Genomic DNA, 263567 nt, shown 5'->3' on the forward strand with positions numbered 1-263567 from the left:
ACACACACACACACACACACGCGCTCTTTGTGTGTGTGTGTGTGTGTGTGTGTGTGTGTGTGTGTGTGTGTGTGTGTGTGTGTGTGTGTGTGTGTGTGTGTGTGTGTGTGTGTGTGTGTGTGTGTGTGTGTGTGTGTGTGTGTGTGTGTGTGTGTGTGTGTGTGTGTGTGTGTGTGTGTGTGTGTGTGTGTGTGTGTGTGTGTGTTTCTTCCTAGTGGCTCCGCCTTGTTTTGCACAGTTTTCATCGTTACGTAGATTCACCAACTGAACCAACTCTACACTACTAAGACCCAACAGCACCCACCTACACACGCTCCCTGCACTCTTAGGCTCACCATGCCTCCCTTTCAAAATGAACGGTCGTTTATCTCTTCCATCCAGGAAATCGTACTCTGGAGGATAAGTAGAAAGGTTCCCGCAAAAGTTTTGTGGCAAGCTCCTCTAACTAATGTCATCCGCATCGTTATGGAACGCGAGCTGTCTCCCACTGCGCAATCGGTGTCTCTGTCAGGAAATGCGTACATGTAGCCTGTTGAACCAGGAATAAACGAGTCACTCGGCCACACTTTGCTCTCTTACAGCGTCGATGTATCTCATGAACGTAAAATCAGTAACGGCGGAACATTAATGCTGTCAGACGGGACAGGAGGGAACTCGACACTGACAGCAGACTGATGTTCTGTACTTTGTGTCATTACAAACCAACCTGACCATCAGAGCCCTTTTCTTGAGTAGCAGAGCTCACGAACAGAAAATTGCGACTCACAATTTCGCAATTTCGAAAATTGCGGCCCTTGATCTTATGGAAGGATCATTTAGTTAAGGCCCACCCTTACATCACATAACGGACAGTGAGTCCCTATTCAATCTGCCCCGCTGTGAACTGGAGTCCCATGAGGGATTCTAAATTAACGTACACTTGTTAATTAGTTCCTTTGTAGTCGATGTTTTACAGCGTAGCATTTAAGCGACCATGTCCTGAAGGTCGTGGTGTTGTCGCCGTTGGTTGACGATGAAGAAATGTCGGAGGAGGAGGGCAAGGAGAGAGTAAGCGCTTTCCGAAGATGAGGAGAGCTCTGTGGCGCGCGGCGGGAGGGTCCTGTATGGGGATGACGAGGGCTTGGACATCTTATGTAAGAAAAAGAGGAAGAACAGGAGGGCAAACAGGCTAAAAGAGTTTCGTGGGCGCGCTCGATCCCTCTAATTGGTTTAACTACGTGTGCTCAAATTTGCAGAATTAAAGAACTAAGAAGAAAAGGTAGATCAAAGAGGGTTCGTCCCAGTCCAAAAAAATTTACAGGCCCACTCTAAAATATGACAAAATATTGTGTAGTTCTGACGCTTACGAAAAAATTTCTGTTGTAAAGGTTGTAACTTTCTGTAGTCAGTAATGCTCACTAGTACTGCATGGGGACCTTTTTCTGCAAAGCTTTTCCGTGGTGTGTAGTTCTGTAGTACTTTTTTGTTGCAACTAAAAAAAATTATGATATTAGTACATAAATTCATTTTGTCACAGTAGGTTAGCTGTCAAAAACAGCACAAATTCTTTCTTGACAAAGGAAAATTTTATGTAGTTTTTTCCGACTGGGTGGGATAAAAAGGACGCCAGGATGACGCATATGCAGTTCATATAACAGCTGACAGGCCAAACGCATCGATGATGAACTCTAATCGTACAGAGCCGGTGCGAAATGAAGGCACGCTTAATCCATACTGTTATGCTACTGCTAATGTTATGGAATGATAATTTTTCAAAACTAAAGCGGTACAACGTCAAAAGCATTCACGAAATCGAGAAACACGCAGTCAACACAAATTCCGTTATCTAAATAACAAGCTATATCATGTACGAGTTAATTATTTTTAAGGCAGATGAAAATCCACTAAGAAACCCACGTTGTTTTTCATTTATAAGGGAGCGCTTATTAAAGTGATGCACAATATTGGTAAAACGTACATGATCGAAAATCTTCCAAGCTGTACTTCTGAGGGAGACACTGGACGATTGTTCAAAAACCGCATTGCACCGACAAACCTTGCGTCGTGCATGGTACGAAACAGTTCGAATGCCACCGCTCGCTTTTGTCCAGTCTCCTCCGGCTATTCCAGACGTCCAGGATGAGCATCCATCTATCGGGTGCACAGGAAGTGTCGCCCAGATGGGCACGACCCCGGAACGTGGCCCTACGGCACCGCAAGGCGGTGTCCCTAGCTCGAGCACATCGAGGTATGTGTAACGAGCCGTTGTGAACTTGTGAGTACACTCGATGAGATTTCACATGAACCCCAACTAGTAACTGGAACTTCTGCAGCTTTTTCGTGTTTATTTAGTCAAAACTTCTTCTAAAATACCGATAAGTAAGATATGTAATGCGCATGTCCTGGGGGTTATAAATGAAAAGCGGTTTTCTATATACAGTCTCAAATATGGCATATGCTGAGCATCGTTACGCATATATCCCGGGAAGCTATGGCATATGTGGAGCACTTCCGCATATATTCCAGAAAGCTACAGCATTTGTGGAACACCACTTCGCATATATTGCATTAAACAGATCGATGTGCGGTACTTGTTTAGACCACGCGAAAGACACAGCGCGCAGTCTTTTGAAGTATTTGGCGACTTACTAGTGGTCGAAAGAGAATCCTACCATTTGCTTAATGTCATAGTTTACTTTTCACGCTTCAGAAAGCTTAACCGAGTAGATGAGGCAGAGGCAGTATACTCTCACCAATGCATAAGCATGCATAAGTATGCACCAATGTGCATAAGTATGATTTGTTTTTATGGCTTAACGTTCCAACGCGACTCAGACTATGAGAGACGCCGTTGTGGATGGCTCAAGAAATCTCGACCACCTGGGGTTCTTTAACGTGCACTGGCATCGCACGGCTCGCGGACGCCACTCCGTTCCGCCTTCATCGAAACGCAGCCGCCGGCGGTTGGGATCAATCCCGGATACTCCGGCACAGTAGTCAGGCATCTAACCACTGCACCTCCGAGGTGGGCCGCATAAGTATGAGTGCCAGGGTGCATTATACTAGGATTCATTGCACTGTGTACTTTTTTTTAGAAAGTGTAACACCGCGTGCTGTTATGCTAGCGCGACAGTAGCACACACCTGGCACTGCGCTGACATCTCCCAAGTGTATCGGTTTTCAGCCAGTAGCGGACGAATTTTCACCACTCACCAGAGTGCGCCAGATCTTCTAAAAAAAAAAGCGGATTAGCCGTTGGTGGCCTGGCTATCACTTATGAATAAACGCAGCAGACATCCATAACCTGCACCCAGACTTCCAAACATTGTCACTAGCAACAGGCACTACCGCACACGTTTATCGTTGAGAGTTGATTACAGAAGTGTTAATTGGGTTAACGTTTCTATGCGAGGGCTGGCCGCACATTAGCCTATCGTTGCTCCGTGCAGTGCATCCAGGAACGGCATGGCGAGAGGAGGCAAGCCTCCGTTTAATGCGTCCCCAGAGGCCGCCGTTAGCAGCAATGCTGACGACGTACACCTCGCGGTGCAAGATTCGGGTAAACCTCGCCTCGAGTCAAGCGTGAGACGTGCCAGCAAGAGACGCCACAAGGGTCGCCCCTCTCACCGCATCAGCAAAGCATCGCGCGCGAGTGCGGAGTCTGGTGGTTTGGGAAAGCAGGTACAGTCGTTTTCACGAATTCATTTTCATTTCTATGTCTCCGCGTTTGAGATTCGGTCTCTATACACTCCAGTAGCAGCAACTAACGTTTGCCGGAGTGAATAGTAGACGTGCAGAGACACTTTTCAATTTTTATTTATTTTCTTTAGGCGCGCTTATATCGAGTACAGTTATTCATGCCCCAGCGTGTTATGTGTGACTGAAAAACATTGGCAGGCTTCCGGATGCACAGTACGCTTGTGGACGCCTTTCCAGGACGCCAGGGACGGCGACGACGGCAGGTCTTTCCAGAGGCGCGGGCACACCTCCAGGTCCTGTCCGGCGGGGGCCCCCTCGACGAGCGGCTCCTGGCCCCGGGAGCAGGGACGCAGAGAGGAGCACTGCGATAATGGCTCAGTGGATAGGGCTACCGAGGCCGCCGCTGGTTTTGCGAACCAGAGTCCGGATATGCGCCTGAAAGTGAATACTACCACGTAGAGTGACGAAACTCATCCATATGATTCGAGTTTACGCTTTAGTCTAATGACGTTGGCCTCGTTACCATTCATCTGGACTCCTCGAAGTTAGAACAAATTCGCAAAGCGAGAGTTGGCACGCTGTGTTTGCAAGCCCGCATCGTGTAGAAGGGATGATGGATCGTAAACGTGTCAGGAAAATATCTTGGAACCATTCCAGTGCACTTGACTTTTCCTTCTTGTGCATAACGCCACATTTAATTCAAACTTTCGAATTAGTTCTAGACGAAATGAAAAGATTGACAACATCTCATTTGGTTAGGTAGTAAATTCACTTGAGAAAGGAAAAAAGGATTACTGACATTACTGACCGTATACAGGCGAAAGTAAGGAAGAGTGCACAGAATCCGGTTTAGCGTAAAAACTATCTGGCTGGCTGCGCATTCACGGACCCGTCGTGACGGCAGAATATATATATATGACAACAAACTCCACAGCAGCGGAGATGATAGAGGTTGCGCACTGCGCCACAATGATGGAAGAGCTGAAGCACGCGTGCTTATAGCTGATCGTCATATCCTCTATCATTACCGCTGCTGTGGAGTTTGTTGTCATCGTGTGCACGCCACTCAGCAACTCTCTTCCGTACTACCCCCGACTACTGGATTCGGGCAACTAGCATGTCTCCCTTCAAGAGGGCTGGCGCGAAGACTTTACCTGCATCTCCTCAAAACCTATACTTTCCTGCAGTGTGGGCTCCAGGCCACGGAGAAATTGCCGATAACGAGCTGGTTCATCAGCTAATCTGTGAGGCCTTTTTCATCCATTGCCTTCCCACCAATTCCCGCCAGGATGAAGCACGCTTTTTCACGAAGACCTTGCATGCAGCAACATTATACACACTCAACACTCGCAGCAGAAATTGCCTTCATCACACGCGCATCCTACCACCTTGCAGTCTGAGAATCAACACCGTTATCGCTCCGACCTCCTCCTGCCCACAAGCCTATGTAAAACATCTCTTAGCTTGCGCCACAGCCACTCATTGCCCATTTTACCCCAACTCTCCTCTACCTTCGTGGAGGCATGGATGACCTCGGCGGCTCACGTCAACAATAGCTGGCTCTTGTGCGCTTCGAGAAAGTCTATAGCTATAGGCCTTAACTTTGTCTTTCTCTCTGTTTAGCAACGCGGGATACACTATAGTGGCATGGGAGATAATTTCACGTTGGTCTCCGTCTACTGTCTCATGTTTAAACTACGGTTTTAACAGACGTCTCCAGCATTGCCTTCCGGTGGTTGCGGGCCGCCTTCGTCCGGCGGTGCTACAATGTCCCAAGGGAATTCGCAGCGTTCTCAATGCCATGATGGCCCTTCTGATGCGGACGCCGCTATCCAGCCGGACTCCGGGCACCCCGATCCGGAAAGGATGCCCTTGACAGGTGTCGACGAAACTGCATCGCAATTGGTACGCCGGTACTGAATGCTGTGCGCTTGTCGGAGTGACGCAGGTGTCAAAGCTATTACGTCAGCGCTTGAGGGGCTTGGGGCAAGGCAAGGAACAGACGTGACAACTTTCCTAAAGAAATAAATATGGCCAGAAACTCATCGTCGTTCATTTTACGTCTTCTAACAGAACCTTGTATTCCGTACTACTCCTGTGTAAACAGCATTGTCATAAGTATGTCGGTGCCGCTCGTCAGGCCAACGCAACGCATTCAAACGGGCCCATTATAGAGTCTACTATACGTTTCCTACAGTGGATTTCGCGCTTGCGGCACCTGTCTGTATAAGCTATAATTATATATTTGCAAAGTATTCCAACTATGAATGCATAATTAACTCTCGCTGCTTTGAGCGTGTCTGATGCCATGAGGTTCGTGTTCCTGACGGTCATGGTTACCAGACATATGTTACAGATGGACAACGAAGCAATGCCTCTTTAATCAGTAGTATTGTGCGCCGTGGAGACTACGCGCTCATGTGCATCAGGTACATTAGATGCGCATACGAGTGTATGAAATGTGTTCGCTTACAGGTAATTTAGGGGGACGGGGAAGCTTACAGCTATCTCTCACCTTCCTTCATTTGAGGGTATACGATTTAAGTCGCCTGATGTCAGAATCGGCGGCTAGTTGTATCAGAACATCAAAGAAAGTTTGGTTTGGCAAATCATCTCGTTCAAGGCAGTTTCAATCGATGTGTAATCTGCTACACTGTGTGACTTTTTTTTTTTTTTTGTGCGTTGTGTACGCCAACGTCTCTCAAATGCAGGAAGAACCGTGTCCTGAGAAGCCGGAGCTACCTCTGTCATCGCAATCGAAGGCGAAGCTCCCAGACGAAAAGAGCCCGAGCTTTTGGAGATTTCTCCCTCAGAAGAACACGGTATAAGCTCCAGCGTCATGCAGCCACCATCATTATCATATCATCATAGAAGTTTTATTTTCACAGAGGAGTTTGGGGCTCGCAGACCCATGGGCTCCCGCACGGCCCCATTGCATTCAAACATTCATGTTTCTGCATGTAGCGCCTTTCAGTTCCCTACAGACAGTGTAGATAACCGGAGGAAGCTGTGGAGTCCCCCTATATATAACTCTTGATGTGGCGCAGTCACGGTACTTCAGCTGCACATAGCGAAAGACGCTTTCGCAGCATAAACCAGTGACATATCAAGTTCGAGCTTCGTCGTAAGCATGAATTTGTGCTCTAAACTTACGTGTCCTCACTGATGGCGTAGATTTCAATGAACGCTTGGCGTCTGCGAGCATCCTCAACTTATTTGTAGATGTACTACATGACTTCTCTTCCCCAATCCCTGCGTCGCATTCACACGATCAACCGGAAGCAGAGTGGGCACCTGTCTTACCGGATGGAATGCCTCCTAAAATAGAGGTTAGTGCTAAGGGCGTCCTGCAGGGCCCGAGTTGCGAAGTTTCCAGAAAACATCTCGAGGATGTTTCCTCTCCCTGCCGCAGCAGCGTACTTCACGGCTTTGGCGCCTCTCCAAGTCGTGATGCTCCAGCCACGTAGTGTTCACTCGTCCTAGTCCCGCGGACGGTTACGTGACCCGTGTGAATCTTATTGATCTTTGATATTTCCGCTGGCCTTCTCTCTCTTGGTTTGCTCCTTTTTGCTGTGTTCCTCATTTGGGACTTCCTCTATGTACCCTCGTGAGGTATCGCATGAATAGCTGCAAATATTTATTTGCGCTGGAAAAGGGAAAAAACTTGAGCGCATGCCTGAGACGGATGTTACTTCTTGCCCGATCCATAGCCTCTTCATATACCTATATACATGCATAGGAGGCTATGCCCAATCGCCGAAGTCACTGAGCGGTATCAAGTTATACACCAGACAATATCGTAATCACGACACAGCAAACTTGAAAGGACGCCACCCTAGTGCTGACATTCTTGTTTAATGATTTCTGACTTTGGTGGAGATCGCCCAAATGAGCTCACGTACCTTGGTGAATGTAGTCGCATTAGTAGAAGTGACCTTATCAATCGACATATTGACTGCGAAGAATGTGAAGGCTTTCTGAACGTTGCCTTGGCACCTAATGTGTATGGATTTCACATTCACATCGTAGCACCCCCTTTACATCACAAAACGCATGTATCGCAGCTGTTGCTGTTGCTGGTGTACCACGCGTACGCGGCGGCTTCTGTTGCGCGCACATGGTATCGCTCGGGAGACTGGTGCAGTGGCGGCCGCTTCCTGGCCGTACTCACGCTGGTCGCTGACGTTTTCCTGATCGTCAGCACCGCCGCTGATGCCCTGGTGACACCGCGTGACTGCCCTTCTTCAAGGATGCTCTGGTTGAAGGCCGTCACTCCCTCTTCGTATGGATGGATGTGAGTTGTTCTGTAACTGAAAGGTTACATCTCTCGCCTCTTGCAAGTAAAGGGTCAAATTAGTATAGACAACAAATTTTGGCTGGATGACCTTTCGTCGAAACGAAGCTCAGTCCAGTAGGCATAAATTTCCAAATGAAAAATTTCACCCATGCCCGTTAATGCTTTGTTAAATCCGATTTTTTCTTTTCGTTTCAGAATGAAAACAGTGGCCATGTTCGGGAAAGTTTAGTTATAGATGACGTGAGGAGTATGTAAGAAAACATTTTTATTTTAGCTGCTTCTTCATCTGCTGTCATTCTGGCTTGTTGGTCAGGCCATTCTAAAGACAGGTTTGGTCCGCTTTGTAAGATTTACGTCCCAAACCGAGTCAGAATATGAGGGTCGCCGTAGGGGAGGGCTGTAGTAATTCGAAACACCCAGGATTCTTTAACGTGCACTGGCATTGCATGGTACACGAATTTCTTTATTTTTCGACCCCATGAAAATGTGGTTGGCGTGGCCGAGCTTGAATTTGCGTCCTTGGGATCAACACACCCAGGATTCTTTAACGTGCACTGGCATCGCATAGTACACAATTTCCTTTATTTTTTGACCCCTTGGAAATGTGGTTGGCGTGGCCGAGATTGAATTTGCGTCCTTGGGATCAACAGCCGCGCGCTCTGCCCTCTAAGCCACCGCGGCGGAGTTAGCCCAAAGACCGAAGATTTTGTTTGTTTGTTTGTTTGTTTGTTTCTTTATGGGGCTTAACGTTTCAAAGCGACTCAGGCTATGAGAGACGCCGTAGTGGAGGGTTTCGAAAATTTCGATCACCTGAGGGTCTTTAACGAGCACTGACACCGCACAGCACACGGAACAAAGACTGCAGATATGTAACTATGACTCGAAGAAGGTTGTGAACCAAATCGAAAAGTGCGCTACTGAACTGACATTCAGCCATTTAGCCGTTGCGTGATATCCGAAGCTTAACCTTGAATTTTCTTCGCAACGTTGGCAGAACTTTTGCGATAGCATTCGAATCGACCGTTACCCTTGGTTGCATAGTCAGACACGTTGCTAATGTGCTAAGCAGTCATGCACGTCCGTACGGCTTGGTTGAAGTAGGGCTTCATAGACAAGCCAAGTATCTTTCACGTAATGTGGTATGTTACGACTATATGTCAATGAGTATCTGCGACCCGACACTGATGTGAAAAATGAAGGGCTAGCACACCTGAATCACATTTGGCTTAACCACGTTGAATTGGCCGTCATTATTTAAATACTCTCATGACCTATGCTAAACCTTCGCGTGATAGGTTGATCTGGTTTTGTTTTAGGATTGAAAAATGAAACGAAAATGAACACGCGGTCTAGTATCGCAACAGCAGCAGCAACGGTCAGGCTTTCGCATTTCTCCGGTGCATGCTCTGCGCAGTGCTTGCAACGTTTTTGGCGTGATAGCCACCTTTCGACAGCGGACAGAAATATTGAACAAGACGAGAAAAAATAAATAGTAAATATTGTAGCGTGTGCAACAGCAGCCGCTAGGCGGCAGCTCATTGAGAGTCTCGTGCGCGGACTGGAAGAAGTGGTCTCGTGGCGTTTTGAGAAGAAGCTGAAGTCGGCTGCTGTCTCTCAGTGCTCTCTGGACCTACTCTTCTGTGCCTTCTAGGTCAACCCCCCTATTAAAACCAACCTTCTGGTTACGGGCCTAAACGGCTACGTGACACTGGTGGAGGTGAGGCCTTGAATTACATGTCTCGGGCCTCTCGCAGCCGCTCATCGAGTCCCAACCGGCTTCCGCTCGTGTCGACACCCGTTCATCGCTGCAGCCGTCGCCTCCGAGGTCTGGCGCCGGAGTTCGCTCCTCTACCTGAACCGACGCCAGCTGATCAGCAGTTCGAGACTTCTGTAATGGCACAGGCAAGTCAGCACCAGTTGCTGCTTCAGCAGCCTCGTACGCCCCCCAGTTTCCATGGCGCTACTGGGGAAGATGTCGACGACTGGATCGACCAGTTCGAGCGAGTGGCGCAATTCAATCAGTGGAGCCCTGCTCAGAAGCTGCACAATGTGTATTTCGCCCTTGAGGACTGCGCAAAAACATGGTATGAGAATAGGGAAGCCAGTCTTCAAAGCTGGGATTCCTTTCGCCAGCAGCTGCGGGACACTTTTTCCAGCCATGACCGCCGTGATCGCGCACGCCGCCTCCTAGAAGCTCGTGTGCAACTACCAAACGAGAGCGTGGCCATGTTCGCTGAGGACGTGACGCGTCTTTGCCGACGGGCTGATCCCGACATGACGGAATCAGCGAAGTTGCGCCACCTGATGCAGGGCGTAAAAGAACCCCTCTTCGCTGGTCTGGTTCGGAGTCCACCTCAAACCGTCGCGGACTTCATCAATGAAGCTACCCTCATTGAGCGAGCCCTGCAGCAAAGATACCGGCGCACGGAGTCTGCCTGTGGTCAGCCCTTCAGCAGTGTGGCCACATTGAACGGATCCACTGACGATCACTCTCTGCGTGAGCTGATCCGCGAGGTAGTTCGCGAGGAGCTCCTCAAGTTCAACCTTGGATCACCTAACCCGACTGCCGTGGCTGTCACCGAAGCCGTGCGGGAAGAAATACGTCAGACATTGTCCCCGCCTGAGTCACCGTCGGAGCCACGTTCTATGAACTACGCAGCGGCTCTTCGTCGGCCTGCAGTGCCTCCTGCGCAACAGCTTCGATTCGAAGCACAACCGCCACCCACTTTGCAGCCACCGTTCTACCAACCGTCCTTCCAGCCGCCATACCAGCAGAGCCTCGTCATACAGCCGTCCGCTCCTCAGCCACTATACTACCAGCCTTCCTACCAGCCACCGCCCCAGCAGAGCCCCGTCATGCAGCCACCGGTTCGGAAGGCAGACGTCTGGCGCACTCCTCGCCAAAGGCCGCTGTTCTACCACTCTGGAGAACCCGGCCACTTGTACCGTCGTTGTCCATACCGTGAGCTCGGTCTTCGGGGTTTTTCTCGGGATTCCCCGCGTCCCCGGGTTGGCGAACGCCCTCCAGAAATCGAGGAATACCTCGCAACCCGTGCAACCTCTTCAAGCAGCCGTACACAGTCTTCTCCCGCGCGCTACTCGTCACCTAGCCGCCGTGATTTTAATGATGCGCCGAGGCGCCGGTCGCCAAGCCCACACCGGGGAAACTGAAGGCGGCGACCTCAGGGGGACAGGTTGCTGACGAACGGAACCGATATCCCGAAGACCCCCCCGTGACGACTCAGTCCGATGCTGGGACCAGGATGCCGCCGCCGCCACATGAATCCGAAACTCCCAATCAACCTCAAGCCGATCAAGTTGTTAGCGCCGACCTTTCCGTTCTCGTCGACGGACACCCAGTAACAGCTTTGGTAGACACCGGAGCAGACTTCTCAATAATAAGCAAAAATTTCGCAGATCGGCTCTCTAAGGTGAAAACTGAATGGCTGGGGCCGCAAATTCGTACTGCTGGCGGTCACCTTATGACGCCGATCGGACGATGCACTGCCCGAGTAACCATCGCCGATTCAGCCTTTGTAGCCGTTTTTGTTATCCTGCCACACTGCTGCAAGGATCTCATACTCGGCATGGACTTTTTACGTGAGCATGGGGCGATTATTAATGTTCCTCGCCGTACTGTAACGTTTTCGACGCCTGAAACGATGACCGCTGACTCAGAAAGACGCCACGCACCTTTACGCATCGTTGACGCGGATGTATTCATGCCGCCGCGTTCGTCTGCTCTCGTCGCAGTCAGGTGCGACGATCAGTCCTGTGCTGCCGGTGTTGCCGAACAGAACATAGAGCTTCTGTTACATCATGGAGTCTGTGTTGCACGCGGTATAGTTCATCTGACTAATGGTCTAGCTCACGTACTGATTACGAACTTCGGGAACGAACGGCAACGCATCGCTAAAGGCACCACGGTAGCTTACTTTGAAGGTGTCGCAGAAGCAGCCCACGGCTGCTTTGTTCTTGAGACCAACACGTCTGCCAGCCAAACGCCCAACTTCAACCCTGATGTGAATCCCGCTCTATCACCGGCAGAGAAGGACAGACTCGTTGGGCTACTCTTTCAGTTTCAAGACTGCTTCTCATCCGCCTCCGCGGTTAAACAGACGCCCTTGACCAAGCACCGCATAATAACCGACGACCGCACCCGACCAGTCAGACAGAACCCCTACCGAGTGTCACCGCGGGAACGCGAAGTCATTGCTCAACAGGTCGACGAGATGTTAAATGACGGTGTCATCCAGCCATCGAGGAGTCCCTGGGCTTCGCCTGTTGTCCTCGTTAAGAAGACAGACGGAAGTTTAAGGTTCTGTGTGGACTACCGTAAGCTCAATCAGGTCACAAAAAAAGACGTCTACCCGCTGCCACGCATTGATGACTCATTAGACCGGTTGCGCCACGCGCGCTACTTTTCATCGCTTGATCTCAAGAGCGGTTACTGGCAGATCGAAGTCGATGAACGTGATCGCGAGAAGACAGCGTTTGTCACGCCCGATGGACTTTATGAATTCAAAGTCCTACCTTTCGGATTGTGCTCCGCTCCAGCGACATTTCAGCGAATGATGGACGCAGTTCTATCTGGTCTTAAATGGCAGATGTGTCTAGTCTACCTGGACGACGTTGTTGTGTTTTCACCAACGTTCGAGGAACACCTCCAACGTCTCTCCGCTGTGCTACGGGCTATCAGATCTGCCGGCCTCACGTTAAAACCACAAAAGTGTCACTTTGGCTATGAAGAGCTCATGTTCTTGGGCCACGTCGTCAGCCATCGAGGAGTTCGTCCCGATCCCGCTAAAACAGCTGCCGTCACCAAATTCCCTACTCCATGTAACAAGAAGACAGTTCGCCGTTTCTTGGGCCTCTGCGCCTATTACCGCAGATTTATTGAAAACTTTTCACGCATTGCCGCTCCGTTGACACGTCTCACCCGGGATGATGTCACCTTCACCTGGACGGACGAACAGCAAAAGGCATTCGACGAGTTACGGCACCGCTTGCAGACAACACCTGTACTTGCCCATTTCGATGCGAATGCCGAGACTCTGGTCCACACAGATTCCAGCAACGTGGGTCTAGGCGCTGTACTCGTCCAGTGGCAAGACGGTGCCGAGCGAGTTATCGCATACGCAAGCCGGACTTTGTCCCGTGCCGAATCAAACTATTCAACCACCGAAAAAGAATGTCTGGCCGTTGTATGGGCGGTGATGAAATCTCGACCCTATCTTTATGGCCGGCACTTTCGGGTTGTGAGTGACCACCACTCTCTGTGCTGGTTAACAAACTTGCGAGACCCCTCCGGACGCCTTGCACGATGGAGCTTACGGCTACAGGAGTTCGACATGACCATCGTGTATAAGTCTGGGCGTCAGCACAACGACGCTGACTGCTTGTCCCGTTCACCTGTCGAGGCTGCGCGGTATCGTGAATCACGGGTAGCGTGGTGTCGAAGTCGGGAACCGCAGTCAAATTGACGATAGAATACGGAATTATGAGGAACAAAGTAAAAGAGCTTTATACATCTATTTACAACATGAACAAAGGGCACTCGGAGAGCAGGACGGCAGCCTGCCTCCGTCGACAGCTTCTCGAGCAAGTCTCTCGTCGCTTCTCAACCTTTTCGTCCGGAAACATCCCCGCATTCCTTCTCCTCTGGCCCCGCCCACACAGTCACATTCCACTGTCAGGCCGCAGGTGGTCAGGGTGCAGCTGCAGGTCTCAAGGTCGCAGCCGCAGATCCCGGGACCCATCTTGACGTCGATGGTAACTAGCTGCGCACACTGAAGCAGTCAGGCTGGTTTCCTCTCCCCCGCTTGCCGAGGTCGCGTTCCTCCCGAAACCGCAAACGCAGGGGGAGAAGAACAAAGGCCATCCCGCGACACGGCGGCGCCACACAGCCCGGTGACGCGGTGAAGCTTGGTCGGGCCAAATGCCCGAGGGCTTCAGCCTGCCTGGCACAACAGCACCCCCGCCGCCAGACAATGCGCCGGAAGATGACCTGCTCACACGCAGCTCAGCTGGCCAGGCGCGCCAAGAAAATCCTCTCCCTTGCAGGATTCCGCTCCCGTAACGCCGATGAAGTGCAGCCACTGGTCACCAACGGGAGATGTTCGTTCGGCCTCCGAATTTTCTTTGAGGCTAGCTTGACGGGACAACAGGCCTCAAGCCACACTCAACGAGAACAAGTGCCATTCGAAAACCACTCATCCCGCCAGACCAAGATATTTAAAACTGCAAGTGTAACAAAAATCCGCGTACATCTGATATCAAAATAAAATTTTGCGAACAAACACAAGGTGTACACCAGGTAAGAAGTTTTGGTCAAGACCCTTCTAGGGCGTTTGACCACGCTCGTAATTCACTAAGAGCCAAGAATGCACTGTTCTCTGCATCTCGGAAGGTATCGGGTAAGGAAGGGACGACCGATATTGCCGAAGCAGGGTTTGAATTTGGCCCCAATAATACACCGAATAAACCAATATACCGTCAAGACGCGCCGTTCTGTCTCCTTGGCCAAGATGAAATAAACTGGAGTTAAGCAGCTCACACATAAAAGTCACTCAACTGAATAAAAGATCACCTCAACTTGAGGAAAGAACTAACATTCAAGCTCTAAAGTAATGCGAAAGAAAACAAAGCAGACTTTCGATGAAGCGCTTTTCACAAAACATACTTTCAACTCGTTGCCAATCATCCAGTTTCTTAAAAAGTGCTAAGGCAATGTCAACAAAATGCAAGTCCATTTTTTTTTTAGCTGAAAATACAATTGCGATGTAATATATCTACAACTAATTTTACACTGACTCTCGCAGAGAAAATCTAACAACTTTCATGGACTTGGCATTGCGCTTCGCTTAGGTTTCCCTCAGTCGCGCCCGTCTGGGTCGCGTTACGAGTGCCTCTACTAGATTCCCGAGGAGGTAACGAACAGTGGAGGTAGTCCTGCTTTTGCCTTTCGGATACTCTCGGCTCTTCGCTGAAACGTCGCGACAGCCTAGACTGGACAGGTGCCGACAGCATCTGCCACATGAAAACGAGTCCTGAATTAAGCGACAAGCTGTTCTTTGCTCTCGTCGCAAAATTGCCTTTACAGCCCTCCGAAACGATCGTGTCCCGAGAAATAACCCCTTTAGTCTAGGGCGTACCTTTCTTTTCCACAGTCGGAGAGCACTTCGCCTAGATGACCGACTCTTACCAACGGATCCCCGCGCACTCATACGCAAAACGTAGCGTGATCTTGCGCTTCCTGATCCCTGAGGCAGCCCTGTCATTTTTCTTTTGGACATGATGTCCAGACGGCGCCCTCTGGTTTTTGTCGCAAGATGATCCTTGTTCAGGAATTTTCCATTACGGTCAATAGCCGATGCATCCGCGTAGGTCATTTCAGCGGAAACAGCACCCGTTTGTTTTCTAAGCTCTCCGCGGTAAGGCTTTTCCTTTGGCGCGCAATTCACCCCTTTGTTATTTCCGAAAAACAACCATTCTTGATCACCGATCGTAGTCGATTCCGTTACCGTAACAGTTGGGCACCTGCCCTCAAGCGTCCCACTTCGGTCGCCTTCCTCCTCAACGCGCTGCTCTAGCCTGTGCGGATTAACAATATTTGGCTTCTCGCCCTCCGCACCTGCGCGGCTCAGCAGCGACTTGCTGTTCCTCTCTACATATCCGGCAGTATCAGACTGACAATGTTCAACGTCTGCAGACTCATTGCCTTGCATGTCATTTGCATTGTTCTCGAAGCTGAGCGTCAACTTTACCGAATCCAGAGATGGAACTTCTGACGACTCAGTTTGCACAATAAGCTGCTTCTTATTCTCGTCGGTTTGCGTTGGGTCGTCTACCTCCACAACAAATTGCTCTAGCACCGGAAGCCGCTCGTGTGAGCGTCCCTTTGCATCACAGTGCTTCAAGCAAGATGAAATAGGAGTTAGCGCTGAGCTGTACGCATTAATCTGCTGCTCTCTCTTCTCCGCGTTAACGGATGCTGGTTGGATTTCAGGAGTCGCAGCTGGTTCACTGTTTTCGGGGCTCGGCGGTTCGGGTCCGCAAGATGCCCCTGATTGATCGAGGGAACGGCTCGATGTCTGCTCATTCACTTGAGCACATTCACGGTTTTGCGACAGCTCTAGTGCTCTGGAGTTCGTAAGTGCAGTGCTAACCGAACCTGTAGCGAAGGAGAGACCTTTTTCGCTCAACAGCTGCTCTGATTTATTCGAGAAAAGGTATGGCAAGTTTCTCGGTAAGTTAGCGCTGACAGCTGCTTCTGTACGTAGTTGGCCAAATGGTCCTTCTACAGTTACCTTCGCGATAGGTAAGCGCACGCTTTTGTCCTCTGCAACTTGCCTAATCCAGGCGCATTCGCCTGTGTAGTCAGTGGGGGAAACACAGGAAGGGTGCGCAATGTCCATGGTTGCGGCGGTATCCCGCAGAGCTTTATATTTCTTCCCGTTTAACAACACTTCCTGCATGTACGGCTCTAGAAGTTTCATGTTTCTATCTGACTCTTGTATGCTAGCATACACAACCTTTCGCTGCTTACAGTTGGAAGAGATGTGACCCTGTCTATTGCAGTTATAACATACTATGGGCCGCCGCCTTTCGAACACGCGAGCCGCATCGTCCTTTGGCTCCCGTGGTTCGTTAGATTTTGGTGACTCCGGTTCGTCTTCCATATCTGTGCGCTTCTGACCCGCATCCTCCTTCCGGTAATTTCTGCCTGGTAGCGGCAATCTTTGCTTGGGTACATTCTTTGAAAGGAAATCTTTTCCTGACAGCTCACCACAAGCTACCTTGCTCTGCAGATTCCTACGAACGTAGTACTCCTCAGCGAGCTGCGCTGCTTTGTCCAGGCTGGTTTCCGTGAGCCTGTCCAGCAACCATAGCCTCAAGTCTTCTGGGATCACGCTGTAATATTGTTCCAACGCAATGCACTCTACAACCTTGTCGTGATTGTTGTACACCTCAGCACTTTTGAGCCACTCCGTTAGGTTGGCTTTGAGCCTGTACGCGAAGTCGGTGTGGGACTCTTCACTTTTCTTACCCTGGCGGAACCGCTGTCGAAATGCTTCAGCAGAGAGCCGGTATTTCCGAAGCAGCGCACTCTTTACTTTGTCATAGTCGTCGCAATCACTGTCCGAGAGACGCGCTATGACTTCAGCTGCCTCGCCGGGAAGGAAAGGAAGCAACCTCTCTGCCCAACCACACTTATCGATATGCGACTTTCCGCATGCACGCTCGAAATTTACAAGGAAAAGTGCGATATCGTCCCCTATTCTGTACATTGGGACAGAATCCTTCAGTGTGTGTCTCTCCTGTTCTCCGGCCAAGGATACAGGACTGGAACGCGCCGTGTCCGTACGGCTTGAAGCGTTTTCAAGCTCCTTCATTTTGAGAGCATGTTCACGGGCCTCTCGTTTTTCCTGTGCCTCGCGCTGCTCTTGTCTTCTCTGCTCATCGCGGAGCTCTTGCTTTTCCCGCTCCTTTTCCTCTCGGCGTTCTACAATTGTTCCCCAAGCCTCTCCGGCCTCCTCAATCGTCACTGCCTCCCGACTCATAACCTCCAAAATGTCTTTCTTCCGTTTTGCAGAACACAGCGAAATTCCCAACTCGTCGCAAATTTCGAGCAACTCCTGCACCTTGAACTTCTCCATCGTGGTCTTACACCCTGTGTTGTCAAACCGCCTATGCACTTTGGCGAAAACACAACAAACTCAAAATCCCCTGAAACTCATTTTCCCGAAAATCACAATCCCTCCTAACGATTTACTTTGCTAGAGAGGTCTGGCGAAATGCGAGGTGAATCTCAGGCACTCACCCTGTCGAAGTAGCTAGTGGCCGTCAGTCCCGTTGCTGCCGAGGTCCTTTGGAGCCGTTCACTGAGTTGTTCATCCCTAGCTGCCATCCAGTTATCGTGAATCACGGGTAGCGTGGTGTCGAAGTCGGGAACCGCAGTCAAATTGACGATAGAATACGGAATTATGAGGAACAAAGTAAAAGAGCTTTATACATCTATTTACAACATGAACAAAGGGCACTCGGAGAGCAGGACGGCAGCCTGCCTCCGTCGACAGCTTCTCGAGCAAGTCTCTCGTCGCTTCTCAACCTTTTCGTCCGGAAACATCCCCGCATTCCTTCTCCTCTGGCCCCGCCCACACAGTCACATTCCACTGTCAGGCCGCAGGTGGTCAGGGTGCAGCTGCAGGTCTCAAGGTCGCAGCCGCAGATCCCGGGACCCATCTTGACGTCGATGGTAACTAGCTGCGCACACTGAAGCAGTCAGGCTGGTTTCCTCTCCCCCGCTTGCCGAGGTCGCGTTCCTCCCGAAACCGCAAACGCAGGGGGAGAAGAACAAAGGCCATCCCGCGACACGGCGGCGCCACACAGCCCGGTGACGCGGTGAAGCTTGGTCGGGCCAAATGCCCGAGGGCTTCAGCCTGCCTGGCACAACAGCGGGAAGACGAAGAACCAGACTTTCCCCTTATCGCAGCCGTCGACGCGCTCACTGTTTCGCAGCAGCAACGTAATGATCCGGCTCTCGCACCACTTATTGATTTTCTAGAAGAGCGCACTACAGAAGTTCCCCGTCTCTTCGCCAGAACGCATTCGTCGTTTTGCATGCGAAACAATGTTTTATACAAGATCAACTTCGCTCCGACGGGAAGAGATTATCTCCTCGTCGTACCAGAGTCTCTTCGGGAAGAAATCTTACAGGCATGTCATGACGAGCCCACCGCGGGTCACCTGGGGTATGCTCGAACTCTGGCCCGAATTAAGAAGAGTTATTATTGGCCAAACCTTGCGGCCGCAGTACGCCATTACGTGAGAACATGCCATGATTGCCAGCGACGAAAAACACCGCCTGTGAAACCGGCCGGTTTACTACATCCTGTTCAAGTGCCAAGATACCCATTCGAACAAGTTGGCATGGATTTGTTGGGTCCTTTTCCAATTTCTGATTCCGGCAACAGGTGGATAATTGTCGCTACAGATTACCTTACGCGTTACGCTGAAACGAAGGCCCTCCAGCGTGGTACGGCAATCGAGGCAGCGAAATTTTTCATCGAACGCATAATCCTCAGGCACGGCGCCCCGAGAGTTATAATAACGGACCGAGGCACTGCTTTCACTGCCAAGCTACTGGAATCTGTCATGCAGCTAAGCGGCACTACCCATCGCAGGTCAACAGCCTACCATCCACAAACTAATGGCTTGACAGAACGTCTGAACAAAACTCTCGCCGACATGATGTCCATGTACGTGGATGTTGAACATCGGTCTTGGGATGACGTCCTCCCGTACGTCACGTTCGCGTACAACACGGCGCAGCAGGAAACAACGCAAATGACGCCTTTCTCCTTATTGTATGGCCGTGAAGTTTCGACAATGCTCGAAGCCATGTTGCCCCACGACGGCCGTGACCTCGAAGTTGGCGCCGAGGAGTTCACTCAACGCGCAGAACAAGCGCGACAGCTGGCGAGGGCACGCATCCGGAACCAGCAAGGTCGAGACGCCCAGCGGTACGATCACCGCCACCGTGTAGTGACTTTCGAACCGGGCGACAGGGTGTGGCTCTGGACTCCGATTCGACGTCGGGGACTATCCGAAAAACTTCTGAAACAGTACTTTGGCCCATACAAAGTGCTCCGTCAGCTGAGCGACGTGACTTACGAAGTGCTTCCGGAAGGCTTTTCTTCTACTCGTCGTCAGCAGAAATCCGAGGTTGCTCATGTCGTGCGCATGAAACCGTACTTTTCGCGAGAAAATTAGCGCACCGCCTACCGCATGTTTCTTGCTTTATTTTTTTTTCTGCTTTTGAATTCATCAAACTCGCATTTATTTTTTTAGAGAGGGGGGTAATGTAGCGTGTGCAACAGCAGCCGCTAGGCGGCAGCTCATTGAGAGTCTCGTGCGCGGACTGGAAGAAGTGGTCTCGTGGCGTTTTGAGAAGAAGCTGAAGTCGGCTGCTGTCTCTCAGTGCTCTCTGGACCTACTCTTCTGTGCCTTCTAGGTCAACCCCCCTATTAAAACCAACCTTCTGGTTACGGGCCTAAACGGCTACGTGACAATATTTACTGCATGGAGCCGAATAACGCATGCTAATTAATGCGCAACTGTTTTTCGCACTATTCGAAAGAGAAAAAGCAGGGGCACACTTGAGCTCCGCCTTTACATTGTGGCGTTCCCATTGGCCGACGGCTCACCACCATGGCTCAGTGGTATAGGGCCGCTCGACTGCTGTGTACAGGGATGCGGGATCGAATATCGGCCGCGGCTGCTGCTTTTCGATGGAAGTGAAAATTAAGGTATCCCTGTGTGCTGTGCGATGTCAGTGCACGTTAAAGAAACCCGGGTGGTCAAAATTTTCGGAGCTCTCCACTACGGTGCATCGTAGCCTGAGTCGCTTTCGGACGTTAAACCCCACAAACCAAACCAAGCATTTGGCCCAAACTAAACCCATCGTATATAGAAAGCTGAAGAGCACAGCAAGCATTCACTGCGCGTGAGCTCTCCCTCCAGGCAACTGAGAGCGGGCAACTGTAAGCAACTAAGGGCGCAAGTGTTTACTACATAGCTGAAATAAAAGACACTGTATTTATTCTAGACCTCAGTACAACCCATAGCCCTGACGCAGCACCCGAAAGCAGAACCGCGGCGCCGTGAGCGCAAGGCAAACGCTATACTGACGCGTTCACGGCGGAGCTAAGGCGGCTCGTGAACCGCACGGCCAACCAAAGAATTAAATCGCATGATAGAGCACGAATGAGGATGAAAGATGCATGGAACATATCTTGAAAACATAGGTCGCTCATCGACGGCTCAACGCGCGTCGCCATTGGCACTGGCCGGCAGTTATGGAGAACCGTGCCAAATCAGGCCCTCGCGACTTAGGAACGTCGGCTCCGCGCAAGCGGGCGCAGTACTCTTTTCGTGTATGGACTCAAACAAGCATACATGGTATGCTCGTTTAAAAACCCGCATTCACGTTTCCTTAGCAGCCAAAGGCCAGGGAACTGGAGGAGAAAGCTCTACGCACTCTTGTCAGTCGCGGTCTTCCATCGCTTCTCGAACGCGGTCTCACGTCGAAACAACTGCCCGATACGTCACCGGGAGGTGGCCCAATGGAGACATGAGACTGAAGAGGGAAGAACGGAGGGAATAATGAGCAACATCGGTTCTCGGAGAAACGAGCCTTCGGAGAGGGCCAACTGCGCGACTGCCGTTCCCTCCATCTCGCAGTGACCCCACAGCAGCTCGAGTGAAGCAGCAGCAGCGGCTTCGTGTCCGCTCAGGGAGCACTATCACTACAACACTGCCGGGAGAGCCTTAATGGCTCCTTTTCACCGTTCCCATTACGGATCCCTGCGCGTGCACTCGCTTTGCGGCTCTGCTAATTAGAAAAGAAAATTCCTTACTTGGTTCCTGTCCCACATGCAGTCGTAAGCCACCTGTCATAAACATAAAACGCAGCTTTAACAAAGCCGTACGGACATGCCTGCATGGCCTATCGGAGTAGCGGGTCTAGCTGACTTACAAGTCAGCTAGACACGCTACTCCGATAGGCCATGCAGGCAAGTGTCCCGTCACCCTCGCATCTCAATATAGCTACCGAAATTAACCGCATATATATATATATATATATATATATATATATATATATATATATATATATATATGAAAGAAAGAAGCCAACAGTCGGCGAGGCCAAGGAAAGCGTTGGGGATGGTACTTTACATTTTTTTCTTTTTTTTTCTTTTTTTTAATTTGTACTTGGATATCACAGAGATTAGTAATGTAATCTGTTTAGGGGAAAGATAATTAAACACAAAGTAGAAGAAAAAACAACGTGCCGATGGTGGGAACCGAACCCACGACCTCCGAATAACGCGTCCGGTGCTCTTCCAACTGAGCTACATCGACCGCTGTCCCCCCTGCTACTTTCTTGGGTATTTATGTTGTCTGTATACGAACCTTGAGAGTGCTCACCAGCGCCACCCTCAGCCAAGGCGGCGGACGTGGAACGTCCTTTGTTACCGCCAGCGTCACGTAGAACGTGATCAAGAGCGAGGGCGAAAGCTGTGCTAGAACCCTCTTACGCTACCTATGGCTTCAAGACTGCCAGAACCGATACCCCCGTAAGCTACAAGCAGATCAATTAAGGGGAAATGAGGGTGCTCGTTATAATACATGAAAGAAAGAAGCCAACAGTCGGCGAGGCCAAGGAAAGCGTTGGGGATGGTACTTTACTTTTTTTTTTCTTTTTTTTTTTAATGTGTACTTGGATATCACAGAGATTAGTAATGTAATCTGTTTAGGGGAAAGATAATTAAACACAAAGTAGAAGAAAAAACAACGTGCCGATGGTGGGAACCGAACCCACGACCTCCGAATAACGCGTCCGGTGCTCTTCCAACTGAGCTACATCGGCCGCTGTCCCCCCTGCTACTTTCTTGGGTATTTATGTTGTCTGTATACGAACCTTGAGAGTGTTCACCAGCGCCACCCTCAGCCAAGGCGCCGGACGTGGAACGTCCTTTGTTACCGCCAGCGTCACGTAGAACGTGATCAAGAGCGAGGGCGAAAGCTGTGCTAGAACCCTCTTACGCTACCTATGGCTTCAAGACTGCCAGAACCGAGACCCCCGTAAGCTACAAGCAGATCAATTAAGGGGAAATGAGGGTGCTCGTTATAATACATGAAATAAAGAAGCCAACAGTCGGCGAGGCCAAGGAAAGCGTTGGGGATGGTACTTTACGTTTTTTTTTTCTTTTTTTAATGTGTACTTGGATATCACAGAGATTAGTAATGTAATCTGTTTAGGGGAAAGATAATTAAACACAAAGTAGAAGAAAAAACAACGTGCCGATGGTGGGAACCGAACCCACGACCTCCGAATAACGCGTCCGGTGCTCTTCCAACTGAGCTACATCGGCCGCTGTCCCCCCTGCTACTTTCTTGGGTATTTATGTTGTCTGTATACGAACCTTGAGAGTGTTCACCAGCGCCACCCTCAGCCAAGGCGGCGGACGTGGAACGTCCTTTGTTACCGCCAGCGTCACGTAGAACGTGATCAAGAGCGAGGGCGAAAGCTGTGCTAGAACCCTCTTACGCTACCTATGGCTTCAAGACTGCCAGAACCGAGACCCCCGTAAGCTACAAGCAGATCAATTAAGGGGAAATGAGGGTGCTCGTTATAATACATGAAAGAAAGAAGCCAACAGTCGGCGAGGCCAAGGAAAGCGTTGGGGATGGTACTTTACGTTTTTTTTCTTTTTTTTTAATGTGTACTTGGATATCACAGAGATTAGTAATGTAATCTGTTTAGGGGAAAGATAATTAAACACAAAGTAGAAGAAAAAAACAACGTGCCGATGGTGGGAACCGAACCCACGACCTCCGAATAACGCGTCCGGTGCTCTTCTAACTGAGCTACATCGGCCGCTGTCCCCCCTGCTACTTTCTTGGGTATTTATGTTGTCTGTATACGAACCTTGAGAGTGTTCACCAGCGCCACCCTCAGCCAAGGCGGCGGACGTGGAACGTCCTTTGTTACCGCCAGCGTCACGTAGAACGTGATCAAGAGCGAGGGCGAAAGCTGTGCTAGAACCCTCTTACGCTACCTATGGCTTCAAGACTGCCAGAACCGATACCCCCGTAAGCTACAAGCAGATCAATTAAGGGGAAATGAGGGTGCTCGTTATAATACACGAAAGAAAGAAGCCAACAGTCGGCGAGGCCAAGGAAAGCGTTGGGGATGGTACTTTACGTTTTTTTTTAATGTGTACTTGGATATCACAGAGATTAGTAATGTAATCTGTTTAGGGGAAAGATAATTAAACACAAAGTAGAAGAAAAAACAACGTGCCGATGGTGGGAACCGAACCCACGACCTCCGACGCGTTATTCCCCCTAAACAGATTACATTACTAATCTCTGTGATATCCAAGTACACATTAAAAAAAACGTAAAGTACCATCCCCAACACTTTCCTTGGCCTCGCCGACTGTTGGCTTCTTTCTTTCATGTATTATAACGAGCACCCTCATTTCCCCTTAATTGATCTGCTTGTAGCTTACGGGGGTCTCGGTTCTGGCAGTCTTGAAGCCATAGGTAGCGTAAGAGGGTTCTAGCACAGCTTTCGCCCTCGCTCTTGATCACGTTCTACGTGACGCTGGCGGTAACAAAGGACGTTCCACGTCCGCCGCCTTGGCTGAGGGTGGCGCTGGTGAACACTCTCAAGGTTCGTATACAGACAACATAAATACCCAAGAAAGTAGCAGGGGGGACAGCGGCCGATGTAGCTCAGTTGGAAGAGCACCGGACGTGTTATTCGGAGGTCGTGGGTTCGGTTCCCACCATCGGCACGTTGTTTTTTCTTCTACTTTGTGTTTAATTATCTTTCCCCTAAACAGATTACATTACTAATCTCTGTGATATCCAAGTACACATTAAAAAAAAAAGAAAAAAAAACGTAAAGTACCATCCCCAACGCTTTCCTTGGCCTCGCCGACTGTTGGCTTCTTCCTTTCATGTATTATAACGAGCACCCTCATTTCCCCTTAATTGATCTGCTTGTAGCTTACGGGGGTCTCGGTTCTGGCAGTCTTGAAGCCATAGGTAGCGTAAGAGGGTTCTAGCACAGCTTTCGCCCTCGCTCTTGATCGCGTTCTACGTGACGCTGGCAGTAACAAAGGACGTTCCACGTCCGCCGCCTTGGCTGAGGGTGGCGCTGGTGAACACTCTCAAGGTTCGTATACAGACAACATAAATACCCAAGAAAGTAGCAGGGGGGACAGCGGCCGATGTAGCTCAGTTGGAAGAGCACCGGACGCGTTATTCGGAGGTCGTGGGTTCGGTTCCCACCATCGGCACGTTGTTTTTTCTTCTACTTTGTGTTTAATTATCTTTCCCCTAAACAGATTACATTACTAATCTCTGTGATATCCAAGTACACATTAAAAAAAAAAGAAAAAAAAACGTAAAGTACCATCCCCAACGCTTTCCTTGGCCTCGCCGACTGTTGGCTTCTTTATTTCATGTATTATAACGAGCACCCTCATTTCCCCTTAATTGATCTGCTTGTAGCTTACGGGGGTCTCGGTTCTGGCAGTCTTGAAGCCATAGGTAGCGTAAGAGGGTTCTAGCACAGCTTTCGCCCTCGCTCTTGATCACGTTCTACGTGACGCTGGCGGTAACAAAGGACGTTCCACGTCCGCCGCCTTGGCTGAGGGTGGCGCTGGTGAACACTCTCAAGGTTCGTATACAGACAACATAAATACCCAAGAAAGTAGCAGGGGGGACAGCGGCCGATGTAGCTCAGTTGGAAGAGCACCGGACGCGTTATTCGGAGGTCGTGTGTTCGGTTCCCGCCATCGGCACGTTGTTTTTTCTTCTACTTTGTGTTTGATTATCTTTCCCCTAAACAGATTACATTACTAATCTCTGTGATATCCAAGTACACATTAAAAAAAAGAAAAAAAAAACGTAAAGTACCATCCCCAACGCTTTTCTTGGCCTCGCCGACTGTTGGCTTCTTTCTTTCATGTATTATAACGAGCACCCTCATTTCCCCTTAATTGATCTGCTTATATATATATATATATATATATATATATATATATATGGAGGCTAGTTTGCGATAGGGATTCGAACTGACGACATATATATGTACTTATATGCCGCTTAATGTATTTGTATGCCTCCACCGATAAGTGAGACATAAAAGTGGTAATAATATACTTGCACAACACCTCACATTTCCCAGAGAAAAAGATTGCAAAATGCAGTGACGTTGGAGTATTGCTGTCGGCGCTCGACAAGCTGGGAACACTAGTCAAAAGGATCACCCCTTTCGGAAAGCCTAAACAGCCGTGAACAACCAATCATCGATATCATTTTACCTCATGCTTACTTGAGTAGTGTACGAAATTGTCCTATCATGCGGATCCACATACATCGATGAAACTGGCCGACATCTGAATGATGGTCTGTTGAAGTACAGGAGAAAGGTAGTCGATTACAGGGACAGAAAGCTTTTTGTGCAAAGCAGGGATATTTGTCTTGGAGCAAGCTTTTTCGGAATACATAATATTTAAACGAGTTTCTTGTGAGCTGCATGACAACCAGAGTTGCAATGCTTTGACAGGTTCATTGCTGCACTGTGCTTGTTGGCGCTGGTCCTGGACAGCTGGCACAGCATGCAGCGGCTGCTATCAGTGGGGGGTCTGCTCACGCTCGTCTGTTGCTGCTGTCTGGGCTCGCAAGACAAGACCAAGGTATGAGCCTTCCGCAGAAGCAGTTCACATCCGCATTTCACCTAAGCCAACGATGTTGGCGTCAGACACTTGCACCTGCCAGAGTTGGCACACGCAAGAGCCAGTTGCGACCTGTCATTTATGGCAGGAGACACGCTTGGCATGGATTGCAAGTGGTGAAATAAAGGGAAGCATGACCAGAGCGGTGCACGCCACTAGAAAATGAAAGATTCTGAGCAATTTAAAAGTGTGTGCGGTAATGCACAGTATGCATGGCAGGTATAGCATGTGAGCTCATGCGTGGCACCTCACAACGAAGTTCTTACACTATCGAATAGTCAGAGCTAATGATAAATAGGTGTCTTCTAAGATATTATTTAGCTCGTTCAGGGAAAAGTCGTCACCGTAGCCCAGAATCGGCAAAAATGTGCCGAGTACAAGGTGCACGTGATTTCGTCGGTCGGTCGGTCGGTCCAACCTTCCCTTACGGCGCGGTTGCGGTGTCCACAGAAAACAAGTGAGACAGTTACTGCGCCTTTCCCTTCCTGTAAATAAATCAAATCAGGTTGCCAGTAAGGCTGCAATGACGTCACGTGAATAAGCTCTTCCTTTCTCCAAAACCTAACTTAGCCGTGGTGGTGCAGTGGTAAGACGCCCGACTACTGTGCCGGAGTACCCGGGTTCGAACCCGACCTCGGCGGCTGCGTTCTGCTGCAATGACGTCACGTGAATAAGCTCTTCCTTTCTCCAAAACCTAACTTAGCCGTGGTGGTGCAGTGGTAAGACGCCCGACTACTGCGCCGGAGTACCCGGGTTCGAACCCGACCTCGGCGGCTGCGTTTCGATGGAGGCGAAACGAAGAGGCGTCCGTGTGCTGTGCGATGTCAGCGCACGTTAAAGATCCCCAGGTGGTCGAAATTACTCCGTAGCCCGCCACTACGGCTCCTCTTTCTCTCTTTCCACTTTCACTCCCACCTACCTCCCTTCTCTTACGGCGCGGTTGCGGTGTCCACAGAAAACAAGTGAGACAGTTACCACGCCTTTCCCTTCCTATAAATAAATCAGTGGTAAGACGCCCGACTACTGTGCCGGAGTACCCGGGTTCGATCCCGACCGCGGCGGCTGCGTTTCGATGGAGGTAGGGTGCCTCGAAACCAGAGCACCTGGATGGAAACGAAACGAAGAGTCCGTGTGCTTTGCGATGTTGTTGCTGTTGTGGCTGTAGGAAGAAGGAAAAGAAAATGCACGGGCCTGTTACTGGCTCTGTAGCTGAGCCACTGATTGATTGACTGATTGACTTATAGGAAGGGAAAGGGGCGGTAACTGTCTCGCTTGTTTTTGTGGACACTTTAACCACGCCGTAGGGGAAGGAAGGAAGGTGGGATTGAAAGTGGAAAGAAAGAAAGAGGAGCCGTAGTGGAGGGCTACGGAGTAATTTCGACCGCCTGGGGATCTTTAACGTGCGCTGACATCGCACAGCACATGACGCCTCTTCGTTTCGCCTCCATCGAAACGTAACCGCCAGGTCGGGTTCGAACCCGGGTACTCCGGTACAGTAGTCGGGCGTCTTACCACTGCACCACCCCGACGGGGTTAGCTGAGCCACCTCCGCTACCTCGTGCGGACAGAAGAGCGAAAGTAAAACAATTCTCCGCGGACACATGTACCACACCTTAAAAGAAGGGAGGAAGGTGGGAGTGAAAGAAGAGAGGCAGATAGAGGTGCCGTATAGAGGGCTATGATCCACCGCGCTATAATGGCTTTCGCCTCATCGCACTTTAGTGGTCCTAAGTGCCCTCTAGATTTTTTAAGGCGAAAGCCTTTAATGGCTCACCTGATAGACTGGTTCATTGATTGATTATAGGACAGGAAAAGGCGCGGTAACTGTCTAGCTTGTTTTCTGTGGACACCTCAACCTCGCCTTAAGGGAAGGGAGGAAGGTGGGAGTGAAAGTGGAAAGAGGGAGAGGAGCCGGAGTGGAGGGCTACAGAGTAGTTTCGACCATCTGGGGATCTTTAACGTGCGCTGACATCGCACAGCACACGGACGCCTCTTTAATGGGTCATGCTGTCGTGGACAAAGTGTGTCCCGCTTCTGCGGCGTTCTGATTGGCTGAGGCGGGATGCGTCCCTGCCATCTGCAATGCCACACTTGAATGCGCGCCAAGGAATGCCATCATTGTACCGTCCAAACTCACTGCAAGGAATGCCGTTGGGAGGCAAATTATGGAATAGGAAGGGTAGGTTTTCGCCATTCTCCTATTAAAAAACCTCTAAGAGACCCACTAATTTTTTTTTCTACAGCGTTCAAGTTGGTGTACCATTTCGCTTCCTATTGATTTATCATCCCTCTTCTAGTCACGTTAGAGGCTAGTTTGCGATAAGGATTCGATCAACGATGTATATATCTCCACTTGTATACTGTTAATTGCGCTTTTCTGTGCAATGCTGTGCAACGCATTTTCAGTGGACACCTGAAAAAGTGTAACAGATACTGCGTCTTTCATTTCCTGTAAACAAGTTATGATTTATTATTAACAAAAATCGGAAGTTTATTCCGGTTAGGCAGTGTTATCCGAGCGTAAGCTCAGTACCTCTGCGCAGTGGCGCCTCTTGGTTCCTGGGAAAAGAAAAGCACACTATCTCATTTCTCAGTGGACGCCTACACTTGTTCGGATCCCAATCACAACTAGCCTCCAACCTGACTAGAAGATGGATGCTAGACGGTGATCGAAATGGTGCGGTTGCATCAGACTTGTCATAAATCATCTGAGCAATTTAACAGGTTCCGTTATTTTTAATTTTTTTTTTCAGTTTGGGTTACGGCGGCGGCTTTCCGGCTGAACGAGCTGTATACGTGTCGCGTGAAATGGTGTTCTATAATAACGATAAAAAAAATCCCACACACAATCTGTTTACCTTTCCAGTAACTGTAGAATAGAACTCTGTGTCAAGAGGAACTAGTACTTTTCGTCTCATTTGTTTCTAAAATGCCAAAATTGTGCCTGGGCACGCTTTTGGTGTCTGTAGCTGCCAGGTAGCGTCGGCCACCTGCTTGTCCTAGAGAGACTCTTTAGCTTGTCCGCGAAGGAGACGTGAACAGCGATGCTGCACGGGTGACTTCCAAGCCCAGCGAGTATACTGATATTGGTCAGCCATGTATTGCCCTGGGGACCTGAAATATGCCGGAATAATTGCCCCCCAACAACTTCCTTGTACTCCCTGCGGCACTTCGCAGATTCGGTGGGCGCGAGTGGTTCGGTCGGTGCTGGTTCAGCTGGCGTTGGGAGCGCTCCTGTTGCGCTGGGGGCCAGGACAGACAGCGGTGGCCTGCGCGGTTCGCAAGGCCACCTCTTTCCTTGGTGTGTCGCGCGATGCGTCGCACTACATGTTCGGACACCTGACGAGCGGCACCAACTTGTCCGACTACCTCGACGAGGCTGGCGAGAATGCCACCGCTATTCAGTCGCCGTCCGTATTCGGAGTGCGTAGACCTGTTCCCACTTTCCACATTGTCTAATATTTAGAGTTTTTGTAGACGCAATTGGAATACTATGAACATCAGAATTTTAATTTCACGAAATGAGACTATAAAGCGCGTAGGTGCACATAAGCGCATGAATGGAAAGCGAGCGTTCTGGAAATGAAATCATGAGATGTTACGGTCAATAATTCAACATGTGGGGTGATGATTCGTATTCCGTAACCGAACAGATATCGAAAAACGATCATCGCATGTTCTTTGATCTCGATGCACTTGCGAACTAAGATAGTTCAAACCTTTTTGACTGGACATTTTGTTGGAGCGAGTAGATTCGTTCGCAAGAATCAGCGATTATACTGGAATTTGCAACTGACGGGCAACCTTTAATCGTCGCTGAAGGGCACTCCCGCAAGAACTGCGGTTGAAGATCGAGGGCTCTCTTCACTAACATCTTTCGCGTAGCACTTCAAGGTACATTACACTGAGCCCCACAAACCACGCAGGGGTTGACGGCTATGTTCTACGTGCGCTTCTTCGTGAGCGCCTTCTACTACTCCGAGCTGGCGCTGGCTACCAGGAGGCGGATCGCTGCAGTGCTGCGCCTCGCCACCTGCGCCAAGACCACCGAGTGCATCAGCAGCATTGACAGCATCCTCCTGGGACCAGTGCGATACGATTCTTCCTTGGTTCACCGCACTTGCCACTGCTCGTACCCACAGCGAGCACCCAAGCTTTAAAAATACTCCGCAAAATCCCGAGTACCTTTTTGGGCATGCTTACAACTCTGCCGCGAGCCATAAAATCGGTATATCTGTGCCGCCAAGCATCGCAGGCGCAGACGGTCCTAGCTATCGCTGAGCTAGAGAGAATCAGGAAAGGGAAGCACGAAGTAACTGCCCCATTTGTGAACAAGCTCAACCAAGACGTCAGGAATACGGTGGAGGTATACAGGCGCCGTAGTGGAGCTCCCTTCCGGAATATACTTTCGATCATCTGAGGAGTTTGAACATGTGCCGACATCGCACAGCACACGGTTGTTTTTTGAATTTTCAGCCGAGCATCGTGAGTGCCGAGACACCAATGTGTCGGGTGGAAATAGAAAAATAGGGCCTAGACGAAAGGCATGCGCCCCATGGCCATTCATAATGCGGGAATACATGGGACTGATGACTGCGCACTAAGAACGAGCTGCTGTGCTATACCGTCAAACGCCAGCTATCGCTGGAGAAAAAAAGCGACAGGATATAGCTGAATATCCGTAGACATGGTTCCACGAAGGCAGAAATAGACAAATAGGCGACTGGCATCGATCATTATAGATTGGTCAGGTCCACGAGATGACGGCCGGCAGTCCGGAATGCGAAAGCTGCGAATGGCTATTTTACTCTCTCAAGATGCTTGCTTTCGCGCGCTTGCGGTTCAAGTTGCACGCTGGAATTGTATCGTCGTATAAGGTGTTATCCCGAGAATCAAAATTAGGGTTGATCTCTTATTAGGAGAAGGGAGTTCCGTTTGGTATTTTTTTTTATTTCTTTCATTTCTTTATTTGCCCAGAAAACATCCTGGACGGGTCCCACGACTAAAAGCTTCGAAAAAACACTAAGACCCCCCCCCCCCCTCCTTCTTTTGTTTCTATAGATGAATCATCCTTACGCGTTTGCAACTTAATTACTTCTGAAATGTGCTGAGTGCAAGGCTGCCGATGAAATTCTGCCTTTTTTTGTAGGTGGAGGCGCCGCTTGCTATAGCCCCGCAACTGGCTGTTCTCACTCCGGCCCGTCTGCACTGCGTCATGGCGGTCGGCTTCGCCAATGTCTCGGTCGCCAGCTTGGCCGCGTTCATAGTGCTTGGCGTGAGTCTCACGTGCGCAATTCTCCTGGGTACGCATGAAGGCACTCACTAGATCGCGAATGCCCACTTCTGCCGCACGAGGCGGACTTATGGCTGTCCAATGGCGGAACGAATCGCTGGCCTATCGAAGCAACATTTTCGGTCCATGGCCGAATAAAAAGCTATAGCTTTTATAGTTTTTCTTCATGACGACATCCGAGACGGTCGCTAACTTTCATTTAATTATCTAGCCTAAGTATATATGGTTATCCAAAGTTCGCACCAGCGCCCAGCATATCCACTATATATACAATACAGTGATCCATCTCCACAGGCACCCAGTCTACTTTGTGGCAGGCGTGCGGCCCTGGCAGTCATGTGCGCATGCGCATTGAACCTCAAGGAACCGGTTTATTGATCGCGTAATCTAAATTAGCTTAATAAGAAAACGTCGGTGGAGCGAACGATACAGCTGGTCAACTAGATTCTGAATGCGGCGGTTGAAGCTTTTTATCATTGCGGTTCCGCCATGTAATGCAGCTGGACGCTAGCCACTTGATGATGGCGTCGCTTATGAGCATCCCGGCAGCGCTGGCCTCCTCCGAGCTTCTGCACTCGGAGACGATGGAGCGGTCTACTGAGCAAGAAAAGGAAGAACCCGCTTCCACCGAGGAAGGGTAGGCGTCTTTCTCTGCCTCACCCGCAGGCATGCACTCACACACTTGCTAGTTTGATTGGTCGGTCACTAGCCGTAAACGATAAGCCGGCGGCTAGCTCCCGTAACGTATAAGAAGTATAAGAAATCTCTCTTACGTCTTGCGTTGTCGTTTTTTTTTTTTTTTTTATAGGTTTTAACCATTCCAAGAAACCACTTTAAGTCATGCACGATACATGTTTGAGCTTCATGCTCAGCGCACACCTATAGCGCTATTATGAAGATGTTTTGCGGCGCCCTCGCGATAGACCCACTTGACTCCGCCACAAGTTTCGTCAGTTGCGGTTCAAATTTTGAGGTGGTAAACTGCCGAAGGTTCCACCGTGCACTCAAAGCGAGTACGAAGACCAAGAATGAGGCGTGAACAGCAAGAGAGGTAAACGTGATATCTTAAAACGATAACGCTAAAGACACTGTTTCAGAAAATACGGCATCAGCACTGCGGTCGTTGCCGCCATTGTCAACGAACAATCAAGAGCATATATATGCTTCTGGTAGGTGGTAGATGTCAGGTGACATGATCGGGAACTGGTGATATGTGTCATATGAGGAGACCGTATGAGGTGGCCGATTTGGCGTGCGCTGCCAACTGGGGTAGATCCTTTGAGGGGAGGGGTTCAAATTGGAATCGAACCCGGACTCACGGTTCCAAAGTTAGACAGGTTAACCCTATAGGCCACTAAGGCACGCTTGTACGACTTGGTTCAAGCAGGGATGTATGTGCGTCGTGTGGTATTTCACATATTGTGGCAGTTTACAAGTATGCTAACGAGTATTTGTGAGATAGCAGGGGCGTGAATGAACTAATTTGTGGTCAGCGAGTAGCAAATTGCATATAAGCACACAAGGATACACAATTAAGCATGTAGACGGGAGCCGTTGAAGCTATCGCGTCATGCTCTTAAAGGCGTAGCTGAAGTGTCTCGCAAGTCTTCGCACTTCTGGAATTTGTAGCTAGATAAATGGATGCTACTATACCAGCTCGCACGTGTATACCATGCTGTGAAGTTTTCGGGTATTCAAGTAAACGAGTAAGTTAATTCAAATACCGCACTCTAGCGTTCACTGTGTAACACACACACACACACACACACACACACACACACACACACACACACACACACACACACACACACACACACACACACACACACACACACACACACACACACACACACACACACACACACACACACACACACACACACACACACACACACACACACACACACACGCACGCACGCACGCACGCACGCACGCACGCACGCACGCACGCACGCACGCACGCACGCACGCACGCACGCACGCACGCACACACACACACACACACACACACACACACACACACACACACACACACACACACACACACACACACACACACACACACACACACACACACACACACACACACACACACACACACACACACACACACACACACACACACACACACACACACACACGACGAAGGAGTTAGCATGGTTAGGGCGAATGAGATTCGCCCCGCCGCAGTGTCAGCGATTGCGGAGCTCGTTGTACTAAACCCAAGGACGCGTGTTCAATCCGACAGCGGCAGCCGCATAGATGGGGAGCATCAGCTCCCTTCAAGGAATTGCTGCAACAGTGGCGAGCTGAATGCGGCGTTTTGTTATTCCTGCTGTAGCGCGTGCGCGATCTTTGAAAATCTGCGTATATTCAGCACATAGAAAGGAGACACGAAGAGCCATGTAAGATTATTTGTCCCACAAAAAAAAAAAAATAATAAAGTAAAGTTAGTGGGAGCAGGTTGGAATGATAGCCACTTTTTCATTTGTGGTAGTTTCAGCTTAAGTATAGGCCCCTTGAATAGACGCAACGGGGACTCGACCTTTAGTAGGCGAGCATACGAACTCTGGTAGATGTGCCATATCTTACGTACCGCACACACAGCAAGTGTGATGCGCGTCACACTAAAACAGGTGCGATCGGTGCATTCTGGAAGCGGTGTCACGAGGCATCATGATGACGCTACTGATGTTCGGAAGCATCGTGGCCAATATCGTCGCCTTCCTGGCCTTCGTGACCTTGGCGAACCACCTCTTCTTGACAATACTGACTGACGTCGGCATTCCGCCGTTCTCTTTCAAGGTACATACCTTCACACGAGATGTTTGGCGGGCCAGTGCGCTGTCAATGAGAAGGCAATCCTAACAGACACTGGTACATGTTCGTATAAGGCTCTCAGTGTATGCACTTAATAGTATTGCCTGCGTGCAAAGGATAGGCGAAAACTCTGCGCTGAACTGTTATGCAGTAGTAGTCTTAGCTGAATGGAGAAGGGACCAAGCACGAAGAAAGTATCGTAAGAGAGTCACAGGTCTGCTTCCTATAGTGGACCCTGTGGCATTTTGACCAGCCATGTGCGTGTCTTAATCTGCTTCTTATATATATGCGCCAAAGCAACAAACAAATCGAGATGGACATGATAAAACACACTTTAAAATTTCCTTCGACGCGAACTATATACGCACAAGCTGGCTCTCTCCATAAGAGGCGATTCCCTTAGTTCCCGGACATTCATACTTTTGATTACTTCACGCAGGATAATGTCCCTCTTGGTCATGTGCTTCTGTTGAGAACTCTCTCTCGATATGTACTCGACCCCTAGCGCCGCCTAAGTACAGGCAAACACCGCTGCAGCGCTCCCGGTCGTATCGGGCTCCAAGTTCTTTAAAAATTCCTTGTTCACCTTCAATAGAGAGAAGTGAACATACAAAGTTACAGGGATAACAGTAAGAAACAGTGATCAGAACAGTATACAGGGCTTATTAGATTGCTGATGTTATTCCGAAATTTCATGAGCGCATTTCTTTTTTTTTTTTTGCCATAACCCGAGGCTTCCATGGGCACTGCACTTGCGCTGAGCTAGAATTTCGTTAGACCAACGTGCGGTCAGCATGCAGTGCAGCGTCCCCAGCCATTGCGAAGTAGCAAAACTGTTGAGTATCGCCGCTCACTACCAAAAAAGATGCACTCGCAGGATATCTTCGGCGTGGTGTTCGCACCATTGGCTCTAATGATGGGCGTGTCGTGGGAGGACAGCGCCAGCGTGGGACAGCTCATCGGCACGGGCCTCCTGACTAACCATTTCGTCGCCTACCTGCACCTGGCGAAGATGGCCCGCTCGCTACAAGTACGTCCTTACCTGCCTCAGCGGGTCTTGTAGCAGAGTAGACCAGCGCTTGGGACTCTTGGCCATTGGCGAAATTCGATAGTGTTGATTTTGAGTCGGAGAGAATTTTGGTAGCAGAGGGGGGAGATGAGAGCGAGCGCGAATGGCTGCCTCCTCTGCCATTGCGGAGGAGTCTGTGGTGATAGAGACCGATACGAGTAATCGGGCCTGATTGTTAGCGACGGTCAGTACCATGCGTGAGCCCGACGAGCACTCTGTTACGTCCACGTAGGCTACAGCGGAACTGTTGCCGTACTCCTTGTGCAGGGCTTTAACGCAGGCTATCCTGAGTTCCCCGTCGTGCTCGGGGTGCATGCGCTTGGGGATAAGGAGGATGATGAGACGGGAACGTAGCTCTAGAGGTAGCGGGACCCCCTGGGTAGGATGGATGATTGGGGTTATGCCTAGCAGAGAGCATAGTGCGGCCTGCCGAGATACCAGACATTCGAGTCAGCTGTGCAGCCTGTGTTGTTAGGGTGGCTTCTGCCAACTCCTCAAATGTGTTGTGTGTAAAGAGGTTGAGAACCGAGTAGTAGAGGTGCTGGGGGGTAGACGGAGGACCGGCTCCTTAGGAGCGCGTTGATGCGGGCTCCAGATTCTTTTGCTCTAAAGGGTGGTAAGGGAATGCGTACGCCGTGCGGCTCGTGATGATAGGCTTGTGTGAGGCGAAGTGAGTTCCGTTCTCGCAGACCCGCGCGCCGATTCGCCACGCGCCAGATGAGACAAGTGGCTTGCTGGGTTTGGGCCTGGAGAGCTTGGATGGTGTCCCCGTGTCCGCCGTGGAAGTGAAGGATGAGGCCCAAGATGCGAATCTTGGAGACTTGGGGAATAGGGTGATTACCTAGCGTGAGTGAGATTGGTGGTTTGACGGGGTCGTGCGCCTGGGGCGGTAGAGGAAGAATTCTGATTTGGAAGGGGGCAGGCTAAGCCGCGTGCGCGAACGTACGAGTCGATTATGTTAACGGCCGATTGTAAGTTGTGTTCCATGTCGTCATCACTGCCTCGGTTAGCCCAGAAAGTGATGTCGTCTGCGTATAGGCTGAAATGTATGTCGGGGACATGGGCGAACTGGTGGGGGAGTTGTAGAAGGGCTATATTGAAGAGGATTGTAGACAAAACAGCACCCTGAGGCGTCCCCAGCGCTCCAAGTGAGACAACGGAAAGCTGGTGGTCGCCCAGGGTGAGTGTGGTTGTACGTTCGGAAAGGAAGTCGCGGATGTAATTGTGCATTCGCGGGCATACGTCAAGGGCACGGAGGCCTTCTAGGATGGCTTAGTAGGTAATGTCAAATGCTTTGGTTAGGTCGACACCGAGAATAGCCTCGGTGTCGCCTGTAGAGGAGTCAAGAATGTGATGGCCGAATTGTAGAAAGACGTCCTGAGTGGACAAGCCCGGGCGGAAACCAAACTTGCAGAAAGGCATGAGGTTGCTGTTCTCCAGAGACCGGCTGAGCCGGGTCTGGACAACATATAATGTCCAACCAACTCGCCCAACAAGCCACTGTGCTCCATGAGCTTGCCCACACAGGATGTAAGGGAAATAGGACGCAGGTTAGTGAGGTGAAGAGATTTTCCGGATTTGGAGATGAAGACTACCTTGGAGTCCTTCCATTGAGGTGAGAGAGCGCCGCTCAGCCAGCATTCACTTAAATAGTTGGTTAGAGTTGTGATGGAAGGGTAATAAAGGTTGCGGAGTGTCTTGTTATGCACTCCATCGAGGCCGGTAGCTGAGGACGTGTTGATGCGCTGAAATTCTACCTTGACTTCCGCCTCTGTAATGGGTTGGTCGAGGAGATCATTAGGTGAACCTTTATAGTCGGGGTGCTCTGCGGAGGGATATGCGGGAAAGTAGAGATCACGAACCTCCTAAAGGAGTTCCTGCGGGGAGGCCGCAGATGTGTGCATAAGTTTGACGAGGTTGTGTCTCAGGTTTGTCTTAGATTGAATCGAATCAATGAGACGGCGGAACAGGTTTCAAGTCTGGGGCAGGCTCATGTTGTCCAGCCTGTTACCGAACGATTCCCAATATTGGCGAGAGAGAGTCGCAGCATGCGTTTCAAGAAAGCGCAGACGACGCCGACGATATGATTTTGCGGGACACACATTGCATAGCTGCCGCATCTAAATTGTGCTTTTTATCTTTACAGCCGCGGTCAGTCCTCATCGCTACTTACGCGCTGTGCGGCTCCGCGGGCCTCGGATCGCTCGGAACCATAGTGGCAGGCTGGGCCGTGCTTTGTCCCGCGCGCATAGACGATGTGAGCGAACTCATGCTGCGAGCCATGTGTGCTGGCTCAGTGGCCTCCTTCATGACTGCATGCGTTGCCGGTAAGCAGAAGCATACGTCACACCTCAAACGGAGCGCGTTTAGTGCATGCTCATTGGACCAGACACTGAAGCTCTGGAACCCGGGAACGTTTTTCTGGGGCTACCCACATGGTCCTGTGCAGGACGTGCACTGTAAACTGTGAAATGTTCCATGGTCGCGCTGACTTCGCAGAACAAAGATATGCATTTGCTTCTTACAGGCTGTGTAACCATCGGTCAAATGTCAGCTAAACATTATGGTGCTAAACATCCTCTGCAATTTCTACCCTTTTTTTTTCTCACTGATTACCACCTATCAATACGTCAGTTATGTTAAATTTTAAGGTTTTATTTTTTACCGTCGATAACTTACTTATTTTCATTCATTCATTCATTCATTCATTCATTCATTCATTCATTCATTCATTCATTCATTCATTCATTCATTCATTCATTCTTTTTTTCTCACTATACAATGAAAAAAGGAGCCAAGAGAAAAGCGACGTAATATTTATAAATATTTAAATAAATATTTCAGACAAAAAGCGAAATAAACGTGATGTAGGCCCAGGCACCTTGACAATAGCACATCTGCTCCTTAATTGCTGGACTAAAGCAATTTTTGAGTCAAAGTTTAAAATGCTCGCATTTTGTTAACTGACATATGCTGGTCAGGTCCTGCTGTAGCTGGAAAACTTTGTAACACGGAAGACTTGACCCGCTAGCATTTGAAAATCAATTCTAATGCTTTTCTAACAAATAATATCTTTTCTGTCAAAAGAGGACTTTTTCATCTCATATTAATGCGGCGGCAACCTTAATTGTGACTTCTTTTACTTTGCTTTGCAGGCAGTCTGGTTTCCTGACACTATCTTGGGGACGACGTCTTGTCCAACAACTATTCTTCAGCTGAGTTTTCTCTCCAGCCTGCCACAAATAGCTTGCAATTATTCCGATTACATAAAGATGTCAGCTGTTTTCTGAAAATTATGATTATTCTTTCTTTCTATCTTTCGTTCACCATCTCATGACAACTGAGTACAATACACCGCGGATGACAACAGTGCGAAAAGTCTAAAACTCTGCTGCAGCGATTCAATCACTGTATACTACGCCATCAATGATGCACTGTTTTGCGGGCTATAAACATATTCTTTATTAGCTTTATTGCAAACTCATTACTATCCCCATTAGAAAATATTCCGTTGGTAACCGTTGCTGTAGCTGAGGTCTAGATTGTCCAGAAAGGCGGAGGCAGCCGAATTGGCACACGCCTTGTGTCGATGCCAAGCACACTACAGGAGGATCAGTCGCCTCTGGGGAGAACGACCTTTCAAGGCCAAACACGGTGCAAAGATTCAAGGCCGCCGTCAACACGAGGATGCGACAAAAACGGGTATAGTGCTCGGATTTTGGCGCGTATTTTGCCGCGATGGACGGCGAGATCACCAACCGCTGCTGCTGCACCGGCTGCCCGCTTCCGTGCTTGCGAGTATGCTGACGTACTTGCGGGGACGGCCGTGAGGCAAGCAAACGGAACCATGACGCTATACGATATTCTTCCTCTTTCGAGACGTAGCGCCGTCTAGCCGAGATATTTTGTCATGTACGTTCAGCCACATCGTGGGCCAGGCGCGAAATTCGCGGAGCGCTAGTGGGACGATACATGGCGCCTTGTCAGTAATGGTCCCCGGAGGCTAGTGGTCTTGAGTGTGAACCCACCTTAAGCTGGCTGAGATACGGGTGCGATTTTGACGGTGAGCGTTTGCCCAAGTCGAAAATGGTGACCAGTTTGCGATGGGCTCTTCATGCCACATCCTTCGGATCAAGCCAGAACCTTCTAGAAGAAGAGTCGCTTACACTCGTCCTGTGAGGTCGCCGCACCTTTCATGGCTATGCCATTAGTTCAGACCAAATGAAAAATAAAGAGGCGTCCACCAAGAGGTCCGTCCTTGGGCCTTTTGCCCTAAATGCATGGCATATTATAGTTACCCGGGCAAGGTGCAGCGAGGCCACATGACAAGTGCAGAGCCTTTTTCTGTGTCTAGAAGGCGCTGGCCAAGATGTATCCCGGATACCTGCCACCGGCCGCGATGGGCGCGCAGCTGTCATTAGTGCTCGCTTTGGTGTCCGAATTCAGAAGGAGTTCTCACCCGCTTTGGGGAATAAGCGAAGGCTTTCAGGTGGCGCTACTACCATCGCTATAAACTTCCGCTTCACCCTTGAGGGGGCTAATAACGCCCAGCTCATACTTACCAAACCACCTGACACATTATGATCGGCCGCATAAATAACCTGAATGTTTGAAAGACGGCAGCTCAAAAACATAGGGATCGAGATGTTCCCTCTGTTCATGTCTTTTCTGCTTTGTCCCATGTACCACCACGCTCAATCCCTCATTTAACCTAAAGGCAGAAAATTGCGACTCTGAGGAAGCTCTTAAGTTTTTTTTTTTTTTCTTTTTGTGAGCAGTAAAAATAACATTTTTTAGGGGTAAATGGCTTTCAGAGCAGAAAGGAAATGTGAAATTCGGGGATTATTATTATATGTTGATACCATTTGTTACACATATAAAAAAAATTTAGTGGGTTTGCCGTGCATGGTCTTAGCCTGCTGAAATATCAGCGTGAATTTCACGGTTAAAATCGTACGATTGGTAACAATATCTGCACTGCTAATCACTTATTTTAGGGTTGAAATAATCAAAAGTAGTCAGTGCATTTTTTTTAGAACATCTTTAGAGAAAATACCGCTTATTTCGTTGCTGAAATGGCTTTATTTCTTTTCGGGTAAAAAAAAAAAATTAACTTCGCCTCAATACGTGTCAGGAGCTGAGAACAGCCTAATGTGTATGAAGGTTAAAAGATGAAAAACATGAAGGCACTGGGGACGAGTGTTTTACTGGTGTCTTTTTTACTGAAGCTTGCTTGATAGTGCACGCATAACCTCTGCAGCTAAGTTCCATGCTTTCACAACACGAGTATGTGTACTTTATTCACAAATGTAAATACTTTCCGCTTTCTTTGATTGCTGTCATCCGTTAGCGTACAACATTATCAAACATAGCAGAATGCTGCAGCTTTGCCTAAATCACACAATTCCTGCGGCGTTTCCAGAGTGAGAAGCAAATGACAATTCTCCTTTAGGGAAATTTCAAGGCTGGCTGCTTGCTTTCCAGGTTCTTTTTGACGTATTCCTTGTATAATTACAGCTGTCCGTAGGCTTATCTACTGCATTTACTAAAATTTAATGAGTTGTTATCGTGAATTGTGTATTACACTTATAAATCTTCGAATCTATAATCCGACCTAAGAGTTTCGTATGCGTGACCTTTAAAAAGAATTGTCGGCCTAGGTTCGAATCAGTAACGTACATCAAATTTACTTCCAGTTTCTAGCTTAGACTGTCCTGTAAGCAACCTCAAGATCTTTACCTAGGGTGTGGCTATTATGAATACAAACCATGCTGGAATTGCTGCTTGCATTACGGCAAACAACTGTCCGTGAACTCAATCCCTGGACCAATGCAACAGCGAAGCTTTTGAGAAAGCTGTGGAGCTTTTCCTTGTAGCCACATGGCTGCGCTGAAGTGAATGCAGTGAGTAATTATTCCCCAATTTTTCTTCGAAGCATCATACTTTAGAATCATAGTAATTAGCAGTGAGTGACAACTTTACTTTTTGGCAAAACATTGTCACATCTTCGCCCTACTTCTTTCTCCTTTCATATCCTCTCTGTCCCCTCCCTGGCTTTTCTTATTCGGAAGCAAAAGCGTATTTAAACCCCCGCCAGTGATGATCGCGCTGCCCAGACAAAGACAAATCCACTTGTCGAACTTTTCCGTGCCATCTGCGCTGCTTTCCGTTTACTATGCGCAGCGCTCGCATACAGATCGTACGTAATACAGAGGAGCGCACAGAAAGGGGCAGTTCTTTGTTCGGTAGGCCGCTTTCGCTATAAGGATGTTCAAATGCAGCTGAATTTTGTTTTTTTGTGGCTCTATGAACGCGTACCTCGTGCATAAAATTAAACCCTCACAAAAATTCCCAGTGCGCACAAACTGCGCAAAAGATAACAGGATAGTCAGAAAGCCGCGCTCATGAGTCACTGCACATTTTGCGGCTGACTACGTGGGCCTTGGACTTTGAGGCCACATCGTCATACGAGCTCAAGCCAGCACACGGTGGCAGAATCTGATATCGGAAAAAAAAAAAAAAAAGATTTTGCCAGCTACGCAGTGCACGTGTAAGATGAACCTCCTATTCGAAAGTTCGGGAAGCGAAAGCGCATTCCAATGGTTAGCCATTTTTTGGCAGAATTTAGAACCGGTAGAACGAATGAAACAGTCTGGTCATCTTCATCACGTGTATTGATTTTCCAGCAGCTCATTTATCGCATATAATGCAACGTGCTTCAAAACACAGTTCGTTCACTGTGCATCTCCGTCGATATCTATGGGGCTTTCCTCGCCGGCCCGCAGAGTTGTGCGAATTGCTGATAACCTCGGGAAAAGCCTTAACGCGGCACAAGTAAAGACAATAGTCGGCCCCAACGTGTTAAGTATGCCTTGAAATCGCGGATACATGCTGGTGAAAAAGGTTTACGGTTCTGTTGTGCAAGAAATATTACCAATGATATTTCATTTTCCGTGTCGCAGCATAAACCATTATGGCAGTACATAGTGGGCTGAAAAACACTAATATTTTATTAATGCGCCAGAAATTAAAGGGTTGCTGCAAAGAATTTAGCGTCGGCCGCCGGTCCGCAGCCAGTGGAGATGAGTGACGTACCTCTATCAAAAAGCTAAACACTGGTTTGCCTATTCAAGATGGCTGTAGCCCGGCACCTTCTCTGTTAGCGGACAACGCAAGCGGGACACGTGGAAAGGTGAAAACAAAAGGGAGAACTTGGGAGACTTTTAATTTTCGATAGAGATCACATAAGAACCTCGTTGTGAACTGCCGCGCACGACCGCACATACTATGTATTACAGCACGCACAATGTCATTCAAGAAGGGAGGAAGATAATTCGCCGACATCAACGCTTCTTAGAACAAAACTCCCGAGCATGTGCACAATGTCAGGTGCACGTGCCTGTGCAGGAGGTGTTGCTGACGAAACATTAGAAGAGCCTTCGGCGTCCACTATTTAGCGATCTTTGCGCGGACAGTGCAATATGAATAGTGAATCTTCCCCGGAAAGCAGCAATCATACATTTCACACTTTCTTTGGACAAACCTAGGAAAAGGAGAACCGCGTGAGCATCGGAGAGTACGCGTATCATTGTTTAGGGTGCGCGCGTGCAACATCCGAGCGTTGCCGCGGCTGGTCGCAAGAAAGGGTGCACACACGTGTGCATTATTTTGCTCCCGAGACCGACGTGGGTTTTCCGCGAATGAAACCGGTTTACCTGTGACGCCGCCAGAAGCGCTGCAACACATTCGCGCGGTTCGCGCGTAAAGTCAGTGGAACTGTAGGAGCGAGTAAAGTGCGTAAAGCTGATATACCAAGCAGGGTTGCCCTTCTCGAAAGCAGTTCGGAGCTGCTGGAATGCCGCGACGTCAGCGTATCCGGTGACGACGCGCGTGCTTCGGCGGTTCCGTCCAGGGCTTCACGGTGTGCAAGAAAGTGAGCAGTGACGGCTTGTGCAGCGAGACACGGCCGGCGGAAGCTGCGCGCGACGTCAGCGCGTGCCCGGCGGGCGTCCTCGAGCGTTCCACTTTGGCGAGACTTCGGGCCGGCCGCACAAAACAGGTGTGTTGACTGAGCGCAGCGCCCCGCGTCTGCTTGTCTCTTCAGACCAAGAGAGTGAATTGCTGCCACCAGGGGTGCACTGTTGTTTTCGGAACTTGTGCCGTCTTTCCATTGCAGCCTCTTAAACGTCATCGACCACTTCAGGCAGGTTTTGTACATATGTTATTGCGTGCCTTAACCTTGAAAAGGGCCTTCGATCCTTTCGCCTTCCTATTAGCGAGCCACTTACTGTTTTGGGGTGGTTTTTCGCGATTTTGTATTGACTGATTTTCAAGCAATATTAATATTTTCCTTTACAAGCTGCACTCGAGTAATGTCCTTGCCGTGTTTCTTCTGTCGGTCTTTCGAACAAGGCAAAACGCGTGTCGGTCTTCTGCCTTGTTCTTTCGCTTCCTGTTCCTCTGCGCTGATAAAGAAAGTGATTAGCCGAACTAGTGTGCAGAGGTGTCATTTGGCTGTTTTTATATCCTGGTGCAGAAATTGGGCTCCCACCATTCATGCCATGTTTGTGGTTAACATGCAGAAATAAATTCACACTGTGCCGTCACTATATACAGTCTATACAAACAGCAGTACGGCATACCTCGTGCAGGAGGAGCAGGAAGTAACCGGAGCACGCAAACAGCGACTGAACTGCATCACCGCGCACCTTTTTAACTCTGAACACGAAAAACGTGGCCATCCGGAAGTGGTGCTCTTGTATCTTATCTGTGTCACTGGTGGCCCAATCGTGACAGCGTTTCAACAATTCCAAATTGAAGGGATTGTGTACAACACAGTCCGCAGACTTCGGCACATTTACCGCAAACATGCTGCGAGTGCTATGAACCGCGTTATATAGGTCGCTCCCATTTCGAAACAACAGCATTCTCGCTAATCGATGAGACGTATCCAGAAAGCGGCGTCGAACACGGAAAACATATCCACACAAATACGGAGGACAGATGCTCCAAAATATTTTACGGTTTCTAGAATACTAACGGGTAATCGATATGTATACGTCTAGATTATATATTCATCTCTGATTTGCAAGAATTCTTCAAAACCTGGCCCGAAATCTTCTGGAAATGTTTTTTTTTTTTTTGTAGTACTTATACATAATTTCAATAGTCACGTGCTGATAGGTTGTTAAAATTTATGTGTACAGCACGAGGCTGTAACGTCCACCCCTTCGTTCTTGACCTGCCGCTGGATATGGCAACCAGGGACGCGACAAACTGTCATATGATGGCTTTGAATTCGTTACACCTCCTGTACAGTATACTCCAATATTAACGAAAGAACCGGTTTGAGGAGAAAAGGTGAAATTTCCGGCTATTACTTTTAAAAAGTTGAATAATTAGTTTTGGATATAATGTGCGAAGACCAAAACTGGTTAGGGAATCTGAGAAAATATGCTTGTCACGCACGATCATGGTGTGACGGGTTTTATTTGGTTTATAGGGTTTAACGTCCCAAAGTGACTCAGACCATGAGAGACGAAGTAGTGGAGTGTTCCAGAAATTTCGTCGTGCACTGAGGTCGCACAACAAACAAGCACTTGCTTTACGCCTCTATCGAAAAGCGGCTGTCACGGCCGGGGTTCGATCCCATGCCCTTGGATTCAACAGTCGAGTGATCTAACCTCTGAGCCACCGCTTCGGGGCAGTCAAGGAGTAACTGTTAGCTGAATGTTCTAACTTTGTTTACTGACGTATCAGAGGACTCTCTATCTCGGTGAGTCAGTCAATGGGAGGCGCGGACCTTCGCATTACCGGTTCGTCACTAGGCTGCCCTTTCATTTAGGCCAAGTGTGACCGCACCCTCCATTTTGCACATTTCGTTCTAATTGCTGACACAGCCCGTCACGTTCGGTTCAAGCAAAACCAAGTCCTTTTACTTTTTTTTTTTTTTTTTTTTTTTTTTTGCTCGCCAAGTCTGAGCTTCAGCGTTTTCACACAGCACCCATTTGACAGTCAGCATGGTTCTGGGGCAGCTTCTGAGAAGAAAGAAACCAACAAAGGTTCCCATTCTTCATATAAAACGTTAATTTTCATTCACAAATAATTGACTTCCCAAACAATCGAAATCGATTGGTATCTATACTCCGTTTCACAAGCTATCGCGGGACTGAGAGATCTCAGGGGGACATGGGGTAATCACATGACAATACTCCCACGCTCCAGTCGCCGACAGCAGGAAAGCAGCATATGAGCACTATCATGGAGTAGTGCGCGCAATCATGACTGCTTCAGAACACCTTTATCTCTCTTAGTCCTGCGATGACTTGTGAAACAGCGTTTATAGTTTCCTTTGACGCGCGGAGACCGGCTGCCTCACTTGAGAGCAGTCACCATGAAGCGCAAGCTATTGCTTGCGAGTTATTGGTATCTTGCGATAAGGCATGCGATGCGTGTACCTGTAGCCTCCGATGTCCTTTGGTTGTTGCTCCATGGAAGCGAAGCAAGTGATTGTTTGCTCAGATTGCTTATTTCGTTGTTGCTCATGGGAGCGAAGCCAGTGATTGTTTGCTCAGATTGCCTACCTATGCCTGACGGGACCGGCACGTGCATTAGAGCTGTAGCTGGCTTTAGGCCGCCGGCACGAAAGTCCATATCCGGCCCGCGCGCCTGTCACTGTTCAGGATATATATTTCTCGAGTGGTCCGGGCCGGGCTCCCCAATCTCGAGTACATGCAAATTTTGAAGAAGCGCGAATATGGCCGTGGTGCGCTAGGCGTCTGGAATATTAGGCTTGAAGTGTTTTACTGCATCCCTCCCGAGCGACGGCATCCGAGTTCTCTCCCGACGTCGATCCCCCTTTCCTGCACGCGCCCTTGCCGTGAATTACTGAACAGAAAGGCTGCTTAATTGCAAGTTTCGACTTTCACACCGGTTACACCGACACAGATGTTTACGAATTCGTTTCAAGATTCGCACCACGCTGTCGCCTCTCTGCTATTGGTTACTGCTTGCCTTGACATAGCCTGGGTGGAAGTGAAGAATAGCCTATATGGCTAAAGCATCTGCGGTGCTAGAGTTGCCTCTTCGGTGCTCGGGCTAGACCATGCAGTGGCGGCGCCTTGCCGGCACTGTGAAAGGCACACGGTGTGAACTCCTTGTTCAGGGTCTGAACTGGCGCAGTTTTGTAGAAGCAAAGAAACCGCATGCCCTAACCTTCCTCTTCTTGTTATAAGAATGCGTCAGTCATTCCTGCCACCAGTATAGAGAAGCGAAAGAAACGCTGCCGGATTCACAATGCAGGAGCGCCGCAAATGCGTCAAGCCTTTACCAATGCATAACTTGTTTTTTCATGATAACTTATAATGATAACCCTATGTATGCGCTGTGCCTCTATATATTTTACAGATTTGTCACCGTAAACATGACTGCTCAAAATCTGAAGGTCTTAAACAAAGGTTTACAACTTCCATTCCGTAAACATTCATCCACACGAAATGTTCAAAAACCTAACTTGCTTCATTGAACAATTAAGTCGAGAATTTTCATCAAGTAATGTCGTAGGCATTCTTTGGGAATGACGGCCAAATCTCCGTGAAGCTACCGTGCAAGCGTTGAAGAAATGCTGATAAGACTTTCTCGCTGTCTTGCTAAGGGAAGTGGAAACCGTCTTCATGGCAGATAAAGCGAATTTTCACGGCATGAGTTGACTACATCCTGCACAAGTCTTGTCTCAAACTGCAAGATTTTTTTTTATTTTGCAACTTCTACTTCGCCATCAAATTGAAGAAAACATGGACGTCATTAAAGTGCAGTATAGGATCATTGCTATGTGTTTGTGGAGTGAGGAGGCCATCTTGGATGGCAAACATCCAGATGATTCTACAACATTCTGGTTCGCAGTTTTGAAGTGTGAAAACGTCATGGGTGAAATGTCAAATTGCCTTCTGTATGCACTGGCCTGTCTTTCGCGCCCAGTATCAAACACATGTGGTGGAGTGGGAACGTGTTTGAAGACAAATTACGGAAACAAGGTGTTGCTGAAACTTTTAGATGGCGTTATACAAATTCGATGACTGTTATCTCCAGGCAGATGAGCTGTGTGAGATTATCACCGGCGTTTTACTGAGGGTCTGGTAAGACATCTGTGATGCACGAAGTGATAGTGAGATGCTAAAAGACATCGTTATATTTTAATAATTTGAGTGTGTGCTGATGGCTGATTCTCTGCCATTTTAATCTATTTTGCGGCAATTTTAGATTCTGGGGAAATCCGGGAACATTTCGGCGCGGTTCTAGTGTCATAACCACTTTCCAATATGGCAACGCGGGTTGTTGCGTCTCGAAAGACGAACACATGCAGGAGGCCAATGCAAATGTAGCCTGTACTGCCTTTCTGTATTTTATCATCTAGAAAAAGCACGTGACGCAACCTGGAGGTACGATATCCTCCAGGACTTTGCGAACGGTAGAACTACATGGTGCATTGGAACATGCTGCACTGTGTTGAAGTCTTTAGTTTTGTACTTATGAAACACTTAGATTATGTTAGATTAAGTTAGATTATGAAACACTCTTTCTGACATGTTCGTTCATGAAAATGCAGTTGTCCAAGAAAATGTATTATTTGTCGTGCTATTTTCTTTCAAAATAAATTCAGCAACTAACATAATCCCGCCTAGCGTGCAGTACTCACTGTATACGCGCGCGACTTGCAAATGCTCTTCATGCCAGGCAACTTTGTTATATGTGAAAAACATGTACAAACAACTATTAATCGCCTTACAAAGTAGACTAAACAAAACGACTTTGGTTCTCTTCGGGAAAAAATTCGTCTGCTTTTGAAACTATCTCTTAACATAAACGGGAAACTCATCCCTGCGAAAAAAGAGCAAAAGCTCCTTGTTTTGCTCTTTCACCAAAGCTGACATTTGAACTCCGCACGTAAAGGAAGTGAAGCTCCATCCACAGAAAGAAAGCCACAAGTATTATTTTCTTTTCTTTTTTGCCCCAAAGCATGGGGCGCAAAGTTTGCTGACTTTGGCTTTGACGATCGCTAATCCGCTCAAGTATGGTCATGGATGTATTGTATATGGTTCAGCTCGATAGTCCACATTGAATGCTCTAGACCCTAGCTGTTTATCCCAGCTTAAGGGTTGCTTTCACAGACGTTGCCCATTCAAAACCTGTAGGTGGAATACCAAAAACCATCCCTGTTCTCGCGAAAGATCCTGGACACTCACATACGCACCAAAAAAAAATATTTTTGTTGTATAAATACTCATGTAAACCTATCTTTGAAATTAAATAATGACCACATTTTTCGGAATAAGCCAAGCTATATATCGACCATAGGAATCAGGGTAAACCACGTAACAGATTCCTAGAAATTGGATCTCTCTTTAAACCAACTGTTTTCATACAAAAATGACGCTGCACCGTGAATAAAAACGTGGTTCCAATATAATTTTGCATTGGCCAAATACAATAAGAAGGTTGCATTGTTGACAAGGATTCAGGTGGAATGTCTAGGAATTGAAGAAAAGTAATGCAATTTTGTAGCTTTTTACACAGATGTCTCCAAATACATGACCGTGTTGTGCTGAAAGATTCAGCTGATCATGCCAGTGCCATTAATCCAAAAGGATCGGCGTACTATGTTGAGCTGAACGAATGGCACTAGAAACAATAAGTAATGTATACAATAAAAAAGGATAATTTACATCAATTCTAGAATTTCTACAAGTACTACAATCTGTTCAAGAGAAATAAAATTCAGCTTCTACTATATGTAATTCAACAACTTCAACAACTTGTGATCCGTGGTTGCAGCGTGCACTTTTCTTGGAGTCCAAGCCATGTTGGTATCGCACTGAGCGAGTTTGAGGCCAAACGCAACTGCGAACGATGCGTGTAAAATTAAAATTCCGTAACATAATTATAAATTAAAAAAAAAAAAACAACGAGCACTGATGTACACATGGCAGCTCTCATAGAACCGCGGACGAAATAATGAATTGCATCTGGATGACCCAAATATAGAATAGAAGGATTGTCATCACAAAAACGGTTTTACGTCGTAACGAATTCAAGATTACGAATTGGACGCGCGCTTCTTAAGCACAATTACTTTTGGGAGAACAGCCACCGGAATGCGAGCTGCGTGTAGTGGTCCGCTTTCAACTGCGGTTATTTTTTAACCTTCCCGTTTTACGAAATGCACCATCGCACTCAATTTGGAAAATTTATGAGCATCACATATCATTCCATCTTGCACATCTATTAGAGGATAGTTCCATTTTACCATTTGATGGCAGCATGCATTATGCGCATACAACCTGGATATTAATCATTATATAAGGTTTTGATTTCTTTTATTCGGGGCAACATAATTTAAAGGGGTATCATGGCACCGACAAGATGCGCCGTTACCAAGCACGGTGGAAAGCAACTTTTCTCCCTCTTGATCGTGCCAAAGCGCTAGCTATCTTCCATTTAAATTTTATATTATATATTTGTTACCCAAATTGCATCATCGCATTAATGTCACATTTAGATGCCATTTATAGATTCCAGCCATTTACAAGGATACTTATAATTGATTTCGACTCATAGCGAATCGTAATTCCACCCCATCTCACGCATCACCATTTCAGCTGAACGTTTTGTTATACTGTGTACTATAAATAGACAATGGAAGCCTTTAGGTGCCTCATTCAAGATTTTTAAACGGCAAAGTAGTCCGCTATGGGCGCGCGCGTCCCCACGCGGCTGCAAAGTCTATCAGTACACGTTTCGAGAGGTTGTGCTTTCGCTGCATTCCGTATTGTTCCTCGGTTCAGCATGCGTTTAGAAAAAGTTCATTTGCATATATGTACAATTAATCGCTTACACACCAAATGAACATCCACACTAGACATCCACACGATGATAAACACTAACTACGTGAAGCGGGACTAGAAAAGGAGTACATGGACACAGGGGAATGACATAACAATATTATAATACAGTTTTTCCACAAACGAACGGCCCTATAAGGAGATTCTTCATCTCCAATTCCGTCTAAACACCAAGTTAACATGGTTGTTCCCCACGGAAATAAAAGGGCAAGACCGTTGACTCAGGAACTGCTCTTTTCCCAAGAAAAAGAGTTCTCCGACAAGTAATATACTAACATTCACGGCGTAGACGAACGAGTATTGGCCACACGGCACAACGCCGAAACCGACACAGCTGCGCAACGACTTCGCCATAAACTGAGCAAGCCTGCCACTATTAACGAGTGTGCTAAAAAGCCATTGGAAAAGCGACCACGCTGAACAAATGAAACCTGTCGGCAGAACCCCGCATGAACTGCAAAAGACAGGCGCCACCACGCAGGTAACGGCTGCGTGACGATTAGACTCCGCGAGCGTTTCCCGTCCAAGCTTGCCAACGTCGGAATAAAAGCATGAAATTTGTTTTGGCTGCTTCACTTTTGCCTCTCTACAAGCGCGCTTCTGCTCAGAGGACAATAGGCAGAAAATGCAAAGACCTTTAGTAATGCTTCTGGCACTCAGATGAGGTTTATTTCGCATACTGGGTTCAACCCTGCAGCGCGTCTTTTTCTTTTTTAGTTTTCACATATCTACGTGATCATGTCACAGTAGGTCTCCCATTCTGACTGTCTCGGCAGCGTGTTCGTGAAGTGTACGCGACTCCGCTCTTAAGGCCTCCCATACGAGTGAGTGTGCACCCGTTTTGTATCGCGACAGCGTCCTCCGCGGTTGTTGCTGGGTGTTATACTGCTCCTACCTGTCTCAATGTCTCAACATCGCGGCGAGTATCCACTCCTCTTTTCACTCAGCGTCTTGTGCTCTCCCCCGAAAGTGAAAGGTTTTGCTTATATACATTTCCGTCATCTTACAAAGTGCGATCCTGTGTGCGTTTTAGTTTGGCATGGGACTTTTTGTTCGTTCTTTTCTTAAATCACTTTTTTTTTTCCTGCACACGGGTATCATTTTAGGGACATCTGTTGTGGCTCTGGATGTATTCTCAGGCTCTGCACCGACCAGCCCTTATTATACTGTTCGCTTCGAATGCTGCTTTGTCTCGATGGTTACGCTGAACTGCCCGAACAAACCCAAGCCTCCGTGGCAAGGGCCAAGACATCAGGAGCGATGGGAGGCTGCTCTGCGCAGCTCGCTGCCGGAGGTACAGCTTCTGACAGTGAGTTGGGCCCGAGGGGTCGCCGAAGCTCAAAAGTGCCCGGCCATCTAGAGCGGCCTGAGGGCCCATCGTCGTCCTGCTCCCTCACTTCCCTTTACCCCCCCCCCCCCCCCCCCCTCACTTGGTTCTTTTTTGAATCGTTAAAGTTGCTACCTACCGCTAGGATTTTCGGATTTACGAATTTATGTTGCACATTTTCATATTTGTGTGTTTATATAACGCACTTACCAGCTCTTTTTTTATTACAACACAGAGCTCAATACCAAAGAAAATGCGCTGATGAACGTCAAACTTGAATTTTCTTGACACGTACAGGGTGGCGCTTTCTTTATCTGTTAGCTGTTTACTACTTTATATTGCTTTGTTTTCGTTGCAAGTCTTGTCACGTAAACAATGTTTTTAATATTGCCTCTTCAGTTCTATTATCGCGGGGCTTAGTAGCCGCGAGCAGGACTTCGTTTTTGCATTGGCATTTAGCAGATTATATACAGAAGGAATGCGCAGCCTTTGCCAAAAGTATGTAGGCTATATGGTCCGCTTCTCAGTCGTATAGTGCGGCGCTCGTGTCACTCCTGAAGCTATACCAAAAAACTGTGCTTGATAACAAGTCGTACTAGTTGTTAAAAAAGTGAACGAGGCAGATCCTGCCCGCCGTCTTTAGTAGTGCATGCTTACTGCAGGAATGCTTATTTTATATCTTTTCTGCCACCTCACGCCATCTTTATAGCTGCTACAAGAACATTATTTCAATGTGCATTTTTTCAAGCCAAACCTATGAACGAACCTTCAGCAAGCCAACGTCCGCACGGTTAAAAAACTCCTGTTGTTCACGTTCACTTTTCAGCTATTGGAAGTCATCGCCCATCAGTATCGCTTGTCTGCTTATCTTTGGTCCCAGTCTTATTCGCGCGGAAATCCTTTAAGTTTGAAAAATCGCTTGATAGAGTCGCGCCTTTTATCTTTCTTTGTTCCTTTTCTTTTCTCTAAACATTCGCTCCCGTCTTCCTCTTAAATGCGTCCTCAGAGGGACCTTTGCTTTCCTCAGGGGTGTTGAAACCCTGACGGACGACGTATTCTTTGGAAAGTTTCACTCTCTATTTATATACTGCCTTTTTCTCCTTATATTGTTCTGTGGAAAACACACTCAATTATCGGCTTTGCTGCGGCGCTGACGAAAACTTGGCTGCTGGTATTTTTGTGGGACTTGATTTATGTTGCGTTTTTGCCTAGGTTATTGTTCGGCGCTCGTTGGATATTTATAATTCACAGAGGCATTTTTTTCTGCTCATTGCGCATCTGTATCCTGCTGGTCTGGTGCCGTCTAGTCAAAGCTCTTGATCATGCTATAATCGGCAGGGATGCTGACGTACACACTTTTCGACCCTCTGCGAACTGATCACAACGTTATACATTGAAATTATTTGTTCAAGATGTGTCAAAGGGCTAAAAACACACTTTTACTGCATAACTGCGCGAAAAAACAGTCTGCTTATTGCTTGATACCCCTTCCCATGAGTCTCATCTACTGCAGAAGGCCTTTAATGATTGGCCCCCATGAGTATTTCTTTTGAAGAATCGTCCGTCACCAAAGGTAATGGATGATTCAATGTGTGAAGGGACATAACATGCATTTGCACTGATTTAGTAACTTTATCAAAGTTATTAGGGTGCAATAGCCACTCAGAAATGGCATTTTGATAGTGGGGTAAGCCAGAGCCAAAGACACCCAACGTCCTCACGGTCGGAAAACGCATGTTCACGTTTCAGCTGTTGGAAGTTAGTCCCCATCCTTGCTGCACCCCAGTGCCCCTCCCCATGACTGCACTCATTCTTATGCCGATACAAACAGTGCACGCGGCAAGAAGCGTCTTCCCGCTCCGCTACATTTAATGTGAAAGCATTCTTGGTTCATTGGTGGCTTGGTCAGAGCATCATCAAAAGTGTCCGCACGAAACGTCAATCATCAAGTAGATGAGTAATTAATATAACACTTGATAAAGACAAATGGAAATAGTAGGCATAATTAATTAACTGCGACATTTATAAATTAAGCTGTAAACTGAGTGTGTCCGCACAAATAACCAGGTAATTTTGCCAAATGTGATGTGGAATCTAATTTGTTTATGGTCAATTCAGGGGTAACCTGCAAACTTTAGTGTACCACTCACAAAATCTGCCACCCCACCCCTAGTTCTAAAAACGCGACATGGTCAGAATCTGAACAAAATTATTGTCAACATAATTCGAGTGTGGCCAGTTGAGTAGTGACCACCAAATTTATATTGGCCACCACAGAAATTTGTCCCCATGACCCCCTAAAACTTGAATTCGTCCGAATTTGACCAAAACTAGGTGTCTAATCTAATATGAGCATGGCCAACTCATTGCTTACTTCCAAATTCGACGGGCCACCCCCAAGATTTATTCTATTGGCACCCAAAATTTGACTTCGTCCGAATTTCGTCGATAAAAATGCCAGCTAAACAACGTTACTAAGCAAAGAAATAACGAAACTAGACACAAAACTCCAAGTGCTTTCACATTTCTGCACGTAAGCAGACTTGGATGCACCCCTGTAATCTGTATGACTCATAGACATTTGAACGACAGTGTCTTCGAGCTGTAGATTAAGGTGACAGTTCTAATAAAGCACTCTGCGATTTTGACCAGTTTTGCTCAAAATCTGCAACAAAAAACAATCGGTAAACTGTCTTTAAATGCATTCTAATAAAATGATCACACAATGCGAGGGCGTTCTAATGGATACAGGACTGCTCTGTATCTCACGAGGCGCACTGTGTATTACAAGCATTAGATCGATTTCGATCGCATGAAATCATGTGCATATCGCCGAGCTCTACCGGAACGAAACGCACACTTCGGGAAACGTTCGGGTGCGCTTCTTTGTTTTAACGCGCTAGCTTTGAGGGCCTCGTGTCGCAAAACAGCCGGTGTCGGCGTTGTGGTTGTAGCGCGATAATAAGAAGAAAGTCCGGGAAACAATAAAAGTTTTGCGGAAACCCGCGGAGTAGAATACGTTCCTTTGCAGTGCCAGCCGAGCCCGCAACCACTCCTCCACAGAACTACGTAGCGGAATAATAAATGTGTTGAACAACAACGACATTGCTTCTCTACGAATAAAGATGGACCTGATGTATGCAGTGCCTTGTGACTGTCAGCTAATGTTTAGGTGCGTCATTAGAAAGACACCAAGAATAGTTAAGCGAGTAGCAAACAACATTCGCGGTTTGCTTACCTGCGATTCTTTCGATCGTACGGAGCTGCCGCAACAGATGACGCAAACCGCCGCCCTGTTCTGGGTGCCTCGATGGCGGAGGCGAAGGCATCGGGGCACCCTACCCGATTCAAGGCCTTCTACCCATCCATTGTATTCAAGACATTGGGATTAAACGGACGTTATTGCGTTTAACACTTAAAGGTCAAGCTCAAGCGTCCTCAATTTTTTTTTTTCTTCTGCTTGACTGTGAAGTGCACAGTCGGAAAAACCGTGCGGTATATATAGCGTGGCGCTTGTGTAGCTGTATCGTTCCGTGTTGTCGCTCGCGGTCTCTTTGCCTAAGCTGGGGCTTTTTTTTTTTTTTTTTTTTTTTTTTGAGCAAGCGCGAGAATTTTCTTGTATGCAATCGGTCATTCTATGCAGTCTACGTAAAACGAATGAGAGAGCGTGCTAAGGCGGTGCCAACAAAAATTGCCGGTGGCACGACGTTCATCGCAGACGAGATGCTTCTTCCCGGCCGCGAAACTGAGGCAAAAAGCATGTGCGATGTCAATGCACGTTAAAGAACCCCAGGTGGTAGAAATTTCCGGAGTCCTCCACTACGGTGTCTCTCATAGCCTGAATTGTTTAGGAACATTAAACCACATAAACCTAAGTCTAGCTTATTTGCATATAAAGCCGCGTTGGATTAACGAGTGCTGAACTGAAAAAAAAAAAAAAGCCATGAGTAAACGACGTGGTTATGAATATGTGGCGTTTTTTATTTTTTTTCTCTCTCGATTCGTATGCTTACTGCGTCAAGAGTAAACTTTACTTTTCATCTTCTTCTTCTTCTTCTTTTTGTTTTGTGAAGGAGCGAGTCAGAGGGTATTCGCGTCGCTTTTGTCTGTTCAGCGCTTCTTATATCTGTTTTCGACGAGAATGTGGCACAAGAAGCCATGACCCACCGTGACTGAGTGAAGTAAGGGAAGCCGAGCCTTGATACCAAAAAAATCAGCATCATTTTATGAACATTTGCACCACCATTCGAGATTGCGGCAAACATTAGAACAGAACACGCGTGGAGCGACGTTTCGCTGAGCTGAAGGTGCGGAGAAAAACAGAACGAGTATGACGCTATCCATGCACTCGGCCCATGAAGTCAAGAGAAATCTGTCAAAATTCACCGCTATTTATTGTTGTGCTGTCTTTCCCGATGATGATTTAAAGCAAGTTCCTAGAACGTAGCAATAAATTTTGTTTACTGTGAACACATTCGACATCAAAGTCAAGCATGCTGTCAAGTGACCCAAGTGCTGCTGAATTGCTTTGCCTGAAGCATTCGCAGCATGAGGCGTCGTCTGCAACGCAGAGGTGGCAGGCGATTTTATTTTTACAACGATCGTACAACGATCGCGCCTTTCAACCAGAAATCTTGCTGCATATATTATTGCGCTAGCAATACTGCGCCAGGGTTCAGCCCGTCGCGTAGTCCCGGGAAGGGCCACGTTTGACCTTGAGCAGCAGCCGAGCCGAATGCGGCTTTGGCCAAGCCGTATGAACGTGCCTTAGTGGCCTGTGGGGGTAACGTGAATGTCAGGTTCCTGGCAGGCTGATTCTGACATAACCGTCCCATGTGAAACGAGGGACCCAAGTTGGCAGCTCCTGCCAGCCCACATATAAAGCCCCGCTTTAACATTTATAACTACACCATGAGGTACACTACATGCTAAACCATAAGAGCAGCCATGGAGGTATTGCTAACGCAATTCAACTCGGTTTAACCAGAACTAGACCGCAGCCAATTTTTTGTTTTGTTTTGACGAAGGAGCCACATCATCTCTCACTACTGGACTTCATAAAATGAGCAAACCTCTTTCCATTATTTAATAATTGCATCGTCCTCAATTGCATAAACCTCTGACGCCCTGAGATAATAAATATCATTCGTAAAAAAATTTCAAGCAGTGCAGTTTGGTCGCATGACGGCGCCACAAGAACGGTTAGAAATATGGCAGTGCCTTCTCATGGAAGTCAACCTGTCACGCTTAACGTCACTTATCTCGCCTTCGCGTTACATGTCCTGTGCATGCACGTTTGTTCTTGATTTCAATTTGAATACAGAGCTGACCCGCTCTGCATGCTTCCAGCCTCTCAACGTTATACTTTCAGCGTGACGGTGTAATATTCGAATTATGGAAGACGGACGTTGTTTGCAGTGTACCTAATTCCTCTAGCTGCTATGATTTTGCTACCAGGAAATTGACGCTGCTGGGTTGCTTAATGATGCACGTGCCATCGTGACCCCGCGACATGTAACGTGTTCTGTTGCTTAGCGAAATCATAATAAGTGGCTGTTGGCACAGCTAGGCGTCTAATGACGGAGAAAACGCCTTAACTATAATGCCACGGCCACTCGATGGAAGCGCACTAGTGCGCTTCCATCGAGCGGCCGTGATAATGCGCACTAGAAGCGTCTTTGCATGAGTATGTTGCGTAAACGTTTACGGCACACCGCAAACGACAGGGACTGCGGTCCGTGTAATAGGGGATTACGAACAACTGAAGTTAGGTGACCGAATTATATATGCAAATCAGCCTTGGAATTAAAGCACGTTGTGGTCTTCGAACTCCGTATTCATTCAGATTGGCCGACCAGCTCTGTAGATTCCCGTGTCCGAGCCAACCTGTATCAGTGCTCTCGTAATCGCCTTCTGTATTGTTACAGGTCACGTACGAGCGGCACCGTTGGGCGCTGGCTAAAGAGCAGAGGCCGCGTCAATCGGATCATTTCCTTATCGGCAGGCGGCGAGCCGATCGGTTGGCGTCACTCCGGCGTCGCATTTGTTGCAGTAGGACGAGATCCTCGAAGCCGGGAACTCGCTCTGCTGCCCTGCTCAACTGCGGCCGTCTTCGGCCAGGCTCCCGATCTCAATGCCCGGTGAGCGACCCTCTAGCAGCCATTTCAGCTACTCTTCTTACACGCACACTTGGCGAGGTATACATCAGCAGCAGGTAAAGGTACCGATTTTAGTGACTGCAACTGATTCATTTAGTACACCAGATGGGAGTCAGTAATTCATTTGGTACACTAGAGGAGAGCGTAGAGCGGCCAGATCTATTCTGTGCAATGCTCAAGACAAATGCTAATGGTTCCTTCATAGGCATGGGGCTATTTGAGAACTACACTTACTGTAGGAAAATACAAGCGCAGACTGCGATGCTCTTAAGTGCAAGCATAATGAGATTACCATATTTTTCGGTGTATAAGACGCGGTTTCTTTACAAATTTTTCGGTAGGGCGTCCTATGCAACGGTGCTCTTATGATCATTTTCTTTTTCGTTTTGAGCAATATTCATGGGCGAACTTCATCCTGAAGCGGTAACGGTAGCGACGCCTGCGAGTACAATATTTACAGTCGTAAAATGTTCTAGAATTGTGCAGCCGTCTCGCTGGCAAAATGCCAAAAGGTTGCGACGTCCGTGCTCCTCGCCCTTTCCACGCTTCCAAGACAAGCCACATCGGGCCGACTCTCTTTTCCAGTTAAGATTTACAAAAGAGGACGCCTGAGGGATGTCGCGAGAAATCGGCATCCGCGTACCAAGAGCAAGCCTTAAGCGGCTTTGAGTAAATTGTTTCTGCTCTCACTGAGCGCGTGTTTATTCGCGCATAAGTGTTGCCTCTTATTTATTTATTTTTTTAGAATTTCAGGCGCACATAACAAATTTTATTTCAGGCACATAGCACGCGATGATCGAGTCATGTCCTATTGTCCTAACCTGAATAAATCGAGGTGCGTCTTATACAAGGGCTCGTGTCTTGTACACCAATTTGTTTTGTTGTTGTTGAAAGCCTCTAAATATGAAGGATGCGTCTTACAAACCGAAAAATGTGGTATAATAGGCAATATAATTCACATTGTCTGCAACTATTCTTCTCGCGCGCGCACCTCGAATAGGTGTCTGCGAAAACCAAGCTTTTCAAAAACGAATCGAATATGATTATTTATTATCGAATCGAATATCTAGTAAACAAAAATAAGTGCCATAATTTCTTCCATTGAATTGTGTGGAAGTTATTCGTAGAACGCGTCAATGTCAAACGCTTTCCCGTCCCGACCTAAAGGGCCAACGGCACCGCACTATGCATACGTGCTTTGCCCTCAAGCGCTCGACGCTTCCACGTGCTCATGTAATACTTGTACTTGTCACAGAATAAAACTATTATATTGTTTTGTATTACATTGTTTGCAGCTAGATATAATTTCGCAGGTTTGCACGTTGAACCTGCTGAGCAGTAAACAATCGCACGAAATGAGTTTTCCTGGATGAAATGTAACAGGTTGAAACATCATAGCCATGTTTCCCGGCTACCTTGCTGTTATTACAGTATTGCATTGCTCTAGCGTGGGGGAAAATATTGAATTTTGAAGCAGAAAATGAGGTTTCAATTGTGATAAGTTACCCGTGTATTTAAGAGGGAAAAGGTGCGCAAGAGAAAGCACTCTCTCGGGCCAAAAAAGGTGGCCCTGTAGGAAGTGGTGTAGGAGCATCGACGATCCAAAAAGAACGCTTATTCACGCAGCTGATTCATATTGCTGCCTTGTGTCGGCAGTGATTCGCACTTGACAGTTGTGTGTACAAAGAGAGCTTGACAGTTGTACAGTCCTGTTTACTGCGAGCGCTTTACAGCGCAAGAGTATGGGCGCCGCTCTATTTGGTCATCATGTGCAATTCCGCCATTACCTGGCTCCGGGCCGGCACGCTGGCGCCCGGCTCCAAAGGGCTATTCCCGCTCGCGTTGTTGGCGATGAGCTGGCGGATGGCACAAAAACTTTCTGTGAATGCGCTTAGTATGTGCTGATAGTGCAAAATGTTTGATTTGGCCACATGCATATATCTCATTTACTCGTTCCCTTTCGGTCACCCGTATCGGCTCGAACGTGTCGACAGACCTGTAGGCCAATTCTGCGAGTTTTTGTTGTTGTTGTTGTTGTTTTTGTCATTTTACTAATTCTCTGTCCAAAGCTATTTGTGGACCCCATAATATTTTGTCAAGCTGCACAAATTAGAGCCAGAGCATAGCCTGGAAGCTTGCTCTTAATATTTTTCACGAAAGATTTAATATCTGTTTAGACCGATGGTTTAGCGTATAAGAATGTCCAGCACTCAGCACTGTGCGCACTATTTACAATTCAACGTGATCGAGGGATCAGTGACCCCATTTGGCGAATATAGGACGGGGACCGTGCCAGAGTCGAGCACCCAAAGATGTAGCCGGTAGGAATAAGCTACAAAATCCTGCCGAGATCCTGTCATCTAACAAAATCCTATCATGATAAATTTTATCATTGCCTTGTGATTTAGTTCTACAAAAAAAAAAAAATCTGTTATTCGATGTGTTGGGCTAGTGTTCAAAGGGGAAATGTACAGGTGCGCGCACATTTACCTCCCCTTTCTGCACAGTTAATTCATCATGAACGCGTCGACATTAATGGACACGCCACGATCAGTTTCAATGTCCTGCAAAAATAACGCGGCTACAGCCTACAGTACAACGGCGCAGTATTATAGCTTATGGGCGTTTCCTCTACCCGAAGGGGACGCAGGACACACACTCAGTGGGCCGTGAAACAAACATCTTTATCTCACTCAGGGGAAGGCAAGCCCGTCAGGTAGATCGGGGGGCCAGGGGGTCAGGGGGTCGTGCCGTTGTCAGGTCGCGAGAGCAGCCAGGGAGCGTCAAGCAAGCGGGCAGCAAGCGAGAAGCAGGAAAGCGAAGAGGGAGCGAGACGCGCCTCGCTCGACCAGGGACCAGACATGGCAGTAATTGAATTACATTAATGAAATTACTGTAATTTAATTTATTCCAGCGGTAATTTGTAATGTAACGAATTACTTTTTCGGTTTGGTAATTTAACAATGTAATGAATTACTTTTTGACAGTAATTTCACAGCAAAAGTAAGTAATTATTTTTTCGAAATTACTTTTACTAAAGTGCGCCACTGCTCCTTCAATAGACAACAAAGTAGAGTGCCGCGAAAGCAGGAATGACGTGCGGGCGCAGCAAACCGAAGCCATCGTCCAAAGGAGGCAAAATTGAACAGAACAGTGCGTCTGAGACCTTCAGGGCAGCAGGATCACTTCCCATGGCAACCATTCTCCAAGCAGCAGGATACGAGATGCCAAGAAAATACCGAAGGGGCAGATGGTGCAAAGAGGCCGGAGTTGAAAACTAGTCGAGAGTGCGGCGCAGTGGCACTCCCTGTTGCGTCGGCTAGGGCACAGGTGCATGGCTACACTGGTCACCGGGGCGAGGGAGGATTGTAGTTGAGGGAGATAGGCGGAAGGGTCCATGGCGTGAGCCACCGTGGCTTGAGCATTACTGAGCAGTGAGCACAACGTGCCGACGTCGATTCTTGGGACTGCGGAAGCAATAAATAACCTAGCTTCTCCTGGCTCCAAATGGCGGAGACAGCTCCGGGGCAGCAAGACGCTGGGTTTGCCGCTCATTTCACGACCGTTCAACCATGCTGCGGCTTTTGTTGTTTCATTTCTTTTTCTTTTTTTTTGCGGTTGTCTTATTTTTGTAATGGTAAGCGCTGTAGGAAAGAGGGAAGGAATAGCTTTCTGAGACAGAATTTTGCGCGAAGGTGAAAGAATGTGCGTGCTTCGCGTCTGGAGAATAAGTTAGTATTAGTTTACTAGGTTTACTTTGTTTTTGCATGGATGAAAACTAGAAAGTAATTTAAAGTATTTGAATTACTCAGCAAGAGTAATTGTAATGTAATTTAATTACTTTTCTGCGACTTTCAGCAAAGTAATTAGTAATTTAACTTAATTCCTTTTCAAAATTAAGTTTGCCATGTATGCCGGGGACTGCTTTCCCCGTCGGCGGGAGAGGAGAGGTGAGATGGGCACGCCCAGGAACTACCGGGAAGTGGCGCGCCCTTCAAATGTAGCTGGCGCGCTGCGCTGCCTCGTGCTTGAAGCAGGGCCCCACAAGCTGTGGAAGCATCCTGGTCATTCTCGCATTTCCGCAGCTATTGACGCCACTAAAATAAGTTGGCGCGTGAGGTTTGCAATATAGTGTTTACGTTCTGTTCTCTCGAAAACAAGCATGAGCCGCAATAGATCTAGAAAAACGGCGGCCCGGGTCACAGTGTGAACCATTTGTAGAACGCGTCGTCAATTTGTCTGGCAATACACTACAGGAACATTACTTTTCCGCACATTGCTACAACAATACAGATAACACCCGTATCAAAACAGCGATGTTTAGAAGTCATTTGATATTCGCGCTAAGGTAGCGTGAAAGCGCTGGGCACCGACGCTGTTTCGAACAACGGAAGTTCAGTTTGAAAGTTTCCATGTCAACCCGGAAAATGCGCTCGCGCGCTTAGCATACAGCCTTGGCCGCCGGTTCCCATCCACTGTAGCATTGCGAACGAACATTCAGAATTCAAATTTGCTGGTGTCTCTTTAGCTGTCGGGTACTAACTTAAGTCTGGTGAATAAAGAGCGGTTTGGACTCAGCAGTAAGGGCGAGATAAAGTGCACGTTGAACGAAGATCGCAAAAAACAGCTATCTACTACTTGCTTCGAGGTTAATTCAACGCTTCGCGTTTGCGACGTGTTTGTTAGCGTAACGAGAATAATATTTCTTGCTAAGAGTGATGAAAGCATGAGGAGAACTGAAAAAGGGCGTTTTAGGCGGTTTTAGGATGACTGCATGGTGCGACTTCACTGTCGATGTGCTTATAAGATTACTGAAACATTTAGCGGCGTGCGAAATAACTTTTGAAAAAGACACAGTCTGGATATGCAACGTCTGTTTTCAAGATTAATAAGGTGCTCGTGATATAAGCGCAGGAAAACTAAACAACAGGAGTAGTCGGAGAAAAAAAAAAAATTCCGGCAGCGTGATTCTGAACACCTTTGAGGGTGTTGAAAAAAATTTGATTCATGAGGATTCCAGACTGAACCTGCCTACTCTATTTTAGGCCTGACAAATGTCAGATAAGCCTATTAGCTATATAGTCGTAGGTTTCGATGGTTTGGCTTGGTTCGGTTTATCGAGTTTAACATCCCAAAGTGACTCAGGCTATGAGTGACGTAGTAGTGGAGGACTCCGGAGATTTCGACCACCTGGAGTTCTTTAACGTGCACTGACATCGCACAGCACACGGGCGTCTTGCGTTTCGCCTCCATTGAAAAGCGGCGGCCGTATAGTATTTTATTGCTTATATCATCAACATCACATGAGAGCGCTAGCTTTAGATTCAATCACTGTGGAGATACCGGAAGAATTAAACCTGGTGCCGGATATGACCGCGTGATTCTAATGAGGAAAATCTGGTAAATAGAGAACAGATTCAGCAGCTGGCATTTAGGGCTGTCCTAAAAGAAATTGCTTTTGTGGCAACATTTGAGCAACTTCAGATTGTGCGTCACTATGTGAACGCAGTTGTTCGCTGATTGCAAGAACTTTTTCCTTCAACTTTTCCCTTTTCAGAATGGCAAGAGAATTGTTTTTCATTTCACTTGGATGCTCATCGTGCCTCGTTTCTTCGCGCGCTACATAAAAAGCTTCCCAAGCGTCTTGAATTCAGGGCAAGTAGCATTCGAGCTCAAATTTGTGCACGTTTTTCGTCGCCTCCTGTACCACCATATTAATTTATCGGCAATGCAGTTCAAAAATACGCAATCTAGCTCGCAAAGCTGGCTTTCCGCACTGCACATATTTAAAACGGCGTCGCTGGGCATGGTATTGCCGCGGACGTCACGTTCAATGCTTTTAAGGCATGAAATAGAGAAATCGACGCCATTTTAAAGAAGTGCGAGAGTTGCATTGCAAGAAGCCAGCTAGCTTAAAAAAATGCTTATTTTTGACGTTAAATATTTTCAACACCCTTACCGATAAAGAAAACCTAAAAACTGGACTCGGCTTTTATGTTGACGGCCTTCATTTCCTTAATTGTATAGTGTTGGCTCCCAAAATCCAAGAGTAAAAGGTTAATTTGTTAATTTTTATTGATTAATTACGTAGTAACTGAGATCTCTCACATACGTAATGTCCGCCTTGCTGCACAATGCACCTGCACAGGCCACACTGGCATATGTCTCACAGGGCTTGAAATAACGACCTGTAAACAGTTTAAAAATCTCGATTATATGGGGATACAACTTGGTAGGGTAGCCCACGCTCAATTTTAATTTCTCCATATAGCGAAAAATAATTTCACGTCCTCAAGTGAATGCAAGCCCTTGATTTCCTTATTCCTGTACGCCGTCAATGGCACAGGTTTACCATAGGCATTGGGGCATAATTAGAGGGATTGTCACTACAATAGCATTTTCTACTTTCGCATATCGTCTGCGAATTTCAACTTGTACAGAATGACAAAAGTGTCAGAAGCTGCGGCTGATCGAACAACCTTCAATTTGTTGACTTCCTGTTTCCGTACCCGTAAGTTCGTTGTACAAGCACAAGGTGGTCTCTGTAGAAGAGGGCTGCAATTCTTGTTGCGCCGACACGTCGATACTCTTCCTCGGTCATCGTCAACTTATTTGTGCCGCTTTTACCGAGGGGCTGTACACAATTTGTATAGGAATATGGGCAGCTGGGAAACAAAAGGGGCAATGTGCCATCTTCTAAGGCCGATTTGTCGCCTAGAATGACGGCAGTGTCTCCATTAATGTTGGGATTAAGTTTTTACCAAGTACTCAGCTTGAAAGTGAAGGTCGCACACAGTGAGCGAATCGAGTTGGGGTATGATGCGCTGCCACTTCTCGCATGTCGCAAAACGTGCGTGGAGCAAGCACAAACCTGAATGTCAAGCTCAGTGCGGAGCTCGGTAATATAAGTTCCCTAAAACCACGGTATTTTATAACGCCATAGGACTTTCAGAAACGGTATCCACTCTCTTTTATAGCTTTTTATTTATTCATTTTCCTCACAGAACCCCTGTAAGGAACAGCTAGTGCTTCATATATAGGAGCAACGAATCCCATGCCACGCGCCAGCTTCTTTTCCAGAGCAATCGAATACGCTTTAGGTCTTACATCTGCGCTTCGAAGATGGTTCAAAGCAGTATTATCTGCCCTCCCTGACACGAATGAGGAAAATCCTGCAAAATCGTATGTACGCCCACGGGCTACTCCAATAAATGCGCACAGCGCTTCATCCTCCACTGCACAATAGCCAAGACTGTTCGCGACTGTACTGCGCTATGTTCCTGAGCCACCACAAAACGTGGCTCCTAACAAGAGTAAATAATCAATTATTCACGAATATTTCATTGTCCATTCACGCATCGAATACAATGCACATAACTAATTGTAAGGTACGAAATTCAGAGCATTCGTACACCCCAGATGGAAAACCAAGTCTTGCGTTATTTACACCAGCTGTCCCTCTTCTGGGCCCATTCGCTTTCACTTGTCTCTGATCGTTGGAACAATATCCTGATGCATAGGCAAACGGCGGGTCACAGGTCCTTGGCAGCGGACCTTCGACCTAATGGCACCGACTCCAAGCAGCGGATCTGGCTCTCCCGAAGGCCGCGGGCGTGAGGCGGCGGTTGCATCCACAGGCGACTCGTCGGTGATCCCGTTGTCCCCGGCTTCCGCGAAGGGAACTGTGAACCTGGGCTTCCTCACTGACGAGAACGGGCAATGCGTCGCCGATGATGTGCACGCCATGGAAATGGTGAGTCGCTACTTTGCTTATCAGCGAAGGCAGTGGTTGCTCTGTGCGCGAGGTTGGTTCTAGCAAATACACTGTGGAATCCCAACTCTGGGTCGAAGGTACGCTGCAGGGGTTCTGAGATAACATTAGGCCGTGTACCCTGTAAAGACGAGTGCACTAGAAAAGACTCCTTGTGAGCAAAGAAAATAATAATTTTATTGTCACGGTGGGCACAAAAATTGGCAGGATCTGGTCACTGGTACATTGTGTAACGCTACATTCATCGACGAGCTTTGGTGGTCGAATGTAAATAATTTCGTTTATCATTTTTTTTCTCTTCCTCACACTAGTTGCAGGTAGAGGATGGTAAAGCCAGTTAGCTAAGTTTGCTTACTGTCAAATAAAAAAAAATACTATATTTTTTGCATGGAGATAACGAGGAGGTATTTAGAAAATCAATTAATTATTCGGGATATAGGGACGAAAGCGCTGAGATGATTAGTGCAAAATACAACCGCTTTGACGTTTCCAAAGAACATCTGTTCATTTTCGACTGACATATGAATTCATCACGGCTGTCCTCATGCGCCCTATTGCGCTTATCACGCGGAACAGACGTGAACCTTCGTCCACACGTATTGCACGTGTGTCGGCAACGGTATTCAATGGCACTGATAACAAAGCAATCCGCTTCGGCACCCGGCAAGAGTTTCAACGTAAGCGCTTTCCGCAGGCAGCTCTGATATGAGAGAAGTGAACCGGCTGTAGAGAGTTGTACACTTCATTCAAGATTTTTCACTCCTATCTTATATCTTCGGTGTGCCGTTGGTCAGTAGTTGGAGCGATAAGATATCGACGTGCTAATGAGAGTGAGCTTATGTCGGCAACATCGTGATTAGACACTGCTGGGCTATACATTAATGTTCCTTTTGGCTTCCAATTCCTTCCAGATAAAGGCGCAATAGTATATTACATCTGTGAGAAGATTCGATGAAGAAAGCATCAATTTGTGTTCCAATTCTCCGAAGGTCGGAGAGTGGGGATCTCTCCCGGTTCGTGCGCGACATACTTGCCCAGGGCGCTTTGCTTGCTATGGTGCGGCGGTAAATGCCAGGCAAGTAAGCGCCCGTTATGGCCATTTTCTACATGGAGCCGACTGCTCCCGAAGTACAAGTGAGGTGTACATTTCATTAATTCATGTAGCTTTACTTCCGAAGCGCGTTCCCAAATTCTACCTACAGTGGTAGAGCATTGGCTTTCACGTCCGCCTGCTGACCTAAGGTCGCGGGTTCGATCCTAGTACCGTCGGCGGCATTGCGATAGAAAAACTCTTGGTGGTCTAAATTAATCCAAAGCCCTTCGACACGATACTCCGCATTGCCCGCTAAAGTACGCATGCGTCGCACCGAGACGTTACGCCCAGCATATTACCTACATTTCTGCAAGCCTCCCAACATAAAGACGTCGCCTTTCACGGGGTACAAGGGCTCCTAAGTTCAAATCCATCAAAAGTCCTCAAATACGGACGCTCATCAGTAAGTGACATCTTTGGAAATACTTGCCTCCCGTTGTGTTCAGAAATTGCATTTGTCGGTTCAGATTTTATTTCCACCAATTGATGACCGTTATAATATAAATACCATGCACATTTTTACTTGTTCCTATGATAAGCTACAAACAACTTTACTTCTTTTGCAACGTCCTTGAATTCGCAGGTTAATCAATTTAAGGACACTCGTTTTTCAAGGGCCGTTACTATAACGGTCCTCAAAAAGCGAGTCACTGTTACTGAGCTTAGGTCCCGCTGACGATATTACAACGCAGGTACATTTTGCTAAATATATTTGAAGGTCACCCTATTAGATTCTTGTTGATCAGCCTTCTCCAGTATGGCTCTATAGCTGCGCCTGTGTATGTATACGTACTTCAAAAGCGAGAGTTTTTACTACTCCCCTGCGTAGCTTCGCCATGTTGTACGCATGTTGGTAGTTGAACCTTTCACCGTGCCTTGAACCGAGGAGAAACCATGTTGCAGCTATGACGTGAATTAGACGCCGCCGCTGAAACCAAGGCGCTCGCCTCTGTCTAGTCACGTGACAACAATGACGTCACTCAACCGCAGCTACGCTGGAGCCGTGGCGCTCGTTTTGTCTAGATAGCCTCGGCTGCCTCTTAACCGGTGTCAACGGATCGCAACAGCTCTCGACAATTTAACGGCAGCAGTCGTCAAAGAGGATCCAGGCGAGACGCCTCGTGAACTGTCTGCCTCTCAGAGGTTGCGAAGGTGACAGGCCTAATTCGATCTTTCAGTGGACGCAGCCCGCCGGGAGTCTGCCGCACAGACGAAGAGAGGCGGGTTGAGCTAAACGTGCCGCCACTTTCGTTTTGGTTACTTGGGTTTGGCAGGTTTAAGCATTTGCCTATATTTTGCTTTGAGTGTGTTCCTCTGTTCTTACAATTTGGAGAGAGATATATTTTTCCATGTGCTACATTATTATGTAACAGGACATCAGTATCTACGAACAATATTAAAAAGTCACTCGCTCTGCACTGCAGCAACCTGCGAAGCCCACAACTCCCTGCGCCGTGGCGCCGGCCGCTGCCTTCGACCGGGTGCCGTCCTTCTCCGAGAAGAGCCCCTGGAAGCGGCACCTGCCTTTCTTTCTGAAAGTGGCGGCCGCCGTGCTCTTCCACGTCTACCTGGCGACGGGCATCGCGCTCACGTGGAGCAGAACGCCGGACTTCTGCCACGACGTCAAATTCCTGACGGTGGTCACCGTCGTCGTCTACCTGTTCCTACTGTGGCAGGTGGCAGCCGCGCTGATTAACCGCTGCGGTGGACAGAAGGTGCTCCGTAAGGTCCTCGACGCTATTACGGCCGCCCAGCAAAAGCACCGTTGGATGTGAGTTGTACGTTCCTTCGTCCTTCCTGCGGCCGCTTTTCAAGTTACTAGCCACCGCCTTACGAGAAGCAACCACGGACGAAACCATGCCCCCCACAAAATGCACGAAAGGTTGCGATTGCAAATGAGTCGACAAAGTGGCTACGGGTAACCGCGGTTGCTTATTAGTTTTTCCAAGACGTGTCTGAAGGAGTTAAAGACGAAAAACCAGCTTTTGTTTTAAAAGAAAAATTAAGAAAAGTAGCCTTTTCCGGTTCTTCCTTAAGTGCGCGGCATAACGAACAAGCTGATAAAGGGGTCAACGCTTGAGGGTCAGGGTTGTTTTTCCTGCTCCCCATAGGTTTAAATGCACCTATAAAAAGTAAGTCAGGTAAAATCTGCAGTTGAGGAGAGGGCGTTTTAGTGATTGGCATGTTTCGCGTTTCGTCACCTGTTCAACGGGGGCTGTTTACGAAATATCTTCTTTCATACGGCAAGTTCTATGTGTGGCAAACAGGACCTTGCAAAAAGGACAGCTCTAGAGCACAGAACCAAACATCGCGCCTTGCGGATTCCAGGGAACATGACCATCGTTGCTTGAAACACAATTAAATGTAAACCTTAGTTTTAAAAGGCTGCAATTCCGTTACGAGTAAATGACAGGCACGGAGGGTGACTATAACTTCTCCCTCAGTTACCCTCCACCGAAGGAAGAAGACATATGCAGTGGAAACATGAAAAGGTTACATGAGCGTCGCGTATATATGATTTGGGGTGCGTGGACGTGGTCTGACTGCAGATCTCCAGTAGAGCTTAATAAAGCCCCTTTTTTATTTGTTTCTCGGTCAGCAAATTGTAACTGCGTATTTTCCCTGCATTTTTTTTTTTTTTTGTCATCAAGCTAATGTCAGGTGTCGTTGTCTTTCTTCTTCACTGTAATGGATTAAACCTCATTTGTCAGATGGCCCTTAACTGCACTTGTCCGTCTTTCTTAAACCTGTCCTCGTCAACCCAAGCAGCCATTTCTTGTTTAGAATAAAGGCCGCACTATAGCTAAATGACGCATTATGACACGATGCCAGTTAGATTTGTGAGTAACAATATCTGCGTGCGTTGTGAGACGACAGAACAGCCAGCATTGAGAAAGTAAAATATGCTAAGTGATTTCTTCAAGTTGCGATGTCTATTAAAGAGATTGTATAGGGAATCGGCGACGCCGCCTGGTAACCAGAAAAATAAATTCAGCGTATGCACAGGTCAACTGGCTAGTAATTTTCACGCTTCGTAATTTTTAAGCTTGAAAAAAAAAAAGAAATTATTTGAACTGGGTGAAGCAACGCAGCTCCGCTAGACAAGAAAAAAAAAAAAAACATCCAGATTGAGAATGTGGGCGTGGATGAGTGGTTAACGTACTCATACACGGCTTCTTAGGCTAGTGGGATTTCCATTTTATTTTCTCAGCACGTAGCTGCGTAATTTTTACAGCAATGAAATGTTTGACGCGGCAGCGTTAAAGACTCCGTTCTCAAGAAAATGAGGTGTCGGCGCTGTGAGCGAAAAATTACCTTAGCATGGATGTGGTATGGCCGGACATTAATTGGTCGTAGGGTTTTATGACGTCATATACCCAGACGACATGACAGGTTTGGCAGGAGCTGTCTTAATTCAGATGGAAGGCTGAGTGGAATCGATCCCCCTATGACCCTTGCAATCCGAGTCAAGAATGCTACCGCTAGGCCACGCAGGCACGTTCGTACTCTATATCTGTATATGTTGGATAGTTTTCCACATAATATGATAGATACCGCATGAGAGCGCGTTAAGGAGTACTTGTGAGTTGATAGATGTGCAAATTAAGGGATCAGATTGGGGTTTCACGCCGCCATCGGAGTCCGCAGCGTCACCTGTCTTGGAGAGAGGGAACCCCATCTCCTTGTCTGTGGAAGAGTAGGGAGAGGGAAGTGGGAGAGGAACATAGGGCAGAAAGCTGCAGGTGGGCTTGTTGCGTGTGCGCTAGGTCATGACGAGTGCGGAAGAATGCGCAACCAGACGATTTCTATGGGAACAAATTTTTTTTTTTACATATTACATTATGCCCTTCGACAATAAACAACGTTATTAAAAAAAAAAAAAAAAACCGATGCCGGCAATCATGGGAGGAGGAGTTTATGGCAAGGATGGAAAGTACACCAACGAGAACGTCTAAACAGGCATGCAGGTTGTCTGTGACTTCTGCTAGCAATCTTTGAAATAAGCACATTACTCCGGAGTATGACTACAGTCCTGTGAAAGGCCATATTTACTGCCAACTGCCCGACTTTGCGAGATACAAAACAGAACATGATAGTGAGAAATTCATTGTTGCCCCGCCGTACGTAACACCCAAACATTCGCGTTACACTCCCATAACAGTCCTGTGATTTCTTTTTATTTGCCACGAGGAATGAACAACTGTTGCCATGGCCTCGGCAGACAATTTAATAAAGTCCACTGCCGCCTTGACTCCCTCTCAGTCCCCTTCCCCGTGTGTGGCTCGTCAGCCACCCAGGCACCACGCCTACTTTCCTTTCGTGTCGTGCCTCTCATGTACCTCAGAGATCGCGACAAAACTCAAGGCTTTGGGGGTGCTCAACTCCTACCAGGAGCTGCGGGAGGCCCACCTCGTGAACCAGTATACGCGGCTCATGCAGACGGCACCCGGGCGTCGCCTGCTTAGCCGCTTACGTATCCAACATGACTGCACTCCAGAGGAGTCGAGTCGTATCCCAGATCTGTGGCGCGATATCCTCTGGGTATCTCCGCTACCCCGTAACATGGACACCGACACGCACGAAAGCAGACGACAAGCGCGGGCTCGGGCGCTTGAGGGGCGGTACGGCTCCCGACCCGGTGTATATTATGTAGACATTGCAGGGCCGTCGCCAACGGGATTTTACACGGCCGCTGTTGTTCACCAGGAAATGCACGTTGATGGACTCTCCTTCCGAGCACAAAATTCAGCGCGAGCCGAGGAAGTAGCGATAGCGCTTGCTGCCGCGGACCCGAATTCAAGGATGATCATAACTGACTCCCGAAAAGCGTGTGTTCATTACTTAGAAGGGGAGATCTCCCCCTTAGCGAGTCGAATTCTAAGGCGGACTGCCACAGCTCCAACGTCAAAGAAAATAATTTGGGCTCCTGGCCACCAGGGCTTACGAGGTAACGAAACCGCTGACGCGGCTGCCCGAGCGCTTACTCACCGGGCTCCTCATCAAAGCTCTTCTGACTCGGAGACAAACCAGCCGCTTCTGCGGTTCAAAGAAATCATAACGTATTATAGCGACAACCACCGCCTTTTCCCGGCTCCTGCAAAGGGGCTGAGTAAGGCGGAGGAGCGAACTTTAAGGCGCCTGCAAACAGGTACTCTACTCTGTCCTGCAATCTTAAAACATTATGATCCTAACACGGATGGGCGATGCCCGCACTGTGGAGAGACTTGTGATGTCTTCCACATGGTGTGGGCATGTACTCGAAATCCTCACCTCCCCCCTTCCCCTACCCCTTCCCGAGAGGCATGGGAGACTGCCCTCCTCAACTGCTCCACACTGGAGTCTCAACGGGCTCTGGTGAAACGGGCGCGAGACGGGGCCTCGTCATGCGGTGTCCCGGACTAGGGACGCCGACCATGTAGCGGGGCCACTCTGTGGCTCCCAAACTCCAATTAACCAATAAACGTTTCCACCACCACCAGAGATCGCGTGCTGTGCGTCGCAGGCGCCCCTGTCTGTGGCTGCTGCTGTGGCTGAGCCTGCTGTCATTCCTGGTGTACGACTCGATCGGCGACAGCCACCGACTCATCTCGATCGCCGGCATCGTCGTACTCATCTTCCTCGGATTTGTCTTCTCCAATAATCGCTTTCGGGTAGGTTTCACCACGTCATCCTCTTTAAGGAGTAATTGTTCTCATTAGCATCTACATGAAAGCAGCTGTGCGGCTATAACTATGCAGCTTTTCGGGACTACGGCCTGTCCAGGGCAGTCGGTGCGCCAACTAAGCTAAGCAGATTGATCAGAATGATAAGTAATATACTTGTCACTTGCTGGGCGCGGACTATGCGTTGTCCTGTAATGTCTGGCATGTTTTGCAGGGCAGTCAACGTCAGTGACATTCTGGCATTAGAGTTGCACATGCTCAAACTGTGGGTTAACTCAAAGCTGTGATTAATTTGGGTCAAGAAAAATACATGTATAGGGCCGGACTCCTTACAGTACGAAGGAGCGGTATATCGAAACCTGGGCTGCGCCTAACCGGCTTAACATTCTAGTAGACGTGCAGGTGGCTGTCGATGACGGTGTGCTAAATACGACGCCGACTTGTTTTCCTCAGGAGAGAGCCGCAAACATGACCATATCACCACGAACAAAATAGTTCGCTGGACGTCCAGTACTTGCTGACCCATTTGCATACATGGAGCATAATTAACAATCGAGAGCACTGCAAAGTGAAAGGAGGGGGGGGGGGGGGGGGGGATGCACTTTCACCATATAATGAAGAGAAAGTGGTCTACCTAAAACAGAAATAAACAAAAATAGAAATTATTTCCGCAGAAGAAAGGTGCACTTATTCTATACTGCTTCGAGCTCCTTTCCCAACTCCTAAACCTATGGTGCTTTTACAAACTGTTTTTTTTTTTCGTACCAACCAGTTGCGCCGTATCTCGTCATCTCACTTTTCATCTCATATTTCCATGAACCCACACTGATCTAGCGTGTGCTGCATTCTAGGTGAATTGGTACCAGGTCATGTGGGGCCTGCTTCTCCAGTTCCTGCTCGGGCTTGGAGTACTGCGCTGGAGTTTCGGCCGAGACGCGCTCCAGTGTCTCGCCGACAAGGTCAAGAACTTCCTGGACTACACGAATCGCGGCTCCTATTTCGTCTTCGGCCACCTCGCGTCAGGGTGGAACCTCACCGACGCACTCGGACACCTCGCCACGGCAGTGCCGAGGGAGAATGTGACGCTGAGTGCCGAAAACGCTACCATCGAGACCATCGGCGCCATCAAGTCACTCATGCCCGTATTCATGTTCCAGGTGAGACCATTAAAAATAATGCTATTAGCAGAACGCGATATGCCATAACTATACTTTCGTATTTTTAAATTCCGCTTTGTTCATCCGAATTACACCGAAGTTGTTTAGCTCCAAACATAGTAGAAAGGATTTCAGGATTTGAAGCGCTCCATATAGGTTCGGTTAACATTAGGAGGTTGTCCCATACACCAGACCTGACGCCGTCAATCTCAAGCATATACCACGCGGCCACGCCCGCTGCAACAGGTTGTCAGAAGCCAGACCTTTTGGCCAGCCAAGCCGGTCACATGTGCGTCAGTGACGCTACACGAGAAAAAGGCCGTAATGTGCGAGGGTACAATGCTAGATCCCTATATAAAGAAATTTCTGCAACCTTTTTTGGGGAGTAGTAATACTTCTGGTGTGGTTCTGTCATCTCTCCACACTGCACGCATTAGTATTTTACTATGCCTCATCTGTTTTTCATTCTTGGATTTGTGACCGTGCTCCGTTCAACTGTACTTGCTCAGAACGTGGTCCGAGACACAGCCCGTCGCTTTCATGTCGGAGCAGTCTGCCGAAGCGACCTTTTGTAAAGCGGAGCTCGCATTTTCTGCTGCAATTTAAAGGAACCGAAAAGGCGCCAGCCAAAGTAAAATAACAGAATTTTCATCATGAATCCCTATGCATGTAATTCAGCTGATACTGAGGCGTTGCATCGTTCGATTTGGCGGCACCATAATTATTGCAGGTCCACCAGGTGAAACGCCCCAGTGCACGCCTATCTTCTCTTGCTCTGAACCTGCGCTCGGTGCTTTCTTTCTGCTGCGATCGCAGGCGCTTCCGGTGATATTTTTCTTCAGCTTTTTCGTGAACATCCTGTACTTCTACGGCGTCATGCAACGGTTGGTGCTGCTGGTCGGCAGCTTCCTGCAGTTCACTATCGGCACCACCGTTTGCGAGTCCATGACGGCGGCGGCCAACATCTTTCTCGGCATGGTAAGCAGGCATGCATTGTGCGCTCATAGCGGCAGTCACGGGCTACAGCCACCCCTGAAACAACGTGTGAAGGGGCACTACGGTGTAGATGGACCGCTACTTTTACTGAAAAATGTCAAGGCAAAAAAAAAAAGTACTATAGTGTCGCTGCTATTAGGCGAGCTGCGCTGTCTTCGACGCATTTTATTATTTTTTTTTTTGTACGCGTAGATCTTGGAGGCTAAAAGCTATAGATCGTCATTTCACTTGGAAACAGTGCACACGGGGTGTCCGTTTTCTCGGTAATAAGCATATCTCTTGCTGTCGAGCAAATATAAGCATAGTTATTAAGAAGGCATGGTCTCAATTTTATAAGAAGCCAAAAATATGTCGAGCTTACCCCTTTAGTTTGCTTGTTGCATATCCGCTATTCGAGCATTGGTCTCCGTGCTGCACGTTAACTGGATTCGTGTAATTCTTGAGCGCGTTCTCTGAAACGGGTAAAATTATGATCTTTGCTAGGCACTGTGGGACAACAAACTGCTTGTAGTGCGTGCCGAATTGACATGGTCAGCAACCAATTAATGTTCATTTTGTCCGAACACTTCCATAGTACACCACACGGTCACCTTATCACTCCGAGAAAAAAATGCAAAAGAAATTGACCCGTGGTAATGTGACTGCTGGGATGATGCGAAAATCCGAATGACAACTGTTTAGTATATTCGGGGTACGTATTACACCTTTTGAGTTTATGGTGCAACTGGCAAGCTCTGGTGGACGCCTTTTAATGTCATTATAGACGTCCAACAGTAACTGGCTAAATGTAATTTTCATTGCCGAGTATCAGCGTGTTCATTTTCCATGACGTCATTCTACTCTGACCAACCAGCACGACAGGTTGCGCTTGCTGCATCACAACGCCAATGGCTACGACCCAGAATGAGCAGGAAATTCACAACCTTTAATTGAGCAGAACATGCAAATAAGTCTGCCATCGGCAGGGTGCGCGTACCAGACGTAACCGCGTGAAGCCTAACCGACGCATCGTACGCGTGTCTAATCACAGTCCGAGGCTCCTCTTGTGGTTCGACCTTTCCTGTCCAAGATGACCAAATCCGAGCTTCACACGGTGATGACCGGCGGCTTCGCCACCATCGCCGGCAGCGTCATGGCTGCGTACATCACATTCGGGGTGAGTACTGCACATCTGTCAACTGGGAGCAACTTCAGAGTATGCCTGCGGAATAAAATGCTGGATTGTTTCCGTAGACGCTGCCGTATGCCAAATTTTCCGGAAAACAGCGCAAGGGACGAGACACAAAGCGTTATTCCCCCTTGTTGCTGCTGTATGCTGGAAACCGAAATGAGGCACAGGCCGAGTTTCAGTGAACACTATGCATAACCACGTGTTTTGACCATTGCGTATAGTTTCTGAGCGAAGGATGGCTGAGCATAATCGGAGGGACTGCATTTCTGTACAGCAGTTGCTCCACAAGCGTATGTCGTAGTGTCGGTAATCTCTTTATTTTGTTTGCTTCCTCGGGCACCGTCCAATCTCACCATGCCGAGGGGGGTATCAGTGAATTCCCCTTTCGGCTGCCTATCTCAACGTCGCGGGTTCAATACTGTCAGCACCGGGCGTATTTTTGAAGCCAATGGGAGCTTTAAGGAACACCGGGGTTCAGAATTAATTCGAAGCCTTCCTCTATGGCGCCCAAGTCGCTTCGTGACGAGAAATTCCACAATTTGCCATTTAATTGAAAATAAGTTCGCATACATCGGTCGAATAATCAGCCTCTGTGGCTCAGTGGATTTGGTGTTCAGCTGTTGGCCCCAAATTCACAGGAGCGAAACACGGCAGCGGCTGCCGCGTTTCGGAGGATGTAAACTACAAAAATGCTTCTATGTTGTGTAGTTTTAAGGAACCGCAGAAGGTCTAAAGAAATATAGAGCCCGTCTACTATACTGCGTCTCTCATAGGTGAGTCCCGCCCACCTGATGACCGCCTCCATAATGAGTGCTCCAGCGGCACTGGCCTTCTCCAAGCTCCTCTACCCAGAGACCGAGGAAAGCAAGACGCAACGTGAGAACATCGAAATGCCCAAGAGGTGAGGATCCGCCGGCTGCTTAATTTGTTAGTCTGAATGCATGACCACTGCGCGTTTATTTAAGACGTGTAGATACTACGATGGCTAATGATTTTAAACATGATTTTGCGCACACGTTAAATTTTTGACGTGAATGCATTTCTCTTCCTTGCTCCGAAGTGCCTGGACACAAGAGTGTGCTCTTGTTTCTTTTTTTTTTTTTTGTTTCGTTGCACGGAGTTCGGAGTGCCGAATTGCGTTTTCCCGAAAAAAAAAAAGAAAGAAAAAAAAACGTCAATTCAGTGTGCAGTAGGCATCTGATAGCGCCCTAGTGAAATTCTCATTAAAATAATTTTGGAGCATCCACAGTGCCCGGGATTGCTTCGATTCGGAGTTTTCTAGATAGAATCCGAAACTAGACGTCGAAATTCTTGTTTTACTTTGTCTGAGCCTGGCGCGCGTCAGCCGATGGGGGCGAGACAGCCGCGCATGATCCACGTGCCAAAGGTTGATATCAAAGCATGCGTGCTGCTGCTGCTGCTGATGATGATGATGATCGGGGAAGTGTACCATCACCGTCGCATGTGGCCTGAACACGCCTGTGTTGTCGCAGCAGTGAAGCTGCCTTTTAAAGTGTGGCACGTGTCGTGTTTTACTTTGCCCCCCAACCGGCGAGCTTGATGCACAGATGGCTCGTTTGCCTCCCTCGCAGCGAGGAGAGCAATGTTCTGGAGGCGGCGTCCAATGGCACCTCCGTGGGTCTGCTGATAATCGGCAACATCGTGTCCAACCTGGTCGGTTTCCTGGCCTTCATCGCCTTCCTCAACAGCACGCTACTCTGGTTCGGCTCCATCGTCACCCTGGACTTCCTCACCTTCGAGGTGAGCACTGCTGAACGCCGTGGGAACCGGAGTCAGCTTCCATCAGACTCAGAGCCGTTGTAATCTACAGTACAAACGGCCTGCTTGGGTTTGGCGGGCAGCTCGGCTCCCTTTTTCTTTTTTCTCTTTTTTTTTTCATTTTCACGAGCGCGAAGCTCGCTAGTGACGCATAACGACTAAAAACCTACAACTTCAAGTTCTTTCGGAACTCACACCCTGATGAACTGTCACCAGTTTCAGTACACTAGCACTACAGGGTTCTCCATTTATAAGCCGTTGGTGTGTTTCTTTGAAGCGTTCGTGCGGCAGCGACGACCTCGATCGTTCGTTGCCGCCGGTTTATGTGGCGTCACGAGACCACATTTCACGGCCGAATTGACAAACTCCACCTGTGCAGCGCTTTCGAGATAGGAATTCAACCCACCGTCACATTTGGATCCCTGGTCAGACCACAGCACTTGTAGTCCTATAGGCCATGCAGCCGCGGTCGTACATTTTGGTCAAAGAGGGGCTTTCTGCCCGTGCCGCTCCTGTCAACTTGGGCATGGTGCATAGCATGGTATGTCAACTGAAGCAAGCAAGCCAGTTCAAATCAAACAAAACCACGGAAAGTAAAGTTACAAAACTAACTAACAACTCTTGCAAAACTATGAATAATTATGCTAGCGCGAGATATTTGGGATTAGCCCCGAGTTAACCGCTCGGTCATTTTTTTTTTTTTCTCATAGAGATGCGCTGCTCTAGTGGATTTAAGCAGCGCATGAAGGACGTGATTGTGCTTGCGAGATGGGCTTACTGGGCTTGCGCTGGAGTATTCTGGGTCGTGCGTATAGTTGATCCGTTTTCACTCTCTGCAACATCGCTGTGGGTTCGTCGTACTAAAAGCTGATCGAGTTACACACCTTAAGAACAGTTATAACTTTTATCCCCATTTAAAAGAAAAGGAAAAATCTAAATAATTGCAGTATTTGCAGCTCCCATACAAAATAATGCTTTCCGACGTCATGCAGATATAATACTCACATGAAATGATTTTCTTCAGCAACGCATTGATGACTGCCTCTTATTCTTATAAACGTTGCATTTGTTCCTAATTGGGACAAATATGCTTCTGCGGCCGTAAATCTAGAAATGCACCTTTGGCAGGTACGTTCTAAAATAAATTTAAAGAGCGATGTAAGCACTCGGATGGGAATTACTTTATTTATCAATGAACGTGCATAAACGCTTGCACTATGTACGTCGTATGCATTAACTCAAGCTGGCTTGCGGGCTTCAATTCGCCGTGATAGGAATATACATTCCTTTCCGCGCACTGATCTTTAAAGTCTCGTGAAAGGCAAATAGAGTCATAGCTGCAAGTTTTCTCCAGGGCGCATCAGTGCTGGGTTTACGTAAAAGCATGTTGGGCCGACCGGTTGACGATGATGGTGACTGCACTTCAGTCGACTGCCGAGGGACAGGTGCCTTCGTCAGGCGCCACAGCCTTCATCAGCAGTTGCCTCTGCAGCAGATGCTGTATTTGCTCTGCTAAAGTAAATAAATAAATAAACTGAAGCAGAATGAAGGCTGGAACAGGCACAACGGTACGCTAATGCGCCTGAATTCAATGGCCATTTACGCACAAATGTGTATATCTGCGAACAGCGTTGAAAAGGATTTAAGAGAGACCCTCCTTTAGGAACTAAGAAAAAAACGTTTGAGGTCACTGCGGCACCCGCATTGGGGGAATGCGTAAGCATTCTCTGTGGAAGAAAGAAGAGACAACGAAGAAAAAAAAGCCTTCCGTTTTGTGACGTCACACTGTGACGTAACACCCCATGGAAGTTGGATACCACGTAACTCCCCTTAGGCATCGACATTATCCCTCTTGTCTATTTCGACGCCTGATTGACTTAATTGGTTCTAACTGATTACTCAGCATGCATCAAATTTTCCCCAATGAGATTTTTTTCATCCTGTATATGTAGTGCAACTATTCATTTACTTATAACTCGTTTCGTTCGAACGCTATCTTGCCCACAAACTTCTGGTGACATGGTCACGCGACCTTGAAAACATACCCAACGTCTGATTGAGTTATTTGGCTCTAATTGGTTTAATAATTACTCTACATCCACCAAATGTTCCCCAGCGAGATTCTTTTATCTTCTATTTAGTGAAGCCACTCTTTCTAATCACTCGTTTCTATCGAACGTAATCCTGCCGACAAACGTCTGGTGACACGACCTTGACGACATACCCATGCACTTAACGCTTACGAATTAATATATGCTAATTGGTTTCATGCTACATCACTCGATCCTCACTTAAGTTAGCGTAGGAAATTAAAAAATAAAGAAAAATGACATTACCCAGCCAGCACCGCCAAAAGTTCAATGGGCTTAAACCAATATAACATAAAAGATGCGCAAAAAGAAAATTTTGCTTTGTAGAAAAGAAACAAAAAAAAAAATAACTGGGGGAAAAACAAGGGGGGGGGGGGGGGTACGTATAGGGGGGTACGTATAGGTCGTCCACTCTTAATGCGAACAACTTAGCGCCATTGCCTCCGATCCGACCACACATTGAGGCAAAGTCGCCGACTTTGCGAAGCCCCGCCGTTAGGTCTCTCTGCGACCGCGCCGCTTCTGACGCATTGCACTTTGAAGGAAGCATGCCTGTTCGCACTAAGAGCGGACGACCCTGTAAACTTTGCCATATTTGTTCCAGTTGCCACAAAAATTATCAGCCACAGTAGCTCCGTGTGAAAGTACGAGTGCAATATGAAAGCCCCCTGGCACGCTGAATTGCAGTACGTACATTTGTAATCTGTGTGTCGATGCGCAAAATGAGTTTGCATATTTTTGTGCTATGGCGCAGTTGTTCGCGTTCTTATTTTCGGCATAAGTTCATGTTTATTCTTACTTCAAGATTATTCTTTCGCTGTAACTTCGGTTTCTGATTCACGAGATATAATTCCGTTTTTGTTTCAGTGGAATGCAAAAACGTTGGAAACTCAGCAATGCCAGAATACCAGGAGGTCGAAATGAACCCGTAGGAGCTCTCCACTGCGGCTTCCCTCAAACTCTGCATGCAGCTTAATGACATTAAACCCCACATACCACACATACCATCACATTTTCCTGTTATTTAATGTTCAGCCCGTTCGTGTCTACCCGTATTATCATCGCGCAAGTACACAAACCTTGACCCCGCCGGGGTGGTGCAGTGGTAAGACGCCCGACTACTGTGCCGGAGTACCCGGGTTCGAACCCGACCTCGGCGGCTGCGTTTCGATGGAGGCCGGCGAAACGGAGTGGCGTCCATGTGCTGTGCGATGTCAATGCACGTTAAAGAACCCCAGGTGGTCGAAATTTCCGGAGGCCTCCACTACGGCGTCTCTCATAGCCTTAGTCGCTTTGGGACGTTAAACCCCACAAACCAACCAACCAATCAGCAGTTTGTGCCATGCCTCACCTGGTTTTCTTGGTTCCCAGTGGCTGCTGGGGAAAATCTTCACTCCGTTGGCGTTCATAATGGGCGTGCCGTGGAGGGACTGCGGCACAGTGGGCGAATTGATCGGCATCAAGACATTCGCCAACGAGTTCATCGCGTACTCGCAGCTCGCCACCATCATGGACACATTGGAGGTGAGTGTTCCAGTCACTCCAAGCTTGTAGTGAGGTCATGTTGACTGCTTACTTTGCTTGCTGCGGTCTGTAGGAAAGAGGGGCCTGGGTGCAGCTGAGCTAAGAAACTGTCTAGGCCATGCTGTAGCCGGTCCAGTCGAACAGCCCAGTGGGTGTCACCGGGTCGTGGATAAGGGCTTGCGAGATTTAATGGCGAGCTCGAGTGCTGGAGAGGGACTCGTTTCCTTAATAACGCGGGGCAAACATCCCTGCACCGCCTCGAGAAAGGTCGAATTTGCTTAAGCTAGTGCTCACTGCTCTAGGTGACATTTCGTAAGCACTAAATAGTACGACGGTTCGGTGATGTTCTTATTTCTATGGCCGTCTACCTGAGGCGCAAATCAACCGATGCGAGGCGCACATGAGCGCTTGCTTATCTTACAAGAATTAAGGAAAGCGCACATGAAGCGCGAAAACGCTGAATCATTTTCCGGCACTCTTCCTTAGGGCCATGCTTGACAAAGTAATGCCAGAGCGCTAAGCCTGCATTCCTCCGGGGAGCGTAGCCTGTACACGTGGCTGAAGGATGTGGAAGAAATCAGCACAGTGACTGCGCAGAGCAGTACAATGCAGTGTTGCTTGAATAGTACGTATGGAAGAACTATTTGTTACGCAGTCCTCGTTTGTTTGGTTTTAGTCATCCAGTATTTTTATCATGCCAGCGGTATCCGGGAAACCAATATATGAAATTGGCGTGGACACCCACTTTTTATCTTCTCTCTTTTGCTTCTACCGACCTGGTCGGGTAAAGTTTTGGGAACTGTTCTTTGTTAGGACGGAAGCGTAATCCCTCGTTCAGACTCGAGCTATAGACAATACCTAAATATTACGTTGGCTGTCGTACTTCAGAGTGCCAGTTAGTGAAGCGTCTGAAAGACTAAAAGTCGTTAGAAAAGTGCATACATGACGGACTGAAAAGTTGTTTTTCTAAGCAATGCCTCAGTCACTATTTTGCGTCTGTTTTCGTTGACGCTCCTTTCTGTAAATTGCGTCAACCCTGCGAAATTCCCAAGTATTGCACCATATAACATAACCTTATATTACCTCACCTAGTAACGCCGCTGTGGTATGAATTGTGTTTTACAGCTTTGGGTTAACAGTGCCTATGATGACAATTTACCATTTCCAGACCGCTGCGCTGCACCGTGCTGCACTGCGCGGTTTTGTTGCCGTGCCAGTTTTTCCCTGCGCCACTTTGTCGCTGTGCCGTTGTTTGTTCGATGTTGTGCCGTACGTTGTTGTCTCGCTAGATACAGGTATAACAACAGCTGCAGATTCCTATATCGGCACGTCGGTGTATGCCAATCGGACAGCATGATTATACGGCAACTGTCGAGACGGTCGCAAAGCGCTCGTCCTGTTTCCTTTCTACTTGCGTGTTCTGTTTTTGCGCTCCTGTGGCTATCACAGTGCGCACCAGGAGGTCCTGCTACAAGTACTTTTCACTCATCCAGCAACACTGCGCTCCAAACAAACCCACTTCTGCTCGAGACAGCACAATTGCTCTTGCCAGCTGCCCCTGTTAGTCAAGTGCGGGCTTAATATTTTGACATTCGCTATCGTTGACCTACCACTTCATATAACGCGCTTTACACGCAACAGCACACCCTTCCAAACCTTGATTAAACGCGGAATCAGTCGGTGGGCAACGTGTACGTGTCACACTCCATGCCTTTGTTTTCGCTGCTGTCCCGTTATAACAACGGCGTTCTTTATGGTGCCTTGTCGCCTGGCGTTTTTATTGATATGTGCTTGTTGGACAGAAAGGACAATACTGTCGCAACTGCGAGACTCCCGATAAGGATGCAAGAGCTCTGATAGTGTAACTTGCTGAATTATCTTGCCCCGTGATGTGTGTTGGACAGAACGGACAATACTGTCGCAACTAGTGCAAGATTCTCGATAAGGACTCAAGTGCTCTGATAGTGGAACTTCCTGAATGACCTTGCCCCGCGGTGGCCTAAGCAGGCACGCAGATATTACGAGAGCGTTCACAGCCAGCGTGGAAGAGTTCAGTATATAGGGCACTGAATTACGTTCCATGCGTGACTTGTGCAGATAGTACAGATTTGATCCACTTTTCGAGTACTGCATTGTTAGAGGTCGAAATTCCTTCTTGTAAGTGCTACTAGGGAGTAACATGGTGGTGCTTTGAGTATCGCGCACAGTGCATCAGGCATTAGACAATTTTCTTTTCTGGTTTCAGACATATTCTCAAAATATATTACTTATTGTCAGGCACGCATACAGTATGCAGCAATATCGTTCGCTCAGTTCAAAAGCTCACACTTCCGTCGAAGCAGCCTGAATTTCAACGAGGGGACTGCTGGGTTCCGGTAACAAGGTTCCCGGTGTGAGCGTCACCGAAAACAATAGCCCCGGTAAAAACGACTCCGGAAGAAAAGTATACGATGCCCACCACCGTCACGTTAAATACCAGCCTGAAGATTTGCTCTTTCTGTGGCGGCCCATCAGGAAGCGGAGTCTGCCGAAAAAGCTGCTGTGCCACTACGATGGACCATTTGCCGTCCTTGCCCAACTTAGCGAGCTCAATTATCGCATCTCTCGCCTCACCAAAAGCGGTCGTCGCTCTGGGAAAAATGAAGTCGCGCACGTCGTTCGTTTAAAGCCTTACCGATTACGCGACGCTGTCTAACCCAGCGGGCTTCGGCTACGTCGGGGGAAGTGTGACGCCCAGAAATTGAGACAAGGGAAGATGACGTCGACAAAGAAGTGGCTCGTGCTGGGAGACTCGCAAGGAGACGCAGCTCAGTCTTCGACGTTCGTCCTCCGGCAAACAGGACCTCGCTCGTGACAATTTTACTTACTCGACGATGTCTGTCCTATTGAGAGCTTCACAAGCTAAGGAACTGACTATCTATCCCACACTCTGTGAAGCTAGCCGGATAGCATGCGGTGATGGGCTATTTCACCATGCCTTCATGCTTTCTTCGTGCAGTGCCTGCATGTCAGGCATCCAGAGGACCCACATCCCAAACAATAAATACATTTGTTTAAAAGGTCGAGAAAAGTCCAGTAAGAATCGCTTTTTTTTTTTTTTTTTGCAAAGTGTGTTTTAAAAAAATTCATTTCTGAGAAGGCATTTCTTTCTTTTCTTTTTTTTTTCTTTTTTGTTCATAGGAACCGCTTTTTCAGGGCCCTTTCCAGCGGGGGACGTTTTTTGCGGGGCCCTATAATTCGGAGACATATTTTTTTTTTTTCGGATATGTTTTTACCTATACACCCCAAAGTGCTATCAAGTGGGGAAATTATTTTTAATTTGGCTCTTCATTTAATCTGCGCATACGCTTATCCTTTTAGTCGTCCAGTATTTAGTCAAATGCGCCCATAAAAGGTTACGCGTACGTAACTCTCAATTTTCTTATGAAGTCTAAGCGTTGCAATGTAGAAACAAATAACCAATAAAGGAACGTCCGAATTGCCAACCCTTTAATCCAGTTACTAATTGCGAAACCATTCGATCAACAACACGCCTTTGCGAAGAGACGCGCGCACTCGCGTATGTAAATTATATAAGTTCCCCTCGGACACTGTGAGGCCCTCAATTAAACCAGCTAATTTTATTTATCTTGTTTTAGTGAAGAGGAGCATACACCTTCACAGAGATTTTCTATTTCGAAGAGTTTTCTAACTTCCTGCGTTAGTTTGTCGTTTTCTTCACCAAGTGAACAATATCGAAGTGAGAAATGAACATGTATGCTTTTTAACTGGTTTCTTGTTTAGTTTCAGCTTTGACTTGGTGTATTCTTTCAGAGTGTTGCTTACTTGACGTAGCCTTATTTAGCTTATGACCGGCTTTGTGTGTTTGTTACATAGGAGCTCGGTTCCCCCCAGCATTGTTATCAGCACGTGCGGGTTTGTAGATCGATTCGAAATCTTTTGGTGAAGGTTTGTTTTGGTTTGGTTTGTGGGGTTTAACGTCCCAAAGAGACTCATGCTGTGAGAGGCAACGCAATGGAGAGCTCCGGGAATTTCGTCCACCTGAAATTCTTTAACGTTTACTGACATCGCACAGCACACGGGTGCCGTGCTTGTCGCCCCCATCGAAAAACGGCCTCCGCATCCGGGATTCATCCGGGATTCATCCGTAAAAATATAAATTAACCTGAGCCTGTCTGGAACGTTTATCCCCATAATAAAAATATGCTTCTTTAGTAGTGCGGGTCGGTCCAGTTCAGAAAAGTTATAGAAATCACCTTTTTTTTTTGTGCTTTTTTTATCCTTGCTTACTCGCTTTTCAGTACCGTATTTACTTCTATTGGGGCAACGCTGGCAAAGCGCAGTGATGACGGATAAGAAAGTGAGTCGTCACAGCAGTGACGTCATCATTTCGCGCTGCTCGATCTGCCGCAATGAATCCTTACCAATCAGCCTGATGGGACCTTCTTGCTCGCATAATAAGCGCGCTATCTACTGTGGCTGTCGGAAAATGCAATATTTTTCCCATATCATTTCATTCCACTCTGGTATCACGACCTTTTCTTTTTTTATATACGTTTGTGTAAAGCTAAACACTATGCACATTTTCGCGATGTCTCTTGACGGAATGCCACGCTTTACGAACAAGACACGTTAACAAACGCAGGTGTTTCAATACTTGTTCCCAGCAGCCAACTCTGCGCAGGGAGACATTTCGAAGGAATCCCTTCCCGGCATTTCCTGCAGTTTAAGGGCACGAACAGCGCTATTAATTTATTATGTCATCTGAAGAGGTTATTTCTCGGCAGATAGGCCCGCATATACATGATATGCCCCCTTGAAAAGAGCGCTGTCCGATGCCAGATAGTCCTTGTAGGGCTTATTGTGTGTGCACAAAACGTGATGCAGTGTCATGCCCCCACCAGAATACTTCAGTCATATTTGGTGGCTACTTATTCTTGTCATTTCCGTATTTTGGTGTAATGCAGCTTGTCTGACGCTAACCGTGAGGTGGCTGCCATTTGATTTTCTTCCTGTTTACTGAATCAAAGACCTTCCCTGACCATAAGCCTCTGTTTTTCACTCGCAGAAGCGCTCCGTGGTGATCGCCACATACGCCCTGTGCGGCTTCTCCAACCTGGGCTCCATCGGTATCTGCCTGGGCGGCCTGGGAGCGATGGCTCCGGATCGCAAGGCCGACTTCGCCTCGGTCTCGCTGCGGGCCCTGGCCGCCGGCTCGGCCGCCTGCTTCCTCACCGCCTGCGTGGCAGGTACGCGCTGCCTGCTGCACCACAGAGCACGCTTTGGGGCTAAGGATGTTCGGGTTCTCCTGCAAGAGAAGGTTAAGGGTGTAGCGCAACCGGGACGGGTTTTGCGGCCTCCTTTGCTGCAACATCTTGCGTCCTGGATAAATGAGGTCGATCACTCTTAGAATACTTGAGCCCGTGGTGGATGGCTATCCCTTTGAAGCGAGCTTTACCTTGCGTAGCAAAATAATGTGGTTGTTTTATCTATCACGAACCACTCTTTTCATTCTTATCTTGTTCTCTGCCGTTCCAAAAGTCTGTTGAACTGCCGTGTTCAGACCATGCCTTGTCCACAAGTAAAGTGCGCTGTTTTCTACGGAGGAAAGGAATATTGTTTCCAAAAATACTGTGAAGCTTCTATATATATATATATATATATATATATATATGTGTGTGTGTGTGTGTGTGTGTGTGTGTGTGTGTGTGTGTGTGTGTGTGTGTGTGTGTGTGTGTGTGTGTGTGTGTGTGTGTGTGTGTGTGTGTGTGTGTGTGTGTGTGTGTGTGTGTGTGTGTGTGTGTGTGTGTGTGTGTGTGTGTGTGTGTGTGTGTGTGTGTGTGTGTGTGTGTGTGTGTGTGTGTGTGTGTGTGTGTGTGTGTGTGTGTGTGTGTGTGTGTGTGTGTGTGTGTGTGTGTGTGTGTGTGTGTGTGTGTGTTTCTCTCTCTCTCTATATATATATATATATATATCTATTGCTTTGCGCATAGTTTTCTGCAATAGAAGAGACATCTGGACGAGTTGGTATGGTGACATGATAGAAAAACAGCGCAACAGACAGGGACGGAGGTGAAGAACAAACAGGATCAGCGCCAGTCCTGTTTGTTCTTCACCTTCGTCCACGTCTGTGGCGCTGTTTTTCTATCATGTAGTTTTCTGCATTGTGCTATTGGAATTTAGAGTTAGTATTTGCTCTATATGCCTTATATTCTCTATGTGCCTTATATATCTCGTCTGTTAGGAGCGCTGTCTTGAGTGCGGTAGAAGGGGATGGTGATTTATGATTATCGGCGTTTCTAGTTATCGGAGTTTATGATGTTGTTAAATATAGACGTATAAAGGCAGCTCCGTTTCTCCAGAGTAAGCTGTGTTGTGAAGGCTGCTTCGAGACTGTATAGACGTGAACACTTTTTGGTCAGCAGCCGGAATATTCGGCTGCCGACGAAAGCTTTTGATGATGCGCTCAAATTGCGGCGCCGCAAGGGCAGTATATACACGCGTTCAGGAATAGTAGGTTTCAAGTGATTGTACCGTGAGGGTGAGTGAAGGGTGGTTGTTCCTGGCCCTACGGGGCTGGGACTGATAGGTAAACGCCGCTTGCGGCGGGGGTTAGCCTGCCACCAAATATTTTTACCTGTTTTAGGCCGTCATTGCACCTGCCACCGTTTAGGTGGTGAACGACGGCTGTTGCGGAGTGCGTCTCTCTCTCCCTCTTCTTTTCCTTTCTTCTCTATTTTCTTTCTTCTGTCCGCACGAGGCAGCGGAGGTGGCTCAGCTACAGAGCCAGTAGCAGGCCCGTGCATTGTCTTTTCCTTCTTACTATAGCCACAACAACAACAATACTCCGTTAATTTCGTCATCATCCATCATTATCAGCCGGACTATATACCACATGCAGGGCGAAAGACTCTCTCATATTACTCCAATTAATCCGGTCCTTTACTAGTTGCATCCATTTGACCCCTGCGAACTTCTTCACCTCGTGCGCCCACCTAAATTTCTGCTGCCCCCTGAAACACTTTCCTTCCCATAGAATCCAATTTGTTACCCATAGCGACCATCGGTTATCCTCTCTTCGCACTACATGTCCTGCCCATGCCCATTTCTTCTTTATTTCCACTAGAATAACTCGAATTATTTCTCTGACTCACTTCCTGTCTCTCATAACTTACACCCAGCATTTTCCGTTCCATAGCTATCTGCGCTTTCTTCAATTTAAGCAGACTCCCTTTCATTTAGCCTCCATATTTCAGTCTCATAAGCGGGTACAAATTTCGATCATAGGCCTCATTTCAAACCTCACGCATGATATCCCAGTTTCTGAAATGAGGGAGGCGCTCGAAGGTTTTTCATCGTTGAGCACGGTGATATGAGTCCTCATTGCGGCGTCCCGCATCGTTCATATTTATACGGCATGATGCGCGGCACCGCAAGCGATGCGATCAGGTCAGCCAGTCAGCTGTGCGTCTCGCCAAACTGAATTGCTTTCCCGAATCATTCAGTTATTGACGACAGCCTATCTTCGTCATGCCAGGCGCGAAAACAACGCGCCTTCGGCGCCTGGACGCAAATTGCAGTTTCCCTTTTTGCGATGTCTGACAACAGGGCAGCGTATTTCCAGACCTAATTTCCTCCTCAGGAACACTCCAACAGTACTGGAAGAGCAAAGACGGTTTCTTGTAGGCGTTTTAACAACATTTGAAGCGCTTAGGTTTGACGTTGAAAAATCCGAGCACCCGAGAAGCCGACAACGAGACGCAGAAACTGGGAACTTCAGCAGCTATACGCACTCCGTTTTCTTTTCTTTTTTATTTTATGAAATGCCGATCCCCGTTGTAGTTGGCGTGCACAGAACGGATCCTAATTGCAGTCGCTATTCAGCGGTACTGACTGAATAGACGACGAGCAGAGCAGACGATAAACCGGCACTCATTACTCAGGCGCAATATTTCACACGGCGCTTGCAAGAAATTTGCTCTATAAGGAGCGCCGGCTTCCCGAACCCGTGTTCAAATTAGAAGTGAGCGACCTGCACACGTAGTGCTAATAGTGTCACTGTGAAAACAAAAATGTTATACAACACTGGTCTGTCGCATATCAACCTCGCCACAATGTTCAAAACCATGCGTTTTGTTGCTCTAGGGATATTCAACAGTGCTGTAGCGTCGGCGCCTGTCCTAATCGCTCTTATAGTCCGCTATGATGGTGGCATCTTATTGAAGTTTTCGCGTAGTTTGTGATGGGGGGGGGGGTCCAACATGAAGTGGCTGACAATGTCGGTTCCCTAATTGCCTTGACCCTCTTCTATTGCAGGGAGCCTGATTCCTTGATCTGCAATTTTCTCAAGCCTGGATACAGTTCCCGACAATGGCAGGTTGTCCTTGCTGGCAGAAATATTCAATTTGTAAATATGATGTACATAGGTGTAACTAACGATGTATATAAAAGGACACTGGATTTTTATCAAGAACGTGCAACGTTTATTCATACGCTGAGTACTTCGAGTTATTTATTGCTCTAAACAATAATAACTGAATGATCACCACCGTCGTCAGCCTGGCTACTGTCCAAACAGGACGAAGGCCTTTCCATATCTCTGTAATTAACAAAATCTTCTGAATGCGCCAGTTGCGGACAAGTCATAACCACAAGCTTTTCTACCACACCCACCAAACTATCTTCATAACTGAGGAATTGCGCTACCAGACACGGACAGCAGAAGAGAAGGTATACGCAAGACCCGCGTATCACCCTCAGTTTTAAAGCTGCAGATGCGCCATCTATAGCCCAGCAGCAGATAAGAAAAGGTCCCCCGTAAAATTCGGTGTCGACTTTCTCAGGGCTCAAAAGCATGGCCTTGCCCAGAGGTTTCTCCAGGAATCGCAATTAATGGGTGTGTGTTAATACTAAAGGGGGGGGGGGGGGGGGGAGGTGTCATGAAGCGGAAGTCGTTTTGCTTTTCTTTTTATTCCTGCCCTTGATGCGTGTATGACTCACGCGTTTATGCGCTTAGCCCAACGTTTATGACTTTTATACTCATGAGAAAGATTATGAACAATTACTTATTCACTTTAAACAAGGAAGAAGGTGGTATTTATAAACAAAAAATAGATTATATAAAATGTGTCCAGAAGCTAGCCGGCAGTTAAGAGAAACTAACCGGCAGTCAAGGTTGCCAGCAAAAAAAAAACCTTATGAACAAACGATTGCTTTTCAACACCACTCGCACAACGGAGATGTGTAAAACACAATAAAACATGCGCATTTCTTCAGTATAGTATAACAAATCAATACGATAATTTAATACACACCGGGAATTCGAATCTATGTTCATCACTGCAGACAGGCACCGAAGGTGTACATCAAATCTGTTCGCCCATGCGCTAATAAACGAAATTCCAAGTAGCGCGTAAAGGAAATATTCGTTCCGAATTAAGGAGGAGCGTTCCGAAAACAAGGGGGTGTGTAGGGAAATTACTGATTACTGTAGGGAAATTACTGAAATTAACCTCTCGCCGGTAGTAATTGGAAGGTGAAATGGCCGCAAAGCCACATGAAACAGGCGAGTTGGCGGAAGCTGCTAACTCGGCTCCTCTGCGATGGGAGGTTGCAATAGGAACCGAAATTGGGCCCCCTGGATCCCTTGTCAGACATGCTGCCCTTAGATTTTGGACTCCGAAGGGAATAAAGATTTCAGTGAAAATTGTTTGGAGTATGGCATGCTAGCCAGTTGGTACTGGGAGTTCAATTGGAAATTAAAAAATCTTACTGGAGCTTGAGTGACTGACCAAACAAATTTGAGGCTCTAATCGGAAATACAAATCCCAACCGGAAATTTAATTCGAATATAAAGTATCGTCCATTTGCAACTGAGACTCCAATTGGAAATGCAAATTTAATTTGAAAATCTTTTTAAGAAATTAAAGGATATCAAATTATATTCCAGCGACCAATTCAGTAACTATAGTGGCCCCTGGGGGCCTGCCAAAAACAGTGGAATCTGCAGCCAGCAGTATTTTAGCGGCGAAAAATCAAATGACCTTCTAGAAGAACTTATCGTACCCACCTACAGTATTTCCGACTGTTTACAGATGCTCGGCCTCAGGAACATCTGAGAGGCATCAAGGATAGTTCTATTAATATTTAGTGGCAACATGAATCACAACATGAATCGCACCACTTTTCACGCATGACATTCAATGGTTTAGGAATTCTTCGTGCACATCTGTGCGAGCCGTGAGGCATATTGCTATCGTGTTCATGCTATTCTAGATTTTGCCCAGCCGGCCCTTAAAGGCCCACTGTCCACCCTCCGGTCGAAAATATTTTATTCCCCGGTGACTGTGAGACTTCGCCCCTAGAACGCAAGGCCGCAAAATGTTTTTGAAAAGAGTAACTAATACCGCAGTTACAGCCACCGCAATCACCCGATTCTGTCGTGTTTCTCCCCTCCCGTTTTCTCGCAAAGGTTTTTCACTCTTCTGCCCTGTCGTCTAGCCTCCACAAGACAAATGTCCCTTCTTCCTCCGCGTTTGGCGGGAGGTGGGGCGTGCCACTCCGCCTGCGCGAGAAAAAAAAAAAAAAAAACGGGCGAGGGAGCGCGCGCCGTTGGATTCAGTCCGGCCGTGGCGAGGGAAAAGCGCGCAGCGAGCGATAGACACCCATCCTTCACCCTCGGACAACGAGACGGACCAATGGACGTCGTTTTCGACAAATACGTAATAGCTGCGGCTCGACGGGCCAGCGCAGGGAAGGGGGAAGCTGGCTTCCCGAAGGAGAACATGAGAGAGCTTTTATTTGTATTTTCGCTGCTTTGCGGCGCGCGTGTCATTGTAGCATTTTGCACAGACTATCTCCGGTACCTGATAAAACACTGAGCTCCTTTGCATAAAAGGTCCTTCCCTGTACAGTGGCCCTTAAAGGCCCACTGTCCACCCTCCGGTCGAAAATATTTTCTTCCCCGGTGACTGTGAGACTTCGCCCCTAGAACGCAAGGCCGCAAAATGTTTTTGAAAAGAGTAACTAATAACGCAGTTACAGCCACCGCAATCACCCGATTCTGTCATGCTTCTCTCCTTCCGTTCCCTCGCAAAGGTTTTTCACTCTCCTGCCCGAGGTCGTCTAGCCTCCGCAGGACAAATTCCCCTTCCTCCTCCGCGTTTGGCGGGAGGTGGGGCGTGGCTCTCCGCGAGCGCGAAAAAAAAAAAACGGCCGAGGGAGCGCGCGTCGCTGGATTCAGTCTGGTCGTGGCGAGGGAAAAGCGCGCAGCGAGCGGTAGACACCCATCCTTCTCCCGTCAGTCAGCGAGACGGACCAATGGACGTCGTTCGCGGTACGTACGTCATTACTGTGGCCCGTCGGGCCAGCGCAGGAAACGGGGAAGCTGGCTTCCCAAAGGAGAGCATGAGAGAGCTTTGAATTGTATTTTCGATGCTTTGCGGCGCGCGTGTCATTGTAGCATTTTGCACAGACTATCTCCGGTACCTGATCGAAACACTGGGCTCCTTTGCTTAAAAGAGCCTTCCCTGGACAGTGGCCCTTTAAAGTTACAGAATATACTTTCGGTTCGTGCACTTGGTGGATAGACATGCTGCAGCTTTTTTATTTGTGGAAATAATGAATTTGGGACTTTGGCGCACGTATAACAACTTTGCGATGGTTGGTTGCCAGCTTACCTACCCACAATATTCCAACAGCTTACAGAGGGTCTAAGGGAGGAACATCGAAGAAATAACAAGTGCACAACCTGGGTAATTCAAGTTAGGTAATTGCATTGTACAAAATTTTCAAATGAGGCTTTTCACCTATTACAGATGAGCCAGAAATGTTGTGATACCGACCATGAAAAAAAAATGCTTTTGAAACGCAATTTTTAGCATGAAAGTTGAAGAGGCCGGACAATCACTAAATGCTTTAGAGCTTTCTTTCTGTTTCATATCAAGCGCGAATTGCGGATGTACAAGCTACGCGCGTAGGCATCGCAAAAAATTTAGAACTGCGGCGCAACGTAGGCAAACACGTAGATAGAAACACAACACAGGCGCAGACTACCAATGGAACACGAACTTCCTCTTTCACACTCAGCCACAACTTCCTCCTCTACACCTAAGTACATCACACTGGCACACGTCTTCTTTCCCAAGCAGATGTCTAGCCAACAAAAAGTTGTGGCTGACTGTGAAAGAGGAAGTTCGTGTTCCGTTTCATATACAGTTGGTAGTGTGCGCCTGTGTTGTGTTTCTATCTACGTGTTTATCTACGTTGTGGTTCTGGGTACTATATCAACTCCCTATTCTGGCATCGCGAAAAATTGAGGTAAATAGCTAGCGTTGGGCGATAGGACATGAAAACGTAAGGAGGTACTTCTGAGAAGCCGGGTTGTTGTACTCACTTCTTAAGCTTACGTTCAAAAGCAGTAATAGATATGCCACAATCGTCATGTGTGATTTTCATCTGCCGTGGTGGCGGTCCAGTTATGCGCAGCTCTCCACTACAGTATCTAACGGAGCTCGAGAGAGGCAGCATGCGAAGATGCAGTCGCACCAAAAACTGGCGCTACTTAACGTGGTCGTTGTTTCAGCTACAAACGATGCGCTCTCGCTATTTGACGCATTACAATCGCGTCGAATTCAAGGAAGCTGGTGCATATTATTTCCAATTAGTTCAGCACGTTTTCCTGTACACAAGCTTGCCGTCAAAGCGCCTGTTCAGCTTACCTCTCAACGGCCGTTTGATCGGGCGCGCGAAACAACACCATGTGGCACTCCAGAAAAACTAACTGAATTTATCTATTTTATTTTTCCAAACACAGTGCAAGCGTGTGCATTGATTTTAAAACGCAAAATAGAGGGATGGTGCTATAGCCGCTCTTGGTGACTCTTATTTGAGGCAAGCATTTCGCGTGAACGCGGGTCGGGTTATTGTCCCGCTTCGGGCGAAATTCGGACTGCGACTTTGAACAGAAGTCCACTTCGGAACAATCAATTCATTTTCGGACGCTGTCACCGTGGAAATAATCGCCATGTACTCGCCCAAACGGCAGATCACATGTGCGAACTTCTGTCACGCTTGCTACAGCAATGGGCCAGCTGGGGACTGTGCCCCGCCTGTGCTTCCCGCAGCCGCCAGTAGGTGGCTTTCAGTGGCACCCCCAACCAGGGGCGTAGCCATGAGGGAGGGCTTATGGGGCTTCAGCCCCCCACGAAATTTTTTTCGTACTGCCATATACTGTCATATACTGTTTTCGTACTGTCATGTCGGGCTTTGTCTCCAGTACGTCTTTTTCACGCTCAAAAAGAGATTTCGGTCGGAATAAAAAAAGCGAAAGGTGCATTTAGTTTTCTGAAATCGTTCTTCGGACCATACAAAGGATACAAGCCACACTATCAGACAAGCTGACAAAGTACGTAGAGACGGAATGTGTGGTGAAATAAAAAAATAAAAAATCTAAAAGGGAGCGTGACGCAACATGCGCAGCCTCCGCAGGCCAAACTCGATCTTCTGGCGCTGCACTGTCTTCTCCCTCTTGTTCGTACTGAATCTTGGTGTTTTTAGCCACTGTGTGTGCTCCGTTGGTAAGTACGTAGAAGTGATCTGCTGAGAGTCCTCGTCTGTCCTTAACACTTCAGTTTGTTAGAGTGCAGATGTTGCATTATAATAATCAAAGTTATTAGCGCACTATAGATTGCAGGCAACAATTTCATAGGCGGGTTTGTCAGGAAGACCTCGTATTCGGACTAATGTTATTGTATGGCTGCAAAATTGTCTATGATGAATTTTCAGTTCTTCATTTGCTAAATTAAACAAATAATTTTCGCCTGAAACAATACATGCGCAGCATACTCGAAAGCCCCGGACGGTGCTATTCTTCCGTGCAATCTTTGCATCCTAGCATGCAGAATTTATGGCGCACTTCCTCTCTCGATACGGAGGAGGCTGGGCAGCAACGTCAGCCCCCCTCGAAAAGAATTTCTGGCTACGCCACTGCCCCCAACCGTGCCTAGTGACACATACGCCCGCGGATCTGGAGTCTGGTCTAGGGACCCTACGCTACCTATACATCCCCCTCCCTTATCTCTGCTCAATAAACTTTTTCAGTCAGTCAGGCTGACTTATCCCGACCCGAGCCTGACAGGCCCATCCAACCCGACTTTGTCGAGCTCATGTAAACCCCCTGAAAGAGACGCAGGTGAGTCGAACTGAGAAGGGCGAGCAAGACGTAAGATCGCGCTGGTCGAATAATAGATGCCGCACTTTACCGCAGCCGTTGTAAACTGACCACCAGCCGTTCCGTGGAAGAAGCCTGAGGTCCCGATCCGTCACATAGCCGCCCATCGAGGCGCCCCGAAAAAGAAACGAGTGCGTCAAGCGCACGAGCCCGCAAACCAATGTTGAGTTGTACATCATCCCGCCTGACGAGCGAAGCCCCGAGACTTCCGGGACGAAGCCCAGACTTCCTCAACAAGCCTGTGGATGAGCGCGCATCTTCCTTCCCCCATCAGGCAGAGCAGAAATAAATAAGGTTTTGCAAGAAATTTGTGTTGTCTCATGAGCGAAGCCCCGGGGCCAGACCAACTGCCTCAACAAGCCTGTGGGTGAGCGCGCATCTTCAGCCTTCCCCCATCAGGCAGAGCAGAAATAAATAAGGTTTTGCAAGAAATTTGTGTTGTCTCATGAGCGAAGCCCCGGGGCAAGACCAACTGCCTCAACAAGCCTGTGGGTGAGCGCGCATCTTCAGCCTTACCCCATATCAGGCAGAGCAGAAATAAATAAGGTTTTGCCAGAAATTTGTGTTGGCTCAGTCTCACTTCAGCAGAATCGTGCAACCGGGAGATTACGTTGTGATCGTCCTAGAGGTAACGTCACACATGTCTAGACGCTTTAGCTAAGATGTCGTGTAGACGAGTATCAAACAGTAGATGTCTTCTGTAGCCCAATATATGTGAACAAACGGTTCTGCACATCTGCAAGATGTTCTGTACGTTGCTGATAGTGAATCTGAAGGAAAACGAACTCAAGCGATTCGAATGTGATGACTGTTGAAGCATATTCTCGATGCCGTTAAAACTCATTCTTTGGCACCGCACGAATACTCGATCTTTTGCAGGAGGTGTGAATGACGATTCTATCAACAAAATCTAAAATAAAATCTGAGACCTCAAAAGCGAATAAATGGCATCGTTTTTGGAAATACTGCACACTGCTTATTTTTATACGTCGTGTCGCTTACTCATCAAAAAGTTGCTGCTAGTCGAGTAGATATTAAGTCCACAACAATCAGCCTTTTGTTTGAGTTGCCTGCGCATATGTAGGCGAAACATACGTTAGCGGCACGTAATGCCAATCTGCGCGGGCGTTGCTCCATGCTGCTCACATAGGAAATGCATGGAAATTTAAACGACCATAACGACGTCACCGCTGCCACATCTTCGTGTGAACTTAACCGGGGCCATCTGATGAGCGCCAATGGATGTTTTGTGAAGAGCTGAGGAGCAGGAGTTAAAGGCTCTGTGATGTAGATTATGGGCCCAGGTCAGTTCAGGAGCTCTGGGCAGGCACCATATCAGATTCACGGACACACGCACACTTTTCTTGACCACACAAAATCACTTTCACATGAATACAGCCTAGCTTAATGTCTAATGGGACATGTCCAAAAAAACGTCCTACTTCTGTTAGTCCGATCGTGGACTCGACGCCGGTGCAGGCGAGTCCGACGATGCGCGAACTCCGGTTGAGGTGACGGAGACCAGCGGCAGGGGAATGATGCGGGCCCTGTTCACGCTCAGGCGTCCGAGTACCCGGTAGCGCGGCAGGCCACGCCCCGGCGTCCCAGTGCTCAGTACTAGGTACTGCGGTGGCACAAGTGCAGCGGTCAGGCGCGATGGTGAAGTCGCGCTGCCTCCAGGAGTTGTCCACAGGATGGATGGCGTAGCGCTGTGCGGCACCAGACCCGGACCAAGTGCCCGGCCGGGGCTGGCGAGCCGGCCTATGCCGCCAGGCCCAGAACGATGAGTTCAACCGCCAGCGACGCCCAGGAACGTCCGTCCCGTCCTCCTGCCTCGAACAAACTCTTCTTCTTCTCCCTCGTTGTAATGGCACATATCCACAGTGGGGGATTGGCCAGAATTCGTTGTAGGTGACATAATATTTTTGATAATGCCGATTTGACTATATGATACAGATAGCCTAATACTTAGGAGCTAGTGTTGCTGAAATACATTGAAATTTTGAGGCGATGTAATAGAAATCAATGAAAAAAAGGAATACAATTGTAAATTACTAAAAATAATAATAATAAGAAAAATACAAATCAAACAGCGCAGCGCTAACACACAAATCTTCCAGTAGCAATATTATAATTATGAAGTAATTCACACACCGGTTTTAGGGCATACCCTTTGACGGTTGCACCAAAGGAGAGGAGGACAGGAACTGTAAATGGCAATCCTAGGCGAGTAAGAGGTATTTCTAGATAATGTCTTCTCTGAGTAGCATACCTGTGGCAGGAGAGGATGTAATGTTCGATTGTTTCCACGTCATTACATGACGCACAAAGATTGGACGGCGTGAATCCAGAGCGACATAAATAAAGATTGAGGGAAGGAATTCTACAACGCATGAGCGTCATGGAAACCTCACATTGCCTCGAGGTACAACATCGGACATTCCAATGGAAATTTAAATGATTAAAATCCGTAGTCGCAAGGAGTGGCTCATGGCTCAAGGAGTTTAACGTTTGAAATCGTTCAAAACGGGATATATTTAGCAAGATAATATTGGGTACAACATCGGCAACAGGCCCACTGAGAGCTGAATTTGCTAAATAATCCGCCATTGTATTAGAAGCGATGCCGCAGTGTCCCGGAACCCACTGAAAACGTACTTCCTGTAAGTGTATCGGAAGGAAAAACATCAGGGTTTGTTTCAAAAGACGCATTTTCGGACTTTCTAATGCTGCTAAGACTGACAGGCAGTCAGAGAGTATGATTACGTGAGTAACATTACCGGGAACTTTTTGAAGGGCCAAACCAATTGCAAGCAATTCAGCAGTAAATATTGGTGTGTAATCAGGGATCCGTACAGAAAAACTCCAATCAAGCGCTTTGGATTAAATCCCTATTGCTGTTTTTCATTTCGTTGTGAGGCATCTGTGAAAATAGCTACGTGTCGTGGATATTGTAATAGATAATCTTCAAGGTGTCCCTTTATTACCGTGGTAGTCAAGTGTTTTGCATTAGATGGCAACGACTGGTCAAAGCACAGTGTGGAGGTAGCTTGAACATTGCCAACACGTCTTACTGACCTAAGCGAAACTGCAATTTTGGACAGCAAAGACTGAGTAAATACAAATTGTGGTTGCTTATATTGCGGCCAATGATAATCTAGAAACTGAGATTGGTGTGTAATAAAAATGGGAGAAGCCACTCCAGACAAAGATTCTCTTAAAAAGGTTCGCACAGTTAGCAGCTCAAATCGAGAGTTCAAGTCACGTACACGGGCCTCTAAATAGAGGACTGCATTTGAAACTGTTCTTGGCAACTCCAAACATATTCGTAAAGCGCGCCTCTCCAGTAGCAACAAAGGTCGTAGTTTGTATTTAGGACTGCCCGAGAAAAGAACACAGCCGAACTTCAGAATTGGTCTCAAATAAGTTTTATAGAGAAACAAAAGAGTATCTCTACGCATACCGAATTTCTTATGGCTAATTCGAATCAGGCGACCAAGGGCTCGCTCACCTTTCAGGCAATTACTTTTGATATGAGGCCGCCAGTCTAATTGGGAGTGGTATAATACACCCAAGTATTTTAAGGAATCAACCTGTGAGATTTGTGAACTGCAATACGCAAGGGAGATATAAAGAGGGTGTGCCGGTGGGAAAACGAGTACTGAGGATTTCTTCACGTTGAGAGTTAATTTTACTTTACCGAGCCAAACTTCAAGGGCATTCAAGTAGGCTTGCAATAGCTGATATAAGGAATGAACATCTCGTGCAGAAGAGAAAAAGGCAATATCATCCGCATACACGTACAATTTTATATTTGGATGAACAGGAATATCTCTAATTAATATATTAAATAGCAATGGAGACAGCACCGATCCCTGAGGCACGCCTCTAGTTTGGTAATAAGTTTCAAAAGTTATAGAACCTCTCGTGCAGAAAAATTTTCTATTGCTTAAGAATTCTTTTAACCATGCAAACATGTAAGAAGGTGACCTAATTTCGTTTATCTTATTCAACAAAATAGAGTGTTCTACACTGTCATATGCTTTGGCGATATCCAAAGTGACCAATGCCGACACTTCTTTCTTCTTCATTGCTAACCTAATTCTACTTTCCAAATCTGTATGAGCCGTCCAAATGGAGCACCCTTGACGAAAACCAATTTGTGCATCATTAAATGCATTCAGGGTCATCACATGGTTTGTGAGGCGCCGGTGAACTATGCGTTCAATAAGTTTCACTAGATTTGAAGTTAGAGAAATTGGCCGAATATTATCCAAATCAAAGCCTTTTTTCGGATCTTTGAGGCTTAGTATAATTTTTGCAACTTTCCAGTCTTGAGGTAACCAAGCATTTTCCAGAGAAAAATTGACAATATTCAACACCTCCGAGCTGTGGTCTTGCACTAAAGCTTTCAGCATAGCCACTGTAATACCGTCACACCCAGGAGCTGCAGGTTTCAGAGCAGCCGCTATACAATGCAATTCCGGTGGCTCAACTGCAACGAAATCAGCACGTGGTGTAGGTCGAAGTAAGGGAGCCACCGTTTGCGCTTGAAAGCGAAAAGCAAGACCGTTCGCAATTTGTTCAAGTTTCGCTTTTGCTTCATTGGGTGATAACACCTCTGACTCGGTTACATGTGGTGGAGAAGAACTCTGGTTGCGTTCCATGAACCTATACAATGCCTTCCGATTAATTGGATTAGAGAGATAAATATTCATATTAGCATTATACTCATCCTTTGCTATACGAATAGTTTTTTTAAATGAAGCCGCATAAAATTTATAATTTATCCAATTTTGGGGACACTGGTTATGGGAAAGGCTCTTCCACGCAGCTTTTCTACGACGGAATGCTTTCTCACATTCTTCGTTCCACCATCGGCATGACATTTTGTTAGGGACAGACGATTTCATAGTGAACACTGAACGCTCAGTGGCATCTAGTAGTGAAGAGAGTGCTTGTTGAGCACGTTCAGAATGCTGAGATGATGCTATTGAGGAAAAAGAGGAGTTCACAAACTTTTTAAAGAGTTTATGGTTGACAAATTTTTGTTCACAAGTAGTTACTCTAAGGGGGGTAGATTCTATATTAAACGTAACTGGAAAGTGGCCGCTAGATGTACCACAATCCACCGTAGCCCATGATGAGACCCTTACTCCATTTGCTGCTAACGTTAAATCAATTACTGACCTAGCAGCTGCTCGCATGAAGGTTATGCCTGGACTATTACAGCAATGCACATCATTTACAGACATCCAGTTCCAAAGTCGCTGCCCACATATATCTGAACGGTAACCCCAAATAACATGGTGTGAATTAAAATCGCTAGCAATAATCAGTCCGTTGGTTGAACTCAAAAGATCACTTAAATCATCTGTTGTACGGACACCTGTTGGGAAGTAGACATTTGCAATAGTGAGAGGAGCAGACTGTGTAATTGCGATATCAACTGCAAGCAGTTCGCAGTCTTGTCGTAGAATTTTGTGTGACACCTTCGCCCGATGAATTGTTTTTGACGAAATTAATGTTAGCAAGCCGCCACCCCGGCCGCTAGTGCGATCTGGTCTAAAAGTTCTAAAATACTTTAGAGAAAATGGCCGATTTGGCAAAAGCCATGTTTCTTGTAATAAAACTATGTCTGGGTTGAAATTTGAGATAAGATTCTGTAAATCGTGAAACGAAGATGCAATTGAACGACAATTCCACTGTAGTACTTTTAACCCCTCCGTGATTATTGTAGAATCCGGGAGGCTGTAACAGCCTCTTTTAAGACATCAATGTTATTCTGAGGATTAGGGGAACCTTTTTTACTTTTAGTGTTAGAATGGGCGGATTTTGAGGGAGAGGAAGAAACGCGACGCTTCTGGGATGAGCATGTCATCTCTACATCCAATGGGTAAACGGTGGACACGTGGGTATCCACAGGACCCTGTCCCTGTACTTTCATTGACAAAAAGGAGCAGGCGTCGTCTGGGTAGAATCTCCCTCAACAGACGCCCTAGCAACCATAGGAGCATGGCATTCAGCTATACCAGGGTTGCCAACTTGCAAAGCTGCAATTTCGGTCGAACCAATCTTTGTAGCTATGACCTGTGACACAGCTTCTGTAAACGTGAATAACATACGCTCGAAGAAACCCTCAAGAGATTTCTCTACAGCTGAGACAACCGACTTTGTTATGCCTGTTTCCACATCTGAAGCTATTGTTTTTGCACAAGCTGCATACGAATTCCTCATATGGTCTAGCTGTGCATAGGCATCTGCTCTAGAACACCTTTTATGCTGAATGATGTTAAGGACAGTTTGTTCATCTGCGCGTTTTGGGCATGTACCATCATCAGCAGGGTGATCTGCGTGACATAGTGCGCAAATTACCACAGCAGAAGTGCACATGTCAGATGAATGGTTGTCTCCGCACAGTCTGCAGCGTGATGCGGATTTGCACGCCTTGCTGCTGTGTCCGAATCGCCAGCAGTTTTTGCACTGCAAAGGGCGAGGCTGCAGGGGATCTACACGGTACACAATGGGCCATACTTTAATCTCTGTTGGACAGTTAGCCCCGGCAAACGTCGCTGTCATTGATTCTGTCGGCACCCTAGAGCCACCAGCATCCCTGCTGCAACGGAATAGTGATACGATGCCAATGCCAGCCTCATTAAATTCCTCAATCATTTCTTGTGGAGAAGCCGACGAATCCACGCCGCGTATAATACCTTTTGCACTCACGCGCACTGGCTCGCCCCGCACGCGGCCGCACTTCACTTCTCCTTGAGTAACCCGCGCTGCCCGCGCACTGGAATATATTATCATCATCATCACAGCCTCTCAAGCGAGTACATGGAGGAAGTTTCCTTCCCCCATGAACTTGTTCCTTGTTCCATGAAGTTGGACTTCCTCCATCAGCTTCCTTTATGAAGTTGTTTCCTTCCTCCATGAGCGAGTTCGTTGCTCGGCAAAGCAGGGGCGGCGAAAGTGTAGCAGACGACGCTATACGTTCCACCGTATTTTTTTATAGTTCTGTTTCTTATCACATGGATTTTTTAGTCAGTTGTACTGAGTTCGCCTTCCACTGTACTTTTTATTCGCGCATATTAGGGCCATTTGTTTAACCTACACCTGTAGGAAATCTCCTATACCTACAACGAATTTTTGCTGCACTGGTGTAGCTGGAGTAGATTAAAAAAATGGCCCTGCGCAATGGACGTCGTCTGCATGGCCGCCACTCAGTTTGTTTCTTAGCGGTACCCGTGTGGAGGCGCCACATTCTCGCATAAAAAGCGCTGCGCGAATGGCCGTTCGACCAAAGAGATGGCGTTTGACCACGGCACGGCGCGCTTAACGCAGAAGCGGGTGAAGCGTATGAGAAAGGGCAAAAAGAGAGGGCTAGTGAACCGCTCGACCGCTGACGCGGCAGGCATAAAGGCAGTGCTGTCACTGCTCCAGTTTACGAACTACCTGTTGTGGCGGGATTTCGTGCCGCCGCCTGCTCGCTCGCTCCGCATATGCGGGACAAACCGGGGTGACCGGAGCAAACAGCAGCAGTTCGGGTTTCCAGATTTTACTTCTCTGTCCGAGGTCGCCGCGCCCAAATAATGGTCGTCATGGTCAATGCCACATCCTCGACTGCGTCCGTAGCGGTAGCGACTCCTGGCACTTGCACTTGACAGCGGAGCTCCTTGGACTTCGGTTGACGGCTGCGGGAAACGGTAGGAATGCGTGCAACAGGTGTTTGATGTGCTCACTGGTGCGCTTGGCTCGTGTGTGCGCTAGAAGAAAGCGCATTGGTGCTTAGTCGACATGCAGTACAATGCCATTGCAGCTTGTTTGGGAGCATAACGATGGAAGCGTTTTTTTAGGTTGACTAGACTTGTTTCGCAGTAGCCAGACGTCAACATTTACGTTTTTTTTTTTTTATGCGCAATACTTAGCGCTGCTTAGACGAAAGCGAAAGCTACAGTAACGTGAACTAATTAAACAACTGTGATCTGATTAGCTGCGTGCTCTGTGCTCCTCTCGACTGTAACCCGGAATGTAGGTGAATCGTTTTCTTATGCATTGGCAATACAGACATATTGGACTTAATAGCTTGGTAAGGAAAATAATCACTTGCACATGAATGTGTTTAGTACAGAACGGTAAGGCTGTAAATCCACAAGCTTGAAAGTGCCCAGCTTGCATTAATCCTTCAAATTTTTGAGTCTGTGAGGTTTTGTGAAATAGGGGTTCCAAGTATGCGCATATTTTTCTCGTTAGTAGGTTACAATGCGTGCCTAAGGAATTGGAAAAGTTCCACACTATATTACTTCAAATATCTAAAGCTCATATGTGCACTTCATTAAGCCTGCTGTACGTGTGAAATTTCTCATTATAGTCAAAAAGTACTGAAAATGAATTATAACAGTGAACACAAAGTGTTTGAAAATAGCCATGCACATTTTCAAAAAGTGCTCGAAGGTCACTGCCATGTTGGAGACTGTGCTTGTGTCACTGGAAAAAGCTGAGGATTTATCTCTCTCACGCCCACTTCACTGCACAGTTAAACCAGTTTCTCGAAGGTCGTTAAAGTTTCTGTATTAAAGGTATGTAGTTGGGTTCATCTGCTCATCTAGTTAGCAGGGAGATGTCAGAACAGCATTTATTGTCGAGTCATCAAAATGGCTAGGAGAACAGCTTTGCGTCAACGCAGGTTGCAGGCACTTTATCATGGCAGCTTATGGGCATAAATGAACATTGTATGTGGCCGCTGTGGCTGCATTGAAAATACTGACTCGAAGCTTTGGTTACTTTACATTTCTGTTTGAGGCTGCAGAAACAGAGCCACAAGCAGTACTTGTATTCAGAATTGTACCAATCGTGTGTCATGTGGTTTAAGTAACACTAGTGCATTGTGTTGTGCTAACTGAGGAACACACTGGTACCTTCCTCCACAGAGGACATACCTTGGGCGTGACATTTGCGGCATGGACGGAAAAACAGTCAGCGGGTAAGCATAATATTTTCTTGGCTTCTTGGTCTTACCAAGGCTGGGTGGGCTAATAATTATGAGTAAAAGTCTTTGATGACAAGACAGCTAAATTGAGCCCAGTGCTTTTTTTTTTTTTTCAAAAGCAGTCTTGGCAAGCATATAGGTGAAAACCAGCTAGTTGGCTTCAGTAAGTTTAACAAGAAAATACATGCCTGGCACAAGAATTTTTTTCTTTGTCGTGTTGGATTCCTTCAGCGAAGCCTGGTTGTTTTGGAGAGTATAGTGACAAAAGCAGATGCAAGCACTGGCCTATATGATATGTTATGGATAGTAGCAATGCAGGTAAAAGAATGGTTCTACTAATTACAAGCAAGAATGAGATGTCAATGTGGCCTGGTGGCACATTGTGTTGGATTGCTTTCAAGTTGTACACTTGGGAGCAAAAGCAGTGTATACCTGACTGCATTGCTACCGTGTCCATACCAGGGAACATACTAAAGAATATGCCTCAGATATAGATTTTGTGTTAATGAGAGCCCAGTGCAATACCTCATGTAGGGGGTTTAAAAATTTCTTTGTATTATAAACATGTTCAGGTGTGCAGCGGGACAGTCAGAGAAACTGATCCCCATTCTTTTTAACATGACAGCATCGAAGGCCACATTTCCAGAAAATTTGGTGTTGGCATTGTGGAGAAAAAATCGCAGGCATGCCTTGGGCAGGCGACATGGCCAGGCACTGATTGTCGGGGATGTGAGCCATCACATGACCACATGTCATGGTCGAGTTGGCGGCTTCTGCTGATTCAGTTCCTTTTGGTGCTGGAGGGGGTAATCGAGCCCACCAGGACCTCTTGATCCCAACTCAGACATGCCACCCCTAGGCCATGCAGGCATATTCATATGAGTTTGGTTTGACTGGGGCCTTGTACCTTTGCATGTACGTGAATGGGGATCTGTAAGGGAAGTGCACATAGGAGCAAATAACGCTTTTTTCCTGTATCAGTAAAGGCAGATCTTCAGCATCCCACTAATTTTTTATTGTTGTACTACTGTTGTTATGGGGTAAACATGGTTTGGTGTCAGTTTCTTTACAGTACTCGCAAACAAATTCCTTGCAAATTACTCCTTTGAATTAGATGCTTGTTGCACAGGCACGGCATCTTGTGTAATTCATAGCTCAAAAGAGGAGTCTGTTGTCCTGGATAACAAACAGAGTGGGATTGACTCCTGTGCTCCTCGTAAGTGTATCGTATTGAGTCAAGAGCTGAAAAATCAAACTTTATTGTGCCATATTCAATTAATTCATATAGGTGGGTTTCAGCTGTAACCAAGGGGATGCCAAATCACACTGGTAGTTTTGGCAGAATGCGCTGCTATTATTGAAAAATTTTTAAAGGGTTGTGCAAAGCAACTCCAGAATACAGGAGCTTTTTCTTGTTAGACATTCAATAAAGTTCTGAAAGGGGCAACATTTGTCTTCCTTTCATGATGCCAGCAAACAAGGAAATAAAATAAGGGTTGCCAGTTTTCTTACTGTGTTCTTCGCTCAGTAATCTTCAGCATTGTTGAAAACTTACTGCAGAGTGTGCTCAGTAGGATTCACTTATGTACAGCAGGCATTGTCTGCATACTGCTAGTTTTATGTCACTTGCCAACCCCTGCGAAAATTAGTCATCTTGCATATAAAATGAAAAGGTACATTACTTTGTGCAGCCTCGTGTGCAACACTGACACATTCACTTTGTTTTCAGTCATCTCGCATAAGGGACTTCCTGCCCTCCAAAACTGGGAGATCTGATATTATGAAGAACCGCTAAGTTGTATTGACAAGCTAGTTAGTTCAGAAGCATCTGGGGGGACAGCGCGATTGGAGACACATAGTGAAGAAAAGGATCAGGAGACAATAAGCAATACTGGTTGACAAGTAATATTTGCTTTTAAAAGCTTTTGTCATATATAAATGAATAATTCGCACTGGAAGATATCAGACAACATGATTTAAATAAGAAAAATATCTTGGAAAAAAAAAACAGATAAAAAGTAACTTTTTCCAGTACTGACGACTCATTGTATCACAGTGCAGTTGAAGCTGTGCGATTCCATCATTGTTTTTTCACAGTGGTTGCATGTTACAAGGGTCCTGAGTACCAAAGAAATTGATGAAAGTACCACTCTTAGATTGAAAATCACAATAGCTATTATAGTATGAGAGGAAGAAGCACTATACGGTATGAAAAAGCACTGAGCAAGGGTAGAGGGGAGGAAGCCTCAGTTTGCAGGTCGAGCCAACGTTTCGACAAGTGGACTTGTCGAAACGTTGGCTCGACCTGCAAACTGAGGCTTCCTCCCCTCTACCCTTGTTCAGTGCTCTTTAATATCTATTATAATCATATGCCGGTTGTACATTTGTCGAGCATGCTTATTCATTCTGTTTTCTTAACTCCCAAATTTTGAAGTGATAGGTCTGTTGCGAACCTCATGCAGTATACGCATGCATAAAGCTGCTTTTTTTGGATACTGTTTTCATGAATCAATACATAAAGGAGCTATCCATTGGGCATTATCCTCAGCCACTGAAAGAAGCAGGAGGGGAACAGTATAGTCTTACTGGCAGTGGAGCACATACCTTCAAGAGAAATGCTCCCATTGTTGCTGTGTCTATAGCCCCGCATTGCATCTGCTTTTTTCTCAGTGCCACTGAAGAGAGATGGCACTGCTAGGACAGCTGCCGTGAGATATTTGTTCAGCTTCAGCACAGATCACAGTCGCTCTGCGAAAGCAGCAGTTAGTGCGTACAAGGGAGGAAGGAGCATGTTGCAGTACTTAAAACTTCACTTATGGTTCATCATTGCATTTGAAACTATATTGTGTACTCTGCTAACTCATGTCCTGACTTCACTGCTGTGGCTGGGCACTGTTCATTACCCCACAGGCTTATGTTCGACAAGTTTATGCAGAACAAGTAGCAGTGTTCACTGGATTAGGTGCTGTCACGTTGTAAATTTGAGTTGGATGGGATGGAGTGCCTTGCAAGACTGAGACATCATTTATATTATTCATAAACCATTAAATTTGTCTGCAGCCTTTACAGCACCTGCAATTGGGGTTCTTTAGACTACACTGTTGTATTGTCGGCCCTACTGGAGTTTCTGGACAGTGAGATACGAGTACAGCTTTGAACTCTCACCAAAAAAACTCTTGATTCCAGGATGAGCTTGAGATTTTAAGTGCACTGTGGCAGCATATGAACCAAGCTGTACTTCTCATTATTATATTTTGACAGTGCTTCCTTCCTATTTTGACTGCAGTTCCCATTATAGTTGTTCTAACACAATGGGAATTCTTGGACATTGACACAGCCGTTTTCTTCAAATAATTGTCTGGTTTGTCCAAGCTCTGTTCATTAAAAAATGACACATCTGCAGTTTCTGGGCTCTAATCCCTCTTTGGCTGGATTTAGTGTTCCCCTTTAATCTCCTATTATCACCTTGCTCTCAACAGTAGAAGCAATAGAAGTGCACTTGGGTTAAATTTTAAATCTTTCTCTTGAGCAGCATAGAAAAACTCCTGTAACTCTTCTGTGTCATGTACGTTGATATCACAGCAACAACTCGTTAAAAGATTTGTATTGCAGTGTCTGCAGCAAGTTGTGTTCCATGCAGGGCAGATGATGACAGCTGGAGTTGGGACACTGACTTTGAGGATGATTCAGGCTACGAGGTGCCACTGCAGGCTGGAGATTATGAGCCAGTTGGCTGGCCTTCACAGCATGATGCAAAACCCGAGAACAAGCCTGGTAAGCTGACTTATTAAAAAATCTATTGGTAATCTGGCTCCATCAGGACTTCTAGAAAATAACTGTTGGAAATCGCACTTTAGTGATCTACATCAATCACAGCATGTTAATATGAATGATCACCACAAATGCTAACTTATGGGGCTATGGTCATCGTTTGAATGTATACTACACCATACATAACTGGCGTTCATTGCTGCTGTGCATGTTTGAATTTGCCATGTTTAGTCTGCTGCAGTGGACTTTCCCAGTTACTCCAATTATCGCTGCCCTATCCAAAAGTAAAGTAGCGGCTTCAAATTTAAAGTTCTGTGGAAATTAGTGTTGCAGTTTTAAATAACAGCGAGTGTAACTTCAATAGCTAAAGAGCAGCATAAGTTGCTGCGATAAAAATGTTATTTGTTTTGTCTGAAGCCAAACAACTTGAGTGAATACGCTGGAGAAGATATGTGCAAGAACATGCATTGTGTAGGAAATGTTACCAGTGTATGTGAAAAGAAGGAAAGCGCATTCATGGGTGGAGAAAATAGACAGTGTCACAGGTACTATAGGGTGACCGACATGCTGGATGCGATCAGTTTTACATGTTACATATCTGCTCTACAGTTAATACTGCATATTAAGAATGTATATGAACATTAGGAGAATGCGTTGGATATGGTCGGTTTTTAGAGAAAGTCACCAGCCAAAATCTGCATGTCTCTGCTTTGCCACATGGCTACATACTGATTTGGCCCTACAGTTTCCTTGCTAGTACATATAAAATTCCTGTATGCTGCAATTTGAAAAAAAAAAAAAAAAAAAAAAAACAACTTAACATTGCCAAAATTTGAATATTACAGGAACAAGACAGGATCGAGAAATACTTAAGCTGAGAATGACAGCAACCTCGTGTCTTGGACCAACTTCAGGTTGATTCACCTAGCAACTCAAGACAACAGATTTTGATGATCTAGCCAAATGAGTTGTAATAACTTGAATGCACTGTACTCTTGGAACAGGATTCAGTGTATGCTGGGAAGTTTGGTTATAGGGCCCACAAGAACAATAGGTGCATTTTTACATTGAAGGAATGTGCAGTATGATTAATTTGATATATATTTTTGCTTAGACTGGCAAGAGTCCATAACCATGGCATTTGAAATTTCTTTTACCTCAGCAGCCGCCTTGAGTCGTCCGCTGCCTCCAGTGCCATCCAACCAGGTGAGCCTTCGTGTAACATTCTTTTCTGGTATGCTGTGAAATTTCCTTCTGCCGTGCCAGCCAACCTGTGCACTTGAGACATTCAGAGTCAAGATTGCATTGCTCTAACTGTCCATAAAATGCCAGAAAGGGCTTAGACTGCTTGGAATGAACATGTAACAAAAATTCTGCCTTCTTCGAGATGCTGTGCAATGTGACACTTGCAAAACCTGGAGCAAACTTAATTCAAGGTGGAAAACTCTTTCATCAATGCATTATGTTTACTTGCCTATTACACATTACTAATACTGGTCGGAATGCATCCCCTGCTTCAGACTACTTTAACTAACCCACGCACTGCATTCATTATAATGCCTCTTTTTCTCAAACCTACACACTATCTGTTTGAAGAAATTATTTTGGTATTTTGCTAGCTAAAGTATGGCATTATCTTATGTGTGTAAGTTTGAGCTGACCGTGGTTGTCATCTCATGCCATTGCATCAGAAAACTGGCACTGTGCTTTGTGGCGATGCTCATGCTGTGGTCACATTAATCACTGTAACTGCCATGCACATGACTGTGCAGTGGCTGCAAAACCGGCACTTGCCTTTCATGGAAATGGATTAACAACCTCACACCTGCATGGCATTTCCGCTGGTGCCCTTGTGCCTAAACCATGCAAGCTGTAGATTGCTCAGCTGGGGAAAGTGCACCCATCAGTAGGCCAGGTGCAGCCATAGGGTGATGCCACCATTTATTTCTCTTGCAAACCACAACAGCACGGGCAGACACTTCCTTGGAAAGGCTATCCAAAACAGTCTAAAGCTTACACGGGGTGTTTCACATAATAGGGTCGGAGGTTTAACAAATGAAAGCAATACATGATTTACAGATACAGGCAACACCATGTGACACAAGTCAGAGTCATTTTTTTTCATTGTTCTTCACTAATTTACATTAGTTACTTAATTCTTTAATTATGTACTTACCTGAGAGCAATGTGATGGTTTGAAAAGAAGAGTACATTCAGAAACACCCAGCCGACTGTTCTAACAGGTTTTTTGCATACTAAGCTGGAACCAGTAGCTTGCGAAATTTGGGCACTTTCAGTTTTTTCAGTTTTCTTATGCGAGGCATAACACTGTCCGTCTATGGCACCTAAGCCATTCTGGAAAGCTTGCTCTCATAGTGTGTCAATGTTGATCTAATGTTGATCTTATTGACCACCCAGATTCAAGCTATGATGTCAAGGTCTGAAGCCGTGCTACTTTTTGTGATCATCACCTTGTACTTATCCCATTGCATTGCTTATGTCATTGCTTATGTCAAAAGGAACATCAGAGGGAATAAAGGTTACCTTCACTGAAAAGGTGTGAGAAAAGCCCATTTCACTAATGATGTGTTAGCCTGTGCCAGCCCTCTTCTTAAATGGTGCCTTAGTGAAATTCTAAAGGGAAAATCTCTGGCAATGAAGTACAGTCATCGTAGGGCATAACGCACCCATCGACATGTGGAGTGCGTCATTAAGTTTCCCGGAAGTTTCTTCAACTGCAGCTGTCTCTTGCCTTTGCAAAAGCCAGAACAATTTTATTAGATATTTCCACTCTTGTGAACAAATAAAGTGACACAAATATTTGTAAGCATACTAATTTTAAGAAACTCTCAAATCTAATATTAGATCATATCAATCGGGCACTGTTGGTGTGCTGAAAACAAAAAAGTCGGCAGGGACACTTAAGACTGCTCACGTGGATTTGCGAGAGCATTACTTTTTGGGCTTCCGAGTTTCTTTCATTAGGGCTCTTTCTGCGACATGGTTCGTGTGTGTGGTTTGTTGTGCATGAATACCAGCACACGTTCGGAACACGAAGCTGCAAAGTGATAAGAGGAGATGAATTACAGAATGGTAGCTGCTTATTTTTTCCTTTATACCCATTTTGTCCCATTGTCTTATAGGCAGCACTTCCTCACTGCAACTTCATATCTATGCAGTGCGCTGCAGTGCACTTGCCCTTGCAGCATTATTGCAGCAGTTCCAGACTAAGGGGAATCCATCATATGATGTCACTAAGTGCACGTCACTTTTATTCCTCATCTGCTTTCCTCTCCAATGAATCTGAGCTAAAGTAGGATTGCCTGCATGCTCGCATATGCCTTGCTCGAAGACAGCATCATGAGTTACCTTTTCGGGACACTCAAAGAGACTACAACAGTTCAGAGGAAATTTCACTTAATGAGGGTAGTAATGCTTTCACATTAAAACAATTGCCAAACATGCTGCACTGACTTCTAGTTAAAATGTGACAGCATTTTTGGCCAGTTAACACTAGGGCTTGCAGTGCAGCAAAAGTAGCCTATATTGATGTTTATCTGTGGTTTTGCACACTGAACCTGAAAAGGAAACTGGTTGCTGGTCATAGTGAATAATTTCTGTGAAGTCATGACTGAAAAGTGTTTCTAATTGTGTGCATTGCACTATATTGGGCTTCACTGTATGCTCTGCCCTGTTTTCCTTTCTCTGCATGCCTGCATGATACGCTTCTGCAGTGAGAACAGTGCTAGCTTTTAGCCGCGTAAATTCATGCTTTTACCTTTTTATGGCACCGTAAGCACTTTCTCTAAGCTTGCCACCATAGTTTTGTGTCAGCAGTAATGCGCTCTTTTCGACTGCAAGATATGTGCAAGACTGGAGCTACAATCAAGTTGTGCTTTGGAAAAAAGAATTGGCAGTGGCTTAGCTCCGGTTAAGCCTGGTAAATTGCGTTAGTGCAATGTGTTCGCTTGTGTGTTCGCTTGTGGCGTAGCTTGTGTGGTTCGATAGTTTGGCTATAGAGCAACACATGACACACAATGGTTATGTCTGTTCTTCCGGTGATTCTTCAGCGCGCTGTCTTTGCTTGGCGGCATTGCGGCGTTCCTGCGCAGTCATGTGTTCATCAATAGCAGACGAGGTGGAAGCACTCGGAGAGCTAGAACGCAGTCGCTGAGCTTCATCTTGTACACAACGCTTAGCACGACGTTCTTCATGTTCGTCCACTGTCTCTTGTGCACGTTGTCGCTTCCTTGCCACAGCTTGTCGCTGACACCTCTCTTTAGCAGCCTGCATAGCAAAGCAAACACGGCAAGGCCGAAGCAGCGGCGAACCATCTGTTCGGCGCCACTGCAGCGCGCGGCGCACTGACGGTGCCGCCATCTGGCGGAACTCTGCTGAAGCGGTTGCTGTTCAAGATCAAACACGGCGGTTGGCTGGGGATACGCGATGGCTCCAAACCTGACGCAGTATTGCTATCCCAATAAAAGAAAGATCTATTCTCTGCATAGGACTGCATTCTTAATTGTGCAGAAGATGTTAACATTCGTGACAGTTAATGAACTGGTACTTCATAAATGACTTATATATCTGTTTAGGATAACTGCATGGAGTGGCTAAGCCGCTGTTATTGTCAACAGAACTGTTCTTTTGGAGAGCAGGACTACCTGTCAAGGAACGATGTATTCATGATGGACTCTGCTTTGAAACTGCTTTAATGCAGTGGTTTGCTAGGATTAGAGAAGCCAAGAGAAACTAGCCACATACAGGAAAAGAGTATTGTTTAGAATGAGAAAGGAAAAGAAAATTTGTCTAGAGGAAAGGAAAGGTACAGCAACTGCCATACTCTAAATGGACAGGATAGGAGGGAGCAAAAGACTATTGATGAAAAGAAGTGATATAAAGATGTGAGGGAGGAAGGGAACCAGAAAGCATGTCTTGACAGATTAGTAACCCTTTACGCAGAGAGCACAAACGCTGGGCCACTCATAACCTTCATTTAGTGGATATTCCATCATTGCCTTAGCTTCTTCCAATTTTGTAGCCTTGTCTTTCACTCCGCACTCTGAGGGATGCTTGCTTCTTTTTAGTAATGGGTACAAAAGATTTGCTTCTCGTCCACTTATTGCACCGAAGGGCTCTACACTTTTTACACAGGCTCACCTGGCATCACTGCATTTCGCCATGGTCCTGTGCAATGCAAAAACAATGCATGTGATGACGCATGCTATTTGCTATGCCCAGAATATATTCTGAATGAAAATATCTTAAAGGAGCATAGTCGTGTGTCTATATGCATGGTGCTTCTGCAGGAGGATCATTGGGGTGGAGACCCATCATGGCTGGTTAACGTGGAGCGTGCCGAGGCAGAGCGGCTCCTAATGGGTGCGCGTGATGGCAGCTTTGTGGTGCGCCCCAGTCGGGGTGAGGCGCCCTTCGCTCTGAGCCTACGATTTGGTGGGCGGCCTTTTCACCTACGCATACGTCAGCGTGCTGATGGCCGCTTAGCACTAGGAAGCGAGAAACCACGCGAAAGAGCCTTCGGCTCCCTTGCGCAGCTGGTGGCACATCATCTCCGCGAGCCAATTCTGCTCACCTCACGAGGGCGCCCCGCAGGACGAACAACACTCACCCAGCTGGCCACACTTCGCTGACAGTCTGCCAGAAAAGACTCACTGTTCACCTTCACAGTGCCAACAGATGTACCTCACAAAAGCCAGCCTTGGCATAGCACATGGTTTTGGCAGAGGTTTAACAGACATAGAGGCACTTCATCACAGACTGCCTTCCTAACTGTGATCAATAGATGCTATCCCATGCCACGCCCTACCTAGTGCTCACGCAGCCTAGTTTGTGCAGCTAACAAAAATCTAATGACGGTGCCTCTGGCTGCATATTTGCATACATTAGCCGTGTGTGCTACCATTCTGCAATGCCTGTGGTATCTGTGCAAGGAATGTTGTGGCATAGTGATTGTTGCAGTCAGCAGCAGTGGCATGCAAAGAGATGCATGAACAACTCTGACCAGTTTGCAATCATCGGTGCCTTTGATGTGACACGACTTCTGTCGATGGAAGTGATTTTGCTATCATAGATATTGCATTGATCAACATTGTGCATAGTGTGAAATGTTACTATCTCTCTACAATTGTAATATCTAAAATAGGTATGGTCTATTTGACAAACAAGCATTATTTCACCCGTTGCATACGGTGGTTGCCTTACATCTCATGGCAGGGTTGGCACCGGTAAGATTAACATGTTTGTTTGCTTCATGAACAAAAGTACACTGCAGCCTGTTCACCTCAAATGCAGAAAATGCTTGAAACAACAGGTTACTTGCCTCTAAGGCTAGCTTTTGTAACAAAAGAGCTTTGCGTCTGACTAAGCTTGTTGCGAAATATTGCAGCACAGTTTCATTTGCTATGTGTTTACACCAAGAATTAATGGAAACTTTACACTTTATTGCTGTTTTTTGTGCATAAAGTCTGTGTTTTGTGTGCTTGTTGGAAGCTTTGTGCAATGCTTTATGATATATAATAATGTATTTAAGAAATGTTTATTGTCAATATTTATTAAAGTTTGCATACAGTTGCTATTTGTAATTAATTCCTCACTCCATGCAGCATGTAAAGCTCTCACTCCTCCTTAGATAAAGTGAGCTAGAATGGGGTAGTGGGCTCACGGGGGCTCCTTCCCTGACGCAGTGTATGTTATATGCACTAGGTGGCGCCACCGGAGACTTCAATGTAGCGCTCTGCTGGTTGAGGGGTTGCGTTCGTGCGACCGCGGCCAGAAAAATGCAGCGTCTTCATACACACGTTTTAGATTTGCGCGTGGCAGCTATGCAGAGGTTGGATATATTAGCAAGTTGTGCTACTACTGGTGCTATACGATAAGCTAAGAGGTTTCTAACTGCAAACGCGTGTCCGATTTCTCTCCGGCGTCCTTGGCGAAAAGTGAATTAAGGCGCTTGTATGAAAATGACTGCGGCGCTCGATAGCCCCATTTTCTGACGTTTGTGATTCACGGCCGCGATGATAAAGAGTGCAGAGACACATAGGTTTCCGCGCGTAACGTGTAAAGCTGTATTTGTATTCCTAATAGGCCGCAGCTGTCAGCATCTTTTTGTCGCGCCTGCCTTCTGGATCGTGAATTTACTGTCGACGCTGTTTATGGAAGAAAGGTGCATAAAAATTGCCACAAGTCATTATTGAACACATCTTGAAAGCTTGCAGTAGCGCATCCTCCGTCCATTATCAGCAGTTTAATATCTGAGAAATTTCAGATAACATGCACAATTGCGAATTAGCTGTATTCGTGTAGACAGTGTTCTGATCGATGGAGAAGGACCTAACAGGAGCTCTAGGGGTGTGAAAACAAGCATTTAGTTGGCATCTCGGGTTTATGAACGGCGGCTCCACTGCTTCCTTGACAAAAAGTACACCCGTGTTAATCTTAACTGAGAGAGGCGAGGCGTATATATGTTTTAAGCATCTGATTTCTCGCTGGAGCGTTTCTTTTACTACTCCGAGTGCATCAGTTTATTTGCTGCCCGAATACAGTTCATGGCATGAAAAAAAAAAAAAAAAACTCAGTGAACCTATATTTTCGAGAACGACTGTATACAGAGCAAATTTAAGACACAAGAAAGAAAAGGAGAGCACATACTCACATGGTATCCTTTTATTTCTTGTGTTGTCTTCTTTGCGCCATATACAGTGTTTCTCGAAAATATGTTCACGGAGTGTTTTTCTTTCGTGCCATTAACTTCATTACGAACACAAAAAAGAAAAGGACACAACATGTGTCGTGCCCCTTTTTTGTTTTCTTGTGTTGTCATCTTCGCGCCGTGTACAGTAGTTTTCAAGTCATGATCGAATGATCGCCCCACAGGTCGTCATATTTTCTAGCTTGCTCAAGAAGCAGTAAAGCTGAACTGACAATAGCTGAGTCTCCATTGTCGCGGAAGTTTGTGCCGAGTAAGCTGTTTGCTCCCGGCGACCCGCGTTAGCAGGCTTGTACAAGCTTCGCAATTCAATTTCATTAGACTCTATTTTGCAACATACCTGTTAAATATTAGCATATAATCACTTCAGCTATAATATGCTGGCTGTGGTCAATATATATATATACCAGCGCATTCTTGATGCTTAGTAATGTGTTGAATAAAGTTATTTCCTAACTACTGGTCCTCCTTTTTGTTCACATTCGTATTTGGCTTTGTGCTTCTCCTTGATGCAGCATGTCGACAATCCGGCTAGCTGGCTCTGCTTGTACGAATTCCCCTGGCTTATTGTTTCCACAAGGCCATAGAATAAAATACAACTGAAAAACTAGGATGGTATACGTGTAATTGATGTGATCAGGTCATCGTGTATTTATATCCATTAGGGAGAATTTATATTTACTCCCATTATTTTTTCCAAGAGTCGCATATCAATTTCGATTAGTGCATGGCGCCTTTCCTGAAAGCGTGTCCGGCAGCCTAGCACAATGGTTTTGTCATCGGGGTGGCATCTTCGCATCAGAAGTCACAATTCGTTGGGTCGCATTGCCCACTGCAAAACAAAACCTCCGCAATGGCGAGAATACAGCAGCGAAGGCGAAGGCAGGCGAAGGCAAACGGCGCGCAGCACGCGGTGCCGCGCGCTGCTACATTGAAGGCGGCGGTGGCGGCCCTCTGCGGAGGCGCGCAGAACTAGAATCTGCTGACATAGGCGGCGTCATCGCAATGTATGGCGCCGGCTGAAGAGTGAGCCCACTACCCAATTCTAGCTCACTTTACCTTAGATGAAGGTAAGCACCCACCAAGGCTAGTCTATATGACATAGGGTATGTCCTTGCGACCACCATCTCCTTGGCTACTGGCTGGCAAGTTGGTGATCATGCAGATTCTCATCTGAAGTGTAGTACCTCGAGTCATTACAGCTATTGTTTAGAAAGGATAAATGACAAGCCCAACTGTGCATCCTAGCATAGCATTCTAAAAGATGTCCATTCACAGCAGGAGACCAAACATGTACAGTCGAACCCGGGTACATGTACAATCGAACTCTAAGGGGATCGGGAAATAGTTCGATATATTGATAACTCTTATGGGGCCCTGCGCCGGAATCGCCCACACTCTATATACAGAAATCAAACTAAGACGCCGTTAGGGATAGTAAAAGATGACACTGTATTTGTCGCCTAATCAACCCACTCGAATAATGAACCTGCCCTCCAGTTTTGCTGCCGAAAATTAAAAAAAACAAAACAATAGTCGGTAGCGCGTCCCTCAGTTTCGCACCGTCGCAGCCCGCAGCTCATTTATTGGCAGCGCGCCAAGATGCGCAGCAATAACGTTAAGGCTGTACTATACTTTTCACTTTAGCTCCTGCGGTGGCGGGAAGCGAACTTGGCAGAGTGCCCGTGATGGCTTGATTGCACAAGCCCAGTTCAATTTATCACGCCGCGCTTGGGGCGGCCGCGTCCGCTGCCACAAAATCATTGAAGCGCGTAATATCGCCAAATGCCGTTTGAAGCGAACAGTGCTAAAAGCCGGCGTCATTATCGCAGCTGACCGAGTGCTTTCGTTGGTTTCGATGCATGCTTTCGACGGCGACGCGCGTACAGAGGGTTCACAACGCAGAGTGGAGAAAGCGCCCGTGCTGAGCTGGCTTGTCGGCGCATGCGCAGTAGTGCATGCTGCTGCGAGAGAAAGTAAACTTCAATTGGTTAACGGAATTACGTGGGTGATTTCCTTAGTCCAGAATACCATTGCCTTGGGCTGCCTGGGGGAAGGGAGGAAGGTGAGAGCGAAAGTGGAAAGAGAGAAAGAGGAGCCGTAGTGGAGGGCTACGGAAAAATTTCGACCACCTGGAAATCTTTAACGTGCGGGACGGGTGCCCCGCCGGGGTGGTGCAGTGGTAAGACGCCCGACCACTGTCCGGAGTTCCAGGGTTCGAACCCGACCTCGGCGGCTGCGTTTCGATGGAGGCGAAACGAAGTGGCGTCCGTGTGCTGTGCGATGTCAGCATCCCCGGGTGGTCGAAATTACTCCGTAGCCCTCCACTACGGCTCCCCTTTCTCTCTTTACACTTTCACTCCCACCTTCATCCCTTCCCTTACGGCGCGGTTCAGGTGTCCACAGAGTAAGTGTGACAGATACTGCGCCTTTCCTTTCCTGTGAACCAATTATTATTATTATTATTATTATTATTATTATTAACGTGCGGGACGGGTGGGTCACCGCTGCTTGCAGCGGCGGCTAGTCTACCACAGAATTTCTGTTGTAGGCCATCATTGCACCCACCACCGTTTCGGTGGTGGACGACGGCTGTTGCGGCGCGCATCTTTCCCTCCCTCTTCCTTTTCTTCTCTCTGCACGAGGCAGCGGAGGTGGCTCAGCTACAGAGCCAGTAGCAGGCCCGTGCATTTTCTTTTCCTTCTTCCTACAGCCACAACAACAACGCTGACATCGCACAGCACACGGACGCCTCTTCGTTTCATCTCCATCTAAACGTAGCGTCCGAGGTCGGGTTCGAACCCGGCTACTCCGGCACAGTAGTCGGGCGTCTTACCACTGCACCACTCTGCGGGGCCCGCTGCCTCGTGCGGACAGAAAAGAGAGATTAGAGAAGAAAAAGAAGAGGGAGAGAAAGGCGCACACCGCAACAGCCGCCGTCCACCACCTAAGCGGTGGCGGGTGCAATGACGGCCCACAACAGATAAAAACTAGGTGGCTGGCTAGCCCCCGCCGCAAGCGGCGCTTACCCGTAGGTCCAGGAACAGCCACACTTCACCACCTCCTTGAGCGCCCAATCTCCCAAGCAGTGCCTCCTTGAGTTATCCGTGCCTGCAGCGTTGGGGGGCTTTGCCTCCAGCCATATCATCTCCCTTTCCCAATAGGGCGTAATCGTGGCTCCGCCTCGCGGCCACATCGCGAAGTTATTCTCTGGCAGCACGGTCTCCGAGATCGCCCCCGCGCGCATGGTGATCTCGGAGGCCATGTTTGCAGACGCTTGCAGGCAACTGAAAATGCGGGTGAAAATGGGCAAAAATGACCTAGCCGTCGCCACGTCTTCGCGTCAACTTAATATGGATCAACATGTAAGCAACTTATGAATGGTTCGCGTAGGGATTAGTGGCGGGAAACAGGAAATTAAACGTCCATTTCTCAACGAAGCAATTCCAAGTACGTGGTATGGGCAATGTGGCAGGCGACGCTACCCGCTGTGACAGTTTCTTATCACATGCTTCGTAAGTTGTCTTGAGTCCGTCTTCCACTATCCTTTACCTTTGCACCAACAGCACGGTGGCCATGACATGATCGATGCTCTCTGAACGTCGTCTGCTAGGCTGTCGAGCTCCCGCGTGGTGGCGCCACATCCTCGTGGACGATGACAGGCTTTAGTGCACAGTAGGGTGCCTCGATGAGCGCGCCCTTTGCGGCGGAGGGGAGCGCAGGGGGATTAATTAACTCTATACATTGAAAGGGAGCCCGCCGAGGCTACAAAGAGCTGATGATAGTCTATAATAAATAATGTAATATTATGATAACATAACAACATGTTATTATGTAATATATATAGTATAATGAATCGCCTATTATACTACCGCAAATTTTTTTTTTATTATAGCTTATGTATCACGGCCTGCGCGCTTTCCCTCTGAACTCGTACACAGAGCTGGGCGAGGAAAATGTTACAAACCGGTACCGTGTTCCAGTTTATCCACTCCACCCGCGAAAGCATCTCCGGCAAACCTGACCTTGGTTTACTTTTTTTTCTGTTTTGAGGAAAAGTGCAATGCATACGCGCAGCGATCTCCTGCCGTGTGAACACCCCCTATGATTCGCTGCGGAGCGGCGAACTGCGATGACTGGGCCTATCGTTTGCAGCAGATTAACTCATAAATCCACTTGACCCATGCGAAATTCTTAACCTCATCCGCCCACCTAACTTTCTACCGCCCCCTGCTACGCTTTCCTTCTCTTGGAATCCAGTTTGTTATCCTAAGCGACCATCGGTTATCCTCTCTTCGCACTACATGTCCTGCCCATGCCCATTTCTTCTTAATTTCCACTAGAATGTTGGTAACTTGAGTTATTTCGCTGACCCACTCTGCACGCTTCCTATCTCTAATTGTTACCCCTACCATTTTTCGTTCCATAGCCCTCTGGGTTGTCCTCAACTTAAGTAGAACTCTCTTGGTTAGCCTCCACGTTTCAGCTCTATAGGTGAGTACAGGTAAGATGCAACTGTTGTATACTTTCCTCTTGAGCGGTACCGGTAAGCTGCTAGTCATAATCTGCGAGTGCTTGTCAAACGCGCTCCATATCCCAATCTTATTCTTGTTATTTCCTTTTCATGGTCCGGATCTGCGGCCTGTCCTTCGGGGGGTCAAGTGGATGCAGCTAGCACAGAACCGGTTTAAGTGGAGAAATATGGGAGAGGCCTTCGCCCTGCAGTGGGTATAGTCTGGCTGATGATGAATTAATAAATTTATTGTTCCGCCAGATAAGGAGGCCCCCTACTCCCCGCACTCAGCACCCAGGCCTCGGGGACGGGGGCCGGGACCTCCGCGATTAGAAGCAGGCAAATAGATCTGACTCTTCGTGACTTCTTCTGGCTGGGCGGATGGCTTGTTGCTGTGGGGCAAGGACCTCGCTCTACAGCAGTACTTCCCAGGCTGCTCTGGGCATCAGCTAGGCCATTCCCAGATTATGTGATCAAGAGTCAATCTCGCGCCGCAATGCTTGCACTTATCGTCTTGTTTGCCATCAATCTGGACATATGTCCATACCAGGTTTTCGAAGTTCTGTTGTGCCCGGGCAAGCCACCCGGATTCCACTCAACCGAACGTCGGGCTTCTCCTGTTGATACCCTCTTTGCCAGCTCCGGTGCTGCCACTCAAGGCAGCAACGCATTGCCAGGAAGCATCGGGCGGTCAACATAATCAGACAAGTCTGAAAAGCCGGACACCCGGGCGCCGGTCCCCTGGCGGCGAGTCGCCTTTGTACCGCGGCAGATTTGAAGCGAGCGATCTGCGCGCTCGCTGATTGGACCTCTCGGTCCACCGTCACGTGCTGCTACCGGATCGGACAGTTTGCGTACTAACGTCTTTTCCGCGCGAGCGCACTGCCTCTGGAGAGCGAGACCTACACGAGCGTTCATCGAGTGCCATACCGCTCGCAAGCAGGGCACGCGTTGTGGTCTCCACGGCCGTTTAGTCCTCGGCTGCCGTGCCGATCTGCTGTAAATATGCCCAGTATATAATGTATAAAGACGCCTTGTGTTCATCTCTTCGAAGCTGATTCGGTTTCATCGCTACGGCCAAGGGAGCAGGCAGCTCTCGTTCACGAAAGGGGTGACAGGAGCTACGGGCCATACTCCCTTCGGCACAACAGTTCCCAGCTTGCAGGCGCCCCCATGCAGCTGCCTTTTTATTGCTTAGATTTTATCTGGTGGTGGCGCAAGTCTTCTGCTTAACCTATAATTTTCGACAATCTCTGAATAATTTTACAGAGGCTCGTCCATGTTCCGGCAATCGGGAGGCTCCACAGTGATCCCTACCCGGAAGTAGAGCTCGGACTAACTCGTGTGCCGCCTCTTTGCCAGGAACTTCGCGTGTTCAGGGGTCAAAATTGGGCTAATTTTTCTGTTTAGCAGTCTACTAGCTAGAATCTTTGCCTCTTCCGGCGAGATCGTATACCCTTTCCAAAATTCCATATGGCCATAAGGAGCTCGCTTAAGCGAACCCAAGCATAATTATAGTAAGCCATGAGAGCTATGCCATGCCTTTTGTAAAACATCAGGTCGGAGAAGAGGAAACTAGACTCGCTCATTCGACGGTGTATAAAGAGAGTGAGCGAGTCTAGTTTCCTCTTCTTCTCCGACCTGATGTTTACAAAAGGCATGGCATAGCTCTCATGGCTTACTATAATTATGCTTGGGTTCGCTTAAGTGAGCTCCTTTCCTTAATTTATGGCATATACATCTAGCTTTTTCATTGTCCTGTCATTATATCCATTCTCCTGAATGAATAGCCCCAATATTTTAATTTTATCTACATTTGCAACTGATTTCCCTTCTACTTTATTGTCTAATTTCCAGCTGCGCTTGCATCGGAGCGACTTTGGGTTATAGACTAATAATTCCGATCTTTGCGAAGAGCACGGGAGACCTCTGCTGGCAGCATAGTTCACGACATTGTCAGCCGTCGCCTGCAGGTGCTACTCGATGCTCGCTTCGTTCCCCTGGTTAATCCAAAGGTTAATGTCATCGGCATACATACTGAAACTAGGCCTATGCTCCACAAAGCTTCAGGGAGACTCCTCATCGCCACGATGAAGAGGAACGGGGGAAAGAACCGAGCCCCGTCCCTGCTCTCTAACTTGGATGGGGCCGAGGTCTTGGAACTTCATGTAGACAGTTCTGTCTGACAAAAAGTGCTCATATGTTAGCGCGCCTACCCCGATTTCTTGGAGACCGCCGAGTATCGCTTCGTGTTTAACAATATCAAAGGCTTTTGTCAAGTCCAGGCCAAGAAGTACCTTGGCGTCTCTAGAACCCGGGTCGATTATGTCATGTTTGAGACGAAGCATCACGTCCTGACTACACAATTCTGGTCGGAAGCCGGCTATCTCGTGCGGCCACAGGTCGTTTTGCTCCATAGAGCGCGTTAGTCTGATCTGGAATGACTTTGCGGGTCAACTCTTCGCTGGCCAGGATCCTCGCCGCTTCCGACGAGATTCTGCCTTTCGTGAAATTCTATATAGCAGTTTTACTATCGCCGACTACAAATTTTGCCTCCGTTCCAACGCAAGCGAGCGCTATAGCAAATTCTTCAGCCGGTGCTGAGTAATACAGAGGCGACGCATGGCGGCGAATGCAAGCTGGAAATTTCGTTATCCCAGTTCCTACCAGGGGAACGTGTAAATGATATTTGTAAAGCATGTGAGGTGATGGGTACCCTCGACCACATTATATGAGAATGCGTCGACTCCCCTGGAGTCGAGGAAAATATCAGTAACAGAGAGAGCTGAGAAGCCCTGCTGCGGAGCTAAGACCCCGCTCGGCAGCAATGAGCCATCCGCCTGGGGGCCGAGGCCACGAAGAGACAAAATCTATTTGTTAGCCTTTAGTCGAGGAGGCTCCGGCCCACGTCCTCTAGGCCAGCGTGCCGGGGGTGGGGAGTAGGGAGCCTCCATTTCCGGCGGACAATAAAAGTTATCCATCCATCCACAATGCAATGTTCGTAAACTCGAGCGAACGCCCGGCGCCAAGGGCCGCGGCGCGGAAGCAGGAATGTTTAAAAAACGCCTATCAAATTATCTGCTCGGTTTTGAGAACATGTATGCGGCATGCACGCTCAGTTGCATTTCATCGTAGTCTCTTCCCAAGTAACAGCCCTCCTCGTCAATGTGTATGTTCTGGAGTGTTTTGCCATGGTTCCGCTACACGCAAATCTAAATTCTCAATTTTTATTTGCATTAGGATACGCTGCGCTGCGCACCTATCGATATGTCCCTTCAATCAAAAGAGACAGCGGCGCGGCAACATGCAATAGCGCGTATTTGTTTTCATTTGAATCAGCAGGATGATCTCCATCGGTGTCGCTCGGCTTACAGAGTTAGCTTGTCGAAAAGGTAAGAGCAATGAAGCAGCACTCAACACAACTGGGCGTCTGTGATTTGCGCGCCCCAACGCTCGTATAGTACATTTATGACACCTACCATTGGGCGACGAATGCGCTCCTATGAGATCAATTTCTGCTGTCCACGGGATACCTTGAAGAGGTTATGCTCTTGAGTTGGAGATCAGCATGATGCACCTGACAGACTGCCATAGTTGATTTCAAGAGTGCACTGTATACGGCCTAATATATTAGCGCAGTAAACCAGTAAGTTCAGTTCAGTCGTGTCCGACTCTTCGTGACCCTATAGACCATATCACGCCACGCTTTCCAGTCTCACTATCTTCCTAACATCACACAACTTCATCTGCAGCGCCTCGAGGATGCCATCAAACCATCGCGTTCGCTACCTACCCCTTCTCCGGTGACCCTCAACCTTTCCCAACGTCAAATCTTCCTCCAGCGACTCCTCTCTTCTCATCAGATGACCAAATTAGCTGAGCTTAACTTTAGAATTTGACCCTCCAATGAGCAGTCCTATTGTGACTGGCCATAGGGCAGTAAACCAACATGAGCGATATTCGGAATCCCTAGGCACAGCAGATTTTCTCCGCACTGTATACTGTCACCAAGAGCGGGGAAGCTGACGTGACCTCAGTACGCGCTTCGGCAAAGTCGCCGCAGTGACGTTGACGGATGGGACGCGCACAATGTAATGTGCATCGAACCACCGAACAAACTCGGCTTCTGTGACGCGCGCTCTTGAGTGACGAACGGCACAGCTGGCTTCGGTGAGCGGCGGCGCAGGCAGCGTCTGTACGGCCGTCGTCATCGCGCTTTCCCCAGCCCCCTCAGACAACGGGCTACCGACCTCTCCGTGTGATTATTGCGTCGTTTACATCGTTCCTCTATACACTTCGCCATGTTGGCCACAACCAACGTGTGATGTGCGGAGCTCCGAACGAACTCGTTATGCGTAAGAGCGCTTCCAGCGTCGTTTGGCGGCAGCTGCGCCACGTCGCATCTGCGCGAAAGTGGCCAAGTGGGACTTGCAGCTGCGCTCGCTCACTGCGTGCCACGCGTGTACTGTGGGGAATACTTTGGTGAGTGACATCGCTCTATAGTTCTATAACACCATCGGAGCGTGTCGTGCACTCCGGTGTCCGCCTGCTGTCGTAGATAAGTTGTTATACCTTTCTTCTTATGCATCCTTGAAAAGCGACAGGCAGTCTCTGATCATCCGGCCTGCCACGTCAGTAGTCGAACCCACGACCTTGGTTGATAACAGCGCGGTGGTCTCTCTTGTGTAGCGACTACGCATTTCGTTCAGTCAGGCTCGAAGGAACGCAGCAAACGTTTAGCGCTTTATATCTGATTGCTTGGTCCATAATGTTGTAGTCCATAGTGTTCTTTGCCTCTGCTCGAGATGTGCGCCAAGGTTTGTTATCCTCCAATACTAGAGACGAGTGCCGTCGATTGATTGTGTCGATTGATTGTGAGCAGGCTGAGCGGCAGGGGAGTTGACGCATCGAGAAAGCGCATGTGCTTCGACTTTTCTCGCAATATCTCGATGGCTGTAGCGACATTTCTCATGTTTCTGAATATATAACATTCAAAAGTGATCGTGATTGCTGACTGACTGCTGTCCAGTTTCTCCCCGTACCGTCAGTATTCGACCCATATCGGTCGTATATACCGGCTGCCTCAGAATAAGCGAAGGTTGAAAATAAATACCGGAGTTTAATGCGTTGAAGCGCTTCAGCCAGGATCTTTGATTACTGTATTTAGTAAGTAATATTTTGTTTCGTTTTGTTCAACTGAATAATTAAATGAACCGAGAAATCAGCTCTTCAGCTATGGCATTTCCTTCGAAAATTCCAGGGCAAACAACAGAGTGTCCCAAAAAAATTACCAATTGATTTGTTGGTATTATGAATCCATGGTCGAAGAAACCGCGTATGTGGCAACAACAACAACAAAAAAAAAAAAAAAACGTAGTGCATGGCTGCAAAATTTAGAATAACACCTGCAACATGACCTCGTTGAGTGCGAAAAATAGCTTGTGCTCTGGATCCCGGTAGTGATACGCAGGTCGGAACATAAGCAGCCTTCATATAATAGTCGCATCTGGCGTCTGTTGGCTTAACGTGTTGCCTCGGTTCTGAAATTTATGAATTTTCTCCTACCCGGCAGTAGAAGCATTCGGTCTACGACTAGGAACGCTGCTTATAGGGAGCCAGTGCGCTCATCATTTGCCGCTCCGAATGCGCCGGGTGTTACGTTGAATTTTGCACCAGCGCTCACTTCACTGTTTTCGCTCCGTCACCTCACGCCGCTAGGGTGGGGATGATCGAACCCTTGGACGCGAATCAATATTTTTTTGTGCGTGAAATTTGTCCTTTGTTTGCATCCAGTAGTTAAGAATCCCATGTTTGAATACAGTGCTTGCCGTTGCTGCACACGAATGGTCCGCATGATTTTTGATATATCACGGGCTTTTCTTTTCACCGCGAGAAAAACCTAATCTAAGGAATATTAAGAACTGATCTACTCGGCGTCTTTTCTGCGTGTGTGACGCTCTAGAATCAAATCTTGCTTTCTGAGATATCAGTTTTAACTGTGAGGCAACTGTGCAATATTGTAAGATAGTGTTACGAAAATATTGAAGGTTGTTCTGATACGCATTAAATGCTTTTCCTTTGCACGTACCGAGTAGTCGAAGCTAGTAAAAAACTAATGAGGAACGTTTTTGACGATAGCAAAAATTATTTATTACCCCCCCCCCCCCCCCATCGGTTCAGAAAAAAAAAAAATGCCTTTTGGCCGCCCTGCTGCGATCCTTGGAACGCCTCAGATCCCTCGCGCGCGCGAGAGAGGATGAGAGTCTCTTTTCCTCGCTCTACTCCCTCTCTAAAAATAGGGAGGGAGGGAAGGGATGAAGAATGAGAGGGGAGAGAGAGGGAGGGAAGGGATAGAAATCCTCTCTCCCTCTCATCACTGACTGTCATTATCTATCACTAACTATAACTATCGGTCACTACATGTATACCAGAACCCCACTGATGTCCCGCGGAATCTCGCGGACACATCACGCGCACACTTTCTGCGGAAGCCACTCATTAGCTGTTAAAGGCTTTCGCTTAAAAATGCGAGCCTCGCAAGGGGAGAACTGGGGATATATAGGTTGTTATAGCGGAAATTATAGCGGAGACGAACACTATGGAGCTGACTTTCAACTGATGGACAGTGATTGCTGAATATGTATACAAAACACAAAAGAATTCACAAAATAGAAGCCTTGATAAAGATGTAGTCCAGCAGCCACGCTGATATCTTGTCTAATTTTGCGTATTCAGGCAAACAACTTCATTTTTTGATTGCGCCACTGACTATGGGATCACACAGTCGTTACTTGGTTTCATTTTTTTTTTTTTGCTTCAATTATTTCTCTTTCTAACTTTTCTTTCTGATTCTGCAGCATCTCAGCCCTTGTAAATATAGGTTGACAGAAACACACTACGCAATGCTTCCCAAGGACATGGTTTTCAGGTTGTACTGGTGCTTCCTTAGTCTATCCTAATAGACAGCAGAAAATTATATACGTATCTTGCCGAAAAGTTCAGCGGAGTATAGAATACAATACTTTGCCAGTGTACAAAAAGTCGGGTGTTTCGTTTTGTGAGCAGTATGTGTCACTTTTCTTGGCATTGTTCACTGCTTTTACAAGATTGGGCAACTTTTCGGAAAACGAAAAGGCGCTAACACCGACACGTTTCCCAACTTTCGTTAAGAGAGCGTAACGTCTTTATTATAGTAAATGAAATGTATGCCTCCTGGTTGCAGCCCTTATTCCGAGGTATGTAGTGGTCACCGCTTCGGCTGCTGACGTCGGGGCTGACAGAGGGTAGGTCGGGAAAGTACAGTCTGAAGCTGGCACAAGACGACGGTCTGTTGCCGAGAGAGAGTGGGAGGGGGTGGAGGATAGTGTGGTCAGCATGTTGAAACTTGAAAAGGTGACAGGTGAATGAAAATGATGGAGAAGTCGGCAGAGCCAAACACGGAGGCACGTCTGGAGAATTCCCAGGCTAGCGCATGAGCGCGCTCACTATCAGGGATGTCTCCCAGGCACCAATAAGACCAGCTTGTAGTTGTGCTCTGTTTGAGATAGAAAGAGTTCAAGATGGTGGGCTTTAGTAAGGTGGTGAGTGCTGTGGCTGAAGCGCCCACAGGCCGGCTGTCAGTTAGTGAGATGGACTTGGGGAGATCAAACTGTATCGACTCCTATAGACCGGTCTGCCCTATCAGAACAGCTGTGACGGCGTGAATGAAAAACTGTTAGTACATCGAGTAAAATGTCTGTCATGTTATCGCCCTTTGCAGCCACCGCACGTGCAACACAGTCACGTTTGCACCGTCTACGCCATACGCGTAGACGGTGTTGGCGCGGTGTTACACTGCTTTGTAGGGCTGTAACAGCCGAACCCAAAGCAAAGCGCAGAAACGGATGACGTGACGAACCGACAGAGGTTTCTTCAAGATTCCAAGAATACGCCTGCAGGAGTGCGAGAAGGCAAATGAGCTCTCTAAGCGACGCAGACGCGGATGGCTCGCAAAAACCAATAGACCAGAGATCGACGCCAATCCGGGCAAGCACCAAACTAGTCATCAGAACTAGAAACTCATGGCTCAAGACCAGACCCACTGCGCTTTGTGTGAACGGGTCTACGCCGCACACTTTGCATTGTCCTCATAGCGCGCCCGATCTTGCGGGCACATCGTCGGCGCATACGTCCCTGTGGGATCTGCCAACATCTTGCATGCACGTGGGGCCGTAAGCAACCGCCTGTTTGCTTGACATACCATTGAAAACGACGAGGCATTCGATTTCGAGGAAGCCTGGTTGTTCTGCGTCGTCTGCTGGCAAGGGCAACAACTTGCGAACTGACCAACATGCATCGCGTCATGCAAGCTCACTATATAGGAACCGCAGTGAGGGCATGGTGAAGAAACTGCTAGTGTGTAAACTCCTAGACCCGCCCGCCATATAAGAACCGCAGTGACGGCAGGAATAAAAATAGTAGACGTTCAACTATCCTCCAACCCTGTTTCACGAACTTTAGCAATCAGCCGTAGCCGCAGTCGCTGTTGCCGCTTCGATTTTGGTTTGCTTCCGTGCTTGGCAAGCTTATCAGCAACGGGCTAGTTTGGCTTTTCGTTGTTCGACGGCCTCGGCATCCTGTCTGGCACGGTTACCGTGCGTAGGGTGCCTCGATGGTCGCGCCTTCGACGCGCGCGGAGGCGGGCGTGCGCATCGAGGCACCCTATATTTACCAGGGTTAGATGAAGCAGCGGCGCTGATGGGGAATAATGAAGATGGTGATGTTCAATGCACTGCACGAAATTGTTTTGCAGATGGAATTTGATTAAGACAACAGTATTTACACTGCACAGCGTGAGAGTGTGTTACAGTTGTACATGAGGCGTAATCGGCTGCGGCGATAGCATAGAGCTGTCGTGCATGTGCACGACGATGAAGACGTAGATGTTTGCTGCACAGCGTGAGATAAAACAAGTGACGCACAAGTAAGTGGCGCCATTTGTGGAATGCTTGAGCTGCTATGTGCAGGAAGTGGAATAACGTGAAACTCTCAAATGAACGCAGTAGAGTTAATGCTTTAAAAACTGATAACGACTCCTAGACCATACGAACAGCAGTGACAGGATGAATGAAAAAAACTAGTATACTGTATCGACTCCTAGGCTATCCCGTTCTATAGGAGAACCGCAATGAGGGCATGAATGAACCAACTGCTAATTTATTGACTCCTAGACCTGCCTGCCCTATAGGAACCGAAATAACGACTTCAATGAAAATGAAACCTGCTGATGTATCGACTCCTAGACCCGCCTACGATAGCACAGGTATGCCATTGATGAAAAAAAAAAAAGCGTATCTACTACTAGACCAGCGCGCTTAGACCCGCGTACGTTAGCACAGGAACGTCATGGATGAATATAAAAAAAATGTATATTCATACTAGACCAGCCCGCCGTATAGAAAACGCAATAACGGCTGAATATTGCTGGCTCCTAGACAAGCCTCCCTAATAGAAACCTCAGTGACGACATGAATGAAAGAACTACGAGTATATCGATCTCTTTGCAAGCCTTACGTGCCCGCTACCTCGCTTTTGACGTCACAGAGACCTTTCAACTATTAAAATGGTAAAAATCAAGATATAGACTGTTTACTGGGTGCAGACTTGGTGGCAGGTGGTGGTCGGTTTTGCGCTTACCATGAAATTTGCTTCGATGTTTTATTCCTTAATATTTACCTCATCCGATACCTGGCCGGCTGACGTAAGATATCAGCTGTTCTGGCTTCCCTAATATACATTTTCAGAGCGCACGCTCGACTTCTTCCATGCTAAACCTCAAGGACATATAGATCCTCACATTTGACCTTGAACTCCCGTTGTGTACAGCAAGCATCGTCTTGGTTCTCCGAGGTCATGCAAGCTAAGTACTGCGCATGCTCAAGTATCATCGCGCCTCGCCGATAATACAGTTTTCATTCTAAAATTTATTCACACAAAGGCAAGCGTGCACGCGCGTACTACCGGTCGAAAAAGTAAATGGACCGGGCTCGAGCCCGGTCCATTTACTGGCGCGAGAGTGGCTACGGAGCCTCACCGCTATATGGTAACTAGAAGGTCTGCTGACGGTCCCGACAAAGGGAAACGGGTAGCAAAGCTTGTCGCCTTTTTGCCTACCGTGCATGTGGGAAAAAGTACGCGTCATATGGTAAACGCTAATGCGACACAATGACTTTGTTATTGTGATATCTCCCGATATGAAAAACTTGCGTTTTCAAAGTTGAAAACTTCACTTGTCCAGTATTTCATACCACTCAAAGGAATGCTTAGTGTAACATTTTCTGCTCGATGGCTCATGGCTTATTTATTTATTCTTTTAAACAGGGGTCCTGGGTGTTCACGTTCCACACTGCGGTGATGGAAATACGTTCCACCGTCGCTGAGTGTTCTGCTTTAGGGAATGTTGCCTTCCTTGCTGAAGTTTGCGTAGTATAGCCAGTACCAATCCCACACAGACCTTATGGAAGGTGAACTGGTAGATGATGTTTTGATGGGCAGAACCATGACATGTCCAAAGAAGACGTTCTTTCTTCGATGGCAACTCGCCCGACCGCCAGAGCCGTTTCTCTGAGCAGCAGAGGATACAGCCGCAATGACGTTTTCTAATCTGTCGACTCTCCTTTGCAGGTTCCGGTGGCCTCCACTTTCTATTTGTCCCGTCATCCAGTGGGCGGCGCATTTCCTTCGCCAACGGTGTTGTCTCCTGAACTGTTTTGGCAAACCAGCACGTGCGACTACCTGCTCAGTCTGCAGGCGTGGACTATCTATACAAACCCTATCAGCGCCACCGTGGGCCGCATGCCATAATCTGCCTGGTTAAAAGCGACAGCGTCGCCACACTGTTCCCACTGGCCAGCAGTGGTTGCGACTGAAAGGACGTTTTCTACGCTCTCGACTTTCCTTTGCAGGTTAGTCTTATCCTATATTCTTATTCATGATACAGTCGATCAAAATCTTGCTGTGGGCTAGTCTGTGGTCCATCATAAGTAAAGTAGAAACAGCATAAAAAACAATGCGCCAGACCTATCATTTGTGTTCCTCTTCTGTCCCTGTTTTTCGCGCTGTTAGACTAAAATAGGGATCTAAGAACCCGATATTGCAGCTATGAATGCTGCAGTGCATGACGGGCTTCTCCTCCATCGAAATGCTGAACAAACGTTAGAGATCCGAAACGAAATTGGAAACCTTTCCTCTGCCAAAAAATCCCTGACATATCAGAACGAAACTTTGTTGAAGAGGGTAGCCGAATTTGAGCCGAACGATACTCTAGGTTCAATAATGCATACAAATCAAAAGCGTTCCTTGCACACAGAGTGAGGATGACGTGAAAATTGTCGCCTCCAAGGTTACTGCAGCATCGAGAAATCGTACTTAGACACCTCTCCATGCCTCCCGACATAGTCGAAAGATTAAGGCACCAATAACATCATCGCACGATTCTGATATTGAGCAAAAATAAACAGGAATTTGCATGAAAAGTTCCCAAGGCGTGGCAGAACACAGATAGGATCTCACAGCAAGATTAACCAAGTACGCGGGGACGCGATCACCTGGTATCAGATAATGTGAGTCCCGAACTACTTGCTGACATTGCCAGGGGTTGCTTGCGGGCTGCCCTCCTGCTATCGTACATGTCCGCCGTCATCTACTATGGCAGGCGATGTTAACCATCTATCATCATGACGCAGTTCTTTCGCAGCGACAACAGAAGTCCGAATTAATCTGTGAAACGTTTAGTGGAACTTAGTTTGGCAGGATTTTATCGGTGCCAAATCCGCCCAAGGTTGAAGCAGCCCCACCCGCGCGTGTGACACACACGCGCACACACACGCACAGCACACGCGCAACACACACACACGCAACACACGCACGCACGCACACGCACACACACACACACACACACACACACACACACACGCGCGCACGCACGCACGCACACACACACGCGCACGCACGCACGCACGCACGCACACACACACACACACACACACACACACACACGCGCGCACACACACATTGTTGCGCGGTTTGAAGTGGGACATTTCCATGTTTTACCTGGACGATATTTGGGAGGACCTTCAATGAACATTACGAACGTTTAGCTATTGTCTTGAACTGTTAGCGTAACGCTGGCCTCGTACTCAATTCCAAGAAGTGCCGGTTTGACGAGCGCCAGGCATTGGTGATGGGACACCTCGTCGACTGCCTGACCCTCAGAAAACAGCGGCAGTTGAGTCGTTCAAACCACCCAAGACTGTCAAAGAGCTCAGCAGTTGCCTTGGGTTATGTTCTTATTTCCGTCGTTTTATATACCGGTTTGCTGACATCGCCGGCCCGCTGACATGTCCGCTACACAAGGGCGCTTCCTACGAACGGACCACCGAGTGTGAAGCCTCTTTTCGTCAGCTGAAGTTTCTGTTGACATCGCATCCTGTTCTATGCCACTTCGACCCTGCCGCACCCACAGAAGTCCACACGGACGCAAGTGGTGTTGGCATTGGGGCTATTTTCGTTCAGCGCTGCGACGGACAAGAACATGTTATCGCGTATGCAAGCCGTTCTCTCAGCAAGCCTGATCGGAACTACACGGTCACGGAGCAGGAGTGCCTTGCTGTGCATGGTCTTCGACATGCAATGGTTCCGCTCATATTTACACGGACAGCCATTCACCATTATCACTGACCACCACTCACTCTGCTGGCTGGCAAATCCTGGGGATCCTTGTGGTCGTCTTGCACATTGGGTCTTTCACCTCCAAGAGTATACTTTCGACGTTGTCTACAAAAGCGGCTAGCGGCACGTCAACTCAGACTGCCTTTCGCGGCTTTCCCTAGCCACCACCGAGTGCGACGCCGACAATTTCGACAATTACATTTCTGTCCTGGTTGTAGAGTTTCCAGACGTTCAAGTTTTTAAACAGGAACAGGAAAAAGATCTCGGTCTCCAACCTCACTTCAACTCCGCGCAGACCCGTCGGGTTACTGGCCGTTTTTGTGTACGCGACGATCTCCTGTAGAAGAAGAACTGTTCTCCAGTGGGCGCACGACTACTACTCATAGTTCCTAAAAGCCTTTATTCATCTGTTTTGCGTGTATTGCACGACGACCCCACCCCTGGTCATCTCGGATCGGCTCGCACGCTCCGCCGTGCTCAAGAGCGGTTTTATTGGCCTAAGCTGCGATCGACCATTGAACGATACGTGGCCAGTTGCACGCAGTGCCAGCGCCACAAAAGTCCTACTGTTGCTCCTGCTGGGTTGCTGCACCCTTTATCACCTCCGAACGCACCCTACGGGCAAGTCGGCATCGACCTGCTGGGTCCGTTTCCAAAGTCTTGCTTTGGTAACCGCTGGATTGTCGTTTGCACCGATTATCTAACTCGGTACTGCGAAACGGCCGCTATTCCATAGGCTACAGCATACCAGGTGTGCATGTTTCTGCTGCGCTCGGTCATCTTACGCAACGGGCCACTACGGATTATTATAAGTGACCGCGGCCGTCAGTTCACTGCGGATGTTGTCGAAGAACTCCTGCGTCTCTGCGCAACAACCTTTCGCCACTCGACGCCCTATCACCCTGCTTGAGTGGGCGCATAAACCGAACGTTGACCAATATGCCGTCAGTGTACGTGGTCGCGGATCACTAGAACTAGGACACCATCCTGCCTTTTTTTACCTACGCTTTTAACACTGCGACGCATTAAACGACATGCTATAGCCCTTTCTTTCTTTTATACGCCCGTCCACCGCAATCTTGCCATTCTCAGTCAGTGACGATTCCTACATTGCAGAGACCCTGTGCCTCACCGAAGCATCTCGGCGAATTGCCCGCTTGCGGACTGTAGCTTCTCAAGAACGCTTCAAGGCACACTGCGATGAACACTGTCGACATGTTACTTACGCTCCGGGTGATGTGGTCTGGCTTTGGCGACCGCTTCGCCGGCGTAGCCTTCACTAGAAACTGTTGCGCACTACGATGGACCTTAAGTCGTTGTCATCCTCATCGGTGACGTCACCTACGAGATTGCGCGTCTAACTGCGACAGATCGCCGTTCGCCGTGGACAGAAATTTCTCAAGTTGCCGATTGAAGCCCTGGAACCCTCGTGAGACTGCGTAACTCCCCCAGTGGGCTTCGGCTGCGCAGGGGGAAATTGTAACGGCCGCAAAGAAGATGAGGCGCTAGGTGCTGTTGAGGAGAACGATGTTTGTTGGTAGGGCGCGCGCAGAGCCTGAGAGCCTAGTAGCTGACAAGGTGTCTCTGGAACCTCGATCTTTGTGAAGGCCTTCGAGCGTCATACATACATACATACATACATACATACATACATACATACATACATACATACATACATACATACATACATACATACATACATACATACATACATACATACATACATACATAGATGCATGCATGCATACATACATACATGCATACATACATACATACATACACACATACATGCATGCATGCATACATACATACCTACATACATATACATGCATGCATGCATGCATGCATACATACATACATACATACATACATACATACATACATACATACATACATACATACATACATACATACATAGATGCATGCATGCATGCATGCATACATACATACATACATACATACATACATACATACATACATACATACATACATACATACATACATACATACATACATACATACATACATACATACATACATACATACATACATACATACATACATACATACATACATACATACATACATACATACATACATACATACATACATACATACATACATACATACATACATACATACATACATACATACATACATACATACATGCTGATAGGCGGCGACCACCACATTGCTTGTAAGACCGGGCTAGTCACATGGCGTGTGTGTCACGCATGACAATGCACTGGTGGGCTTTGCTGTGCGCGCACCACAACTGCGTGCGTGCTTTTCGAAATATGTGCAGGATGGCCAAAGTTTGTTGAGCGGTGAAGGTAATCGCGTTTGCGAAGGTTGCACATGCGCACGTGTTCCATTAGTCTTCTTCTCTTGTGCTGCCTACGTTGCGCCGACATTCTCTAGATAAATTCGCCAACTTAATCACTACTATAGAATTTAGTTAAGCAGCTTAATTAATACATCATTCACCTAGCTGTTCAGTAATATCGGCAAACACTGGTAATAGTATGCTGCAAAATCCGCCTGACATCTTTATACTTCAGATTCGCCACAGGCGTAGCGTTATTTGGTAAGCGTGCATGGCTGTACCAACTGGCATGCCGCAGACAGCTGTTTCCGAGAAAAGCGACTCGCCCTCTTCTCTATCTTCCTACCTTACCCTCGATTCGATTCCTTCGGTCAAGTTCATGTAAAGTACCCCATGGGGTCCTATTGTACACGTAAAGTCCTATATGTACACGTAATGTTGTTGGCTCGCGCGGCTGTAGGATATAGATGTAAAACGTCAAGAAATTTACAACGGTTGATGTTCCTTACACTGCTCTCTCTTAATTTATTTAGATATACGATAACCGGAAGCTTTCTAAAGAACTGAGAGCGCACTTTTATTAAGCGTATTTGACTCAGAAATATGTAAACAATTATATTTTTGCACTAAGAACCTATATTTAAAAAAAGACGGATATTCGCATGCAATGCAGTCGATGTAAAGCGTAATCAGATTGGTTTGTCAGCGCTATATAAGAAATTGCTTCCTTTAGTACTTTTCTCGACTTCGAAGTTCGAGTGCAAGTACATAAGGTTTTGCCCGCGCTCTCCCACAAGCCTGTTGTGCAGCTTTGTGATGTGCACATACCGAGCTACGGTACAATGATACGGCGCAGACAATGAGGAATTCAGACCAGCCGACATGACAAATTAGACCAGAATGTGGACGGATTCAGTTGGTTAGCATGCAGACTCCGCAACAGCTCACTTCAACCAAATCTTGCAGCATGTAGTAGGTGGCTCTGCGTAGCAACATAGGTTTTAGGGCCACGTGCAGTCCCCACTCTCTTTGTAAATAGGCGCGAACAAACGTTGTCCACCACTACCACCACCACCGTTTTCTTTCAACTTCCCCAACAAAAACCTCGTTACCTGGGTTGCTGCACAGTAACCTAAACGGAGCTATTTAGAAATTATAGTGGTTTTTCTTTCCACTTTTTCTATGAACTGAAGTAACTACAAGTGAACGGGTTTTGCAAATTTTTAAGTATTTATTTATCGTTCTCATGCGTTCATATATTTAGTTGCAACATATGACGCTTGACAGAAGCGCCGTCCTCCGTTTGTCGTTTTCCGCGAACAAGAAATGAAACTCCAATGCCCGTGGCCCGCATGTGCCATGGCGGACACGTGCGCGGTCATTCTGGGTAAACGAAGACGACGACGTTTCACGCGTCCACCCTCGTAGAACATTTTGTCGCATGTTTGTTGTGTGGCCATTTTGCGGAGAAACGCGGTTCCTTTGCGGCCGCGCCAATCGCGAGCCACGCGAAGACGTCGTCGACCAGCTGAGGTTCCAGCTGGGCGAAAAAGCGAAGCGGGTCTTCTCAGTAGTAGCAGCGTGAGTACACACACTGCGCGGAGCGGCGGCCGTCCTGACACGTGCGCGTTGCTTCTGCTGTGCAGGAATGGGCAGCCGCAACAAGAACAAGCCCCGACTGTCGCAGCGGGCCAAGCAGGAGCGCCGCAAGGATATGAGCGAGATCCAGGAGAAGATATTCTCCGTCGTGGTGCCGGTCATCGTCACCTTCGCCATGGTCATTGTGCTCATCATCTACGTCAAGACGCGGCCCCGCACTGACCTCTGAGTGACCACGCCAATAAACATGCACGCACCCGCACAGGCAAGCAACAACAGCAGCGGCAGCACTGTACTGGCCGCGCGGGACCGCTGCATGCAGGTATTCACACAAAGCGCATGCCAGCAGCGGTGGTCCCGTGCTTCCCGACTCCTCATTTTGAAACTTCGCTGCATGTCTCACCGTAAACACTGGTGATTGCTGCCACGAAAGGAACAATACGAGAATAAACGGCGTGAACGGACTTTCTACGCGCGTGCATTTTTTGGTCGCTAGAAATTACGTGGCATCAGTTAGGCACCTTTATAGCCAGCTCGGTTACCTTTTGTGCGGTCGATTGATTCGCACCTTTCTGGCTGATATTAACTTACAGTCAGGAGTAAATGTGGTATACAACAGGCAACTGCCAGTAGATGAGCTCGAGAAAACTGCATTTCAACGCCATCTAGCAACAGCTATCTTGGATGAAGACAGTCGCGGTGCCCCATTTTATCGGCGTACACATGTCGCTGTCGGTGTCCCTGTCGCTGCCTCTAGATGGCTTTTCGCTGCAGTTTTCCCGAGTTCCGTCACTGGCTGCGCGTTACATACTACTTTTGGTCACGACTATACCCCAAGTTTAGCCCGCTATCTCTCCTCAACGTTCTCCAGAAGTGCGTCACTCTTCATGATGCGATGCTAACACAAAGCATGCGGTACGAGTTCAGCCATCGCTTCTCTTGCAAGCCTGCTGCAGATAATCATGGAAGCATGTGAAAACACCGACAGCGCCTCTACGTTTCTTGCGCTGCATCTCGCACCAGATACCGCGTGAGCTTGGAGGAGGAATATCCCATTCTACCTCCAATTTCGTGCACCTCTTTATTCCTACAACACTCTTTTGTCCTCCGCACGGACTAGTAGCGCGCTTACACTCAACCCTAACTTATTCTACTGCAGTTCGTTAGCGCGAATATATAAAGCAGGATCTGCACAGCGTTTGTTTCTGACCCAGGGTGGCCCACCGTGACCTATGGTGGCCTTAATCTTGGGTGGCATCACGTGACTTAGAGCCGCAAAGTGTGACACCTGCGAACGACAGTATGAGCCATTAAAGGCTTTCGCCGTAAAAATCATGGACGTGGCTCGGGCAGGTGGTAGTTTGCCGGCGACAAGGCATTGAGGAAAGGAATTTAGGTATGCTCTCGCATTGATTATACTATGGGGGTGCGTTTATTCAGGAAGCCCAGTTGCATCGAGCTGCTCAGGAGGAACTTGTAGCTGTGGAGGGTCAGGCTTAGACAACCACCAAGACAGCGGCCAACTTCTCCAACACGCTGGCGTATGATAGTGGCGGTGCGGAAACAGGTCTTGTAGGAAAGAAGTTTCACGCCTTCTTTTAACTTTCTTGCAGGACTCGGATCTGGAATCTAGATGGTAACAAACGTAGTGACTATTATCTATAACGTGTGGTTATGCGTGATTTATTAGTGAACGCTATTTATTATTTAAGTGGCGCTACCGTGGAGCGATTTCCGACAGAACCCGCAAGGCAAATTACACCTGTAGTCAGCAATAGCTTCAACCTCTTAAGGCCGACCATTGACGTGTCATCGGACTGTGTGATGTCGCGAGACATGACTTGGCCAATCTGGCGGACGCTGGCAACTTGGGCTTTCCCTTTGAGATGTAGGCGTGCGATCAGAATACAGCCCTCCAGCACCATTGGATCCCACAGGAACGTTTTCGTCAAGGGCCGGCAGGCTTACGCCCCACCATGCACATACTCGCGAAAACCAGGTTTTCGTTGGCTGATGATTGCCACTTAGCCCAATACCGCTGAGTGAGTGCGAATCTCAGTTGGCGCAGTTGAATCAGTGGCGGAGAATAGGAGGCGAAACCAAAGGTGGCGTAAAGTATCGAAGGCGTTATCACAGGGTGGCGTCCAAGCGGATAGGTCGGAGCTGCCAGTAAGCAGCTGGGTTAAAAGGGCGATGATAGAGGCAAAATTCAAGATGAAGTGTCGAAAGTAGGAACAGATGCCAACAAAGCTGCGGAGCTTCTTCAAGGAGGTTGGCCTCGGAAACTCAGCAACGGCACCAAGTTTGTTGGGGTTGGGAAAAATGCCGTCCTTAGAAACGTGGCCTCCGCCGGGACCACACCACGGCTCGAAACCTAGCGCAGTATTGCTATAGCAATAAAAAAAAAAAATTCAGGGATCGGAACAGCTGGACAAGAGGGTTAAACGTGAACCACTTTGCTGTCGCGAACATCGGCTCGCCCGTTCGCCTGAGCAAAATCTGTCCTCCAACTCCCACCCATGTCCAAAACAAAAAGACGATATAAATACTTGTACGTCCGAACAAAATCCTGGATACTCTTTCGCCAACAAGTTTGAGACGGGCTTTTTTGTGGTATTCGCTTGTTTTCCTTTAAAGACTAAACTAACAAATTTCACGATGGAAGCTGCTTAGCCGCGTGCACCGCAAGAGCATCCAGAGAAGCTGTATAGTAATTAGTTACAGCAAATAAACTTAAAATAAAGGTAAGAATCACAGAAAGGAGGCCAGCGCGCAGCGTCCGTCTCTAGGCATCTGGTTTTGGTCATGCGGTGAATGCCGATAATAACCAATAAACATCAAAGGCAGTGGCGTATGTGTGTTAGCTCAGCTTTCAGAGACTACACTGTGCTTTGCAATACTTGCAACAATTAAAAAAAAACTGAAAAACTAAATGACCGGGCCGGTAAGTGAAAAGGAGGATTGTGCTATGGGCCTCTGGAAAGATGCCGAAGAAAGCCTGTCCACAAGAAATACATATAATACAAGATACAAGATATATATATATATACACAATGTTGACAAAAGTACTAACAAATGTTGCACACTAAGAGGACAACTGCGCTTCCCAGAGCATATAGAAGGCTTGAGACATCGACTTACTAGCATGTAATAGGTTTCAATCACGTATATCTCAATTGATCAAAGAAAAAAACAACGAATGTTTGAATACAATACCCTGACATCTGATCATGAAAATTTTCGTCCGATTGATTTGTCCGTCTTGAACAGATGATAGCACAAAAGGGACACGCTCGATTTGCCACATTAAGTCTAGACGCCAAAATTTCGAGCCTAAAAACAACTCAATATTTTTTTACCTCATAAAAACATGTACGGGAACGCTTTCCTTTCTCTCTCTCTCTCTCTCTCTCTGCATCTAAATAAGTGATTTTAAGAGAGACCTGATATTATAAAGTTAAGAATCCTTTACCATTCTCCTGCATTGCTTGGTTTCACTCGAATTCGAGAGATGAACAAATGGCCTTAGCGGAGCAGAAATTTTTTTTTTTTTTTCATTCGGCTTTACTGTATACAAGCCCTAAATAATTTTTTGTCGCTTCCTTCTCGGTAAATGCTTGCCAACGGTTAAATGCGCAAGCTTCTTTCCTGTGTACCAGCTGAGTCTTATAAGCTGTACTGTCCGTCCCATCCTCTTGCATGCTTTACCTCTATATTGGTTATGTAAAGAATGCTGGTACCTTCATCCCATGCTGCAATGATTCAGCGTTGCAGTTGTTCTGGGCCACTAGTGAATATACAGGTATGAGAAGGAACAAGCAGCACAAGACCAAAGAGAGGTTATTCTGGAGAATAAGAATATAAATTTACAGAACCGGAATATAAAAAGATAGCTTACGATTGGAAAGAGAGGACCCCGATAAAATGCTCAGACGGTCTTGTGCCGGTTTTCCTGGTTTGTTCGTGTTTTTTTTTTTCTATTTGTCTCTATCACGTTCTCTAACAATTTCGCTACACCAGTTTCTGTAAAGTTTCCGTGTAATGTACACCGGGATCCTTCATCGAATGTATAAGGCAGCAACCGTGACGCCAGCGCCTGGAAACGGGCATGCACACGACAAACAATACTACTCCGCGCCGTCTGCGCAAATATGATTTTCTTCGGTTATTGTTTGCTTGTTTGTTTGCGGCATCTTACAAAGGCACCGCGGTTCACCATGAGTTATGTGCTTTGCGCGCTCCTGTGTGTTTGAGCCGGCGGCAAGCATCTGCACAAACAAGGCAGAGGAAGCGGGGGTGGGGGAGTTGACACGAGGAGTTCGTGCCGTAAAATAAAAGACGCTACTTCCAAGAAGACCAGAGAGAAGCGTCCTCGGGCTGCGGACATTATGGTGGAATACCGAAAGCTAGGAAGGGGCTGCAGCATCCGCTCGTCGAACGGGGGGTAATCGAACATCAAGAGTCTCCGCGGGCACGCCGCGGCAGTACGCTCGAACTGCGCGTCAGAAGGGGCGCTCTTCGGAGTAAGCCGCGGCAACAGTAAAAGCCTGGACCTCACGATTTCGACCTCACGCAATGACGACCTCACTCAACCTCAAACTCACGTGTGAGGTTGAGGTCCAATTTCATGACCTCACTCCAAAAGTTTGGAGCTGTCGCCGACCTCACCTCAACTTTACCTCACTCTGAGGTTGAGGCTTGTGGGGCCCTGCGCCCCACAAGCCTCAACCTCAACGGAAATTGAACCTCAGCCTCAACGGAAATTGAACCTTCACCCCTTGGATCCCCAGCCGTGAGCTTTACTAACTGCGCCACGCTCTGGATCCTGAAACGGTCATCATACTTCCCCTTGTCTAGCGGTATTCAGCGAGTGACAGATGATGCGCCTTTGATTTCCTGTAAACAAATTATACAACACCGCTGAACTTTGATGCTTTCAATGAAATGCCGGTTGTGTTCGACAAGGGGCGTGCATGTGCCGTCACGAATGGTCATGACTTCCCCAGGCGATTCATGCATAGGCGAAGCTGACCCCGCCGGGCGACCGGTCCAGGCGACCGTTCGGCGCCTTTCATTTGCCGCTTCCTCGAACATCGCACCACACATCAAATAAGCAGACCCAGATTTCTAGGAGGCGTTAGTACAGCAGGCATCAGCGGCATTTCAAATTGATTTACAGGATAGAAAAGGCGCAGTATCTGTCAAATCTATCCGCGGACACATGTATAAGTGATTAATTTATAGGAAGGGAAAAGCGCGGTAACTGTCTCACTTGTTTTCTGTGGACACCTCAACCGCGCCATAAGGGAAGTGGGAAGGTGGAGTGAAAGTGGAAAGAGAGAAATAGGAGCCGTAGTGGAGGGCTACGGAGTAATTTCGACCACCTGGGGATCTTTAACGTGCGCTGACATCGCACAGAACACGGACGCCTCTTCGTTTCGCCTCCATCCAAACGCAGCCGCCGAGTCGGGGTCTAACCCAGGTACTCCGGCTCGGTAGTCGAGCGTCTTACCACTGCACCACCCCGGCGGGGTGCGGACACATGTACCACGCCGTAAAAGAAAGGAGGAAGGTGGGAGTGAAGGAAGAGAGGGAGATATATAGCTGCCGTAGTGGAGGGCTACGATCCACCGCGCTATAATGGCTTTCGCCTCATCGCACTTTAGTGGTCCAAATTGCTCTGTAGAATTTTTTCGCAATGGGGCTAGTAATACTTTCGCAATAAAACCGGGACTCCGGCACACATGGGAGAGGCCATACTTCCGTTGATATCACCGGTTTTCTGAAGACGAGCGGAATCCAGGGACACCAACCAGAAGTACGTAAAACGAGTTTTGACCATTTTAGGTCAACTTTTCCCCGTGACCAAGCCAGATGCCTCGCTAGGCCTACTGCGCCGCGCCGAAGATACGGAGCTCTGCGTCGCAGTGGCGTTCGCCACCTGCGTCGCAGCAGCGTTCGCCAGCTGGGCTGCGCCGTGGACCGTGCCCGCGCGCAGTAGTTCGCCATGAGGGTCACCGTAGAAGGCATCCCAATTTCTCGAGAAGAATTAGCAGCCAGTGATTGGTTGACTAAAGTAAACAAGCTCCGGGAAGCGCGAACAACATCAGGGCCTGCCGTGCCAGATTTCCCTGGAGACAAAGCGGGACCGAACCAAGCGTCCCAAATCGACAATGGGCTACGTGCGAAGACGAAAGCTGAGCTCACGCCTCGGCAGCGAGGACGCTTACTAGCCAAAAAATCTGTAGCATCGAACCAGCCTCGCTTACCCAGCAACGCTCTCAAGCTAACTGTGCGCCCACGGGGCGGACTGCTACTCTCCAAGATTACAACCTACCAACTACTGGAAGCGATTTGCACTGCTGCTCACTTCACCAGGGACGCTGTTCGTCACAAAGACCTAATACAAGCTAACCTGGTCCAGAATACTTTCGCGTACTGCACCCCAGTCGTTGAAAGAGCTGAACGGGTGATGCAACTCAAAGAGATCGCCATTGACAACAAGGCGTATGAGATATCCGTCTACTGCGCTCCAGATGATAGTTCGAACCGTGGTGTGATTCGCGGCGTCGACCTCCGACTGGATCGAAATACAATCCAAGCAGAGTTACAAGACAACCGTAACCCACCCATTGTGGACTTTCGGCGGCTCGGGAAAACCACCGCAGTACTCATCACATTCGCTCAGCGCCAAGTGCCTACTTGGGTCTACTTTTGCAATAGTCGCCACAGATGCAACTTATTCAAGAAGAAGTACGAGGTGTGCTATCGCTGTGGCGAGCTCGGTCATCGAGCCGATGTTTGTGCAAGCACAACTACCAACTGCAGAGGTTGCGGACTATCCAATCCTACCAACGACCACACGTGCAAACCAATCTGCCGCCTGTGCGGCAAAGAACATCTCACGGGCGATAGTCGCTGCAGGGAAATCTTCAGAATTCCTTACGAAGTCAAGCGCAGGAAGTGGGAGAAAATTCGAAATGCTGAGGGAGAGAAACTCAAGACCGAAGAGATCGCCAAGCGGATCACACTCCAGCGCACCAGCCGATGGGACCTACAACGCTCCGATAGCCAGCAGCGGCAGCTTCGAGACCGCTCGAGCTCTTTTCCACCGCTCGTCTCCCGCTCCACGGATGGGTTCTCAGGGGACCTCCCGGACCAATCCCGGGCCACCTGCAGTCGTCCAGCAGACAGGGGACTCTCCTCATCCTTTGCAGCAGCCACCTGGGCTACCACCATCTCTACCAGATCTACGAGAACGTCAAGAACTGGTGAGTACGCAGGAAGGGACTCCCACTACTCTAGACACACACAAAGCGATTATGGAACTTACAGCAGTCATCCAACAACTTATACTCAGAGTAGGGGCTCTCGAAAAGCCGACGGACACACTCACTCCGTCTCCCCCGCATCCGCAGGGATCATGTGACCTATGGATATCGCTCCTCCCAACCGATCAGCACAAAAACGCAAAACAACGTCCGACACCGACTAACCCGCGGAGGGTTGGCAGGCGCGTTTTGCCAAAGTTGAGGAAAGCTGCAACCTAAGTCAAACTCGCATCAAGGCTTTAGAAGTACACATCGAACGCTCACTCCACACAATCGGCTCACAAGTCACGCAACAATTTGAGATGCTGAGCAAAGCTATAGAAGCACAGGGCAAACTCCTCGCTGCCGTTGTACCCGCGGCCCCTGCGCCGACACCCGTTCAAACCCCACAAATATCCCAGCCTAATCATGGCGAGCAGCTCGGGTAACACCACCATCTGGCAGTGGAACTGTCGTGGGTTCGCGGGTAAGCGTCCGGTCCTCCAGCAGTTCCTCGCCGCGAGTGATCGCCCTGAACTAATAGCTCTCCAGGAATGCGACAAGAACACGAAACTTGCCGGTTACAGTACATACCTATCGGAACGAGTAAAACCTCGAATAGCTACTCTCGTCAAACGTAATCTCACTGTCCTCCAGTACAATTTAGATCCAACTTTCCCCGAATACGTCTTCTTAGAAATATTACCTCGACCCTCGCATAAACGTAGCACTAGTCTGTTTATAATTAATGACTACAGCCCTCCCCGAGCTCATAAGGATATTTTCGGTCCGCTTTTCCTCAAAGCCCAGCAGCTGGCGCAGTGGCAACCCCTCCTCATTCTCGGTGACTTTAATGCGCATCACCGCGCTTGGGGCTACCACAATGACTCTGCTAAAGGTCGACGCCTTTGGAATGACTGGCATACGCACCAGCTAACCCTTATCACGGACGTGTCCTACCCCACTAGACACGGTATGGGCCTACAGCGTGATACAACGCCGGATCTTGCCTTTACGACCTCCGGAGTTAAAGCGACTTGGTGTCACACTCACGAAAACTTTGGGAGTGATCACTTCGTACTCGAAATCGTAATACACGAGCCTACCAGGCAATGTACGCGGCCGGCTCAGGTGATTGACTGGGACTCCTTCCGGACGCACAGGAAACAGCAGGACAAACCTCCCGCTATTACTGATATCAAGGCGTGGACAACCGAAATTGTCAAACAAGTGGCCGACGCCACTCAAACCGTCGAGTTAGAGGACAGTATCCCACACTGCGACCGCTACTACGCCCATCTGTGGGAGCGCAAGAAGTTGCTCGAAGCTCTACTTGCCACTCGGAAATGGGACCGCAATGTCCGTCGTAGACTGGCGCGCGCACATACGAATATCGAGAACTATGCAATAGAACTCACTCGACAGAGCTGGCACAACATATGTGACCAGATGAACAAGACTCCAAACTCTCGTAAGACGTGGAACCTCCTTCGACATTTACTCGACCCAGCAGGAGGCAAGCTCCAGACACGCCAACAGCTCGAGCGAATCTTCCACCAGTATCCTGGCACGTCTGATGAGCTCAAACAAGAGCTTATAAATAATTACACCCGCCCTGAACCAACAACCAACCTCCCCTTCTATCAGGGCGCGTACAATCTCTGTCTAGACGCTCCAATCACTTTTGCGGAGGTCCGAGCAGAACTCAATCGCCTCAAGACGACTTCGACGGCCGGCCCTGACCGCATTTCAAATAAAATGCTTAGGAATATAGACGACGCATCCATTCATGCTCTTACCGACTATTTTCAAGAATGTTGGGCCAGCGGTACCATCCCTCAAGAGTGGAAATGCGCCAATCTAGTCCTCATCCCCAAGCCGGGCAAACCACCAACCTTGGCCAACCTCCGTCCCATCTCTCTCACGTCCTGCGTTGGGAAGCTGATGGAACACGTTATCCAGACCAGACTCTAACGAAGACAACCATCTTCTACTAGACACAATGTTCGGCTTCCGCCCTCATTTAGCGGCCCCGGACATTATGCTTCTTCTCCGTCATCAGGTAGTCATGAGACGTACACTAGACACGAAAGTCATCGTCGGCCTCGATGTTGCCAAGGCATTCGACAACGTCCTCCATGAAGCGATTCTTCAACAACTTCAAGCTCTCGGTGTTGGACATCGCATGTATGCGTACATCCGAAACTTTCTCACCAACCGCACAGTGCAACTTAAAGCCGGCACTGGAGATCCTTCCATCATCTCTCCGGGAAACCGTGGCACGCCGCTATCGAACGGATTGGAGATTATCTAAGTACAGTTGGCCTCACTTGCTCGGCGACAAAGTCCTAGTATATCATCATCCCTTCCCCGGGATGACGCCCTTCAAATATACTTCCTGACATCAACCTCCAGGTGCAAGGAAACCCGATTCCTCGAACAGACAACATCAGGATCTTGGGCTTGCATCTACAGGCCAACGGCAGCAACAACATCACGATCCAACGCATCGACCAGTTGGTTTTACAGATCGGACGCCTCCTTAAGCGAATCTCCAACAAACATCATGGCATGCGAGAGTCCAACCTCCTGCGCCTCGTTCAAGCTTTCATCTGCTCCCGCATCACCTACTCCGGACCCTACTTACGTCTCACTCGTGCCGAAAGCGAACGGCTAGAGGCGTCACTTCGAAAAGCATACAAGACGGCCCTAGGTCTTCCCATGTCCACAGCTACCCATAAGCTCATGGCTCTCGGAATCTCCAATACCGTGAGCGAACTGATCGAGGCCACCCTCACCGCCCAGTATGAGCGGCTCTCACTCACACACGCTGGCCGAGCGGCACTGCAGCAAGTTGGGATCTCCCCGCCGAGATCGGCCCCAAGTTACGCTGAACTTACACCGGAATATCGTCTAAATCTCCGCATTCCTCCCATTCCCAAACGGATGCACCCGGAACACGACGTCGAGAGACGGGCCGATCGGGCTCGTCAATTCGAGAAACGCTTCAGTGGACGTCCGGACGTCACGTATACGGACGCCTCTTACCATCCATCGAGGCCAGCGATGGTGGCGGTAGCTCTCGCCCCTCACCGCAGCTGGTACACAGCCTGCAGCATTCGCAATACAGAAACAGTCACCGCAGCTGAGGAGGTTGCCATTGCGCTAGCGCTAGCCGACCCTAATACCAAAGTCGTCATCAGTGACTCTCAACAGGCTATTCGCAATTACGATGCTGGCCGTATCTCTTGCCAGGCGTTGCACATTCTACGTTCTACAGCACCCTCTTCCACATCTCGCTTACTTCTTTGGGCTCCAGTCCATGAGTCGCTCAGCGGAAACGCCCAGGCAAACACTCTCGCTCGAGATCCCAGCTGCCGAGCCGAGAGTATTATCAGCCACCCTGCTTCCGCTGACACTAATATATCACGCGCTTCTCTACTCACCACTTACACGGACATACTCCAGCACTACCGACTCCAAAGGTGCACATATCCTCCCGCACACCGCGATCTAACAAGACGCGAGGCCGTCCAATGGCGCAAATTACAAACTGGCAGCTTTCCACACCCCCTCTTATACAGCAGGCTCTTCCCGGATCAGATAGCCCCCATGTGTAAACACTGCTCAACTCCGGCCACACTCATACACATGGTGTGGACTTGTACACATTACAACACAGACAACACAAACATTCCAGAGACGTGGGAGTCTCTCCTGTGTACTTCCGAGCCAGCAGACCAACGCTGGCTTATCCAACGCGTGGTGGAGGCCGCGGCATCCCAAAGGATCCCCGCCGACCTCCTCTAAGTCAGCGCAACCGGCCATTTGACTGGTCCCCTGTTTTTGGGCGCAATAAAAGAGTTCACCACCACCACCGACGGCCTGACAGGAGCAAGCAAGCGCACGTGCGTGCGGATCGGATCCTACGGAGGCTCAGACAAAAATGACGGTCACGAGAAAGGTGAAGTCAGCGGAGAAGAAAAATTGGCAGCAGTTTAATCGTGGTTTGCCGATCGACGTTTACCCTAGTCACACGGGCAAACTAACACCGGTTATTCTTAACCGTGGGTACCGAATTTCACTGCGCTTATCGTTAATCACGGTCCGCCAACATTATCTCGGTTAATCCAGTTAGAAGGTGTGCGCGTAAATAATCTCTGGGATAAAATAACGGCAAAAATGAATCCCTCATGGGGATCGCTGACTCATACTGAGATGATAGTAGAAGGGCGCGCTACGATACAAGTAATTTTCTGCCTCATCCCAGCTGAAACTGATCGACGGCCAACCGTCGGTAAACGACTGGGCAGAGCACGCCAGCTTGTATTCTCGACGAACTAATGCAGGCCCACAGGTGGGCCGTGGTTGGCTGCACTGGTTAATAGTTGACCAAATACATTCAGCCAACAATTGTCAAATGGTAGGAAATTTATTAGTCGGCGCCAGGGATCGGCAGCCTGACGTGACCGAAAGTAGGACCATGGTTGGCTACTCCGGCCAAGTACTTTGAGCCAGCCACAAATCACGTGCAATATGTGGATTGAAATCTATAAAATAAAGCTGACAACTCTAATATATTACATTGGTAATGTGCATATCCTATTGAATCCTGCTGCTTTCTGCAAACCCGATGCATGCAATGGCTGTTCGTCGTCGTTATCGCGTAATAATATGAACAGCCCTCGGAATGGCGGCTTCTTAAGAATTAGCATGTATGTTTTAGGGAATGGATTAGCATAATGTTCGTACAAAGGCAGCAGAGCGCACTTTTTAAACAAAAATTATTAGCAGCATGAAGATGCCTGTATTTATTTTTCATTTTTACCGTCGCAAGCTTGAAAATGACTGATGCGTCGACTTGCCGGACTCATTGGCTCTGAGATAAAGGCCTTATGTGGGAGATATATAAGCTCGCTGAAAGTTGCTGCTATGTGTGTGTGTGTGTGTGTGTGTGTGTGTGTGTGTGTGTGTGTGTGTGTGTGTGTGTGTGTGTGTGTGTGTGTGTGTGTGTGTGTGTGTGTGTGTGTGTGTGTGTGTGTGTGTGTGTGTGTGTGTGTGTGTGTGTGTGTGTGTGTGTGTGTGTGTGTGTGTGTGTGTGTGTGTGTGTGTGTGTGTGCGCGTGCGTGTGTGTGTGTGTGTGTGTGTGTGTGTGTGTGTGTGCGTGCGCGCGCATCGCGGTAGTTTCTTCTATTACGTAATATTTCTTTGGCGCAGTGTTTCTTGTACTATTGATATATTGGATCTGGTGGCCATTGTAGTGCCTGCGTTAATTACACAACTGAAAAAGCAACCTTGGCTCAATGTTGATCCAACTTAGACACCCTGGCCGACTTCAGCTCAAGCTAAACCAACAAGGTTGGGCCGATGTTGAGATTGGTTATTGGCTTTACCCCGGCAGACCTTTGGGTGCCGACAAAGTGACACGGTCAGAGGTCAACTTTGCAGACACTGTCAATCCAATAAAAACAAAACGTTGCCTGAATAGTTTCAAATGTTTTTAAGACGCCGCCATTTTCTCGAATAACGAAGCAAACCGAGGTCGCCAAGTTCAGTTCCCGATAACCGCGGTTAGAGACGTAGCCAGTTTATTCTTCAGTTTACGTGTCCATGATCGCCGCCAGTTTAGGTGAAGCCACACCATTTTCCACGGAATCGTTACAGCCACTGGTCGCTACAGTTTCTGACATTATCCGCAAAGAAGTACAACAGGCGCTGGGCGTGCCCGCACCCAGCTACACCGCCGCTCCAGACCTTGAGCTAGCTGTCACCAGCTGCTACATGCCGCCTTTGACACCATCCTACGAGCCACGCGCACCGGTCACATGTGTCTTCCTGCCCAAACGTACGTCTCTGCTGCTTTCGAAGGACTGATGTCTGGCGAATACCTGACCACCAACCGTTGTGCTGTCATTGCGGGGAGCTGGACACATCTGTCGCCGCTGCCGCTACAGGGAACTCGGCCTCCGTAGGTTTCCTTTTTGTGCCCGTCATCCGTTGCCTGGACAGCGGCCACGCGAAATTGCAGAATACATTTCGCATGCCAACCCAGGTCCAAGCCGCTTCCGATCGTAATCGCCTCGCAGGTACAGCTTTCCTGGGCACCAGGGGGAACCCTAAAGCCCCCGTAGGGAAACTAGATGCTGCAGCCTCTGGAGGTGCGGCTGCTCTAGTACGAAAACTCCAAGATCCTCCACAGTAGCACTGCAGTTCTTCGCAGAACACCACAACTCATATTACATGGAAAGCTGTTGAGCCGAAGCCGAAACGACAACCTGCCGATACTCAAAGCAACCACGACGCCGACCTCAGATGCACCGCTCCTTCAGAGCACCGAAGCCGAGATCGTACGCCTCGAAAGTTCCGCCGCCCGACGCCGTAAACTGCCGACCTACAAATCTCCATCGATGGCACACGTCACTGCTTTAGTCGGCACTGGCTCTGATTTTTCATTTCTGGGCGGACAGTTCACAACAGCTCTCAGAAAGTTCACAACAGCATGGAATGGCCCGCAAATACGCACCGCTGAAGGACATTTAATTATGCCGCTGGAGTGTGCACAGCGAGGATTACTGTAAAATGGCAAAACTTTCTGACGACATTCGTCGTGTTCACCGTTCCCGTGACGTCATCCTCGGTATTGACCTTCTAACGGAAAATGGCGAAATTATCGATTTGCAGAATCAGTCGGTAAGATTTTCAATTGATAATGTCATCGAACCTCCCGCTCCCCGCTGCGCTTCACATTATTGATGACCATGTGAGTCTGTCCCCACGTTCGAGCGTTATGGTGAATGTGGGTTCCCATGCCAAACTGAAGGTGTCGTCGATGCCAAATAGAAACTGCTTATAGAAAGAGGCACAGCAGTTGCCAGGGCAGCTGTTTTTCTTGAAAATGGCAAAGTTGATGTTCTTACGAACTTCAAGCAACGAACACCAGCATCTGAACAGAGGGACAACTGTAGCATACCTCGATGTCATAGTTGTGCACACTGAACCGCCGTGCGACGTGAACCCAGCGTTACCTCCAAAGTAGCAAATAAAACTGCGGAACCTCCTCAGTCGCTACTCTAATGCATTTGCCTCATCGTCACGCGTTGGTCGAATGCACCTTGGAAAGCACCGCGTCATTACAGACGAAGCTGTTCGACCACTCCGTCAGTCGCCTTGTCGGGTTTCCGCAAAACAACGTACTGCCATCAGAGTGCAAGTCAAAGAAATGCTCGATAATTATATTGTTACGCTTCACTTGTCTTCTAAACTTCATCTTCTTCTGTACTGTTACAATATCAATCGACTCTCACGGAGCCCCTGGACTGCACCTCGTACCGGTTGTATACTTGTAAAGAGAAAAAAACAGCACACTCCGTTTCTGCGTTGACTATCGTCGACTGAACAACGTTGCAAAAAACGAAAAAAAAAAGATGTTTACCCACTTGCTTAGAATCGATGATGCCTTAGATCGCCTGTGCAATACAAAGTACTTCTCCACCATGGATCTCAAGTATGGGTACTGACAGAAGTCGATGAGAGTGACAGCGAGAAGACGGCTTTCATTACACCCGACGGGCTATACGAGTTCCAAGTCATGCCCTTCGGTCTTTGCTCTGTGGGGATTCATAACCCCTGCCCCATTATAAAGGTCCACGCGTAATTAACACATGTGATTACGCGCGCGCTTGGGGAGGACCGCGAGGAGAGGACCCACTGGCCACCCTCCCAGGCTCCCGCGGTGACACCGCACAGGTTTCCTCCTCTCCTCTCGGCCTACCCGGGAAACCTCCTCTTCCCGACCCTAGGCGATGAGTGCGTCTGCCGCAACTCCCTCGGCGTCTTTCGGCGATTGAGCATGCACGCGCACTGTTGTCATTTTCCGTCGGGGAGACCGCCGCCTTCACCCTCTGCTCCCGGTTCAGCGAACACTTCCCGCCGCGGGCCGTGAGCACGAAGACGAGCCAGGTGAGCAGACTACCTCTCACCTCCCCGCTCGTGCTTCCCCTTTAGGTGGTTTTATTTCACCCGCGTACGCGGCGTTCGCGCGCTACACGGCGGTTGTTCTTGAGTGTATTTTTCTTGCCGTTACTGGAGCATAATAAACTGTTCGAGTACTTAACTCGGTGTCTGTCCCCTCTGGCTCGAACCCGCCACAGTAGCGATTTCTCGCACCGCGGGCTGAGGGTCACAGCTCTGTCTGTTTGGGCTGCACGTCGGGGCTAGAGGCGACTGTAGCGCCTAGCGCCCCCGTGGCGCATTCTTGCGAGAATAACCCCTATATTTTTGGCGCCCAACGTGGGGCCAGAGGTGTGACAAATCGAGTGTCTGTGTGTATACGACCTTCGACACATATACTAGCCATGGCAGTGAGCAGGGCTGACTTTTCAGTCTCTTCTAACACATGCAGTGGTGATTGCACAGCGGCAAGAAAGCAAAACCACCTTAACTGTTATTATTGCAAGAGATCAGGAGCTGGACGTCGGCAAGCTCTTTGAGCATGCCATTCTCAATCGCCTGCAACCGTTTATAGAAGCAACAGGCTGTCTCTCCCATGTTCAATTTGGCTTCCACCCAAACGTCTCGGCGCAAGATGCACTTCTCGCCCAGTCTCTTTAACACTAAGCGCCGCACAGCCTCTACGCGCGCCATACTGGCCCTGGATATTCACAAGGCATTCGATACGATAAGCCATTGGCTGTACAACTTTTATTTCCATCGAAAATAGGCGTCCTCTTCACCGCCCCCGACACGCGTGCCGGGAATGTCGTCCATATCCTGACGACATTAGCCACCACGGGCTGCGGCACACGCATATGGCAATATGTTCGGGCCTTCCTTCAAGGACGCACGACACGTTACCTTGGGGATATCACCTCCCAGCGTGTGAGAAGGGTGGCTGTTCCTGGAGCGGCGGGGGCTAGTCAGCCACCGAATTTTTATCTGTTGTAGGCCGTCATTGCACTCGCCACCGTTTAGGTGGTGGACGACGGCTGTTGACCAGCGCGCGTCTTTCTCTCCCTTTTCTTTTTCTTTCTTCTCTACTTTCTCTCCTGTCCGCACGAAGCAGCCGAGGTCGCTCAGCTACGGAGCCAGTAGCAGGCCCGTGCATTTTGTTCTCCTTCTTCCTACAGCCACAACATCGCCTCCCAGCCTTTCCCTTTGCCTAAACGGGGAACCCTTCAAGGGGCGGTCCTATCGCTGCTACTTTTTAATGTGGCGCTAGCGCCGTTAGCAAAGGCCCTTGCTGCTGTCCCAGAGCTCCACACAGCCATGTACGCAGACGATATAACCCTCTGGACAACGGGAGGATCCCTTGGGACAGCCCAGGATATGTTAGTCTGCCATAGACATCACCGCCACCTATCTAAACACAGACCTCCACTGCTCTCCAACTAAATCGGAACTATTGCAGCTGAAACCCCTACCCGGGGATCCCCCCATTGAACTTCACATGTACGGAAATCCAGTGCCCATTGTGTGTCAGGTGAAGATTCTCGGCCTTCTCATTAACGCACTTGATGCAACCGCCACCCTTCAGCTCTTGCAAAGACAGACGAAACAGGCTGCTGAACTAATCAAGCGCGTGGCAGCGCGCAACGATGGACTGATGTCTGAAGGCGAGACCCTCAATATGACCAATGCATTAATGATTAGCCAAATCACGTACCACCTCCCATACCATATACTCAACGCCAGACAGAGTAGGCGGACATCCTAATACGCACGGCTGTCACCTCGGCCCTACGTCTTCCACGGACGCTTAGCACAGAATGTCTGCTGGCCACTGGTACAATACCATGAACGAATTAATAGAGGCTCAATGCACCAACCAATTAGTCCGCCTGAGTCACACGGAAACAGGACAATGCTTAGTGCGACAACTCCCAGTAAAAAAAAATCTATGGGCCCAACTGGGACGACCAGTCAGATTGAATTGGTTCTGCCAATCTCAAATGGTTTGTCCAATGGGTGCTGTCCAACCCAACTGGTTTCTTCACTTCCAGTTGAGAAGCCCAATGGGTTTCTTTCAATCCCAATTGGGGTGCCCAGTTGGTTTCGTGACTCCCAATTAGGAAAGAAGAAACCAACAGGGCGTCCCAACTGGGATTGAATAAACCCATTGGGCTAATTGGAAAGTCCAATGGGTTTCTTCACTTCCAAGTGGGACGCCCAATTGAAACCAAATGGGCTTCCCATAGCTTCTATTTGGTCCTAAGGAAACATTCCCAATTGGGAAAGTCAAATCAGTGATATCCTTGACTGAGATGTGCACATATATACATACCTCTATAAAGAGAAAACAGTGAATGGATTGGATTGGTAAAACGTTTATTCGGGGCCTGCAGTAGAACGCGTGCTCGCGCGCGCGCGCTCCGGACGGGGCCTACGTCGTCCTCTGGGTACCGGCCGCGCGGCCTGGGTCCCAGCTCGTCGTGGCCGGCTCGCTGGTTCCCTGCCGGGCCAGCGCCTTGATGACCTGCTGGAAGGCCCAGAGTTGCTCCTCTTGATGTCGCTCCCTGTGGCTGCTTCCAGTCGCGGCGGGATCCTCCCAGACTTAGCTTCTTCCTGGTACTTGGTACAATTCCACAGCATGTGTGCGAAGCCGGCCGTCTCCGTTCGGCAGACTCTGCATTTGTCTGTCGGGTGCGTCTCGGGATACATACTATGCATCAGCGACGGACTGGGGAGTGAGCCCGTCTGTAGCTGTCTGAATAAAACGGCTTGCTCTCGACTGAGCCCCGAGCAAGTGGGTTGAAGAGTTCTGCGAGCTAGGCGGAACACCTTGGTTATTTCGTTGTAGTCCGTCATTCGGTCTTTGGTGCTGAACCACAGCGGCCAGTCGACCGAGGCGCGGTCCGTTCGCGCGCGCGCCTCGGCGTGTGCCGTCTCGTTGTGGTTGGCGTTGCGGTCTGACGCCTCGCCCGCGTGCGCCGGGAACCACTTGATTCTCACTTGTCTGCTGCCATCGTCGTTTTTGGATGCCTGCAGTATGCGCACAGCTTCTTTCGCTATCCTGCCTTTGGCGTAATTTCTCACCGCCTGCCTCGAGTCGCATAGCACTGTGTGGCAGTCGCGGTCGGCGATGGCCAGGGCGATGGCCACCTCCTCCGCTTGCTCTGCCTTGGTGCATCTCGTGCTGGCGGTCGTGCGAACGGTGCCGGTCGCGTCGACGACGACCGTCGTGAACCCGTGCATCTTGGCATACTCAGCCGCGTCAACGTAGCTTGCGTGTGTGTCGGCCGCGCGCTGGTCTATCAGCGCCTTGGCTCTCGCTGCTCTCCTCCCTTTGTTATACTCCGGGTGCATGTTCTTCGGTACCGAGTCCACTCTGATGTTGCGCCTGATCTCATCGGGGACGGAGAGCTGCGTCTGCTCCCTGCCTTGATATCCAATTCCCAGGTTGTCCAGGATTTTCCGGCCGGCCTTGGTCGTAGACAGTCTTTCGAGCTGTGCGGCACGCTGGGCCTCCGCTATCTCCTCCAGCGTGTTGTGCACCCCTAGCTGCAGAAGGCGTTTGGTGCTCGTTGTTTCGAACAGTCCCAGTGCCGTCTTGTAGGCTCTGCGGATGAGTATATCTATCTTATTTCTCTCGCTCTTGTTCCACTTGTGGTAGGCCGTCACGTACGCTACGTGACATATGACGAACGAGTGGATCAGTCTGATCAGGCTCTCTTCCTTCATTCCACTTTTCTTGTTCGTGACTCGTTTGAGTAGTCTCGTGGCGTTCGCCGCTTTCGCAATGAGCCGGGTGACGGTCTCGCCGTTTCTGCCGTGCGTCTCGATCGTCACCCCCAACACTGATCTTGTTGACTCTTGGGATCGCGTTTCCCTCTCCGGTCTTGACTTTGATTGCCTCGTACTCTCTCGGGTTGTTCTTAGGTTTGCGGTGCTTGACGGGCGGGTAGACGAGGAGCTCCGACTTGCTCGGCGAGCATCTGAGCACCGTTCCGTCGAGTTGGTCTTCGATCGCTTCAACGGCCGCCTGTAGGGTGGATTCGATGTGGCCATCGCTGCCCCCTTCCACCCACAGCGTTATGTCATCCGCGTATATCGTATGTCGGACTTCTTTGATGTTCCTGAGCCTTTCGGCCACTCCTATCATCACGAGATTGAAAAGCACCGGCGAGATGACCGATCCCTGAGGTGTGCCTGTGCTTCTCAGCTTCTTCTCCTGTGCTTGGAGGTCCCCCGCTCTGAGCTCGGCCGTTCTGTCCGTGAGGAAGTCTGATGTAATTGTATGATCTCTCTCCCATGTTGAGTTTCGAGACTTTCGATAGGATCGCTGAGTGCTTCACCTTGTCGAAGGCGCTCTGCAGGTCGAGTCCCAGTACTGCTTTGTTGTCGCCAGTTTTGCCGTCGATGATCTGGTGCTTGAGCTGTATCATGGCGTCTTGGGTACTTAGATGCTGCCTGAAGCCAATGATCGTTTCCGGGTAGAGATCTTCTTTCTCGAGGTATTCTTGCCACCTGTTGAGCAGGACGTGCTCCAACACCTTGCCCACGCAAGATGTGAGCGATATGGGTCGGAGGTTATCCGTGTCGGATGGCTTGCCCAGCTTGGGGATTAGGATGATCTAGGCCTTCTTCCACTGCGTCGGCAGCGTTCCCGTTTTCCAGCATTTGTTGTAATAGCTCGTGAGGCTTTCTATGGATTTGTCGTCGAGGTTCTTAAGCGCCTTGTTGGCGATGCAGTCCAGTCCGGCCGCCGACCTGCTGTTGAGGTCCTGCAGTGCCGTGCGAACTTCTTCTACGTCTATATCTCTGTCGAGACGGGCGTTTGGCAGCCCCCCGTAAGGTCCATGGCACTCCTTGGGCGTAGTCGGCAGGTATCTGTCGCTGATGCGTTTCATCACCTTATCGGCGCCGTGTTTAGTGACTTCTCGATGGATGAGTTTCGCCAGCCGGTCCCTTTGGTGTGACTTAGTCTTGGTTTCGTCGAGCAGATGCTTCAGCAAGTTCCATGTTTTCCCGTTGTGCATCTGGCCGTCGGCAGCGTTGCATATCTCGTTCCACTGTTGCGCACATAGCGTTCGACAGTGGTCCTCGATTGCTCTGTTGAATTCTGCGACTTTCTTTCGTAGCCTACGATTAAGGCGTTGTTGTTTCCGTCTGTTGAGAATGGACTGCTTGGCCTCGATAAGGTGGGCCAGTCGGCTATCCATTCTGTTCGTTTCGAGGTCTGTTACTATGTCTTTGGTTGAGTTTCGAACATCTTGGAGGATCTTGTTGGTCCACGCGTCGATGTCGTCGATTTCGTTCTCTTCCGCTTCCTGATTTCTGTTATCTCTGAAAGCAGACCAATCGATCCACGTACGTTTCCTGACTTTGGTACTGCTCTGCTCCGGTATGACGATTTCCAATATCATGTGGTCGCTACCGAGGTCCACCCCCGTGTTCCTCCACATGATCGTGATCGGTTCGATGTTCTTGACGAACGTGAGGTCGGGGCTGGTATCTCGGGACACAGAGTTTCCAATTCTCGTTGGGTAAGCCGGGTCGGTTATGAGGGTATAGTCGAGTTCCGCCGCGTCTTGGGATAGGTTTCTGCCTTTCGCATTGCTTTTGACGTAGCCCCATGCCGGATCCATCACATTAAAGTCGCCGCATGCGATCAGCGTGCTCTGGCCGGCCGTCGTGCTTGCCTTGTTAAGAATGTCTTAACCTCTGGAGTCTCCGCGATGAGTTACTGTAGATGTTTAAAATGAAGATGCTGTTTTTTCTTTGCTTGGTCGGTATGAGTTCGGTGAGCGTGTGTTCAATCCTGACATTGCTTAGCCGGTGTTCGACGAAGGTGAGTCCCTTCCTGACCAGGGTGCACAGGCCTCTGCCGTCGGGCGGGCCCGCGTGCACCCTGTAGCCGGGGAGGGACGGCTTGTCCGTTAGTGTTTCTTGGAGGAGGAGCACGCCGGGCTTGCGAGCCGCGTGCTCGATGTACTGCTGGACGACTGCCTTTTTCTTGACGAAGCCGCGGCAGTTCCACTGCCACACTGTTATGCCCGTGGAGTTGGAGGCCATGATTGTCCGATTCGGAATTATCCGTGTTGCTGCGCTTGGTTGATTTGATGCTGTACTGGCGCGAACGTTGGGTTGCTTAGTATTAGTTGCACGCTTCTTTCCAGATTGTTGAGTCTATTGACGTTCTCCGTTTGGAAGGCTTCGATGGCTTGCTTCATCGATTTGATCATATCCTCGAGGCTGTTGAGTTTGGCCTCGACGTTGTTGCTGCTGGCGGTGCTGCAGTTGCTCATGTTGTTCTTGGTCTTGCGTGATTCGACGGCCCTCTTCTTCGTTGCCGGCTCCTTGTCTGCGTCGGCCGTAGTTGCTTCGGCCTTGTTGTTGCCGCTCGGGCTGGATCTTTGCTGTTCGACGTTGCGGAGGGCGTTGCGGATCTCCGCGATTTCCTTGGTGAGGTTGTTGATGGTGGCTCGCAGGGTCGCGTTCTCCTTTTTTAGGGCCTCGTTGATCTCTCGTTCCTTGGTTGAAGCGTTGTCTTCTGTCTTGGCGTTGTAGCTCGGATTTGTCTTCATGATACCTTGTGCGGCGTTGCCTCAACCGACTCTCTCACGCGACGGTGATCCTTGGGTTTTCGTTTTTCGCGTGTCTCTGCTCTGGCTCCTGCAGCTGCTATTTCTCGACTGCGCGCGGTCTCTCGATGGCGTTCTTGACTTATGGGCAGCTGGCTTGTCAAGTGGTGGAAAATCGCTCTCCGACGGCAGCTGATGGCCGACCTTTCGGCGCTCCCACTGACGCTTGCGAACGACGTAGGGAACCTTGTATCTGTCTTTACATTCTCTGTCGGCGGTCGGGTGAGCGCCACCGCAAAGTTTGCATTTGGGTGCACATTTGTGGTCATCTTTTGGGTTCGCTTGGCCGCAGCCCCTGCAGATCCGGTTGGATGGCATCGGGCACACGTCCTTGCGATGCCCGACCCGACCACACCGGTGGCAGACGTCAATTTGCTTTCTGTACAGGTGGCACGGTATGAGCGTGACACCATATCGAACTAAGTTCGGTACCTTGGGTCCTCTGAAGGCTACTATGATCTTGGTCGTGTTGCCGATTCTTTTGGCGCCTACGGCGAGTGGGTTTCTGTCGTTTACAATGTTGCTGTCGAGATCTTCGGCTTTCTCGTCGACAGGGATGCCTCGGATGATGCCCTTCACGGTGTCGTACGGCGCCGTGCGGTACGCGCCGACTTCGAAGGTTCATTCATTCATAAACCTTTATTCATGAGGATGACCTGAGGCCTAGAGGGGAAGGGGGTGGGTTAGGTGAGGTTGAGGGCGCCAGACTCCGACATGAAGTCTAGCAGGGCACTAAGCTTGCGCTTGGCGTTGGTATTGGGGGCTGTCCAGTCTTCGTAGCTCTGAATGTGGTGAGCAGATGTGTAGCGTGCGCGGAGGCCAGCCGTGCCAGGACAGGTCCAGACCAAGTGCTGCAGGTCAACGGAGTCAGCAGGGCAGTTGGGGCAGCTGATCTTGGTTCGGCGCCATTGACTCAGGATGTCCGGTGTGTACGCTGCACCGGCTCGCGCCTTGTGAGTTAGAACTTGGGCTGGACGAGAGAGGCCGGAAGGGATCGGAGGATTAATACCGGGGACAAGGTCCCGCAACAAACCCCTCCGCTTATGTTTAAGCCGCGTGATGACAGAGTCCGATATGATGAAGGAGACGGGAGAACAGTAAGGGTGGTCCGAGTTGGACGGGCCCACATCAAGGCTATGCCGGCGGTCTTCCTCTAGCTGCGCGCCAGCGGCCTCGTGGGCCATTCTGTTCCCAGTTCCTTGTGCGTGATGTCCAGGTGTCCAATGTATTCATACCGAGACTTGTGAGGTCTCTCGCAGGTATCGGCAGCGCTCTTTGATGCTGTGTTGTACCGAGGTCTTGTAAGAACGGGCTTTCAGGGTTTTTATAGCCTCTTGACTGTCGGTGTAGATGTGGATGAAACGATCTGTTCCTTTGGTGCAGTGTTGAAGGGCCTCGTCGATGGCTGTTAATTCGAGTTCAGTTGCGGACCAGTACCTGCGACCACTGTGGCTAGTGGCGTGCAGCTGTGAACCCTCTTGGTAGTAAGCAGTGGTTGCAAACGTGATGCCGGTGTCATCGTCATGATATAGGGCGGCGTCGGTATAAATGCGGAGACCGATGTGCTGGTCTTGTGTATCAATTATGTGGCGTTGTCGGTGATCTCTTCCTGGTCCTTTGGTGTTGGTTGGAATGGGTTTTGGATCTGTTACCAATGTTTCTGTCCATGGTGCTGTAAGGTGGTCCAATATGGGCAAGTGTAGGTTAGCTTCGTCAAAGATTCGAGTGAGGAGGTGATGCCCGTTGGGTGTGTGACGCAGGCGAGTTTCATGATTGGCTCGGTGCGTAGCAATAAGTGCGAAGGTCTTGTCTTGGATGTATAGGGGAGAAAACCTGGGCCAGGGGGCGCTGCGCCGCTCTGTGCGTCAGCGCCCTCCATGGAGACCCCGTCAAAATCTACGCGCAGCCCGGCCGCGTCGTCTGCTAGCCGCCGCATAGAAAAGCATGTTGTCGTCTGCTCCGCGCTGCTTTCTAGCACGTGTTTGCGCGCGCGCGCTCGGTTGTTTCTCTCCTCCTCCAGCCGCATTGTGGCCACCGTCGGGTTCTAACAATGAGGGGGGAAGAAGAAAGAAAGAAAAGAACTAGAAGGAAAATAATGACAGTGCACTTTTTTCGCGAAGATTGTGTGGAAACGGTAACGGGATGGTTGTGGGCCTTTTTTTTTTCTTTTTTTTTGGGGGGGGGGGGATATCTCGTACCGTTCGTGTGTCGTACTTCTCTAACTGGCGGTGCTGAAGCAGCCATCGTGGAACCGGGTCGGCCTCAAGAAACAGATATTCGTCATTAATGCGATCACTTTACGTCAATCATCCTATCCTCATACGCGATCCTGCTTCGGGAGCTCAAAACTGCGCGTTCGCTATAGGAGATAACTGAACTAGGAATTGCGCAGCGTAACAGTGGAATTAAGAAGACAAAGATTTCCGTGGAGAGATGTCCCCGTCTGCATGGAAAGTCGTCAGACATTTCCTCGCTGTTCGTCTCGTGGAGAGGAAACTGCCGCAAAAATGGCATGCCTCGGCTTCTGGGGAATGACCCAGGTCGTTAAGAAACCCCTCATCGTTAAGGGTAGCTAGGTCATTGATTTCGGATGGCAGCGCCGCAGCAGTGAACTTCCCCTGGCCGGTGTCGGCAGGAACCAAAGGGTAAGGCGGCATGCTTTGTGCCTTTGTAAGGAACGCATCCTAAACGCGCCGAAAACAGGCCCCACGGCGCCGGCAGCACTGCCTAAAACGTTTGTCCCCGAAGAGCTGAATAGGCCCCTTTCAAGTGACCAGTCACAAAGGGAAAGGAAGGAGCACTCGAAGGCTGGACCCTTCATTCTGTGAACATGGACAGAGGCATCAAGAGGTGCCGCCTCAAGTCCTTCAAGATACCTGTCGTTTGCCTCCCGCCTTCAAGCAGCGAATTCGCATTCATTTTTTTTTTTTGTATGTCTGAGCCTGCCAACAAGCGCTCTTTGAAAACAATGTCCGGCGATCAATTAATTAATCGTAATTTCTTGCTTTCAAAAGCACCGATAAAAACATGCCTCCAGCCAGCCTCTATGTCAGCCGGGGCACAGAAAAAAAAGCAAAATTAAGAAATCCCACTGGCAAAGAGCGCCGGCTTTGCGCGCGAGAACGCGCCACCAACCCCCCTCGTCCTCACTCTCCTTCTCCCGCTCCGCGTGCACGCGCGGCTGAACGTAGCACGCGCTCCCGAGCGAGCGGGCTGCGCAGACTCCGCAGACAGCCACGCGCAGCGCGGGCGCGGATGCGCGTAGGCACGGCCGGTCTCGAGGGAGAGAGCGCTTCTCTTCTCTTACGGCCTCTCCAATTGGGTCTGTTTCAACCGTTTCAACATTTTCAACATTTCGACCGTGGCTCCACCTACGGGGTGCGCGACTAGCGCGCGCCATTGAGCGGCCGTGCGCGCGCTCTCCGGAGCAGGCGCCCTTCACAGCCGTTTTGATCAGCGCCGCGCGCGCGCCGATCGAGGCGGCAGTGCGCCGGGTCTCACCAGAGCCTTGCATTTTGTCGCAATGTGTTCAGGTTAAAATATTAATCACTGCTGAAACATAATTACCGAATGTTGGCAGGGATTTCCCGCCAGAATAGTTTCAGCTCTAAGTGTCATACACCACATATACGCGATTTCGGCGCTGGTTCACCTCGCCGTCATCTCCGTAGTTCGTCACATTTGGCCACTCAGCGGCATGCTTTATAAAATTTGTAACTAGGCGGCGGACAGGAACAATTTTGGAACAGTTTGTGTATGGTTTCTTTGCAGCGTTGACTGGATTGCGAGCTGCCGGTAAACTTGAGCAGTGTGGCAGCAGTTGTCTTCCATGTATTTTCAACTTCAGCTGCAGATAAAATTAACTATAGGCGGCGGAGGCTGCAGTCTGTGTGGTGTTTTTGCAGCTTTGATTGACTTGTGAGCTACCGGTAAACTTGGGGAGGGAGGTAGCCGTTATTTTTTTTTTATATTTGGCGTTGAGACGGTGCCGTGTTCAGCTGCCATGGTGTGTCACCATAAGTACACGATTTTGGCGTCGATTTAACTCGCCTTCACCTCCTTGAGTCCGTCAGCCGTTGACAAAAGTGCGCAACATGCTTGAAAAAAAATTAACTAGGCTGTGGAAGCTGCAGTTGTGTGGTTTCTTTGCAGGTTGGACTGAATTGTAAGCTACCGTGAAACTTGAGACGCGTGGTAGCAGTTTTTTTTTATATTTTGCGCTGAAACGGTTCCGTTTTCAACTGTCAGTGCGTGACACCATTTGTACGCGATGTCTGCGTTGGTTGAACTCGCCTTCACCACCGTGCTTCTATCAGCCGCCGGCCAAAGAGCGCAACATGCTTGAAAAAAAAATTAAATAGCCAGCAGGAACGATTTAGTAGCAGTCCGCGTGGCAGCAAAACACACGGCGATATGTGCCGCGCGCGCGCCGCCCGCCCCGCTGGAAAGGAGGAAGCTGCACGCCCAGCAAAAAAAAAAAAAAAAAGCGCGCGCGCGCACGTGATGGCGCTCGGCCAATGAGAGGGTCGAACCACGAAGGAGAGCGCAGGAGAGGAGACGGGCGGCAAACTTCACATGTTGGCGCTACTTTTAGTTTATTGAGGGGTTTTAACTGCTGCTCCTCCGCTGCAGACGTTCACGCGCAAGGGAAACGCGCGCTCGCTTTTAGCTTCGCCCGCGTCATTTGCAACTGGCAGGTCCTGACATTTCGCCCCTTATGGTTTATACAAAGTCCGTCATCAACATCGAACATTTATCGTGTACGAGGAATAAAATACAGTCAACAATCCGCTCACGCACGCGCTCCTTCGTCAGTTCGGCCGTGCACGGTCGAATGAAGCTTCGGGTACACTTCAACATTTTTTTACCTCTAAGTTTTGTACAAAAATAAATTTACCAGGCTATGCAATCTGCCTTTGAATGTTTTAAGCAGGTGTAGCGCAACCTGACGTGAGTTCTTGGTGAACTGTTGGATGGAGATGCTGTCAACCGCTACCGTTTTCGTTTAGATCAGAAGAGGCATCGGCAAAACTTCATGGCGCGTCTCAGATTCAGAGTAAATAACAAAAATTTACTCATATAGTAAAAATTTCACTTGTCGAGTGGACTGGGCTGTTCTAGCTTCGTTCAAAACGTATCAGTCGGTTGAAAGACCGAAGATGTACATGTAGTCTCGCGACTACTTTTAATCAATGAAATGGGCATAAACAGTTAAGCAGAATTTAAAAGAGCAGCAAACAATAAAAAAATTTTCCTTCAAAGTTACACATTGCACTATATATTCACCAATTTATCAAAATGCGAACTGCGTCTAGAAAATTCAGGCTCAAAGTCTTCCTGCACGGGCACATAAGGAGTTGGCCTTTCGGTCTTCTCTGTCACTTTCCTGGTATAATTAATTGATAAGAAGAATTCTGCGAAATTTTTCAAATATCAAAGAAACGGACTTAATAACATAGCTGTTGCCAATTCCTTTCTGGCAACTCAGTGTTGAGTTCTGAAATGCTGACTGAATCAGGATCTTAAGTACTTCGAGAACATTTGTGTGTAGTAGGTGCACGGCAGCTTTTTCAAAAAAAAAAAAAAAGGTTTGTCCAATAGGGCAACAAGCTCTGGTTTCGGATAATGCAGTCCACTAGAACATTGTCCTCGTAGAAGAGGGTACTACATGGGGCTGCTTCTTTCGCTAGTTTCAAGAAGAATAGCGCAAGCGTCAGACCCGAAGTTGATTAACTAAATGATATATCCAGCGAGGTAAGGTGAACCGGAATATGTGACAGTGGAAAATGGGATGGTAGGAGATGCCATCACTTCCTTCCGTGCCTTGATTTTGCTCTGAGATGAAACGTTCGTCTTGACAATGTAGTCATGTAGTCATGTGCCGCTAGCTGTTACGGCCCTCGCATCTGGCATATGTCATTCCCTTCCGCACATTAACCTTACTTTCCCGAAGAGAACCTCAATGGGTCGCTATATAAGGCTTGAAATGAGTCTTCAGTGAGGGTGTCCTTCATTAACGCTTTAGAAGTTTCTTGCATACTTTCGATATAGCAGGTGAACTCATTTGTAAGTCACTGCATCGAGTATCACCTTCACCATTTGTTGGCTTTTTTTTACCACTTCGAGCACAAGTGGTGTCATGAATATCAACCATTTTTTGTTTTCATATTAAGCATAATATAATGTAAAAAGTTCATTAAAACAATGTTTATTTGCAAAATTAAAATAATGTTTATAATACCACATATTGCCAAGTATATGAATTCTAATAACACTTAAAACTCAACCCTACAACGTTTACTTTGACTGTTATACTAATACTTTATATCATGCTAGCATTTTGCAACTTACATTACATTTTTATGAAATTATTTTCATCTTCGGTGCTACATGAATGATTTCGCATCTAGCGCTGAAAGGCGGTTTTGCTGTTGCAGACGAGTTGCTGTCATGTTAGCCTTGAAGAAGCTTCGATGTGAACACTGCTCATTCAGTTTTCTTTTTGTTCCCATTCGTGTACAGGCTTGGGGAAAATTCGGATTAAAATGAACAAAAGTAGCTACCGTGCCGCAATGTATGCCATGCTTGTCGAACGTTTGCTGAACGACAGTGTTTTTTATATCCGTTCACGTGTGGTACGTTGACGACATGCCGCTGCAGCAACTACCTTCTGTGCTCTTTAATTTCGGGGCTGCACTCACCACGAAACTCGCGAGCGACAACACGAAACCAGGCAAAAACCACCCGCCGCCGCTGAAGCAGACGCGGAGCGAACGGTGAGCAGGTCGCGCCCCTTGCGGTGGCGGAGAGCGTAGCTCAAGGAGAAAAGTTCCCATTGTTCCCGCAGCGATTGAGAAGGCCGTAATAAAGTGAGCTAGAATTGGGTAGTGGGCTCACTCCTCAGCCAGCGCCATACATTGCAATGACGCCGCCTATGTCAGCAGATTCTAGTTCTGCGCACCTCCGCAGGGGGCCGCCACCGCCGCCTTCAATGTAGCAGCGCGCGGCACCGCGCGCTGCGCGCCGTTTGTCTTTGCCTGCCTTCCCCTTCGCTGCTGTATTCTTGCCATTGCGGAGGTTTTGTTTTGCGGTGGGCGATGTGACTTCTGATACGAAGAAGCCACCCCGATGACAAAACCATTGTGCTAGGCTGCCGGACATGTTTACGGGAAAGGCGCCACGAATCGAAAGATATGTGGCTCTTGGAAAATAATGGGGGCGAATATAAATACTCCCTAAAGGATATAAATACACGATGACCTGATCACATCAATGACACGTACACCAGCCTAGTTTTTCAGTTGTATTTCATTCTATGGCCTTGTGAAAACAATAAGCCAGGGGAAGGGCGAGCAGGGCCACCTAGCCGGATTGTCGACATGCTGCATCAAGGAAGCACAAAGCTAGACACGAATGTGAACAAAAAGGAGGACCAGTAGTTAGGAAACAACTTTATTCAACGCATTACTAAGCGTCAAGAATACGCTGGTATATCTGTTGACCACAACCAGCATATTATAGCCGAAGCGCGTGATTATAGGCTAATATTTCACACGACTGGGTATATGTTGCTAAATAGAGTCTAATGAAATTGAATTGCGAAGCTTGTACAAGCCTGCTAACCGCTTACTCGGCGCAAACTTCCGCGACAATGGGAAATCAGCTAGTGTAAGTTCAGCTTTTGCTTCTTGACCAAGCTCGAAAAATGACGGCCTGTACGTAGGGCGATCATTCATGACTTGAAAACCACTGTACACGGCGCAAAGACGACAACACAAGAAATAAAAGAACGCCATGTGAGCATGTGCTGTCCTTTTCTTTCTTGTGTTGTCTTCTTAAATTTGCGCCGTATACATGCAGTGGTTTTTTTTTTTTTTTTTTCGTGCCATAAACTGCATTCGGGCAGCAAATAAATTGATGCACTCGGAGTAGTAAAAGACACGCTCCCGCGAGAAATCGGATGCTTACAACATATACGCGCCTCGCCTCTCTCATCAGTTATGATTAACACGGGTGTACTTTTTGTCAAGGAAGCTAGCAGTGGAGCCGCCGTTCATCAACCCGAGATGCCTACTAAATGCTTGTTTTCACACTCCTAGAGCTCGACAGGTCCTTCCCTATCGATCAGAACACTGTCTACACGAATATAGCTAATTCGCAATTGTGCAGTTATCTGAAAATTTTCAGATTAAACTGCTGATAATGGACGGGGATGCTCAACTGCAAGCCTTTAAGATGCGTTCAATAATGACTTGTGGCAACTTTTATGCACCTTTCTTCCATAAACAGCGTCGACAGTAAATTAAAATTCACGATCCAGAAGGCAGGCGCGACAAAAAGGTGCTGACAGCTGCGGCCTATTAAGGTATACGGATACAGATTTACACGTTACACACGTAAACCTACGTGTCTCTCTACTCTATCATCGCGGCCGTGAATCAGAAACCTCAGAAAATTGGGAAATCGAGCGCCGCAGTCATTTTCATACAAGCGCCTTAATTCACTTTTCGCCAAGGACTCCGGAGAGAAATCGGACACGCGTTTGCAGTTAGAAACCTCTTAGTTCATCTTATAGCACCAGTAGTAGCACAACTTTCTAATATATCCAACCTCTGCATAGCTGCCACATGCAAATCTAGAAAGTGTGGACGAAGACGGTGCGTTTTTCTAAAGCGAGAAGGCCGCGGTCGCACGAACGCAACCCCTCAACCAGCAGAGCGCTACATTGAAGTCTGCGGTGGCGCCACTTAGTGCATGTGACACAGACTGCGTCAGGGAAGGAGCCCCAGTGAGCCCACTTTAGCCGTAAGAAAGAGCGCGCGCCCTCTCCCTCGAGACCGGCTGTGGCGTAGGTTTTGTAGTTCCTCTCCGCTCCGCTGGAAACCGAGCGCTGGCGTCGCGGAGCAAACTAAAGCTCTAAAGCCCCTTATACTTTGAAAGTTACGCCAACGATTGAACTTTGCCGCCGCCGCGCTACCTCCTCGCCTCCCCCTCGCCCCTTTCGCGCCCCTTCGCTGAAGGCCGGCTCTCCGCCCGATTTCCTGAGCGACGATTGGTCTCCCTGCCGTTGCCATTGGAAACCGACGCGCGTCCGGCGTTTTCCTTGTGTTTTCTTTTTCCTTCGCGCCATTTTTCCCCTAGTCTCGGCGAGCGAATATTGCGCGCTGTGCTTTTATTACAGCGTGCAAGCTCTATGCCGTGCTGTTGCGCGTACAACTGCAGCAAGCGACTTGAAGATGGTTATGCGGTATTCATGATATCTCAAGGCAAGCGTGACGGCTTGCGCACGAGTCAATGGATTCACAAGATTAGTCGAAAGACGTTTATTCCTAGAAACAACAGAGTTGTTTGCGACGTCGAGTGCCTTTCTCACTCCCCGTAATAACGCGTCACCTGACGCTGCGTTTTTTATTCCTGCTTGCTGCTCAATATTTTTGCGGCGGCAGCATGTTCATTGTATAAAAATAAGATTGTCCTCTGCAGCATGCTGAATATTCTGCGAGGCTCCAAGGCTCCATCATTTAACACGCTTCGACTTCTGTACAGTCAGAAACAGGGCGCTATAATCTGCTTTTTGCTGTCAGAAATAACTGGAAAATTACAGTCTCTCGATTGAATTTGTCGCGATTATGCTAGGATCCCTGGCCTCCTTCACTAAAAATCAAAATTCGGGCTTGTAGAGGAGCTAGCCTTTCCAGCTTTTACTTGTAGTGTGCGTCGGTTACCCGGGAGCAATGAATGCTGGCCCTGAAAAACTCTTTGGCAAGTAAACCCGAGGTATTGCGGGTAATCTGCACTAGTTAGGTCGTATGGCATTTTTTTTTTTTCAATTCTTGAATGTGTCTTGCCATGCTTCGACGCACGCGTGGGTTAAAAAATATGCGTTCGTTTTATCAGGGATACGGCCAATGTGCAGGAGGTGTTCATATGATCACACACGCTTCACTTTGACCATGACTACTAGGCGTTGGCAGGTTACCTTCGCTTTGAAAGCTGGAGCTCTAAAAGCGCGATTCCGCGTATTCATTTATTGCGAGAAAAGTTATCCCATCGATGTCAAATCAGCCGGAATCATTGCATCAATTTTCTGTATTTACGAAACTTAAACAATCAATGATTATAGTTATTATGTAAAAATAGGGGAACATTTTGCGAGCAACAATTCTTAACACTGTAACATATTACTCATTTCAATTGTATGCAAGATTTTTTTTTTTCACCTAGCCTGAGTAATTATCTCATCGCTCTATGTTCTAGCTACATTTCACTGAAGACCAGTTTGAGCCGCCAATATTACACGAACTCGAAAAAAAGAACAGACCAAACGCAGTTCCATCAATTTTCTCTCACCGACCTGTCCTGAAGTAAAGGAAGCCTCCTCGACAGAGACATGAACCTCGCGCTGATATTAGTCAGTTATTTCTGTGGCTTGCTCTTTTCCCACCTCCATTTATGAGAAAACAAGAAAGTATAAGAATTAAAAGTCAATGTATAGTTGTCTCGTCAGATATTATAAGATAATAGAGATATGACTGACAACGTAAGTCAATGAAAATTGAAGTATATGAATGGGTCATGGGACGGCATCAGATTAAATAGTGATGGTTATGAATAGTGATAAGTAATGATGGTGACTGTTACGGATAATAATAGTAAATTATATTACTAGGCCCGGATAGTGAGGTGATAGTGTTCGTTGCGGATAGTGACAGTTACGATAGGTCTCTGGCATTAGTAGATATAGTGATAGATAGGATAGCGATAGTTAATGAATTGGCAGTTATATGCTTTCTCATTTCCGCACGTTGAAGACCTATGTGCACCTTGTAATTTTTTATTTGATTGTTGCGTTCAATGAAATCAAGCTCTTTTACACAGCGCATGAGACCACAGCATGCTTGCCCCAGAACTTCAGTGTATCGGCAATAGGGCCCACCACTTCTCCCAGTGTACCCTGCTGTCTTTTAACCACACGCGAAGTCAGTGAGGGGCCACGTACTCATAAAATTATTTAATTCCTCCATCAGCATCATATCAAGACTGCCGTGGCAAACCTGTTCCTTGCCTCGAAGCAGCAAGGAACAGCTCAAAATTTGATTTTATACAAAATTAACTAATGAACGCAGATTATCGCGGATCGCTAACTAGCACAGTGCCATTACGCTTGGCCTAAGCTTTCCAACGGTATACGGTTCTGTGTTGCAGCTAAAATTTAGATTTTAATTGCAATTTACTAAATATCAATTAATTTGGCCCAGTAATTGATTGAAATACATGTACAATTAACCAATAATCCAATCTCATGGTTGATCACGTGACATATACTATGCTTAGAGAGATAGCTTGACAGTAGCGAAATAGACTAAGTCCTGCTTTAACCTTCTCTAATCTTGAAGTTCAAAGCACCAGCCTGGATCGTTTTCTGAAGTTTTACCGTGGTGACAGATTTCACGCTCTAAAAAAAACACAAAGTCAGCGGCAGTACTAGATTAAGTGCACAAAGTAAAACCTTATCATGAGACTTAAAAAGCGTCTGTAGCACAGAACTCGCCTGAAAGCTTTGTTTATCAGTATTCCCCATTCAAACAGTTCTAAGAAGAAACCAATCAATTCATGAACTTTACTATCGGCATTCTCAATGCTTTTCTCGCAATTTTTCAAAAATTTTGTGCACTCCTGGAGCGCAGACCTGGCCCAAAAGCTTGCGCTTCACTCACTGCTGCGGCCGGCCGGCGGGCGTCAGGGGGAAAAAGCGTGTCGTGCGCAGCGCTCGCCGCCGCCGCGCGAGGAGAATCGAGGAGGAAAGCGCGGCGCGGAGGAGAGTGTCGCTACTTTCAAATTATCAAGGGACTTTAGAGCAAACTCCAGCTTCGTAATTCCTCTCCGCTCCGCTGGAAACCGAGCGCGGGAGAAGGAGAGTGAGGACGAGGGGGGATGGTCGTGCGTCTGTGCGCGCAAAGCCGGCGCTCTTTGCCAGTGGTGTTTCTTATTTTTGCTTTTTTCTGTGCCCCAGCTGACATAGAGGCTGGCTGGAGGCACGCTTTTTATCGGTGCTTTCGAAAGTGAGAAATTATGATTAATTGATCGCCGCGGACATTGTTTTCAAAGAGCGCTTGTTGGCAGGCTCAGACAAAAAAAAAAAAAAAAACATGAACGCGAATTCGGTACTCGAAGGCAGAGGCAAGCGACAGGTATTTTGAAGGACTTGAGGCTCTTGATGTCTCTTCCATGTTCAGAGAATGAAGGGTCCAGCCTTCTCGTTGAGAATTGATACGCGTGTACACAGCGACGAGTGCTCTGGGCGCTGGTTGGGGAGCTTCATTTCCATTTGTGACTGCTCACTTGAAAGGGGCCTATTCAACTCTTTGGGGACAGACGTTTTAGGCGATGCTGCCGGCGCCATGGTGCCTGCTTTCGGCGCGTTTAGGACGCGTTCCCTACAAAGGCACAAAGCATGCCGCCTTACCCTTTGGTTCATGCTGACAGCGGTCAGGGGGAGTTCGCTGCTGTGGCACTGCCATCCGAAATCAATGACTTATCTACCTTTAACGATGAGAGGTTTCTTAACGACCTGGATCACTGGCGAGGAGCCGGGGCATGCCATTCTTTCGGCAGTTTCCTCTCTCCGTGAGACGAAGAGCGAGGAAATGCCTGACGAATTTTCATGCAGGCGGGGACATCTCTCCAAGTAAACCTTTGTCTTTTAATTCCACAGCTACGCTGTGCAATCCCTAGTTCAGTTATCTCCTCTAGCGAATACGCAGTTTTGAGCTCCCGAAGCAGGATCGCGTATAAGGATAGGACGATTAACGTATGTGTTTTCCCTTTATAAGCGCCGAGTGATGGCATTAATGACATATATCTGTTTCTTGAGGCCGACTTGGTTCTGCGATGGCTGCTGCGGCACCGCCAGTTACAAACAGAGGTGCGAGATACGAGCGCTACGAGATACCTAAAAAAAAACTGACAACCATCGTTTCAACACGAAAGAGAGAAGAGAGAAAAACACTTTCACGAGTTTTGCGAAAAAGCGCGCCTTCACTTATTCATTCCAGTTTTTTTTTTTTTTTTTTTTTTTTTTTTTTTTTCTTGCCCCCTTTGTTGGAGCGCGACGGCGGCCAGAATGCGGCCGGAGGAGGAGAGAAACAACGGAGCGCGCGCGCGCAAACACGTGCTGGAGAGCAGCGCGGAGCAGACGACAGCATGCTTTTCTATGCGGCGGGAGCAGACGACGCGGCCGCACTGCGCGTAGGTTTTGACGGGATCTCCATGGAGGGCGCTGACGCACAGAGCGGCGCAGCGTCCCCTGGCCCAGGTTTTCTCCCCTATAACTTGAATTCTTGCGTAGCGGACGGCGTTTTCTTCCTTGGGCGTGCTGATTACCATTATATTTTGTTGCGCGTTCGGGCAGATCGTGTCCGATGCGTTCTCTTCGTTCGTGATCTTGGCCGCGGCGAGAAAGGCCGCAGCTACGGTCGTAGTGCCGATCTTGGTGATGTCGAGTCCCCCTCGCGGTCTGATTACGATCTGTTTTCCTCCAGCGGCATGGCTGGCATTCTCGCTGCCTTGATGGCCGAGGCTCTAAAGTTCTTATTTCCTTTCGCTTTCTTGCTTACTTGGTTGTCGGTGCCGGCGAGCTTCGCGTCGAGGTCTCATTGACGGAGTCTTGACATGCGTTCCCCCGCGAGCGTCCATCCATGGCCGCGGTGGAATTCCTCGGGGGAAATTTCTTCGCCTTGAGCTTGAACGGTCATTGGAGAGTCGGAGATCGTTGCCAGAACGGACGTTTCCTCCATCTCGGGGCTGAGTGGCTGCCGCCGAGGCGGCGAGCCGCGGCAGCGACGAGGCCTATCGCTCGCGCAACACACCTAGCGGGACGCCCCCCGCACGGCGGCGATGAAAACTGTCCGGTAAATCGAAGAAAAGGCGTACCTTTGGGAACTGTCAATATCCGTCGGTGCTTTTTGACTTCACGAACACATCGAGATAGAGAAAACTTCGATTCGAGCAAATTAGCACTGCGAAATTGATCATAAATGACGAAGCCGACCGAAAACAGTGAAAAATTTAAGTTATAAAAAGTATATGCCACTTAATCTTATTTTTGTCGCGTCCACTGTAGGAGCAGGCATAATTAATTGTTAACTGAATAACAGACATGTGTGACTGGTCCTAACAGCACTGTTCAAAGAATGGAGTATATAAGTCTGCAAAGTATCCTGTGGATATATGCATTAAATCTGTATTCTGTGTGTGTGATGCATGCCTGTCTCACAATTTCTGTAAAAACTTGTAATTTCATTCACTTGAATAAATGTCGGCTCCCCTGTACCTTGCATCTCCATTCTTTTTTTCTTTCAGCTATGCAAGTTCAAACTATTTGGGCTCAATGAGTATGCCATTTGAGTTCAATTGGTCAACCATTTGGTCTTCATGGGTGGCCAATTATTTCCAAGCGGAAGCACCAATTCATATAAAATGTTCAGGCCCAAGGGTGGCGAAAACAATTGGTTTTTCACCAATTCATTTCAATTGGGAAATTCCCAATTGGACCCATCCACTTTTTTTGACTGGGCCAAGTCTCAATCCACCCATCCCCACCCCCAGCAAGTGCTAAAACTCATCTCTCCGCGTACGCAGGATCACATATACCAGAAGCCCCTACCGTGCAATATGGGCGCTAGCCTTAATCAGGGTAGGCTTAAAGTTCGAGCCAGCTTACACTAAAATATACAGCAACCGTTCCAATATCTTATGTCGACGCGGCAAAGATTTCTAAAGTAGGATTTTTCACGGCAGTCGCAGCCTACGAAGATGGCACGCTGCCATTATCCGAACTAATTCGCCTGCAGAGCCGGAAGGAGCCGCCATCGCACTTACGCTGGCCCACTCCATTATTGACAAAGACATAACCGAAATTTGCGCCGATTCTCAGGCTGCATACCCCACTACCTAAATAGCGTGGCGATAACGGCCATCCATCATATTTTTGCCACAGCCACCAATCTCGACCGAACGGTTAATCTGACGTGGATTCCTGAGCATGCCTCGAGCCCCGGTAATGAGCGCGTTCATGCGCTGGCCCGAGAACCCTCTTCCCGGGCCCCGGACGATCAGGCACCCAACACAGCGCAAGAGGCCACATCGGTCCTTTCTACATATAAAATCACCACATTCCACAAACACAGCCGCATGACACTGCCACCCACAGCACCTTGTCACCCTTATCCAGTGCCACATGGCGACAATTGCAGACGGGCTGCTTCATTTCTCCGTATCGTCCCTCGTTTTCACCCCGGCTTGCCCCTTCACTGCGGCACTTGTGGCATACTCAAATCCTCACCTTTCCACTACCTGTAGGAATGTCCTGCCCCACAGGCAGTACCCCCCACACTCCATCCCACTTATTGTTCCTGGGAGGCTGCTTTGAGGACCGCTCAGCCGGCCGGCCAGAAATGGCTAGTGGATCGGGCTCTATGTGAAGCGCAAGCCCGTGGACTCCTGAACTAGTAGGGGGCCACCCTTAGACTATTTTTTTTATCTAATAAAGTTGATTCATCCATCCATTGAGCTAGTCCGCAAGTCAGCTGCCGCCAACAGAACCATAGATTAGGGGCACCGACCATCGGTACTGTTCAGTCGTGTCCGACTCTTCGTGACCCTATGGACCATGTCACGCCACGCTTTCCGGTCTCTCACTATCTTCCTAACATCACATAACTTCATCTGCAGTGTCTCGAGGATGCCATCTAACCATCGCGTTCGCTGCCTACCCCTTCTCCGGAGACCCTCAACCTTTCCAAACATCAAATCTTTCTCCAGCGACTCCTCTCTTCTCATCAGATGACCAAAGTAGCTGAGCTTTAACTTTAGAATTTGACCTTCCAATGAGCAGTCAGGGTTTATGGTCGACAATATCGACTGATTTGATCTTCTGGCAGTCCAAGGAACTCTCAAGTCTTCACCAGCACCACAATTCAAACGCGTCAATTCTTCGGCGGTCAGCCTTTTTCACAGTCCAACTCTCGCATCCATACATCACAACTGGAAAAACCATAGCACGAGTTATACGGATCTTGGTTGGCAGACTAAGGTCTCTGCTCTTTACTAGGCGGTCAAGGCTAACCATTGCTCTCTTTCCCAGAAGCAGGCGTCTCCTAATTTCACGGCTGCAGTCTCCTCCCGAGGTAATCTTGGAGCCCAAGAAGAGAAAATCTATCACAGCTTCCACTTCATGTCCATTGATGCTCCAGGACTTGATAGGGCAAGACACCATGATCTTTGTCTTTTTAATGTTCAGTTTAAGCCCAAACTTCTCTCTTCTTGTACGCGCATCAGAAGTCTCTCGAGTTCCACTTCACTTTCTGCCATTAAAGTGGTATCATCCGCATATCTAAGGTTGTTGATACGTTTTCCAGCAATCTTCACTCCAGCTGAAGACTGGTCCAGACCGGCCTTCCTCATGATGCACTCTGCATATAGGTTAAATAGGCAGGACGACAGTATGCAGCCTTGCCTCACTCCTTTCTTGATCGGAAACCAATCAGTAAGACCATGCCCAGTTCTGACTGTGGCCTCTTGCCCTTCATAGAGAGATGAGGTGAATTGGAACTCCCATCTCTTGGAGAGCTTGCCACAATCTGCTGTGATCTATGCAGTCAAACGCTTTCGCATAATCGATAAAGCAGAAGTAGATGGGTTTCTGGAATTCTCTTTTTCTGTGATCCAGCGAAGGTTAGCAATTTGGTCTAGATCCTGCCAATTATCTTAATAAAAGTTTCCTCTCTCTGCACCACTTCGAACAAGTCTATGCACGAATGTAGGTACAAACAAGGATGTTGCTTGCTCAACTTAAGTGGCGGCTACGTGCAAGTTGCACTGGAGTCATTCAGCTTGCCGAAATAAAATCCAAGCAGCAATGGAAACCATTGTGAACCATTTTAATTTTCAGCACCATGCAATGATTTTGCAAGGTCTTGCTTACCTGCAGAAGTACAGCATCAAAGCTTAAACATGCCAGCATTTTCCAGATTTTCCCAACAAGTGGGAATACTCAGCCCTGATGATCTTGAAATTGTAAAAAAAAAAAATTAAATGCACACACCCTGGTGGTGGATGGCAGCTGCGCTTGCAAGGAGAGTTTGCAGACCCAGGCTAATGATGTTCAATTTATCATCAATTCTTTGTTTACACTTACTGAAGCAATGTCTTCAGATAAATAAAACTAGGTACTCATTTTCAATGAAACAAGGAGACTCCATATTGCAGTTAGCAAAAGCTGTTAATGGCCCAGGCTGATCACGGACAGAATCGCTCTTGTGGTTGCCACCTTGGCTTGATTCAGATACCGCAATATCACCAATGTATAGGTCTACCCATTTATTTCTTTTTTTTTAATAACATGCGGGTAGACCAATAAGGCAACTTAAAGCCAGGTAAAGGTGTGAACTCTGGTACAAACACAGGCAAGGAAGGTAGAAATTGGAATGCTGCTGTTGTGGAAATTTTGATTCTGGCTGCCTTCAAGCCTTTACGCAGCTTGGAAGTTAACACAGTTACCACACAATGATTTCAAGCGACACTTCATTTTCACATAAGCCACACAGCAGATCCCCGATAAGGCCAACAAATACATAAGCACGAAGACCGATCAGATTTGCAAAAATAAAATCTCCGCCAGTCTTGGTTATCTTACGAGCCAACGGTAGAATTTAAGCAAGCTGCCCTCTTGAGAAAGCGGTGTAGAAAAACTGAGCAGCAGCACGAGAGTTTGACATCACTGGAAAATGATTAGACACTGGGGAGAGCAGTAGGTGAATCTTTTAGCATGCAGTAATAATGCCAAGCTTTCCATGGAACATGGAGGATTACTGTAAATATTAAGAGTGTTGCGGATCACTGCGGCGTCTGAAGTTTCGTTTTTCACGTTGCCGCAACTCTGATATGTACAGCGCCATTGGCCTATGTATGCAGGCTGCTTGGAACTTCCTTTGGTTGACCTATATGATATTTATGATATTCCCAAATTTCTTTGTTTCGTTTTTTTTTTTTTTTTGCAAGTTTAGGCTTTGACCTATGAGACATATTATCCAATATGCAAGTAAATACAGCAGAATTCATGGTATATTGTAGCTGGGATATGGTTTGAAATAAGGGGGCAACTGCTCATTGCCATCCAACCAAGCATAGTCATACGACCACAAAGGAGAGCTGAACAGCCTTCACAGAAACTTTGCAGTTGAAGCTGTTTAGTGAAGCACTTTTACATAGCAATGGATTGCTTTTGTAAAGTGCGCGAATAATAACTGTCACACGATGGCGACAGCAAACATGTTACCAAGGGTTAGGTGGCTGCTTAAGCATAAGGGAAATGCTCTGAATGAAGACAAATATGCTTGGGAAAGGTAAAGTGCAGAGAAGTAGAGTTCAATTACAAAGGCAACTTTATTCGTCTATGAGAAAAAACAGCAAACTACACTGAAGCACAAGGGAGCGGAAAAGACGAGGACGGCGGCATGCCCTCGGCCAACTTCGTTGTGGCTGCCCAAAGCAGAGAGGCAAGCGTCTGGCCGCTGGCTCGTCCCAGCCTGCTCTCGACAATGCAACCAAGCGGGCACTCATCAGTGTCAGAGGACACATTCACTCGTCAAGCAAGAAAGTGCTCAGGGCGCAAGCGCTTCCAAGACAGCCTGCCAAGGCAAAGCACCAAGGAAACTTCTCTGAAAACTGCGGCGGCATGCTCAAGTTTGCAGGCGACAAATTGCTATGCCATAACTGCATCTTTTTTTTTCTCCCATATATGTCGATATAATATATATATAATATATATATATATATATATATATATGTATGTATGTAAAAAGATATCACATTCCTTTTGTCTTACACTTAACTAATAAACTTGGAGGAAAGTTGTGTGCCTCTGACCAGGGGCGTGAAGGGAAGCCCGGCTTGTGCCCCGACTAGACAGCACGCCAGACTTCCAACGCATGCGGCAGGCGAGCCCTCCTGAACACAACGTGGCGGCAAGAGACGCCAGCACTTTCTCTTTCCAGCCCGCGGCAGCCCCTTGACCGTCAAAGTACAACAACACAGTCTGGAGGAAGTGTTACACTGGCTTGGTGCCAGCCACATTGCAGACATAACAGGACAGAGAATGCTACGTTGCACTTCTTCTGAGATACACAGGTGTACAGGGGGGAGTATACGAGAGGTTTTCCTCGTTGGCCTCTGAGCCCATCAGTCTAACCACTGCCCTCTTCGATGGAGAACAGACTCGGGGACGAAACACGCAAACCAGACACATGCACATGTATCCAAAGAAGGAGGAGAACCAAACCAAGACTGCTACCATGTGGTGAAGGGAGCTTACAACAATGTATGTTAGCCTGTTCAGTCAGAGTATAGCAATGACAAAGACTCCTGCATATTATAAAAAAGGCACTGTTTTACTGATGTTGCTCTATATTTTTTTCCCCGTCAGTTTCTTGTGCTGGATCCGTTCCCGGTCGTCCACCATTTTTGAGACTACTTTGACTGGAATGAGACCCAAGCAGCCTCAAATCCTGTGGATGATGCAACTGGGCAACAACAAGGTTTCAAAGTGCAAAAGCCAGCAGAGCCAATCAGAGCGACCACCTCGTGGCATTTTGCAAGCTAAGGAAAAGGCAGACGGAAGAAAGAGCAACAAGTTACCACCCACTGGCCTTTCAACACTGCGTGTGTGTATGTACACGGGCGCTGCTGCAGAGGCTAGACGCATTTTGATTTGGACGTTTTGATTCCCCCAGAAAGAACTCCCCCTGCTGAATACTTGTTGACAGGTGCTGTGTTGTTAGTGGGATAATGACCCTGTTCCTCGGCCAAATCAGGTTGCATCAGGCTAGGACAAAACTTGGTCCCATTTCGAGCTTTCCTCTCTTCTCACGCCAGACAAAACGTGCCGGGAGGTCTCAGCCTTGGACAGCGCTGTCAGTGGCTGGACTGAATGAAGGATGGAATCTCGCCAGGCGCATTTACTGCTCTTTGGGCGCCTGACAAAATAAGTGCACTCGTGCGGATGTGGAGAGCCTCCCCGACAGCAACAACCTCACAAGAGAAAGAGCACCCAAGACAACTTTCTAAAACTGGAGAAGAAAACTAAAAACAGCGATATGATATATAAAGAGTACACTTTCAATCATAAAAACAACTTTACACGCACACACACAAAAAGAAAAACAATATGGCACATAACAGTAATGTGTGTTTACATAAAAATATAGGTGTACATCACACCTCTTTTTTTTCTGGCATGCATTTGCTATTGATCAACGACAATGAGGCTTGCACGCTTTCAGGACAAAATGAACTCTGCAGCGAAAGGAGCGCGCCTATATACACAAGCAGTGCGATGAGAAGATCCAATGTCTACGGCATGGCGTATAACTGCTTGTGTGACCTTGTGGACAGTGGCCAAGAGGCCTGCTGCACCAGTGACTGCAGAGAGCAGCGCCCATGTCTTAGCACCTAGACAAAAAGGCTGGCTGGCAACGCTAAGTAATGGCATTTAAGTCACAACCAAGGCCTGCTTTTTTGGGCAGGCCTTGTGGCCGCATGTGGGGAGAAGGGGGGGGGGGGGGGGGGGGGGAAGAAAAAAATTTGTTCAAAACAGCTTGCTGGGCGACGAGCCATTGGTGCAGCGTCACTGTAGTCATTCATGAGGTCTTTGCGGTGTGGTTCAAGGCCACGGCTGAAGCAACAAACAAAGGGACCCCTTTTGCAGCACAACAAGGGAGCACCAAACAAAATGCAGCACGAGCTCCAAACATGAACAAACAGCAACCAAGTCAAACATCACAATTTTGCTCTAAGAAGTCTCCCAGACACTGATCGTCACTGCCTGGACAGCTTCAGACTCTTTTCAGTGTTCAAAACATAATGTTTGCATAGGTGTGGGTATGTCCACCCCTTTTCTTTCTTATGTCAAACTTGTAAAAGACTTTGGTCTTGGCATGTTAGTCATAAACAAAACTTTGCAATAACAATAGCACAGCTCTCCTTTCGTATTGTACCTGTGGTAAAAACTTTAGGCAATATAGAAGTAGCCTGTTTCATTATGATCACTAAAGCTACAATAAAAAAAAAAATCTGTTTAGTAATTACTTGTATGTACACAACACGATTTGTTAGGATGCTCTTGTAGTAGCATATTTCTTCAAATATTTACCCACAATGAAAAATACAATGTTAAAAGGTCTCATTAATTGCCCACGCAGAATATGCACATCAACAATTCATTAAAAACTTATCTAATTCATATGATGCTTTAGAAGCACAGGTGAAAACGGCCTCTTCTTAAAAGTGTGTCCGAAAACAAAACACTACATAAACACTTTACAGATATTACAAAAAATATATATATATATATATATGTATGTATATATATATATTTATAATATAAATGTGTATGTCCAGGGTGGTGGTGGTGGTGGTGTCTGTGTGTGTGTGTGTGCAGGTCAAAATTCTGGAAAAGCAACAAACAAAGAAGAAAAAAAAAACCTTGACAGAACAAATACTTTGCAGACTGCCGCTTCTTTCTTCCTCGGGAGTAGTCTTGCTTTATCGTCAACACAGCGCGAGCAACCACGGTGGAGGCCCCCAAGCCTGACTAGGGGGGCGCTGTCAGAGTGGGCTCAGGGACAGCGCCGGCACATGGTAGTACTTGCACAGGGGCCGTGCACAGCGACCCTTGGCAGCATCGCGGCACACCGTCACCTTCCCTTCCACCACCTCGACAAACTCTGCACACAAACACCGACAAGTTCTCACAACCAGACCACACCTCACAGCATTACAGCCTCAGCATGAAAATGAACGTGACAAATGAGCTAGAACACATGCACACAGAAGTGCTCCACATTCCTTCACAACCCTGCAGCCCTTATAGAGAGACCAGAGTTTATGGGTACACTGCCTACATATGGACAAAAACTGGTAAAATAGCTCGCCTTTAATGGCATAATTTGAACAGCATATTTCGTTTGTTGACAACAGTATTAAGAAGCCTTTCAACCTCATTCCACTGTAAGTTTCAAATTACAAGTGCAAAAAGACAGGCAAATACGGGTAAAAGACAAACAGCGAAGGCTAATTCCCAGCAAGAGATTATAAGCAAGAGAATCTGAATTATACCAGCTATAAAGCAGCGAGGCGGCGAAAGAAATGGCTTCCAAGCAGGTGAAGTTAATGCCTGTGCAGGCCAAAGGCTACATCATGCTGTTTTGTTTTTTTTTCTACTGGCAACTGATGTGCAATTTCACCCAGCAGAAGCCAGATCAATAAAGTGTTCACCTAAAAACTGACTTCTGCTAAGCTATAGCTGAATGGCTTAAAGGGATAGGACACTGAAATTTAGGCATCATGTTTTTGAGCGCACTGGAATGACTGTTGTCTAAAAAGTTAGCTTCCGTAGCGATTTTGGTAGAAAAGCTGTAGAATATTTTTACCAAGAATTTTTCAATCAATGCATGCAGCCATTTTTATGTAGCTCGATGTTAGAAACCATGAGCCACAACCGCGATGGCTACTGGTGGTCGGCAAAAAAAGACTTGCCGAAAACAAATATTAATTTCTCGCATCAGGTACCAATCAAACATATTTAGTGTAGACTAACGTCCACTCGAGTTCCCCCATTCAAAGCTGTTACGGCACAGTAATTTATGTCCTGTCGATGAAAGTTTTAGTGTGTTCTATCACCGCTTCGTTGAAGCTATTTAAAACGCTGTGGCGCCATCTAGTGGCAAAATCTGAATTTGCAATGCGAAAGAAGCATTGGTTTTTGGTGTGGAGCGCACTGAGGACAGCGCAAAATATAATAAAATATGACAAACACTCCTAGAAGAAAAAAAAAGCGTGCCCTTAAAGGACTATAGATACCAAAATTTAGTGGCAATTTTCTTCTTGTTAATGATGCGTAAGTCATTCCTGTATATCAATCCGCACACAGTTTTCGTTTACGACCACTAAATAATTTACAATTGAATTTTCTTTTCTCAACAGTTTCGATTTCGATATCTGAAAGATAGCTGAGATGTCACAATCATGTCTTGATGTGCGGCATGCAAAAACAGTGATATAATTGCTCATTCTTCACTTGTAATGATTCCTGTTCTTAAGACAGGCTGGCTTGATTATTGTAGAGAGTTCAAATCACATGGCAATGATTATATTGCTGTATTTTTATCCCTTGCGTGACCTAGACTTCACTGCGATGTAGGCGAATGAGACGTGGTGATCCCTGTACAGTAATGCCCTAGGCATCATTATTAATGACAATACACGAACCCAAAAATGAGATGTCTATAGTCCTTTAAGAAAACAGTGATATATTTCTAGGATGTGATCATGTGGGGTACTATGGTCACAGTAACTGCATCTCTCTGCAAGATGTCACCACAGTTGTTTTTATAAGACTTTCAAAGGCAAATAAAAACTATAAAGCCGCGTTTCTTTGATACTGTAGTGCTCAATCTGCGCTATATGAGGCAAGGTCTTTTTCATTTCTACCATAGCCTTATAACATATTTTAACCAGTGCTCTGTCTCTAAGAAAAAGAAAAAAAATCTCTACCAGCTAACAAAGGCTTTAAGCTCCCAGCTGAGGACAAACTAATCTTGATCTGCACATATACCACTTAAAAAAAAAAAAAAAAAAAGTCACTTAATAACCCAGCTCTGCAGTGGTTGCTTACCTTCAACAAGGTGCACATATCGACACTGGGGCCTCTTGCACTGCCCTGACTTAAAATCTCGGCACACCGGCAGGGTGTCCAGTAACTGGAATAACAAAAACAAACAAGCAGATAAATCACGCCTACTGTTATCAAATACAGGGTGGCATGTGCAACAACATTAACTGGTACACTAATAGTCCTTTCAATACCTCAGAAATTTTCCAACATGAAGTCTTTCCCCTTTATGCACAGCACTACAGTTTTGGAAAATTTTGTGCAACAAGCTTACGTACAGAAAATTGAATGTGTCGGTTATTATCTACGCAGAACAAGGTTAAGCTCAGAAAGGTGCCAACAAAGCAAATAACAATGCACAACATACAGTTATGCCTCATAGCTATCATATATGGACTAAGAAGAACTTAAAGACCCACGGTTATCTTTACCGAGCACCTAAATCTCTGTGCAAGTATTTTTCACTTTGCCATTGAAACTCGGTCCTCCTCAGGAGCCTACAACAACATAATGCTCAGCCTTGGCCACTAAGCTATTGCCCACAGCACATCTTGTATGGCACACTTTTCAGGTCTGGGACCAACAAAAGCATGGCAGGCTAGATTGAACTGAGCAGTTTTCATTTTACTGAATTATTTCTAATGCTCCAGAAAAGAAGGGTTTTTCTTTGCACACTTAAGCAACAAGTCCACACTTGTTAGATGATACTTTATGCAACAAAGACTGCCATTTCTGCCCACTACAAGGGCCGACATACATGGAAAAAGAGTGTCTGTGGCACAGCAGTTGCACACTTCAGAGATCTTAGTTTGGTCCTTGTCCTGAGGGGTGCCAAGTGATGCGCATGACACTGTGCCCTCTAACCACACTTAAATTTGCACCTCTAACACAATTGTGAATCTCGTAAAATGTGATGCTGAGACTTGTTTAATACTGAGTTATTGGTTCAAGTCCCCGGGACTGGAGTACACAGTGACCCAACTGTTGCAATACAGGTGCGCAATTTGTCACATGATGACAACTTTACTTTCTGCTTTGCAACATTACTGGAATCACCTTTAATCCAGCACAATGAAAACAACTCATATACAGACTCATTATCATTGCGATAAATTATATGTCTGTGGGGAGAGTAAATAAGTCTGGTCGAAAAACCCCTGTGCAACAGAAGGTGTGTAAGGCAAAGCCTGCCGATAAAAGTAGATCAGTTACATAAAACTACAAATAATGCTGCTTTGTCAATGACAAAACAAGCTCCGTGAAGTTTCACACTACCGTGTTGTCACTTATGAGAACACAGAACATGAGCCCGACAAATATGAGGTGCGCTCAGTAAGGTTTGCCACTGGGGCTGCGAATTCTAAACTTTGGATTGTCCCAAAACACACACCAGTTTAGCCCACTGGAGCAGCATGCTCAGAAAGAAAAGTGCCACTGTTGCTACCAGTAGCCCAGCAGCATGAGATATGCAAACCCCTTGCATTTTACAGCCCGGGAGGCAAAATTTAATGGACAGTCCTTGTGCCACCAAAGCACCCATGGCATGCAAAAACAGTGCAGTATTAAACCTCTGTGAGCCCAACCACTCAACAATGTGGACCGGATTTATGCCAGGACCACCCTGGTCAATTTCGTGAGCACCCAAGGAAGGCTGTGAGTACCTGACCATTGTCGTCACAGTATGCAACACTAGCAGCGTTAGGGGCAGCAGCAGCCACACCAGCAGATACCAGAGTGACAGAGGGCATCGTGGGTACTGGGGGGTGGTGGTGGTGGTGATGGTAGCGGAAGATGGTGGTGCACGGGAGAGGGGGAGAGAGAAGAGAGAGAGAGACACAAGAAAGAGAGAGCTGTGAGGAGGAGAGCGGGTGCAGTAGGGAGAGAGAGAGAGAGAGAGAGAGAGAGAGCCATGCATCCACAGCCAAGCGTCTATTATTAACCTGTTGCAGAAGCAAAAATTCAAACTACACACTGTCAACCCAGAAAGATGCACTACAGAGGTCTTATCAGATAACTGTAGCAACCTGAATTCTGAAGAGTGGTCAAATACCTCTAGTTTTTTTATTATTTATCAATACTTTTGCCAGGAGGTTGTTACAAGGCAGTTACAAGACACAATAAATAGGATAGTAGTGCTGATGCATCCAAGAACAGAAAAACAAAATTATAGAAGAATTGGCATTACAAAGCAATAACCAAAAATAAAACACTCCCACTTATTACACGTGTAACCACTTCCCTTCCATTCAGCTCCCAATGTATGGCAAGTTCTTCGCAGTAAACTAGTGAGCTTGCCACTTCAACATGAACAAACTGCATTAGTAAACCTGCTACTGATGCCCAGCCTCAGCGTAACAAGGGTTGGGAAGCTAACAGATCGGCAGGCAATCCTGAATACTGCTCTTGCACCCAGTCTCTCTCAACAGTGCAGACAATGCAACGGGACATATGTTAACAATGTACACAATTCAAAACGATGGCTAATGATACAAGCCACAATTAAGCTATAAGAAAGACATGCAAATGCAGTGAAGGAGGTAGCAAAGCAACAATTGCTATTTAAAATGTGCCATAACCATCCCAATTATGCTTTCTTTTTAGGACACTCTAGCGCTTTGTGAAGAGTTGGCAAAAAAAAGAGCTGCAGCTCCACAAATATTTCTGTAAACACCTTAATTTGCAAATGAAGAGGATCAATTTCCATCTTTCAAGGCACATCTGGCGCAACACTGGTGTTGCACTGCATGGCTGGTGTATAAAAAGCACAATATATCTTTTTCACTCTACAGCAAATACTCAGTGTTTCGCAAAGCGGCAAACATTCAAGCTACTGTTATTCATAAGTTTCTGGCTGTGCTGTGACCAAACCCTCTTGAAATTGGCCCGAAAGGAACAACGTTTTTGGGGACAAGTCTGCTACACTATATATTCTAGTTCACCATAGTGCAGCTGCGCACATCCTGTAAACGATCAACGCTACTAGGCAATTCCTCCACCGCCTGCTTCGCCAGGTTCAGCATGCATACAGGGCTGATTTGATGTCTGCAATATTTTTTAGAGCCACTACCACCTCATTTCTGAAGTATTTTTCCGTCTTTTTCTAACACCTCTCTGCTGGTTGCTGCAATGGATCTTGCCATCTTTAAATTGACATCAACAGTGTCTATTTTCTTTGGACTTCCTTGCCACATGGACAGTGAGGGTTCTGGCCCTGTCGTGTTAGGATAATGTGCAGTTTTTCTTCTTGGTGCACCAAGAGGCTTCAACGACAGCCCACATTTTTGGCACACAATAAGAAAATCTGAGCACAACCCATCGGCTTTGACGAGAGAAAATCCTGTATGTTAATGAACACAGGAAAAGAAGGAAGATGTTCAAGCTACTACCTGTTTATTGTCTATGAGATGCACCACCACCAACTTGCTCTAATCCAATGCATAAATGCAGACAACACTTCAGTAACGAGTCTGTGGAGGCCGGTCTATTATTTATCTTGCTTTTAAAGAAAATATGCAGGACTAAAGTATCCCTATTTGCAGCAACTTCCTTTTATGAATTTGACTTAACAAAAAAAAATATTTTCCTTGCAGAAGATAGTTTTACCGACTCATTTATAACACTCTACACATGCCTGTGCTTTACTCCAATCTCGTAACTATTGCACGAAAGCCCTCATCAATCCAGCAGTACCTTAACGTAAGTGAAAAATATGTCATCTGCTTTAACTTTTCTTTGCTGCACACCCTTTTCGTAATGAAAATATTTAGGGCTAAATATGCACTGTTTTTTTTCTGTTTATTTTGGGGGGAAGATAGTTTAATTTACTGACTTCTGATCAAGAGCGTACACATCTGTGCTCTCTTTCGTTTTCCTAAAGTAATATAGAGCCAGTAAGCCATAGTACTGAGCCCGTGTACAGCTTTCCAATGAGCAGATTTTATGTTTTAATACAGCTGACATTCGCATCAAGGCACAGTCAACTGCAATGTTGACGAAAGCAATGTGATATGTTCAGATAACTGTCAGGCAGTGCATGGTCTCAAAGATTATCTCACCTTTGGTTTATTTCTGAATTTATGTTTTTGCTTTAAAGCCATCCACTACACGAATTTTACACTTGCGGACACTAGTTGGCACCCGGATTAAATTGGCTCAGGCTTGTGTTAACTTCATTAACATCTTGTTAAATCAGTTGTTGTTCGCATCACTCGAGTTGGTGTTTGGATTAAATATGCTGGTGCTCAGACTGTGTTTCGCCCTGTGATTAAACTGCATGGTGCTCAGGTTGTTTCTGCTGGTACTCAGTCCTGGCTGGAAGCCTGTCAAGCAAGTTAACAACAATTCAACCTGGCACAGACTTCCAGGCAACAGCGGTACTATACCCAGATGATTTCCATCTGGAACCGGAGCAGTGTTCCAGCTTTATCCCAGCCTCAGAGTAGCACAGAGTTGCGCTTCAGCGCACACGCAACGCACACGCACACAGCTTCAGCTGGGAGTCGCATGCAGCGCCTAGGTAAGCAGCAGGTGCCAGCATGGGGGACAAAACAGCGTGCGGCTACTCACACGAGACAGGCACGAAGGGCTGTTGCATCTGTAAAGCCAGGGCTTGTTGGTAGGCTGTGGCACTGGGCTGGTACACAGGCACACCGCTCTTATCGAGGGCAGGGCGTTTTGTGTATGGAACTAGACCGGGCAATGCCTGTGTGCAACACAAAAGACCGGCCAAGGGCAGGGGTCAGGTGCCGAAAATGTGCCTGGGTGCGTGCACGCAGGTGAGCCAAGCACAGACTGAGTGCGAGAACACAGTAGCAACGCATGCTCTATGCACTTGCACCATGTGCACCCTAACCGGTCACACATGGCGCCCCAGCACAAAGCACCCCTGAACCAGCACTGCACACACACACACACACACTGCTATAGCCTTCAGGGGTGCACCAGTTCTGGAACAAGAGCTGGTGCCATCAAAGCAAGCTGAATACTGCCGCGTTCAAAGCCAATAATTTGCTTCTTTTTGCCCATAAGCAAACTGTTATATTTTATTAAAACGGAAATGATTTTGTTAGAATGCATAGCTTTGGCCTCAAGTTTATCATGATTTTAGTTTAAAGGAAAAGTTATATGAAACGTGGCACTATTCATGCTTTCTAGCGGCACAGCGACTGCACTTTTCATCTCAACTGAACGCCACAACCACGAACGCTGACTTGGCCACTATGAGAGCACCTCGAATCCCCTGCCAGATCAAATTTAGAATACGGGCCCCACAGCAAGCTAAGCCGCAGTTACTAGCATTTCATTAAGGTAAAGTTGTTGAAACAGGGATGCAAATCATCTGCGTGTTCAAGTGGTGTGTGCACACCATAAACCGTCGTCCCACACAACTCATGCTAGCTGCAGCTATTGTTTGCCCTCAGCCAGCAGTGCACAAAAAAAAAAAAAAAAAATATATATATATATATATATAAACAGACATTTTTTCAAGGCAAATATGATGCACTGGAATCAAACACCAGGCTGGCATTGAGGTAGCTGCTGCTTCTTAATGGAACGGGGAGTCAGAGTTGACGGCATTAATGTCACTGTGAGAGGCAAAGAGGTATGCTAGTAAGGAAAAAAATGCGTAGCCTTCTGGATTAGATAAACAGTGTTTCCTGAGAAGCAGGATGTTCCCCTTCAAGAGCAAAGCACAAGCAATTATGCACCCAAACCATGACACGCGGAGAAACACTGCAGTATGGCTCCTTAAACTTTATAGATTAGACTAGCAAAAAAAAAAAAAAAAGATACAAAGAGAGATGTCACCCTCTACCCCCCCCCCCCCCCCCCCCCCCCCCCAAAGACTATCAAAAAAGCTTGCAGCATCAAAAAGATCAGGACAGTCAAAGGAACAATAAATAATCAATGCTGCCGCACTGCCTCTTGCCCAAATCTATAGCTGAGCTAAAGAATATGTAAACCACCAAAAACAAGAGCATGCCTTGCATTTGTATGACATGATGACATGAAATGTATTGGCATGCCTGGTGTTTTTCCATAAATATTTCCTGCAATGTCTGACACTTCTTTTATAGACTCCAGATGCCAGCCAAGCTTATGATATGTAGCAAGGAAATCTGATTCCAGCAGGGTCATGCTAAAGAAAGCACAAGCTTTCCATAAATTCAAAGAACGAAGACTTCCTGGCTCAGATGCTAGCAACATGTACAGGGTGCATGCAGAAATGCCTGCTTGATAACTGAACAAGTATAGAAGAGCTAATTGGTAAAACATAAGTAAAGCTGCACCCGCCCTTCAGGTTGCAGCTGAGATTTGGCCGTAAATTTCAATATTTGGTTACAATACAAAATCCAAACACAGAGATTCCATACGAGTAAATTTACACCATGCCTTAATCTAGACGGACTCTTGGACGGGTGCTCCATAGGGGTGGAGAGGAATTGAGCAAGGCACACTCATGCCAGCAAAATGCTAGAAATTATAAAAGGAATATCCATCAGGCACCTCCACGAGGAGTGCACTTCCTTCCCAAGAACTTCCAAGACAAAAAATTAAGAGAGATTCCAATATTGCCCTGCAAGACGTACCCTGCAGTTGCTCGTTAGTACTGCACTTGTAAAGGAGAAATGGATCACAATAGCTGCCTCTGGCAATACAAGCACTTGAAATTGGTCGTGTTTAAACCAAGTTATTATTGATATCCTCAGTATTCAGGATAACAAGAAGATCTGAACTGTGACAGTTTCCTAACAAGTGGATAACTAGAAAAAGGCCAACAATACTAGCACAACTGAAAAATGACACGGCCTAGGAACGACAAGTCTGCACACACACAGCAAGCAAGGAATTCTTTTCCACATGCAGAACTAGAGCACTTACTTTACCAGGGCAAACCGCAGCAGTGATCAGTGTCAATGCTAGCTGCACACATGGATTTTTTTTTTTTTTCTCTTTACCAAGCGAAAGACAGCCTTTTGCTCAACAAGCCAGTTTGCTACAGATACCAACAAAGCCATTATAAAGGGAGAGAAAAATAATGCCAAGAAAGGTAGGGGAGGGGGGAAGTTGCAAAGTACTGCAATGCCAGCAGCCAGCTCACGAAAACAACCTACAACTGCCACAGAGAAGACTCACAGGCTGCTCAATCAAGGTGTGAAGTGGCCTGCATATTTTTGACAAGGGCTGCATCTTCTCCAAAGGCTGCAGTGTACTGATACCTGGTCATCCCCCAAGTCCTGTCTTCTGCTCTGACAACTCAAGTGCCAGACCATGACAAAGTGCCCACCTCACTTCAAACCCTGCAAAATGTGACGACCTCGTGAACCCAGAACGCATCACACCTGGTGATGCATCAAAATGCTAGCTTGACACTTGCCTCTCTGAGGCCTGACCATGATTAAACCTTGTTATAAAGTGTAATGTAGACGTGTGCTTCAGTGTCATGCCAGAACACCCTGAGAAATCCAATTTATGACAGCCTGGAACCAAATGGACACCTGGATTGCTTCTCATGTTGAGCACACCGCTTAGCGCTCAGTCATGCACAGCAATTCTGAACTCTCCATGGCTCGTGATAAACATATTTGCTTTGTTAAATTTGTCTTTGGCATCACTGTGGCTGATCAGATCTGTACATGCAGCTGAATGGAGAGGAGTACTTGTTAATTTGCGAAGGCCCTACCACGTGGCAACGTTTCTTTGGCGTTGTGTCAGTGCCTTGTCTACGGGTGTTGTCGCTCGACGGCGGCACAAGAGAGGGTGACGAAGCACATGATGGCGTGTGAACTAGAGTCTGCAAGCAAAGGCATGAAGGGATATTGGAAGCTCTAACAATAATCCCCTGTCCGTAGCTAAAATAATCCTACTCAGCGGCGGCGGGAACCAACTGGGAAGAGAGAAGGGAAGAAAGGTTAAAGACGCGGGTGGGCTCGGGCAGGCACAGGGACAGAAGAGCTCCTGCCTTCGCGGAAATGAGTTGAGTCTGTCGCGACGGGTACAGCAACACTAATTAAAGGGGAAAATTCTGCCAATGCGTGGCTTGTCATTCGTCGCCACCAACAAAGTATTTCCAGCGTTGACACTGAGATCTGGCACCAAAAGATACCTCCATCTTTCGACGTCACCTCGCCTTAAGGGCCAGAATATCGCTTCTGGCGATGCAGGTAGCAAGAGATGCTGACACGATGCCGAAAAAACACTGCCACATGGCTCGGCCTTAAGTTGCCATTTGACTAAGTGTGCACGTCCTGTATTTGTGCCAAGCTGTCACTGTACTGCAGCAGGATGTGCTCACAGTGGGCAATCCAAGTAAAAAATGATGCGTGGTCAGTCATTGCAAAAAAGAGAGATGCCTACTACTGTATGCAAGCAATTCTTTTTGCTTTTCAGCATAACCGGTACTAGCAAGAGTTCACTCAGCAGCGCTGTCAGCTGCATGCAGCATACAAGCTCCACTTTATATATGCAAAGCAGTAAAAGTATTTTTTCTGCATTGTTAACATGTCATTATGCAAGACAATTATCCACCTGCACCTAAGTCCTTTATTCAAAATAATTTCTACCCACCAAAAAGAAAATATCTGCTAGGTATCATCATAAAATGTAGCTGTTGATGCAATGTGACACACCTCCATTTGCATGTGTGGAACAAAGATGCTTTTCAGTGGAGCGGAGTGGGTGATCGCGTTTGAATTGTGGTGCTGGCGAAGACTTTCGAGAGTTCCTTGGACTGCCAGAAGATCAAATCAGTCGATATTGTCGACCATAAACCCCGACTGCTCATTGGAGGGTCAAATTCTAAAGTTAAAGCTCAGCTACTTTGGTCATCTGATGAGAAGAGAGGAGTCGCTGGAGAAAGATTTGATGTTGGGAAAGGTTGAGGGTCGCCGGAGAAGGGGTAGGCAGCGAACGCGATGGTTAGATGGCATCCTAGAGGCACTGCAGATGAAGTTATGTGATGTTAGGAAGATAGTGAGAGACCGGAAAACGTGGCGTGACATGGTCCATAGGGTCACGAAGAGTCGGACACGACTGAACGCCTGAACTGAACTGAACTGGAGTGGGTGATAAGGTGTGTGATGATGACAGTTCTATGATGATAGCGGGCACCACAACTGAGCTGGCCACATTTCCCAGCTAAAGCTACACGTTTTACAGCTGGACTGAGCTACTTACTGCTTGGAACCTGGCAGCAACCCCGAAACGCTTGCCTCTCCCCTTTAAGCCCCTGTCACTGACTTCTGAATGAGGTTAACGAACACAACATACTAAAGCTAGACCACAAAATATGCATGACACCATCACAGCAACAGGCTATTTAATCGAATCTAGGCCGACTTTCATTCTAAGCTGCCTCCAAAAAGTTAAAGGCTAGGTAAAAAAAGAAGCTTTCTTCAATATAAACCAATCGAGACATAACAAAATTGAGAATGACACAGCTACAAAACATAAATGCCATATCTTTGCTATAAGCCTTGTGCTAGCTCCTCTAGGACTTCCCAGTGCCGTTTGTATACGATGCACAGCCTGCAAAGTCACATTGCCAGACAAGGCTCTATGACCAGTCAAATTCCTGTTGCATGCAGTCATAGTTTTGATGAGTTGCCATCATGTATAATGAATTATTTATATAAATCTTCGAATCTCAGCTAACCGAAGGGTTCCATATCTTGTGATCGCCTTAGATTCCAACAGATACGGTGTTCCCTGTGTGCCTGGGCAGCCCTCGAGCAGTTTTGTTTTTGACAAATGGTGGTTGTGATGCACAGAAATTTCCACAGTGCATGCAGAGGCCTCATAGACCTAGAATGGGCACAGAAATATTGATGGCAACAAAATTTTTCAAGATAAATAATAAAGAAAGGCAACATCTAAATTCCTAACAATTCCAGCCTTGATACCTGGCTCTTTTGATAACTAAGAAGAAGGCAAGTGCTATGGTCAATTACGTTAAATCCAAAAATATTACATGCTTTTCAGAAAAAAAACCCACCTTTTATCAGATTCTTCCATGCAAAACAAACGCCAAAGTTTTCCCCCCTCAGAAAAAAATGCGAAGGAAAAAAAAAAGTAAGCTACAAGAAAAAAAAAAGGCAAGCAAAGGTTATGCATCAGATGGCTGATACAAGATTAATTAGAAGCAGAGAAACTATTTTATCGTCAAAATTTCTCCCACTAAGTGCAATGCTTGACAAAAGCCCAAAAAATTTGCTTCTGAGCTTTGTGCTGTGTGGCTCATTGTACAGCTCTCTCTCACACTTCCACAGATTCTGCAAGAGCCCCGCTACAACTTTGGGTTCTACACATTTCACAAAGTTGTACTCGCATTTCGATTTCCACACACTGTCCTGATATTCAGCTTGACAATATGAATGCACTATGTTCAGGAATGAAAAGCTCACATAGCGGAAAAACACAAACAGATCAGCCTAATTTATCACTTCTCTGCAACAGATGTGCATATCGTAGGTCGCCTGAATAGAGCTGTCATTTCCATAGTATATCAACACTGTAGATAATCAATTGACACCTATTTTTGTGTAGCAATAATGACACTGGCATAGTTGAGTAGCTGGCAAGCATTTACAACAGACATGCACATATGGCAAATAACTGCCACACATTGTAAATAAAGGTCTGATAGCCTCCCTTCACAATATTAATGGAAGCCCGAGACTGATTTGGTGTGCACTGCTAGCAGCGGCAAGGCCAGTTACTCGCTACTTCAGGATGGGACATCATCTCACTGGGTTCTTTAGAATGCAATGCCATGCCGTTCTTAAAAAAAGTGGTGGCCATTACCAAAAGTAAACAATGCAAGCAGCACTGAATGATCAGTTCAGCCAACATACTGAAACCAGAACAAAAAGAAAAAAGCTCGCGCTGGTTCACAACAAATGAGGCCAGTCTGCAAAACGGCCAAACCTGCGTGCACAGCACCCCCACAACAATAGCGCCATTCTCACCCAGCACACTGTGACCTGCCCTCGGAGCCACACTCAGGTGGTGCTCACCAAGCAGATCACTCCAGTGCACTTAAACTCAAACCAAAGAGGGCGACAGAAGGCACACAACAGCAACGCGCAATTTTGAAAAGGCACGTTCCTCGGGGCGGCAAAGAAGAGACTACCCTGGTCGGAACCATTTTGACATGTCTGACTCGAAAGCTCCTCTAGGCATGAATGAGATCTTGCATGTTCCAAGAGATGGCATGCCTTTGATATTAAACAGGCTGCTGCTGCTCACGGTTTGAGGTTGCCACAGAGCCTGCTTTGAAGCGCCTATCTGACGAGAACCAAGCCAAGCAGCACGTGATGCCGCCACATTACCGAGGAGAAGAGAGAGAGCGTGTGCATCTCACCACAGAGTGTGTGCTGGGGAGGAGACGAGCAGATCATGAGAGCAGCCAATGCAGCACATGGACGCACAATGCAAGTGGTGCCACGGGTTAATCACACACAACCCCAAGCCGCCAGTGCAAGAGCCTCTCTGCGTGCACAACCCGTGGGGAACGGGCGCCACACGCTGGCGGCGCAAGCAGGGAGCCCGGCACGTGCAAACGGCCCATGCACACCGGCCCCCCTCCTCCCCCGGCGGTGCCTGTCGCCCTCTTTGGTCCACACATCACAAAACCAGCCCTCTGCCCTCCAGAGAGGAGAGGCCAAGAGAGAAGCATGCAGAAGCTCTAAGGGGGAGAGTACCAGGACAACTTCATCTGCAGTCTCTCGGGGGCGCTTCTTGCTCGCGGAAGGATCTCCCAGGCCCGGCTAAATTAGTATGCAGAGGCAGACGGTTTTGTTTTTGGATGGCGGGTAGGCACAGCGCATGGCAGCAAGCAGCAATGCGTCGAAAAGGAACCAAAAATGAGGAAGGAAGGAGTAAAAAAAAAGAAACAAAGAGAGCAATCATTAAAAAGGTCGGCCAAAAACAGCATTCTTGTGTTTGTACACGCCCGGCAGAGCTGAGGTTGCACCGCCAGCCCAGGGACACGGCATGCAGGTACCGCATTTACGCACATCCAATGCAACCTCCTCCTCGCCCCCTGCATGGGTGCGGCCAGAGCGAGCAAATTACATGGAAGTTGGCATAGCATCTGCATAGATACGGTACAACACCAAGGAACAGCATCACTGCTATGTGCAGCTGGCCTGCACTTGGGAGCACAGGCCAGCCGCCTTAGTCTCCAGTAACACAGAATTCATTAGGACGGAACAAGGAGGAAAAAAGAAGCAAGCATGAGCCTAACCGAGGTGGGCGACCAAAGCAAACAGAGAGCCCTTGCCTGCGAGAAGCTGACGACGTTAACAGCTCAAGATGCTCACAGTTAGGAGGAGACAGTGCTTGCTGGATGCGTTAAGTGGGCAGTGATCTACTACTAGCGTCAAGCTCTGGAACTCCCATATGGCCCTCCCACTTCTGCTTACTAGTCTGTTGCCAACAGCCATTGCACAAGCAGCAACATTTTCATGGTACCGATTCCACCTCATCGTAAGGAGCCTCTGCAATTAAGTGCCTTACAGCAGCAGCAACACTGCTATCTTGCCACAGCACTTAAATGTGATGCCTCCAGGAGGAGGCAGGCCCTGCCTGTCAAGGCAGCACACAACAGCCAGAGTGTGTGCAGCCCCGCTTTTAGACGGGCATTCAATTTGAACATCCTCTTCCTACCAGATGAAAAATTTTGCGCCTTAGTCTGCACTGCCATCACTTTGTCCATTGAGTGGAGAAAGACCTATAAGCTGGTCGATCAGAGTGGTGTCGCATGTGAGAGCAAGTCTTTGACAAATCTACCCAATTTCACGTGGCCTTTCAAACTTTTTTGTATGTGCGTGTGTGTGTATGCGCGCTTGTGCTTGTGCATGTGTGCATGCAAGTACGTGCATTTCATTAACAAAATTCCAGCTCATAGGTGCCACTTGTGCAGTTCTTTTTCTCGCTTCATGCTGTTTTATTTCGGCACCTCTGCCTCAATGGGTGGCTCATAGCTTCATCAGCAGCTGCCAAATCTGCCTTCATGTGGATACCATGCAACTAGTTCTGTACAAGCTCATGAGGCTGACACTTTATCCTTTACCAAGAATGCTCTGATCATGAATGAGCCATATACAGGAGCTTGCAAGACGACAGAAAGCCTTTTACTTTGCTGGGCTGGCAGAATTCATTGTACAGAGCACTTCCTTGGGGAAAAAATGACTGTTTTCACTCTCGCTTATTTTAAACATACGCAAAATATAACCTTTGCCAAGATGAATAGTATGAGCCACAATAACATTATGACACCTAGATTGACTGTGATTGTTGTACTGCCCTAGTGGAGGGAATGTCAGCCAAGGCCCCAGATGGGATTTATAAGAACAACTGACAACCATGCCAATAAAATATGTTTATCCTCATAAAGCAGTCAGCAGTTACAGCAGTCAAATTACATGAAGCCAAGGTGCAGAATCAGAAGTGCAAATGCAACACAAGACGACGACACTGCCCTCTGACAGAAAGCATGCAGCCTGCAGATGCTCCTCGTGTCTGAATCGAATGTGAAGTGACCCTGCAATTTGGGTGACTTGCAACCACACCACAGATCATGGGGTCATGAAGCCAAGCTTCCTCGCACAACTGGCTTGCCCTGGTCCTCAATTAGCTACACCAATTATATTAATTACCAGTTCATGACCTAACAATTCAGGCTCATGAAAAACTAGTTTTCGGCTTCCCATTCACTGGTTTTTCCAAAAAGCATTCCTGGTGAAAGTAGCTGCTATCAATTGCTTTGAGCAGTTGTCCCATAAAATTGTTGCCTATCACGAGCCAGTGTCAGTGCTTTTAATATTAAAACATGCCCTCCGTATCAACACTTCACATTTCTCTGTTGCCACGAGCATGGCCTGCTTGACTCATGTGCTTCTGCCTGTAGAATGGGGTGGTGGCACGGTATGTCTGTCCACTGGTGAGAATGATCTTGCCCATTGAAGTAGATGCCACTTTCAACAAGCAACAGACGATAGAATTGCAATAGTGCGACTAAGCCGCCCAACCGCCAACAACTTTGCTCTCACTGCGTGTTCCTCCTTGCTCCGTCCTTCTCTTCCACAAGGCAAAGTGGCAATCTCAAGGTCACGGGACACACTCCGCAGCAGCCGTGCTGCCCAACAGCAACCACAGCTCCACACATGAACATAATATATATACTCTTTAGTGACCAGTGGTGACACATAAATATCGAACTAGTTTCTCGGCTGCAATATGTTGCCTCCCATATGGCCTATGCCTCCAGCAAGCATGGCACTCATAAGAAAATTTCCATTACATGCCCCCTAAGCTCAAGAAAAAAAAAAAGAAAAAAAATAAGAAAGCAGCAGATCACGAGCACAAGCACAAGTAAAAGCAAAGGAGATTCTGTGCATGCAGTCAAACTACTGTTAAACTAGGAAAAAAGTTAATGGCACAGAATGTGCTAATGTGCTTGCACTGTTAGTTACCTTACACTAAGGAAAGCAGCAGTGCTAGGCGACAATGAAATGGGGAGGACCTTCGCATAAGTTTCTCCAATACAGCTGGCGGTTAAATTTCAAGGCTTAGCTGCAGTTCCCCACAACACATTTAAAAAATGGCCCTACTCCTTGAAGTGAGCGGCAATTTTGTTCTTTAAAATATCAATGTATGCTGCCTTCCTGTACTATCGTTGTTTAACATACTAGCAGTAACGACCGTGAAAGAAACGCCCATTCAACTGTGTTACCCCCCTCCGGCACTGAATGCACTTGCAAGTAGGGACCACCACACAATGGGCATGCCAGGGAAAAAAAAGGCTCAAATACCTGAGTGTACATTTGTAATCCAACATCGGTGCTTCCTCCCTCTGTCGCCTGGTGTGACAAACAGGGTTGCTTTGTTTAGGGCCCGCCAAGCACAGGGCGCTGCCGGGAGGGCAAGGCCCCCCCCACAGCACTCTGCGGTGCGTGCACATGGTCGAACAGTACACATGCACAACCACAGACATCAGCGGCCAAGCAGAAATAACCTGTGCCTGGCATCTCTCACTTGCAAAGAAAGCCATAAACACATCATCTTGGTCACAGAACACACCCGTCCCCAACCCCTTTTCCAAAGGGCACACAGGCAGCAGTGCGTACCCTTTCAACTGCCTGCAACAGAGCCTGCCAAGGTAACACTTGCACGCACTAGGACAGGTGTAACAGCTAGGACTCAATAGATGCATCTCACTTTTACAATTAACCACCCTCATGTTTAATTGGACAATCATTACTGTGCTAGTCAGTGCACCTCTCTCTCACATGTCAATCTTTCATAATGTAATCTTTCATAATCTTTCATAACAAGCCACAAACGTTCAACAGAGACAGGCTGACATGAATTAATTAACTGTCTTGGCTCATTTCAGGGTCTACTGCTGGCAAACTATACAGCCCTCTTCTCTAGGCATCACTCTACACCCAACGTAAGAAAGGCATGGACGCCAAATAGCTGTTTAACATTTAAACTCCCAGCATGTGGGCCTTGTTTAAGGAATGCTGGCTAAGCAGACTTCCCTCACACCCCTCCTTCATCTGGAATTCAGAAAAAGCTGCCATCAAAATTAGCAGCTAGGCAGACCCATAATTTGCTAATTTGCTTTGAGAAGAAGCCCAATCTGCCCTCAGGTGTAGCTGCCTGCCAAGAGACCTGTGGAGTGCACCACAGGGAGACTCGCCTACAAGCCACGCAAGCAAGCTCCTCTGCCAATGCAAGGGCAGCCGTGCAGTGTGCGGACGGCATAAGCAGCAGCCTGGCCCTGACAGCAGGCTGGGCAGCAGGCCAAACAAAGCAAGGTGCCTGACAGAAAGGCCCCCCAACCACCCAGGAGAAAAAAGTGGCATCAACGTCCATGCCTTGAATGGAGCCCACATAGGAATAACACATTACTCAGCCCACAGAGCGCTTTGTCTGATACACATGAGAGAGATAGAGAGGGCACGCAAGCCGGGGGGGGGGGGGGGGGGAGGGAGGAGATAGGAGGAGGAAAGGGTGTGCCAGAGGAGGCGGCGGTGCCTACCATAGCAGCGGCGGCAGCAGCAGCAGCAGCGCCAGCCCGGCTCTGCGTGGCCTTGAGCTGCGCCTGCAGGTGCGGGGGAGGGTGGAAGTAGCGGCACTGGTCCCGAGAGCAGCGGCCCTTGACGAAGTCCATGCACACGGTGACCGCCCCGTCCCCGCTGTCCACCGCCACGTGCTCGGGCGGGTGCGCAAAGCGGCACTCCGTCTCGGGCCGCTTGCACGTGCCGCGCTGGAACTCCCGGCACACCTGCCCCACCACAAACAGCCGCCACTCAACTCTCCTGCCACATCAAATGCCTGTCCCCACTGGAAGGCCAAATGTCAACAAAAAGCAATAGCTGTACTGCTCTCCCAATGGCTGACATGTCTGAAATATGTTCCCCTAAGAGGCTACTGAAGCACTACAACAAAGCCTTTGGCAGGAAGAGCTCGCTACAGCTCTGCTCCAGAAAAGCAAAAGCAGTGGCAGCAGGAGCGTGCAAGGAAGCCATGCACAACTTTCCTCCTTGTTGTCCACAAGGTAGTAATCTCACCACCCGCCTCACCCAGTTGCTGCACCCTTTTTCGTAGGTCACCAACAGTGCCTGGCTGAGGTCACAGGGTGATGAGGAGGAGAATGCACTCAGCCTGTGAATCCAGCCAGGCACTTAAGATATGGCCTCATGTTGTCCACTGCTACTTTCTGGGAAGCAGAACCACCTTGCTAAAACTGTTACTAGAGGACCACAAAGACACAATCACACAAGGACAGAGGACAAAGCATAGGGGCACAGATAGAGCATGGCACTGCTGTAGTGCCCGTCTTGTCTGTCTCCGTCTTGCCTCACCACTGTTACACTGTTGCCGCACTCTTCAATCTCCTCCTCCTCTGTCCCATCCTTGTAAGATGGTCCTTTCCACAACTGGCTACAGCCCTGCCAGCTTACACAGTGGCCCTATCCAGAACGCTGCTTGTCTTAGACTCCCAGCTGTCATGGCAACAATACATTTGCACATACAAGACCAACTTCCATAGCCCTTTCAACATGTGGATTTGGAACAATATGGACTGCATAATGCAATAACTGAAAAGCACGCTCATTAAATCAAGCTGCCATAACAAAGCATCCTTTGCTAGTATTTTGTTAACAGGCAGAAGTTTGTCTTACAAATTACATTTGCATTTACATTTTACATTAGCAGTTATTAAGCTATTACCTTTTCTTCATGCACATTCAATGCAGAGGCCTGAAAAAAAACTCGACTTGTCACATCTTCCCTTAAATGAACATTAGCTATACTGCTTTTTATTTGAATTGCACTGATTCCGTGCTACATGATGATCATTAGAGAACCATTTAAGGAAGAAGGCAAAGGTGGCACCCGCTGAAAAGAGAATATGGGACTCCTCACCTCCAGTCTGTCAGTGCGCGCCACTTTTTGCGGGGAAACAAGCGAAGCGGGTACAACGCTCAGAGGAGCTGTCACAGTGTCCGCAGTCATCATGCCGGGCAGGACAGGACTAGGTGTCAAATAGTGCCCAAATGAAGATGCTGTTGCCATTGTTGTCAATGCTGGCATGTAGGGGTTGGCAGCCTGAAGAGACAAAGAAACGCATGTCATCAGTTCCATGTACCTTTAGAATTCCAAGACAATGTGCATTGCAGCCTATGCTGTTAAACCAAGTGCACAACTTTAAGGGGCCATGACATTATCTTTAAAGTATTGACAGCTGATACTCCTTGTGTGCAACATCACCGTTCCTCCAAGTGTGCATACGCTTCAGGAAGCATACATTTTTTTAATAATAATTGGTTCACAGGAAGGGGAAGATGCAGTTTCTGTGGACACCTGAACTGCACCATACATTTTTTAAATTAACTGTCCTTTTAGAGTGACCACAGAATCCCAAAACAATACCTGCTTTGCATTAAGATGTTAAACGACAAACAGTACCTAGCAAAAACTGTGCTGAGCTGCTGGTGCACAGTAGGTAGTAGCTGCTTGTTAAATTTCAACACAACAGGAAAGTTCCAGAGCCCCCTTCTTGTGGAATTGCCCTAGGCGATATTTGTGCAAATGTAGAAGTAGGAATTGGTGAAGAAATGCTGCATCACTGAATTATATCTTTGTATTATCCATGCATTGTGCAAGAGGTAATCTTTTAACAGCCAAGTGCTCCTATACATGCAAAGTGGCATATATTATGCCTGCCTCCGCAGAGCACACCGCAAATAGCAAGTCGTTATGAGGGCAACTGCCACATTATTGATCACAACACTCATGGAGCCAATGCCTAAAGTCTTACTTTAACCGAGTCACGTTCACAGCCTGAAATAAGAAAGTTAACGACCTTGCTCCTGCATGCATGCTCTGCAAAAAATTCGTCAAGCAGTGCGACTACAGCAGCAAAAACCAAACTCTCCCAGCACTTGCATACTGGACATGCTCTCAACATAACACCAAGCCCTTGTGTTTGCAGCAACTTAGTCGTAGATCCAGGACCACAAGATACACAGCAACGAAAATCTGCTGCCACAGTGAAGGTAGATGTGGAGTATGAATGGAATGCAGCCCCAATGTACAACAAACTACGAGCCATTTTGACAGGTAGCCATTAAGAGTCACAATGAATTTTAGGAAATGTCCCATTCTCCAGAAAACCTAACAAAGCGAGAGAAAAATCAAGAGCATGGCTCCGGAAGGTAGTAGCTGGCAGGTGACATGGCCGGTTGCATAACACCAGAAGACCACATAACATGGCAGGAGTTGCCAACTGAGCTACTCTTTTGAGCTGGAAATTGCACCCACCAGGGTCCTTAGATCCCGATCCAGACTCGTAGCCCACAAAGGCCCATTCATATGGCTAGGTTAAAGTGGAGCTTTACAGCTATGTTGTGTGATGTTCCCCGTAACGTGGTAGCTTACGGCTGTATGCTGGTGAGATGAGAGATAACAGAGGCCCAAATTTAAAATATTTGCAATTAAGCGAGTAGCAGAGTGCATGTATGCAAGTGAGGATCGACAAAGGAAACTGGAGATGGAACCAAGCTCAAGCATCCCCCAAATTTTTATAACCGGCAACGCAGCGGCAGGCATCATTATGAGGTGCAACATGAACATTCCGAATGGCAGCTGCTGCCGATGAGGGGAGCTTCATAGGTCTCTGTACAAGTAGCTGATTTTGACCTAAGTAAGACATCCAGGGCTCCATAAGAAATAGAATATGTCATGGCCCCTTAAGGGACAACGAAATATCCTGCTTGCTTTCTGCCAGCTGCCCTCTGTACAGAGGCATGCACACAAATTGTGCTGCTCAGCAATGCACACTGTAGAAATGTCCAATGCACTCTCATACAAAAAACAGCTGTGAACAACACAAAAGATTGACCATGTGCAGTGCCAAACAAGAAGCTAGACATATAAAGGCCTAATGAAGCATTTCCTCAAATCGTTTTAACTATGTCTCCCCTCCACAGGCTCTTTTTAGCTGGAGACCAGTCACAGCAATAAGATGTGAATAAAAGGTTTAGCGTTCAAAGTAGCTTTTGCTTTTCATGAATTCTTTGCACAGACCAAACATTCAGCCCGATAAGCAAGCATCCACTTGTCTTATACAAAAAACTTGACACGAAACCCTTTCTGAATGCAATGCTTTTACTATACAAGCGACATATTACAACTACAGCCCGACACTGTTGTGCTTATGAACATAGTAAAAGTTATTCGTATATATCATCGCTGCTCTTGAGCAATCTAGTTCTCATGCAAGCCAGGGTATGAGCACCATCAATACACTCCAAAATTTCTCCATCATCAAAAATATAACTCATAAAAAGAAAAGCATTGAACTAATAATGGCAGCAACAATCTCATTATCCATGCACTGCACAGAAACCAAAAACAGGTTAACAGCTTAGAAAACTGATTAAATGAAGACCTTAAAACCTTGATAGCAAGTCTCAATATTTATGCTTCATGAAATAAAGTCTCCTTTTCATCCTTGTTTCTATCTTATAAGCACCTGCCCTTCATCCCTTAAATACCAATATTAGTGTTAAAGAACAACTGGACATTGCAGGCATTTCATTTAAAGGTGGGGGATAAGCTGTCCTTGGGAATCGTTGCTACTGAGAAAATTGACCTTAATACTGTATATGCTACCCCACAAAGAGCAAATGTGTGTACCTGCATGTGCGAGTTAGTGTGTGTGAGTGAAATTCTTATATTACACATTTTGTGGGGGTGCTGCTGGATTATGGCTGCTGCCAGTGAGAAGCAGTAAAACTGTTGGCATGCCATTTCCGACCCTCTTTAGCATTGTGACTACACAGCTGCTTGACCAATATGCAGCAATGCTTTAGCACTGATAGCTTCTCTTAAATGCCAGGTGTTCTCGACAGAAAAGATAAGAACGTAATCTCAATGTTTGCCTGCCGTGCAAAGGGTACGGTGAGGTGCACTAAAACCTAGAGGCATCTGGGTACCACTGCAGTCAGAATAACTGAGCATAAAAAAAAAAAAAATGCTGCTTTGATACGACGGCCTTCTCCTGTCAGAGTAAAAAGAAAAAATTAAATGCCACTCATAAACGAGTGCATGTCGTAAGCTATATACATCAGAGTAGAGCTACATGCAGAGGGGCATTGTTACACAATTAAATGCATTATTCTTATGATATGTTCCTATGCATTAAAGATGTCACATAATGAAAAAAAAATTGTGACTGCACTAATTCTCACCTATAGAAGAAAGTGAATTAGACTGTAGAGACTGTACCATGGCTTCTAAAATATATATGCATATTACAGGGGTGGAAGCAGGCTGGAGCATTTTCGAGCAGCTTTGGGAGCAGTAATAAAGCCATTTTTGGCAGCTTTGCAGCAATGAAACGAGAATTTTGGAGCATTTAAATTTTGATTTGGAGCAAGTTTCTAAGGTCAAACTCCTTTGATAATTGCAGGTTTTTGTTTATCAAATACAAAATCTCTAATCCGATTCATTTTTATGCAAGTTCATGCCTTTCCAACTTCGCATTCCTCTTTGACAACACAAGCAGCCAAAGAATGTAAAGATATATAACACAGGCTGACTTTAGCAACAACTTGGAACAGACTAGCAGCGAACGGAACGCTTGCTGGCACGCTTCCTAACTGAACACACACCCACTCTGACTTAAAGCTTTTGCCTACTTTGACATTGTAGATTCAAATGTCGAGAAAACCACTTCTATGTGCTCAAGCAGTGCCACTTATTAAGAATTCAGATTTATGTGCACGACATTTGCCCTCTCTATATCTTATGAATATCCTCTTCGATCCTATGCCTGTGCTGATGAATTCCTGATTACCGGTCTGTGGTGCCTTCAGGAATAATAGATGGCACTGAACGGTAGCCTTTTCGTCTTTCAGCTTTATTACTTCAATGCCTTATGCCAATAGTTCATCATTCTTTGCTTGAGCAATGTTGGGGCTCATTTTTGAACACCTTGGCTTAGGACTGTATGGCTTTCCAACCCTCCTGAGAAGCTTTCCAGTGATTGACATCTTTGGCGTACCAATGCAGAACGCTTCAAATATGATTTTGTCAGCCGTAGGCCTGACAAAATTGTCGTTTGTAAAGAGGCTCCATGGTGAAGTTTTCATAACAGAACTATTAGAATAACTCATGCAGTTTTTTGCAGTCTGACAAGTTTCCTAATGGCTCAAAGCAATTTGCGCTATCTGCTTCGCTTGCCGATGCTGCTTCTCCACCAGAGATTTAAAATTTGAGGACGAGGTGCTATGTCACATGCACAGTGCATTTTTTTTTCTCGCAATAATCTCCTCTCCAATTGTCGGTAGCTCATACTAAATTTATTATGCTCCATGCTTCCTTCCCTTACAAAACTTTCATTTGTATTAAGCCCAGTGCAAGATGTGTTATATTTTTACCTTCGGTGCTCTGACATTGTTCTAATGTTCACACAAATTTGATGGCAGAACCTCAAGACATCCAGTTTGGAGCAGTTTTGGAGCAATATTGTAATTTGGAGCAGGATGCAGCAGGAAAAGCAGTTTGGAGCAGAATGGAGCAAATGGAGCAGTGCTTCCACCCCTGATAATATATGCATGGCACACGAAAGCTTTGCCAACAAGCACTACTTTTGTTTGACGTAAAGCGCCTGACACTAAAGCAATACCATACAATAAATTACGTAGAAATCTGCAGTTTCGCTCGGTGGGGGCTGACTGGCCAGCTGCCGCATGCAGCTGCGTTACACACAGCAGCACCTTCAAATGGGGAGCTGTGCAAGCTGGCAGTTTCACAGGCCACCTGACATGCATTGCCCTGCACTCCTCTTCTCCCAGCACTGCCACACAAAGGAGTGATGTCTCCACCCTGGCTGTAACCCCCCCCCCCCCCCCCTCCAACTTTTCTCTACAGCACATGCAAGCTCTTGATAAGGCCACAACCAATACAAAACGCTTCCCATCAACTGCCTCTAAGCTTGTGACCTGAATCAGCCTAACACCCCCTCCCCTCCTTCAACCACACATACATTGCATTGGTCTGGCCTGTGCAACTTGGTGCAACTCTCCGAGCACCTCTCTGAGGCTTTCTGCTTACTGTAAGCAACTCAAATGGTAAAATAGGGCTGCTAACTCGCATGGACACATTCACTCTCAGAACAGTGCAAATGTTCACTTCTCACCCTTTTTGGTCGTCACAGCTGGCTCAACCAGTGAGTGCTTATAATAGGAAAGTGTTTAAAAAGTAACCCTTCTAATTCATTGGCCAAAGTTTTGTTCATTTTATGTTCGTTGTGATTTATGCTGAGTACCTCTTTAGGAGATATTTGGAAAGCTCAGCAGCTGCCAAGGTTTAGATGGAGTTTTGCAAGCAAAAATCTGTGCTGAGCATAGTGAGCTGGTACTAACAAATGATATGTTCATGCCCTGGCTAACCTGCAAATTCGGCATGCTTTTGAATTACGTATGAAAAAGCCCTTTTGCAGAAACAAAAGCCGCCAGTGTGTTCTCTGTGAGCTGATCACTTACTTCCATGGTCGGGGCTGCGAAAGTGGGGCACGACATGGCGCAGAGCCATGTTCCTGCCTCTGCCGCGTTTGAAAGCTTGCACACCTACGGGAAAGATGGGAGCACTAAGGGCCTGACACTTGTCTCGAAAAATATTCTTAAGCCGCGGCTTTAGTGAAATTTGCAAAAGAAATCAGTCGCTTACAATATGTGGCTAATCTACCCTAGTTTTCCCACTGAACTGCACCTCATTCAAAGCAGCCAATATCCACATGTGTTGCTGTGGCTGTAATTTCAATTACAGTGGTTTGTGAAGGGATGACAGAACAATGTGCAACAGTCCAGGTGTGTCCAAGCCTCCATTTTGTTCCTATAATTCACAAGGTAAAGTACTCCAAGAACGAACTCAGCTCGGTCTTGTGTGAAAGCACACCAGTGCCATGAAAAATGTGCCTACCTTTGTCCTTGCTGGAAGAGGGCAGATCCCGCACGAGCAAGACTGCTCAAGGCCAGCACAGACTTGACAAGGAATACTCATGCACTCAACCATGCAGGCTTGTGTTACGCAGTGCATTAGTGGAAACCGCAGGCTTACCAAGCAAAGCATGCTCGTAGAGGAATTAAAACTTTGCACAAAAAGCAGCAAAACGACTGAAATCACTTGCTGTCAACAGTCAGCCTCTATGTGAATGTGGAGTAACCTGAAAGCTGCCGTGGTGAACTGAATACTGGCTATGCTAAGCTGCACTCTACCAGAACAAGAAAAAAATATTTTGAGAACACAACCTCAAGCCCAGGCTACTAAAATAATAAAAATGTTTATACTGTTCACAAAACTTGTTTAAGAATATTATAATCTATTTAAAGCATTGTACACACTTTGGTAACACTACAGCAACTATACTGCACCAGTAACCAAAAAAGAAAAAAGTTATCAGCGATCTGCATGATGAAAAGAATGATGTGGCTCTCCGGCCCACCTAAGTGAAATGGCACAGAAGGTGCATCACTCAGCAAACAAGTGGTGCTATAGCTGGCATGCTAGACTGATTGGTAGAAATCAGAAAATAGCAAATGTGTCCGTTTTAGTGAAAACAAACCTTTGAATAAACCTTAAAGAGACTCGCACAAAGATGTTCCTATCTAAAGACTACGTTGTGAAGAGTGAATGCCACTGAGTGTGCACACCACGTAAAGGTCTTTAGAAATAAGCTGACAATTTGCAAACAATTTTGTTAAACTGCCATTCCCACGCATCATGGCGACCACTGGTACCAGCCTTTAGAGTGAATACCTTCAAACATTCCAAGGCATCCATGACATCACTGGAAAAGAGCTGTCATTGAATCCTGCAAGACTACACTGAAGAAGGCAGGATGGATGCCAGAAAGGAGATGGCAGTGAATTTATCTCCTCTTTTTTTTTTCCCCAGTATGCTGTCAATGCATAGCAAGGAACCAAACAGGAAAAAAAAAAAAGAAAAAGAAAAAAAAGCTTGCACTGAGCCGGATTGGCTTTGTGACACATTCGTAGGCAGAGTGCGGTACTGGTCTCTATCTCTCTATATTTATTTTTCATAAACTTAGCCCGGGGTGTCAATGTTCATTCACCCCCCGGGTGTTACATATGGTAGATTGAAAAAATTTGCAGGAATATAATAGAAGATTCCACAGTATCGGTATCACTGGCCTGCTTAGCTTCATTGGGCACCTTTTCAGTCCCTCTTTCAATGTGAAGTAAACTAGGTCACATCCCTTGTGAATTTTTGCAATTCTGCCTGACAATGTGAATTCGTTTCTGGCCATTATTTGCTCACTGTTTTCTCATGCAACACTCTCTCTCAAACAATAGGCAAGCGCTGTTGAAATATGGGAAAGGCAGCACAGTGCATGTGGCCAAGAATGCAAAGAGCCTCATCACTAAAGCAATGCAAATCAGACAACAGATATAAGGATAAAACAAAAACATCAGTATTCAATTGTTCATATTGCATTCTGTGCACTCGACCAGTGTGTAGCTGGTGTACACAGCAAACTCAGGACTACAAGCTCTTGATAGCATTCATGCTCGGTAGAAGCTCCACTGAATGGGTGGAGAGCCCCAGCAAATAAATGGCACAAAAACAACATAGCCTTTCTTAGTTCAGAGGCCCTAAATCTGGGAGGATATCTGGAACTTCATTTCTCAACTAAGCATCCACATCCATCTTTCCATGTGGAAAAAGTGTTAATGGTGTTCATGATGTCCAGCATAAAATCTTTCATAGTCTGCTAATTCGCTTTCTTATGCCTTGAAATGCCACACTGCATGCAACTTCAGAACAACTTTGCAGAAAGGTGGGGCAGACAATTACACAGTGTGCGCCAGTGTGTACCACCCAAAGGGTGCACACCTAATGGCCTGCTTCAATTCAACTGCAAGTAGAGAATGTCTCGTTGTAGAGAGCACAGCAAAAACAAAAAAAAAAATTGTTACCCCGAGTTGTTTGCTTATTTGGGCTCAAATATTGCACAGAGATGGCATTTAGTGTAAATTTTGCTTTTATATTACATTCAAATGAGGTACCTTGTCTGACATGGTCAATTAATCATAGGATTCTTTATCACCCAATGATTGATAATTCAATGATTCATTCTCATTGCATAAGGCAAATGCCCCACTGAACAAAATTTACTGCCAAATGCCACCTTCGCATCCACAAATAAGTCTCGTTTTACATATAGACTGACCGTTCCAATTTATAATTACACATTCTGTAAGAAAAAAAGCCAAGAAAGCCAAAAAAATTCATATGACAATAGTTAGCTCTTTTGCCTAACACTGTCAGACATCTTACGGCATATGAGCACGGTTCTTGCCAAGAGAAACAGAGCGCTAATTTATTCTTGAGTCCCAAGTTGTTTCTACATCATACTAAAGTTTGTGAAATTTGCTCAGCCGCTCATTAGCAATTCGTGCCAGCATACTTCATGTGCTCCTGAGCATCAAGCCAAGCATGTTACCCGGAAGCTGAAATATGAGGCCCCAGTTACTTATGCCACAACATGTGTGAAACATTCAAGTGAGGTAAGTGCCCCATAAGACGAGACTAAGCAGAGCAGTGGGAATTCATGCAATGGCGCACACATGCCTCCATGGCCACTCATTTACAGGAGTGCAGCCATTATATGCAGCAGCTGCCCAACTCAGCAGAAGCTCCTGAGCAAAACTGAAAGATATTTTAGTGCAAAAGCACTGCTATCCTAACACTGTAGACTTTGCCAATTTGTAGATTTCGTCTGCATAAAAGAGTGCTGCTACAGCAGCAAACAAGCCTAGCTCTGCTATACATGCTTATAAATGTGTTATGACTCAGACAAGCCACCAGAGCTAGAGCGTTTGGGCACCACACAAGTGAGTGGCCAGAAAGCTCACATTCCATTTCCGAGAGGAGTTCTGAATGAACTGGAGAAACTCTGGACCAAATATTTCCAACTGTTTTCATGAAAAAAGATCTCAGATGGGTCAACCACGACATGCAAGGCTAAAAGGAGAGCAAGCAACACCCATGGTCAAGAAAAAGCTTCTCCTACACAGAACGCATGAACAATTTACCTCGACAAAATATCCAAATATACTGGTACTCTACAAGAAGTGTTTCCTTTGGAAAGAACTGTGACTAGGTCAGCTTGCACAAAGAGGTAGTAGTCATTGGAGCATATTCTATAACGCTGCTTTCTACTTGCTGCCACTAACTTCTGCTGAGCTCAGTTCTACGATAATGAGCATTTCAGCCATGACACTGCACATTCCACAAAAATATGCATGAGAGAAAAGATGTTCTTGACCACATCTATGCCTACACCACTGCCGGAACAAGATACAAAGCCGCTGCAGGCAGAAAAGAAAAAAAGAAGAAGCTTTTTCTCATTGTTCTACGGTACTCTGGCAACACCTTTGCCATGGAACTGTCAACCCTCTGACGACTATTAATTTGTTACTCATCAATAAATGATCATGATGAACTGGGTTCCCTTCTCTGAGATTCACTATGTTGTGTAACTTTCCTCAAAATCAAAGAATTTGCACAAAATGGCACACTTGAATTGAAGGGCAGCTAGGATAGGGAAATACTTTCTGAAGTGAAAGACAAGAATGTGCCCTTTTACAATTTCACTGCAAATGATGCACTCAATTACTATGGCAGCCTTGGAAATGCATCCTTTCAATGGCCCTGAGTATGTCTGTCTACAAGCATCAAATAATTCTCTGTAATGTGAATTGAGTCATGCCAGCAATAGGTCGAATTGCACAAGGCAAGAAGAGCCACACATTACTGAAATTTCTCCCTGGGGAATCTTAGAATGACCTGAGCAGATGACTTTGCACTTCTTAGATTTAATTTCATAGCTGAAATACATCAAGACTTCAATCAATGAGAAAACTGGGCTGCATGGTTGATAGCAGTGCATCATTTGGCCTATAACAGGTCCCTTCTTGTGTGCATGTGGAATGGCTGAACTAATAATTGGATGTGTGAATCCCATTTATGAAATGTTTAAGGTGACTGAAAATGCTAGCTATTGTTCAGCGAGCATGAAGCAAGTCAGATCAGGAGGCCTGGGAGAGCCTACCATACAAGTTGCGTTAAAATGTGTGGCTGCCAAACACGACCCCAGAGCTGCTGCCCTTTAAGGTGCAATAGCGGTTGGCCTTGGCTGGGCACAGAAAACCTGATGGAGCAGCTCCTGTAATGAGCATGCCGCCTCATGTTTGTACACTGCACATGCTGTCAAACATCAACACTTCACACAGTCCATGCACACATTAAAAGGGAAGGAAAGGGTGCTTAGCAAAAGAGCAGAAACAGAGACAAGGGTGAGAGAGCAGCTATGGGTAGTTCCTCCTCAGTGCAGGAATTGAGCCCTGCTAAACAGAGAGATGACCTATCCAAGCCAGCCACAGTATACAGTATGCAGTGTCTCCTATAATTATCTATCAGCACTAAAAAACCTCCGGTATTCTTATAACTGCCTGAAACTAGTTGCAAGCAGGCTCGGAGATTAGTTATACAAGCCAAAGTTGCACAGAAAATATGGCTGGCAGCAGCAGCCTATCCAGAAAACGCCGCCAGCACGAGCTATACTCTACGATAAGAATGCTCGTGATTAGTTTCGGAAAGTTAAGCCATTCAAACAAATACTTGTGACAAGCAAAAGTATAAAAAAAAAAGCTCATGCATAATTTTCCTTCCTTTTTCTGGCGTGCCAAAGAATATGGCTCTTCACTGTGTCAGCAGAGCAGAAAGCAATTCCTACACAAAAAAGGAGGAAGCCATGCCAACAGTCATAGAGCGCCAGTAGCACCACAGTGCCTTTGTTGGGAGAACAGAGCCAAAAGCAGGAGGAGAAGGAAAATGCTTTAAACCTGATGGTCAGTGACCACATGATGGCCATTATATTTCCAAATGACCTCAGAAGACACGTCCTTAAGTTTCTATGCAACCATTGTATTCTTGCCAATGCCAGGAGGTCAGCACTCGGGAAGGGCCACCAAGAGTCAGAAGGACCAACCATCTCGGATGAAAGCAGCTTCCTCAAGAGCAGTAAGGGTACACACAGCACTTGTTACCTTGGCCGAAGCGAGGGAGCTGTTGAAGAGCGCGTAGCTTTGCTGCTGCTGTTGCTGCTGCTGTTGCTGTTGCTGCTGTTGGTGCAGTTGCTGCTGCCTCTGCATGTGTCCCAGGTACCAGTAGGGACTTACCACGGCCGCAGTGGGAAGCTGTCCAGGAAGCATGGCCTGCAGTGGCATCTGCTGGAGCAGTGCATTTTTCAGGGCCAGGTGGTTGCGGCCATTAATCAGCAGCTGGTCTTTCAGGTGCTGTGGTGGGTGGAAGTACTTGCAGGGCGGTTTCTCCCGGTTACAGCGACCCTGCATGGTACAACAACAGGCAAGATAAGCCTTCTAGGAGAGGCTACTAAAGCATATTTATTATAAAGCCACAGTACCTCCATGTCGACTACTGTCAAACCCTCGTAGCAACATTACCATTGCTCGAAAAAGAAAATGCTCAGCTAGCCACATAAAGGAATGGTACTATCTTCAATTCCTCACATCTCTCTCACACCTGCATGCTTTCTGTTCTCCCAAACCTCATGCTAACAATAAGACTAAGACTAACAATAAGACTAATACCTCAATAAAGTTGTCTTAACGAAAGCACCAAAGGAAAGTATGAATTCAAGCAAAAAAAGAAGTCACAAAACTGAACAGTAGAAGTGTTTTCATGGTATAGCTTAATTTGTCTTGCATGAAATCTTACTCAAAAGAAAAATTATGGACCACTCGCTGTGTCCAATTCAGTTATTTTTCATTACCAGATGTCTCGAACTAGCACCATCAGAAATAAAGCTCCTTGTGTATAAGACATTTGTCAGACCAATTCTAGAATATGCCAATGTTGCTTGGTTTCCTTTCACTAACAAGCTTATAAAACAAATAGAAGCAGTTCAGAGGAAGGCGGTCAGATGTATACTTAATAAACACAGATTAGACTCTCCCCAACAGAACTACTTAAACACGCAGGACTACTAACCCTTCAAAACCGAGCAAAACTAGCATTCCTTAAGACCATGTACCAACTTATAACAATCAATTAAAAGTCAACACTTCAAGATACATATTAAAATCACAAACGCAACAAACACGTAATAATCACATACAAACTCTAAATGAGTTTTCATTCCGTACTGACACTTTCAAATATTCATACTTTCCTCGTGCTATACGCGAATGGAACACCTTGAACACATCCACTGTTAGTAGCCCATCATTAAATTCCTTCCCCACACGTGTGGAAAATCAACTGCTTATATCTCAATAATTATTGAGTTCTGTCTTTACGAAGTTATTCCTTCCATTTGTGTTTTCGCTTGTGGTATTATTTGTCCGTCAAAATCTTGTCACATTCTCCTCATTCTGGTTTAATTGCTACACGTATCTTCTTATGTATAATTTCGTGTCATATTTTTTATGTACCTTGATTAATTACCATTGTCATCTTTTGTGCCTCTGTACCTTTGAATGCCCTCCCTGTTACGATTTCTGATGGGATTGACAGTATCGAATAAATAAATCAAAAGTAAATAAGCAAGCATCATTTTTGTCCTTGGCTTAACAGTAAACTTTGCTGTCGCAGGCTCTAGACTGCAACTTCCCATATCTCTGAAACCATATATTGCCACATTCCACACCAGACCAGTGACATGAAGGACCCTAAACAGGCTCTGTACAGCCAAGCTTGCTTTGGCTTGCACCTTCTGTTGCGGCTTTGACAAAGCCATAGAGGACCTCTGTAATTACCTCGCTGCCAGCAAAATAATGCTGGAAGAAAAATCCACAACTGCTAATTATGCTGCATCAAGAATTGTCCCAGCCATCAAGAAAGCCTGGTAACTAAGTGTGCAGGTTTACATGAGTCGTTACAGAATGTAATGCTGCATTTTAGACAATTACTGCTGCGGCTACCTGCAATGTTCCACTTAATTTTCATGTGGCAAGGAAACGGAGCGCCCAGCAGATACTACAACTATAGGTTCCATGCGCTGGTATGGTGCCGCCAGCGGTGACTGCATCTCCTGCGCCGGCGCACGATATTCCCCGCGTTAACTGGACGCCCAGTGCGTTTCCGTCAACTCGTCCGCAAAGCAGACGCGCAGTGACATCGTTGAGAGAACAGAACTGTGGGAGAGTTAACACCTGCTTTTATGCGGATTTGAACGAATTTAAAACCTCAATGTATATTTCAAAAAAGAGAGGGGGAGAGAGCTTTGAAAAGTGTAAAACAGCTTTATGCGAGCAATTATATGTGTGGCGGCCAAGAAGAAGAAATCGCCGCAGCGGGGCCGTCTGATATCAGCAACAAGTGCTTTACGCAAATGAAAAGTGTTGATTATAACATTTGCCTTGAGGTAAACAAAGTTTACAGCTTACATGTAATTTTATAGGCAAAATTACATTGAAAATGTGCTGTAAAGCAGCTGAAATTGACCACTTGCGGAAATCCGTGTCAGCTTCTGCACAAGTCTTTTCTCCCAACCAAAAGGTCTCGTTCCCCGAGGGCACACTCGTGTTACTTGAAGAAACGAAAAGATGCAAGTTCCTCCTCCTACGTAAACTCAGGAATTTTTTAGGAATGTTTACGGTTGACTGCAAGATGACTCACAGAGAGATGTCTTTTCAGCATGACTGGTTTCAGCTCATTCTTCACGCCTTGTGACATGCAAGAGACTCGCAATTGTGAATGCGTCGTAAAGAGGCGCCTGCCTCTTCAATGCAGGCAGCCGCACATGGCATTGTAAAATCTGGCAGCGCATTTCAACTGATTAAGATTAAGTGCCCTTACATTTCGAGGAACAAATGTCTGATTAACAAGACAGAAAAATCAGCTCGGTATCATACATCCACTATGCGGATGGTACAATTACAATTACGTAAAACACATTCCTACTACACACAGGTAATAATAATGCTGTATGGTCTGAGGATTGACACTGCTTTGCTTCATGTGTTGTGTCCTCAAAGAAGCATAGCTCTAACCATAGAATCCCGCCACAGTGGTGCAGTGGTAAGACACCCGACTACTGTGCCTGGGTACCCAGGTTCGATCGACTGCCGCTGGTTGCGTTTCGATGGAGGCGAAACGAAGAGGCGTCCGTGTGCTGTGCGATGTCAGTGCACGTTAAGATCCCCAGGTGGTCGAAATTACTTCATAGCCATCCACAATAGTTCCCCTTTCTCTTTCCACCTTCATTCCCACATTCATCCCCTTCCCTTACGAGGTGGTTCAGGTGTCCGCAGGAACAAGTATGACAGATACTGCGCATTTCCTGTGAACCAGTGACCAGTGACCAGTGACCTTTAACCATAGAAAATATGAAACGTTTCTAGATAAGTATGTACCAAAGTTAGTGGACTTTTATTTTAGCTATTTCCTGAAAGCACTAATTAAGTGAATGTCCAAGGGCATTCATAATTTTCAAATAATGCCCGAAGCTCCCCCTGTCCTTTCATGTCATCGCTTCCGTGTATTTTTTATCGTTATCCTTATTTTTTTTATCGCCAGCCCCAGCTCGGGTGCTTCAGATATTAGACAGAAATTACTGTGGCAGACAACATTCCTTTTCTTCTCTTTTTGTTTGTCTTCTTTAATAAACTATTACCACCATCTAACAGCATGTGTCCTCATGAAACATTGTGGTTCTATTTTCCTACTTAAAGTAATTTGCTTTCAGAGATAATTTTGTGTTTAAGCAAGACATAAATATAGAAAAATCCAAACCACTCTCTTTGTTTCTTTTTATTGGTACAGAAAAGGGCTTAGTTATCGAGGATGCAAAATAATATGCAAAAGCAGTGCCTCAACACAGGGCTTCTTCCTTTCGATTTCGTAGCATATATAAGGAAAACAATAAAAATATATCTTCCGCATCTTGCCTGCAGTGTTTTATGGCTGTTATGACATTCACAGCAATAGGTATAGCCGCCCATAATTAGCGGAGTTTATTTTCGCCTTCGGCGGAAACACCTTGCCGCTCGCCTGGCTGACTGCAAACCGAAAGATAAGAGTGGCGTCCACATTTCGCCCCTTCTGTTAACCAGATGGCGCCACGAGCTCCCCAAACTTGGGGAGCCTACATACTCTAGATGATTCCCAAACTGCAGCGCCACAATTTCGCTTCCAGATTACCGTGATAGCTATAAGTAAGCGTCCCGTGGCTGCAGCGCGTGCGTATTTGGCCAAAGCTAGTAGTGAGAGAACTGCGCATGCACAAGACCACATCGTTCATGCCCCAGCCGACGCTGTTGCCGCGGCAACGCGCCTTGAACACAACATGATCGTGACACATCACGTACGCGGCGCTTGGGCCAGCCCTGAAGCGGAACCGCCGATTGCGACACTGCGACGCGCTGTCGTCCCTGCCGAACAAGGTTCGCCAGCAAACGCTAACCAGCTACCGCCTTCCAAAGGCGATCAGGGCGGTCTACAGCTGAGCACCCCAGGTCAATCAATACATTCGCGCCTGACCCAGACCGGCGCCGCCACTTGACCTCCCACGCGCACAGAGCACAAAGCGCAAATTTATGCTGTATCCATTTCGTGCTCCGAACGAAGCAGCGCGGAACATTCGCTAGGCTGTCACCAAAGCTGTGTACCGGCATTTCTTTAGCCAACGCTAATGGTTTCAAAGTTACAATGGCCGGCTGGTTGATTCCGCGATCCCATTTCATTCGTATCTTGTATCCAAGTTCGGCCACTGACTCCGAACAGAGAGAGGCAATCATTCTGCATGACAAACAACGTGCGCTAAATGCCACAGCACTAGCGACTCCTCAGATCGATGCGGCCGCTAGCTGTATCGCCGCCTCTCGCAGTTTGATGCAGTGCACATTGGGCAGCGAAGTCAGGTAGCGAAAAAACGTGACAATTAGATCGCGCTGTCATTAAATGTTTATTTTCGTGACAGTTCCGAAATGTTACAATAAAAAGAAACGTTACGTAAGTAATTACTGCCTTTCGTTAGGACACACAGCGGCCACCAGCACCGCATTTCGGTCTGCTTTCCGCGTCGGCGCGCGCGTGCTCAGTGCGGAAACTTCCCTTCTGATATGCCGCTACCTAGGCTGATGGTATGCCGCTACCTAGAGTGACTCTATGGTCTACCAGCTCCTCTCTGTAGCGAGTATTATGTTGCCCTCGGCGCGCGGGCAACATCGAGGAACTCTAGCAGCGAGCGCAGCGACGGAACAGCTGTGAAAAGGCACAGCTGGATGCCATGGCTACGGCGCATGCGCAGTAGCGGTTTTTACAAGGGTAAAAACTTGGGCTAGTTTAGCGCCTGTATAGTGTACCCTTTCTCACTTTCATCCTTTTGCGATACACTTCATGTCTTGACTTTACATGGCGCCCAAAGCGACAACGTTCAATTCTTGGCCTATCGCCCTGTGTGGGTTGTGCTATCTGTTTTGTGGTCAACAACAACTACGCGAAACGCTACAGTTCGAGGGCATGGGTAATTTCAACTGCTCTTTAACGTGCACTGAAATCGTGCAGCACACGGACGCCTCCCGGTTTCGCCTCCACTAAACGCAGCCGTCAGCGGTCGGGTTCTAAACTCTGGCACTCCGGTACAGTAGTCGGGAATCTTAGCCACTGCGCCACCACGGCGGGGTTTGGTCTCTATCGACATAGGTCATCGAGCGCGCGTCCTCACAATCAGCATCCAGCCTCTTATCAATTGCGGCACGGCTCACAGAGCATTGGAGTATATGTCGACGTTTGCATGCTACAATGAAAGTTCAATCAGTTAGACTCCAATACTTATATTTTGCTCCCATTTTCTGCGCAGCCCTGAGAAGAGAGAGAGAGAGAGAGAGAGAGGGGGGCATTGATGCACCAGCTGTGTCCTTCCAGTTGGGCAGACCAATTCAGTCGCGCAAAACATACGCACACGTAAAAAACATATTGACCCCATTTGCGTATTCTGAAAAGGTGAAGGGAAAAAACAATCAGGGCTGCAGTAAGCTGATAATCGGGAGACTGTTCGGTAGGAGAGGTGCCTAATGTGGTAGGCGGTTTCGAAGTGGACTTAAGTAAACAATAGCAATCGTTTCCGCGGCACTCAAGTGAAGAAATCGCACACTGAAAAATAAGCCACAGGAACATTCTGAACCAGAAAACGCCATGGAATATCACTCTGTCGCAAACACACGCGATAGAGACTTTCAACAAGCTTTGTTTCAGCGAAGGTGAACCAAATTATCCAAAAACCCTGACGTCAGCTAGAATCTGTCGTAGCTGTGGACATGTGCATCGGCCATTACCTCGCAAACGGCGGTAATTCAATGAATTAATAGTAATCTTGATATAAACTTCGAAGTTGACTTCTGTAGAACGAGAAATCAAATACAGTAATTCGCCATTTTACTGAAAGCAAGAACGGAACGAGGAATATACTTTCTAACGTCCATTGGTTTGCTGCCAGTCCCGGGACCGTGCATTAGCGCGCTTTATGAATAGTAGAGGGGCCTCCGTATTTATCGTTCAAATGACTAAAGTCCCTTTATCAATACCTTTACCAGTGATAACGTCGTCTGGACAGCTATATGTGATCGCAGGCTGCTCAAATAATCAAAATCGGAAGATTGAGACCGTATGCGGGAAGATTCCAACGACAGTCCGAGTGCGGTTTTGTGTTTCTGCTTCATATAGCATTAACTATACGATTCACCGCATCAAGTCGATCCTGATTTAACTGCCAATGAACGTTCTGCGTAAACCAGACAGACTTCGATACCAATTAACGGCTGACTGTAAAATATGCTCTACCCATTTCACTTCATCTGCCGCCGCGATTCCTCCAAAGCCGTCCGCGTCAGCGTCAGAAGAACGTGTCAAACTATGTTTTCTAGGCTGAGTTGAAAAATTATTTGATCACTGACCCCTATACTGTGTTGTAACTGCGATACAAGCAAGTTTCTGCTCACAGCCAACTGCCACCGGTGCGGCGCGGCTCATAGTCTCCCCGTACGCTGGCTCCGCTATGCGAAGGCTCACCGAAATCATTCACGGGATTAGCAGTAAGGCAGGACCACTTTCCGATGCGCCGTCCGATCAGCATTCGATGCGAAAAAATCTAGGCCTAGCGACGACCACGGACCACCGTCGTCCGCCGCGGTCGTCTGCAATGTACACAAAGTTAGCAAGGCGCCCGCGTACTGTGCGATAGCACACATGCAATGATAGCACACATTAAAGAGCCCCAGGAGGCCGAAATTTCCGAAACCCTTCAATACGGAGTCTCGTAGCCTGAGTCGCCTTAACATATAAATTCAGCTAGGTATTTTTTTTTTTTTTTTAAGATAAAGCGAACTACCGGCCTTACTCCCAGGTAGACATTTGCATCAAAACGCAGTCGCTGGCAGTTTGGTTCGAACCGGGGCTGTCGGCGGCTGCGTTTCGATGGAGACGAAACAGAGAAGCGTCCGTGTGCTTTGCGATGTCAATGCACGTGAATATCATCAGTTGATCAAAAGTGCTCCGGAGCCCTCCACTATGGGTCCTCTTTCTCCCTCTCCACTTTCAATCCCATCTTCCTTCCTTTCCTCAAGGAGTAGGTGTCCAGTGTGACGAAAATGTTGGCGATTTTCGAGCCATCGAGGCTACACCATGGCCGCGCAGCGATCCCATCGATGGATAAATACGCAAGGCAGATTCGCACTGCGTCCTGCTGCGTAGGAAACAATTTCGGACGTCCTCCCGGAAGTGTCGTGGCAAAAAGGGGGCTCGATGGCACTTCTGCTTGCTTTGTAGTACGTCAGTGAGAATGAAAATCCGACATCATTTCAATGATTTCCCGCTGCCAGCAGGCCAAAGAAAATGTAGCTTTGGGTGCAGAAACTGCCGATCGACAAGCTGCGTCACGATGTCGATGTTTGCGGCATTTTCAGGGATACGATCTCGTTCTCTTTCACCAACAAAAATTCTGTTCATCAATAGCTTTTATTTTAATCATAGCTGCTCAATTGCGGTCTGGATGCAACTAACGATCGCGAAAAGTGTGCCCAGGCTTAACCTGAGCTGCAATTAAACTGTCGGCAGTTTTTCGCAGTGATGCTTTTTTATTCAAAACATACAAACATGCACCCCAACCTTCATCTTCTAGACAAGATTCACCTAGAAGTACATCCCCCTCCTGCCCCGATTCCATCTATACAGAGCCACCCTCTTTGCCCGGGCCGGTGTTGACAAGCAGGACTTCCCTCCCACTCACCGCCGAGCAGTAAGCGGCCACGCTGACCAGCTCGTTCCGGGAAGAGCAGCTCCAGCTGGCCGACAGCACACCTGGAATGAGCGCCCCGCCCGCTACTGCAGCAGCAAAACACCCCTCCAATCAATAAACGGCTGAGCGCGCGTGTGCCATCTTGTCTCTGTGTGCCGTTCTTTTCTCTCTCCCTCTCTCTTGCACTGCAGCCCTTCGCAGCGCGTCGATACCAGTCTGAATTAATAAGGTGGAGTATAACTTGTAATAAAATAGTGATTAATTACTCATTACAAGTCTGAATTAACACTAGCGTCCTCCTTACGTTCACTATATTTGTTAGACTCCGACCGTTCCGATAATGCGCGGCAATTTGAGATCAGACGCGAGTGTGTCGGAAATGCGATGGCTTCAAGCAACCACGCAAAGTCTCCTACTTCGCAACGGCTGCTGAGCAACAAGAAGAAATGCAGAAAGCTGGAGAAGGAAAGGGAATCTTCCGAAGTATTAGGATAACTCCGAACACTCGGAGCCCTTCGGCTCAGTATCGAAGCGCTCTGGCCACTGCAAAGCCACCGCGGCGAGTGAACACACGAGGAATGCGGGCCGGACCGCGCCGTAAGGGGAGCGAGGAGGGCGGGAGTGAAAGTAGGGAGAGAAAGAGGAGTCGTAGCGGAGGGCTGCAGTGTAATTTCGACCACATGGACCACGTGCGCAGACATCGCACAGCACACGGACGCTGCTTCGTTTCGCCTCCACCGAAACGCAGCCGACCGGGGCGGCAGGAGTATAACAGTTTATACTCACGGGTACAAACCACTGTTCCCTTCAACTTCGTCCCCTTACGATGCTGTGGTGTGTATACTACTATTATCTATAGTCGTATAGTCGGATACAAGCAGTTTGTCGTCTGCCCATTGGATGATTGGCATTAAATGATTAACCCGCCACTTATATGTATTCAAGTTCGAAAAAAGTTCGAAAAAAAAAAATAAGAAGGGTCAGTCTTCGAAAACTGGCACGCATTTCGTCGCAGACGCTGAGCCTGCAACTACTTCAAAACTGCGCCGTCATCACATTTCACCTCGGTCGCCGGACGACCAATCGATGAGAAAGCGGGAAGAAGCGCTGCCTTTAACTGCTCCCATATTTATTCTGATCCAATGTTCCCGGGAGTCTCCCATGATAGAGTAGACTTGTAAATTACACATTAGCATCAGCCCAAGGGCAGCCGCACGGCTCCCATGACAAATGTTTCTTCACCACAAAGTTACCGGGAAGCTGTACGACTTTCCTCTGTAACCGTACGACTGTTGTTGGGCGAGTGCTAATGGATAATTACTCCTTTGATGGAATACGAAAGAGATGACAGGCTGCACGGTAAGTTAGAGGTTTTAATGGTTTTAATCACACCTCATGGACACTGGATAGCGTGCACTTCTTGCAGAGAAGGCACCTGGACCTGACAAAGGGTTGGATGCTGCGAACGCAGTAGAAGGAACTGAAGCAGCAGCACCGAGCCCGGCCTTAGTTCAGGCTTTTATTTTTGCCCCGTGTGGCCAATCCCCGAGAGCGGGTATACTCCACTCTGCGAGGGCACAACCATGCCACCAGAAATACACTGCAGGAGCAGCGTTACCGCAGCCTGCGACCGCACTGATCTGAACTCCGGTTGGTAGCCCGCTTGAGTAAACGTGGTTCGTTCTGCGAATGTCGCTGACAGCACCGGCATTTGTAAATTCTGACGTATCGTGTACCAGGTATACGGGCCACTTTGGCGCAGAATGGGACGGTGTGCTTTTGGTGGACAGTGCACGATGACAATCCAGTGTGGTCGGTGTGCGCCAGTCGCAGTGCGCCGCTGGACGCAGCCAGTGGTGCGACGCCGCCCATCGATCCGCGTCGCCATGGCACCCCGCGAAACGACAACACCTGCGGAAGCCGGCCTCGCCCGTGAGACCTAAAGAACGAATCGCCCGCTTACGTGGTGACCGCGGGACCCAGGGGCATCTCTGGCGTTGCGAGCCCTGATCGGGGACCACCGTCACTGAACGAGGGTCGGACGCTCGCATCAGTATTTTTACGCCCCCTCCCCCTAAGGTGTCCGCAGCACGATCATGTTGTTGGGCAATGTGTTTCCGATCATGCGTGAGGCGACGCGGCACAATTTTCCGAGCTGCAGAGCGTTTCCAGTCAGTGTGTGCCCCCCGCCGACAATCTTGGGGAAAAAAGCGACCGCAACAATCGCGTTTTCTGCGCCTTCACAGCATGCACGCAAAGCGTGCATATAGGTCCGGAATGGGGGTTGCCTCTGGCAAATATGTCATACGCACGCCTCTCAATGCAGCGTTACGAGCGCATTCACGCTTTCGCACACGGACGCCTCTTCGTTTCGCCTCCATCGAAGCGCAACCGCCGAGGTCGGGTTCGAACCCGGGTACTCCGGCACAGTAGTCGGGCGTCTTACCACTGCACCACTCCGGCGGGGCGAAAGCGGGCGATAAGTGCGCAAATCACGACACTTCCGCACGATTACGACGCCACTTATATCAAGTGTTTCAGAAAATCCCAGCACCAGTTAATTCAAAATGGGCTTTTTTGAGGGCCCCGCAAGGGTGGTGCAGTGGTAAGACGCCCGACTACTGTGCCGGAGTATCCGGGTTTGAACTAGACCACGGCGGCTGCGTTTCGATGGCGGCGAAACGAAGTGGCGTCCGTGTGCTGTGCGATGTCCACGCACGTTAAAGATCCCCATGTGGTCGAAATTACACCGTAGCCCTCCACTACGGCTCCACTTTAACTCCCACCTTCCTCCCTTCCCTTACGGCACGGGTATTCTAGCAACTGTAGTTGAGGTGTCAACAGAAACAGAAATCAAGTGACACAGTTACCGCGCCTTTCCCTTCCTGTGAACCAATTATTATTATTATTATTTATTATTATTTTGAGGTATCATGAATGCATCTTCTGCGGCACAAACGTACCAGTGTTGCCCGACATACACCGGGAAAGAGGGGAATGTCGTATATATTCGAATCTAAGCCGGACTTTTTTTAGACTAGATGCCAAACACGTAGGTCGGCCTAGATACGACGATCTATAAACAGAATTCGTGATACATGACGACAACCCACTGAAACTGTTAAGACAGCACGCAGGTGGTGCCCCACAAAACTCATTCAGAAGACAACAACGCGGCAGTCATTAGTACTCTTAACTGTAGCCAGCGGAAGAACTAGAGAGGATGGCTGTGAATCTATGCAACAGTAATTTAACGGGTCATAGCTAGCACCGACGCGGATACAACCTTCTCCGATTCTAAATTTGCTGTCCGTAGCTTTGCGGGGGGAAGAATCTCAACTGCAGCGCAGAAAATACTGAAATTGACCAGGCAACCATACAGAAAAATTGAGGTGATATGGGTGCCGGCTCACTCGGGGAATCCGGGAAATGAGGCGGCCCACAACATGGCTCGAGGTTTCGTCAACCGAGTCAGTGGGTTCTTCGTATCCATGGGTTACTCCAAGGAGGGGCTGGCATCTTTTCACGATATCATAAGTCACTACAGATTGGAACGGCACAAATTTCCACCACCTGACAAAACGTTGGATAAGGCACAGGAGATCGCTTGGAGGAGACTCCAGACGAGGTCCTTTCTTAGCCCTTACCCATTAGCAAAAATGTACCCGGATGACTTCAACCCCGCGTGCAGGTTCTGTGGCGAAACAGCCACGTATGATCACATACTATAGCAATGTAAAGAAGAACCTCCACCGGAAGATCTAGTACAAATTCCTTCTCTTGAGCGATGGGAGGCCGTTCTGGTCAGCTCGGACCCGGGCATTCAAGCCTTGGCCACCGAGTGGGCCACTAAGGTCGCCGCCAGCCATGGACTGGAGGCCATCTAGAGCGGACCGTCTGCATCTGCAATCTGACGAAATAAATGTTTTCCAATCCAATTCAAACCCGTCCATGGTATAAGCAAACAAGATATGAGCGCACTGCGAACCCGCGCACGTGACCGCTCCGACAGCTCGTGGCTAATGCAGTCAGTGCAAAGGGCGACAGCGCCGCAGCGAGTGTTCCACTTCTGTCCTGCAACACCGGTGCAAGAAGCTTCGAGGGTTCGCAGGAGAGATGATGTAAAACTGTACAAAGACCAATCGGGTGCGCTTTTGTATATTTTCCGCACAGGCTGTGACAACACATGGAATTCACACCACCCTGACGTAGGGGGCAAGCTATCGCGCCCATGAATGCAGGGACGGCGACGATGTACTTGCGATGTCCGGCATGCCTGCCAACGTGGCCCGTAACAGCCACTGTAGTACCGTTAACGCCTCCGAGGTTGTCTTCTAACAGCGAGGTCCATAGCGGCACACTATGACACTGGATCTCCGTGCCACGAATGAGGAGGTCAGGTGGAAGGGTCAACGTGCACCTTGCTGGACACAACCGGACGTGAGCTGTGCAGCGAGTCGGATTTTCTCAGAGCTGTGGGAACAGGACGAGGGGCTCTGCACGAACATTGTTCAATACCAGGCCGGAGGACCGAGGAGCACCCGTCTCGTATATCGAGCGCGGGGCGCGGTCGCCGACGGCGACAGGGGCCACGCCCGCGCGCACCTCTAATGAGGGACGGGACGCCATTGTGCCCCGCTCTCCCCACCGGCGCCGCCATTGTGCCCGATTAGTAGCGTTGCGCTTTCGACCGTCCACCCGATCCGCGGGAGACTTCATTGATGGCCGAGGAGCCATTCACTCAGCTCAAAGGGTTCTCCCAAGCGCGGTGAATGACCGCGAAAACCCAACGGACGCCAACAAGCCTGCTCGGCTACCTTTCTCCCAAGAAACTTGATTCGAACCACCGATGAGCCCTCCCGGATCACCCGATTCTCGCACGCTCCTCCGAGGCGACAAAGGGGCCGCAGTTTCGACGTCAGAGCTGGGCTCGAGAGCGCAGCTACTCTCGCCATCCGTGTTGTCTTCTCACAGGAAACGGCTGCTACACACACTGCCTCTCCTGCATTGATTCTGTATTGGGTCTCGTTACACGTGCGCGATGCCACTCTTAAAGGTCGGTCGGACATCCCCCCCCCCCCCCCCCCTCCTTCGGCCATAAAATACATAGGAACGAAAAGAAAGGACGGAATACGCTAGCCGATCAGCGAGTAGCCGTTGTGGGGAAACTTGAGTCGGAAGCTAACGGACACGAAGGTAGGGTTCGCTTACAATCCAGAACCTCACTGATTTATTAAACCGCGAATTAAACCCGATTTCTTACCACCGAAAATCACTCCCTAGAGAACTAGCTCTCCATTCCCGCAAAGCTGACAGCACCGCACGAAAATTAGGAACCGATTCACCTTGTGCTGGGTTGGTTCCAAGGACGCTCGTTATTCATGACACGGCCTTAACTTGAGGATAAGTTCGAAAATTATACACGGCAGAAAACAGCGCGTTGAGCTGAGACAAGAAAGAAAGAAAGCACAGACTGGAAAAGTGTGCAGTTCAGTCGTCATTCAGCGTCCTGTATGTGCCCCATTTCTGCGCGCTGCTCCAGACGCTTATCGAAAAGCACGTTTCAGAAGCGAGGGGCCATATGTGAGATTGACACTAACCAGACGTCGTTTCCACTACCGTATCAAGCGCAGTCTACGCTAACAACGTCCTGCTTCTTGGTTTTCGCACGTTTAAAACCGTAGATACGATGCTGAATCTATTTTGCAATAAAAAACAAGCGCAAGCTGGCCTTGCGCGGACACGGAAGTGCGGCATATGATAAAATTTATCCTTATAAATTAAAAACAAAATGCTTTATGTACAAGCGTAGTGCATGCTACATAGTATCCACGAAAATCATCAGCAAAAAACAACACACTCTAACAGAATAAACAATGGGTGCCAATGTTAAGCTGTCTTCTGTAGCACAAAAAAAAAAAAAAAGGTTTGCATTTTTTCCCCCTCTATTCGAACTAGGCTTTGAGCCAAGAAATATCACTATATCTGCCTCTCAAATTCATAAAAAGAAAATAGGTTTGGTTTGGTTTGTGGGGTTTAACGTCCCAAAGCGACTCAGGCTATGAGAGACGCCGTAGTGGAGGACTCCGGAAATTTCGACCACCTGGGGTTCTTTAACGTGCACTGACATCGCACAGCACACGGGCGCCTTGCTTTTCGCCTCCATCGAAAAGCTGCCGATGGAGGCGAAAAGCAAGGCGCCCGTAACACGAAAACAACGGGCCCTGAGTAGAGATGCACTTAAGGCAATACCAAGAGATTCAGGCAAGGCCTCACAGAACGACGGCCGGACTGAATGCAGCGGCGCGCGCACTTTTCTTATCAAAGCGCGAGCGTGTGTGCCCCCAGACAGGCAGTGACAGAACGCTGCTTCACAGCGCAGCAGCATGGGCGCCGCCATATTTGGTCCTGTTCCGGCGACCGGAACTAGACTCTACCGGAACTGCCGATGCTCTCGCGCCAACCTTCGAGGCGCAAAAGCGTTGTGTAGATGCGCGTTTGTGAGTGTTCCTAGTACTGAATGCTTGCGGTATGCTCATCATTTACTAATATTCTTGCATTTTTTCCCATCATGTGATGGCCTTGGTGGAACAGGTGTTTAATTTTTAGGCAGCGTAAATTACGAACACATCGCAGCCTGAGAGCTTTCATTCCAGTGCTCAGTATTTTAACCGCAAGGATAAATGTGGACAGAATTCTTCAGTCGCTTAGCGCTGTACGAAACATACATGTGAATATCACGCACTTGTGACGGCCATATTTTACATTTTGTTCAACGCCCTCTCTAACCTCAAAACGAAAACGCAAGTTACAAGTTCCTCGACAGATGGTTTAAGTGCTCAGCTGCACAGATCGATTCAAAATTTTAAGACAAAGCTACGTGCCTTCAAAGTAGTGATCAGCTGCGCTACTTTGTGCGTGGTGGTTTCGTTTAGTTTATAAGGTTTAACGTCCCGAAGCCACTCAGGCTATGAGAGATGCCGCAGTGGAGGGCTCTGGAAATTTAGACCACCTAGGGTTCTTCAACGAGCACTGATCTCGCACAGAACACGGGCGCCTCGCTTCCGCCTCCATCGAAAAGCGGCCGCCGCTACTGGGATTCGATACCGCATCCTTCTGCACAGAAGCCGAAATTCGTCGTGGATCACTGATTAATAAGTCGAAGTATGTTAGGAAATCTCAATACCATGCCCAACATATCGATCTTCTATCTGCATCGATTATTCTATGAACTGCGCTGTCCAAAGTGTGTCACCGATGAAGGCAGTACAGTGACATACTTTCTCCGTATCAGGCAGGCACCCAGGAACGAAAAGGGAGAAAGAGTTGGAGCCGCCCCCCCCCCCCCCCCCCCCCCTCCTTTCACCCCATTTGTTCGCAGTGCTGTAATTATATACGAGCTTAAAACAAGACACGCCTCACGCCTGCCGAAGCAAAAGTAGCTTGCGCGCCCCATAAAAATAATAATAATAATAATAATAATAATAATAATTACGTGCTTACGTCGCACAGTTTTGGAACATTAGGAACAGCAAAAGTAAAATTCACTACTTCGGTTAGCAGTCTCACTGTTAGTGCCACTCGAGGGTTCGAAACCAACGACACGACTAAGACAATGCGATGTCGGTCTTAGAAGCAAAAGGAAAAAAAAAATTATTTAACCTACTGCCGAGCGAGGAAATCCACCGCCTTTTTTCTGCGCAACAAAGAAAAAACCAGCAGCGGAGACGGGGAGAGGGAGAGGTTAGAGCGGTGGCTGAATGGCGTTTATAAACGCTGCGTAGTCACGTCTTTGACATAACGTCACGCAACCGGTGAAGCACTATGTAACCGCCGCGACAGAGCGCCGGTATAACTTTACCGCGTTATACCGGTCGGCCTGCCGTTTAGTTTAGCAATCGATTTATTTATTGCATAAGGACAATGAAAGTGAATGAACAGCAAGCGAAAGAATGTATTTGGTGGTCTTGGTTTCACGGACCTTTTGGGGCCTCTTTAGGTCAGCCTAAGGGATGGTCCAATTTAAGACTTAATTTGTATGATTGTTCTCAGAAGATTATGCATCGGTGTTAAGTAATGGTTTTCGTTAGGACTACTTAGTACTGCTTAGTAGTCAAGCTAATTCGGAGTCAATGTTGCACAGGACATATAAACTAAACACACTGAACAAATGCTCGCTCCTCCATGGTGTAGCTCATCGAAAGGCAGAGGAGCCGTTACAACTGTTCTCCTAAGTGCCTCTCTCCCCTGGGCACTATAATAGAGCATTGTACTCTTACTGTAACCCAGGCCAATTGGGGAGGGGGGGGGGGGGGGGGGGGGCGAGAGGGGCCTAGGAGCACAATTGCCTATTGTAGTGTGCATGATCCTGATTGGACCGGTGTGCCTCTGCCTTTGGCAGTGCTGCAGACATCTTGTGAGACGAAGTATAGTGTTGCATTATGAAGCAAAAAGGTTATGCACAGAATTGTTGTGACCTTTTGTGTAGTGCTCACAGTAAAAGCCTAGGTGTAGACAATTTGTTTCTCCCTCTGGTGTCTGGTGGAACTGGCCTAAAGAATTTATTTGCCCATAAACATCTTTCAATGTTTCCCCTTTTTTTTTTTTAAGTGATGAACCAGCCATTACAGGCAGGGGTGCTTAAGTGCTTAAGATTAATTGCTTTAACCTTGTCCATTTGCCCATTCTGTTCGGGGCTTGCAGATCATAATGCAAGAGGCCTTCGAGGGGTTTTCTTGTTTTCTTAAGCCGTGGACACATTCCATTTCCTCAGTGTACATGTTTTCTTCCAGTACCTACACAGTCTCTCCAGAAGACAGATGACAAACTTCTGATTGAGACTTTAGCTAATGTGACTTCAGCTCATATACTCATGTATAGGCAGCTCTACTTTTCCTTTCTAGACAACAGTGTATTAAAGCGTTCTAGGTATCTCTGTGATCTTTCTGCGCTGCTAGGAGTGTTTAACCTGTTTTACCAGCCTCCATGTTCAAAAAAAGTCATTGCAGGGGATATCTACAGCACAAGATCGGCCTCCTCTTCTGTTACTTGATACACATATGTGTTTCCCACAATTTTGATGCATGAGCAGAGCGACGGCAGGATGCTAGTTAAGATTTTTTATGGGTTCATAGGATGTGGGTTTGTTTAAGGCTTGAAGCCTGTCACTGTAGTTCTACTCCATGCAAAGAAGAAAAGAGAAAAGAAAGCTCCTCAGTGGTGTACAGATAGCAAAGCGATTTGATTCAGCATTACCACCTTTTCTTCCTTTCACCAAAATTACTCTTCTTTCTTCAGAGGCACACTGTAACAGTGTCTCACCGAGATTGAGAGCCTATGGATGACGTCACAACACTGCAAAACCCACTACCAGAGCGCCTGCCAACTTGGCTATGTCACGTGGTCTTGAGACATCAAGCACCCTGCCGTTCACGTTAAGCAGCGCGCAGCCATACCACCTACCACTTGCCAGAGCATGTGCCAACTTCGCTACTTGATTTGCCAAGGCTTGATGGCCACAAGGTCATGCCCTATGACCTAGCTCAGTACCAAGTGTGCAGAGACGCCACAAGGCCATGTGGCCTCTGTAGACAAGTGGCAATTTCTCATAACCAAAACTAAAGTGGCCTCTGTAGACAAGTGGCAATTTTTAATAACCAAAACTAACACACTTTCTAGAGAACAAGACCTTATGAAGCTATGCCCTCGATTCTAAGGCTGAATCAACTCTGCAGGAAAAAGCTGGTTCGCTAGCTGGTTCGCAAAATGATTAACATCAAGCGTGATGGTTTAAGTTATGAGGGAATTACATTTCGTGCTTCATAGTACAAGGAACATTTGAACATGAACCATGTGGCAATTGTCGACAGCTGTTTGTCCTCTGTTCTGTCACTCAAATAAAGCCACAGAAGGTAACAGTCAGAGCGCTCTCAAGAAAGCCCGCATGCACGCTCAGCAAAGTTGAAAGAAGGCAGAGGCCAGTCATAAAGGAGAATGCTGACTCGAACGTGACAGTGCACAGAGCATTTTACTGGCCAGGTCTCAGCCGCTCCGTTTGGCCGGCATTGGCATCGGCACTGGCTTCGAGAGGCCTTGGCTAGGAGAAACTGGCCATGTCGCATAGCGCTATTTCTCAGAGATTTTGAGTATGCTAGCACTAGAGCTCCCACCAGTGCCTGCCTGTCGAAACCATCGCGAACTTGGACAGTACTTTTCAGATGGAAATCGAACTCACCAGGCCAGCAGTCACTCACCAATTTTGGCCTACATCTGTAAGAAGAGTTTAAGCCATTGGCAAGAACGGCCGACTCGGGCTGCACTTTTGAGACTAGAAAAGAACCCACTGAAAACCTTGGATTCTGATTCAGACAAGCTAGTCCTAGACTATGCAGGCAAGTTCATACAGCATGGACGCCCTAAAGTGGCCCCAAGATTTTTTATTCCACAGCTTGCCTGCTTCATTGCAGTTGCCATTCATGCTAGCAATGCTTATTCACTGATGTAGTTGCATTGTGACATTACTGTTTGTACGGCATCATCACTAGACCAGCGGTGCATGCTGAGTATGTGTACTATGTGTGCCGAAATAGACAACTCTAAAGGTAAGCATGTGCTGTCATGATTAAATGCCAATGTGGGCTGGCTGTTGTTGAATTGCTGCAGCTAGTTCCGTGTGCATTTGAATGACTTCAGATCGTAAGTAATCATTACGCTCACTTTTTGCCTCACCACATAGTGATGATGCCAGCAAAATCAGACGACTGACAATAGATGCATTTTTCTCCATGTGTAAAGACTATCAGTGGGCTAGCGAAAGACCATACTAGCACCTATGAAAACCACAGAGCTTTACACAACGCAATGTGTGGGCAGAGAAAGCCTAGTCTCCTTTTTAAGAACATGCCACAGAACAGCATAGCCATCGTAACATTGGTGTTGTGATGATGAGGTATGACCAGTGATGTTGGGGCACGAACATATTAGTGGAATAAATTATATAAACACAGTGGTTGCTATGAAACAAGTGAGCAAGGGGAGAAAGTTGAAACTGGAAGTAGCAGACGATTTCCCCAATGATCTCTTGCGCTTGCTTCAAAACGCACCTCAAACATTGCGCAGAACTCTAAAGAACCCTAATGTGACCGAAAGCCTAAAAAGAGGGCAGAAACACTGCGATGCAAAGAGCCTAGGATACTGGACACAATGTTTAGTCAGGCTATGGCAAATATCACCTAAGGACTGATCTGCACCACGACACCCGGAGTTGGATGTTAATGCTGGATTTAAATGTACTGGTCTAGACTAGATGGCGCCTTCCCGATCCAAACAAAGTGAGGGTGATAAAATCTATCCATGCCTGATTTGAGGGCAACTTCTAGTCAAATGCTAAACGCCTTATGTCAACACCGGGCAGCCACACCCAGTGACGTCACAGTCGGCGAAAGGACGCTCGGCGGCAGAGCAGAGCTGCATTCCTCGCAGAATGCGGCCGCACGAGGGCGCGTCGACGTCGCGGATCATGCAAGCAGGAAAAGTTGCGCCTTCGACGACGGAGCCAGCTCATGGCGGCGGCGTCGCGCGACGGGCGGTCGCTAATGAGACGCGTGTCGCCGAGGAAGCGCCCAAGGCCAGTTACGCAAGCTTCCGGGCGGCCGCCAAGGGCGGCCGCGCGGCGGCGGAAGCGCGGACGCCGGACGTCCAGCTCGTGGCTCCGCAGCAATGGCCGTTTCCCGAAATACGAAAAGCGGCCCGGCGGCCAAAAAGAGGCACGCGTGCGGCCGCAAGACTAAACAAGTCGGGGCGCGCGAGAAAGGGGCGGCGTCCCGATTTAGCAGCCGCCTCCGCGCGACTCGGTGACACAGCGCGCGGCTAAAAACGTATCGGCGCGAGCGATCCGTTTTCTTTGGCGCGCTCACCTTGATGGAGTCGTAGCAGGCGATGACCCGGCCGTTCTGCACCTCCACGTTGGGCGGCGGGTGGGCGAACTTGCACTCTGTGTCCTGGCGCGAGCACTTGTTCCGCTGGTACTCGCGGCACACCTCGAGCTGCAGCCATCGCGAGTCCTTGGCCGCCACCAGCGAAGCGGGCGCGGTGGCCAGCACGAGCGACGACGCCGGCTGCGGCTGCGGCACCGACGTCGGGCTCGGCGGACTGGGCGGCGTCGCCACGCTGGCGGCTGCGGACGGCCCGACCGGGCCCAGGGCTGCTGCTGCTGGTACTGCTCCTCACACGCCGCGCTCCGCTCCCATGCGACGACCTACGAGCACAGCAACAATTATGGATCAGCAACGGATGGGCGCCACATGCACATGCAAACGGTCATCGGTCGCGTGAACTGAGCAAGCGGGTTTCGACAATACGTTGGGTACGGCGATGCAGATGGCGCCGGTCCCAGCACCAATACTGAGGTCTTTATTAGGCAAATTTGAGAAATTGTGACCCCCAGCAGTGTATGTGCCGCCAAACAGCGACGGCAGAGGCTGTTTCCAGCAGCAGGCACAATGCGCTGTGCGAGCGCCGAGTGCTACCGTATCGAAGAATATGCTAAGTTACGTTGCCTTCTACGTCATCGGTGTATGGGCCATTAAGAAAGGGCGATAAAAGCAACGGAGTTTTTTACACTGGGTCAACACTACCGCATTAATAATCCTGCTCCGGAGGCCCGCCGTACTACAGTGTAGCCGTACTTGGAAGCTGTGGGATCCATGGATGAGGTGGGATCTCAGCGCAACCCGACCTTCGACGTAAGTTGCCAGCAGCCATGCGTACTTCCGCCGCGGACGAGCTGCTTCGATCCGCGTCACTGGGAGAGTCGCATGTGCTCCGAGGAGTGAGCTGCCTCCTCCGTGCGTCGCTACTTCTACATCATGTACTTACAACGCAGAGCTCTATTGCCACACAGGCACGGATAGACAAAAATGTGTCCCCAACGAGACTAAGCAGGCAGAGCCGCGCGATCAGCACCACAGAACAGCGCAGCGATGTCACTCGCGGCAATATCATTAGTGCGCATTCTTCTGCCCTGATTCATGAAGGGCCGTCTGACCAGACAAGTTATTTGCCAGGAGAATTATGCACGTAAAAACTGCACTCATCCGAGCTGGTCATGGTGCTTTCCTTACTGCGCCGTGAAAAGCGCGGCCATTTGCAGTGTCGCGAACCAGGCTTCGCGAGTATTTTTGCACAACACACTTCCTCGCCCCCACGGAAAAAAAATATATAAAAATATTCTGGCTGCGTGCCTGGTAACAGCATCATAAAGACGCAGTCACTCTATCCTTCGCACCTCAGCCAGCAGATTTTTAGATTGCGGTACGCGGAATCCGCAAAGAGGAATGCGAGAGGATGAAGCGGCAGCCGCGAGAGAGCGGGAGAACCAGCTGAACGTGGCTGTGGTGTCATCGAAACGCAACAGGAATGTCGGCAACCAAGTTACTCGCCGTGGACGAGACGTGCACGGCTGCAAGAGGAGACACAGGCTTCGCGGCGCGCCCGTCAAGACAGCACGTGATCCGGGCGGGTGAATGCGAAGCACAACCCAAACCTCGCACAAGTCGAGAGAAAGCATAATTAGCCACCTCAGTCCGGGACATGGAGCACTCTCGTAGATAACTGAATGAAAACAAGACAATTTAATTTTTCATTTAATTCGTAACGCAATGAATTAGCAGCGAAAGTAATTACTTCCCCATTTAGTTTTTCTTCTTTTTCTTTTTTTTTTTTAATGGACAGCCGTTCTTTGTCTCGCCAAATATTTCCTCTCGTTCACGCGTGCAAGGTGGCGCCTCGAAAGCAGGAAAAACGCCCGACAAGCATAGGTCACCCGAAAACCCTATGCAATTAATATGGGTGCCCGCTCATACGTGTCACCCAGGCAACGAAGCAGCTCACTCTTGCTCGAGGATACGTCAGCCGAGCAGGGACTGCCACCGAATAGACCCCTTTCATAAATGTTAAGTCAGCTTCACCTCTATGCTGCATTCCCCTCTAATGGCGGAACAGCAATGTATTGAAACATCATATTATGGCCATAATTCATATCATTTATGCATCAGAACATATTTGCATAATTGCACTATTACCACTACATGCATCTGTGTAGAAGCAACATGCGATTTCAAGTCTATATCGCCATTTTTCTGGCGGCCAGTGACGCCATGTTTGGGGAAAGAAGCAGCGTGGGAAAGCCTACTTAACGATTTTTGCAAGGGGTCCATAGATGCTCGCGAGTGCATGGTATCGTATCACAAAACCTAACTCAATTACCGTGATCAACGAACCATCTACCCTCCTCCTTATATATATCTGACTAAGCTAGAACAGGTATCGTGGCGCCAGCTTCAGTCCTGTACATTCCCATCCCCTGCTTTCTCAACTTTGATCCATACAGAACTGCTCTCGCCACAGTGCACCCTGTGTGGGATACCTACAGCTGATTTAAAACATGATTAAATGCTCGGAATTCCACCCTCCAGCCACTTGGCAACTCTCCGACCTCGAGCGATGGGAGGCCGCGGTGTCCAGCTCCGACCCGGCCGTTCAAAAGCGGCTGGAGGACTGGGCTTTGGGAGTCGATGGGAAGCACCAGCTTCCGGCCACAACAAGCAGCCAAGATGCGACCCGTCATCAGGATGTACCCACTTAAGGCTCCTCGCGTCTTCGCGAAGAATACATTATCTTTCGAGGCTTCACGCGTGCTCTCACCTATAAACTATGATACCTTCCCCATTGTTAAAATTGTTTGGACTCCTGGTTACTCCTCCCTTCCTGGAAACGAGAGTTCGCACGCGCTCGCCCGAGCAGCAACATTCCGGACGCTGTCGACGGAAGCGGAGGGGGAAGTAGACACAGAGGACGCCAGCACAGTTCTACAGTCTTACACCCACATTGCACTATATTACCGTACACAAAGAAGAACTCTGCCACCGCCGCACCCAACAATCACCAAGGCCAAAGCTGTGGCATGGCGACAACTGCAGACTCACACGTACACAAATTTGTACCACAAACATTTGTTCTTCCCCACCCGCTGCCCAGATAAATGCCCCACCTGCCAACAACACCGACCTACACTATATCATTCTGTTTGGGCCTGCCCAAAGCCACCCGGCGGCATTCCACCTGCACCTCACCCCACCCTCTCATCTTGGGAAGATGCCGTGTCTCCCGCACGGAGCTGGCCGAACAACGCCGGCTAATCGAGCGGGCCGAGAGGATTGCCGTGGCCCATGGGCTTATGGACTGATTTGTATTTATTCTTTCTGAGACCGTTTTATTCGCAACAACCCGCAAGACCAGCGACAGCTGTTCTGGCGGGCCTGCAGGATTGAGGCGGCACATGGAGCCCTGGACTGAGGGCTCCACTCAGTAAGAAAAGGAAGTTTATATAATAAATGTTTTTCCTCCTCCTCCTCCCAACAATGATTGAAGTTTTTCACCACCACCACCCGCCAAACGGCACAACGGTGTCCACTCACATTTGTCTTCTTTAGGGGCGCACAGCGATGTAGAAAACGCGTGACGCTAACATTCCCCGACGGAAGCTGTGGCAAGGTATCTTCCGTAAGCTTGGTGCATCAACTATAACCCGCTAAAATGCCCTCTGTTTTGGAAGTTTCGAAAGGTGCAGCAGAGGCAGCAGAAATGAGCTGGGTTCGCCAAGCTCGCTGCTCCATGTTGTTGTTGTTGTTGTTCTCCTCTAATGTGATGGCACATACCCACACAGGGGGATCGGCCAAGAATTTGGGTGCAGAGATATTAGATTTTGAGATGTATAACTACATCGGGAAAAAAAAATAAATGCTAGGGAATAGAAAAGGAAATGTAAATATGATAAACCAAAGAGTAAATACTAACGCACGCAGTAGGAGAATAGTAAGATTTATATGTACTGATTAAAACTGTCCCATGTGTCCCAACGCTGTGAAAGTGCAGCGTGTTCCTCGTTTTTCTCTCCTGCGCTTTTTGCCCGCACTATTTCTAAGGGATGGGTTGGGCGGGCAACGCCGGCTTTTCGAGGAAGGGTTTCGTTTCTTCTGCTCCGTGTCTATTTGGAGAGAGCTACTGAGACCACGTTAAACGGCACGGCGCATAACTGAGCGGTCCAGCCATTTTTAGATTTTTGTTTTTACCGGAGCGTCGGAGTGTGGCCGCATATTTCGGTTGCAGTGACGAATAACGGCACTGTGAACAAGAAATCGCTTCATAACCCGGAAGTGACAAGGCCATCTTCAAAGCCGACAGGGCGAGCCTACATTAAAAAAAATTATAACTAAAACCCCCGGCGGATGAAGAGCCACACCAGAGGCTATTCTGAAGTGGCACTACCCAAGCTTTTCATGTATAACGCCTGGCGTCACAGAGGGAAAGCTTTCAGAGCCTGCTTTGAAGCCCCGTTTCTATTGCGGCGTAACAAATAAGATAAATATGAAATACAACGAAAAGTTGCTGCGAAAGCTGCAATGTAATTTAAAAGTAACTGTATTACTTTCGGAATGCGGCTGCAATATAAAACGTAGTTGCTTTTTAAGAACAGCAACTACTTTTGTGCGATATTTTTTTTTTTTTCGTAAATTATCAGTAAAGTATTCACTTTTAAATAATCCGCGATGGTATGGCCCGGAGGCATTTCACAAGCGATGTCCCGGCTGTCGAGAGACGGCGGAAGCGGCTCAATCACGTGGAGATGGACGTGGTCATAGCGACAGCCTGGCGGCAGGAAAAGCTGGGCGGGAGCCTTCGTGTGGTGGATCAAACTAGCAGACTGGCTAGCCAGGCGAACGTCAGTGTTGATGCTCTCAGCACGAACAGCTGTTCGACGAGGCGCTAGCTGCGTGACTCGGGATGGCAGAAAGGGCGAGGTAGGGCCGCGGGCATGTCGCACCAGAGCGGTTTGCACAGAAATGTGTGAGGCACGAGCTGCGGACAGAGGGAACACGGGATGGTCACGCAAGGCTTGCATATTGCGGTCTTCAAGCTGCACACCATGAATGTAGCATGCCAACGAATTTCGCGTTGTGCCTCATTACGAATTCTGCGCGATCTGAAAGGCCGAAATACTGTCGAAACACACACACACAAAAAAAAAATGCAAGTCAACGGGACGAGCACTCAAAGTGTGAAGGCGCAAAAAAAAAAAAAAAAAAAATTCGGGGAATCACGCGAGAGCATTAAGGCTTGCCTCTTCGGCTTCCCTGGGGGTATCCACGCACAAGCATTCTGCTACTCGCTTATCACAAAACCCATAACTGGTGTCTTATCTCTTACACACTCACTATCATAAGGCCGCAGTTACCACATCACTCAAAGGTCACCCGAGGTACATATAAAGCCCTGCTCTGACCAAGCCGTATGTAAGAACGCGGTTCTGCGAGGCCTGGGGGTATCGTGCCCGATTCGGGGCCTCACTCTCCCACCTTGAAGGAGCTCCGAATGGGCAGCAGCTGCCACCCTGGCCGTTTCACGTGGTCAATCGTGACGTCACACAACCACCCTCCCCGGTTACGTGTTAGCGTTCGGTCCGGTGGTGGCAGGGACCTTCTGCTAAGTCTGTAGTGTTCTAAAATTTCCTTATAAATTTGCAGCCTCTCGTCCATCCCATCGCAATCAGGCGGCTCTACGACTGCCCGGAAGCAAGTAGGCAGTCGCTTGGCGGCGCCTGCAAGCTGGGAATTTCCCAACTCCCGTCTGGCTTTTCCACACGCAAGTGGAGAAAAAGGCGGACGATAAATGCGAAACCTGCGGAGAAAGGGGTACTCTGGATCATATAATCTGGCAATGCCTTGATTCCCCTGGCGCCAAGGAAAACATAAATAGTAGAGAAGCCTGGGAAAACTGCTACTGTGGAGCGAGTCCCCCGCCAACCAATAGCAAGCTATCCGCCTGGCGGCTGAAGCTGCGAAGAAACACTGTCGCTTCGCCTGTCTTTAGTCGCGGAGACCCCGGCCTCCGTCCCATAGGCCTGCGTGCCGGGGGCGGGGAGTAGGGGACCTCCTACATCGGTGGAAAAATAAAGTTCATAACAACCACTCCCCGGCTACGGATGGAGACTCAAATATTGCCTAGCAGTGCTGTCCGAAAAGCGCAACCCTCTCCTTTGCAGGAAGCGCCTTCTTCCCGAGTGACTTAAAACATGTTCATGTCTCCCGCCAGAGCCAGATATGTAGCGGGCAGGAGAACCTGCATTTTCTCGCGCTGAACCTCTGATCGGATGAGAAGGCCTCACTGACTCTCTCCGCTCGTGCCTCAATAAGCTTCGACCTTACTGAATCGCAAGATCGTTGATTCGACTAAGTACACGTTTTTAGCTAAACGAAATCGCAAAGTTCAATCTAGAACAATGTTACACTTCCCTACAAGAATGCCAAAATATTTTCGAGATCACTGCAGAGTGTCTGCACTAGAGAAATGCATCATTGGGATTCTGTGTGTGACAGATAGTGCGCCTTTCCTTTCCTGTAATTATAGAACGCTAGTGAACTTTGGTGCGTTCAACGGAACGCTGGTTGTGTTCGACAAGGGACGCGCGATGTACCGTGTTCAAGCAGCAACGCTCAGGCTTCGCATTTCTCCACTGCAAATTCTGCAGTGCTCTCTCTCCTCTTTGGATGATTACCTCTCTTTACACAGTTTCTAACCATCCCCACCCATTTGTGCACGCAAATTACAGTCTTTCCCGCTCGTTGACGTTCAAGCATTTCACATTTCCCGCCACCGGAAGTTAGACCTACGTCACCGGAAGTCGAGTACCGGGCGACTTCCTTTGAACGTCGACATTACCCTTCCCTGCTATTTCGACATCTGACTGGCTTAATTGGCTGTTTTATTCAACTAATTAGCTCACAGCCAATTTGTTCCTTGCCAACTAGTTCCTCTTTCACAGCGCCGACAAGGTCATGTCCACGTGAAACCCGCTTACATAGCCATACAATGATCACGCATTAAAAAAGGCATTTTTTCCGGTTTCACAAGACATTCGCAGCACGCCAAATATGCATATTCAATACCAAGCGCAGAAGGCAATGCGTGAGTTACAGATTTAGCACAGGTGTGCCGAATAGTCCAAAAATAAAGCACCCTTAAGAGGCACAATTACAATAAAGTGAGTTCCCGTCGAAACAAATTATTTTCGATTAATGGACATACCACATAAAGACCGAGGAAAAAGGCTGAATTTTATTGAAAATGCCAACTACGGGCTAATAGTTTATCTGAGCATCTAACTGCAAGTCGTGAACTACAATGAGGCACCACGATGTAACACGGGTACGCTTAATCGTAGCTGCTGCGTCTCACACAGCGGAACTGAGCCCGGTTTTCGCTGTTGCGACCAGAATTGGGCTTCGACCTCGGTTTGTACCGTTAACCGGGAAACTGGCAGCATCTGCGGACGAAAGTCGTCAGCGCTCGAGCGCGGAAAGTGAACGAGCAGGCCTGCTTCAGCAACGTAAATTTTTTTCACACGAAATAGCCTTTCAAGAGCAACCCATTACCACCTTACAGCATAGCGTACCATATACAGTGACATTTTATTTGTTCCAAGCTGTTCTGAATATTAAGAATGGCAAGTGTTTATTATCACAGTATGTACCGTTTGGAAATTACAAAGGCTCAGAAAATTCTTTACTATAGCTGGAGGCAGCGTTTGCAAAAAAAATTACCAGGTCATAAATGAGCTTTTTGCCCTTAGTAGTAGCAGTAAAGTATAAACGGGACAATAATCAAGCTTATCCCGAAGTTGGAAGTAGTAATGACGCGAAAGGAGCCCTTATATAAAAGGAGAAAAGAAATCGCTAAAAGGGATGCAGAATAGACAAGACTTCTCTGAAACAGGGATGGAAGGCGCACGGTCGTTACAAAATTAGCGTAACTATCACTTAGTACTGTAGGACCTATTTAGTTAGACTGGTGTAAATGCAATATTAGCACCCCTACCAGCAGGCACATCTTATATGACATGCGAAAGTACTTAAGGCACATCTTATGACATGCGAAAGTACTTAAGGCACATCTTATATGACATGCGAAAGTACTTTACCGAAAAGTCGAAACCAAGCAAAAAAATAAAAAAAAAAGCAGTTTTCTTCAAAACTTATGGATGCTAACTGGAGCCCGAGGTAACTTTTTGATAGAAAATAAAAATGAATTCCGTAAAGTGTTAAATAGTAAAGGAGGTCAGCTGGAGACTGTTTGCGAGCAGTAAAGGCGAAAACAAGAATGTGCCCCGCCGCGGTAGTTCAGCAGTTAAGGCTTGACTGCCCAGGACGCAGGGTCTAATCCCGGCCGCGGCGGCCAAATTTTAATGGAGGCGAAAAGCAATGCGTCCGTGTACTGTGCGATGTCAGTGCACGTTAAAGAACTCCAGGTCGCCAAAATTTTCGGATCGCTGCATTACGATATCCCCCATAGCCTGAGTCGAGACTTAACACAGGATATGTCAACAACAGCATTCTCACCTAAACCTAACATCGGATAAATAGGAATGTGTTCATTGTAAAACTGTGGAAAGTGCCTGTTCCTTAGTGTTTCTAATTTTTTACATAAATATAAAATATGGTTTACGGTTGACTAGGTGGTTGTGATTTGTTAGTATGAAGTTTGTTTGTGTGTGTGTGTGTGTGTGTGTGTGTGTGTGTGTGTGTGTGTGTGTGTGTGTGTGTGTGTGTGTGTGTGTGTGTGTGTGTGTGTGTGTGTGTGTGTGTGTGTGTGTGTGTGTGTGTGTGTGTGTGTGCGTGCGTGCGTGCGTGCGTGCGTGCGTGCGTGCGTGCGCCCGCGCGATAATGGTTTAAGGAAAGGTGCAGTATCTGTCACATTTGTTCCGTGGACACCTGACCCGCGCCGTATGGGAAGGAAGGAAGGTGGGAGTCAAAGAGGAAAGAGAGAAAGTGGTGATGTAGCGGAGGGCTCCAGAGAAATTTCGGCCACCAGGGAATTTTTAACGTGCACTGAAATCGCACAGCACATGAACGCCACTTCGTTTCGCCTCCATCGAAACGCAGCCGCCGGCGGTCGGGATTGAACCCGGGTGCTCGGTCCGACACAGTAGTCGGGCATTTTAACCACTGCACCACCGCGGCCGGGAGCGTCCAATACGAAGACGGCATAAATCACTTTCGTAAACAGTTCCTGGTGAGTGCTTGACTTCCATTCCCCCAACACGGGCTTCACTAAGTGAATTATTATTTACTGCATTATTCCAAGCAGACTGTCATTTATCTCCAAGTTTAGAACCTACTAACTTCCTGTAATATTTAAAGGGTATATTTACTTTCTTGGTCTCTTATCGAGGTCGAGCTTGTATCTGCTCTCTCTCTCTCTCTCTCTCTCTCTCTCTCTCTCTCTCTCTCTCTCTCTCACTACCTTTGATTCCGACTTCAGCAGAATTTTATGTTTGGTCCCTGGGAAGTGGCGATTTTAACCTTGTGCATATGATGCCTCTTGAGAGACAACTGCACCTCTAAGAACATCTGCGAGTACGCCAAGGGAACCTGTGTATACAATACTATTTGTAATGTTTCCATTTAATATTTTTTTCTGGGGCTCTTTGGGACCTCAAATCCTATAAACCAGCCATAAACCAAAGCATGAATGTCTCACCGCGAGTTTATATCGTCGGCTGGAATCCCTGCCGCGAGCTAGCCTGCAACTTGGTGGAGATCGCGTATGCTACGTAGTAAAACGCGAGACCGTTTGGCATCCCCCAGAACGCGGCGAACGGCAGATCCACAATGTCGATACAAAAATCTGGGAAACAGGCACCACATGGACATTCATACGAGCAAATGGCGCACTGGAGGTGATGAGTAGGAGCGTCCCTGGGAAAGTTAATCAGCTATGCATGCCGTCGTTGTACTCGACGCTCCGGTGGACAGACGCCGGCTATTGAGATGCCATCATTTCGAGAGCATGTTTGAAGATGAGAGGGCGGGTTGTGATGAGCGTTGCTCTTGAAGACTGCTGACGTCCATTCCAAGTTCACGCAGATAAAGGAGCCAATGCCTCTTTTTTTTCTTTAAGAGCCCTGCCCTATGTAGTAGTAGTATTAAACTATAACTGGAGGGCGCAGTTAGTGAAATCGCCACACTAAGGGGCGAGTGCGTTCTATCGCGAGCGTCACTGCATTTTATCGTGTGACACTGCGCTAATGACACTAAAGGCGAATTTCACTCGTTAAAAGTGACAGTAAACGTGCCTGTGTGACAGGAGTAGAAGACTTCGCTGCCAGAAATTATGTGGACGCTAGCCATTAGTAGTAAACGAGTCCAGGGCGCCAATTCAAATCAGGTAAGTATATGGGATTACATGTTTAAGGCAATTGAGCAGTGCTGTAGCACTCACAGATGCCCTTGTAGAAGCTTGCTTCACGCAGAGTTGATTCACACTGGTAGCCCACGCGTATACAGCCTTGGTAGCCTATGTCGGCACCGGATGTGTCCGCAAAATCTATCCGCAGAAATGAGTCGCCGGACGTGACGTCACCAGTCAGATCCAATGAGTAATGCGGTGAATTATATAAAGGCAGTGATCAATCAATACAATCGTGGTCATTAGTCATAATTTGCCATTGATTAATGACAGTGGCAATTGCCGAGTATGCCACGTGAGTAAAGAGTATCACGTGAGAATGTCACATTACTATAGTAACGCCATGCCGGACACATGAGAAACCTTTCTAGCGTTCCTGCTGTCTCCATGGCAACGTAGGGGTCGCGACGAAGACTGCCTCACCCGACCTCCAAGAGGAGGGAGGCCGTGAAAGCGAGTCAAGCTGCATGAAAATGTCGCGTGGCTATACGGACGCCACGCCACGCGACGGGAGCGACGCCGTACCGCCAATCCCACACTCGCAGGAGCAATGCAACGACCGCGCGCCAAGGAACGCCACGCAACAGGAGCGATGGTGTACCACCCGTCCAATCACTCACCTTCAGGAGCACTGCAACGAACGCGTGCCCAAGAAGGGAATTTCCACTGCGCGGCAGAGAGCCCTGGCCTTGTTAGCAAAAGCTTACAAGAGGATGTAGCACGTGGAGCGGTCACGCTCCGATATTCTGGTACCTTTTGGACAGTTCTTGTAAAGGCCGATCAGGAAAAAGGCGGCAGGATACAGTGCGTTTAAAAATTTCCACGATCACTGCAGAATCTGTACTGAATAAATGCGGAAGCCTGAGCGTTGCTGTGCTGTCGGCGAGATGTGTCAGCGCCTTTCCTTTCCTGTAAAGCCACTACAGAACGCCGGTGAACTTTGATGCATTCAAAGAAACAAGGGGTCTTCTACTGAGACACGTGACCGAAAGTTGAGAAGCGAAACCGGAAGCTAGCTGGCGGCCATCTTGGCTCCCAATTACACACTTAATTGGATCTAATTAATTAGATAATTAACCCACATCAAACCCAGCCATTTTGTCACTTGCGCACCTTTCATTGACGGTCTGTCCGATGGTACCATTCTTTTCCGATATACTAAGTAGTTCCTCTTTTACAGCCCAGACAAGGTCACGCCCATACAAAACCCGTCTACATATTCATCCAACAACAAACCGAGCCGCGACTGACCCGTTTAACTGTAAAAATATTGCTAATGAACTAATGCTCACTGATAAAAATTTAGCACAGTTGGGTGGTTAGCGTCGACGGGTATAGTTCGAAGCCGTGTAGAAGACGATGCGTTATCAGATTTTATTAAAACAAAATTTGTTTTCTGAGAAAGCCCAGCAGCACGAGGAAATCCGGCGCTTTTTTCGGCACAAAACCAACACTGAATGTTTTAGATCGCAGAAAGATCGGTAGAACGTGCCGCAGACACAGCGGCGCCAAATTCGAACTGCCTTCTCTACTGCGTCATGCAAAATTACAAGCAAACCGATTCTGTCCCCCTTTTCCTGCCATTACCGGGCCTATTGATGGAATCACAGAGAAAGAAACCTGGGATGCTCTCCTCCGGAGCCGGGCTCTGGAGCAGCAAACTCGAGCAAACCGTCTAGCATGGGGCGCGTAACGAAAGACGTCCCTCCGGGGACTTACTGAGGAGCGGAGGGGCCGCTACATCGACGGCAATATAACGTTACCTTGAACTTGATGCCATGCATTTCATTTCGATCCACCGACCTCGAAAATACCGACTCCAACGTTGGCAGTGACAGTTCTTATCCCTGGGAGGAAAGGTTGCGACACTCCGAACAAAGTCGCAAGAGAGACTTTGATCTCATTTTTTAAGAGGTAATGGAAGTGGCTGAATTTATTTTCTTGCTTTCAGAAACTGGTATAGAAGGAGAACGTGGCCGGACGGCTCGGAAAGGACATTTCCGGGGAAACGAGTTCGCGCGATGCCGAATACGGAGTAAATCTGCGTTGTCTTGCTAGTTAGTCTGCTAATATATTCAGGGTTGCCATGTGCTCACAGCATGACTCGCCAAACTTTCTGCGCGATGTAGCCCAAAAATAGCCAAACGTCGACCCATAATAGCAAAAAATAGCCGATCCAGAAAACATCATACAATTAGGGTACACAATTTATTTCAAACAATGAAATGAAAAGAAGCAGGTAAGGGCGCATCCACGATTGCGAGTCGCGAACTTGTTGCAGGTCGCGAGTGCGACGAATGGGCCCTACCCAGTCACTCTCAAGGACCAAGGAGCTGGACGACAATCTCCACACCACTCATTCTCTATTTCACATATAAAGAGGTGGTGTTCAAACACCGTACACTCCCGACCCTTCTCCCTGAGTCATCTTGAAGTCCATTGGATACGTTCCTGGGTTTACCAAGAAATTAAGGAAACCTTCCCTCTGCTCGTTGTTTTTTTTTTTTTTTTTTTTTCGAATAATGCGTGAGTGGCATCTTGGAACGAGACCTTTCTGTTGGAAAACAAGTCTTGCAGAGAAGCTGAGTTCCACAAGTTGTCCATTAAGTTGATAGGCCACTTTAACCCCATCAGCAACCCTGGGAAGTAAGAAAGTGAAGGAAAAAAGCTTTTGTCCCGGCACACCTCAGCCTACCGACCCCATCATGTAAAAAAGTCCCCCATTCACCCATCCCCACCCTATTCTCCTGTCCCCCTATACCAAACAATCAACGAACCAGAAGCCAGGAGTGTAAAGGCCTGTCTTCTATTGTCCCACAACTGTGCAAGTCACACTTATGCTACGCTCCTCCTGTAAGGGAGTCCATTTCCGGGAGTGGGCAGTACCTTCTAGGAAAGAAAAATGCGCCGGTTGTCACGTACACATAGCTTTGCGGCTACGTCGCTAAACCTTGCCGGAGAAAAGGCGTTTGAAATGGTGGGGAAGTTTCAAGTAAAAATACAGAATACAAATAGCCAAACAAAAAATATTTCCGGCCAACCACAACATAAAGTAGCCCAATTTAGCTATTTATAGCCCAACCTACTAGCACCATCCTGTTACAGTACTTTTTACTTAATTGCGTTGCCCGACTGCACCGAAATAATTATTTTTTATGTACCCATATCCAAGCAAATTTGTGTCCGATGACTGTACAGTGGTACAAAAAATAGAATGTACGCCACGCTGCTTTTGAAGCCGCGAACAAGTTTCCCGTTTAAAAGAAGAAAAAAATGGCGGACAGCGACTTAAAGGAACTCCAAGGATGGTTTGGCCTGCGCCTTGGTCACCATGGTCTGAGCCAGCCTTCTGCTCTTCAGGAGCAACTCACTTTTCGTTTTTCAAAAATTCGACCGAGAATTTCCAAGAGGCCTCTTACACTTCGAAGAAGGTTTAGAGATTGGCGCAAATAGCCAATTGTATGGCTTTCCGCGATGTTAAGCTTCCAGAAAAAGGAAAAGCGAATATTTCTATCCAAGAAAATTCAACCACAACAGTGGTGCTAAGTGAGTGTCATGCGGATCTCCTTCTGGCTCCCACACACAGTCGGGTTGGGAAGCTGATAAACTTGGCCCCAAGAGGATTCTTGGAAGTGCTGTTGCAGTAAACAACCCAAGAATTTCTTGTATACCCATTGCAGGGCTCATTTGTGCCCCAAATGGCCTCTCGGCACAATGCGGGTGGGCTAGGTCCAGTAGGTCATTCTAGAGGTACTATATAGCCTATATACGCCTGGTCTCACAAGATATCTGCAGTACTGCGAAAGGCAGAGAAGTGTCTCTCACCCCTGCGCCCGAGAATTGTGCTCCTACTGTCACCCCCGTCGATTTGGGGGGCGAGAGGTGCGTAGGTGCACAATTGCGTATTGTAGTGCGCGTGATCCTGATTGGACCGGGGTGCCTCTGCCTTTTGCAGTGCTGCAAACATCTTGTGAAAGGAAGTATAGTGTTAAGTTATTCTAGACAACGAGCGAGTTTTGATAGGGAAACGCGTGACTAAACTCGTGGACAGCTTTCCGAGTCTCTGAATCCAAGGCAAGGCTGCAAAGGGACCGGGACAAGTCTGGGGTAGAACGAGAGAAAGAAGACAGCTACACACTATGAAAGAGCACTGAACAAGGGCTGATGGGATGCCTCAGTTCCCAAGCGGAGCCAAAGTTTTCGACAAGTCGACTCGTCTTTGTTTGGGTCTTTTCTATTTTCGCACTTTCTGTGGAAAATGGGGCCTCACCAATTTTTGTTGAGTTCGTCTAAACGTAGCTAGGGTTGACTACATGGAAGCAAGAGAAAACACAACTTCACTGCCACTGCTCCGAGAATGAGTGTTGCTATAGGCTCCCAAAGCATCGCTGGGCGGCGTTGCGGCTCCTGAAGGGCAGCGCCATCTGTGGCAGAAAAACACACACTGGGACGCCGCCGGCTCGGCTCGCTGCCTTCGCGACGTGCGCCGCGCGCTTTCTCTCGAACGAGCACGCGCCCTGACACGCCCTGACGCGCCCCCGCAGGCGCATCGCAACGTGCCGCCTGCATTCCGTCTTGATTATTGGACAACCTGCCGCGTATTTCCATGGAGGAAACGTAATTATAGGCGAGAAAATTTTTATTCACGTCAGCACTGTAGAGAGTAAATTGTGAATGCGTTTCCCACGTTAGCGAAAACGTAGGAAGTTTATCTCGAGGTAAGTCAGCTATGCAACTATATTGTCGTATATAATATGTTTAAAAACTGCGGAAATATTATCAGTACTCTGAGATAAAGTTGCTCGCTTGTTGATTATTGTTTTGGCCTGTAGCATGAGATCTATATACGGTTTTGTTTTTATTATTACGATGTTACTAAATCAAATCTTGCAGTAGAAGAATAAGCTATAGTCCGAAGGAGATGTTTCTTCAAAGGCACGAACGCTAGCAGTCTCAAAAGCACATGCGTGCTCCGCGCGCTGCACGCGACATAACCGGCTCGCTGGCTCGGAAGGGAGGTGAAATCCAAGCTCGTACTACAGTCGTGCTTTATTTCGGTTCTTACTGAATGATTGTGCTTATTTATATTTGGTTTGCATTTACGAAACCTGTGACGCGAATAGGGTGCTCCGTGCGAGTAGTGTCAATCGAGCCATAACTAGGATCGCTTTTGTATTGCACTTCCAACATATCTTGGTTATGAATAATAATAATAATGTTGGTTCATTTATTGGCCAATTTGCGGAAATCTGTAAAAGCGGCTCAGTCAAGCAAGTCCCCCCCCCCCCCCCCCCCCCAAAAAAAAAAAAAGGCCTCGTTCCTAGATATTTTCTTGGTCGTAGGGCACATTCAAACATCATTATCGATCGCGGACGTCGCACGCTGGATATCTGTTGATTTGGTTGCTTTCAGAGCACTCGCAAAGCAGGGAGAGAGCACAGAAAATCGGCAAAGCAAGACACGCGCGGAGCGAAGAGCAGGACAATCCTCTACCCCTTTCACTGTGTTAAACCATTGTACTCTTTTGATGCCTCTCTAAGACGTCTTTGTCAACTGTCGAACATTTCTGAGTTTATGGAGAAGGGTAAAATTGGCCCTTTTCGTTTCCACAAAGAACGCCAGACTTCTCAGAATGCTGTCATGCGGTTGGAAAACAGGTCTTGTGGAAACGCTTCCAATGAAATCTGCAAAGTTCCACACGTGAGCCTCGTCTTTTGGCGCTTCGCCTACTATTGTGGCTACCCATGACACAATGCTACTTAGTACCTCCGTTTCGCATCAGCGGAAGCGTTTTTGTATCGCCAAATAACCACCAGGCGCAACTCGATCGCCGCACGTGCACAGGGAGCTAGCGGAGCGTCTGCTACGGCGACGTCCCATCGTTTCCCATTTCGCCACCATGCCAGGAATGCGGCGCTGCCATCGCGCGGCGAAACTTGAGCTTGGGTTGGGAGCGAACAATAGGTCATCGCGAGGGAGCGCGGAGAGGGGACTCTGCAATGTGGCGAAGGCCATGTACATACGCTGATGGAAGGGAGCCTTGGAATCCTCTCAAGTTAGTAGGGGAGTTTTGTATGTACAAGCATTATATACCAGTTGTCGCTTGAAAAGGTTGGGTTCCCTGTCAACAACGTTAGCGCGTCGGCCCGCGTCCTTGAAACAGAGAAAAGTTCGCGGATGTAACTGGCGAGAGAGTAGAATGATTCCGAGTGTCCATTCCTTCTGTGGGCAGTCTTTCTGGCCGAGGGTTGACGATGGCTTGTGGCAAACCCGTATTCCGTGCTCATACGAAACAGGCGGGCTATACATACATCAAGTGCAACACTACCAAAGCTCGAGCTCTTTTGTTCGCACTCCCTACATCCGCGTTGAAAACTAGTGCCCGCTCTTGACGAGAGGAAATAATAGTTGCTTAGTCTACAAGCTTAATACATCTTACATTTGTCATCATGAACTTCATGAAAACCACTTTTTTTTTAGAGAGAAAGGATCGGATTCGGTGTATTTGTATGCTTTGTTTGTCGTTTTCGTTCATGTCGCGTTTTCGCTGCCCCGAAACCCTGACAGCTGTGCCCTCCGCGCTGCGCAACGCAGTGACCTCGACTGTCTCTTCGCAGCGGAATTTTTCTGAGATCCGCACTGCGAAAATGTCCAGGCAGCGAAGCAAGTTATTGCAAACGTGTATGCTCGTAATAGAGCCAGTTTCCGCAGAAACCACCCGGCCACAAAACGAGCGCGTAGTAATACGACTCCTGTATTTTATTTTCTTGCGGACAGCTTACGTAGCTTTCGCTGCGTTGCACCTGATGTATGAAACGGAGTATAGTGTTTCAATAGTGCCTTTTCAAAACGGGATATTGACGCGGACTGTTTATGAGGTCCAGGAAGTATGGCACTATCGTCTAGGCTAGTTGTGAAGATGTCGGCCGGCTCAATGAATAAATGGACGGTCTGTCTAACAGCACACACCTCTTGTAGCCGCTAAGGTAATTACGTTTGCCGGACAGGGTTATAGAGGCTTCCAAGCACATTTTTTGTGAATTATTTTACAAAGGCAAGGTGGGGGATATTTTCGAATCAGTAATGTGCAATGTTGAACTCGTCTAATCTGTGCAGAGGTGTGTCAGGGTTGACGCACTCTCGCAGACCTACAGCCGTTGAGTGCAGGGCTGGTCTTCCTTAGCCCGGGAAGAAACGCGTGGGTGATCTGTGGACACACCGTGACACATTCATTTAGAACATATTTACAGCTACTTGAAAGTGTTCGCTGAAACACCAGGTTAATACTTTATGCCAGTGTATTATTTACAAGATTTCAAATAATGCTCTGTCTGCTGGGAACAGGCCTGGAGAGGGGTAAAGATGAGGTACCTCTTCTTTTTGTATATATTTTTTTAATTTCACATTTGACTGTATATTAAATAGTAAGGGTAGAGGTGACAGCCACTCCCTGCTTTCAATTCAAGAATTGTCACATTCTTTCCAGAAAAAAATAATAATCAAGGGACAAGTTGAGTTTCCCCTTTCAGGTGGAGGTGTGAGGAAAGACTGTTGATGAGTGTATCGGTGTTCTTGATGAAATTGTTCAGACACGCAAACATTCACATTAGTAGAGGACAGGAAATGAAGGTTAACTATTTATGTACAACTTAAATAAAACAAGAATACTATCTACAACATGACTGAATCGTTAGTTAGACGCAATCAGCCCTGGTTTAATCGAGAGCGCTTACATTTAAGCCCTCAATCAATAAGAAACCAAGCAGATATAACCAATCGATGGTTAGGGAAAGGAAATAAGGTTTCCGTCAGCTAATCAAAGACTGGGGAAAGGATAACTAATCAAATACTTGAGAAAGGAGAGGTTCCAAGCAAACATACGAACAGCAGTGACGTTACTGCATTCGAAACTCTGCCTTCCCCTACGTTTTCTTTTCCGCACACGTGCACACGGGACAAACGTATGCCGCGGGAACAATAGCTTAAGGTTCTTTATAAAAAAAAAAAAAAAGAAAAAGATGTCATTGAGGGGTCAAGCGCTCAGTGGCAACACCAGGTGCCTCTTCTGAGCACCTAAAGCTCAAAGGACCCATTGGCGCCGCATGGCGTACCGACCAGCAAACCGTACACCTGCGTCCTCACAATAAAGCTATTCACACGAGCAGAGCGAATGACGCACACGTAAGGAAACGAGAGGGCACAAAACACGTCCACTGGCCACAGAGATGGCGACTGCAGGCATTCTGTAAACGCTATACAAAGATGCGCGCTGGAGTGACATCTGTGGCAGGAAGGCAAAACGGGCTAAGACGGAACTAACGCTCTGGCGGCGGTGCCACCGAGCCTCCGCTTTACGTCTGCGGTTTCACCAATTTGGTAACCCTTCGACCACTGGGACAGGTGCACATCTCAAAGTAGCTACCTTGCGTCGTACACGCTATGCTGGAGACCTGCTGGTGGCCCTGCATGCATGCCTGCGGAGATTCTTCAAGGCGGCAGGCATAGGCGGTGATACCTGTCCAGACACGTGTGCGCGCAACCAAGCGCAGCTGACAACCGACGCCAAGTCCGCCATCATGCTCAGCCATGTCACGTCAGCAAGCGCGCCTGCCCAAGCCAGCGCTCGCTTCCTGCTGGGTGATGACGTCACAGCCCACCCATCTCGTGGAAATTATAGTGACAATGAGACAGCATCCCTGTGTGAACGAATTTTTATGACTAACCTGGTTAGGGTTTTTTTTTCTCTTCTAATTCGGACTACAATATGACCGCGTTAACACACACACAAATATTTTTGCGTTCCTGACATGCACCGGTGTCTTTGAAGATGAGCAATAATGACTCAGCTGTGGCTTATGCCTCACTTAGCCCAGTTTATGCGTTCATGTAAATAAACTTGTTAAGTAACTGTTAATTAAAGGGACTCGCAAGTGACCAAAGTGCCCCAAGACGTACATCATGGCACAAGTGAAAACATCTTGCCTAATACTGCATAAGTTGAACACTACAATAACGAAGAAGCAAGTATCTACGACCTGACCCTTGGTATTAAAAATCTCATAAAACTTGAACGATATGCTATAGTGAAATATTTCCATTATAGGCCCATCAATATGACCATACCTAAAATAATGGCTATATGTTAAGCCTAAAATACTTTTCTTTCAGAAGTGTTCTGTCAGACTTTGCAGCGTGAGCATCCAATTCCAGGGCGACGCGCGCGCCACAAGCGGCGGCGGCCCGCGCGTCTGGAGTGTGGAGGCTGCGCGAACTAGTCGAAGCGGTTGTTGTCTGACTGGACTACTGCGGTAGGGCGGAAAACTCATTTCGGGCACATATGTGCCCTGCAAAGAGCGAAAGAAATATTTCCGTCGTTTGCTGCACCAGCATCTGAATGAATTCTCTTGAGACCAAGTTTAATGGCTTCCCGACCAGACGCGGGGAGCATGAACGACGCCGGCATTGCATAGTTCTACGCCACTGTTCTTATATTTACTGCGATGGAAATCCTCACTTTCCCGTTTCTGTTTAAGGTTGTGAAAAACCAAACAATTGGCTATTTACACCAGTCTCTAAACCACCTTCGCTGCAAGGCCTTTTTCCAAGTAAAAGGCCTCTTTCATTTGACACTCTCGGGTGATTATTTTTTTTTTTTTTTTGCTTTGAAAACTGAGTCTGATTCCCCTGAACTGCAGCGGCTGCTCGCACGCAGTCGTTTTTTGGTCAGTGCCTGGACACTTGCGCACGAAACGCGAACTCGCTTATCTTTTTCTATTTTGTAAATTGTGTACAAAACTCCCACTGTCCATAGCTCTTCCTGTCCTTTTTTTTTTTTTTTTTTTCGCCAGCCCCAGATTGGGTTATTGAGGTATTTTCTTTCTTGTTTTCTTCTTAGCAAATTACCGCTACCCACTCACGGCATGGGGACTGGGGCGCCTACTATTTGTACAAGAGTTTTCAGCGTAGCGGATGATTCGTTCAAAATGAAACGTTGCAAAATCAGTGACGACAGCCTTGAAAAACAATTCCTGTAGAAGATTAATTGTATATAAAAAAAAAAAGTTCAAGAAAGCCGCACGAGTAAATTGCACTTTCAACCAACTTGTGTTTTTGTTTGTGCACTTTGAACGTTCGATGAAAAGTAACGTAATTTTGATCGACTACTGTCCTGCAATTATCAGTTACCTTTCTGGAACTGTAACAGACCGCAAAGTGAATGCCTCCACTTGACTCGGACAAAAAAAAAAAAGGGTAAGTAAAAAAAAAAATGGATAACAGCCAGGGATCCCCTACCAATTTCGCAAAACGCACGGAGTCTCGGCTCTAAATACCGAGGCCCAGCCCTGCTGAACGACGCAGCGTGTCGCGTGAGAAGAGTTCAAAACAAACTGTCTGTCGTCCAGAACAAAACCGTTTCCCTCAGTCATGGTTAAAAGCCTTGACCGTGAGATTGTATGCAGCGCCTCTGTCTGGGCCACTATGTCAAAATGGCGTCCTCGCCTTCCTTCCGGAAGAGTTAACGAAGCGGGCGAGATCTTTCCTTGTCTCGGATCCCGAGCAAGTAGGCCGGAACCACGAGGCGGGATGAGGAGCACACACTTGGCGCTAGCAACCCACTGAAGAAGGAGGCAGCGGGTGGCAAGCAAACAGCGTTCAAAGGATCGCCTTGGGGGCAGCCGGGCCTTCCGGGCGGCCGAAGGAGGCCGCTGCGGCGAAAGCGGAAACGGCTTTCGCTGCCCGACAACCGGTTCGGAAACGAGGCCACCGAGAACCCCCCCCCCTCGCGCGACGTTTCCCGTCGGTGCGCGCCAAACACGTGCCAGGTGAAACTACCCTCGGAATATCATACAGCTGTTCTTTTCACACGCGCGCAAGCCGGCTCCCCGCAAAGGTGTGCCGTTAAGAGAGGGGACGCCTCGTGTCGGTGAATACGTTGCACAAGTAGCGCGTCTCCCTCGGACGGGGCGGCGCAAACTAGGTTCCTTCTTGGCCACAACGGGCCAGTGTTTCGTCCACGCGAAATTCCCCCGTTCATTTTGCTTCACGGTGATAAGATTATCTGATGTGGCCCGCCTCCTCGTGAGAAATGAAAATAAGATTATCTGATGTGGCCCGCCTCCTCGTGAGAAATGAAAATGGTTACCAGGCGGAAATCAAAGATGCGTGTGGTCACACCTGCCCAAACGAATTGGGCAGGAAAACGTGCATACAGCTGAAATTTGCGCCTTCTGAAAGTCTCCCCGCACAGACCGAAAGGCGAGGATAGAATTTACGCTTAAATGGCCGTCTGGTGGCTTCGCGCACTTGCCAACAATGGGTGCATGCATCGCTGTCTCGTTGTCAAGGCGAGAAGGGTTTTCTCCAACTGCGTTTCGCGGGCGCGCGTGTTGAAACCTCGACGCAGTCGTCGCTCACGACCAGGGCCAATTGAACGCCCCTCTCCTTCATACGTGACACCCATCGCCGGGGTGGTGCAGTGGTAAGACGCCCGACTACTGTGCCGGAGTACCCGGGTTCGAACCCGACCTCTTCGGCTGCGTTTCGATGGAGGCGAAACGAAGAGGCGTCCGTGTGCTGTGCGATGTCAGCGCACGTTAAAAGATCCCCAGGTGGTCGAAATTACTCCGTAGCCCTTACTACGGCTCGTCTTTCTCTTTCCACTTTCACTCCCCCTTCCCTTACGACGCGGTTAAGGTGTCCGCAGAAAACAAGCGAGACAGTTACCGCGCCTTTCCCTTCCTATAAATCAATCAGTTTTGATTTTCTGCCTGGGTGCGAGTCAACGGAGAAAACAGGCGGGTGCAGCGCCACGCGGGCTACGCCGATAAGTCAATGCCTGCGTTTCACTCCAGACATCCGCCAGAGTACGTCAGCTATGCGGCTAGCACGGTGGCCCTCAATCGCCCCCCCCCCCCCCCCCCTACTCGCCAAGCGGCGCGACGCAGTTCTAAGAAATGGTATGGTGGTGTCCTTAAGCATGCCGTGTCATGTTTCAGGCAGAGTTGGACGGAGCGCGCAAATGGATGCGGTTTCTCAGTCCCGTTTAAAAAGCACCCCAGAAGGCAACAGACCGCGCCGTGGTCCAACGAGGAAGCGAGACGCAACGCCGAACTGATAATCCCCTTCGCTCTCTGCAACCCTTATGTAGTTGGTTGCACTAGTTCGAAAGAATCAGGCTCGGTTTTTGCCGTCACAGTTGTTTCTGCACGGAGCATTATGTGCGAACAGAGACTTCTAGCGTGATTTAAATTAGGAAACGGTGAGCGCAAACCTGTTCATCTTGGTGCCCTCCTAAGAGGCCCGTTTGCACTTCCTGTACGCTGCGCGGTTAGTAAAGTCTGGTCTCTCATTACCAGAAGTTGATAACTACCTGTTATATCTTTCTTAGACATTCGACCAATAGCATATGCGCGCACTCACAACTGCGCTGGTACTGCATAACGCGCAGGCACGTAGCATGCAGAAGCTCCTGCTCGCCGCACAAGGATCTAAAGCTTCAGTCATTTCCGTTTGTTATTCGATGTCAGCGCACGGTAAGGAACCCTCAGCATTCTACTATGCATCATTTACAAGACTACATGTACCACTTCGCGACGCTTACATTTTTTTTTTTTTTTTGTTTTTTTCTAACGTTCTATGTATCCGTTGGGCCCCAGGCGGCATTGCAGTAGAGAAAACATGCACAATACCACGCGTACCTGCAGCAAATTAAGCACAAAGTCACTGCGTTTGAGGCGCCGACAATACCTTTTGAAACATACCAATCGATCTGCCAATAGCAGTATTAAAGAGTATCCGCGGTCCAATGGAAATAAAAGCACAAACGGCGTGGCGAGGTAACGGTTGGAAACTATTCTATGAAATGATTGCTTCTTTTCCGCTTTGCTTTAATTATCGCTTTTCTATTTTCTTTTCTAGGTCTATGCACTACACAACCACTTTTTTTTTTTCCATCGCCGCTTACTCATGCCTACTTCTTCGGCAACCAACCTTTTAGTACCCATATTCACAGTAATCCGTCAATGAGTCATGTTGAGGTACCGAGAGGGAATTTGCGCAGGCCAGCCGATGTTGTACGCGGATATCCTGTACAGTGGCGCTAAATAAAGCTATGGCTATTAAGGGCTAAATATCGCCGAGCCTAACCCAGTCGTTTGAGAGCCCCTCCGGTATAGTGCCTAGAATATATGCCTCCGGTAACGGCTGACGCCATTTTCAGTTTCAGTATCACAAAATATTTCCACAGCCTTGGCAGCTTCTCCACTCTGTGAGCGCGCGTCACACCCCGTGACGTCATCCGGAGGAGTTAGTCATTCCGCCTCGACCCAAGAACGCGTTTCTGTTTTTCTTTTTATTTTATTTTTTCAGGATCTAATCTGGAACGCGCAGGGTAAAATGTTGCTTTCGCCGCCTTTCCACTCTACGTCTAGCAAGTAAGGCCCGCTCCAAACGAACCTCGTGGTGTCACCCTGATATGGTGATGTAGATCATGACAGCATGTAGACATAGGTGGAGAGCAAGGCGGTGCAAGCAAAGCTACAAACCGGGTTCAAAGAACAAGGGAGGCAAGGGACAAACCATCCACATTGGCAAAGTGTACCGAAAAGCGGGTCGAATCCGACCACGGGCCCCGCCGGGGTAATACAGTGGTAAGACGCCCGACTATTGTGCCGGAGTACCCGTACCCGGGTTCGAACTCGACCGCTGCGTTTCGATGGAGGCGAAACGAAAAGTCCGTGCGTTGTCAGCGCACGTTAAAGATCACCAGGTGGTCGAAATTACTCCGTAGCCCTCCACTACGGCTCCTCTTTCTCTCTTTCCACTTTTAACTCCCACCTTCCTCCCTTCCCTTACGGCGCGGTTCAGGTGTCCACAGAGCGAGTGTGACAGATACTGCGCCTTTCCCTTCCTGTGAACCAATTGGTCCACATTAGTTAGCACAGCATACCTGGATATCGAGGGAGCCAAAGCATCGTATGCACTTAAGACTTGTGGGACATACTGGATACATGAGGTGTCGAAAATGGATGAATTAATGTCCTAAAGATATGTATAAAGGTAACAGGGTGATTCTGAATGGAAAAAAGGTATCAGCCTATGGAGATGAAGCAGGGCTTATGCAAGAGTGTCCTCATAACCTCTGTTGTTCATGTGTTACCAGGGCTGATAAATGCAGATCAGAAGTACTAATGGCAGACAAGAAAGATTTCCACGGGTTAATGGACATCTTCTGTATGTACAGAGAGGAAGGTAGATTAGGCTTGAAGTTCAACAAACAAAAATAGATAGTCATTAGTTCTAATGGTGTTAACGAAGGCAGCAAGCATATGATACAGGAGGCCAAGTTAAGGTAGGGGATAAGTACAAGTGTCATGGTGTCTAGAAAAATGTTAATGCTGCAGATCTAACAGGGCATGTAAAATGTAAAGGTAGCAAGAATGCAGCTGTCAAGAAAAATAGGGTGATGTGTGGTTATAGTAGGTATAACAGATAGGCAGGTAGGTATGAAGCAGTAAGAAGTTTGAAAAGGAGTGGTGGTTTCTAGTCTGACTTTAAGCAATGTGAGAGGTTTGAGCAGGGAGGCTTGCTTCAAGAGCACATGGAAAAGCACCAGATCAGGAGATATAAGGTGAGACAGGATGGACATCATTTGAAGGCCGGAAAGCTAGCAGCAAGAGAGAATTTAAGAGCGAATGAGGGAAAAGCAGTGGGCTTGGTCAAGAAAAACGCTGACAGAAAAGTGAAACAAATATTTGGACAACAGCAGAAGGACAAACCAGGAACCATTGGATAAGGTTTTTATAGAAACAGAGAGGGGGTCTGCGGAAAACAGGAATGCAGAAGATATATGGACTGGAAACATTGAAGCTGCAAACCAACAAAGTGAAAATCTACGATAACTATAGAGGTACTTCAATGTTAATCGAAGACAGAAGGGGTGTGGTGTGAACTAAGATGCAATAAATATCAAGAGATACACATTACATGGTCCGTAGGAAAATAAGGAGGAGGAAACTGCTACGCACTTTATTTTCTGTAATGGGCTTCATCCTAGAGCTCAAAGAACTGGAGTTTTAGGGACTGTAGAGGACTGCGTACATTACACAGGTGGTGGTGGAAAACTGATGTCCAACAGGTACAGGATAGGCATAGAAATAACCACATAGAAGTTATACGATTGCTCGCTTAAATAACTACAGTGGTGAACTTTCATTATGTCATCTGGTGGAGGCTACACAATTACTTTTGCTAGAAGCGAAAAGGAATGCTCCTCTTGTCTAGTATAAGTACAAATGACATTACTAGCCACGACTAGGTGGCGTTCAGCCTTATCCATACACGCTGAAAGAATCAAATGCAGATAGTAGACTAACAGTAGGATGTTCACAACCTACCTAACAACCATAATCTGTCATAATATGATGGACAAAATCACTTCATCCCTTCGCAGCCATTCCATGCAGCTTTCGATCGAGGCTGCTCGTGTGGGTGGGAAGAGATCGCGGACCTAGCAACGTCTCTGTAACATGATTGCCACCACAACGCTTTCAGATTTTGCAGGTATTCTTCCCAATGACTCGACTGCGTATCCCAACACGTGGCACGACCTCCTGCACATTTCCACGCGGGCCGTCCGCTTACAAAACTTGCTTATGAGCTGAAGCAATTCTATTACTGCCACAGGGGGACATAAGAGCCATTCTGGACTATGCCCGCCATACCTCCAGTGTGGAACTCTTTCCGTGGCATACTTCGCGTCATCTTTCGTTCCACGGAGACCGCGGGCCAGAGATAAATATTGAATAATAATAGTAATAATCGGTTCACAGGAAAGGCACAGTATCTGTCACACATGTTTCTGTGGACACCTGAACCGCGCCTACGGGAAGGGGGGAAGGTGGGAGTTAGTGCAAAAAGAAAGAAGAGCCGTAGTGGACGGCTACGGAGTAATTTCGACCACCTGGGGATCTTTAACGTGCGCTGACATCGCACAGCACACGACGCCTCTTCGTTTCGCCTCTATCGAAACGCAGCCGCGCCGCGGTCGGGTTCGAACCCGGGTACTCCGGCACAGCAGTCGGGCGTCTTACCACTGCACCACTCCGGCGGGGCTGATAAATATTTGCCACAGTTACGATCCACTGAACTCCCGGCACACACATCTAACAGACCAGCACGCACCTGCACATAGTGCGTCATACCCTACGCTCAAAATCGGCGCTAAGGCAGACACCATCACGTGGCAAAATTTTCTCGATGTCAGGTGCTTTCGCAGCCACCGAATCAGAGCTCAGTCAGCGTCGACTACCCAATAGAATGGCCGGCTGAAACATCTCGCGGCGGCTGTAGCGAGGCGATGGGAACGGCGCCAAGTGAAAACAAGAAGATAGCCTGCTTTCCGGTGTCGCCCACGCGCGACGTGGCGCAGGGTTTCGCAAGCTCTCTCCTTGAACGGGGAAATGAGCCAAGCTGGTTTGAATTTTTCGCAACGGTGCCTCCGTGACTGGACTGGCAGATGGCGCGCCTGAAAGATTGGCCAAAGGACGGCACCGCGCCCAGTGGAGGCCGGAAGGCGGATCTTGCGCGGCATCCGCCGAAGCGTCCTGCGATACATTCCTGGCTGTGGGTGGCGGCAAGCGTCCCCTTATCGTTCTGTCCCGAGGCACCTGCGTGCAGACCTTTCGCCCGGAGATCTCCAAGCTCAGACGCGGCGAAATACCAATGGGCGGTCAGACCGTCCAGCCTGACCCACATTCGGGACCATGCAAACGAGTCCGGCAACACTGGATCGAGCTCAGCGCTAACACTTGGCTGCTGTTCAACCTCGTTTCGTTACCTCAACTGAAAATCTTGCCAAGAATGAGTCGCAGCTGTCAACTTTTGCGACACGCCGATGCTCCCTCCGTCGGAGAGGCCGGAAACGTGCGTGGAAAGTGCGCTTTCTCCGCTGAGGCCGAGGGTAGCAACCCGTCCGGCCAGTCCTCGAACGGGAACGACGGGCGATTAGCCCAGAAACCGGGCCCCGCGAGGCCAACCCACGCGACCGGGCCGCCCGCCAGCAGCACTACGATAAGGCCTTTATCGGCAAACAGCGCGTTCGCCGTCGCCGGCAAAGTGTATGTGCAGGCACAGCGTGGCGCGGAAGCCAGTTCCGGATCCCACACTGAGTCATTCATTAGACACGCGAGACGACCGCGCAGTCGCAGAGACTCCATTTCCTGACAGGGCGCGCAGTTGGCGACGATGGCGGCGCAGCTAACGAGCCAGCCGGAAGAACCCCAACCACGCCCTTTCTCGCCACGGAGGCAGTGGACGCGCCCTTCCTTCGGCCGCCACGTGCTCGCGACAAAATGCTAGTTCCCCCCGCCACAGATTTCTGCGCACTTACCCAGGCGTCGTCCACGTCAAGCGCTCATCCACGGCGGGCTCCGCTAATCCGTCCCAGCGTCCGGCAACACAAGCACACACACTGAGTGGCCCACACTACTGACGCTGGCGGTGGCGGCGATTGCGGCAGCGGCGGCAGCAGCGGCACAAGCGAAAGCACCCTTCTCGCTACCGGCAGCGGCGGCGCGCGACTGGCCCGGGACGCCGAGGAGGGCGCGCTGGCGGACGCGGGGGCGCTCGCGTCAGGCGCTGCTGCGGGTTGTGGGAGAGGGCGCCCACCACTGCGGCGCCGTTGCTGCGCGCGCGCGGAGGATAGTTTCCGAACCGCAGGAGGTACAGGGCGGACAGGCGAGAGGAGATGCTTGTGATGGAAGCTACAGTAATGTACGCTGAAGAAAAAAAAATTGCTGATGATTACTTTACTTTGTAATGGAAATTTGAGCCCAATCAGCTTTTCCATAGATTGAGGCAAAGAATTCCAGCTAGTCATATAGTACATGGTAGTACATGGACCCCCAGGCTAAGTATGATTGCGGGACGGGTTACTGAGAATTTGTGCAGAAATGCGTTCCTAGAATTGGGCTGGCTTATCTTCCAAACAATGTACTTCGTCTCACAAGATGTTTGCAGCACTGGGAAAGGCAGAGGCACCCCAATCCAATCAGGATCACGCGCACTACAATAGGCAATTGTGCTCCTACGCGCCTCTCGCCCCTAAATTGGCGGGGGTGACAGTAGGAGCACAAATCTATTATAGAGCACAGGGGCGAGGGGCACTTAGGAGTACAATTGCAAGGGCTCCTCTGCCTTTCGCAGTGCTGTGAGACGAAGTATAGCCCAGGGCTGGTCTCGCCTAGCCTCTGCAGAGACCTGTGAGTCATGTGAACATACCTTGACACAATGACAACAGGAAGCTGGAGAATCTGGCCCTGTCCTCTCTGTTGAGGCAAGCTAGGGGAGACGGGGACAATACAGTGCGTCCCTTCCGAAGGCCCGCAATTATTGTACAGGTCGTCGGGTCCATATGAAGCAAGGAACGTCGTTTCCTGGAAATGTACGTGCAGCGAAGTCCCCTCCCATTTTACCATGGCATTCCGGCGAAAATGATATTCGAGAAGACTTCGCGCACGCGCACTAGCGCTACTTTTTATTTTTCACGCTTATGCCTTCGCCAAGAAACACCAATAACATTCTTGATCTCTAAACTCATGTGGCCAGCGCTACAACAGAATAGCTGTGCACGCAGCGGCAGACTTGCCTCGCTCTTAGAAAGGCTTAGAGGCTTAGAAAGAACTGGCAGAGAATAGACTAGTTAGAAGTGCAGATTTTTACCAGTTGGTGGATCGACATATTCAAGAAAACTTTGAGCAGAATGAGACAGGACACAAAGGGGGAAACACGCACACACACATATCGCAGTGGCGAACGGCGGCGTCTATGCTTTTCGGCTAGGCTGGTACGGGCTTTCTAGCATTGCATCGAACACAACCAGCGTTCCGTAGAACGCATCAATGTTCACCGGCGTTGTTGCTGTTGTTGCGATTGTAGGAATAAGAAAAAGAAAATGCACGGGCTTGATACTGGCTCTATAGCTGAGCCACTGATTTAACTGATTTATTTTATAGGAAGGGAAAGGCGCGGTAACTGTCTCACTTGTGTTCTGTGGACACCGCAACCGCGCCGTAAGGGAAGGGAGGAAGACGGGAGTGAAAGTGGAAAGAGAGAAAGAGGTGCCGTAGTGGAGGGCTACGGAGTAATTTCGACCACCTGGGGATCTTTAACGTGCGCTGACATCGCACAGCACACGACGCCTCTTCGTTTCGCCTCCATCGAAACGCAGCCGCCGAGGTCGGGTTCGAACCCGGGTACTCCGGCACAGTAGTCGGGCGTCTTACCACTGCACCACCCCGGCGGGGCAGCTGAGCCACCCACGCTGCCTTGTGCGGACAGAAGAGAAGGAAGGGAAAGGTGCGGTAACTATCTCACTTGTTTTCTGTGGACACCTCAACCACGCCGTAAGGAAGGGAGGAAGGTGGGAGTGAAAGTGGAAAGAGAGAGAGAGGAGCCGTAGTGGAGGGCTGCGGAGTAATTTCGACCACCTGGGTATCTTTAACGTGCGCTGACATTGCACTGCACACGGAAGCCTCTTCGTTTCGCCTCCATCGAAACGCAGCCACCGAGGTCGGGTTTGAACCCGGGTACTTCGGCACAGTGGTCGGGCGTCGTACCACTGCGCCACCCCGGCGGGGTGCGGACAGAAGAAAAAATAGACAAGAAAAAAAAAGAGACAAGAAAGAAAAGGAAGAGGGAGAGAAAGACGAGCGTCGCAACAGCCGTCGTCCACCACCAAAGCGGTGGCGGGTGCAATGACGGCCTACAACAGATAAAAATTCGGTGGCCGGCTAGCCCCCGCCGCAAGCGGCGTTGACCTACCAGTCCCAGCCCCGCAGTGCCAGGAACAGCCACCCTTCACCACCTCTCTTCCCTCCACCGGCGTTCTAGGCAGAATCCACATTTTTGGCGTCCGTGTGCTGTGCGATGTCAGCGCACGTAAAAGATCCCCAGGTGGTCGAAATTACTCCGTAGCCCTCCACTACGGCTCCTCTTTCTCTCTTTCCATGTTCACTCCCACCTTCCTACCTTCCCTTACGGCGCGGTTGAGGTGTCCACAGATAACAAGTGAGACAGTTACCGTGCCTTTCCCTTCCTACCTATCAATCAATCAATCAATCACAAAAAATCCACTTTTATGCATGGAGCATGCGATGCCGACTGACGCAGGTCCGTGCATTTTTTTTTCCTTCTTCCTTCGGTCGCAACAACACTGACATCGCACGGCACACGGATGCGTGGGCGAGGTGGTGAAGGGTGGCTGTTCCTGGCCCTACGCGGGACTGGTAAGTCAACGCCGCTTGCGGCGGGGGCTAGCCTGCCACCGAATGTTTATCTGTTGTAGGCCGTCATTGCAGCCGCCACCGCTTAGGTGGTGGATGACGGCTGTTGCAGCGCACGTCTTTCTCTCCCTCTAATTATTCTTTCTTCTCTATTTTCTCTTCTGTCCGCACGAGGCAGCGGAGGTGGCTCAGCTACACAGCCAGTAGCAGACCCTTGCATTTTCTTGTCCTTATTACAGCCACAACGCCCTGCCAGGGTGGTGCAGTGGTAAGACGCCCGACTACTGTGCCGGAGTACCCGGGTTCGAACCCGACCTCGGCGGCTGCATTTCAATGGGGGCGAAGCGAAGAGGCATCCGTGTGCTGAGCGATGTCAGCGCACGTTGATCCCCAGGTGGTCGAAATTACTCCGTAGCCCTCAACTACGGCTCCTCTTTCTCTCTTTCCACTTTCACTCCCACCTTCCTCCCTTCCCTTACGGCGCGGTTGAGGTGTCCACGGAAAACAAGTGAGACAGTAGCCGCGCTTTTCCCTTCCTATTAATCAATCAACAAATTAACAAAACAACAGCACACGGACGCTCTCCATGTGTCCAGCGTGGTTCTTTTAAGCGACGCTTAATAATAATAATAATTGGTTCACAGGAAAGGGAAGGCGCAGTATCTGTCACACTTGTGTCTGTGGACACCTGAACCGCGCCGTAAGGGAAGGGAGAAAGGTGGGAGTTAAAGTGGAAAGGGAGAAAGAGGAGCCGCAGTCGAGGGATACGGAGTAATTTCGATAACCTGGAGATCTTGAACTGTAACAGCCCACCCCTCATGTAATACCCCACCAGGGGCATTTGAGGTATAAATAAATAAATAAATAAATAAATAAATAAATAAATAAATCTTTAACGTGCGCTGACATCGCACAGCACACAGACGCCTCTTCGCTTCGCCTCCACCGAAACGCAACCGCCGCAGTCGGGTTCGAATAAGCGACGCTTGCAAGTTAGAATCGGGTGGTGGTAGTGGTTGATTTATTTTTTTTTAAATAATCAAAAAGAAGGAAAAGAGTATTGCCGGCCGCGGCAACTGCTATCTAAAAAACTGAAGCACTTGAGCTGCGGCCGGCGGGAAGGAAAAGGGGATAGGGAGAGGATAGCGAGGTGAAGTAGAGAGGGGAGCGATAGGAAGAAAGGACAGGGGAGCTTTGTACATTATTTACAAAGTAAAGACGGTCAACGAGTTCGCATCGCTCCCGAACCGCGTTTCTATTCCTTCTGTGAGGGGCAAAGCTGCGTCGACTGAGCCCCCCCCCCCCCCCCCCCAAGGGTGGACCATTAAAGGCGTAGACGTTAATGCGTTTTCGTCACGTGGGAGGACTGTAGATGGCAGCTACATGGCCGATCACTAACTGGACGTAGTGCTTCCTGACATTAGTTTGGCAGGCACTGCCAACTCCGGTCTCTACTTTCATATGGGAGGGTGATATCGGATTCAGCCTGCCAAGACCCTTGCATTTAATTTATCCCTGTAGGTCACGCAGGCACGT

At 47.8% G+C, this 263567-nt stretch overlaps 6 protein-coding genes, 1 long non-coding RNA gene and 1 other non-coding gene across 12 annotated transcripts; 6 read left to right on the top strand and 2 right to left on the bottom strand.

The window, feature by feature from the left end:
- Positions 1-24272: 24272 nt before the first annotated feature.
- TRNAT-UGU (transfer RNA threonine (anticodon UGU)) lies at positions 24273-24345 on the top strand. Its single transcript has one exon. It is a non-coding gene; the product is annotated as a tRNA-Thr (tRNA).
- An 11723-nt stretch (positions 24346-36068) lies between these two features.
- Positions 36069-39036, top strand: LOC146198225 (uncharacterized). The gene is made up of 3 exons (XR_014704717.1): positions 36069-37092; positions 37624-37804; positions 38633-39036. It is a non-coding gene; the product is annotated as an uncharacterized LOC146198225 (long non-coding RNA).
- Positions 39037-43231: 4195 nt separating this feature from the next.
- LOC146198226 (uncharacterized) lies at positions 43232-89573 on the top strand. 3 transcript variants are annotated; one of them, XM_084593623.1, is made up of 13 exons: positions 43232-43536; positions 57629-57841; positions 65380-65612; positions 68148-68494; positions 72227-72374; positions 73238-73543; positions 74360-74521; positions 75570-75695; positions 76484-76611; positions 77303-77471; positions 80951-81103; positions 86172-86352; positions 89417-89573. In XM_084593623.1, exons 2-13 carry the CDS (start codon positions 57835-57837, stop codon positions 89431-89433), a joined length of 1977 nt encoding a protein of 658 aa, XP_084449749.1. In that variant the 5' UTR covers positions 43232-43536; positions 57629-57834; the 3' UTR covers positions 89434-89573. The 3 variants fall into 3 exon arrangements, with proteins under 3 accessions (XP_084449749.1, XP_084449750.1, XP_084449751.1); XM_084593624.1 differs by having other exon boundaries at positions 43233-43536; positions 65398-65612; XM_084593625.1 differs by lacking the exon at positions 57629-57841 and having other exon boundaries at positions 43233-43536; positions 65398-65612.
- LOC146198227 (uncharacterized) lies at positions 70933-72188 on the top strand. Its single transcript, XM_084595770.1, has one exon. The coding sequence runs from the start codon at positions 70933-70935 to the stop codon at positions 72124-72126; it is 1194 nt and encodes a 397-aa protein (XP_084451896.1). The 3' UTR covers positions 72127-72188.
- A 13087-nt stretch (positions 89574-102660) lies between the features above and the next one.
- On the top strand, positions 102661-116289 carry LOC146198228 (B-cell linker protein). Of its 2 annotated transcripts, none has more exons than XM_084593628.1 (5): positions 102661-103036; positions 104261-104313; positions 107960-108093; positions 109256-109296; positions 113400-116289. In XM_084593628.1, exons 2-5 carry the CDS (start codon positions 104291-104293, stop codon positions 113739-113741), a joined length of 540 nt encoding a protein of 179 aa, XP_084449754.1. In that variant the 5' UTR covers positions 102661-103036; positions 104261-104290; the 3' UTR covers positions 113742-116289. The 2 variants fall into 2 exon arrangements, with proteins under 2 accessions (XP_084449754.1, XP_084449753.1); XM_084593627.1 differs by having other exon boundaries at positions 102667-103036; positions 109253-109296; positions 113400-116286.
- An 8228-nt stretch (positions 116290-124517) lies between these two features.
- On the top strand, positions 124518-137426 carry LOC146198229 (single-pass membrane and coiled-coil domain-containing protein 4 homolog). Of its 2 annotated transcripts, XM_084593629.1 has the most exons (3): positions 124541-124811; positions 130992-131272; positions 137010-137426. In XM_084593629.1, the coding sequence occupies exon 3, from the start codon at positions 137012-137014 to the stop codon at positions 137189-137191; it is 180 nt and encodes a 59-aa protein (XP_084449755.1). In that variant the 5' UTR covers positions 124541-124811; positions 130992-131272; positions 137010-137011; the 3' UTR covers positions 137192-137426. The 2 variants fall into 2 exon arrangements, with proteins under 2 accessions (XP_084449756.1, XP_084449755.1); XM_084593630.1 differs by lacking the exon at positions 130992-131272 and having other exon boundaries at positions 124518-124811.
- Positions 137427-158299: 20873 nt separating this feature from the next.
- Positions 158300-158934, bottom strand: LOC146198230 (uncharacterized). Its single transcript, XM_084591865.1, has one exon. The coding sequence runs from the start codon at positions 158792-158794 to the stop codon at positions 158300-158302; it is 495 nt and encodes a 164-aa protein (XP_084447991.1). The 5' UTR covers positions 158795-158934.
- A 17943-nt stretch (positions 158935-176877) lies between these two features.
- On the bottom strand, positions 176878-232554 carry LOC146198231 (muscleblind-like protein 2a). The gene is made up of 11 exons (XM_084591866.1): positions 232509-232554; positions 231363-231670; positions 211238-211537; positions 205649-205732; positions 200022-200204; positions 198631-198876; positions 197396-197443; positions 194282-194347; positions 187146-187281; positions 182583-182667; positions 176878-180633 (listed from the first exon to the last, which is right to left on the bottom strand). The coding sequence occupies exons 1-10, from the start codon at positions 232552-232554 to the stop codon at positions 182633-182635; spliced, it is 1452 nt and encodes a 483-aa protein (XP_084447992.1). The 3' UTR covers positions 176878-180633; positions 182583-182632.
- Positions 232555-263567: the final 31013 nt, after the last annotated feature.

Source organism: Amblyomma maculatum, chromosome 2 (genome assembly GCF_055883805.1).
Source record: "Amblyomma maculatum isolate TAMU_Amacu chromosome 2, ASM5588380v1, whole genome shotgun sequence".
Classification (NCBI taxonomy): Eukaryota; Metazoa; Arthropoda; class Arachnida; order Ixodida; family Ixodidae; genus Amblyomma; species Amblyomma maculatum.

Coding starts and splice junctions, on each gene's coding strand:
- LOC146198226 (XM_084593623.1), top strand. Junction 65,613..68,147: donor ATGTGCACGCCATGGAAATG/GTGAGTCGCTAC, acceptor TCTGCACTGCAG/CAACCTGCGAAGCCCACAAC. Junction 74,522..75,569: donor CCAACATCTTTCTCGGCATG/GTAAGCAGGCAT, acceptor GTCTAATCACAG/TCCGAGGCTCCTCTTGTGGT.
- LOC146198227 (XM_084595770.1), top strand. CDS start 70,933: ATGGCCTCGGCAGACAATTTAATAAAGTCCACTGCCGCCTTGACTCCC.
- LOC146198228 (XM_084593627.1), top strand. CDS start 104,291: ATGGACGGAAAAACAGTCAGCGG. Junction 104,314..107,959: donor GACGGAAAAACAGTCAGCGG/GTAAGCATAATA, acceptor TGTTCCATGCAG/GGCAGATGATGACAGCTGGA. Junction 109,297..113,399: donor CTCCAGTGCCATCCAACCAG/GTGAGCCTTCGT, acceptor GTGCTTCTGCAG/GAGGATCATTGGGGTGGAGA.
- LOC146198229 (XM_084593630.1), top strand. CDS start 137,012: ATGGGCAGCCGCAACAAGAACAAGCCCCGACTGTCGCAGCGGGCCAAG.
- LOC146198230 (XM_084591865.1), bottom strand. CDS start 158,794: ATGAAGACAAATCCGAGCTACAACGCCAAGACAGAAGACAACGCTTCA.
- LOC146198231 (XM_084591866.1), bottom strand. CDS start 232,554: ATGACCAGCTCGGATGAGTGCAGTTTTTACGTGCATAATTCTCCTG. Junction 211,538..231,362: donor CCTGCTACGACTCCATCAAG/GTGAGCGCGCCA, acceptor TGTACCATGCAG/GGTCGCTGTAACCGGGAGAA. Junction 182,668..187,145: donor GCCCTTCGTGCCTGTCTCGT/GTGAGTAGCCGC, acceptor TTGTTATTCCAG/TTACTGGACACCCTGCCGGT.